At 45.6% G+C, this 251,868-nt stretch overlaps 4 protein-coding genes across 7 annotated transcripts; 2 read left to right on the top strand and 2 right to left on the bottom strand.

Annotated features, from left to right (window-relative positions):
- Positions 1–23,172: 23,172 nt before the first annotated feature.
- Positions 23,173–228,795, top strand: IFI35 (interferon induced protein 35). Of its 4 annotated transcripts, none has more exons than XM_040331390.1 (9): positions 23,173–23,197; positions 89,553–89,626; positions 136,384–136,542; positions 138,707–138,814; positions 149,852–149,990; positions 156,976–157,082; positions 196,694–196,880; positions 215,146–215,252; positions 227,830–228,795. In XM_040331390.1, the coding sequence occupies exons 1-9, from the start codon at positions 23,188–23,190 to the stop codon at positions 228,034–228,036; spliced, it is 1,098 nt and encodes a 365-aa protein (XP_040187324.1). In that variant the 5' UTR covers positions 23,173–23,187; the 3' UTR covers positions 228,037–228,795. The 4 variants fall into 4 exon arrangements, with proteins under 4 accessions (XP_040187324.1, XP_040187327.1, XP_040187328.1 ...); XM_040331393.1 differs by lacking the exon at positions 23,173–23,197 and adding an exon at positions 35,997–36,097; XM_040331394.1 differs by lacking the exon at positions 23,173–23,197 and adding an exon at positions 36,050–36,097 and having other exon boundaries at positions 89,563–89,626.
- On the top strand, positions 103,251–107,076 carry LOC120919299 (protein ALP1-like). The gene is made up of 3 exons (XM_040331389.1): positions 103,251–103,689; positions 103,774–103,875; positions 106,087–107,076. Exons 1-3 carry the CDS (start codon positions 103,475–103,477, stop codon positions 106,964–106,966), a joined length of 1,197 nt encoding a protein of 398 aa, XP_040187323.1. The 5' UTR covers positions 103,251–103,474; the 3' UTR covers positions 106,967–107,076.
- LOC120919301 (pollen-specific leucine-rich repeat extensin-like protein 1) lies at positions 104,726–106,145 on the bottom strand. The gene is made up of 2 exons (XM_040331395.1): positions 105,883–106,145; positions 104,726–105,806 (listed from the first exon to the last, which is right to left on the bottom strand). Exons 1-2 carry the CDS (start codon positions 105,987–105,989, stop codon positions 104,816–104,818), a joined length of 1,098 nt encoding a protein of 365 aa, XP_040187329.1. The 5' UTR covers positions 105,990–106,145; the 3' UTR covers positions 104,726–104,815.
- Positions 125,626–129,955, bottom strand: LOC120919298 (catenin alpha-1-like). The gene has a single exon (XM_040331388.1). It carries the CDS (start codon positions 129,765–129,767, stop codon positions 127,062–127,064), a length of 2,706 nt encoding a protein of 901 aa, XP_040187322.1. The 5' UTR covers positions 129,768–129,955; the 3' UTR covers positions 125,626–127,061.
- Positions 228,796–251,868: the final 23,073 nt, after the last annotated feature.

The following is a 251,868-nucleotide window of genomic DNA, read 5'->3' as shown; positions in this document are numbered from 1 at the left end:
CCAGCCCTCCTGACCGCAGCTACCTGACTCCACTGCCCATGACATCACAGCCTCTGCTGCTGGCTCTACATTCATCTCAAACTGCACACTCCCAGTCCGCTCCGGCATGCCTAACCAGCTTCCCAACTGTGCCTGTCACTCACGTGCTCTCGTGGCTGCACTCCGGTGGATCCCTCCTGGAGACTTGCCCGGCAACACTAGCTCACGTTGTCCTTCTCGGTTCCTCTCTGTGCCTCCTGTCCACATCCTGCTTTGTTTCTCAGAAAGGCTCTGACTTGCACCCGAACCCCACAGACCCAAGGTCACCCCCCCCCCCTCCAGACAGGGGGTGCCTTAAGGGCCCCAGCAATCTAGCGCTCCATCTCGAGCTTCTTCCACCTGACAACTCCTTCCCAACAGGGCTGACTCTAGTAGCCAGATTCAGAGAGAATTACGCCGGCGTATCAGTAGATACGCCGACGTAACTCTGAATCTGCGCCGTCGTAAGTTTAAGTGTATTCTCAAACTGAGCTACACTTAAACCTAGCTAAGATACGACAGTCTGCACCGTCGTATCTTAGGGTGCAATATTTAGGCTGGCCGCTAGGTGGCGCTTCCGTTGACTTTGGCGTAGAATATGTAAATAGATACGCCGATTCACGAACGTACGTGCGCCCGTCGCAGTAAAGATACGCCGTTTACGTAAGGCGTTTTCCTGCGTAAAGTTATTCCATCAAATAGCTGGCCTAGTCAATGTTAAGTATGGCCGTCGTTCCCGCGTTGAAATTTGAAAAATTTACCTTGTTTGCGCAAGTCGTCCGTGAATGGGGCTGGACATAATTTACGTTCACGTCGAAACCAATACGTCCTTGTGACGTACTTTGGAGCAATGCACACTGGAATATGTACACGGACGGCGCATGCGCCGTTCGTAAAAAAACGTCAATCACGTCGGGTCACCACACATTAACATAAAACACGCCCCCATCCTCATTTGAATTAGGCGCGCTTACGCCGGCCCCATTTACGTTACGCCGCCGTAAGTTAGGAGGCAAGTACTTTGTGAATACAGTACTTGCCTCTCTGACTTAAGGCGGCGTAGCGTAAATACGATACGCTACGCCGCCTTAAAGATGCGGCGACCTACTTGAATCCAAGATTTGGGTATTGGTCAGGGCTCCTTAGAACACCCTAGGCAGCTCCACCTCTCTTCCTCTCCTCTTGAATCTCCTAGAAGTCAGAGGGAGGTAACCGAGAAGTGATGCTGCATGCGAGTCACCTGCTACTCTAGGCCACTCCCAGCTTACAGCTAGGCCTGGTTAAATTTACCTGCACTCACAAAAATCCTACTTCTATTCTAGCACCTACCTAAAGTAGAGGGTGCTACATGGAGTACTATTGAATGTCTCTTGTGTGACAGCTCTGAGTCTCATGGGGCTGCTTATGTCACATCAAAGATGGTAGTACCCAGGCCCAGGTTTTTTGGTGTCAACACATGGGAGACATTCACAGGAAAATAACATGCATAATATATGCTAAATGCAGGGTGAAACTTATCCCCACATTTTCCCACCCTTTTATCACCAACCCTGCTTTGATCCATGTCAACAATCTTGGAGGCCTGTAAAATCCTCTCCCTGTCCTGGGTTGGCCACATCAATGCTGTGAAAAAGACCCTCCTGCCCAAAATCGTATTTCCTGTGTGTATTCCAACCCATTATGTATGCTTGCTCCATAGAGAAGTTTTCCCTTTATTTAGGCATAGAAACCACCCAGAACACCTTACTTTACACTATACATGCATAAATTGCAAGGAGACCTAAGTGTCCACCCAGTTCGGTTCGCACCAGGACATGTGAACAGGCAAATAATTTGTGCGAACATGCAAACCCTTACATTAAAGTCTATGGGACACGAACATGAAAAATCAAAAGTGCTCATTTAAAGGCTTTTATGCAAGTTATTTCCAAAAAAGGTGTATGTGGACCTGGGTCCTGCCTCAGGGGACATGTATCAAGGCAAAAAAAGTTTTTAAAACAACCATTTATTCAGGAGCAGTGATTTTAATAATGCTTAAAATGAAACAATAAAAATGAAATATTCCTTTAAATATTGTTCCTGGGGAAGTCTGCCTGTAAAGTGGTGCATCTGCGTGATGTATTTTACAGTGCCGCAGCAAAATGATATTTCTAAAGAAAAAAAATTTCATTTAAAATTGCTTGTGGCTGTAATGTATTGCCGGCTCCCAGCAATATGGATAAAAAAATCAAGGAAAAAATGTGGGTCTGATATGGATTTTAAGAGTTACTCCCCGCCCACAGACCCCCACATCCACCAGGGGTTGTGGGGACGAGGGGGAGAGAGGGAGAAAGAAGGGGGAGAGAAGAAGGGGGACAAAGGAGGGGGTAAGAAGGTGGGGAGAAGGAGGGGGTGAGAGGGGCAGGGCGAGGGAGAGAGCGAGGGGGAATATAAGAAGGGGGGATAGAAGGAAGGGGGAAGGGGAGAGAGGGGGCAGGGAGAAGGAGGGGAGAGGGAGATAAGGGGGAGAGAAGGAGAGGAGATGGAAAGAAGAAGGGGGGATGTAGAGGAGGAGGGGGCAGGTAGAGAGCAAAGGGGGAGAAGGAGGGGAAGAGAGCAAAGATAAGAAGGAGGGGGTGAGATAAGGAGGGGGAGAGAGAGGGAGAGAGCGGAGAGGAGGGCAGATATAAGGAGGGGGAGATGAGAAGGAGGGGGCGAGATAAGCAGGGGAGAAAGGGGGCAGGGAGAGAGTGAGGGAAGAAGGATGGGCAGGAGAGGGAGAGAAGGAGGGGGGATATAAGGAGAGGGAGAGAAGGAAGGGGGGAGAGAAGGAGGGAGAGGGAAGAAAGGGGGAGAGAAGGAAGAAAGGGGGAGAGAAGGAAGGAAGCGGGATAGAAGGAAGGAAGGGGAAGAGAAAGAAGGGGGAGAGAAGGAAGGGGAGAGAGACAGAAGGGGAAGAGAAGGACGGTCTGGTCACAGTGCTCACTTACTTTGGTGGTCCCTGTGGGCTCTCAGTCAGTGACTTCTCTCAATGTGGCCTTTGGCTCCTTAATCTTCCCACCCCCACATCCCCTTCACAGACGTAACAGCAGCACACATGCAGGGAGAAAGGGGCTGGAGAAAGGAGTGTGTGTCATGCTGAAGAGGACAGAGCAGCGTGGGGATTCTCTTCTTCCAGGACAGCCACACCTCCCGAGCCGCTTGTCACTGCACACTGAGCCCAGGGATCGTCAGGAGGATGGAACGGCTGAGCGGCCATCAAAGGAGGGGGAGGAGAGGAGCAGATGGATTGAATCACGGGTTTTCTGGGGGGGGTTTCCTCATATCTGCAGCCCTCGAGTGCACCAACTGACACTCCCCCTAAGTCACTAGCTGGGAGTTAGAAGCCAGTGTAGCGGGCAGTACAACTCGGGGGATCCATAGTGGAGAAGGATCTGGGGGTTTTGGTAGATCATAAGCTCAATAATAACATGCAATGCCAAGCTGCGGTTTCCAAAGCGAGCAAAGTCCTTTCTTGTATTAAGAGAGGTATGGACTATAATTTTGCCCCTGTACAAATCATTAGTAAGACCTCATCTGGAATATGCAGTTCAGTTTTGGGCTCCAGTTCTTAAAAAAGGTTTAGGGGAACTGGAGAAAGTGCAGAGAAGGGCAACCAAACTGATAAGAGGAATGGAGGAGCTCAGCTATGAGGAAAGATTAGAGGAAATTAATTTATTCTCTCTTGAGAAGAGGAGATTAAGAGGGGATATAATCAACGGCCCAGATTCACGTAACACTTACGCCAACGTATCTCAAGATACGCCGTGTAAATGTGCATCGTCGTATCTGTGCGCCGTGCCCACAGAACTAGATACACCTGAAAATAGGCTTCTTTCAACCGACGTAACTTTTCTACGCCGGCGTATCGTGGGCGCATATTTACGCTGGACGCATCTGGTGCTCCCATTGATTTTCTATGCAAATGAGGGACATACGGCGATTCACGAACGTACATGCGCCCGGCGCAGGCTACGCGATGTGCGCGTAAGTTGTCCGGCCTAAAGTTATCCCTCATAAAGCAGGTGTAACTCAGCAACAGACGTGCACAGGTCAGCTGGAGAGCAGCTGCAGCAGCACCGTTACGGACGAGCTGAGCAACCACACTTGCAGGACAACACATCCGTATGCCAACATACCAGGGGCAGCCATGGTCATAGCACTACTATTGTGTCCACAGGCACATAGGAGGGCTCACATGCAGTGCAGCCACTGGTCAAGGTACTGGCAACACTCCATTTCCTCGCCAGTGGATCTTACCAACGTACAAGTGGAGTCATGTCTGGGATGTCACAATCCACCATGAGCAGATGCGTGCACCAGGTTGTCCCCGCAATCCTCACACGCATGTCCCACCACATCATCAAACCCACCCATGAGCACCTGCGGCAGAAGGCAATGCAGGATTTATACAGAATTGCGGGATTCCCACGCACCGTGGGGGCCATTGATTGCACACATCAGGAGGAGGCTCATCCCCAGGTCTGCCACTCCTGGCAGGTGCTGCCTGCCCTCCAACGCCAGGGCAATGCGGGTGAGGACCGCATTAGTCTGCGCCTGCATCCGCAGCTGGCGGGTGGTGTTGTGGCGCTGGTGGCGCCTCGTCTGCCTCCCCTCCGCCTCTATGGCAGCAGTATTGGCCTTCACAGCCACAGCCAGGCTCTTTACCTCTGCCACGAGGCCTGCAGCTCACCAACGCAGGTGACCAGAGCAGTGCAGTTACCACTGACATCCTGCAGGCTGTCATTTATCTGGGCCGAGGAGGCCAGGCTATCTGCGACACGGCGCAGGTCGCCGGCTATAGCACCCATATGGCGAGTCTGGCGGGCCTGGTCCCTCGCAAGATTTTCCTGGAGGGATTCAGGAACACCCCTTGTCTTCCTCGTAGCCTTCCTGGGGGCATGAGAGGCTTGGGGCCATCTGTACGGGGAGGCCCTTTGAGAGGGTTTCCCTGATGAGGGTGGACCCTGAGGGGGTTTCCCTGATGGAGGAGGAGGGTGAGGGGATTCCCCTGATGGAGGAGGAGAGTGAGGGGATTCCCCTGATAGAGGAGGAGAGTGAGGGGATTCCCCTGATGGAGGAGGAGAGTGAGGGGCTTCCCCTGATGGAGGAGGAGAGTGAGGGGCTTCCCCTGATGGAGGAGGAGGTTTGGGAGGGTCTAGGGATGAGGATCTGCTCCTCAAGGTATACACCTTCCTGAAGGTCCACTTGCTCCTCCTCAACTTCCTCTAGAGGAGAGGTGTGGGCACACTCCGAGGATGGCATGGGTCGTCCAGCAGCTGACGACGGGCCCGCTCCCTCCAGCACATCTGTGGATGACACAAAGCATTCACATGTTGGTGGACCCACACACTTGTCACATGTTCCCTTGCACCCCCTCATATGCTACACACCGAAAAGGGGAAAAAACACACTTACCTGTCCTCAAGGCCTGATCAATGGAGTCCTAGCCCTCCAGGCCCTCCACCTGCTCACTCTCCAGGAAGGGGTATTATTGTTGTTTTTCAGGGGTTGGGTTTGGCCCCCTAGTTCCAGTGAAGGGGACTCTTAAGACGTCAGCATACCAAGACATTTTGGACAATTTCATCCTCCCAACTTTGTGGGAACAGTTTGGGGATGGCCCCTTCCTGTTCCAACTTGACTGTGCACAAGTGCACAAATAAAAACATGGCAATATAGTGTGAATGAGCAAGTTTGGGATGGAGGATCTTGACTGGCCTGCAAAGACCTGATAGAACATCTTTTAGATGAATTAGAGTGGAGACTGTGAGCCAGGCCTTCTCGTCCACATCAGTGCTGACCTCACAAATGCGTTTCTGGAAGAATGGTCAAATATTCCCATAGAATCCAGTAAACCTTGTGGACAGCCTTCCCAGAAGAGTTTAAGCTTTTGTAGCTGCAACTCAATATTGAGCCCTACGGACTAAGTCTGGGATGCCATTATATTTCATGTGCGTGTAAAGGCAGGTGTCCCAATACTTTCCCACAGACTAAATATACACTGATTTGGGTTATTTTTACAAGAATTGTAGCAGAATACATTTTGCCCTAAAATTATGAAGAAAGAGTATGTTTGCAAAATGGTATAACAGAAACTAAGACATTTTTTTTGTTGTTTTTTCAATGTTTTCTGTATTTTTTTGTTTATATTGCAATCAATAAAAAACTCAGTGGTGAACAAATATCACCAGAAGAAAACTGTTTGTGTGAAAAAAAAAAAAAGCATAAAAAATAGGATTTTATGCTCACCGTAAAATCTCTTTCTCTGAGTTCATGGACGGACACAGCCTTAATCTTGACTTAGTGGGTATTAGCCTTCATTTAGGAGTTGACTAGGCAGAAACTTATATAAAAGGTTAAAGGGTCACTAAAGGAATATTTTTTTTAGCTAAATAGCTTCCTTTACCTTACTGCAGTCCTGGTTTCATGTCCTCATTGTTCGTTTTTGCTTTGATGTTGCTGCAATTCCTCTCTGTTCTGGACACTTCCTGGTTGTCTGTTTCCTGATCACCACAGTACTGGGAGATTTCTCACTGTGGTGACTAATCAAGGAGGTGTGATTACTGTGTGTCAGCACCAATCCAGTTTTGTTTTACAAAGCATCACTGCCCTCTATTGGCTCTTTGTCTCTGTACATCAGAGAACCAGGAAACAACAGCAAAAACAAAACTAAACTGTAGGTACATTATATGATAAAGGGAATCAGTTAACTATTATGTCTCTATACCCTGTAAACAGTCATTTCAGATGAAACATTTTTTTCCTTTTAACTTATCATACACACCCTATAGCCCCGCCCAGGGGGGGGCGGGCCCTCTGGGTATAACCCCTCTCTCTGCATCTCGCAGATCAGTTTGTCAAAAAGTAGTACAAACATAAAAAGGAGGGGAGGGTGCTGTGTCCGTCCATGAACTCAGAGAAAGAGATTTTACGGTGAGCATAAAATCCTATTTTCTCTTTCATTCATGGACGGACACAGCCTTAATCTTGACTTAGTGGGACGTCCCAAAGCAGTGTCAAAAAAATGAGGGGTGGGAACAGCAAAAAATTTAAACTTCACCCCAAAACAGAGCTCCTCAACTGAGGAGTTGTAACTCTAAAACAGCTGCCTACAAAACTTTGCGGCCGAAGAAGTATCCGAAGATGCACTCACATCAACTTGTAAAGTTTAATGAAAGTGTAACCGGGCGACCAGGTCGCCGCCTTACACACCTGGGAAACAGACACTATATGTCAGAAAATCCCAAGAGGCACCATTGCCCTAGTCGAATGCATCGTGATAGGGAGGCGCCCGACCCTTTATGGCGTAAGCCTGATCAGGATCTGTCAGGTCCACCTTGAAATGGTGGCCGATGAGGCCGCTGAGCCCTTCTTGGGACCAGCCACCAAAACAAACAGTCTGAACCCAGGAACGGAGCAGTAAGGCCCCGTACACACGACCAAACATGTATGCTGAAACTGGTCCGCGGGCCAGTTTCAGCATACATGTTCGGTCGTGTGTAGGCGCGAGCGGGCCGAATTCCAGCAAACATTTGCCCGCCGGGCCTTTTCCCAGCGGGCAAATATTCCTGGACGTGTTTTAAAACCGTCCGCTGGAATCCTGCCCGCTCGGACATGTACGGTCGTCAGTACAGACCTACCGTACATGTCCGAGCGCCCGCCGTCCCTCGCATGCGTCGAATGACTTTGATGCATGCGTGGAAGCCTTTAAATGGCAGGCCCGCCCACGTCGCCGCGTCATCGTCGCGGCGACGACGCGGACATGCCCCGCGTAGTGTTTACGCGCGGACTTCTGTACGATGGTTAGTACAACCATCGTACAGAAGCCCTCTGGCAGGCATGTACGGTGAAAACGGTCCGACGGACCGGTTTCACCGTACATGTTTGCTCGTGAGTACCCGGCCTAACAGACAAGTCACGTCGTCTCCTTAGGATTCGATGGATGAGGACACAAGTATGGCAGTACAATGTCTTTCTTGAGATGGAAGGTCGAAATGACCTTAGGAAGAATCTAAGGCTGCGAACGCAGCACCATCTTATCCTTGTGGAAGATCAGATAGGCAGCCTTTCATGACAAGGCTGCCTGCTGAGAACCCGTCTTAGCTGACATAACAGCCACCAAAAGGACCACTTTCTGAGAAAGTGTCAACAAGGGAACTTCCCTAATGTTTTCAAACAGTGGTTCTGAGGCACCTAGAGGTCATGGCGTTAAGCCATTGACTGTAAGCAGGATGACCTATGGGACCTTGCAACAGCAGATCCTCTCATAGCGGTAGACGCCAAGGTGCGTCTGCTATTCAAATCCCCACAGAGGTAGTGGAGGACGGACCGGAGGGGCCACCTGCCGAACCCCCTGTAGAGATGTTCTCACTAGAGAGTGAGTCGCCAGGGGTCGCTGAAAGAAAACAGCCAGGGCAGATATCTGTCCCTTAACCAATAAGTCTGTGGATTCCACTTCATTTCCTCGCAAAGAGGCTAAGTAAGCTCTCCAAGTGCGATAATAAATCCTCCTAGAGGATAACTACCTAGCCTTCCTTATGGTAGGAATGACAGAATCCGACAAGCCCCGGTCTCTTAGTACCTGGCTTTCAATAGCCATGCCATTAAGCCAGTGACTATAAAGCAGGATGCAGTATGGGACCTTGTAACAGCAGGTCCTCTCTCAGCGGTAGACGCCAAGGGGCGTCTGTTACTTGCCGCACTAGATCGGCGTACCAAGGACACCGAGGCCAATCCGGAGCAATTAGGGTCATAGGAATCCCGTCTGCCTCCACTCTGCGAAGCAGAAGAGGCAGAAATTTTAGAGGAGGAAGGCATAGATTAGACGGTACTGACTCCACAGCGCCACTAACGCATCTGTCGCGTCCGGCCATGGGTCTCATGACCTGGCCACAAACCTCAATACCTTCCGATTAAGTCGAGAAGCCAGGAGATCTACGTCTGGCGTGTCCCATCTTGGGCAAAGGAGCTGAAACACCTCTGGGTGCAGAGACCATTCTCCTTGGTCCAGCATCTGGCAACACAGGTAGTCCACCTGCCAGTTTTCCACACCTGGAAAGTATATGGCCGACAGTGCCGGTATGCTCCTTTCTGCCCACCTTAGGATGTGAGTGACTTCTGACACTGCAGCCGAGCTACTTGTTCCTCCTTGATGGTTGACATATGCCATCACCGTGGCGTTGTCCGACTGGATCCTGACTGGACGCCCTCGTAGCCTCTGAGACCATGTGGAGAGGTACAGCCTGATCGCCCGAAGTTCCAGGACCTTGATCGGCAAATGGGAATCCTCTGGAGACCAGCGACCCTGGGTTGACTGAACCCCCCAGACGCCCCCCACCGGTAAGGCTGGCGTCCGTCGTGATGACTATCCAGTGATAAGGAAGGAACGACTTCCCAGACAGAAGTGCCGGTGAGGTCAGCCACCACACCAGGGAGGGCCTGACCAGGTGGCTCACCCGGATCTGATAATCCAGGGATGATGGGCACTTGTCCCATCTGGACAGAATCTTCCTTCTGTAGCACTCGCGTGTGAGATAGCACCTATGGTACCGTCTCGAAGGAGGCCAGCATTAGGCCCGGGACTCACATGCAAAGCAGAGTGACGACCCTTCTGGGATGTCAACTACCGCACCGCAGCCCGAAGGTCTGCAACTTTTCCACAGGGAAGCAAACCTTTGCCTCTAAGGAGTTCGGAATCAATCCCAGATACACTAGGCATTGAGTGGTTACCATTACGGACTTCTGAATGTTCAGTAGCCACCCAAGTGTCTGAGGGCCTGATGTTATAGACACGCTCACCTCTAATTCTGAGGCTGAAGCGGCCCTCAGAAGCAGGTCATCCAAGTAGCCCATGACAGCGATGCCACATTGTCTTATGTAGCGCCCCCTTACTTTCAGTATGGGCACTACACTAAAGTTAGTGGGGAATGGGAGAGTTACTTTGCTCCCATTCTGAATTTAATTAAAATTGTGACTTCTGTCACTCCAGAAACGTCCACTGGGTCAGTCTGTGCTCCAGGGATGCAATACCATCCCTGGCCGGCAGTTGGCGGCAGAGGGGTTCTGGCAGAGCAACTTTTCCCAGCAGCCAATCAGAGAAGTTTCTCCCTCGCAAGGCATGTTGGGGAGGGGTATATCTGTGACAGGTGTCATGTGCTAACCAAGTTTCGCGGGGTCCCGGTTCCAGGTGCGGCATCCACCTTCAGGGTGCACGCATCCATGGACCCCGCCAGCGAGGCCCACCAGGCCAAAATTGTAGTCTACCTAAACCCTCATCCTGAGGTAAAAAAGGGACTCCAGTGACTCACTGGATTCCCGGTTCTATTGAAAGGATCCCAGGCTGGGTGCCGTTCGATTGGGGAGTCGGCTTGAGGGGAGCCCGGAGGCAGGTTGTCCAACAGGGCTGGAGCGAACCAATCAGGGATCTGGTGACAGGTACATGCTGCTGTCATCCGGTGACCTATGCTACAAAACTTACTGGGAGGATTCTCTCCATTTATCCATCTAGCTCACCTAAAAGTAATTGGCCTGTGGCAGAGGCCCTAGAGCCAGGTCTGTGAGATTGAACTGTTCCTTCCAGAAAATCCTAAGTGACACTTCGGCTGCCAGGCTTGTGAGAGGGGCACTTTACCCACTCCAACTAGAGATGAAATATAAAACCTCCGAAATTGCAGAGGCTTTTCAGACCTTTTACAGTACATTATACTCTATCCGAACCAAGGAGACTCAAGAGCAGGAAGAAATTAGAAAACTAAAAATCAAAGAATATTTAGAAGAAGTCAACTTACCAAAATTATCGCAAGAGGATATTGAATCCCAAGATCCAATTACTCAGGAAGAAATCTATAAAGCTTTTCAGGAAATGCCAGGGGTTAAGATCCCAGGCCCGGATGGCTTGCCGATTAAGTACTATAAAACATTTAAAGAATTGTTGGTCCCAGAGCTCTGCAACTACTTTAATAAAATAGGTGAAGAAGAAGAAGAAATAAGAAAAGAATCTCTTCTTGCCAACATATTATACCTAAAAATGGAAAAGATGGAACCTTGTGTTCCAATTATCGCCCAATAGCTCTTTTGAATGCCGACATAAAAGGTATATGCAAAAATATTGGCAACAAAGATAAAAATATTAATGCCTGACCTGATAAACACAGATCAAGCTGGTTTTGTAAAAGGCAGAGAAGGGAGAGATAATAGCATAAGAACCATATTGTTACTACAGCAAGACAAAAAGAAGAAACCCCCAGTCGTACTCATGTCAATAGATGCCGAAAACGCTTTTGACAGAGTCAACTGGGGGTTTATGATGGACACCTTGCGGAGCATAGGCCTAGGAACCAGATTTATGAAATGGGTTAAAAATTTGTATAACCATCCGACAGCTAGGGTGAAGGCTCAGTGGGAGTGTGTCGTCTGTGTTTGAAATGAAAAACGGAACCAGGCAGGGTTGCCCACTCTCGCCCCTCCTGTATGTAATATCACTGGAACCACTATTAACTAAAATCCGAAACAATCCGGATATAGGGGGGGTGAGAGTGGGGGAGGAGGAACACCAGGTGGCGGCGTACCCAGATGACATACTCCTATATTTGACCAAACCCAGACTGTCATTGCCCAACGTCATAAAAGAAATAAAAAAATATGGGGAACTTTCTAATTTTAAAATAAATCCCATAAAAATGGCTATCTTGAATTTGGGTATAAATAAAAAAGAAGAAGAAGAAGAAGAAGAAGAAGAAGAAGAACTACAGAAAGAATTTCCATTTACTTAGGAAAAAGAAACTTTAACATATTTAGGAATAAAGATCACACCCACAGTGGAAAAACTATATCTGGCAAATTTTGTTCCCTGAAGTAATGAAACAAAACAAGATCTGAAAAGATTGGCAAGGAAACCTATCTCTTGGATCGGCAGGATCAACACTTTTAAAATGATAATGGGGAAGGTAGTGCTGCGCTAATAGGTGATGCATGGACAGGTGTATGGGCAAGTGAGGGAAGAAAATGGAAGATGGTATAACTGAGATTGGGAGCAGTATAACCAAAATGGCATAAACAGAAAAGCAAAAATGATCAGTGAACAATACTGGTGCAAATCATATAACTCCACAAATTTCTCTTAATGTGGTAGAATATACTATAAATAAAGTGATAGATGGTGCAAAAAATTATGTGTAACACAACGCCCAAATAACTGTGATGGGTAATAGTATTAAACTGGTGATAAACAGTCCATAAACAAAGCTTGAGCTATGTCAGCAAAAAATATATAAATATTTTAAAAGTCCAAAAAATAGAAGTGCTAGTGTAGGTCCGCAATGTGAAGTGGAAGGGGGATGGGTATCCAGTGATCAAAAGTGGTTGTCTGCACTACTGCGTGCCGGGTGAAGGCGGCTCTCTGTCACCAGAGAGTGTTGCTTGGTCGCTGGAACCTTAAAGCGTCACAGAAACAATATGGGGCGAGATACTGATCAATCTGGGACGAGACTTCCAAGGAGGACCTGTCGTTTCTGGATCAGAGCCCATCTGGATAACCATCTAATGTGGTTGGATCTATATGCTGTTACCTTACAGCAGTAAGGTAAGGGGACATCCTTATTCATCTCAAAAGGATCACTGGATACCCATCCCCCTTCCACTTCACTTTGCGGACCTACACTAGCACTTCTATTTTTTGGACTTTTAAAATATTTATATATTTTTTGCTGACATAGCTCAAGCTTTGTTTATGGACTGTTTATCACCAGTTTAATACTATTACCCATCACAGTTATTTGGGCGTTGTGTTACACATAATTTTTTGCACCATCTATCACTTTATTTATAGTATATTCAACCACATTAAGAGAAATTTGTGGAGTTATATGATTTGCACCAGTATTGTTCACTGATCATTTTTGCTTTTCTGTTTATGCCATTTTGGTTATACTGCTCCCAATCTCAGTTATACCATCTTCCATTTTCTTCCCTCACTTGCCCATACACCTGTCCATCCATCACCTATTAGCGCAGCACTACCTTCCCCATTATCAATTACGTATGGTTTGATACACCTTTCAGTGCCGCAGCTGTACCCCCACCCCTCCTCACCCCCCTTCCCCCCCCCCTTCTTTCTCCCCTGATAAGCGCGGTAATATTCACTTTTTCATTACTTTTAAAATGATGATACTACCAAAAATAATCTATAAATTTCAAATGCTTCCCATAGGAATATAGGTAAAAAAGTGTTACCGCGCTAAAAAATTAACACATCTAAATAAAAATAAAGAATAATAAAGTGAGCTGCAACAAATTTGTGATATACACACAGGAATACAGAAAGAGGGATTAGTTGTGCTGATGAAGTGTCGAGAGATCATCACAGTGCACCCTCCATCTCTTTCCCCCTGTCCAGCAGACAGCACAGCTCTCCCTGGGGGTGACTGAAAATTTCAGCCTTTACCTGTGGTTAACTGTTGCCGTGGAAACTGGGGGAGCCCTGAACCTGTGAGGTTGGAGATAGTTCCGGTAAAGGCCCTGGCCGCAAGCCAACTAAGCTTATCTGTCTGGTAAGCGCGCAATCTTTACGGTGTTCCCTATAGGTGGTGGTTCTCTCTTTCCAGTGTGCTATTATATGGTTAACTCTCAGTATAATACGGTACATCACTATGCAAGTCTTTTTTCTTTGGGATTTCTATACCACTTCGTCAATTGGGAGGATCCTCACCCCTGATGTCGATAGCAGTTCCATTGTAAAGACCCTGGCTGGGGTTCAGCCGCAAGCTCAATTTGCTTTCCCCTCTGGTAAGCACACATCCTAATTAACTTTTCATAGGTGGTGGTTACGTTTAGCTTCACTGCATCGTTTATTTTCACAATATATATTCCATACAATTTGAGGACTTTTCTATGGACTTTTATTGTCTGGTCTTGTTAATATTGAATATCAATTTCAATTCTCACTTCATCAGCGCAACTAATCCCTCTTCCCATAAGAATACCACAAAGTTTTTTTTAAGATAATCAAAACAGTAATCTCGAAATATATCTGGCAGGGAAAAAAGGCCAGAGTAAACTACACACTCCTTAGGAGGAAAAAAAAAAGCGGGGGGTTGGCACTCCCAGATATAAAAAGATATTATTATGCAGTAATATTGGCAAGGTTAGCAGAATGAACAAACATACACACTAAAAAGAAGTGGGTTCAGATGGAAGACATATTAAGCACGACACAATTAAGTAAGAATGTTTGGATACCACCTGAAGTTAGAAAATTGGGCACGGACACTCACAACATAACAAAGAATGTATTTAAAATATGGGACACAGTATATAGGTGGGAAAAATGGGAGTACAACTCCCCTTTAATTTCACTAGCAGGTACACATTTTTTTCCACCAGGCAATAAGACACAGATGGGAAAGCAACTTGGAACTAAAAAATTATCTCTTATATATATATTGTCACACAAGGTAAAATAAGTTTGAGACAAGAAATAAAAACAGCCGAAGGGGATCAACACTTGAGTGAATGGGAGTATTTTCAGTTAAAGCTCTTTGTGAGCACCTTACCAAAGCCGATTAGGGATGACAAAACATTAACCCCAATAGAATAGGGGCGATGGGGGGTGGGGAGGGACTAGGGATGGGGGGGTAATAAATTGAAGAATCACGGGTATACTTCAGCTGTACCATGCCCTGAGGGAAGAAGGTTCACCATCATTTTTGAATGTACAACAACAAAAAATCTCTCGAATTATAAAGGAGGGAGAAAGAAGAGGGGAAAAAAAAAGAAGAAGAAGAAAAAAAAAAAAGGAAACCCGCAAAAAGGGGAAAAGGAAAAAAAACAACCACACATGATGCAAAACCTTATAAGAGACGTTATGGGCGGAAAGACCGTGAGCAGGTCTCGTTGTCCTTTTCTTTTGGGTTGAGTCTGAAGTGGTTAAAAAAAAAAAAAAACACTAATGCTCTGGGATGGTAACCTGCGATCTGTGCTTGCCAACCCACCATCCCAGAACAGGAGGTCGCAGGCCACATCAGAGGGCTCCGCGGGCCACATGTAGCCCCTGGGCCACTGGTTGAGCACCCCTGTTTTAAAGGAAAAAGAGACTGTAAAGTTTTATTGTTTTAAACTTTCTTGCATAAAAAAATAGTATTTCTCTCACAGCACTTACACCTTAGGACTCCTTGGGAGGGAAGGAGGTTTTGTGCTTCGGCTCGAGTGCACAGCCTCACTCCTGACCCTGGAGATTGTACATATATAAGAGATTATTTGATAATGCATATTGTACATTTTTTTTTATGCTTTTCTTATTTTCCTATACAGGATTTCTTCTGGACCCACCTACTATCAAGCATTGCGGAGACTGGGCAGCTAGATAGATAGGGTTGTGTATGTTGTATGTCTTATGCCATTTAGAATGTTGTAATACAATGTGTGATTTCTGTCCTCCCTTCTTTTCCCCCTTTTTTTCTATTTTGTTTGGCAGGTATCAGGTCAGCATTCGGGCTTGAATGCTTTGGGACACTGGAGACAGTGTCAATTCAAGTGGGGGGAATATGTAGCGCCCCCTTACTTTCAGTATGGGTACTACACTAAAGTTAGTGGGGAAGGGGAGAGTTAATTTGCTCCCATTCTGAATTAGTTAAAATTGGGACTTCTGTCACTCCAGAAACGTCCACTGGGTCAGTCTGTGCTCCAGGGATGCAATACCATCCCTGGCCGGCAGTTGGTGCCAGAGGGGTTCTGGCAGAGCAACTTTCCCCAGCAGCCAATCAGAGAAGTTTCTCCCTCGCAAGGCATGCTGGGGAGGGGTATATCTGTGACAGGTGTCATGTGCTAACCAAGTTTCGCTGGGTCCCGGTTCCAGGTGCGGCATCCACCGTCAGGGTGCGCGCATACATGGACCCCGCCAGCGAGGCCCACCAGGCCAAGATTGTAGTCTACCTAAACCCTCATCCTGAGGTAAAAAAGGGACTCCAGTGACTCACTGGATTCCCGGTTCTATTGAAAGGATCCCAGGCTGGGTGCCATTCGATTGGGGAGTCGGCTTGAGGGGAGCCCGGAGGCAGGTTGTCCAACAGGGCTTGAGCGAGCCAATCGGGGATCTGGTGACCGGAATGGTGACAGGTACGTGCTGCTGTCATCCGGTGACATATGCTACAAAACTTACTGGGAGGATTCGCTCCATTTATCCATCTAGCTCACCTAAAAGTAATTGGCCTGTGGCAGAGGCCCTAGAGCCAGGTCTGTGAGAGAGATCTGTTCCTCCCAGAACATCCTAAGTGACACTTCGGCTGCCAGGCTTGTGAGAGGGGTCTGTCAGGGGGCACTTTACCCACTCCAACTAGAGTGGCGACGAATAACAGTTTGGTACTATATTGAGCAAGTACTGCTCAATTAATATCCGGGCCTGACACTGCAAGGTTCTTCTTTCTTCTTGATCAACCTGCTCTTCCCACTAAATGTTGATGTTGGCCGTGTTTGGCCTGGAATAAAGCATTGGAAAACTCTTTATTCACCGTCTGGACTTTCGCTCACTGCTTTGTTATCCACCTGCACCCATACGCCACATTAGGGTAAATCAATATGCCGATCCCAAAAACAAATCAACGGCTCCTTCGGGGGTAGCGCTACACTTAGTAGGGCGAGAATTAAGGCAATCACCTTGGTGAACACCCTTGGTGCCGATGCCAGGCCAAAGGGGGGAACCACAAATTAATAGTGGTCTTCCCCGACCGCAAAGCGCAGAAGTTTCTGATGCTTTGTGCATATGGGGACATGTAGCTAGGCATCCCTGATGTCCAAGGATGCCAGAAAGTCTGGAGGGTAGTAACGACAGAGCGGAGTGATACCATCCTGAATCCTTGTACCTTCACAAAGCAATTGAGGGCCCTGAGGTCCAGGATAGGACGAACGCCCTCCTTCTTTAGTACAATGAACAGATTGGAGTAAAACCCCTTAAACCGATCCTGTACTAGGATAGGGATAACCACCCCGCGTTTCAGCAGGCCCGATGAGCCGGTAGTAGCTGGAGGTTGGAGGAAAAAAATCTGTTTGGGGGGCAAGATAGGAGCTCTATCTTGTACCCTGATGAGACTACCTCGCGAACCCACCGGTCCAGGACCCGAGATGTCCACCGGGTCGCGAATTTGCGAAGACGTCCCCCCACCCAAAGGATGGGTGGGGGCGCACCTTCATGCGGACGTGGTCTTGTTAAGGGGTTTGTTGGGTGTGCGAAACCAGGGATGTCTCTGTCCCTCAGCAGGCGCTTTATTGGCTTGTGGTTTTCTACCCGCAGCGCTGGCGGGCAAAAAAAAACGCTTGGGTGCGGTAAAGAAGGGCCCCTGTCGCCGACGTAGCTCCTTCCCCTTATAGGTCTGAGGGAGCAAGGTGCTCTTACCTCCTGTGGCATCCTTAATAATGTCATCCAAGCAAGCTCCAAAGAGTCTGTCGCCTTTAAAGGGCAGGTCCATTAGGGCCTTCTTGAAAGCTTGGTCCGCCGACCAATTCTTCAACCACAGTAGACGGCGTAACAACACAGCCTGAGCAGAGGCTCTGGCCAGCAGAGGAATAGTATCCAAGGCTGATTCACACATGAATTTTAGGCCCTGTACTAGTTGTTCCGCTAGGGCTACCTCGTGGGTGGAAGCGTAATGTGTTTGTAACCCATTGAGCAGTAACTTTGCCCACTCCGTGAGTGTCTGGGACACCAGCGCCTCAACTATGGTTGGGCGTACCGCTAAACCTACTAAGTGTATAGGTTATGGGATATCGACTCTGCCTTCTTGTCCTCCGGGTCCTTGAAGGCAGGAGCCCCCTCCACCGGAAGGGTGGTAAGCTTGTTTAGTCTGGACACAGGAGGGTCCACTATGGGGGACGAGGTCCATTTCTTTAAGAAACTCTCCTCCAGTGGGGTTTTTAGGTACAAAAAAGTTTTTTTGTGGTCTGTCCCATTCCTTGTATAAATGTTTGTCTGAATAGACACACAAGGTAACACTTTAGCAGTGCGGGTCGCCTTACGGAACCCAAAGGGGACCGGCGCTTCTGTTGATTCTACAGACCCCTCTATTTTTAGGGTATCCCGCACTGCGGTGATAAGGTCACTCACCAGAGCCTTCTCGCGAGCTGACCTGGGTCCAGAGTCATCCTCACTGTCTGGCCGCTCTAGGTCTGCACCGTCAGATACCTCAGAGTCAGGGTCCTGAGTGGTAGCTAGACCTGGCTCCGTATCTGAGTTGTCCCCAGAAGATGGCGGGGGTGAGGGGGCGCTTTGTAGCCCCCGTTCTTCCACGCGCTGATTCCACCTTGGCAATGAAGGCATCTAGGATTGCCGACATAGCGTCCACCGATACATCGGGTAAAGGGGCATCAATTGCCAGCTCAGATGTTTCAGGGAAAGAAGCGTCTGTTTCTGAAGCAATGCTGCCCACACACTTGATTTCAAGCAAGGTGGACAACCCACCCTCCTAACTGCAGCAGAGATGAGGGGTACCCCCCCCCCCCAGAGGACTCACCACCCTGGAACCAGCAGTGCAGTGCCATTTAGCTGAGCTGCTTCTTGTCCGCTGAATATAACTGTCAGTCTGCTGAATGGCTGCTATCTACAAGGCTGCTGTCTTTATCAGCTTGTTTGCTAGTCAGCAGCATGTGTCTGTTTGGCTGCTGAGCCAAGCATACTAAGGCCCCAAAAGCATAGCCACCAGTGCTGTAATTAGGGTAACCACGTGTCCCGGATTGCCCGGGACTGTCCCTTAATTAATACTTGTGTCCCGTCATTACGGGACAATACAGAGTCCCGGAATTGGCCTGGGCCGATCTAATGCCCCCTAAAATAGCCTTTGCATACATTATCTCTGTCTCACAGAGTGAGACCCCTTTTTACTTTATTCACCACCGCTGGCTCAGTGCCCAAACTGGTTGCTACCTGCCGCCCGCTTGGCGTGTAGCAACCAGTGACGTCAGAGCAGGAGAGAGGCAGAGACCTATCACAGCGGATGAGATTTAACTTCCTCCTCCGCGCCTTCTGTTCAGCTCCACCCACCTCCTCGTGTATGATCTGGAGTCCAGCCAGGCAGCGGCATGCAGAAGAAACATCAGACTCTGAGACAGACTGCAGTGTACAACTAAGGCAAGTAACATTGCAAAGCACTGACCAGCATTAAAGATCCATCAGTGTTAAAATCCTGTCAGCTCTCCCCTCAGCAGTCAGAGTTCAACACTTGTAAGAAACTGGAGTGTGTGTCTGCACAGGACACGCAGAGGCTTGCTCCAGATAAGGGTTCGGCAGGAGGGGACACTGACACATGACACCCTGGATGGAAGGAGGAAACATCCTTAGATATCAGGACAGGGTTCATGCTGGGACTTGTAATCCTTCACCCCCCCCCCCCCAAAGTGAAGAACTACAGGTCCCAGCATGAACCCCTCAGAGCTGAAGATGTTTCCTGCATCCCTGCACACATGATAACTCCTCTCACCCAGTCCTGTCCAGCTGTTCAATGTCTCTTCTCTCCCACTACTTGTTTGCCTCTCACTGCAGCAGCCCCCTCCCCCCCCCCCTCCCCTTTCGCTCTCAGCCTTTCATGTTCTGCCACCTTTTCACCTACTAGTCTTGTTACCCCCTCTGTATATCAAGCAATCCTCTCAGTAGTGGCTCATCAGCGACAGTCACAACCTCAGAATCCTGCCAGCATTCCATTCATTGCTCCTTCAAACTGCCAGAAATGTTTTAGTTACTCCACTGCAGCGGTGTAACTACAGGGGGTGCCATTGCAACCCAGCCTCATACTCCAGGGGGTCCATGCAGCTTCCCTCTAAACCTGGATAAGAGGGGCGGCATATAGAGGAACTGATGCCCTCCATGTTCTTCTTGCAGCCACTGAATGCCTGCAGGAGGTAAAGGAGGAAAAGCGGGCATTCAGTGGCTGCAAGAAGAATATGGAGGGCATCAGTTCCTCTATATGCCACCCCTCTTATCCAGTTTCCTTCTGCTGCCCACAGGTCCCTCAACACTCTCCCGGCCCCTCTGTGATCTTCCCCAGTAACTTCTCTGCTCTCTTCCACCTCACCTCCATTCTCCAACCCCCTGCTGTCCCCTGGTCCCACCTGTGCTGTTCATCAGTCCCCCACCTGTGCTGTTCATCAGCCCCCCACCTGTGCTGTTCATCAGCCCCTCACCTGTGCTTTTCATCAGTCCCCCACCTGTGCTGTTCTTCAGTCCCCCACCTGTGCTGTTCTTCAGTCCCCCACCTGTGCTGTTCATCAGTCCCCCACCTGTGCTGTTCATCAGTCCCCCACCTGTGCTGTTCATCAGTCCCCCACCTGTGCTGTTCATCAGCCCCCCCCCTCATGTGCTGTCCTCTGGTCCCACCTGTGCTGTTCTCCAGTCCCCCACCTGTGCTGTTCATCAGTCCCCCACCTGTGCTGTTCATCAGTCCCCCACCTGTGCTGTTCATCAGTCCCCCACCTGTGCTGTTCATCAGTCCCCCACCTGTGCTGTTCATCAGTCCCCCACCTGTGCTGTTCATCAGCCCCCCCCCCCCCTCATGTGCTGTCCTCTGGTCCCACCTGTGCTGTTCTCCAGTCCCTCACCTGTGCTGTTCTTCAGTCCCCCACCTGTGCTGTTCTTCAGTCCCCCACCTGTGCTGTTCTTCAGTCCCCCACCTGTGCTGTTCTTCAGTCCCCCACCTGTGCTGTTCTTCGTCCCCCCCTCCTGTGCTGTTCTTCAGTCCCCCCCACCTGTGCTGTTCATCAGTCCCCCCCCCACCTGTGCTGTTCATCAGTCCCCCACCTCCTGTGCTGTTCTTCAGTCCCCCCCACCTGTGCTGTTCATCAGTCCCTCACCTGTGCTGTTCATCAGTCCCCCACCTGTGCTGTTCTTCAGTCCCCCACATGTGCTGTTCATCAGCCCCCCCACCTGTGCTGTTCATCAGCCCCCCCACCTGTGCTGTTCTTCAGTCCCCCACCGGTGCTGTTCTTCAGTCCCCCACCTGTGCTGTTCATCAGCCCCCCCCTCCTGTGCTGTTCTTCAGTCCCCCACCTGTGCTGTTCATCAGCCCCCCCCCCTCATGTGCTGTCCTCTGGTCCCTCCTGTGCTGTTCTTCAGTCCCCCACCATGTGCTGTTCTTCAGTCCCCCACCATGTGCTGTTCATCAGCCCCCCCCCCCTCCTGTGCTGTCCTCTGGTCCCACCTGTGCTGTTCTTCAGTCCCCCCCCCCTCCTGTGCTGTCCTCTGGTCCCACCTGTGCTGTTCATCAGCCCCCCCCCCCCTCATGTGCTGTCCTCTGGTCCCACCTGTGCTGTTCTCCAGTCCCCCACCTGTGCTGTTCTTCAGTCCCCCACCTGTGCTGTTCATCAGTCCCCCACCTGTGCTGTTCATCAGTCCCCCACCTGTGCTGTTCATCAGTCCCCCACCTGTGCTGTTCATCAGCCCCCCCCCTCCTGTGCTGTTCTTCAGTCCCCCACCTGTGCTGTTCATCAGCCCCCCCCCCCCTCATGTGCTGTCCTCTGGTCCCTCCTGTGCTGTTCTTCAGTCCCCCACCATGTGCTGTTCTTCAGTCCCCCACCATGTGCTGTTCATCAGCCCCCCCCCCCTCCTGTGCTGTCCTCTGGTCCCACCTGTGCTGTTCTTCAGTCCCCCCCCCTCCTGTGCTGTCCTCTGGTCCCACCTGTGCTGTTCATCAGCCCCCCCCCTCATGTGCTGTCCTCTGGTCCCACCTGCGCTGTTCTCCAGTCCCCCACCTGTGCTGTTCTTCAGTCCCCCACCTGTGCTGTTCATCAGTCCCCCACCTGTGCTGTTCATCAGTCCCCCACCTGTGCTGTTCATCAGTCCCCCACCTGTGCTGTTCTTCAGTCCCCCACCTGTGCTGTTCTTCAGTCCCCCACCTGTGCTGTTCTTCAGTCCCCCACCTGTGCTGTTCTTCAGTCCCCCACCTGTGCTGTTCATCAGCCCCCCACCATGTGCTGTTCAGCAGCCCCCCCCCTCCTGTGCTGTCCTCTGGTCCCACCTGTGCTGTTCTTCAGCCCCCCCTCCTGTGCTGTCCTCTGGTCCCACCTGTGGTTAGGGTTGCCACCTCATCCCTTTAAAACAGAACACATATGAATTACACAGGTTCTGAGGCGAATTAAGGTGGTAATTAGACTCATTTGGTGCCATATCTGCATTAAATTAGCCTCAGAACCTGTGTAATGCATATGTGTTCTGTTTTAAAGGGATGAGGTGGCAACCCTACCTGTGGTGTTCTTCAGTCCCCCCCTCCTGTACTGTTCCTGATTTGAAGGAACTGTCCCTCATTTAGGGCATTGTCCCTCTTTCCTCCTTGTTTGTCCCTCAAGGAGCCAATATAAAAGAATAGTAGTGGTAAAAAAGCACCTGTGGGTTTAACCAGTTTTTTTTTTTTTTTGTTTATAATTCTCCTACATATTTTTGCTAATAGGTGTCCCTCATTCCCATCTCAGAAAGTTGGGAGGTATGCCTCTATCCATCCCATGGTCCCCCTGTCCATCCCACGGTCCCCCTGTCCATCCCACTGCCCCTCTGACTACTCTGTGCCCCACCCCCGACCACTCAGTTGTTCTTCTTGATGCCTAGGGCCCACTTTTGATCTTGCGCATGGGCCGCTGATTTCATACGCCCCTGCCCCAAAAATCTGCAAAAAAAATGGGGGGGGGGGGTGTCCCTGAATGGCAGTTTGGAAATGTGGTCACCCTAGCTGTAATACTTGCATGGGCTACAAAAAAATGGCCGCTGAGCGGGATGCTAGAGGCCCCAGTTTCATGGGGAGATGCTTCTGGAGGATAGCCGTTCTAAGCGCCCTTCTTGGGGCGCACCACGCAGGGTGCTGAGCGGCCGGGAGATGCGGTACAGCCCCCCCTTGGGCGCCATGTGAGCAACACCTCCAGCGCTGGGCGGCTTCAAGAAAATGGCCGCCATAGTGCATATAGACCCCAGAAGTATGGCCGCGGAGCTCTAAGTAGAGGCCAAGTGGCTACAAGAAAATGGCCACCGTAGTACATATAGACCCCAGAAGTATGGCCACCGAGCTCTGAGTAGAGGCTACAAGAAAATGTCCGAGAGGTATACAAACAATCCAGCATGGTCCAAACACACAGCAGCAGAATCTCTTATGCAGCTCTCTACATTGAAAGAGGGAAGCAGCAGCTGACAACATGGACATAAGTAAGCAATATCTATGCACTTATACTTTATATTGGTTCTCAAGTGGAGCTCCCCGGGGCAACCCCCACCCCAGCAGTCTAGGGAGGAGGGAAGGGGAAGGAGGGGAGAAGGGAAATATAGGGCCCTTTACTCACCTCTCCAGGGATGCCCAGCTCTGTTTTTTTGCCGAAGCAAGGTAGTAGTACTTACCCTCCTGTGGTTTTTCTGCTGGAGCATCCTGGACAGCAGGGCCGGTCCGAGGCGGGGTGCACGGGGTGCACTGCACCCAGGCGCCACAGGGGAGGGGGCGCCAAAGGAGCACCGTTGGTCCCGAGTGTGTTGCCAACGAGTGTGCTGCTGCAGCGCCGCTGGTGGTATATAGCGCTGCTGTGCGGCGCGCCAATCGTTGTGTCGTGCTAGGTAAGTCACGAGCGCATGTCAGTGAGGGCGCCGTGACCCGCCCGCAGCAGTGGATACATCTCCCCGGCGGTATTCCACGAAGGGAAGAGGAGGTGAGTTAAGTCCGCCCCACCTCCTCCCCATGTACCCCCTTGTGCCCGCCCACAACCCCTTGTGCAGCCAATCTGTGCCTGGGAAGGGGTGTGGGCGGGAGATTTCAAAGCAGCCAGCGACACTGATGTGATGTCGCTGGACATGTCTCCTGCAGGCTCCAGCATCAGCAGGAGGACGAGTGGGAGGCGCGCCGCGCAAGCTGCCAGGGAGCTGCTGCAAGAAGCAGCAGAGCACCTCCCGGGGCCGGAACAAGAAGGTACTTGGCATCAGACACGAAGTTCACGAACACAGACCTATCTTCCTATCCCTCTCTCTCCCAGCCATCCTCTCTCTCTCTTAGCCTCACCTCTCTCTCTCAGCCCCACATCTCTCTCAAATCCACCTTCTGACCACTACCCTTTCTTAGCCCCCCTCTCTCTCAGCCCCCCTCTTTGTCCACTACCCTCTCTCTTTCTCAGCCTCATCTCTCTCAGCCTCATCTCTCTCTCTCTGCCTCATCTCGCGCTCTCTCTCTGCCTCATCTCGCGCTCTCTCTCTGCCTCATCTCGCGCTCTCTCTCTGCCTCATCTCGCTCTCTCTCTCTCTCTGCCTCATCTCGCGATCTCTCTCTCTCTGCCTCATCTCGCGCTCTCTCTCTGCCTCATCTCGCTCTCTCTCTCTCTGCCTCATCTCGCGATCTCTCTCTCTCTGCCTCATCTCGCGCTCTCTCTCTGCCTCATCTCGCTCTCTCTCTCTCTGCCTCATCTCGCGATCTCTCTCTCTCTGCCTCATCTCGCGATCTCTCTCTCTTTGCCTCATCTCGCTCTCTCTGCCTCATCTCGCTCTCTCTCTCTCTGCCTCATCTCGCGATCTCTCTCTCTCTGCCTCATCTCGCGATCTCTCTCTCTTTGCCTCATCTCGCGATCTCTCTCTCTCTGCCTCATCTCGCGATCTCTCTCTCTTTGCCTCATCTCGCGATCTCTCTCTCTTTGCCTCATCTCGCGATCTCTCTCTCTCTGCCTCATCTCATGCTCTCTCTCTCTCTCTGCCTCATCTCGCGCTCTCTCTCTCTCTCTCTGCCTCATCTCGTGCTCTCTCTCTGCCTCATCTCGTGCTCTCTCTCTGCCTCATCTCGCGCTCTCTCTCTGCCTCATCTTGCGCTCCCTCTCTGCCTCATCTCGCGCTCTCTCTCTGCCTCATCTCGCGCTCTCTCTCTCTGCCTCATCTCTCTCTGCCTCATCTTGCGCTCTCTCTCTCTCTGCCTCATCTCGCGCGCGCTCTCTCTCTCTCTCTGCCTCATCTCGCGCTCTCTCTCTCTCCCTCCCTCCCTCACCTCTGCCTCACCTCTCTCTCTCTGCCTCACCTCTCTCTCTGCCTCACCTCTCTCTCTGCCTCACCTCTCTCTCTCTCTGCCTCACACCTCTCTCCCTCACACCTCTCTCCCTCTCTCCCTGCCTCACCTCTCTCCCTCACCTCTCTCTCTCTCTCTTTCTGCCTCACCTCTCTCTCTCTCTGCCTCACCTCTCTCTCTCTCTGCCTCACCTCTCTCTCTCTCTCTGCCTCACCTCTCTCTCTCTCTCTCTCTCTGCCGCACCTCTCTCTCTCTCTCTCTGCCTCACCTCTCTCTCTCTCTCTGCCTCACCTCTCTCTCTCTCTCTGCCTCACCTCTCTCTCTCTCTCTCTGCCTCACCTCTCTCTCTGCCTCACCTCTCTCTCTCTCTCTCTCTCTCTCTCTCTGCCTCACCTCTCTCTCTCTCTCTCTCTCTGCCTCACCTCTCTCTCTCTCTCTCTGCCTCACCTCTCTCTCTCTCTCTCTCTCTCTGCCTCACCTCTCTCTCTCTCTCTGCCTCACCTCTCTCTCTCTCTCTGCCTCACCTCTCTCTCTCTCTCTCTGCCTCACCTCTCTCTCTCTCTCTCTCTGCCTCACCTCTCTCTCTCTCTCTCTGCCTCACCTCTCTCTCTCTCTGCCTCACCTCTCTCTCTCTCTCTCTCTCTGCCTCACCTCTCTCTCTGCCTCACCTCTCTCTCTCTGCCTCACCTCTCTCTCTCTGCCTCACCTCTCTCTCTCTCTCTCTCTCTGCCTCACCTCTCTCTCTCTGCCTCACCTCTCTCTCTCTGCCTCACTTCTCTCTCTCTCTCTGCCTCACCTCTCTCTCTCTCTCTCTCTCTCTGCCTCACCTCTCTCTGCCTCACCTCTCTCTGCCTCACCTCTCTCTCTGCCTCACCTCTCTCTCTCTCTCTGCCTCACCTCTCTCTCTCTCTCTCTCTCTCTGCCTCACCTCTCTCTCTCTCTCTCTCTGCCTCACCTCTCTCTCTCTCTCTCTCTCTGCCTCACCTCTCTCTCTCTCTCTCTCTGCCTCACCTCTCTCTCTCTCTCTCTCTGCCTCACCTCTCTCTCTCTCTCTCTCTCTCTCTCTCTCTCTCTCTCTCTCTGCCTCACCTCTCTCTCTCTGCCTCACCTCTCTCTGCCTCACCTCTCTCTCTCTCTCTCTCTCTCTCTCTCTGCCTCACCTCTCTCTCAGCTCCACCTCTCTGCAGTGTGTAGAGGGGTATCCAGGGGTGTAATCAGGGTAGTGGTATGTGTGATCAGAGTGGGGGGCACTGGTAGGCTTCATTTGATGGGCACTGGCAGGTTACAATCGGTGAACAATGGGGTGCTCACCAATTTTGTCGGCACTAATAAGACTGCATTTTTTGGGCACTAATAAGGCTGCATTTTTTGGGCACTAATAAGGCTGCATTTTGTGGGCACTGGTAAGGCTACAATTGGTGACCACTGGTAAGGCTGCATTTGGTGGGCACTGGTAAGACTACAATTGGCGGGCACTGGTAAGGCTGCATTTGATGGGCACTGGTGAGGCTGCATTGATCTCTTGTACCATGTCTGCAGTCTCTGACCATCTCCTTTGGGGGCTCTTTATAAACAGACTCTCTAATAGAGGCCCTTTCTGTGTCTATTAGAGAGACCTCCCTCCAGGTCCAATTAGAGTACTCTGCTTCTCTTCCTGTATTTTGTTTATTGTTAAGAGATCATGGGAGGATCCCAGGGTAACGATAACTCCTTAGGGGGAGCATCTCTGTGTTTGAATCATTGCCATAGAAACATTTGTAAAGGGGGAGGAGTTAGTAAGGTGACCACGCCCTTGTAGGGGCGCCAGAAATATTTCTGCACCCAGGCGCATGTGACCCTAGGATCGGCCCTGCTGGACAGTGCATCTTCCGCATGGTAACGGAGATGACTGTCAGCCAGGCTACTGCGACTCGGCCCTGTAGGAGGGTCTTTATGCAAGCCCTGGAGCGTATCGCTCACCGGCCACCCGTAGAGCGACGGGCATGTCGTGGATGACCCAGCGCACAGCTACGGTCGGCATGCGCTCGATGGCCGAAACTGGGAAGAATACAAGGATCTAGGATCCAGCATGTCACCCAGTCGGCAGTTGATCGAAGATCGCAGGAAAAAAAAAAATCCAGAATCTTGAACTAACAGCCTTCAAGAAAAGCAGAAAAAAACTGATCTGCGAGATGCAGAGAGAGGGGTTATACCCAGAGGGCCCGCCCCCTGGGTGGGGCTATAGGGTGTGTATGATAAGTTAATCTTTTATATACGTTTCTGCCTAGTCAACTCCTAAAGGAAGGCTAATTCCCACTAAGTCAAGATTAAGGCTGTCTCCGTCCATGAACGAAAGAGAAATGTAATTTGCGTACAGTATGGCATGACCGTGCAATTGGCAGTAAAAGTAGCTCAGTGCTGAATAGCAAAAAATGCCCTGGTCATGAAGAGGCTAAAACCTTTTGGAGGTCAAGGGGTATACCAGGCATTCACATCGCTGTCGCTGTTTAAATGACAAATTGCGCAGTCATGCTACACTGTACCTAAACAGAATTTTTTTAATTTTGTTCCCACAAATATAGCTTAGTTTTGGTGGTATTTGATCATCTCTGCGGTTTTTATTTTTTGCAAAAAAAAAAAAAAAAGACTGAAAATTAAAAAAAAAATGTTTCCTTTTGTTTCTGTTATAAAATGTTGTAAATAAGTATGGTTTTCTCCTTCACTAATTGGTGCCGCCTTATCAGTGCCGCCCTATGGAGGTGACACTGATGGGCGGCACTGATGGGCACTGGTAGGCGGCACTGATATGCAGCACTGATGGGCATTGATAGGCAGCACTGATGGGCACTTATGAGTGGCACTGATAGGCAGCACTGCTGGGCACTTATACGTGGCACTGATAGGCATCACTGATGGCACTGGCAGTCATTGGGGATGGGCACTGATTGGTGGCTGCCTGGGCACTGATTGGCATTTGCCTGGTGGTCTAGTGTGATGGCCATCCCTGGTGGTCCTGGCGGCACCCTGGGCAGGAATCCGAGGGGGGGCTGCGGCTGCGCTGAAAAACCATCAGCACATACCCCCGTCAGGAGAGCAGCCGATCGGCTCTCTTCTACTCACGTCTGTCAGACGCGAGTGAGGAAAAGACGATCAACGGCTCTTCCTGTTTACAATCGTGATCAGCCGTGATTGGACACGGCTGATCACGTGGTAAAGAGCTTTCGTCAGAGGCTCTTTACCCAGATCGGTGTAGCGATGTGTCAGACTGACACCCCACACCACCGATCACCACGATGTGCACCCCCATGGCCGCGGTGGCTGTTATCCTGCTGGACGTCATAAGACAGGCGGGAAGTGGTTAAATGACCACATTTTTACAGCCTCTGACCATCTCCATTGTCTGCAGTTTTTAATAGCTTTTAGTAGCATTACTTTTGGCCCATTGGCGATATCAAGGGCCACAACAAGATTTTTTATTTTTTTTGCTAATAGAAAAACTTACATGTTCATCCCCAACTACAGGTATGTGGGTATCCAGATATATGGAGGAGACCTATGGAGTACTGCCAGAGACGCTACTATGCTTGTGCTCCATTTTAGCACTACAACCTTAAGCCCCATACACACTATTAGATTTTCTGCAGATTTTTGTTCTCAGATTTACCATAAACATGTAGTGCAAGGGCCTGCCTGATTGCATACAAATTTAAACTCTTAAAGCAGAGTTCCACCCTATTTTACAACTTGTTTGCATTCGTTTTTACACTGCCCCCTTAAATGCATTTGGGATGTTTTTTTTTTGTCTTTTAAAAACTCACGTTTTTATCCCTGAGTGTCTTATTCCCCCGCCGCGGCGGAATGGCCTCCCCACCGCATCTAGCGCTGCTATGCCTCCTGGGAGATGTGTGTCATCAATCCCAGGAGGCTGGGCTGAACATCGCAGCCGTGGTTGAACATCTCGGGGGGCGGGAGGGAGGGAGGGCAGTGCCGCCCATAGAGGTGGTGTCCTTCCTCTTCTCCCTCTCTAACTCCTCCCCCATCCTAGCACCGCCCCCCTCCACCACCCGCCCACCATCTGTCTCCGGTGCACGGAGATACAGATCATCAGGCAGGCAGACAGAGCGGATCTCTGTCTGATTTGTCTGTATGTGTGAACACAGCTCCTAGTACAGCCCTGCCTCCCTGTACATAGAAACATCACTCTGCACTGTGTGTTACAATTCTAGTGCAGGGAGGCGGGCTGTACTTCAGTGTACTCACATACAGATCTATCAGAGACCGAGATGTGCTCTGTATGCCTGATCATCTGTACCTCCCCCCACTCCGCACTGGGCACTAATAATGTTGTCACCGCACTGATGTCACCGCACTGATGTCACCGCACTAATGTCACCGCACTGATGTCACCGCACTGATGTCACTGCACTGATGGGCACTAATAATGTTGTCACCGCACTGATATAAGGCACTGGTGCCACTGCACAGATAATGAACTGGTGTCACCGCACTAATGGGCACTGATAATCTGCACTGGTGTACCCTGACATTTGGGTCTGGTTGTGGTTCTGGGGCCGATGCGGGGGGCCGGGGCCGATGTGGGGAGCTGTGCCGGGGCCAATGTGGGGAGCTGTGCCGGGGCCGATGCGGTGGGCTGGGGCCGATGCGGGGTGCTGGGGCCGATGCGGGGTGCTGTGCCGGAGACGATGCGGTGGGCAATGTTATGGTGGCAATGTGCTGTGCTGGGGGAAGAAGGAAGCAGGAGGAACTCAGCACAGGGATGGTGGGAACCCCTCATAATGGGCACAGCGGGGTGTACAGACCCGGGAACTCAGCACAGGGATGGTGGGAACCCCTCATAATGGGCACAGCGGGGTGTACAGACCCGGGAAGTCAGTGCAGGGATGGTGGGAACCCCTCATAATGGGCACAGCGGGTGTACAGACCCGGGAACTCAGCACAGGGATGGTGGGAACCCCTCATAATGGGCACAGCAGGTGTACAGACCCGGGAACTCAGCACAGGGATGGTGGGAACCCCTCATAATGGGCACAGCGGGTGTACAGACCCGGGAACTTAGCACAGGGATGGTGGGAACCCCTCATAATGGGCACAGCGGGTGTACAGACCCGGGAAGTCAGCGCAGGGATGGTGGGAACCCCTCATAATGGGCACAGCGGGTGTACAGACCCGGGAACTCAGCACAGGGATGGTGGGAACCCCTCATAATGGGCACAGCGGGTGTACAGACCCGGCAAGTCAGTGCAGGGATGGTGGGAACCCCTCATAATGGGCACAGCGGGTGTACAGACCTGGGAACTCAGCACAGGGATGGTGGGAACCCCTCATAATGGGCACAGCGGGTGTACAGACCCGGGAACTCAGCACAGGGATGGTGGGAACCCCTCATAATGGGCACAGCGGGTGTACAGACCCGGGAAGTCAGTGCAGGGATGGTGGGAACTCCTCATAATGGGCACAGCGGGTGTACAGACCCAGGAAGTCAGTGCAGGGATGGTGGGAACCCCTCATAATGGGCACAGCGGGTGTACAGACCCGGGAACTCAGCACAGGGATGATGGGAATCCCTCATAATGGGCACAGCGGGTGTACAGACCCGGGAAGTCAGTGCAGGGATGGTGGGAACCCCTCATAATGGGCACAGCGGGTGTACAGACCCGGGAACTCGGCACAGGGATGGAGGGAATCCCTCATAATGGGCACAGCGGGTGTACAGACCCGGGAACTCAGTGCAGGGATGGTGGGAATCCCTCATGAAGGGTTCCCACCATCCCTGTTCTGTGCTGACTTCCTGTGGCTGTACTCCTGCTGTGCTCATTATGAGGGGTTCCCACCATCCCTGTGCTGTGCTGACTTCCTGTGGCTGTACTCCTGCTGTGCTCATTATGAGCGTACGAATCCGAATTGAGTTTCGGGCACAAAATACGAAATAACGGCTAATGGGAAACGGAACTAAACAAAATGAATTTATTGACAGTGCACATGTCTGGTATATGTATACACACCACATATATAACATGAGATATATATCATCTTGTTATGTAGATATATCTGCACAGGAACAAATTATTTCGTATATTTACTGGTTCCTGGAAGGAGGAGGGGAGGAGAGGTTTGCATAGATAAGGGGCGGTAACTTCCTCTGACACTCCCGTTGCTATTGTAACCTGATCTGAAACCATTACACTGCTTGTACAGCACTGAGCATGTGCGAGGCTGAAATCCAGGAAGTCATACAGTCTGGCTTCATGATGCCCACACTTAAGATGGCCCCAGTCAATTTCTGTTTTATAAAGTGTCTAAATGCTGTAACAACCTAACAAAACGGACCTTAGTTTACAGACTAACTGTAGTAGAATATATTAAGCTTGTGTATTACAGGGGTATTTATATTTAAAAAGTTTTTATTTTTAAAATTGTGGTCGGAACTCCGCTTTAAGGCCCGTACACACGATCAGACTTTTTGACAACAAACCTCCAATAGACCTGTTTTTGCAGACAATCCGACCGTGTGTACACTCCATCGGATAAACTTTTGCGCTTTTTCATCGGACAAATGTTCGCTGTGTGAACAGACAAACTTTCCGGCAACAAATGTCCTACGTCGGCTAATCCGATCTTGCGATTGTACTTTGGACTACAGTCCAAAGTACAAACACGTATGCTCAGAACCAATGCTAAAGATCAGACACCAATAGCAGAAGTTGCCCAAAGGGTCGCGGTAAAGAGCAGAAAAAACACGTAGTGCGTCTATTACATCAATACGTTCGTGTTTTTTGACTACCGTGTGTATGCATACCAAGTTCGCGGACAACGCCCTTTGGAGCAAAATCCATGGAAAAGTCAGTTGGAAGTCCGATCGTGTGTACGAGGCTCTAAAGTGGGTGTAAACCCAATTCATGAAATTTGAGCTGGGCACTTATATCTGCAGTATTTTGTTATCTCTCTTCAAAGAGCAAAGTCCCACAGCTCTCTCCTGAACTGTTCCTCTGTAATCTTCCTGATAACTCCTGACAAATCTCTGACACATCAGATAAAAACAGCCTGAAATTTCTGGCAGGGGAGGTTGCTAAAATAGATTAGCAGAGAGCTGGCCCTATTACAAAACACCTCTGAGAGTCTTTGCCTATGATGAGAGGGGGTGTGTGCCTTTCCTCTAATCAGCAATTTTAGCTATCCTGGCTGTATGCCCAGACATCACACACGCTCCTTCAGGACATCGGGCTCCAAGTTGGCACCTCCCCTTTGCGCTTTTCCTTCTCCTATACTAGTCCTGACTCCCGTTGGTGCTGCCTGCTGCACTGGAGTGGCAGTTGGTTTACTTGAGGGGCGCAGACATTTTTACCACCCCCCCAGAAACCCCTCTGAGCAGCTCCATCCTCCTGATGATCCCTGGGCTCAGTGTGCGGTGACAAGTGGCTCTGGAGGTGTGGCTGTCCTGGAAGAAGAGGATCCCCACGCTGCTCTGTCCTCACCTCCAGCATGCCTGAGTTTCACACACATTCCTTATTCCGTCCCGCTCTCCCTGCATGTGTGCTGCGTCTGTGAAAGGGATGTGGGGGTGGGAAGATTAAGGAGCCAAAGGCAACATTGAGAGAAGCCACTGACTGAGAGCCCCCAGGGACCATTCAAGTAAGTGAGCACTGTGACCAGACCCTCCTTCTCCCCCCCTCACTCTCTCCCTGCCCCCTTTCTCATCTCCCCCTTCGCTCTTTCCTTCCCCCTCTTTCTCCCCCCCTTTCCTCCTCCCCCCTCCTTCTCTCCCCCCTAACTCTCTCCCTGCCCCCTCTCCTTATCTCCCCCCTCGCTCTTTCCTTCCCCCTCTTTCTCCCCCCCTTTCCTTCTCTCCTTGCCCCTCCTTCTCCCTCCCCTTACTCTCTCCCTGCCCCCTCTCTCTCCATCCCCCCTCCTTCTCCCCATCCTCTCTCGCTAATCCCTGACCTCTGTCTCTCCCCCTCTCCCTGCCAGCACTGAAAATAGCTTTACCTTAGTCTGTTTATTAAACTCCCATCATCTACCCATAGATGTGATGTATAATAGTATAACAGAATTAATTTATTAACTTAATCCACTTAAAGTGGTATTAAATCCTAAAGCAAACTTTTATTATATTGCAGCTTACCAATTCTTAGATGGATGGCTGCATTTGTTTTCTTTTTAGGTTTTCTTTTTATTTTCACCTGGTGATCCTGCTAGTAAGTCTGTTGTTTTTCAAAAGACTGAGCTGCCTTGGAGACAAACCATTTAACACTGGCAGAGGTGCTTACAATGATCAGTTTCCATTTATTTGTAAAACACCTTTATCCCAAAAGAATTTTTGTTGTTGTTGCTGTGACTGATTATAAAGTGTGAGCCGGAGACTGGCTACAATTTGTTTAGTTTACCTAAATCTGCTAGTACATCTAACACCCCCCCCCCCAACCTCCCTGCCCCTTAGACTGCTGTCCAAAGGTGTCTTTGTTGCTCCTTCATCCAGAGTGGGGTCACTCTAATACAGGAGGTGTGTTACTGACCAGATCACCAGGGTCAAAACAGAAAAAAAAAAAAGTAAAAATAAAATAAAACGAATGCAGCCACCACATCTAAGTATTGGTAAGCTGTAAATTGTATTCCTCTCCATTCACAGCGGATTCGGTGGGACGGCCAGTGGGTGGACCCTGGGGAATGTTTTCTTTCTTTCTTTCTTTCTTTCTTTCTTTCTTTCTCTCTCTTTCTTTCTCTCTCTTTCTTTCTCTCTCTTTCTTTCTCTCTCTTTCTTTCTCTCTCTTTCTTTCTCTCTCTTTCTTTCTCTCTCTTTCTTTCTCTCTCTTTCTTTCTTTCTTTCCCCGCTTTAAATATGAACAAGCAGGGGGGGGGGCATTGGGGGTTGGATGCTGTTTTGCCGGCCGCCGAACATTACATAAAAAAAATCTTTGTACTAGCGGGTGGTGTGGAATGCCGGCCGCCGATGCTGCCGCCGAAGTTTGTATCACAAAAGTTAGTACTTCAAAGGGTGAGGGGAAAAAAACATGGCAGCCATAGCTCAGCTTACCTGTTCCACGGCCTGGCGCACTGAGCTCGAGAGTGCCAACGTCACTTCCTGTTTTTCCAGTGACGTCGGAACTAGCGCAGAGACGGGCGGGTGCACACCGAAAGTGTATGCACCCGCCCGGCCATAATACTACTGTCCATCGCGCCAGAAACAAGGTATATTTTGGCTGCCAATGTAGCGCCTCGTCTGCAATCCCGTGATTGCACAGACGTGGCGCTACTCATACCGCACTGTGCCCGGCCGCGCGGACACAGTGCACCTTTTTTCTATTTTTTTTTCTTAAAGGGACAGGTTTAAATAAATTTTTTTATTTTATTTACTGACTGGGGGAGGGGGGGCGGCGCCCGGGCGCCCCTATGGACGGGCCGCCACTGGTGAAATTAAAAGTAAGTAGTGAGTAGAGGTAAGGGGTATAGAGGGGTGGGAGATGTGGAGTGGGAAAAGGGTAAGGGTAAACATGGAAATATATATCCCCACTGGGTGGGAAATGTAATGTCTTTTTGTTATTAAGTATGTGTAAATTAAAAATAAAATTTAAATATAAAGTTAAAAAAAAGTGTGTCCTATGGGAGTGATAACACGATTGGATATTCCGATAACAATTGTGTGACGAAAGGGTTTAGTCGGATAATCCGAAAGTCTGTATGTTTTATCAGACAATTGTTGTTGGAATTTCCGACAACAAATGTTGGATAGCATGCTCTCAAATTGACCGACAACAAATGTGTTCCGTGGGATTATCCGATCGTGTGTAGTGTCAAAATCAAAAGTACAAACACGCATGCTCCAAACCAATGCTAACCATAAAAAGACAACATTAGCAAAAGTTGCCCAAAGGGTGGCGTTAAAGAGCAGAAAAAACACGTAGTTTCGTGAATGTTGGCTGAACAAGTTCTGCCGTCTGTATGGAGAACAAGTTCACGGCCAACGCCCTTCGGACAAAATTCCACGGATTTGTTCAATGGAAATCCGATCGTGTGTACGAGGCTTTACTCTGGATCAATGTCATGTTGCTAGGCAGAACAGGGAAATGCCTTGTTTACATATGTATCTCCCCGTTCTGTGACATGATCGAGGGCCCCCGGCAGACATCGAGTCCGCGGGACCCACAATTTAAAGGAGACATACAGGTACGCCCATTTTCCCACCGCTGCCATTGTGCTAACATATATCGGCATGCAGCGCTCGGCAAGCAGTTAAAATTTTTTATTTTAGAATCACTTTTTAGGCTTCCTTTATTAAAGTGGAACTTCACCAAAAAGGGGAAGTTACACATTTCTGCTTCCTCCCCACCCTCTTCAACGTTTGGATTTTTTATTTTTTTTGGGGGGGGGGGGGGTCTGGTTTTCACAGGTACCCACTCCCAAGCCCACACGGATCATCTAGGCGATTCAAGAAGATGTTCACCCCCCCCCAGCCTCTTGGGACACATCACAAGACCCAGAAGTCTGTGGGACCATTCACACATTGCAGCATGGCATGCGCATGTGCAGTGGGAAGCCCGCTGTGAAGCCAAAAGGAGTCACAGTCGACTTCCCACAGTTAGCATGTTGGTGCCAAGGACCCGAAGACCAGCAAAGGACTGGCCCGGGTAAGGACATCGCTGTATTTCCGAGCGGGGGGGGGGGGCTGAAGAACTGCTTTAATTTGACCACCTCTGCTATCACAGGTCATAACTAGGGTTACAACCTGCTCAGTGTTTTACCTGCCTGGACAGTAAAAATGATACTATTTATCAGAGACTCTGATTAGAAGGACAGTATACTTTCCAAAGGGGGCAAAAAGCATGACACTTTTGGCCAAAAGTCATCATGGAGATACAGTATTATTTTCACAAGTATCATGGTTTCAACTTTTGGAATGCTTGATCATTCAGAACTTGTTGTTCCACAACAGCTGGAAAAACTGCATTTTCAGAGGCGTCAAACAAAACAGGCAGGCACATGTGATTTACATTGAACAGCTGCCATGTACTTCCTGTATAAGAAATGAAAGTGAAAGCAGCAAACTGCTGAATAACAACGCGAGGCAACTGCTTGTCTAAGAAGAGGTAAGAAGATGTTCTTTATTTGACCTTTAATGAATACGTTTTACATAAAACCTTTATATGTTACCGTTACACAATCAGCGGTGGCGGTTATAGACACGACTGGGTAAGATCAGAACTCAAAGCTCTGATATGTGAAGTTACTTCTACCAAACTCTATTTTTATACTTCGCTGTCTCTTGTCAGTCTTTCACATGTCAGGCAATGCATATATTTATTACAAGGTTTAACATGTTCATTATTTGGTAAATCTACTTACATGGTTTTGAGAGGACACAGCCAGTAATTAATTTTATTTATTTTTTCGAGGTTGCAAACCAGCAAGGAGCTGGAAAGATTCAGTCACCCTTATCTGAAGGGCGTGGACAGGAAACTTGTACTTTGGCCATGTAAACCAAAACAACAGGTTTTCTTTAACCCTCTCCTGACTAAAGATCCTTGATTCCTAGACGCCCAGTCAGCCACAGAACCTGTGTTAATTAATGTGTTCAGTTTTAAAGCGGTTGTAAACCCCCAAAAAATAATTAAAAACCTGCAAGACAAAGGCATAATGAGCTAGTATGACTAGCATACTAGCTCATTATGCATTTACTTACCTTAGATCGAAGCCCCCAAAGCAGTCCTCGTTTCCCCCTCCGGCCGCAGACATCTCTCCAGAAGGTTACTTTCGGGTATCGCCGCTCCGGCCCTGTGATTGGCCAGAGCGGCGAAGACGTCACTCCGCGCAGGAGCCGGCAAAGCTGGCCTTAGCCATTGAGAAAACCGGCATTCTCAGTGCACCTGCGCCATTGTCTACGGCGCGCATGCACCGTAGACAACGGTGTATTCCTTTTGGCAAATATCTCCTAAACTGTGTAGGTTTAGGAGATATTGCAAACACCTACAGGTAAGCCTTAATCTAGGCTCACCTGTAGGTGTAACTTCCCACAGAGGGTTTACAACCACTTTAAAGGGATGAGATGACAACCCTTCATCCAGGCCAAATTTAGCAGCTACAGCATATGTAAGTTAACTTGACAATAATTCTATAACTGATTTGCATACCTAAATTATTTGCTGCCTATAGCATTAGTATGGGTGTTAGACGTGTGTCAATGAGCTTTAGTATGGGTGTTTGAGTGGTGTTTTACAAGTGTTAATGATGAGTTAAAACGCTCCCCAAATGCCCTATGCATGGTTTTGAAGTGTTTGATGAGAGCTAAGGTGCATTAAAACCGCTCCACAAACGCCTATGCCATTACAGGACGTAAACAAATTTTCACGTCCCGCAAATGTGTACCAGAGCGTTTGCGAAGCGTTACCATAGACTTGAATGGGAGGCATTGAAAGGCTTCAAAGGCCTCCTGACTCGACATGAGGCTTCAATTTTGAAGCAAAGCTACACAACGCTAAGGCCAAGTTCAGTGTTATTAAAAGCAGGTGTTTGAGGGGCGTTAAAATGCCCCCCAAAAGGCCTTTGAAAATGATACAATGGACAGCACACAGTGCTGTTCACACTATCAAAACATGAAGCATTAGCGCTGCGTCGTTTTTTTTGGGGGGCACACTCAAAAAAATGCTATACATCTAAGATGGTGCTGCTATAAGACCAAAGACAGTACAAAACAGATTATAGCGCACAAATGCAAAAATGACATTTATCCTGCAAGGCTAGTTAAAAACACCTGAACATATTCAAAAATACGGAGGTTTGGTCACACTATATGGTCATATAGTGCTAAGCCCACTTACTGCGACAAAGTACCCCGAATTAGTGGGTCCTAACCTGTTAATAGAATGAAAGAACCTAGTGTCTCAACCTTGGGAGATAAACTTCTCTATATGGGAGAACTGAAGGGATTCCTCCTATGCACTGGTGGCCACTAATGTGAGGTAATGAAGAGGGGGAGGGGTGCTCCAGCCCAAGAGACCTGGTCAGGGTCTATACAAAATACAAAGACATACTTGGGGGGCACACCCCAAAAAATGCTATACATCTAAGATGGTGCTGCTATAAGACCAAAGACAGTACAAAACAGATTATAGCACACACATGCAAAAATTAAATTTATCCTGCAAGGCTAGTTAAAAACACCTGAACATATTCAAAAATAAGGTTGCAGTAAGTGGGCTTAGCACTATATGGCCATATAGTGTGACCAAACCCCCGTATTTTTTGAATATATTCAGGTGTTTTTAACTAGCCTTGCAGGATAAATGTCATTTTTGCATGTGTGTGCTGTAATCTGTTTGGTACTGTCCTTGGTCTTATAGCAGCATCCCTTCAGTTCTCCCATATAGAGGAGTTTATCTCCCAAGGTTGAGACACTAGGGGCCAGATTCACAGTGAGAGTACGCCGGCGTATCTACTGATACACCGGCGTACTTTCAAATTTGCCGCGTCATATCTTTAGTTTGAATCCTCAAACCAAGATACGACGGCTTCTGACTTCGATCCGACAGGCATACGGCTTCGTACGCCTTCGGATCGTAGGTGCAATACTTTGGCGCCCGCTGGGTGTAGTTTGCGTCGTTTTCCGCGTCGGGTATGCTAATTAGCTTTTTCCGGCGATCCACGAAGGTACGCGCGGCCGTCGCATTCTCTTACGTCGTCGCTAGTCGGCTTTTCCCGGCGTATAGTTAAAGCTGCTATTCTGTGGCATATAGATAGACTTGCCATGTTAAAGTATGGCCGTCGTTCTCCCGCGTCGAATTTTAAATTTTTTTTTTTTTTGCGTAAGTCGTCCGTGAATAGTAAAGGACGTAACGCACGTCGAAGTTCACAAAATTGACGTCGGTGCAACGTCATTTCGCGCAAAGCACGGCGGGAAATTTCAAAACGGAGCATGCACATTTCAATCGGCGCGGGGACGCGCTTCATTTAAATGAATTACGCCCCCTACCCGCCCAATTTGAAATACGCGCCGCGAAATACACTACGCCGCCGTAGCTTATGGCGCAAAATCTTCCTGGATTCGAAATTCCGCCAGGTAAGATACGGCGGCGTAGCGTATCTCTGATACGCTGCGCCAGGGCAAATGTCTGTGAATCTGGCCCTAGGTTCTTTCATTCTATTAACAGGTTAGGACCCACTAATTTGGGGTACTTTGTCACAGTAAGTGGGCTTAGCACTATATGACCATATAGTGTGACCAAACCCCTGTATTATTGAATATGTTCAGGTGTTTTTAACTAGCCTTGCAGGATAAATGTTATTTTTGCATGTGTGTGCTATAATCTGTTTTGTGCTTTAAAATTGAAGCCTCATGTCGAGTAAGGGGGCATTTAAAGCCTTTCAACGCCTCCTTTTCAAGTCTATGGTGATGCTTCACAAATGCTCTGGCAGGTGTTTACGGTTAAAAATAGTTTATTCCCTGTAATGTCACTTCCCATTTCAAAATGAACGCTCATCAAACTCTTTAAAATGGCGCATAGGGCATTTGGGGTGCATGTTCAAGTCATCATTAACGCTTGTAAAAGAATTTCAAAATTTCCCACTATTCACGGTGCAGTATGGAGGTCTAGGGATAAAAGCGGGTACACACTATAAGAAAATAGAGAGAACAGTTGTCCTGGTTTTTCTCGATGTTTCACAGCAAGTCAGAACCAAGGAAGGAAATAATGTACGAAAATTCTCATAAGGACAAAGCCTTTTTTTTGTTTTGTTTATTGTTTCTGATCATGCGCAGTCTTTTGTATCTGTTTTTTCTCTTACAAAAATGGTACACAATAAACTAAATCATTCATTCTGTTCACGTACAACAAAAATGTTGGAGTTTGTTCCTTTGGAAATTTTATTTGAAACTGATGTCGAAAGTTGTGTTCACAATATATGAAAATCGAACGACTGTGCCTCGTACTAAATTTTTCCTCCGATTTTCTCATAGTGTTTACCCCATTAAGCTATTGCCTACATTACATGCTGATTTACCTCTAACGCGCTGTGTTTTTGTGCAATACTGTGTATGTTGTGTTTCTTCATTAAAGGGTTAACCACACTATGGGCTGTGCGCTCTCTATCTTGTTTTTACAGTACCTGTTCCTGTACCTATTGGGCATTTAGAGAGCCTGCATTGACCTGGTGCTACACCTAATTGTCTATCACTGTGGTTGGACATTTTTTAGAATGTATTATTGTGTATAGTGACAGGTTTTAGCTTCGGTGCAGATTAACGAGGTGCAGCCAACTCCTGCTACCCCCTAAGCCAATAGGTAGCTGAAGTATTCTTTTAAGTCCCTTCCTCTTAACTTCACCTGGAATCTCACAAGTCCCAGTCCAGCCATCTAGCTTGCTACATGGGCCGGCTGGGATGACACATTCAACCACTTCAATATTGGGCACTTTCACCCCCTTCCTGCCCAGGCCTATTTTCAGCTTTCTGTGCTGTCACACTTTGCATGACAGTTGTACTGTCATGCAACACTGTACTCCTATGACATTTTTATCATTTTTTTCACGCAAATAGAGCTATCTTTTGGTGGTATTTAATCACTACTGTGTTTTAAATGTTTTGCTAAACAAATAATAAAAGACCCCAAATCTTTAAAACAAAACTTTTTTTTGTTTCTGTTATAAAATTTTACAAATAAGAAATGTTTCTCCTTCACTGATGAGGCAGCACTGATGAAGAGTAGGGATGAGCCCGATGACATTGAGTGTTCGTCAGTTCGTCAAACAATGAACATTATGCAGTGTTTGCAGGGCCTGGTATGGATTTTGGGGGAACCCCCACGCATTTCTATTTTTTTTTTGGTGTGGGGTTCCCCTTAATATTCATACCAGGCCTGAAGGGTCTGGTAATAGACTAGGGCAGGTGTCTGCAACCCGCGGCTCCGGAGCCGCATGCGGCTCTTTTGAACCTTTGCCGCGGCTCCGGGGCACCTTTTGAGGGTAACGAGTAATCTACCTGATTACTCTTACCCTCGCGGTAACGCCGTTCCCATTACTTGGGCGGCATTACCGCAATTACATCTACCGCGTGGCGTGCGGGGGGGGCAGGTGGCCACAGGCATCATGTGTGGATTGGAAGTGTCTGGGACGGGGGGGGGGGGGGCAGCAGCCTAGTTTAGGGCTGGGGCCAACCTGGGCATGTGGAGGTGGAATCTTATCTGATATTGTACAGTATTGCATTTGCTGGGCATGTGGAGGTGGAATCTTATCTGATATTGTACAGTATTGCATTTGCTGGGCATGTGGAGGTGGAATCTTATCTGATATTGTACAGTATTGCATTTGCTGGGCATGTGGAGGTGGAATCTGACTGCACGATCCTGTATATAGCATTAAGGTAAGAAACAATATATGCAGTGTAATATTTGTTTTAAATGTCGCAATGGTTTTGCGGCTCCCAATTTTTTTTGTTTTTCTTCGGAAACGGGTCCAAGTGGCTCTTTATGTCTTAAAGGTTGCAGACCCCTGGACTAGGGGGAAACCCATGCTGTTTTTTTCAATGATTTTTATCTATATTGCCGGGATTCGACAATTCATTACAGCTACGAGCAGTTTTAAATGACTTTTTTTCCTTTAGAAATGTAATTTTGTTGTGGTACTGTATAGGAAAAATGCGCTACTTTACAGGCATACTAAGGACACCCCCCAGGCACGATATTTAAAGGAATATTACATTTTCATTATTTCACTTTAAGCATTATTAAAATTACTGCTCCTGAAAAAACATCCATTTAAAAAAAAAATTTTTTTGCATTGATACATGTCCTATTGGGCAGGACCCAGGTCCCCATGCCGTTTTTTCAATGATTTGTATCTATATTGCCAGGATCTGACAATACATTACAGCCGCAAGCAGTTTTAAATTCAATTTTTTTCCTTTAAGAAATGTCATTTTGCTGTGGTATTGTTCTAAACACGGGAAATATGCGCTACTTTACAGACATACTAAGGACACCCCCCAGGCACGATATTTAAGGGAATATTTCATTTTTATTGTTTCGCTTTAAGCATCATTAAAATCACTGCTCCTGAAAAAAACGCCTGTTTTGCATTGCATTGCATTGATACATGTCCCCTGGGGCAGGAACCGGGTCCCCATATAGTGTTGAGCAGAATACGCCATATTCGATTTCGCGATATATCACGAATATATAGCCGAATATTCGAGAAATATTCGCTAAATTCGAATATTCGTGATATTTTATGGAAATGAAATGTTTGCGAAATTTCGCTATTGCGAATGCGAAAATAATTGCGAAATTTCGACAACTGCGGTAGGAGCACTCTGATTGGCTCAGAATATTCGTGATATTTTATCGAAATTTCGCAAAATGCGAATGCGATATTTATTGCGGAATTTCGACAACTGCGGTAGGAGCCCTCTGATTGGCTCAGAATATTCGTGATATTTCATTGAAATTTCGCAAAATGCGAATGCGATATTTATTGCGGAATTTCGACAACTGTGGTAGGAGAACTCGGATTGGCTCTGATGCAAAAGAAGGGCGGAGAAAATAATCGCGCGATATTCCGATTGCCGAATAATCGCATTACGATTTTTCGGCAAGATAAAATGAACGCTTCAGCTACTCGGCCCAAGGTCTCTAATCATACCAGCAATGCTTTTAGACGTCGATGGAGATCTCTAGGATGTGATCTGTTCTAAAAATAAAATTGAAAAAATTTGAATATTCGGAATAGCGAATATTCACCGCGAAATTCGAAATATATCGCGAATACTCGAATATGCCATATTCGAGCCGAATATTCGCAATACGAATATTCGTGAGCAACACTATCCCCATACACTTTTTATGACAATAACTTGCTTGTTCGTACAAATTTTTTGCCTGTTCGCATGTTCTGGTGCGAACCGAACCAGTGGGTGTTGATACACTAATAGGCAGTACTGATAGGCAGGGCCACTGATAGGCCAGTACAGCCAGCCCTCCTGTACTGGGCCCGAACTCTGTCACTTCAGAAGAGAGGCCCGGGCACCTGCAGGAGAAGAGAGCCAGCTTTAAGATTGGTGGAGAGGGACCTCACACACCTGGCCCATAATGGTTGCACCACTGTTTTTTTCTAGCAATCTGTCCATATCAGAAAAGCTTGCTTTGAGAACTTTGGGAGCGGATCACAACATTATTATCAGAAATGCAGACAAAGGGGGTACAGTGGTAGTCCTAGATTCATCAGTTTATAGACATGAGGCACTCCGACAGTTGTCGGATGAAAATATTTATCAGTTACTCAGATCGGATCCCTCTTCACTAAAGAGTTGACAGCACTCCTAGATAGGGCTGTGCAAGCAGGCATTTTTTCTGATCCAGAAAGAGAGATTTTTATCCCTAGCCACAGTGGCGGCTGGTGCTCCATTTTTTTTTGGGGGGGGGGGGGGGCGCAAACAAAACCCCAGCCAACCCCCCCCCCCCACGCGCCAACGTCACTCGCAGACAATGGGACCTGCAGACAGACAGACAGATATTCCGATAGATAGATAATTGGATAGACAGACAGATAGATAGATAGATAAAGAGAGAGAGAGACTTAGATAGATAGAGCTATAGATAGATAGATAATTAAACAGATAGATAGATTAAGGGAGGGGGAGAGGGATAGATCTATAGATAGAGCTATAGATAATTAGATAGATAGATACATAGATACAGAGATAGATACAGAGATAGATACAGAGATAGATACAGAGATAGATACAGAGATAGATACAGAGATAGATAGATAGATAGATAGATAGACACATAGATAGATAGATACACACAGAGATAGATACATAGATAGATACACACAGAGATAGATACACACAGAGATAGATAGATACAGAGATAGATAGATGGATAGACACAGAGATAGATAGATCGACACAGAGATAGATAGATCGACACAGAGATAGATAGATCGACACAGAGATAGATAGATCGACACAGAGATAGATACATCGACACAGAGATAGATACATCGACACAGAGATAGATACATCGACACAGAGATAGATACATCGACACAGAGATAGATACATCGACACAGAGATAGATACATATATAAATAGATACAGAGATACACACAGAGATAGATAGATAGATAGATACAGAGATAGATAAATAGATACAGAGATAGATGGATGGATAGATACAGAGATAGATGGATAGATAGACACAGAGATAGATACATAGATAGATAAATAGATACAGAGATAGATACACACAGAGATAGATAGATAGATAAATAAATAGATACACACAGAGATAGATAGACACAGAGATAGATACATAGATAGATAGATAGATAGATAGACACAGAGATAGATAGACACAGAGATAGATACATAGATAGATAGATAGACACAGAGATAGATAGACACAGAGATAGACACAGAGATAGATAGACACAGAGATACATAGACACAGAGATAGATACATAGACACAGAGATAGATACATAGACACAGAGATAGATACATAGATACAAACAGAGATAGATACATATATAAATAGATACAGAGATACACACAGAGATAGATACATAGATACATAGATAAATAGATACAGAGATAGATGGACGGATGGATAGATACAGAGATAGATAGACACAGAGATAGATACATAGATAGATAAATAGATACAGAGATACAAACAGAGATAGATAGATAGATAGATACACACAGAGATAGATACATAGATAGATAAATAGATACAGAGATAGATAGACACAGAGATAGATACATAGATAGATAAATAGATACAGAGATAGATACACACAGAGATCGATAGATAGATAGATACACACAGAGATAGATACATAGATAAATAGATACAGAGATAGATACATAGATAGATAAATAGATACAGAGATAGATACACACAGAGATCGATAGATAGATAGATACACACAGAGATAGATACATAGATAGATAAATAGATACAGAGATAGATACACACAGAGATCGATAGATAGATAGATAGATACACACAGAGATAGATACATAGATAGATAAATAGATACAGAGATAGATACACACAGAGATAGATACATAGATGGATAAATAGATACAGAGATAGATACACACAGAGATATATAGATACATAGATAGATAAATAGATACACACAGAGATAGATACATAGATAGACACAGAGAGAGAGAGAGATAGAGGGGGGGACAGAGAGAGCGAGAGGGGGGACAGATAGACACAGAGAGAGAGAGAGGGGGGGACAGATAGACACACAGAGAGAGAGAGAGGGGGGGACAGATAGACACAGAGAGAGAGGGGGGAGACAGATAGACACAGAGAGAGAGGGGGGGACAGATAGACAGAGAGAGAGAGAGGGGTGACAGATAGACACAGAGAGAGAGAGGGGGGCAGATAGACACAGAGAGAGGGGGGGGCAGATAGAGAGAGAGAGAGAGAGGGGGGACAGATAGACACAGAGAGAGAGAGGGGGGACAGATAGACACAGAGAGAGGGGGGGACAGATAGACACAGAGAGAGAGAGAGGGGGGACAGATATACACAGAGAGAGAGAGAGGGGAGGACAGAGACACACAGAGAGAGAGAGGGGGGAGAGAGAAAGAGAGAGAGGGGGGGACAGATAGACACACAGAGATAAGTGATCTGTTAAGCATAGCTGCAGGACGCAGTATTCAGAGCCCGGCTCACACACAGACAGGAGATGTGTAAAGCTCTGATTGCTGGGTGAAGCACGGCACACGGCACCCTCCCCCCTCCCTCCTGTCCACACTCAGTCCGATCACAGTACAGGTTGAGCATACAGCACAAGGTGCTGCTGGACATGGATGGGGTGGACAGGACAGACAATGAGACAAATAAAGTATTTTAATAAGTTTCCTACCTTAGATTCCTCCTGGAGCCAAAACCGAAAGTAACACTGCCCAGTGCCCTGGGGAAAGCACCGCCCATTTCCTTTGGCAGAGAGGAAGCAGCAGGACCCAATTAGAGTGGAGACTGTGGAGACACTGGAGAGTGATTGGCCTCGTGGCGCACAGCACATAGCCACAGAGCTTAAAAAAATGAAGCGTCTTGCCTGCTTGCATTGGCATGACGCTTCAATGAAGCTATAGCAGAGCACTGTGACCGGCGCCCACCCTGAGCATAGTTAAAGGGCCTTTTTTTTTCTTAGAGGGCCAAAACATTTTTTTTTTGTTACTGGCTTTGGGGGAGGAGGGGGGGGGGCGGCGCCCATGCGCCCCCTATGGACGGGCCGCCACATCCCATAATGTCAGTGTTTCACCAACTACCTAAGATCCACAAAGGACTGGACCCGCTCGTCGGCAGACCGATTGTGGTGGGTATCGGTTCGCTCAATGAGCGATTAGGGGAATGGTTAGATGGACATCTACGACCATTGGTAGTCGAGCTCCCATGCTATTTACGTGACACTAAGCAATTACTTTCCAAATTCAACGTCTTTGTATGGGATAAAACATTTAGATGGGACAGTTGTGACGTTGCCAGTCTATACTCAAGTATCCCTCATCATTTAGGTCTCCAGGCAGTTACCTTCTTTTTAAAAGAATCTGGTAAATTTTCACTATCCTTACAGGAATTTATAGTGCAATCACTAGAGTATCTCCTCACTCACAAAGATGCAGGCCTCCATGGGAGCCAAATTTTCATCCTCCCTGGCCAACCTGTATATGGGATGGTGGGTGAGGTCCTGCATCTTTGGATGTGATATCCCCCGTCGTGACGACACTGTTTTTTAATTTCGTTACATCAACGACTTGCTATTTGTCAGTTCGGATGAGTCTGCCAATTTGGACACATGGCTCTCTTATCTGAACGACAATAATTTGAATTTGAGGTTTACAGGGAATCTACAGATTACCACCGTTGACTTCCTAGATGTCTTTGTAGTACATCTGAAGGTTTCACCAGAGAAGCAGCTGGTATGGCTTCCAGATTTAAAGCAAGGGGCTATCCCACCAAGACCATCAATAGGGATCTATCTAAGGTTAATCCTATACCCAGATCTTCTTTATTAGAGGACAAAGGCCATGATGGAAAACGCACCAAAATTCCCTTTAACAAAAACGTTCCAGTCTTCTCCACACCCTATAGCTCTGAATTTAATAAAATAAGACAGATTGTTACCAAGTATCTTCCTGTCTTATATAACGACACAGCATACCAGTCAATACTATCTAAAGGCATTTAGGCTAGGTTCACACTGCTGCAATTTCAAAATCGTGGTAAAATCTCGATTTTACCGCGATTTTGCGGCTGCGATTTTGCCGCGATTTTGCCGTGATTTCGGCCGCGATTTAAGAGACATCTGTGCAGGGTTCAATGTAAATCGCGGCCCGAAATCGCAAAAAGTAGTACAGGAACTACTTTTTGAAATCGGTGCAGCGCCGCAGATGCGGCGTCGCACCGATTAGGACAGTGCCATTGCCGACAATTGCCGGCAAATGCCGCCGATTTGAGATGCATTTTTTCATGTCAAATCGCATCTCAAATCGTACCCAGTGTGAACCAGGGCTAAAACAGTTAGCCGCAGAGGACCCACACTAGGGGGCATCCTCTCACCAAGCCTATTTTCAACCAAAGCAGTGAAAGAAAACTGGTTACATTTCACAGGAACCTTTAGGTGTGGAATCAAAGGGTGCAGATACTGTTGTCACATTGAGACTGGACAGCATGTGCGCTTGTATGCCACTAATAAAGGCTTCGAAATAAAACAATTTATTAATTGCAATACCACCTTCTTAGTCTATGTAATTAACTGCAACCTATGCAATGTCCAATATGTGGATCGAGCTATTAGGAGACTGAAAGACAGGCTAAGCGATCACTTATACGACATAGAGAAAAATCACAACACAAATGTAGATAAACATTGGAATGCAATACATTGTAAGGATATATCCAGCCTGTCCATACAAGGTGTACAGAAGATTTTTATTTCAACTAGAGGAGGGGATAAATTCAGGCAATTATGCAGACGTGAAGTCTATTGCATTTAAATACGAGAATACCTATAGGGTTAAACTTCGAGTGGGACGTCTCTCACTATTATGAGTGAGATGGTTATCCATGACGCTTGCGCCTAATATTTACTTATTCATTTACTCATTTATTTTTGATGCTTCTTTCCTCCAATAATGATGATACACATTTTTACCTCTTGTTTCGTATTTTACGTCAGATGTTTCTCTGTTTCATCCAGACTCTTTTTTTCCATTTTACACAATTTCTATCGGGTCATCTATGTATGTGAGGTTTCACACGATGATTAGATCATGGGCGATAGATCCCAACTTCGGTTTTACCGACATGTGTGAGTCTCTCTACCTATAATCTAATTCATCCATTCATTAGATGTTTCCGTTCCCCGCTGGTATAAGTCGTTTAGATATGTCCAACAATTAGTTTTTCGTATACAATAAGACTATTATCTAGTCCGGGGATATGCAATTAGCGGACCTCCAGCTGTTGCAAAACTACAAATACAATGAGGCATAGCAAGACTCTGACAGCCACAAGCATAACACCCAGAGGCAGAGGCATGATGGGACTTGTAGTTTTGCAACAGCTGGAGGTCCGCTAATTGCATATCCCTGATCTAGTCAATGTCATTGATGACTAGGACAAATATCTATGCAGAGGTCATGCTGAACAGAATCCATCTATTAGATATGTATTTCATGTTCTCTTTTCCTTTCTTCTCTCTTTTGGAAATATTTTTTAGTTATATTCGAAAGGAAAAAACATTTTCGTCTGGTCGTTCTTATATGGGACACATCTTTTATTTTATTTTATTTTATGAAGTCCCCACAACACCACGACGAAGTGTACATATCATGATGAATTCTGTTTTTTAACACTTTTTCTTTTTATGTATGATGTATTATGTGATATATACTTTATGATATATACTATTGTATAATATTGTAGGTTGGAATGTGTTTTCGTTTACACTGTAGGATGGTATATTTATTCAAGAAATTTCACTTTTTAGATCCAGTGTATAGCCAACCTTCCACCATTGAAGATACACTCTCCAATTACCGTATTTATCGGCGTATAACACGCACCCCAAGCTTAGAAGGGAAGTTTAAGGAAAAAAATGTTTAGGTGGGAAGTTTAAGGAAAAAAAATTACATTTTAAATGCCCATCAATGCAACCTTATCAGTGTCCATCTGCTGTCTTGCCCAGCATCCATCAGCAGGCTTGTCCAGCATCCATCTGCAGCCTTGCACAGAGTCCATCCAGCCTTATCAGTGTCCATCTGCTGTCTTGCCCAGCATCCATCTGCAGCCTTGCACAGAGTCCATCCAGCCTTATAAGTGTCCATCTGCACCTTGCCCAAAATTGCAGCATTATGTATTTTTAAATTTAGCGCCTCAGCCGAGCTATACAGAGAAGGATTTCCTGTGTATTCGACTTCTCTCAGCTCCTTTCAGCTGCCCAGTCCCGCCCCTTGGCCCGGCTCGTATGATGGACACCACAGCAGTCCAATGGCGGAACATAAAGCCTAGGAGGCGGGACAGGGCGTGACTGCGAGCGTAGCCGAGCCTAGCCGAGTACACAGTACGATCGGCTCAGATCGGTCTATGTCGGCGGCACTCAGAGACAGCGGGGATAGGCGTATAATACGCACCCACCATTTTCCCCTGATTTATACGCCGATAAATACAGGCTTCTGGAGCATGTTGTACATGCATGTATATATCTTTCTTTTGCATTTTTAAGCATTTATTCTTTTAGAGTACTATCCACTACTCGATGGATGGGTACATGTCTTTTTTAGACATTCATATATTATTGCAAGCAGAGAAAAATATACGTGGTTCACACCAAAGTACACTCGTATTTACTCACTAAACAATATATACAATTATATACATTTACGCATTCACAAGTTTACTCTCTATGTTTACTTTACATATATACATTTACATATATATTGTGATACGCACTATTTAGTTTTTTTATGTATCTTCACTCATGTTCATTTGGGGTTAACATATTTTTGATACGTCAAATTCTTCCCAATACACAATTATTACCTACAATATGAATGTATATCCTTTTTTTCATAGTTGCATCTTATGTGGTCGTTTACACACACACATAAATACCTATACGATAATTTTCTCACTAACCATATATCATGTCCATTGTTCATCCACATGACCACTATATTGAAAAAAATGTAATTCAAATTTTTCCATTCACTACACCTATGGACACATATATATGCCTACAACACATTCTTTAGACATAAAAATACTTTTTTCTTACACAGAGCCATTTCCTCAGCACCTTGATACACTACAACAAACTTTTTCTACACCATCACAGTTTAATATTGTCGCATGGGCGATGCGACTCAACAACTGTGAAGGTTTTATACACTATGTTTCACACGTAGTTATTTATTCAAATAAGAGGAATGACTTGCACATATAGATTCTACACTTTTCACTTTTATATCTATCTATGTGTGTTTTTTGAATGTGAGTTTTATTTTGTGTTTAGGTATCTTTATGCACACATGTGAAGACACTTTCCGATCGGCTTTGGGAGTTCCTTTTACTAAATGGTCAATCACATGTCCCGGGCTAGAATCATATATATTTGAAGTGTGTGCTTTTTTTATTCTAGCCATGATTAAGCAGTGTGAAACGCATAGGCTGTTATTCCCGTTCTCTGCTTGTTTTTGTAGTGCATTTTTCCATTTTTTTATATTAAAGACAACCTTATGGTTTTTTGGAGTGCGGCTGTCCATCCTTTTTTTTCCTCAATTTTTTTTTTCAATTGCTTCGTGCATTGCCGGCACCCTTGATTTCCTGAACCGTTGCTGATTGTTCAACATACCCACCTGGAGTGGTTACTTCCTTTCTTTTGTCAGCTTTACTGCTTTGTAACACCTGTGGATCCCCTGCAGCGCTGCTGGCTTTTACCCTCTGGCAGCTCTGCAGAGGGATCAGCTCTATATACTTGCAGTGTCTCGATCTGGACCAGAAGAAGACAGCTGTAGAGTCTCTGCCTGTGCCTCTGTACAGTCCTATAACTCTCCCTCTGTCTCCCCCTGGCCCGTAGTGGGCAGTGTTATCACCTGTCAGCAGGGATGAATGAGCAGGAAGCTTGCCCCCCCCCCCTCCAGATTATGCTCTCACTGCTCTGTGTTCACTGTGAACTCCAGAGTGAGGATGAGTGGAGGGGGTGAGTGTGGTTGGGGGGGGGGGTTCTGCTGGAGTAAAGTGACAAAATCTTCATGATCTTGGAGAGGAGGTGATTATACCAGGAGCCATTCTAGAACTGCGGGTAGCTGCCACTGCAGTGCTGGAGCTAGGAGCCAGTGAACACATCTCTCTCTCCAGCTGACAGATATCTCTGCCCAGCCATTTCTATATGCCACCCCCCTAAGGCCCCCTTTATACTCTGCGTAGTGGGAACACACATTCCTGCTTGTGGTTTTTTTTTCTGCACATAGGGGAGCCCATTTACTTGAGGGGAGGGCCTGTCAGGTAGGTTGTATGGGGCCCTGTCAGTTCTAACAGCAGTTGATGGGCCCTGATAGGTGGCACTGATGGGGCTGCACTGATGATCAGTGCCCTGGTTATTTGTGTACATGTCCCCTGTCACACTTGCTGGTTACCAGCTCTGCTTTCCTCACGTTGTGACAGCGTGTGAGGAAAGTACTGCCAATAACCAGCAAGTCTGTTTACATTGTGATCAGCTGTGATTGGACACAACTGACCACATGGTAAAGTGCCACTGTAATTGGCCCTTTACCGAGATATGTGATCAGCTGTGTCCGAAAGATACAGTGATCACAGAGCGTGCCGGAACAGAGCCACGCTGTAGTCATCTTTCAGGCGAAAGCACGGTGATGAAGCAAACAGCTGACAAAAGCCCAGGTGCCAGGATGCAATTTCTAGTCACCGTGGCAATCTGGTGCTTGAAATTTGTTGAGCCCTGCTGCTAATAAGTATGAGATTAAGTGTCCGAATTTTTAAGTGTAATTCCAAGTCGGTGTCTCAAAATACAATGAAGCCAATGCAGCAGCATTACGTCTAGGGAACTAACATTCCTAAACGCAGAGGTTTGCACACACAATCCCCTCATGAAAGGTGTCATAGAAAATAAAGCAATAAATTCTGTGATCTATAATGTGTTACCCCCAGATCAAGTCAATCCTCAGTGCCTGGGGTCACACTACCTTTACTCTGCAGGTGCTGCATTTCCATGCAAGTGACAAGTGCCTGGAACAGTCATATCGAAGAGCAGTCTCAACTTTTATCTATGGTATGCGCTTAAGAGATTTTCCAAAGTGATTGTACTATGTACAAACACAGGCCCATCCATTACTGTATTAGTCACTGCCCCCATGTTGCCAGGACCAGATTAAGAACATCATGGGCCTGGTGCTGAGGATTTTGGTGGGGCTTTTTATAAAAAAAAAACATTTTTTTTTGTAATATTAAATAGAGAGTGGGAGGATGAGAGATAGAGAAAGGGGATGAGAGGTAAGGGAGGGTAGATGAGAGAGAGAGGAGATTTGCATGAGCATGAGTGGGAGTGACAGCAACGCAGCCCGGCCAAGGCAAGTGAATGAAAGCACAGAACCCGGAAGGAAGACCAGGTAAAGATGGAAGCACCCGGGACCCACCGGATTGATCGCAGCGCTGGAGGGCTCAGTCTGACAGGTAAGTGTACCCTAATGTGCTGTGCATACTTGTACACTGTGGCATAACCTACCTCTGGGCCTCTAAAAAGTAGTAATGTTAGTGAAGTTTACTACCTCTTTAATATTAAAAGATCCCAGGAGCCTCTTATGGGGCCCCCTACTGACCCAGTGGCCCTTTCAAAAATATTTTCAGCGACACTTTTTTTACCAGTGGTTGAAATAAAGTTGATAACTTGGCTTATATTTAAATAGCACACTTACTGCTATTAAATCGATCGTGAGACAAATTCGTGAATAAAAAAACGTGTGTTTAATGTACACACTTAACATAAGTACAAGAACAATTTCAATGTATCAATAGCTTCAAATAAGAGTTAAAAAAAAATAAGAATTTCAAATGAATGAGATGTGTGCTTCAAGACTTGTTTCTGTATGCTTGCAAGATGTCTGTGAGTGAGCTTCTTCTTGATGGTGGCTGGATAGGAAAGAGCTGCCGAAGCTATCAGACCTACAGTTTATATATCAAAAAGCATCCTTTGTTTGAATTCGCGCCGAAAAATAATCACTCCCAAAGGGTGTGACTTATAATGAAACCTGGTACAACATCTGGTTTACATCTATGTCAACCTTTACATAGGAAGTGGCTCCTGAGAACTAATCCAAACATTTTGTACATCAGAAGAAGAAATGGCTTGTTTAAGTAAGAAAAGGGGGATGGTATGCAGACACAGCTAAAAGCACATTCTGTATACAGGATGTCGCCTAGCTTTTGAACATAATCAATCACTGACATTGGATATGGGGGGTAGCTATACAGCTTAGAAACAGTCATATGAAATACTTCAATAGGAGAACACATTCCAAACAAATACAATTCTTTTCTTACAACATTAAACACTTCAAATGAACATATATATATATTTCATATTCAAACTTATAAGTTTTTGGAGTTTCAAACCTCGAATTCAGCGGATTACATAAGAAAATCACTAGCTCAAACAGTCTCGCATTCATTCATATTAACAAGAATATATATATTCTTTATAAAATCCTTCCGGAAGGGATTTTAGAATATAACATTCCCCTCTGAAATATGAATAATGATCATATTTCCTAATCATTTATACACACATTTATGTCACAAGCACTCTGACTTTGATCTAATAACTCCAAATGCATTGTCACCTGTCATCGAGTTTGCAACTCCAAAACCTAATCTCCTTTTAAGCTTATTTTGCAACATATCATCACCTTTCTTGATTTCATTTCTGATTTGCTTATACAGTTTTTTCTAAACATTAAAAATAATTGATATATAATGCATAACATAATAATAATAAAAATAATAACTATAGGATGTGATAAAATATTTCCTGCTGCGTAATTGAAGTTTTTCCCCAAATAGATATACTATTTTTGAATTGATGCCACCAACTAGAACCTGCTAAAGCAGACCATTGATGGACTACCTCTTGCAAATTCCCTTGCTCATGTTTAAACAATATCTCTGCATTCCTGAGTTCTTTAGCTAGAGCCATTAATAAACCTTGATCCTTTTGAATTACGTTAACCCATTCCCTCCACGGAAACTCATCTATTTGAGACAAATTATATAGTGCCGGACTAACACTAACATTTCTCAATGATAGATGAGAAAAATTAGTTCTTATACCATTTACATTTATGGCCCTTAAATCACCTTCTACACAATACAATCCCCGTTTTAGGTTTTCTGTGTTTGTGCAAGAGGAAAAGAAAGTCTGAACCCTTTCTGTATCTGTCATGATCTGAAAACAAACCTTCCTTTTATCTACAAGAGTAGTTAATTCAGAAGAAGCTTCAAATTTTTCTATTCTTGCAGAACATAATGTATGATTATGATAACAAGAATGACATATACTTTTATCTTGATTAGGTAAACAAATAACTTTAGACTGAAATTGTAAACATGATGACAAATCTAATTGTTCTAATTCAAAATTATCCTTGTTAAGCGCAAAATCTGTATACTGCAATTTATAAAATAATAATTGAGTATCACTAATTGGTAATCCCAAAACAGTAATTGGAACCAACATTTGTTCTCTCCCTGCTATAGGAATCATAGAAGAACTGTAACATACATCCTGACTACATCCTAACCATTTATTTACCCATAAATCAGTATGATTTCTTGCATATGCATATTCTCTGGGTAAATTCTGCAATATACCAAGAGGGGTAACTCCACTCTGAAAAGCTTGTGCAATTATTTTAAAATTAGTGGAATATTCTGTTTGAATTTCTAAACATGATCTGGCAATATGTGAATGTTCTTCACTAGTCATTAGATTGAGAGTAATATTCTGAAGATGTAATATGGATGGACCCATTACATTGGCTGTTTTAATAACCATATCTTCTAATATCTGATTTAAGTTTCTTTGGATCTTAAAACCTTTACTTCCCACTAAACCTGCTGACTCAAGATCAGATTTTAACATGTTAATATCCATACTATTTGCAATGCTGCCAATTATACATATGCCCCCTAGGGCTCCTTCAACAATACCACGTCTATTTCTGTTATGACTATTGATTCCAAACCATCTTTCAATACCCAATTCCATATTAACCAAATGTCTTTGACATTGTGGAAACCTTGTAGAAATTTTCCATTCTGAAATATTAAAATTCCACAATATAATGACGAATGTTCCCTCTCTCAATAGAGCTCTGGATTGTAAATGGTTAATCTGGAAGGGATTAGCAAGAACACTATTTTTACCAACACATGGAGTTTTCCTTGGGGACATGACAATTATACTTGCATTAGCACATTTCAAGGGATAGCCTTCTAGTAATATGCAGCACTCATATATACCAGTATCATTTAAAGATACACCTGATTGATGATAAATAAATTTATCATTGATCCAATTCACATTACCAAAAATTCCTTTGTGAATTATATTAGTTGTACTGTGGAAAAAACTACCCAAAAACTCACCATTCCTTTTCCAAGTTAACAATGAATTTTGAGGTAAATATATCTGAGTACTACACATCAAATTCAATCCATCTTCATCTTCAATGACTTTTAAAGACTGTGGTGACACTTTTATCTCTGGAACAATAATATCTACCACAGTAATGCTAATTTTGACTCGTAATTGAGCAAACTTCCTTATCACTCTAAAATCCCATTTTCTTACAATGTCTCCCTTTTTATCTCCAATTATTTTTAAATGTTTTGGATTTAATATTTGTACAAAACTTTGAAAAAGGTAATAATACTGGTCTACTGGATAAAATATTTTTCCAGACCTTGACATATCATTATTAACATCTCCTGACGAGATTGTTGAATCATTACCTTTTATAAATAATGACCAAAAAGCTCTAATCAATATATTACATTCAAAAGTCTTGGTTAAATTATTAACCCTATAAAATCCTTGCATTTTAACAAAACTTGTTTTTGACTCTATTTTAACTTCGATTTCCACCTCATTACTATGAATGAAATATAATTCCATACAATGCTCATACCCCTGTCCCACAGCTATATACCCAATCAAATCGTCAGCTGTATTGACATTGGTATATCTAAACCTATACAATTTGTTATCTACATTAATATCATTATCCATATTTCTTTTGCTTCTTAATACTGTAATGTCTTTGTTGAGAAAATTATCAATCCTGTTAACCTCTGCATGGCTGGAACAGTTTGTGATGTATTTTACCACTGATAAAAATGTCAATAGGGAAAAAATGAATCCTGTGACGATGACGATGATGATCAACTTTCTTTCTTTAAGATTTTTCATCTCTTTTGTAGTCATCTTTCCTTCTTTGATCAATTTTTGTAAAAATCATTCCTAGAAAAAAGAAAAGCAGTATCATTTATCTCAAAATATAAATTTTTATCTCATAAGATAACATTATCATCTCATAATATACCATTTTCACTAATCAATGTATATCCATATTTTTGTTGTCTACGTGCATATTCCACTGAATTGAGAGGTCTTTGAACTTACACCATTAATCATTATGTTTTCTCTATTGCCCCTCTGTGCATCGTAGACAAAAAAATTAATTGAAAAACCAAATGACTTTTTCCTTCCTGTCAGTAAATTCACAGTGTTACAGAAAACGCTGTACTTCTGAAACTTCATCTCAAAACAAACAAGATTAAATTACACTGTCTGCCGTGTATTCCATTTTGTCCCAATAAAACTTTACTATAAGAAAATCAAACAGTTTTTCTTTTACCAAAGTGATTCCTCTCATGAATGAATTTAGTGAATTGCGCCTGAAGGTGTTGAGGTATAACAGGACACAAAAACCCATTGAAAGTCATGACGCAACATCAACGTTCTCATGAACCATAGAAGATGTCGAATCAACCTGTAGAGGAACAAAAATTCCTTTTTCTGTTCTTCAGCAAATTAGGGTATCTGTGTGTTTGTTTTCCTTGCAACAATTATACCAATTCAGGTTGAATCACCATTTCACCATGTAAAACCTACTTCCTTTGCTAAAGTCTCTTAAATAGAAACTTCAAAATACTAATAAAGATAGTATATATATATATATATATATATATATATATATATATATATTGTGCGTATGTGTATGTGTTTCAAACTTAATCAACTTCCTTGAGTGTGTGCTTGTGTGAGAGATTTTTCAATAATGTGTGTGTGTGATTCCTATCAGGCTGTCAGCATGTCTGCATCCAAAGAAACAATCTCCTCCAACTTGGCCCCCACCTTTTTTTACAAAGGAAAGCTTCAGCAAAATTTAAATCACAAGGATAGATTGTGAATAACTGAGATAAGAATAATATATCTTGTACTCAATGTTTGAAACAAATAACACTACATACACATATATAAATTTCTTCCTTATTAATACGTATTCTTTTATCATTAAAATCAATTCCCTTCATGTCTTAAAAAAACTTCAATATGATCTGTTACATTTACTGCACAATGCACATCCACTACACTATACAAGTAAAGAAACAATAAATTCTGTCTCTTTTTCTAAACCAATTAATATTCCTTAAAATTTCACTTCACTTTTCATGAGCTAGACGTTACATATATTCCACTTAAAATCTCTTCTTTCAGAATTGTCTGCAATTCTGCCAGAAAAATAAAATATTCAACTTTCTGATTCCCAACATGAAATCTGTCGAACTTACGTCAAAACCTTATTCAATAAACCTTATGCAATACCAAAAATCATAGCCAAAAAGTCATAACCAAAAATCATAAATTCCATGCCGCTCACTAAGGAACATGCCTATTATACCTCCTATGATTACTCCATCTTACAGAGTAAACTTCATAACGCCTTGGAGACGTTTTGAAATTATGTGACTTCCTGTCACTCACTGACCAACAATATTTTGCCATATGACCTTTCCTGCGACATAAAGAACATTTGAAAACTTGCTTTCTCTGTGCATATGACGATGGATAAACACATTGCTTCTTAGAATGAACAAACGTAACACATTCCTTGTCACTATTGCCTGAAATGCTGTCAAAAACATTCACTGTGTTTTTAGTAATGTCTGCTGCAATAATATTTTCCTGTTTCCCTGCATGTGGTATCTCCTCCATTTTATCTGAGGACTGAGCAAATTCTGTTAATACCATATCTGACTGCGTTTTTTCACTCCGCTCAACATAATTACATACAGTTCCACAATTTAAACAACTAGCTGCAGTAGATACATTCTCATGTGTTTGCATATTGCCTGCATTACCCGAAGTGTCCTCTGAATGTATTTCTGTTACCTCAGAAATCATTGAATTAAAATCTGTAACTAGTTTCATTACATTACTTAATTTCCTTTTAGTTTTAGCTAACGAGAATCTCTCTGCATCAATAGCCAGATTAGATTCTAAACATTGCAAATATAACGACTTCCATAAAACAGAATAACAAATCTGTTTCGATAAACCTTGACATTCACTTGCTGAACATTTAAAACATTCCATGATTTTACTCACCGAATAAGAAGTTTTCCGTGTTCTACGAATCTTCCAGGTCATTCACGATACATCGATACTTCTAGGCTCTCGTCAAACTCTTTACGTAGTCTCTCTCAGTACTAACATGTTCCCCCTTTCGATATAAGGGACAGTTGTAAAAAAACTGCGACAAAATGAGCGACTGGCTGATTGTTAACCTCTAGGTTCTCATCAAACGTTTCAAAAATTACTCAATACTCTACTTCTCTGCCCTCCGATAGCACTTTGAGAAAGTGGTATAAAATTTGAAAATCGTTCATCGAATGGCTGGCTAGCCAATGAAATAAAGTTGATAACTTGGCTTATATTTAAATAGCACACTTACTGCTATTAAATCGATCGTGAGACAAATTCGTGAATAAAAAAACATGTGTTTAATGTACACACTTAACATAAGTACAAGAACAATTTCAATGTATCAATAGCTTCAAATAAGAGTTCAAAAAAATAAGAATTTCAAATGAATGAGATGTGTGCTTCAAGACTTGTTTCTGTATGCTTGCAAGATGTCTGTGAGTGAGCTTCTTCTTGATGGTGGCTGGATAGGAAAGAGCTGCCGAAGCTATCAGACCTACAGTTTATATATCAAAAAGCATCCTTTGTTTGAATTCGCGCCGAAAAATAATCACTCCCAAAGGGTGTGACTTATAATGAAACCTGGTACAACATCTGGTTTACATCTATGTCAACCTTTACATAGGAAGTGGCTCCTGAAAACTAATCCAAACATTTTGTACATCAGAAGAAGAAATGGCTTGTTTAAAGCGGTGGTTCACCCTGCTGAACAACATTTCAGCATACAATTCGGCATCGTAGCGCAAGCTACAGTATGCCGGTCTTACATTTTTTATCCCCGTACTCACTGTTTAATCGTACCTAGACGATTCCGTCTGCCGCGGGGAATGGGCGTTCCTAGCAAGAGGGAGGGTGATTGACGGCCGACTCTGGCACGTCACGCTCCCCGAAGACAGCCGGAGTAGGTCTCGGCTCTTCACGTCGCCTGCGCACAGGCTATGCGCAGGCGCCGTGAAGAGCCAAGCCTATTTTGGCTATTTCTGGAGAAGCGTGACGCGCCAGAGCCGGCCGTCAATCACTTTCCGTCTGGATTGGAACGCCCATTCCCCGTGGGCAGTCGGAATCGTCTAGGTAGGATTAAACAGTGAGTACGGGGATAAAAAATGTAAGACCGGCATACTGTAGCTCGCGCTACGATGCCGAATTTTATGCTAGAATTTTTTTTTTTTTTATAGGGTGAACCCCCGCTTTAAGTAAGAAAAGGGGGATGGTATGCAGACACAGCTAAAAGCACATTCTGTATACAGGATGTGGCCTAGCTTTTGAACATAATCAATCACTGACATTGGATATGGGGGGTAGCTATACAGCTTAGAAACAGTCATATGAAATACTTCAATAGGAGAACACATTTCAAACAAATACAATTCTTTTCTTACAACATTAAACACTTCAAATGAACATATATATATATTTCATATTCAAACTTATAAGTTTTTGGAGTTTCAAACCTCGAATTCAGCGGATTACATAAGAAAATCACTAGCTCAAACAGTCTCGCATTCATTCATATTAACAAGAATATATATATTCTTTATAAAATCCTTCCGGAAGGGATTTTAGAATATAACAGTGGTATATTTAGAGTAGCTGACATCCCCTATGTTCCTCTATACATCACAGTAGTAATCACAAAATTGAGGACTGAGAAGATTTCCTTTAGTCAAAGAGGCATAGGCCCTGTACACACGAGCAGACATGTCCGATGAAAACGGTCCGCGGACCGTTTTCATCGGACATGTCTGCTGAGAGCATTTGGTCTGATGTGTGTACACACCATCAGACCAAATTCCCCGCGGACAGAAAACGCTGTGACAAGGTGGCGACGATGACGCGGCGACGTGCGCGAACCAGGAAGTTCAATGCTTCCACGCATGCGTCGAATCACTTCAACGCATGCAGGGGATTTCGGTACGATGGTTAGGTGTACCAACCATCGGACATGTCCGACGGACAGGTTTCCATCGGACAAGTTTCTTAGCATGCTAAGAAACTTTTGTCCGCTGGAAACCTGTCCGCTAGGCCGGAAAAATGTCCGCTAGGCCCTACACACGGTCGGACATGTCCGCGGACCAGTTTCAGCGGATATGTTCGGTCGTGTGTACGAGGCCATAGGGGAGGAGTATGGATGATATAAAAGTGGGAAGTATGTGCAGGTGAGGGGGAGGAATGTGGAGGGTATAACAGTGGCCACTATGTACAGGAGAGGAATGGGGATGGTATGGCAGTGGACACTATGTACAGGAGAAGAGTGTGGGGGGTGACAGTGTGCAGTATGCACACCAGAGGAGTGTGAAGAGTTGACAGTGGGCACTATGTACAGGAGAGGAGTATGGAGGGTATACCAGTGGGCAGTATGTAGAGGAGTGTGGAGGGTATGATGGGGGCAGTATGTATAGGAGAGGAGTGTGGAGGTCATCACAGTGGGTGGTGTGTATAGGAGAGGAGTGTGGACAGTATGATAGTGGGCAGTATGTACAGGAGAGGAGTGTGAAGGTTATCACAGTGGGCAGTATGTACAAGAGAGGAGTGTGGAGGATATGGCAGTGAGCAGTATGTACAGGAGAGTATTGTGGAGGGTAAGACGGGCAGTATGTATAGGAGAGGAGTGTGAAGGGTAAACAGTGAGCAGTATGTATAGGAGAGGAGTGTGGAGGTTATGACAGTGGGCACTATGTACAGGTGAGGAGGATGAAGGAATCTGGGAAGGAAAAATGTAAAGGTTTGTGGAAGGATGTTTAGGGTTTAGTGCTTAAAGAGGCAGTAAACCCTCATTCATTTTTAAAAAAAAACCTGCAAGAGAAATTCATAATGAGCTAGTATGCATAGAATACTAGCTCATTATGATCGACTTACCTGAGATCGAAGCCCCCGAAGTTCTCCTCCGTGCCCTCTGCTGCCACAGCCATGTCAGCTCCGATCTTCTTCCTGTTATCGCCGCACCGGCGCTGTGATTGTCCGGAGCGGCGATGACATCACTCCCGTGCATGCACACGGGACCGGCAGATCCCTGCGCATGCGTGAAAAATACGCCATTAACCCCGCATTTACCATTCACAAAAACGGCACGCTCAGTGCGCCTGCGCCATTGTCTAGGGCGCGCACACGAGAGGTCTGTCAGCAGGGGGGTGTGAGGTGGTCATGAAGGGATATCAATCAGTGGGTGGGGGAGAAACTGGGAGAGATATCTTTTGGAGTAGGGTCTGTCATGTGCAGGTTGGGAAATAGTCACCTGTGATACATGAAGGGAGGTGTTTAACATAGGAAGTGGCTGGGGAGTGACCTGGTTGGTGGGGAGTGTGAAATGAATGAAGTGTTTTCAAGTTTCTTTCACATTTGTGGTAATGCTTACTGCCCTCTGAAAAGTGATCTGTGGTGGATTGCTTTTCAACGCGTGGTATAGCAGCAGCTAACAGGTGTTCATCAGGTGCTACTGTCGCCTCCGTGTTTTTTTATTTACATTGCTGAATGGTAGTTTTACATTGTTGGACTATGCTGCTACTGGGAGCGAGTTTGACTTGCAGTTCCAGAGTGGCCCCATTGAAATCCAATAGGCGAGTTGGACAGGTGGTACTGCATGACAAACTCGGCAGGCTTCAAGCTGTCCATTGAGCTCAGTGCCTCTGACAAGAAGTGAGGAGAGGCACCCTGATCTCATCCTCTCAGTTTGCTGCAAACAGAGTGCGCACTGTATGTAGCTTCTGACAGGCTGTTCAAGGATCAGCCTATTCTCTGTAACCGTAAGGCCGAGTACTCACGATCAAACATGTCCGATGAAACCGGTCCGCGGACCGTTTTCATCGCACATGTCTGCCTGGGGACTTCTGTTCGATGGCCGTACACACCATCGAACAGAGGTCCGCGCGTAAACAATACGCAGGGCGTGTCCGCGGTGTCGCCGCGTCGATGCCGCAGTGTCGCCGCGACAATGACACGGCGACGTGGGCGGCCTGCCTTTAAAAGGCTTCCACGCATGCGTCAAAGTCATTCGACGCATGCGAGGGATGGCGGGCGGCAGGACATGTACGGTAGGTCTGTACAGACGACCGTACATGTCCGGGCGGACAGGTTTCCAGCGGACTGTTTTAAAGCAAGTCCAGGAAACAGTTGTCCGCTGGAAACCTGTCCGATCCGCCCGAAAATGGTCCGCTCGGGCCTACACACGGCCAAACATGTCTGCTGAAACTGGTCCGCGGACCAGTTTCAGCAGACATGTTTGGTCGTGAGTACGGGGCCTAAGTCGTAGGAGCCCCAAATTGTGGAGTAGGCCTTCAACTAGGTACTCCCCAAATCTGGCGTCTCTGTGACCCCTGGTCGCTCAGCCACGACCCTCAAAATTGATAATTTTTTTTGAGCAAATGGGCCTTTCTTGATCATACATCATGGGACACAGAGCCTTAATTACTTAATGGGTTATGTAGTCACCACAGGTGATTGGACACTGGCAAACCCAATTAAAATTGAGTTCCTCCCCTATATAACCCCTCCCAAATGGAGAGTACCTCAGTTTTTTTCGCCAGTGTTAAGGTGGTTGGTCACGTTCAACATGTCCTTAGAAGAAAAAAAATGCTCTTTTGATGGTCTGGCTGCGGAGACCTAGGAGCTATAACCGAAACCATTCCTCCTGGGCTAATATCAAAGGCCTAAGATGGTTGGTACACAAGAAAGACAAGGATGCGCCAATCTAAGTGCAGTATGAAAGTTTTAATAAAATGTAATAAAAATAGAGCACACAGCCAAATAGCTACCCACAATTGCTAAAAGATAACAGGCATGTTACGGTGACTATGGTCCGGGGTCACTGGTGGCCGATATGTCCTGGTCCAGGGAAAAGTCAGCACAGGATGGACGGAGCTGTAGATGGAACGCTGTGGTAGTCGAAACGACCATGCAGAGAGACAGCAATCCGAGCGATCCGTCGTACGGAGCGGCGTGCGTCTCAGCGTGGACCGCAGCCAGAGATCGTCACACCGGAAGTGGCATGGCCTGCGGGAGAGGACCAATGGTATGACGCGTTTCACAGCTGTCTGTTATCCACCTTATCTTGCGCCATCTGATGGTTGGTACCCGGGCCTCGTGTAAGAAGAAACAAGGTTTGCCTGTAATGTCTCTCTGCGGGGGTCTGGGCTCTGGGATCCAGACTTTGGTGTACTAATACATCTGTGGCACTAAAAGTTTCTGTCAGACTTCTACAGGTCCAGGTATGAGGTTTTATCTAATAAAACCCTTTGTAAACCTGAAGGTTGGCACAACTTGCCCGCCGTGATGGGTAAAAGCTGGAACTACTTTTGGTAGCTTTCCTGCGGCGTGGATCAGGTAAGAAGAAGGTCATTTTTTATTTATGTATTACATTCTTGGGGTAGGATGTCTTTCCTGGTTCTCGCCACTGGAGGGAGTAAGTGCAACCTGGTATTTTCTTACACAGCCTTCCAGGATAACGTGCTCAGTGAAGTCGGTCAAAATAACACCTCCTTCTGCTGCAGGCTCTGCCACGATACGCATACAGGGGTCCACAAGATGCCCCCTGGTAATCTCTCCCCCCTCTTCCTCGTCTCCTTGGGCGCCTCCATGACAGAGGTGCATGTGCGCATGCCGGGAGCGCGCTTTTGCTGTCCAAACAGAGACATGAATGGGGGAGGGCCAAAGTGGTTGCTAGTGCCCGTGCGCAATGCAGGACACCGGTGTGCAGGCGCCAAGAGCCTGGTTCAAAAGCCCAGCATGCCAGAACCTTCTGTAAGCGGCATAGACACAGAGCTGTGGACTGTAAGTATCCCTGTGGATTAAACCAGGCAAACCTAAGACTCCTACCCAGCATCAGGTTGTGCAGTGAGCTGATATTTTTTGTGTATTGTAAGACTATAGCACAACAGTGATTGCATTTATATTGTGGATAGTACCTTTGCTTTGCAGTAAGAACTATGTCCCCGAGAAGAGGGTCTAGGGCGAATAAAAAAGGCACCAGAAAATCCACACATACGGCTAAGGATTCTGAGCTTGTCTGCAGTTTAACATCCCCTTCTGTTAGCCTGATAGCAGCCTCACAGGATGAGCCTATATCTGGTTTTGCAGCTTCTCCTATGGCAGCTCCTGTATACGTCACTGTGGACACTTTAAAAGTTGCTATGGATGGCCTGGAAGGAAGGATTATTAATATTGTCGAAACCGAGGACGGCGAGAGGAGGGGGATGGTGTGTACGTGAGGACGTGATGTACCTCACGGAGGGAGGGACCTGAGAGTGCCGGCCGGAGCTCGCGCTGGGGAACCAGGAAGAGCCGTGGATGTCCTGTAGAGTGAGAGGCTGCGGAGACGCCACCGATGATACCCCCGTCACTATATCGGGTCCTTTCTGTTGTCACCCGGCTGTGCGGATGCCGACACATGGGATGAAGCAGGGGGACTGAGACCTGCCGTACCCCCCCTCCCATTAACTGAGTCCATTCGCTGCCCAGAGAGGCGATTTGAAGCTACCTCTTGGCGGACCTGCAGCCCACGAGGTCGAGAGGAACCAGAAGTTGCGGTGACACAGATGGGCTGAAGACCTCCTTGGAGTGAAATGAAGGTAGTAAAACGGATGAGCAGAAAAAGGAGGTACCATAACAAAATAGTGTTTTAAGGACTGTTTTAAAGACGGCTGTACCATTTTAACTGCCTTATCTGTGCCCAGTTTGAACTGGTACTATGAAGGGGGACATCTCTAAAAGGTATAATGTATTACCATTCGACTGCTGAACCCCTCAGAGACTTGGTAGCAACTAGGGGCAGACTTGACTGCAGAAATAAAGCAAACTGGTAGATAACTGAATCTACCTAGATAACAGCTGGATTAAGCCAAAAGTGAACCTGAAGTATGAACGCTGATACATATTGAAAAATCTATATGAAGGCATACAAAGAATTCTGCATATATAACCAGCAAAAGGGAGTGACAACTATATACCTGACTATGAGTATAGAGGTTGCCTTTGTTTATTCACAGTTGGAACTTTTCTACACATTCATATAAATACTTGCTGGTCTGCTGGCTCCACAAATAGTCAGGCTACTTAATCGCCAGTCAGTGTAACGGCGTCTTTATTCTGAGCAGCAGTGTAAAAATTACATAAATAATAATCGGTGCCCTCATATATAGCCAGGGAAGCAAACATGCGGTTCTGGTAAACTAGCCTGCCCGGCTTTGGTCAAACTGCATCAAATGTATGGTGCAAAACCTTTAGCTGGCGGAAACTGCTATTTCCATTCCTGGTATTGATGCATAAAATCCATAAACGGCCAACCTGATTTCCTATGATTCCTCACGGTGATCTAGCCTGCCCGGCTAGTGTTGAACGGCACTTGACTTGATAACTGGCTCGCAATCAAAGTAAACAATCCGCAATTTTTGGGGAGCATGGAGAAGTGGGAGAACTAGCCTGCTCGGGCGGAATTGCAATGCACCAAATTACTTTCGGAATAACTGATAGCAGAAGCAGCGGTCCTCTACACTGGGTAACACTGACCAAAGAATATAGACGGACAGTCTATGTACTTGGCCCTTTCTTTGCAGTCACAAAGCATATCTCACTAGACACGGTCATCTGGAGCTGGTGAACTAGTTTGGCCGGTGGAAGTGGATCTGCGCTGTGACTGAGTAAAATTGGGGCAGGGAATTGAGCCGTGGTCGGTTGTTGACCTGGAAGGGAGCGGGTAAATGGTTGAAATACCTATTGGGTAAGCGTATACAGGTCACTATACATACAACTCATTTAACTGAGTGTTAATGAGATAGTATTTTTTTGTATATCCCTCGGAAAACCCGTAGCCTATATTTATACCTACCCACAGTAGACTTGCTCCACAACAGCTGGGCCTTACAATCGTCAGGTGGTGAATGGGGTCTAGATTCTGGTTAATACTGTGCAAAATACACAAACAGGTAATATACATATCCGTGTCTCTCCGATAGTTATGGAAGTATACCCTAGCGGACATAGGAACCCCCGGAGAAAGGGGATCCAATAGACAAGCACATTCAAAAAATTTTTTTTATTATTTTCAAACTGGGGAAGCGCATAAGAGCTGTTAATAAAGACAAAATGAACAAGACGACAAGTAAAACCACGAAGGGCGGTGCCCCAAAAAAAAATAAAAAATATTGCAGCGACCAGTACGATAAAGCAAAACATGACTCAAGAGGCAAGTCCAAAAAGCCCAGGACTGGATAAGCAACAGCAAGATAGAATAGATTAAAAAAAAGAGTAATGCAAAAAAAATTGGGGAAACATCGGACCTATCCAGAGAAGAGTTTACTGAAGAGAGTGAACTCAAGATAAGCAGAAAGGACGAACATCAGGCAGATGCCCAAATTCCAACAAAAGGAGAAATGTCAGAGATGCTATTATGACTGGAAAACGCAATCAAAGTAGAAATTAACTCATTAAGAACCGATTTAGGGCACCTCCTGACAAGAGTAGAGGAGACGGAAGAGAGAACAGATAAACACGAACAGGAACTAAGAGAACTAAAGGAGCAAGTTAGACGGTCGCAACAGAACCAGAGGGACATTTTATACAGACTGGAAGACCAGGAGAAACGAAATAGAAGACACAATTTGAGAATCCGTTCAATTCCAGAAGAAAGAGGAGAAGATCTGAGGAAAACTATGAATAAAATATTCAACACTATATTGGATAAGGGAACAGAGGATCCTCTTAAGATTGAAAGAGTACACCGGATAGGAAAACCTAAAAATGCAGGAACAGATTGGCCAAGGGATATAATTGTGAGGTTCTGGCTTTATGAAGATAAAGCAGAAATTTGGACGAAGCTTGGGTGACAACCTCCTCTCCGGTTGAAGGGACCGAGTTACAAATCTTTACAGATCTGGCCCCAGAGACGCTCGCAAGATGGCGTCTCTTGAAACCACTTTTGGAACAAATGCGGGCACAGAATATTAAATAAAACTTGGGATTCCCGGCCTGTTTAATAGGCCAGAAAGATGGAAGGTCAGCGAGACTAAGATTCCCTGAAGAGCTGGCAGGATTCTGTAACAAACTCGATCTACAGGTGCCAGACTTGCCAGGCTGGGCAGGAAAAGATAATGAGACATAATAGGAAGTGGACCCGGGGCTGTTAAGAATGGGTGAAACTTCCATTAAGGGACTATGGGAGGGTGGCAGGGGACTTGGGAGGAGAGTGGAGGGATAGGGGGTTGATAATGGGATCACTGGGACCCTAAGCTCTGTCCCTGGCACTTCCTACCCCCCCGGCATTGTCCCAGGGGGGATGGATGTCAAGATCAGAGTCACACCTCTAAATAAGAGAACCAGTGGCGAGGGAGGAAGGTGGGACCACTTATGGTTCTAAGGCCAGAAATGGGCCAAAGGGGGGGGAGGGGTGGTGGGAGAGAGGAGGAGGGGGGAGGGCGGGTGAGGGGATTAGGGGGGAGGGGGGATGTTATTGTACCTATTCCACAAGAAAGAAAGGAAAAATCGTTTGGCAGATAGACTAATCGCAGATAGCATAAAGAGAAAGGGGAAAAAAAAAAAAAAAGATTAGATGACAGTAATAAAATTTTACATTCCCCTAAACATTCCCCTAAAGAGACATAAGGTGCTAAAAGAAATTAAGCAGCATAGAGCAGATGTGGTCTTCGTGCAGGAGACCCACCTGACTCTGGAATCTAACGTAAAATTGTACTCCCCTAAATTCCCTATATGGTACTACGGCGATACAATCTCAAAACGGGCAAGCGGAGTGGCAATTGGTTTCGCTAGGGAAATGCGGTTCACTTTGGAGGCAAGGATGACGGATACGAAAGGAAGATTTCTCTTCCTAAAAGGCAAAATAGGCGATATGGAGTGTACTTTGACCAATGTCTATGCCCCCAACGTGAACCCCATTAAGTATGTCAACGGAATTTTGGGGAAGTTGAACGAATTTAGTAAGGGACATGTGATCTTGATGGTTGATTTTAATTTTTGTATGAACCCAACAATCGATAGTACGTCCCGAGCACAGGGGACAAACAGCGCTCAGCTGAAAAAGATAAAACAAAAAATGCATAATAACCAGATGGTAGACATCTAGAGGATTTTACATCCAAAATTACAGGACTTCACATTTTTCTCCCCTGTCCACGGGACGTACTCAAGGATTGGCTAAGTTTTTGTAGATCATAGACTGTTGGAGAAGGTCGTAGAGACAAGTATTGAAATTGCGACACTCTTGGACCATGCCCCTATAAGTTTGAGTATAAATACCCCCGGATATCAAAAACAACCCCAATTATGGTGACTTAACGAAGAACTGCTACGAGACGAAGAAGGGTTAAAAAGGGTAAAAAAAGGAACTAGAACAATATTATTTGATAAATGACACGGAAGGGATATCAGGGGCCTCCCTTTGGGAGGCGCATAAAGCATTTATCAGGGAAATTTTGATCTCGGAGGGAGCAATGAGGAAAAAAGGGAGATGTAAGAAATTCAATACATTAGTGGGAGAAATATTTAAAGCTGAACAGGAGCATAAACAACAGGGACAACAACAGGAACTATATCATAATATAGTCTTAAAAAGATACGAACTTAAAGAACTGATGGAGCAAGAGATAAAAAAAAACATTAAATAGCATTGCTAAAGAAAGGTACACTTGGGGAAACAAATCTAGTAAACACTTAGCAAAAATGGTGCAAAAGAAGAAATCTAGAAACTATATCGAAAAAAAAAAAAGAATGGGGATATGGTACATGTAACAAGGGACATAGCAGAAACTTTTAAAAACTACTATGAGGGGCTGTATGCTGTGGAGCAGAAGAGATGGCGGATAGGAGAGAAAGAGGAAACAATAAATGAAGTCTTTGCAAAAGCTAGATTACCAAAGATCGAGGAGATCGAAAGATCGATTCTAGATAAGCCAATAATGGAAGAAGAAATAAATGATAATAGCGAAGGAGGGGAAAGATGATACACTCTGCTCTGGATACAGGCCCATATCACTACTTAACGCAGATATAAAGCTGTTCGCGAAGGTCTTAGCAGAGAGAATGAAAGGGGTAATGACTACATTGGTCCATCTGGATCAGGTGGGATTCATCCCAGGAAGGGAGGGGAAGGATAATGGGGTGAGAGCCCTACTCCTCCTCCAGAAGATAAAAGAGAATGGGTCCTCAGGTCTATACCTGTCAAAAGATGCGGAAAAAGCATTCGACTGGGGACACATACAAACTTTAGAAACTATGGGAATTGGATCCAGGATGATCCGGTGGATTAAAACATTATACCATCACCCCTCTGCTAGGATTAAAATCAATGGTACGCTTTCTCTTCCTTTTGAGATGAAGAATGGGACGAGACAGGGATGTCCCCTGTCTCCTCTCCTGTTCATACTGTCTCTGGAACCTCTCCTTTCTATGATCCGAAATAACCCAGAAATTAAGGGTATTAAGGTTGAAGAGGAGGAACATAAACTATCGGCCTTCGCGGATAATATTTTGTCATATGTTACCAGTCCCAGGATTACATTACCAAACTTACTTAAAGTTCTGAAACAGTATGGTGAGATATCAAATTTCAAAATCAATGCAACTAAGACCGAGATTTTAAATGTCAACATTAGCAAAGTAGAAGAACAGCTCCTGAGAGACGAGTTCAACTTCCTGTGGCAGAAAGATTTGGGGATAAAATTGGCCAACTCAAAGAAAATATATGAAATAAACTATATTCCTTTATTAGATGAGATTAAGAGTGAAATAAAAAAAAAAAAAATTATAAATAGACCCATATCTTGGATAGGACGAATTAACACTCTGAAGATGGTTTTTCTACCGAAAATATTGTATACATTTCAAATGATACCAGTTGCAATACCACAACCGTACTTCAGAGTGCTAAATACCCTGCTAATGAACTACGTATGGAAGAATAAAAAGCACATGATCTCCTTCATGGTGTTAAAACAGGATAAGAAACATGGAGGGTTGGCGGTCCCTGATATTAGAAAATAATACAATGCAGCGATACTGTCTCCGGTAGTGGAGTGGACCAAAGATAAGCAGGAAAAAAGATGGGTTAGAATTGAAAATGCACTGGCTAAGACACAATTAGGAAGTATAATATGGAACCCTCCACAGTATAGAGCACTAAATGTTAACACTCATGGAGTGACACTGAACGCACTAGGAATTTGGGATAGGCTGCACAAACAAATAGATAGGGATTATAACTCACCATTAATAGACTTAAAAGAAAATGAACACTTTGCACCAGGGAAAAAAACAGTGGGAGGGAATTGGATTAAAAAAATAAAGTTCAATTAAGAGATATAATAAAAAGAGGAGGAATTATGTCACTCGTGGAGTTAAAAAGTAAGGAAGAATTTTGGACACTGGACGAGTGGCGGTACCGTCAGCTTTGCCACTTTGTACAGAGCCTACCCCAGCCATTAAGGACTGGAGAGGAGCTCACACCGTTGGAACGATTGTGCACAGTAGCCAGTTCAAAGGGTATTATTTCAAAACTTTATAAACTATTGCTGAAAGTGGACAAGCTGGAGATGCCCCCATTCATCCAAAAATGGGAAAAGGAGTTGGGAACACAAAGGGGAAAAACCACAAAAGATAGAATCATAAATTTGACCTAATCCTCTGCCATAGATATAAGGACCGCAGAGATAAGTTACAAGTGTATTACAGGGAGGTATGCAACACCTGATAAAACAAGTAAATTCAGAGAGGGACAGTCGGCAGAATGTTGGCGAGGGTGTACAACTAGGAGAACAATGGCCCACTTATGGTGGGATTGCCCCAAGATTAGAAAATACTGGGAGAGTATCCTGGGCCTGATAAAAGATAAAAAATGACCCATGGGTAGTCCTATTCCATGGAGGAGAAGAGGCAGTAAAATATTATAAAGAGTCACTAACTCCTCATTTATTAAACGCAGTCAAAAGGCTGAAAGCCCACTAATATGGGAGTGGATAGACACGGTAGAAGAAACATACAGGATGAAGGAGCTGAAGTCTGGTATAGGTGAGGAAAAAATAGGGTCCAAAGACAAATGGAAAAACTGGAAAGATTTCAAGAAAACGTGGAGTTACGCAGAAAAACTGAGAGTAACAGGATAAGAGGACAAGTAGGAAGAAAGGTAAACTGCCAGACGATAAGAATAGGAATACATGTGGGAGGGATGAGGGGGAGGGGGTGGGCAGAGGGGGGTGAGGTAGGGAGGTAGGTAGTGTTGTTGTTGTTTTTTTTTTTATGTTTAATATAGATTTGTCTTTGGTTGGAACACACAGACACCATAAAAGCCAATATGTGTGTAATTTTGATAAAATAAAACAAATGTGTAAAAGGAAACCACAAATGATGCGAACCGATGCAGAGACGATCTAGGCAAATAAACCATGAGCAAGTCTCTTTTTTCCTGATGTGAAAAAAATAAAAATACAAATATTGTCGCAACCTCCTTGGAAAATGGCAGAAAACGGGTTAGATCCCCTTCATCGGCAGTGGCTCTCTTTTCAGATGAGCCTTCTGAGGGTGAAAAATCCCTCTCTGGAGATGAGGATCATGTGCAGTCTGAGGACTCAGAGGATGAGAGGATTCCTGCGACTTCCCAGACGCTAAAGATGCAGGTGCAATATTATGCAGAGATGCTGCGTGCCACTTACAAATTGCCTCCTGTTAAAGCTTCTAGGCCCACTGTTTCCTCTTTGGGATCCCGGAAATCCCCACAGGCTGCATGCGCCCTTCCAGTTCATCCTTTGCTGGATTAACTGATGTATGATGACTGGGTTCACCCAGATAAATTGTTTTCTCCTCCTAAGCAGTTTTCCCACCTTTATCCTATGGAGGAAGGTTTCACCAAGAAATGGGGGGTGCCTGCTATTGATGCAGCTATTTATTGTGCAAACAAAAACCTGACCTGTCCTTCAGACAACGCAAATGGTTTTAAGGATCCAACTGATAAAAAGCTGGAGTCCCTATTAAAAGCCACCTCTGCCATGGCTAGGGCTGTAGTACAACCTGCAGTTACAGCCATTGGTGTATGTCAGTTCCTCAAGGAACATATAAAGCAGATGATTAACCTCCTTCATACAGAGGAGATTGAGGTTTATGAAGACCTTCCTAAGGCCTTGTGCTTTGCGATTGATGCGATTATGGACTCTGTTGAACAAGCATCTCGCTTGAATCTCCTGCAGATACATATGCGCTGGTCCCTTTGGTTAAAACATTGGGGGGCCGGGGCTTCCTGCAAGAAATACTTGGCAGCGTTCCACCTTTGGGGGAGAACACCTGTTTGGAGATGACCTGGATAAATACATCCAAAAGATTACCGGAGACAAGTCTACTCTATTGCCGGTTAAGAGAAAGAGTGAGGCCTTGTACGCATGCTAAGAAATTTTTATCCGCTGAAAATCCGTCGGCTGGATTTTTATCCGCCTGAAAATGTCCGCTAGGCCGTACACACGACGGATCCCAGCGGATCGATCCGGTCGTGTGTACGGGGCCTGAGCGTTCCTTATTTAAACGTACTCTTTCTCCAGCCCCTCGAAACTCAGTCTCCAGGCAGTGGCGACGACCGCCCCAGTCCAACACTAGGGGAAAAGCCCAGAGCCAAGCCCAAGGGCAGAAAAGAACTTAGGGTTCAAAGTCTAAACAGACCCCCAAAACTTCCCTATGAAGGGATGCCCCCGCTCGGCCGAGTGGGGGGAAGGCTGCTGCTTTTGCAAACGCCTGGTTCAGAACAAGTGGGTCATCGCCACAGTGTCCTCAGGCTACAAGCTAGAATTCAGAGAACTTCCGCCACCCCGTTTTCTGAGATCAAGAATTGCCAAAGATCCAGAAAAAAGAGGGCCTCTACTGTTGGCATTGGAACACCTGTTGTCCCAAAGGGGTAATCTTGGAGCCCCAGAGGATAAGGGGTTAGGATTCTATTCAAACCTGTTTACGGTTCCACGGGGATGTCAGACCTATCCTAGATCTAAAGAGTCTGAATCAGTTTCTGAACGTTTGCTCCTTCCGCATGGAGTCTGTTCGTTCAGTTGTTCAGTTGTTTCCACCCTTCAGGGAGGAGAATTCCTGGCATCAATAGACATCAGAGATGCATATCTGCATGTGCCAATATTTCCCACTCACCAAAGATTTCTAAGGTTTGCGGTGGATCAGCGCCACTTTCAGTTTGTGGCCCTTCCTTTTGGGCTGGCTACAGCACCTCGAGTGTTCACAAAGATACTGGCCCTGGCAGGACTAAGGGCACGAGGCATAGCGATAACAGCCTACCTGGATGATCTGTTGATCATAGATCAATCCGCCGCCCTTTTGGGCCACAATGTGCACATCACAGTGGAATATTTAGAGTACCTAGGCTGGGTCTTCAATCTGATTATAGACACGTCCCTAAGCAAAGTATTCCTTCCCAAGCCAAAGGCAAAAGCCATAGGAGACTTGGTCCGAGTGGTAAAGGCAAAAAGAAGGCCTTCCATCCGTCTATGCATGAGATTGTTGGGAAAGATGGTAGCCTCATTCGAGGCTGTCCCTTACGCCCAGTTTCACTCAAGACCGTTACAGGGCAGAATTCTGTCAGCTTGGAACAAAGATGTTCAGGCCCTGGATCTTATCTCCAGGGGTTCACCAGAGCCTCAATTGGTGGTTGCTCCCCCAAAATCTGTCAGAAGGAAAATCCTTCACTCCAGTTACCTGGAAAGTGGTGACCACAGACGCCAGCCTTCTGGGCTGGGGGCAGTTCTAGAAGAAGCATCTGCCCAGGGGAAGTGGTCCAGGGCCGAAAAGCTCCTACCCATCAACATTCTGAAGATTCGGGCAATTAATTTGGCCCTCAAAGTTTGGTTTTGCAGACTGCAAGGCTGGCCTGTTCGGGTTCAGTCCGACAATGCTTCGGCCGTAGCCTATATTAATCACCAAAGAAGGCACCAGAAGTCTGGATGCCCAAAAAGAGGTGAATCACATCTTGGCCTGGGCAGAGAGGCATATTCCTCACCTATCTGCGGTCTTCATTCCAGGGGCAGGAAATTGGCAGGCGGATTTTTTAAGCCGCCAGCAACTGAGTCCAGGAGAATGATCTCTACACCCTGACATGTTTCAAATCATATGTCAAAAATGGGGTACCCCAGATGTGGACCTATTCGCTTCCAGGTTCAACGCAAAACTGGAAAGTTTTGTGTCAAGAACAAGAGATCCCCTATGCTCAATGCTCAGATCCCCTGACAATCTCATTGGATCGGTATTCCCTGATCTATGCGTTCCTCCAGTACCGCTTCTCCCATGATTCCTTCAGAGAGTCAAGAAGGAAGGAAAGTTTGTGATTTTGGTCGTCCCAGGCCCTGGACTTCATCCAGACTGGCCCATTTTGACAGGTCTGTCCTATGGCGGCCGGACAACTCCCGCACCCCCCCCCCCCCGGCCACCCAAGCCCCCTCTCCCCTTTCACTAGCCGGACTACTTTATTAGTGTAGAACGGTTGGTACTGGTACTCTTATAGGCAGTACCAGTGGGGAAGCTAGACATTATTTCACCCGGGGCAAAGAATCAGTTCGGTGCTCCCCCTTATGGGACAAGTTTAGGCAGAAGTGAGAAACTCCCAGGCCATAGCTGTTGAGTCAACAACAAGGGAAGAGCCGCCTCTGGGTGTAGTAGTTTTTAAAACAATTTTAATCATAGAACATTTAGAGGTGACAGGTAAAGATGTAAAGAGGCTGTTCCAAGGAGGGAGGGGTGTCATCCGGCCGTCAGTCACTGTCTTCCGGGTCCTGCTGTAGCGCTTTGTCGGGAGGTAGAACTTCCACCGCTGATGTATGGTAGCCGGCTGCGTCATCACCCTCCGCCTGCCATCCATCTGCGCTCCACGCCTCGGTTGAGGATTCCCCATCGCAGCCGGCTACCATACATCAGCGGTGGAAGTTCTACCTCCCGACAAAGCGCTACAGCAGGACCCGGAAGACAGTGACTGACGGCCAGATGACACCCCTCCCTCCTTGGAACAACCTCTTTACATGCTTACCTGTCACCTCTAAAATGTGAGTGACCATTACCTATGTTCTATGATTAAAATTGTTTTAAAACTACTACACCCAGAGGCGCCTCTTCCCTTGTTGTTTTCCCTTAGAATTGGAACATGGTTTTTGTTCCCCTCTGATGGCAGCCCTGAGAGTGTGTACCCCCATCTAACTTCACAGACTTTATCCTCTTGTCAGACTTTGTTAACCATTGCCTGATTGACTCTGCCCATCTTACACTGATTTATGGTGCTGATTTGATGCCTGTGGCATTGGTTTACTGCGCATTGTTTACTTGTTTTGCATAGCTGTTGAGTCAGCTGTCTGTCCCCTCCCCCATGCTCCTCTGTCATCATCCCTGCTCCTCCCCCTGATTCTCTGTTCCCCCCAGGTGAGCGCTGCGGGGAGGGAGAGGAGGTGAGCTCTGCGGGGAGGGAGAGACAGAGGAGCAGAGGGGGCGGTGGTCCGCTGTCACTAAAGCTGGCCCACTGAGCCATCGGCCCACCGGGAAACTCCCTATAGTCCCAATGGCCAGTCCATCCCTGCCCCTGGCTTGGCCCAGGAGACCCTGGTACGCAGAAGTCGTAAGGATGGCAGTAGGAAGACCTTGGATTCTTCCATTACACCCAGACCTACTATCGCAGGGTCCAATATCCATCGTGCCTTACAAAGTCTAAATTTGTTGGTTTGGCTTTTGAGACCCACATTCTGAGGAAACGTGGGCTCTCAGGCCCAGTCCTATCCACCCTGGTTAATGCTAGAAAGCCGGCCTCCAGGCTCATCTACTAAAGAATCTGGAAGGCATATGTGTCCTGGTGTGAACCCAGGAAGTGGCATCCTAGGAAGTTTTGAGAGCATGCAACAATTGTCCAATGGAGCATACAGCCGGTCGGATTGTCAGACAAAACACGTCTGTCGGACAATTGTTGTCGCAATATCCGATCGTGTGTACGGGCTTTAAGAGCTGGGAAATGTGGAATAGACTCCTTCCAGAAGTTTTCTGGCAAACTCAGTAGATTGCTTTAAAAATATATAATTGTGTACTAACATTTATAGGTAAAGTTGATCCAGGGAAAATCCGATTGCCTCTCGGGGATCAGGAGGGACATTTTTCCCCTGCTGTAGCAAATTGGATCATGCTTTGCTGGGAGTTTTCACCTTCCTCTGGATCAACTGTGGGTGAAGGATTGTGTATTTTGGATTATTATATATTTTTTTGGTTGAACTAGATGGACTTGTGTCTTTTTTCAACCTGACTAACTATGTAACTATGGGCCAGATTCACAAATGAGATACGACGGCGTTTCTCCTGATACGCCGTCGTATCTCTGTTTCTATCTATGCGACTGATTCATAGAATCAGTTACGCATAGATATCCATAAGATCCGACAGGTGTAATTGTTTTACACTGTCGGATCTTAAGATGCAGTACCGCGGCCGCCGCTGGGGGGAGTTTGCGTCGTAAACCAGCGTCGGGTATGCAAATTAGGAGTTACGGCGGATCCACAACGGTTTTTCGCGTTCGCTACGTCGCCGCTAGTCTAGTTTCCTGTCGCAAAGTTAGTCGTTTTTTTTTGGTGTCCTATCTTTAGTCAGCAAGTGTATTGCTGTCTAAAGTATGGCCGTCGTTCCCGCGTCGAAATTCAAAATTGAAACTAAATTTTAAACGTCGTTTGCGTAAGCCGTCCGGGAATACGGAAGTGCGCTACGCGCGTCGCCGTTCAAAAAAATGACGTCACGGCGCGCAAAGCACCGCGGGAGTTAAGAAACGGAGCATGCGCAGTAGGTCTGGCGCGGGAGCGCGCCTAATTTAAATGGCACACGCCCATTTAAATTGGCCCGCCTTGCGCCGGAGGCCGCCGGCGTAGTTTTCATCGCAAGTGCTTGGTGAATCAGGCACTTGCGATGAAAAATTGCGGCGGTGTAACGTATCTAGGATACGTTACGCCGCCGTGATTCTACGTGAATCTGGCCCTATATTCCTAAACAATACATTGAGGACCCTTCACTATATGATTGTTGGTAATTTTTTAAGTATGATAGATCTAATAAAAGCATGTTGCCACCTTAAGGAAATGATGCATTAAGTCACATATGGGAGAATTTTAACTATTTATTTCACCAAATGAATATACAGAGAATATCATGTGCATATCCTACTAAGCCTAATAAATGGCTGTAAATAGGTAAAAAAAAAAATACCTTTCAAGTTTGTATTGTGTTTGTATTGTTCCTGTTCAAATTCTGTTCCTAGCCTAGGGGAGTTTCCGACATCTGTTATCAGCTTCATATTTGTTTATTTAAAATGACTAGATCCTGAGAACAATGATGCCATTGTTAATATGGTAATACCCTCTTACTAGGCAGACCCCCAAGATATTTTATTGTGAGTTTATCAACCTTTTAAAAAGGCTGACAGGAAGACTATAGGATGGGATTTTAAAGATGATAATGGGGTTATATTTAAAGGGATTGTGTGGAGAAGAAGCTGAACCTAGGAGTGGCATGCAGTTAAAATCTGCACGTCAAGTTTTATTTCATTTTTTTTATAGAAATTAGTAAAACCTCCTTAAAATTAAAGGGTTATATACTTTTAATGCAATATTTTTACTTTTAATGGGAAATATTGTTTCAAGAAAAATACAAAAAACTGGAACTACTTGAAATGATTTCTTGTGAATTATCAACTTCTAACCATGAACATTAATCACATGCACCAAGCTTGACCAAGGAACAACCCAAACATGCATAGAGATAATAAAGACCACATGACCCAGAACCATTATATAAATTGTTTATTAATACGTTAATTAGTCCATATATTACACAACATATATGACCATCCTGAATAGCACAGACATTATATATCTTTTCCTTTTCTTTTTTTTTTTTCTTTTTTTTTTAATATATTGGCCACGGCCTGGTCCACTGGTTTAATGAAAACTGTTGATTAAACTTTATTTAGCACTTTAACTTTTGAAAACCAACTTTAATACCAACCATACCCAGCCCAGCCACTTGAGACTCGGGCTGATCCATCATTACCATTCAACTTGACTCAAATCTCCCCTCGGAGAAACTATTCCCAGAGTGAGCCACCACGTGAACCGGCCGCGACGGGAAAAGAAAAAAGGGGGGGGGTAGGGCGGGGAGCTTCTCCTGTTGTTCCGGTATCAGGCTGGCACTGACCCAGGCCAGACTGGACCCTTAAATAGGCTTCTGGCTGGGTTCCAGAATCTTCCTGACATCACCTGACCTCTCTGGCCCAATAACTGGCTACCTCCCAAGCCCACCTGAAATTACCTGACACACCTGAAACTATCAGCTCTGCCTCAGTTAACTACTAACTTACCACAGCTGACCTATTTTCCTGACTCCTGTATAACCCCTGACCGCTGCCTGACCCCCGCCAGCTGATCTCCTATATTGCAGCTCCACTAAATTAAAAACTACTTACTACCTAATGCTGCTGCAGTGATCCCATCTAGAAAGGAGGGCCTATGACAGGCACCCCCTTCCCTTTCATACCTATCACCTAGGAAAAGGGGTGGTTTGGGAATTGGGCAGTGGTTGTTGTTAGGGAGTTGGGTGAGGGCAGGGTGGGAATAGAGGATAAGTGAGAGCAAGTTAGTTGAGGGTGGGGTGAAATAGGATTGTGGGGTGGGAGAGTTGGGATGGAAAAGGCTGTGATCATGGAGGGGGGGGGAGAGGATGGGGATAGGAGGGTTATTGGGAGACATGGTAGCAGAGGTAAGAGCTGGTGTAGGGAAGGAGGAGGCAACAGGCAGAAGTGACAGCAGGAATGGTACAGGAGACAGCCAGAGGCTGCAGGCATGGTACAGAGACAGCCAGAGACTGCAGGCATTGTACAGGAGACAGCCAGAGGCTGCAGGCATTTTACAGAGACAGCCAAAAGGTGCAGGCATGGTACAGAGACAGGCAGAGACTGCAGGCATTGTACAGAGACATCAGAGGCTGTATGGTACAAGAGACAGCACTGGAGAGGAGCTGGCCAGACAGCACATGGAGGAGGGAGAGAGCCCCCGGCCCAGTGCAATAGTATATCACCATACAGTGTCTTCATACAGAGCCCCTCCTTTCTCTGCCTCAGTATCCAGCCAGGGAGAGCTGGGACCAGCGCTCTGTGTGGTCGTGAGTCAGAGCTGGGGGGGGGGGGGGGTGCAGTGCAGACTGCGTAGACAAGGCTGGTGGGCTGTTAGGACAGGCAGCCCGGTGTTTTGTCAGAATTGGCGCCCCCCTAGCGATGTCACTGGCAGGAGTAGGCTGGAATGGCACTGTCTGGAGGGGAGGAGGAGGTGGTCCTCTCCCAAGTATACATCACTTCCAGTATCTGTTTTCGGTATCGGGGCATTTTCACGAGTACCGATACTCCGACAATGCCTAGTATCGGCACCTATACCGGTATCAGTGCATCCCTACTTAAGATCATAAGCTTGATTTACCAAAAGAGTTGAAAATTGTCACTTTACTTAAGATAATAAGTTTGATTTACCAAAATAATGTGATTATTTACATCAATTATCTTATCATGGGAAAAGCAGTTTGGTAATGGAGTTAAGATTCTCAGCTTCTTTCATCCAGTCCTACTGTATGATGTATGTAGAAATTGTGAAGCTACATTCAAGTATGTTTAAGCTGTCAACCAAGGCCAAAGTAATTCAAATTAAAGAAAGCTTAGCCATTAAAAAAAAAAAAAAAAAGTGGTCCAATAAATAAAAAAGAAATAAAGTTAAAGTTAAGCTTTCATTATTCTTTGGGTGGGTATAGATTAATAAGGAACATTTTGTAGGTTCAGTTTGTTTAGCAATGCTATTTGTTGAGATCATTTTGAGTATTGTCCTTTTAATTTGCTTATGATTTTTGCATGTTTTGTATGCTTTTGCTTAAAGATAAAGGGGCAGATTCACAGAGCAAGTACGCCGGCGTATCTACTGATACGCCGGCATACTTTCAAATTTCCCGCGTCGTATCTTTAGTTTGAATCCTCAAACCAAGATACGACGGCATCTGGGTAAGATCCGACAGGCGTACGGCTTCTTACACCTTCGGATCGCAGATGCAATACTTCGGCGTCTGCTGGGTGGAGTTCGCATCGTTTTCCGCATCGGGTATGCAAATTAGCTTTTTCCGACGATCCACGAACGTACGCGCGGTCGTCGCATTCTCTTACGTCGTCTGTAGTCTGCTTTTTCCGGCATATAGTTAAAGCTTCTATTTTGTGGCGTATAGATAGACTTGCCATGTTAAAGTATGGCTGTCGTTCCCGCGTCGAAATTTGAATTTTTTTTTTTTGTGTAAGTCGTCCGTGAATAGGGATGAACGTAAGTCACGTCTAAGTTAAAAAAATTACGTTGTTGCGACGTCATTTAGCGCAATGCACGGCGGGAAATTTAGGAACGACGCATGCTCATTTCATTCGGCACGGGGACGCGCTTCATTTAAATGAAACCCGCCCAATTTCAAATACGCCGCCAGAAATACACTACGCCGCCGTAACTTACGGCGCAAATTCTTCCTGGATTTCGAATTTAAGCCAGGTAAGATACAGCGGCGTAGCGTATCTCTGAAACGCTGCGCCTGTCCAATTGTATGTGAATCTGCCCCCAAATTTCCACAACACTGGTAGCTACAAGCACAATCTACTAATTTTTTAAGAAGTCTGGACAATAGCTTAATTTTTGTTAATGTGCTATTACTAATTTATTTTACAAATAAGAATTGCATTTGTAATTGCTCTTAGCACGCTTTATACCAGAAACATAATAACTGTGTAAAAAAAAAAAACATTACATTATATCTTAATTAACACTGGTTGTTTCAAATTTATTTGGTTAAAACTTTGTCCTTTTTAGCTCCTTTCTTCCCTTTTATAATATATAGAAAAATGAAATAATGTATTGAAGACAATACTGACAAAAGAAAGCTTTGTCATGTCCCCAAAACTAATATATATATATATATATATATATATATATATATATATATATATATATATATATAAATATACCATATCTGCATCATCATAATTACTGGTTAATGAGATTCCACTGTGTGCAAAAGTTGACTCACAAATTTATTTAGCTGTCTGCCAACGCACGCCTTTCCCAATCCAATGGTGTCAACATCACTATTACAACCACCACCATGATGTTGCTGGTATGAACAAGATGCCTAGACAATTGTATACTTAAATTTGTCATGGAATCTTTTTTCTGATACGAGAAGCACAAAAAAGATGGTTGCAGTCAAGTTGTAACTTGCCTCACTGTGCAAACTCTTGCTACCAGTACAATAAACCCCCACTGTGTAGCCCAAGGGAGGGGGTGGAGAAAGCAAGATTGCTGTCAATACAACATGGATGTTGTGTATATATAGATCAGAAAGACAATTTAGTTGTGTGTCCCTAGGCAACTTTTAGCCTAAACTACAAAGCTGGTTTTGCTATCGGGCTACTATCAGGCTACTGGCCAATTTTACCTACTTTTGTCAGTCATCTTGTTTACAACACATTCAAATGTATGTTCTGCAAATTACCAATGAACTATTAAATCATAGTGTGAGATTACAAATGTAGTTTAGCCCTTTCTGTCCTGATTAAATACACCTTGGAGGCCAAGAGAGGAAAAGTCAACCAGAGGCCCCTGTGCAGAAATAATGTTTACCTTACCCACAGTAACACATTATGATCATTACCTGACAAAACGACAATTGTTTTTGGCAATGAGGACCAAGGTGAAAATTGTCGATTGCCAACTCTTAGGATAGATAGTATTTTTATATATATATATATATATATATATATATATATATATATATATATATATATATATATATATATATATATATATATATATATATATATATATATATATATATAAAAAATACTGACAGAGAGAGAGAGATATCAGTGGCGGCTGGTGAAGTTTTAGGATGGGGGGGCGTCATACCCCACCCTTCTTTTTTGACCCCACCCTTCCTTTTTGACCCATCCCACTTGGTGGAAATGGGCGTGGTTTCATCAAACTAGTGGGCGTAGCTCTAAGGTGGTGTGGTTAGCATCTGAGATGAACGAGGGATGGAGGGAGAGGGAGAGAGAGGGACAGCAAGCCAAGATCCTACACAACAATAGAAATATGTGCATTCTAGAAAGTTTAACAATCAGCAGATAAAGATACTTCAATCATCCCGGCACCAAGGTTGTTATGGTGTCAGGATGATTGAAGCGCATTATTTCTATTATTACATTGTAATATAAAATTAAATCATTCAACTCACCATAATGCAGAATCAGCGGGAGCCCTGAGCGTGTCGAATATAACAATTGTAATCAAAATGTTAATTAACACTGACGCTATTAATGCAACACAAAGGGGTTAAATAACTGTCATTGGTCACTAATGCATCAGTGGCCAGTGGCAGAACATTAACCCTTGCTGCACTTTACTGACTAATTGCTTTGTTTTAAAAATTAACCCCTTCACCTTCTCCAGGAGTTAACCAGTCCAGTTTACAGGAAAGAGAGATGGGTGGGGGGTGAGAAAGAGGCGGGGTGAGAGAAAGGGAGGGGAGAGAGAGGTGAGGGAGGTGTGTGAGAGAGAGAGCGAGGGGGGTGTTGAATGAGACAGCGGGGTGAGAGAGGAGGGCTGAGAGAAAGAGGGGGCTGAGAAAGGGGGACTGAAAGAGATGGGGTGAGAGAGACAGTGGAGCTGAAGGAGAGAGGGGGGGTTGAGAGAGAATGGGGCTGAGAGAGATGGGAACTGAGAAAGACAGTGGGGTGAGAGAGAGAGAGAGATGGGGTTGAGGGAGAGAGGGGAGTGAGAGGTGCTGAGAGAGAGAGGGGGCTAAAGGAGAAGGTGGTGGAGCTCTGGTCTTTCAGGCCTGGTCTTTCAGGTCTATCTGCCCTCGTTAATCACTGCCGCCTGAATATGGATGCCGTTTGCCCGCACCCCAAGGACACCGCTGTTTGCTGCTGTGCTCCCGCCGTCGCCGAACCTAGGCTCTCGGTGATAACAAGGGACTTTTTGCCCCGCTTTAAAAACAGCTCAGGACAGCGCCCCTCTAAATTTTTCCCTGTCTGCCCCCCCCCCCCACGCTACTCCACTGCTTTTGTGTTTACCGTTGCATTTATTACAGTGGGATAATAATTATTTGATCCCCTGCAGATTTTGTAAGTTTGCCCACTTACAAATGAAATGAAGGGTTTATAGTTTTTATCATAGGTGTATTTTAAATAATAGAGACAAAATATTAACCACAAATCCAAAAACACATAAAACAAATGCGCATAGTCCAAACACAGAAAGTCGAGTTAATGCCAAAGAGCTCAATTTGGTCTCATCTGACCACAGCGCTTTCTCCCAATCCTTCTCTGAATCATTTGGGCATGACTGTACATGTGACTTTTTGAGGACAGGAACTTATGCTGACTGACTCTAAGAACACCATCCCTATAGTCAAGCACGGAGGTGGATACATTATGCTTTGGGGCTGTTTCTCTGCTAAAGGTACAGGCTGACTTTGCCGCATTGAGGGGCAAATGGATGATGCCATGTATTGTAAAATCTTAGAGGAGAACCTTCTTTTTTTAGCTAGAACACTGAAGATGGGTATGGATGTGTCTTTTAGCATGAAAATGACCCAAAAAATACCGCTAAGAAGCCGAACGTCGGTGCGCAGGCGCCGTATAGAGCCGACTCGCAGTCCGGCTTCTTTCGGCAACTCGTGACGCGCTGTATGCGCCGGTCGGAAGGATGTCAATCAATTAGGAACGCCCAGTCCCGCAGATTACATACCCAGAAGCGGCGGTGAAAATACGGTATGTACGGCAATGAAATTAAAAAAAACAGCCAATTGTCATTCTGACAACTCGGCTAAATGTAATGTTAAAAAAATTTTTTTTTGAGTGAACCCCCGCTTTAAGGATTTAGAGAAGATCTGTAAAGAATGGACCAAAATCCCTCCTTAGATGTGTGCAAACCTGGTAACCAACTACAAGAAATGTCTTACCTCTGTACTTGCCAACAAGGGTTTCTGCACTAAGTCATGTTTTGCTTGGGGATCAAGTACTTATTTTACTCACTGAACTGCAACTTAATTTATAACATTTGTATCATGTGTCTCTATGATTTAAAATACACCTATGATAAAAATGATAGACCCTTAATTTCTTTGTAAGTGGGCAAACTTACCAAATCAGCAGGGGGTCAAATATTTATTTTCCCCACTGTATGTCTAATAAATGCAAAAATGAAAACTGTTGATCTTTTCAGAATTTCAGAACTGTCCTGTGATATCTGCACACTTCCTGTGTTATCTCAGAGGCTATTTAGTACTCCTAGTTCTTATTATGGACTAAAGCACTAGTATTTTTTTTTTTCATTCAACCCAGCAGGGCTGAACGAAAAGAAATGGATTGCTCAGGAGAAGCGGATGCACTAACTATCCAATGTTAGTACAGCGATCTCCCCCGATGTGCTATTGTGTTCTGACAGGGGGCGACCCCTCCTTCACCAGAACACTTTCGTCAGTGCTCTAACACAGAATGGGCATACTTAGAATTACACCCCAAAACACATTCTGCTACTCCTCCTGAGTATGGCGATACCACATGTGTGAGACTTTTTCACTGTTTGGGCTGATTAATACCATACATTTTATCTTGTGTATCACACAAATCAACCAATTGTGTCAAAACTAGGGATGAGCCCAATGTTCGAGTCGAACATAAGTTTGACTCGAACATCGGGCGTTCACCTGTTTGGTGAACAGCGAACATTATGCGATGTTAGTGGGAAATTCGAAAGCCGCGGAACACCGTTTAAAAGTCTATGGGACACTAACATGAAAAAAAGTGTTAATTTGAAGGGCTTGTATGCTTGTTATTGTCATAAAAAGTGTATAGGGGCCAGGGGTCCTGCCCCAGGGGACATGTATCAATCCAAAAAAGTTATTAAAACTGATCGCGGCTGAAATAAATCGTCGGGTCTCAGCAATATCGATTAAAACTCCTTGAAAAAAAACGGCATGGGTACCCTTAACCAATTTTTTTTTTTTTTAAATTGTGTGGGGGTCCCCCCAAAATCCATACCAGGTCTTTCAGGTCTAGTATGGATATTAAGGGGAACCCTGCGCCATTTATTTTTTAATGGTGTAGGGGTCCCTCCCAAAATCCATACCAGACCCTTCAAGTGGTATGAATACTTATGTGTATATTAGAAAAAAAAAAAACACCTTGATTATGGGTGCAGCATGATGATATTATAAATGTAAGTGTAAAATGATTGTGCTACCCCAAAATAACAACAAGAAACCCTAAAAAAAAGGGGATGGGGAGATGAAGCAGCTGCACAAGAATGTGACAAAATTCAAAAGGAGTGTAGGTTAATGTGTAGCGCTACGTATTCGTGTAATGTGACAAAACACCACATAATATATACTCAACAGGGTATAACCATAAAGTAATAATGTTCAATCCACATGAAAACAATCAGTCCATGTAGAAATTCAACGTGATAGATTGTCCATCGTGAGTAAAAAACATAATAAAGATGTCATGAGATTGAATGAACCATCCCAACGAAGATCTTCAGATGTAAGATGTAATTATGAATGTGCTTATCAGAACCGTTGGATCCAACTGTCATACCACAACAGGTCAATCGAGCTTACGGTACCCAACCAGCTGTTCAACGGGACTGTCAGCGAAGATCCAAAAAGAAGTGGAATACACCTCCCTGGTGTCCAGAAGACGTCAACCGAAGGTGAGGTCAAGGAGCCTGATATTCCTAAGCACATTCATAATTACATCTTACATCTGAAGATCTTCGTTGGGATGGTTCATTCAATCTCATGACATTTTTAATATGTTATTTACTCATGATGGACAAGTAATCACGTTGAATTTCTACATGGACTGATTGTTTTCATGTGGATTGAACATTATTACTTTATGGTTATACCCTGTTGAGTATATATTATGTGGTGTTTTTTCACATTACACTAATACGTAGCACTTTATCCAGTTGAGATGGAGAGAAAGGCAAGAAAACAAGGGTATTTAAACCTGTGCCGAAATGTAATATATTGTAGCTTGCCAATACTTAGATATAGGGGATTATTTACTAAAGGCAAATCCAATTTGCACTGCAAAGTGCACTTGAAATGGCACTGAAAGTGCACTTGGAAGTGCAGTCGATGTAGATCCGAGGGGGACATGCAGGGAAAAAAAAAACAGCATTTTAGCTTGCACATGATTGGATGATAAAATCAGCAGAGCTTCCCCTAATTTCAGATATACCCCTCAGATTTACAGCGACTGCACTTCCAAGTGCACTTTTAATGCAAAGTAGATTTGCCTTTCGTAAATAACCCCCATAGTGTCTGCATTCGTTTTTTTTCCAGGCTAAATAACCTGTACATTTTCTGCAAGCACAGAGAAAAAACACCAACCCTTCTGTAATACCAGTGTCCTTGTAACTTCCTATTCACTGCATACATATCTCAATCAATGTTTTTAGGTTTCCTTGCAATCTTCTGTGACCTACAAAACGCCTCTTCCCTAAAAATGGCCATATACGGTTTGAATTTAGGTGGATTGAGCAGAAATTCAAGTTGTGGGTCTGAATCCATTCTAATGCAAAAACTAGCTAGCAAAGGCAATGGGGATGCCTCTATCCAGCATAATGTAGGAATCAAGGAAAATCTTTGAGAGAAATTGCCCAAATATGGCCAGCTTAAGGAAAGATTAGAAGAGGGGGACAATTTGTGTTGTCCAAACCAGGAGAGCAGCCTAGTTTGACAACAGTACAGCTACTTTCACACTGCAGCGCCTGGCCGTTAGCGCTAAAGTGTAGCTCGTTTTTGCGGCGCTTTTCAGACGCTAGCTGGACGCTTTTAACCCCAAAGAAGGGGTTGAATGTGCCATGTTTCTGTGCTTTGGAAGTGCTTTTCAGATTCTTTGAAAGCTCTACCCATTGATTTCAATGGGCGGGGCGTTTTGGGAGCGTTGTTTTCAGGCGTTATTTAAAGGCTATTTCTAGTGCTAAAACACCTGAAAACCACCTCAGTGTGAAACTGGCCTACTTCTCCACTTCACCACAGTGATGTGCTATTACCCTAGGAGAGGAAGTGTGTTATATGTAGGATCAGGGCTGCGGTTAGAAATCATGGGGCAGCCTACCAGACAGCCCCTGCCTAAAACATTTTTTTCTTTAAAAATACACTAAAATCATTATTTTCTATTTGCTAGAAAATTACTTAGAACCCCCAAACATATATATTTTTTCTAACCCCCTAGAGAATAAAATGGCACATTGATAGGGGAGGTGGCGATGGAGGAGGGGAGCAGCGCCCGTGCGCCCTTAATGAATGGGCCACCCCTGGCTAGGGAACAAAATATTTAATCCACTCAGTAATTAAATGTCTTCTGTCTGTTATTTTCAATTAGAGGTTGAATCTGACACATATCATCAGACTCAGAGATCAACATTTGTATTTAAAAAACAAAACAAAACATAAAACACTGTTTTGCAGATTTTCAGAGAGTATTGTAATATTATGCAAGAGGGGCTCCCTTAGGCGTAGTTTGATCCAAGCTCCCTTATGCTGGCCATACACAAACCAATTTTTCCTTTTGAAATTTTTTGTTTTAAGAACGTTCGATTTTCTTTTTTTTTTAAATCTCTTTATTATTTTTTCTCATATACAAACATACAAATATACATTTCATATTTCCATTAAAATCACATAAATACCCACAGTCAGAAATTCAGATCGTCTGTATGCAATTCCGATGCGCAAAAATCCTACGTATGCTCGGAATCAATTTGACGCATGCTCGGAATCATTGAACTTAATTTTTCTTGGCTCATCATAGTGTTGTACGTGACCGCGTTCTTGGCGTTCGGAATTTCTGACAAAATTTGTGTGACCGTGTGTATGCAAGACAAGTTTGAGTCAACATTTCGTCTGAAGAAAATCCACGGTTTTGTTGTCGGAATGACTGATCGTGTGTATGCGGCATTAGTGTCTGAGCCACTGTACTCGATATGCAAAGTAAGTACAGCGATCTCCCCTTGTGTTCTGACATTTTATGATATGTAAACAAAGAATACATTCTGTATGCTGGACAACTAATCGATTATAAAAAACGTTGACAATATTCGATTATAACTGATAATATCAATTTATTGTTTCAGCCCTAGTAATGAGTTAATAAAGTGTGTGAATAAGGGGCTTGGGGTCCATCCTGAAAAGAGATCCTGCCTTATGTACCCACAGGAACCAGTGGGAAAGGAGCGAATCCGGCAGCTGTGGGGGGGAGGGTGGCACAGGCAGAAGGGTGAATCAAATCCTGGACAGAAAGGGTGATCAGTGAGGCAGAGAAAGAGTTGACAATTACAGGAACAGATCCCCTGAAAGGGGAAGACTGTTTTTAGCTGCTGCAGGGAGAGACACATAGGGGATCTATTCCTTTAGTTGCCCCTCCCCCACTGCACTGATCGCCCCCTCTCCTGCCCACATCCAATTCCTCTGCTGCTGTGCCCCCCCCCCCCCTTATTTGCAGCCTGGATAGGATCAATAACTGAAATAAAGGAAAACAACTGAAAAAAAAAACAAATAAGTGCAGCCACCACATCTAAGGAACAATGAGCTGCAATATATTACATTTGGAGGGAGGTTAGATTTACTTTAGGCAAAGATGTTTTACAAATATCTGTCATTTTTCTTCTAGAATTTTTTAGTCATCTTGCTGAAAAGAACATGGACGAAATAACCAGAGTGCAAGCTGAGATCCAGACTTATAAGGTATGTATAGTAATAGGAAACTGATTACTGCTTCATTGTATTTTAGAACATTTCTGTAATAGCCACAATGTACATGTGCTTTTTCGTTTTATCCAGGCAACTATAGGCTGACTTAGGCAGGCCATAGATGATGTGATTTTCTTTCCTGCAACCACGGGTTGCAGGAAAGAAAATCACTTGATTCCCCCATCAACACATTGGGTGTTGATGGGGGAATCCCTCCCATGGAGGCAGAACTATTGTGTTCTCCTGGTGGGAGGGGGCGCAGGGAGTCATCCCTTCTGGGAAAACACAGTGATAAATTGCTAGTGGCTATAGCCGCTGGCAATAATTACATGCTAGAAGTCCGATATGCTGGTTGTATCCAGTTCAATCTATGGATCGACTTGGGTACAATCAGCCTGTCTATATACATGCATCAAATCCCAGCTGGTCCCTGCTGAACTGGCAGAAATTCATACCATCTATGGCCAGCTTTAGTTAATATATTTAGATCCTGATTTGACAACTAAGTTAATTCTATAAAATACTTAATTAAGCATTTATGGATCAATAAGCAGATGCAAATTCACCTTGTATGTTCCATCCGCCTTTTGCACTGTGTAATATAGGCATTTTTGATAAATGTAATTTTATCATTTTATTTAGCAGGATTTATGAAATATAAGTGATTTTAAATCTGGTAGTAAAAGAAAAAAACACAGACTAGGATATGTATTTGCAAAAACCAATGGACACTACTCTGTATTCCTACTTCTGGACCTTTCAACAGCCTTTGCTACAGTTGACCACCCCTCCTCCTCAAAAAACGTTACTGTGTGTCACATAAGAGAAAGAGAGCGAGGGAGGGGAGCGCGAGCGCTGCAGTCAGCCACAGCTTAACCCCCCCCCCCAGAGCAGGCAGCCTACCGAGAATTCTCCCGGTATCCCGGTAGGCCAGTCCGGCCCCTGCTTCAGTGTCCCTTACAATTCTACTTCCTCCACTCTTCCTTTCTCTGTCAGGGTCCCCCAAGGTTCTGTTCTTGGACCTATTCTCAATCTACACCTCCTCCCCAAATTAATTGATATTCAATATCATTGTTATGCTGACACCCAAATCTGTACCGCTCACATATCACTAATTTACTGACCTACATATCAGTCTGGATTTCACAACAGTTCTTCAAACTTAATCTATCCAAAACTGAGCTCACAATATTTCCTTCCCCATGTCACCCTTCCCCTGACTTCCCTTTAAAGATCATCAACCCATCTCTGCATTCCTGGGTGCTAGATGTAATCCTGAACTGTGAACTGTCCTTTCGGCCCACATCCAATCACTTTCCAAAACTTGCTGCCTCAACCTCCGCAACATCTTCAAAATACGCCCCTTTCTAACCAATGACACCCCCAAATTCCTAGTCCACTCCCTGGTTATCTCTCGTCTCGAGTACTGCAATTCTCTCCTTATTGGCTTACCTTTACTTAGCACAATAGTAGGAAATCGGGAATATGGATTTTGCGGGCACACACATCAAATCAAGTGTACTGAAATATAATAATTTTTATTGTTAACAATATTACAAAACCTTTACACAGTTACCAATTGATTATAAGAATACGTAAAAAAAAATGCTAAGCATTGTGTATCCCAAACATGGTGTGATTCCCTTAACATATACCGCACATGGAAGCATGGCTAGAAGTTATACCAATTTTTCAGACTCCACTTTCCACCATAGATAGCTCTAAAAGTTTTGCGACATAGTCCCTTCTTCAGGAGCCTACAGTACATCTATTTAAAGAGGAAATGCATTTCATAAGTACACATTATTATACATATGTAAAACTCATTAGTTCAAATAATATAACACTTCCTGAAATTAAGGTACATAATCAATACAGTTGATTTGATGTGTATGTGCCTCCAAAGTCCATATCCCTGATTTCCAATTATTGTGCTTCACTTTTGGGGCGTGGCACTGAATACCCCTTAGGCCGTGTACACACGGGCAAACATGTACGATGAAACCGGTCCGCCGGACCGTTTTCACCGTACATGTCTGCCCGGGGATTTCTGTACGATGGCTGTACTAACCATCGTACAGAAATACGCGGGGCGTGTCCGTGGCGTCGCCGAGACGATGACGCGGCCGGGCCTGCCAGTTAAATGCTTCCACGCATGCGTCGAAAGTCATTCGACGCATGCGAGGGATGGCGGGCGCTCGGACATGTACGGTAGGTCTGTACAGACGACCGAACATGTCCGAGCGGGCAGGATTCCAGCGGACTGTTTTAAAACAAGTCCAGGAATATTTTTCCGCTGGGAAAAGGCCCGGCGGGCAAATGTTTGCTGGAATTCTGTCCGCTCGGTCCTACACACGACCGAACATGTCTGCTGAAACTGGCCCGCGGACCAGTTTCAGCAGACATGTTTGGTCGTGTGTACGGGGCCTTAGTGTACCCATGGTACCACTCAATGTACTATATATACATATAAGTTACCTTCAGATCATCATGAATTCTGCTGCCAGACTCATCCATTTTACCAACTGCTCAGTGTCTGCTACTCCACCCTCTGCCAATCCCTCGTTTGGCTGCCACTCATTAAACAAATGAAATTCAAAATACTAACATCAACTTACAAAGCCATCCACAACTTAGCCCCCAGCTACATCACTAACCTGGTCTCAAAATAACAACCAAATAGTTCTCTTTGTTCCTCCTGCTCTCTAGTTCCCTTGTCGCCTCCTCTAATGCTCGCCTCCAGGACTTCTCCCGAGCTTCTCCCATCCTATGAAATTGCCTACCACAATCTGTTCGACTATCTCTTACTCTATCCACTTATAGGTGATCCCTGAAAACGTTTCTTTGTAGAAAAGAATAACAACAGTACTTTTTTGAGCTCATCCCCCAGTTATTACCTTTTGTACCACCTATGTACCCTATTAGATTGTAAGCTCTAACATGCAGGACCCTCTGATTTCTCCTGTATTGAATTTCATTGTAACTGTACTGTCTGTCCTCACGTTGTAAAGCACTACTATATAAATCCTGTATAATAATAATAATAATAATAATATTTTCTTTAAAGCGCAACTCTGGGAACTAGAATTTTTTTTACGACTATTTACAACAGGACTGCATTAAAAGTATCTTGATTTCCTAACTCTGCTAAGTACTGACTGTTTATGACAGTCAGATCCTGGCTAAAAATTGATGATACTGCTAGAAGTTTTATGGCCCTCTTTTCTAGTTTGAGTAGTTTCAGTGGGATTGTTGACACTCTGCTTGTGTTAGATCTAAGTCTTCATGCACACTGGACGTTTTTACAGCTGCTGTTTTTTGCTTCAGGCGTTTTCTTCTGCAGCCAGTAAACTCCCTAGCATGTTATCCTATGTGTCCATGCATACTTAAGCTTTTATCAGTGTTTTTTTATCAGGTGGGTTTTCTGTCTTGAAAAATACCCCAAAATGTGTGGGTTTGAAGAGGAGTTTTTTTAGCCATAAAAATGCTCTGCTCTGAAAATGCGCTAAAATGCAGAAAACCCTGGCTATTTGGCGTTTATGAGCATTTTTGAGACAAGCTATTTGTGGGAGCATATTTTTGCGAAAAAACGCTAATGCAAAACTCACATTTTCAACCGGGCATTATACAGCTAAAGCTACTAGCATTATTATAACATCCAGGATGCATGAGGCCTTAGACTTAGCTGTGCTCTGAAGGGAGTTATATGAGTTATGTTTTACTGTCTCTGGCTGTGTAGCCCAGCCATAAGATTTAAGCCTAGGTTCACACATCGCATCACATTCCTGTGCAAATCACACGTGATTCTGTGCGGTGTGATATGAGGCCATTCATTTTGGATGGCCCAAATCACAATTCGTCAAAAAAGTGCAGGCAGCTTTTTTTTTTAATTTACACTGGAACCATATTGCATGAGCGTTTATACCCATGCGATTCAGTTCAGGCAAATGCACTGCGTTTGTGACCTTCTATTGGGGTGTCATTAACTTTCCATTGACACCCGCAGCAGATCGCAGAACAGTGTGATTGCTATGCCGTGCGGGAACTGCACAGGAATCGCTGCATTTCCCTCATTGCTATTCCATGCGGGAACTGCACAGGAATCTCTGCATTTCCCACACCAAATCAGTGTGAACTGGGCCTGAATCTGATAGTTTTGTTAAAAACTTGAGAATTTTGAAGAAATGAGGATGGCACTATGTGTAACATGACTTCCGATTCTCCCCATTAACTTTGAGGTTGGTCAGACCTCATTATCGTCATACTGTATATAATGATTTTGTACATATTTTATTAATGAAACTACTATTTAGTGTTGTGTCCCTTTTTGGGGAAAATTTTCCTTTACTTTATGTAATTCCATAGACACAAAAGGGTGATTCTACTGTAAAGAAAAACTATAGTCCCTATTATATATATAAAAAAAAAGTGTGCTTCACCGCTTATTTATAATTGTATCTGCACAGTTTTCTCTGCGTCTCCTTTCAAAGTTCCAAAAACACCTGTTTATCCTGCCAGCATCCTGTAAGGCCCCTTTCACACTGGGGCAGTGGCGGCGGTAAAGCTACAAACACAGTTTCTATATTTTTTAGATGCCCAACCGCTACACTGGCCATGTGGGGAGCAGAAGATAATTAGGAAGGAGATAAGTGCAGTGACCGGGGGGTGGTAATGGTGTAGTAGGTTAGTTCACCTGTTAGTTTTTTTGGAAAAGGTAAACTCTTAAAGTTAGTCAATAATAAACTTCAGACTTTCTGCATTGAAAAATTACTAAACACAGCATATTATTCTACTAATGGTGGGAATTGGTTAGGTCATAAAAGTTTTTATTGCAGTTTGTGTGCCTGTTTAAAGGGCAAGTTCACCTTTACAGTAAAGTCTGTAAGGTGAACTTACACAGGTGAATCTCCCCCCCCCCCCACCTGCTCGCGCTGACCTAGACCGTCGTTATCTCCGGTTCTAAGCCCCGGTATAGCGACAGAGCCCAGGGCTTAGAAATCCTTTCTGCTGAATGGACAAGGGACATTAGGAGCATTCTAATTGGTCAGTGCCATCACATAGGCGGCGCCCACCAATCAGTAGCCGCATAGCCCTCCTGTCAGCTATGAGAAAGGAGAGAGGATTTTGAATCCCCGGGCTCTTGACGCAGATATACTGGGGCTTAGAACCAAAGATAGTGGCGGTCCAGGTCAGTGGGACAGGACGGGGGGGGGGGGGGGGGCGAGGAGGGGGACCTGTGTAAGTTGACCTTACAGATTTTTCTGTAAAGGTGAACCTGCACTTTAAGAGATGCTTCCCCCCACATTCTATTTTGGTAACACCCAGAGCATCTATGTAAGCTGACTTAATATCCACACCTTCTGAAATGTATTCCCCATATATTACTATTAACCATTTCAGCTCTGGAACATTTAACCACCTTCATGAACAGTAGGGATGAGCTTTGTGTTCGACTCGAACATCGTCTGTTCGTACGTTCGACGAAATTCGAACAAAACGGGTCGTTCGCGCCAAATTCGAGTGACGCGCAATGGACCATAATTCACTGCGGCATTGCGCGCTGATGATTGGCCAAGTATGCACTATGACCCGCATGCTTGGCCAATCACAGCGCGCAGAAAACGGAGAGCCATAATTGGCCAAAGCCAGGGTGGCTTTGGCCAATTATGGCTCAGGGCTTTAGCACACGCCCCACACTATAAAAGGCTGCCTGCAAGGCGGCCGCGTGTAGTGTGTTGCGGTTGTTAATGAGAGCAGATCAGTCAGTCAGAGAGAGAGAGAGACAGTGTCTTTTCTACCAGATAGATAGATAGAGCAGGCAGGCTAGTCAGTTTAGCTTAATTTACAGTGTGTAGAGGATATATATATACATCCTAGGAGTTGTACATATATTTATACACTGTATAGCTTAGCTAGATCAGCCATTCCTATTTGTCAGGCAGTAGATTGTGCTAGCTGCAGTGTTCTAACGTGTTGTATTGCCTGTGTGCTGTTTAGTTTACACCTAAACGTACTCGGTGTTACTGCACGTGTGCTGTTTATTTGCCCATAAACGTAGTTGCTGTTACTGCATATGTGCTTTTTAATTGCACATAAACACAGTTGCTGTTACTGCACGTGTGCTGTTTATTTGCCCATAAACGCCGTTGCTGTTACTGCACGTGTGCTATTTATTTGCACATAAACGTAGTTGCTGTTACTGCACGTGTGAGAAGCTTCAGCCCAGGGTACCTGAGCCAAGACCAAAGAGAGCCTGCCTATCAACATACTGGAGATTCGGGCAGTATACTTAGCCCTCAGAACCTGGACACACAGGTTACAGGGCCACCCTGTTTGGATTCAATCCGACAATGCTACAGCAGTAGCTTATATCAATCACCAAGGAGGCACCTGGAGTCGGGATGCCCAGAAGGAGGAGAATCGGATTTTGACATGTTCGTTGTCTTTCTGCAATCTTTATTCCAGGGGTAGAAAACTGGCAAGCGGACTATCTAAGTCGCCAGCAGCTGTCTCCAGGAGAGTGGTCTCTCCACCCCAATGTCTTTCAGGCAACATGCCAAAGATGGGGGACCCGGATGTAGACCAGGCTCAACAGGAAGTTGAAAAACGTTGTGCCCAGGACGAGCGATCCGCTGGCCTACAGAACAGATAAGGGCCGAAACAACTAATCGATTAATCGACAACTAATCAATTATGAAATTACTCGATTACAATTTTCATAATCGATTAATCGGCCAGTAACATAATAGGGTTAAAAAAACTAAAACTAGCCCTTCATAGTATACTACTGTAAATATTACCTTCACTGTCCCACAGTAAAAAAAAATAACCCCTTACAGTAGCGATTATTTGCTCTTTTTGTACTTATTTTTGTTTTTTTAACCCCATTATGTTACTAAACATCTCAGGCCTGGGTTCACACCTCTGTTTTTTGGTGCTTTTTGCAGAAACACACTACAGTTCATTTACATGTTTTCCTATGGGACACGTTCACATCCATGATTTTTTTTCAGCTGCTGTGTATTTGGAAGGGGCAAGGACTTAACGCAATTTTGTTTTTTTGGTTCAATATACTTCAATGGAGAAGCTGCAGAAAAGCATGTAATGTGTTTTTGCGGCAATTTGAGTTTTGTAATCTGCCCAACAACAAATTGGCCCAAAAAAAAAAATGCATTTTTTTTTTAAGGCTATTATCCGATTAATCGAAACAATAATCGGCCAACTAATCGATTATGAAAATAATCGTTAGTTGCAGCCCTAGAACAGAGGCTCTGATAATTCCTTGGAATCAATTCTCATTAATCTATGCATTCCCCCCGATCCCTCTCTTACAAAAACAACTTTGCTGGATCTAGAAGGAGGGAATACCAGTAATCCTAGTGGCCCCAAATTGTCCCTGAAGGCCCTGGTACACATATCAGCTCTATCAGTCATTTTTCAGAGACCGCTGGCATCTCATTCCCTAGTCCAGGCATTCATTCAGGGAGTACTACAGATAAATCCGCCAGTCAAGTCTCCCTTATGTCCCTGGGATTTGAACTTAGTTTTGTCAGTCTTGCAAAAGCAACCTTTTGAACCTATCCGCCATATTCCTTTGATTCTTTCGAGCAAGAAATTGGCCTTTTTGATTGCTATCTCTTCTGCTAGGAGAGTATCAGAGTTGGCAGCTCTTTCTTGTAAAGAGCCTTATTTAATTTGTCAGAGAGACAAAATGAGACAAAATTATACTATGTCCCCATCCTACCTTCTTACCAAAGGTGGTGTTGGCGTTTCATTTAAATCAAGACATTGCTTTGCCTTCCTTTTTTCCTGATCCGCGGACAGCAGGGGAAAAGTTATTGCACTCTCTAGATGTAGTGAGAGCAGTAAAAGTGTATCTGCAGGCAACTGCTCAGATACGTAAAACAGATGTTTTGTTTATTTTGCCAAATAGTCCCAGGAAGGGCCAACCGGGATCAATATCCACCATTTCTAGGTGGATTTGACAAGTAATTATTCAAGCTTATGGTTTAAGGAACAAGATTCCTCCTTTTTCTGTTAAGGCTCACTCTACCAGGGCAATAAGTGCTTTGTAGGCAGTGCATCACCAGGCTTCCATGGCTTAGATCTGTAAAGCTGCGACTTGGTCTTCAAACCATACGTTTACCAAATTCTATCAAATGGATGTAAAAGGAAATGAGGATTCCGCTTTTGGGCGTAGCGTGCTGCAGGCAGCAGTATAGGGCTTCTTGTCCGTTAGCACCCTTCTTGATCTGTGTCTCCCACCCTTCATTGAGCATTGTTCTGGGATGTCCCACTATGTAATGAATAGAGGCTATGTGTCCTATGGTGTATGATAAAGAAAATAGGATTTTTAATAACAGCTTACCTGTAAAACTATTTTCTTGGAGTACACCACAGGACACAGAGGTCCCCCCTTCTATGGGAACATTACTGCTTTGCTACAAAAACTGAGGTACTTCCCTTATGGGAGGGGTTTTATGGAGGGGAACTTGTCTTTATTGGTTGTGCCAGTGCCCAATCACCTCTGGTGACCATACAACCCACTATGTAATGAATGGAGGCTCTGTGTCCCGTGGTTTTCTCCAAAAAAAGGATTTTACTGGTAAGCTGTTTTTAAAAATCCTATTTTTGCCATTCTTCCATAAAGGCCAGATTTGTGCAGTACACGACTAAGGCCCCTTTCACACATGCGGACCATTCATGTCCACCTGTCAGTTTATTAGGTGGACCTGAATGGACGCTCCATGCAGGTCTACGGAGTGATGGACCCCAGCGGAGACATGTAGGCCGACATCTGCTCCACTCCGCTGAATCCAGACGGGTGGAAACCCTATTTTACATCTGTCTGGTGGATTGGATTCTCCCACCTGAGCTGTGGATCTCTGCAGCTTTTCCCGGCCTGTCAGTTTAGGTGGACAACCATGTCGTGGTAGGTTTGCAGTTGTGCTCCGTGAGATGTTCAAAGCTTGGGATATTTTTTATAACCTAACCCTGCTTTAAACTTCTCCACGACTTTATCACTGACCTGTCTGGTGTGTTACATGGCCTTCATGATACTGTTTGTTCACTTAGTGCCAGTTCACACTACAGCGACTTGGGATCCGAATTGTCAGACCTCAAGTTGCCCCAAGTTGCTGGAAAAAAGAAATTCCATTGAAGTGAATGAGAGCTTTCTTAATGTACACTACTAAAGTTGCTCCGACTTCAGAAAAGGTTCCTGTACTACTTCAAGGTGACTTCTAGGCAACTTGTACCCATAGATTTCAATGGAAGTTGCCTCCAAGTCAAATCTCTATCTATATTGAAGCAACTTTACAGGAAAAAGAAAATAGTTTACCCAGGCAAACCCCTCCTTCCCACAGAGCCGATTATTCTGTGATTGGCCACAGCCAAAGTCGCCTGTCCTGGAGGCAACTTTAAGTTGCATTGTAAGTTGCTCAAAGTGACGCTGAAGTCACCTCCAAATCCTAGACCTTCTTCTGGCAGGAGTCGAGTTGGGTTTATCCACCAGCACTTTGAAGGTGCAGACAGCGGCCTTGAGCGTGTTTCTGGAGTTCCCTCTCCAGAAAAATCAATTCATAAGCAATTTCTTCAAGGCTTTAGCAAGGGTCAAGCCGGTTAAAGTAAGAGCTTGCCCTTCCTGGGATCTGTCCCTAGTCCTTAGGGCACTTACCAAAGCCCCCTTCGAACCCCTGGAGAAATCTTCTATAAAATACTTAAGTTTAAAAACAGTTTTTTTGATAGCGATTACCTCGGCCCGGAGGGTCAGTGATCTGCAGGCCCTGTCAATTCAGGAGCCTTTTCTGTTAATTTTGGAGGACAAGGTTGTCCTTAAAGTAGATCCTTCCTTTTTACCCAAAGTGTCGTCCACGTTTCACAGGACGCAGGACATTATATTACCTACTTTTAGTTCCACCTCAGAAAGTGATGAGGGGGAATTTGGGAACTTATTGGATGTCAAAAGATGTCTCCTATATTATTTGGAGTCCACTAAAGGTTTTAGAAACTCTGAATCCCTTTTTGTTAATTTTGCGGGAGCCCGCAAAGGGTATAAGACTTCTAAATCGTCCTTGGCAAGGTGGCTTACAATGACTATCACAGAGGCTTACCAGTCAGAAGGCAAGCAACCCCCTTCGGTTAAGGCACACTCGACCCGGGCAGTCTCGGCATCATGGGCAGAGAAGGCCGGAGCTTCACTGGAAGATATTTGCAGAGCAGCAGCATGGTCATCTTCCTCTACATTCGCCAGGCACTATAGGTTAGACCTGCTGTCGGACAAGGATCAAGCGTTTGGACGAAAGGTCCTCCAGGCGGTTGCCCCACCCTAACAAGTGAGTTTCTTGCTTATCATCTCAGAGGCTGCCCTGGAAGACGAGTGGAGAAAACCGGAGTTAGGCTTACCGGTAACTCTATTTCTAGGAGTCTTCCAAGACAGCCAGGGTTTCCCACCCGGGGTTATGTACCTAGGTATCTGAGGTATGAACTAACGTTGTGTTAGTGTATTATGTCTTTCAGAGCCTTCCGGTAGTTCTTGTTTTTTAACTGAAGATGGAGGCCTGGAGGACCGCCTTTAAAGAAGTGGGTGTGTGTGTGTTTCCTGTCCCGGAGGGAGGAGCCCAAGGTCTCAGAGGCTGTCCTGGAAGACTCCTAGAAACAGAGTTACCGGTAAGCCTAACTCCGGTTTTTCACATTGTTTACATTTGGAATCACTTGGCAACATGAGATTCATCTTTTCAGCGCTACACTTATTGTATCTATAATGGACGGAAATTCATTTTCAGACAGGATTGTTTTATAATATTAGAAAAGAAAACCTTTGTGAATAAATTCAACGCCGCTGACACACATGCGGCCTACTGGTTTGTGTTTCGGATGGATACACATGCTCATCTGATTTTTCTAAGTATGTATAACAATCTATGAAATACAGACTATAATAAGGAGGATCCATATGACACGCTGTTTGTGTCTTACAGACCTGTCTAATATAACGTCCACTAATAAAATACATATTTGTATTTTTGAAGACGTATTACCCAGTTTATAACCTCTGAAGAAGGACTCCTTACAGTCCGAAACATGTCAGGTTTCAAACAAGTGGTCATGGCAGCTAGCCCTAAATTCTGTATGTGCAGCTCTCTCTATGTCCCTGCTTTTGAAGAGTACTCAGATATAACGCATTTAAATGTATGCAAATGTTTTTTTTCTGTTTTATTGTTCAAATGTTTTTATGATATTGATAAACTAATAAAATGTGCTTTTACTATATAGAATAGTCTGCTTTATATAGTCAAGGTTTTCTCTAATATAAAGCAATCCTGTCTGAAAATTAGCAGTGTTTTAGGTCTCTTGAGTCTGATCTGTACCATATTCAACCTCGAATAGTAAATACATCTCTGCTGTCTGTCATTCTCAGAGTGGATTAGATAATTTTGTCCCTAGCCATATAGCTGGTTATTTATATTTACCACTGCATATAGATTTTCAACAATAAATTGCCTTTTTTTTAACCACTTCAATACTGGCCCATAGTCATTTGACATCCACAGAGGGGATCTCCCATCCTGGGTGGACGTCATATGACATCCTGGGCTTTGTGCAGTGATATCGGAATGATGCCTGCAGCTAGAGGCATCATTCTTTAGTGCCGGCGATTCTGTGCACCATAAGAGTGATCATAGCGGTGATCCCTCCCCTCCTGCCGCCATCCGGTGCTTCTTCGGGCTCTCCCGTGCCATCGGGGGCCCGGAGAATGAATCGTCCGTCGCAGGCTAGGAAGCATCTCTATGACCGTCTGAGGCCTGGGCGCGATGTGATGACATCACGCCCGGGTATCCGGAAGTAAACAAAGCCGCAATTGCAGCTAGTAAGCAATACTAATCATGAGATCGGTGAAAACATTTTCACGATCTCATGCTTTCCAGCCTGGAGGAGAGATACAGGGTTTTATTGACGCCGCATCTCTCCATAAAGAGGACCTGTCACACACATTTCCTATTACAAGGGATGTTTACATTCCTTGTAATAGGAATAAAAGCTTTTAAAAAAAAAAAAAAAAAAAATAATTAAAACACCCCTGTCCCCGGTAGCTCACGCGCAGAAGCGAACGCACACGTAAGTCCTGCCCACATATGTAAACGCCGTTTAACCACTTCGTTACCGAGCCTGTTTTTCAGATTCAGTGTTTACGAGACTAAAACAGTTTTTTTTGCTAGAATATTACTTAAAACCCCCAAACATTATATATATATTTTTTTCTAACACCCTAGAGAATAAAATGGCAGTCATTGCAATACTTTTTGTCACACCGTATTTGCGCAGCGGTCTTACAAGCGCACTTTTTTTGAAAAAAATTCACTTTTTTAAATTAAAAAATAACACAACAATAAATTTGGCCCAATTTTTTTATATATTGTGAAAGATAATGTTACGCCGAGTAAAATGATACCCAACATGTCACGCTTAAAAATTGCGCCCGCTAGTGGCATGGCGTCAAACTTTTACCCTTAAAAATCTTGATAGGCGACGTTTAAAAAATTCTACAGGTTGCATTTTTTGAGTTACAGAGTAGGCCTAAGGCTAAAATTATTGCTCTCGCTCTATTGATCGCGGCGATACCTCACTTGTGTGGTTTGAATACCGTTTTCATATGTCGGCGCTACTCGCGTATACGTTCGCTTCTACGCGCGAGCTCGTCGGGACGGGGCGCTTTAAAAAAATTTTTTTTTGCTTTTCGCATTTATTTTTAGTTATTTTACAATTTTTAACACTGAAATAAAAAAAATAAAAAAATTATCACTTTTATTCCTATTACAAGGAATGTAAACATCCCTTGTAATAGAAAAAAGCATGACAGGTCCTCTTAAATATGAGATGTGGGGTCAAAAAGACCTCAGATCTCATATTTGGGCTTAAATGACAAAAAAAAAAAAATGTCTCTTTAAGAGGCTGGGCGGGACTGACGTTTTGACGTCACTTCCGCCCAGCAGAGCTATGGGGGACGGGCGAAGGAGATTTTTCCTTCAGTCTCGTCCCCGCTCAGCTGCCGGATGGTCGCGATCCCCTCCGCCGATACCGACGGCTCCGGTAAGTGGCGGAGGGCGCGTTACAGCGGCAGGAGGGGGGGGGGCCCCTCTCCCGCCACCGATAACGGCGATCTCGCCGCGGAGACCGCCGTTATCGTGTACAGGACCGTCGGCACTAAAGATGGATACCTCAGTTGTGGCAGCAGCTGCTGCCGTTACTGAGATATCCATCTTTAAAAACAGGACGTCTTTTGACTATGGGCCAGTAACCAAGTGGTTAAACCACATATGTGAGGTATCGATGCGTGCATTAGAGTGCCAGCAACAATTCTCACACTAAGAGACCTCCTCTGTAAATCTCTCTCATCGCCTGTAAGATGATCAAGCGGCGGAACTGCCGCTATGAGCATTCTTATCGTGCACAGAATCGGCGCCTGAAAATAATGATATCTGAATGATGCCTGCAGCAGCTGCAGGCATCATGCAGCTATCCCTGCACAAAGTCAAGGACGTCATATGACAGCGTGCGGTATTGAAGTGGTTAAGGCTGCATTCACACCTAGGCGTAGGCAATAGCGGCGTTTTCAGGCGTTTTTTTCAGCGTTTTTTTCGGCGTTTTGTCGCGCGAATATGCGCGTATGCGCGCGTTTGCATACAGCGTTTACCGACGTTTTTGTTCCTCGTATTTTTTCTTATAATCCAATAGGAAAAATGATAATCCCTGACATCACTTGTTGCTATCCTAGGATTTTTATTTTCCTCTTCCTGTGTGAATATACCTCTTCCGGGTCATCATTGTGCTTCCCATTCCAAAATGAACGACGATGAGATGGCATGTATGATGGCAGCAGTCACTGCCACCTCGTATATGCTATACCAGGGACAGAGGAGAAGGAAGAGGGCACGGAGATATTGGATCCACCCTGTTATTGCCGGTCGGGAAGAAACAGGACAGTTTTGGGTCCTTTATAAAGATCTCCGAGAGCACGAGGAGAAATTCCTGGACTACACCAGAATGTCTATGAAAAGGTTTGTAAAAATTATCTGTATTCATTGTTTTTGACATTGTACCTTTCCATGTCCACTAAAAAACGTTTTTATTTTTATTAACAGTTTTGATGAGTTGCTAGAACTGCTCAGCGGTAGATTACAGAGGATGGACACCTATTTCCGCAATTCCATACCCCCTGTGGAGCGACTTATCATCACACTGAGGTAAAAAGTTCCAAAATGATGCTCTAGTGCCCATAACAAAATTCTATACTCACCGTATAACTACCTACCCCCTTCCTACTATTCATGACTCGCATCACGGTGCCACCATTACATGACAGACTGTGCCCCATTACATGACAGACTGTGCCCCATTACATGACAGACTGTGCCCCATTACATGACAGAATGTGCCCCATTACATGACAGACTGTGCCCCATTACATGTCCTGACCTGACCCATTCAGACTGTGCCCCATTACATGACAGACTGTGCCCCATTACATAACAGAATGTGCCCCATTACATGACAGACTGTGCCCCATTACATGTCCTGACCTGACCCATTCAGACTGTGCCCCATTACATGACAGACTGTGCCCCATTACATAACAGAATGTGCCCCATTACATGACAGACTGTGCCCCATTACATGTCCTGACCTGACCCATTCAGACTGTGCCCCATTACATGACAGACTGTGCCCCATTACATGTCCTGACCTGACCCATTCAGACCGTGCCCTTACCTTTGCGAATCTTGCCCGTATGTGTCTTCAAAAAGACGTGCCATCTACATCTTCTGTTCCGTGACAGGCGGAACATTCAGCGTCCTATGAGGCACTGTGTTCAGTGTTCGTCCATCACGGGGGCCCTCTCGTCCTCGGACGAGAGGGCCTCCGTGATAGGCAGAAAGCAAACACTACAAACACTATTGCATACATTACCCAATAATATTATATTTGTATATGCATCTAATATTAAAAAACACACGTTTTACAAGGTCCAATTTTTTTTATTTTTTTAGGAAGTATATTATAAACTATATTCATCCTATTTTTATTTTTTTTTATTTTTTGGTCAAAAAACAAACTTTAAGCTAACGTAGCTCATAGAAAACAAATAATTTGACTGCAGTTGAACTAGAGTCTGATAACACAACATTACAGTTTTTGGAAACTTGGGGATTCCCCTGGGTCATCCACCGATATGCCAGCGTCTATGGCTTTGCCAAAACTAGACCAATCTGATCTAGATGTTGTACCATGCGGCCAACGTGATGGTGGTGTTGCTGGTGGTTGTGGTGGTGGTGGTGTTGGTGTAGGTTGAGGATTGTAAGGTGGGAGTGTAGGCAGGTGTGTGTAATCGGAAGGGTATGTCGTGCGAGAAGGGTAAGTAGGAGGTTGTGGAGGTAGATGAAATGTTTGTGAAGTCGTGGGATGGTAGGCAGAAGGTGTCGTCTGTGGGCGTCTGTAAGGTGACATTGTCGAAGTGTGCGTATGCAGGTAAGGCGGATCAGGGAGTGTTGAGGAAGTGTATGCAGAAGGTGGTGTTGGTAGTTGAGGGTGGGTAGAAAGTGTGGGCGTCTGAGTCGGGTAAGGTGGTGCGTGTTGAGGTAGGTGGCTGTGAAAAGGTGGTGCTGTGAAGTGACGAAGTGTTGGTGCTGACAGATGTTGCGGGTGTTGGTTAGCATAGGGGCCATACGGTGGTGGTGGTTCTGGGGATAGGTAGGGTTCTTCAGGTGGAATAAATGTGTTGATGTACCGTATGGTACCTGCCAGCATATCGGCTTGTAGGCTTTTGGGAACCCTGTCCATTAACTCCGCCAAACATTGGGCCGACTTGTTTCCGTATGAAGGGGTATTAGTATTAGTACCCATTCTGTCCTTCATTTCTGACATGATCTGTAGCATCATTGTCACATTGGGGTCTGATTCCGGAGCTTTTCTTTTGGTCCCCCTCGCAGCTACACGCGGCACCGGCCTTGGCGTTGTCTGCAGCTCTCCCAGAGGTGTTGCCGGCGTAGATTGAGATGAACTGGCCAACTGGCTTTCCGGCTCCAGACCCTCCAGTGTCTCATCACACGAATTTCGGCTGCTGTTATCCATCGCGACAGGGGCGGTCGGAGCAGCTTCCTCCCAGCTGTTTTCAGTCCTGAAAATATAAATGAATTATTATAACTTTCGTATACCAATTGCGCTCACTGTCCTTAGTACAGATAATAGTTTACCTCGCCAAACTCAATGAAGGTCTCAAGAATTCCAATTCCTTAGCATGAATGTATTCTTTGATGTGACATGCCGCCGATCCACTCCTGTTACTTGTTACCAGTCTCATGTATCTTGCATAGGCGTCACGAAAGCTCTTCCATTTGTCTTTTATCTGTTTCACTGTCAAAAACAAAATAAAATAATATATATTATTTTCTTTGTAGATATTTATCAACTGGACAGTCTCTTGGAAGTCTACATTATGCCTTCCGTATAGGCAAGTCGACAGAGAGTTATATTATACGTGACACCTGCTCTGCTATATGGGAGGTTCTCCAGGAGGTAGTGTTCAAGAAACCTACTGCACAGGAATGGGCACAGATTGCGGAGGTATTCTGGCAACGCTGCAACTTTCCTAATTGTGTCGGAGCAATAGATGGGAAGCACATTAGGATTGTGAAGCCCATGAGAAGTGGAAGTGAATTCTTCAATTACAAGAAATATTTCTCTTTTGTATTGATGGCTGTAGCAGATGCAAACTACTGTTTTACTTACATAGACATTGGGTCATATGGGAGCAGCGCGGACTCAACCATCTTTGGAAACTCGAACTTTGGTCAAATGCTGCGATCAGATGATCTTGACCTACCACAATGCCGTCCTCTCCCAGGCACAAATGGCCCTCCACTACCAAGTGTTTTTGTGGGTGATGAGGCCTTTTCTTTGGGGACAAACCTCCTGCGGCCTTATTCGGGGCATAGTTTGACAGAGGAGAGAAGGGTATTCAACTACCGCCTAACCCGGGCACGGCGAGTAGTTGAATGCACTTTTGGAATACTTGCCAATAAGTGGCGGCTTCTGCACACTCCCATAGTGTTAAACATGCAGAATGCCGTCACGGCTGTCAAAGCTGCGTGCGCCTTGCACAATTTTGTGAGGCAGCGCGATGGCTTCGATTTCGAAGAACCGGTTACTGAGACTCTGGAAAGAGCTCAGTGGACTGGTGTCCGTGGGAACAGGCAGGGCTCCCATGTACGGGATCAGTATGCCGCATATTTTATGTCTCCTGAAGGACAGGTGCCATGGCAGCTGGATTCCATTTAATTATTAATATTATTCTTTTTTTGTGAGACTGTCAATGCTTGACGTACTTTTTTGAAGAATACATCATATGCTGTTGTAATAAAATAAAATAAAAATATGTTATTAATGTATTAAGAAGTCTCATGTTTGTTTTATTTTGAGGTTTTTTTTAAATCGGTGTCATGGTGTCAGGATGGGAACAATAACTCACAGGTCCTGCCTCAGTGGTAACATAGGGTTGTTGGTTACTAGGAAGGGGAGTATCCCCCCAATGGGGGCACTGTACTGTATACATAACTGATGTACTGATGCACTGATAACAATGATGGTATACTAATCCTCCTAGGTGGAATAGTATACCATCATTGTTATCATTGAATAATACAGTGCAGTGCCCCATTGTTTGTGTCAATGGGGGGCATAGTGCGTCAGGACATTGGAAGGCTAGCAAACGGCCAAATCTGAGGCCCCGTACACACGACCAAACATGTATGCTGAAACTGGTCCGCGGGCCAGTTTCAGCATACATGTTCGGTCGTGTGTGGGCGCGAGCGGGCCGAATTCCAGCAAACATTTGCCCGCCGGGCCTTTTCCCAGCGGGCAAATATTCCTGGACGTGTTTTAAAACCGTCTGCTGGAATCCTGCCCGCTCGCACATGTACGGTCGTCAGTACAGACCTACCGTACATGTCCAGGCGCCCGCTGTCCCTCGCATGCGTCGAATGACTTTGACGCATGCGTGGAAGCCTTTAAATGGCAGGCCCGCCCACGTCTCCGCGTCAACGCCGTGTCATCGTCGCGGCGACGACGCGGACACGCCCCGCGTATTGTTTACGCGCGGACTTCTGTACGATGGTGTGTACAACCATCGTACAGAAGCCCTCTGGCAGACATGTACGGTGAAAACGGTCTGACGGACCGCTTTCACCGTACATGTTTGTTCGTGTGTACCCGGCCTGACACTCGTGCAGCAGCATAGGTTCTTACAAAAGGTGGTGTCACTAGATATTTTATTTAACCACTTCAAGACGGCAGTCAGCACAAATATTATACGGGCACATTTTGTCTCTTGCAGATAGTGACACAGGTCTGTCACCTCCACCAGTCTACCCTCTTCCCACACGGTTAGAACACTATATTGAGGACACATTCCCTTCCTCACCCCCCTAGTATGACTATACAAACATTGAATTTCCAAAAAAAACAAATATAATATCTACTTATGTTCATTTTACTTTTCGCCGGAGTTTACCTTTTTTGTCTTTATTTTCCATTTCGGTCCAGTTAGGATATATCTGAGAGGCAATTTTGTCCCATGCCCTCCTCCGCACTGTTCTCAAACTGTAGGATGGATCCTTGATGTCATACAGGCAGGTGTGCTCCTTCACCATGCTAATAAATTTCTCTGTCTCCAGGACAGAAAGTGTATCACCGAGGTCTGATGCCATGCTTGCTGCTGGGATACTGATAGGCAAAATGGTGATTTTGGGACTTCCTGTTTGAGATTATGTACTTTCTTTTTCATTTTCAGTATTCAAATATGAGCAGCAAAGGCGCAAAAACGCGTGTACATACGCTTGTTGTCGCGCAATACGCGCGTATCCGGCGTTTTACATTGCTTTCAATGGAAAACAAAAAACGCGCTAATACGCGCAAATCGCGCGAATTGCGCGACAAAAAAGGGTCCGGAACTTCTTTTGACTACAGGCGATGCGCGTTAGGCGCATCAGCGTGCAGATGTGAACCGTCCCCATTGACTAACATTGTATTTTGTCCCTCTGGCGTTTGTTCGCGTCGCGCTACATGCGACAAAACGCGAAGATGTGAATGGGGTCTAAGGACCGAGCCTCTGAGATTTGTTGTTTACAAGTTAAAAACAGCTTTTTTTGCTAGAAAATTACTTTAAAAAAAAAATATATAATGTTTGGGGGTTCTAACACCCTAGAGAAAAAAAATTGCAGTCGTTGCAATACTTTGTCACAATGTATTTGCGCAGCAGTCTTGCAATTTTTTTGGAAAAAATACACTTTTTTGAATAAAAAAAAATAAGACAACAGTAGTTAGCCCAATTTTTTTTTATATTGTAAAAAAAAGTTAATGTTACGCCGAGTAAATTTATACCCAACATGTCACTCTTCAAAATTGCGCCCACCTGTGGCATGGCAACAAACTTTTACCCTTAAAAATCTCCATAGGCAACGTTTAATTTTTTTTTACAGGTTGCATGTTTTGAGCTAAAGAGTTATTGCTAGAATTATTGCTCTCCCTCTACCGATCGCGGTGATACCTCACAGCTTCTGCACGCGAGCTCGGCGGGAAGGGGAGCATTTAAAAAAAAAAAAATAGAATTTTTTTGTACTCACCGTAAAATCCTGTTCTCTGTCGTCCATGGACGGACACAGCCTTCTCAAGTCTTAACAAGTGGGTTATGTTCCTGCCTCTCTAGTGAACAGGAACATAACCCACTTGTTAAGACTTGAGAAGGCTGTGTCCGTCCATGGACGATAAGAGAAAAATGTCTTATTTTACCTATTATTTTTTACACTGTTCTTTTAAAAAAAAATTGCACTTTTATTCCTATTACAAGGAATGTAAACATCCCTTGTAATAGAAAAAAGCATGACAGTCCTCTTAAAGTGGAGGTTCACCCAAAAAACCTATTTTTAACATTAGATTGGGCCTAATTAGGGGAAGCAGAATCGGGTGTTTTGTTTAAAATCAATGCAGTACTTACCTTTTTTGAGATGGATGTTCTCCCGCCGCTTCCGGGTATGGGCTGCGGGAATGGGCGTTCCTATTTGATTGACAGCCTTCCGACCGTCGCATACAGCGCGTCACCAGTTTACTAAAACAGCCGAACGTCGGTGCGCAGGTGCCGTATAGCGCCGCACCAACGTTCGGCAACTCGTGACGCGCTGTGTGCGACCGTCGGAAGGCTGTCAATCAAATAGGAACGCCCAGTCCCGAAGACCATACCCGGAAGCGGCGGAGAACATCTATCTCAAAAAAGGTAAGTACTGCATTGATTTTAAACAGACACCCGATTCTGCTTCCCCTAATTAGGCCCAATCTAATGTTAAAAAAAAATTTCGGGTGAACTCCCGCTTTAAATATGAGACCTGGGGTGAAGAAGACCTCAGATCTCATATTTACACTTAAATGCAATAGTAAAAAATAAATAAAAATATGGGCGGAAGTGACGTTTTGACGTCGCTTCCACCCTGCTACGGTATATGTAGACGGGTGGGGACCATCTTCCCTTCACTCGTCTCCATACCCAGCTGCCAGAAGGACCCGATTGCCTCCGCCGATGGCTCCAGTAAGCGGTGGAGGGCCCCTCTCCTGATAACTGTGATCTTGCAGCGAACCAACTGCAGAGACCACCATTATCGTAAACCAGACTGCTGCCTGAAGATGAGGATACCTAGGTTATGGCAGCTAGCTGCTGCCATAACCGATATATCCCTCTTCAAAGATATAGTCATGAGGCGGTCCAGACATGGTTTACCTGAATTTGACTTGGTATCAATCAGCCTTCCGCAGTTCTTATACAGCAGAACTCAGACTAAAGCCCCGTACACATGGGACGAATGCTGGGTTCAATAAAAACTGTCCGACAATCGGGCCGTGTGTATGGCAGGTGGTCTTGACAGATGCCGGTCAACCATGCTGAAAAACCAGCAGCCAATGGCTGAAAGCTCAGCTGGGGAGATCACCGCACTTTTTGGCTCGTTCATACAGCGGGTTCGACCACAGCTGACAGTTTTTCTTTGCTCAACCCCCTGAATGGAAAAAAAACTCAGTGTACAAGGCTTGAGAAGTAAAGCATCCCCCCCCCCAAAATTATACTTGCCTAGGTGGATGCAGCATCAGTACACTACACTGACGATTACTCGGTTCTCACAGCTCCCCGAGCAGAGAGCTGCTGACTGTCAATCAGCAGCTCTCAGCTCCCTCCTCACTGGAGCTCTGGGCTGTAAAGGGGCGGGGAGCGGCCAGCTCAGACTCTCAGCGAGGTGTCATTCCAGACACCTGGCAGATCCAGACTTCCATTCTCGCGATGACACAGAGCCTGGACCAATTTCTGTGACATCAGCAGAGAGCGGACTTCAGCCTGCTCTCTGCTGAAAACGGGTCACAGGAGTGCAAAAAAAAGGATTTTTGTACTCACTGTAAAATCCATTTCTCTGAGTTCATAGACGGACACAGCCTTCATTGACCTTAGGGTTATGCTTCTTCCTACCAGGAGATTTAGGCAGAATTCTACAGCACTTAAGGTGTTAAAAACTTTCCTTCATGCCGCTCCTCCCAGGGGGCGTGGCTCCCCCGGGCATAACCCACACCCTGCTCTAGCAGCTTCAGTTTGTAACAAGCAGTACAAACCAAGGAGGGGTGGGTGCTGTGTCCGTCTATGAACTCAGAGAAATGGATTTTACGGTGAGTACAAAAATCCTTTTTTCTCTTTCGTTCATAGACGGACACAGCCTTCATTGACCTTAGGGACGTCCCCAAGCAGTGTCAAAAAATTCGAGGGGTGGGAAAAATAACACAGCAAACAACAGGTTACACCCCAAACAAAACCGGAGTTACTCAACGGAGGAACTCCAACCTTAAACTGCCGCCTGTAACACCCTGCGGCCGAAGGAGGCATCAGAAGATGCACTCACATCCACCTTATAAAACTTTGAAAAAGTGTGGACCGACGACCAGGTCGCAGCCTTACACACTTGTAACACAGAGGCTTGATGTCGGAAAGCCCAGGAGGCCCCGATCGCCCTGGTTGAATGCGCCGTGACCCGAAAGGGAGGCGCCCGCCCCTTCAGGGCATAGGCCTGAAGCACAACCTGTCGGATCCACCTGGAAATGGTGGCCGACGAGACTGCCAGGCCCTTACTGGGACCGGACACAGACACGAACAGCGAGTCCGACTTCCGGAACGGAGCTGTCGCCGACAAGTAAACTCGAAGGGCCGAACCACATCCAGAGAATGTAAAATGGCTTCCTTCGGCTGAGGACATAATGATGGAACAACAATGTCCTCGTTAATGTGAAAGGCCGAAACGACCTTCGGAAGAAAAGAAGGCTGCGGGCGCAGCACCGCCTTATCCTGATGGATGACCAAGTAAGGGGCCTTGCAAGACAAGGCCGCCAGTTCAGACACTCGTCTGATAGAGGTAATAGCTACCAGAAAGACCAACTTCTGCGACAAAGTCAGCAAAGGGATCTCCCGAATGTCCTCAAAGGGGGCACGCTGAAGCGCAGAGAGGACCAAATTCAAGTCCCAAGAAGGCAGCGGAGGGCGCACCGGGGGGGGCCACATGCCGGACCCCCTGCGAACCAAAGAGTGCGCTGCCAAGGGACGCTGAAAATAAACAGCCAGAGCAGAAATCTGGCTCTTGATCGTGCTCAAGGCAAGAGCCTGGTCCACTCCCCGCTGGAGGAACAGCAGGACTCGGGACACCACGTAAGTACGGGGGTGCCACTTCATCTCCTCACACAGATGTATGCTTTCCATGTACGATGGTAAATTTTTCGAGAAGTGGACTTCCGTGCACGCAGCATGGTAGAGATAACCGGGCCCGACAGGCCCCGGTCCTTCAGTACCTGGTTCTCAACAGCCACGCCGTTAAAGCCAGTGACCGTAAAGCAGGATGGAAGATCGGGCCCTGAGACAGGAGATCTTCCCTCAGAGGCAGACGCCAGGGGGCGTCTGCCACCAGACGTACCACGTCCGCGTACCAAGAGCGACGCGGCCAGTCTGGGGCGATCAGGATCGTTGGAATCCCTTCGGCTTCCACCCTGCGAAGCAGGCAGGGTAGGAGCCTTAGAGGAGGGAAGGCGTAAATCAGGTGATATTGACCCCAGGGAGCCACCGACGCGTCTGCCCACGGGTCCTTTGACCTGGCCACAAACCGTGGCACCTTCCGATTGAGACGGGACGCCAGAAGGTCCACGTCTGGAGTGCCCCATTTTTGGCACAGGACCTGAAACACCTCGGGGTGGAGAGACCACTCCCCTAGATCCAGAGTCGTGCGACTTAGGAAGTCGGCTTGCCAATTCTGAACTCCCGGAATGTATACAGCCGACAGAGCCGCAACGGACCTTTCGGCCCACCGAAGTATGTGAGCGACCTCCGTCGCTGCGGCCGAGCTCCTTGTGCCGCCCTGATGATTGACGTACGCCACGGCCGTGGCGTTGTCGGACTGGATCCTGACAGGACGGCCCTGCAGCTCCAGGGACCACCTGACAAGGCACAGCTTGATTGCTCGGAGCTCCAGGATATTGATCGGCAGGCGGGACTCCTCCCGAGTCCAGCGCCCCTGGGCTGACTGGGTGCCCCAGACGCCCCCCCAGCCGAAGAGGCTGGCATCTGTCGTGACCACAGTCCAGCGGCACGGAAGAAAAGACTTCCCGGACCGAAGCACCGGAGACGTCAGCCACCATGCCAGGGAAGACTTGACCAGATGGCTCAACCGAATCTGGCGATCCAGAGAAGATGGGACCCTGTCCCAACGTGACAGAATCTCCTTCTGTAGTACCCTGGTGTGGAATTGGGCATACGGAACCGCCTCGAAGGAGGCCACCATCAGACCCAGAACCCGCATGCAGAAGCGAAGAGATGACCACTTCTGGGTCGACAACTGTCTCACTGCAGCTTGCAGGGTCAGCAGTTTTTCCGATGGGAGGAACACTTTTGCCTCCCCCGAATCTGAGCCTGAAGAAGCTCTCAGGAGAAGGTCGTCCAGGTATCCCACGATAGCGATCCCTCGCTGCCTTAGCAAGGCCAGGATCGGGGCGAGCACCTTGGTGAACACCCGTGGTGCCGACGCCAGACCAAACGGGAGGGCCACGAATTGATAGTGGTCCTCCCCGATCGCAAAGCGCAGATACCTTTGGTGGCTCGTGCAAATGGGAACATGCAGGTATGCGTCCATGATGTCCAAGGATGCCATGAAGTCCCCCCGGTGGAGGGCCGCTATGATCGATCGGACCGACTCCATCCTGAACCGTTGCACTTTGACAAAGGAGTTGAGGGCCTTTAGGTCCAGGACAGGGCGAACCCCTCCCTTCTTGGGGGACCACGAACAGATTGGAGTAGAACCCCCGAAACCGTTCCAGCGAGGGGACCGGCGCAACCACCCCCCTGTCCAGAAGATCCTGGACAGCCCCGGACAGGGCTAGCCGACGATCCGGAGGAAGCTGGAGGGAAAAAAATCTGTTTGGGGGACAAGAAAGAAACTATCTTGTACCCAGAGGCAACCACCTCGCAAACCCAACGGTCGGATAGAAGAGAATTCCACCGATCCGCGAATTCGTGAAGCCGTCCCCCCACCCGAGACCCGGGCGGGGGCAGACCTTCATGCGGAAGCAGGCTTGTCCGCAGGCTTGTTGGGTTTGTTGAACCAGGGGCGCTTACGCCCGGCAGCAGGGGCTTTTGCATCTTGCGGACCTTTTCCAGCCGCGCTGGGCGCACGAAAAAAACCGCTTAGGGGTAGTAAAAGTAGGACCTTGCTTGCGGCGAGGTTCCTTACCCTTCCCAGACTGAGGGAGCAACGTGCTCTTACCTCCCGTGGCATCCTTAATGATGTCATCCAGGGATGCCCCAAAAAGCCGCCCGCCCTTAAAGGGCAAATCCACCAAGGCCTTTTTTGAGGACTGGTCAGCCGACCAGCACAGCCATATAAGGCGGCGCAGAACCACTGCGTAGACGGAAGCCCTGGAAAGCAAAGGAATCGAATCCATAGCCGCCTCGCAGAGAAACTTCTGACCCTGAAACAACTGTTCAGCCAGGTCCCTAGAGGACTCGGAAGCACCCTGGACCTCCAGCTCCTGCAGCAGGAGCTTCACCCTTTCAGTCAGCGTCTGAGCCACCAGGGCTCCGGCCAGAGCCGGCCTCACCACCGAACCCACTACCGAGAACAGGGGGCCACGGCCTCCACTCTCCTATCAGCGGGGTCCTTGAAAGCAGGAGCCCCCTCCACAGGCAACATAGTAGCCTTGCTCAGTCTGGACACAGGAGGGTCCACTGACGGAGGAGTGACCCACTTTTTAAAAAAGTCCTCCTCCAGGGGGTAACGGGTAGCAAAGCTTTTAGGGACCGTAAAAACTTTTTGCGGTGTATCCCATTCCTTATACAACATATTGTCCAAATAAGGAACACAGGGGAATACTTTAGCGGTACGCGGTGGTTTGCGGAATCCAAAAGGGACTGACACTGCTGGTGTCTCCGCCACCTCCTCTAAGTGAAGAGTCTCACGCACCGCAGTAATAAGAGCTCCAACAAATTCCTTGTCAGCCGACTCCGCAGCAGAGTCATCCTCGCTGTCCATGTGGGTTAAGCCCGCATCCTCTGACATGACAGAACCAGAAGCAGCAATAGCGTTGTCAGATTCTGCGTCAGAGATTTCCCCAGAAACAGCCTCCGGGGGGGGGGGGGGCGCTTTTTACCCCCCAACCGAGCACTGGCTGCTTCAAACCTGGTGAGAAAGGACAGCCGACACCGCCTCAACAGATGTGGCAGGGGAAGGGGCGCTAAGGGTTAATTCCGGCATTGTAAGGAATGAGGGGCCCGATTGCAGCTGCCGTCTCACCCCCACTGCCAAGGGCAGGAAAAAAGTCCCCCACAGGTCACCTCCTGGCCGCTAGAGCACAGTATGGGGCCCCCTGAGACTCACCACCCCCCTGGTACAGCGCGGTCTGTGAAGGCAAGTGTGTGCTGAGGAGAAGCTGCAGCGCTGCGTCTGTCCCCTCAGAGGATTCGCGGTCTTTTTCCCCCCGCCGAAACGGCCATTAGAGGCCGAACTAGAGCTGAAAACAGCGCTGGCCACAAGAAAATGGCCGCCGAATAATACAAGCGCGGCTCCGGCAAAATGGCCGCCGTGGCGCAGTTTTAAAAAGACAGTGTACCCAAAAATGACAGTACACAAAAACAGCACACAGCAAAATGCCCGGAATGTCCACCACAGACCCCTGCAGCGACACAGAACAGCCCCAGCCAGTGAAAATGAGCCCCAGAGAAAAAAACCCTGCACAGCCGTCACCCAAAGGGGGAAGGAGGGAGAGGAATAAGGGAGAGAGGAAAGCAGGGGAAAACCCTCAGTCGACCTCCCAAGGGAAACATTCCAGCCAGACCACTTACCTGAGTAAGGAGCCACTACTTGCCTGTCCTGCGACTACCAGGCTGGAGGTATCCCAGACAGAACCAAACGTCCGCGAACGGCATGGCTGTCGGCCAGACACACTGTGACAAGGCCATAGAGACCGGTCATATGTGTGCCCTAGAACCGAAGTTCCCCGGCCGCCCCTGGAACAACGGGGCCTGTCGTGGACGTCCCAAAGCAGAGCTGAGGGCCGGCACACGCTCGAAGGCCGAACCTGGGGGGACTTCAAGGGTCGAGGACCCAGCCTGTCACACAGTCGGCTGTTGATAGAAGAATCGCAGGATTCAAAAAAGCAGGAACAAAAATAATAAAAAGCGAGAAAAAAACTTGCAAGAAACAATTGCAAGAAAAAATTTGCAAGAAAAAACTCCAGAGTCCAGGACTCCAGAGAGAGCCTGACTCTCCTGACGGTTAGGCAGAAAAACTGAAGCTGCTAGAGCAGGGTGTGGGTTATGCCTGGGGGAGCCACGCCCCCTGGGAGGAGCGGCATGAAGGAAAGTTTTTAACACCTTAAGTGCTGTAGAATTCTGCCTAAATCTCCTGGTAGGAAGAAGCATAACCCTAAGGTCAATGAAGGCTGTGTCCGTCTATGAACGAAAGAGAAATAAATTGCACTCCTGTGATCCATAGAAGTACAGCCAATACTTCTCCTTTAAAGGGGAAGAGAGGATGAGACAATTAGTTGTGCTGCAGTCAAAGTATCATGCTGATAGGAGAGGGAAGAGCAAAAGAGATAAGCTCATGATTCTTCAGCTTCTGCTGTCACCATCCAATCACAGGCTGGGGGAAGGACAAGACCTGTAAAGCCAACCATAGATGGAGCGATTTTCTTTCCTGCAAAAAAAAATATTACTCGATTCCCCCATCGACAGTCAGTGTTGATGGGGGGAATCCCTCCTGCAGAGCCATTGTGTTCTCTCAGTGGGGGAAGCCGTCCCCGCCAGGAGAACACAGTGATTATTGCTAGTGGCTGTAACAGCCATTAACAATTGCATGTAAAATGCAGCAGGCTGGTTGATCTATCGAACAAACGGTACATTCTTACCCATACTTGGTTCAAATCTTGGCTGGTTCCTGCTGAACCGGCTAAAATGTAAACAGTTTATGGCCGGCTTACCAAGTTGCAACAGAGAAATATAGGCATATGCCCTACCAGACAGGGCTGTGCGGGACCAATAGAAACCCTCTTGCAGGTAAAACAGCCGTTATAAATGTACTGTAGTTTATCTGTGTATTGAACAGTTGGCCTTGAGTTCAGCTTTAAGCAATGCTCCCATGCATAGATATTGAAAACACCCTTCTAAAGGATTAACTTCTTCATTGGGCAAGAGTGTTTTTTTTTCATAATAAGCTTGTGCATCACCACTAGATGTTTAAATCAATTACACAGGCTTTGTTTAACCAAGGCTAATAGACATAATTGCATATTCAGCCAAAGTGCATTGCCCTTCGGTCTTCTAATTAGCACTATGTACCCTAGGGCAGGGCTCGACAAAATTTGGGCGCCAGGTCGCAATTGCGACTAGAATTAGCGACTGGGGAAGGAAGCATAGGCCTGCAGAAGGCCGCAAAGGCGCAGCCTCAATTACCGGCTGGCGCGCACAGACACAGGATACCCCATCCTGTGTCTCTGTGCACCCCCACCTCCCGTGCCGTGCGATTGCGTCGGGCCACGCCGGCCGGTAATTGACGCCGTGGCTTTGCGTCCTTCTGCAGGCCTATGCTTCCTTCTGTGCTCTGGTACCATCTTGTGGTGGCCGTTGGCATGACAAGACTAATGGAGCTTCCCCTGTGATTTCACTGCCATCTACTCTCTAGATAGAATAAAAAATATATATATTGTTTGGGGGTTCTAACACCCTAGAGACTAAAATGACGGTTGTTGCAATACTTTGTCACAACATATTTGCGCAACGGTTTTACAAGCGCACTTCTTGGGGGGAAAAAAACACTTTTTTAAATAAAAAACTAAGACAGTAATGTTAGCCCAATTAGTAAAGTTAGCCCAATTTTTTTTTATATTGTGAAAGATAATGTTACGCCGAGTAAATTAATACCCAACATGTCACGCTTCAAAATTGCGTCTGCTCGTGGAATGGCGATAAACTTTTACCCTTTAAAATCTCCATAGGCGACGTTTAAAAAATTCTACAAGTTGCATGTTTTGTGTTACAGAGGAGGTCTAGGGCTAAAATGATTGCTCTCGCTCCAACAATCGCAGCGTTATCTCACATGTGTGGTTTGAACACCGCTTTCATATGCCGGCGCTACTCACGTATGCGTTCGCTTCTGTGTGCAAGCTCGGCGGGACAGGGCGCGTTTCTGGCTCCTAACTTTTTAGCTGGCTCCTAGATTCCAAGCAAATTTGTCAAACCCTGCCCTAGGGCTACCAAAACCAACAAGTACTGTGATGACGGCTGTTAAGCCTCGTACACACGCTCGGTTTTCTCGTCAAGAAAACTGCTGGCAGAGCTTTCTTGCCAAGTAAACCGAGCGTGTGTACGAGGCTTTCAGGTTTCTTGTCAAGAAAACTGCCTAAAATCCGGACGAGAAAAATAGAACATGTTCTCTATTTTCTCGTTGCGATTCTCTGCAGTGTTTTCCTGCTGAGAAACCTGAGTGTATACTTACCTGTTGCCGTGGAAACCCGCACATGCTCGAAATGACTGACGCATGCGCGGTAGCTGCCTAGGCATAGGTAGGGTGCAGCAAGATGTCGGCGACGGCATTGAATGTGACGAGTGCATGCTCGTCGTACGCGATGATGTCACCACGTTCTTGCCTTCCAAAAGAATTGCGGTTCTTTTGAAAGGAGCGTCTGTACACTCGGGCGACAAGAGATTCTTGCCAAGAATCTCGTCAGGAAAAACGACAGTTTTTCCTGACGAGATTCTGGCCCTTGTGTACAGGGCTTGACTGTTAACATCCTAGCAATGAGGCAGGATGGGACGGTGCAATATCTGGGAGGTACATAAATGGTCTACATTCATATGAAGGACATTATCCAACTTTAATCAATGCTACAGTTTTTATTTACAAGCTCTCCTTAATACCCCTTTCACACTGGGGCACTTTTAACCCCCAATGGTCAAGGAAAGGGTTAATAGTGCCTGTGTAGTGGCACTGCCAAAGCGCTTTCCAGGTGCTTTGGCAGCGCTGCCCATTCATTTCAAATACGCAGGGGCGGTGGAGCAGCAGTTGTATACACCACTCCTCCACCACCCCTAAGATGCTGCTTGCAGGACTTTTTCCCCATCCTGCAAACACACGGCCCCAGTGTGAAAGCACTCAGGCTTTAACACTAGGGTGGCTTGGGAGGTGCTATTTTTAAACGCAAAAATACCTGAAAAATCGCCCCAGTGTGAAAGGGGTCTTACCTGCAAAGGCAGTTTTTTTGGAAAAGGTTGAACTAACCCTTTAATCATCCAGTGGGTGGAGCATTCACACTCTTGCTATATTAAAAAAAAATAAAAATAGTATTACCCAGAGATCTTTTCTCCTTTTGAATGGGGTAACATACAGTAGATCAGTAAGAGAAAATATGTACAACTGTCAAAATCCAAAATAATCAAAATTTATTCTCAAAAACACAATTATAAATAAAATATTATACAGTTGAATTTTTAAAAAGTTAATTCATATCTTAAAAAAAAAAAACACACTTTGAATTCTACAATCGGGTTAAACGTAAAGCAACTGTATATAAAAATAAGTTCAAAGTTAAGTAAACTGTTGAATAATAACCAGCACTGAGCAACAGTAGTTCCTCTGGTTGCTGAGACATACACATTCTATCACATCTATTCTTGAAGATTCAAAGTTGATGCTGTTCCAGATGTTGGTTTAACACCATTGTAAACCTGCATAAAACTTGACCTTTAAAGCACAAAAAGACAAACTGAATTCAAGGAAATACTGGGCACATGAGATTCAGTTCCCAAACACCATCTGAAAAGGTGTAAAGCCCATTGCTTCAGGAGAGAGCTGTAAACGGTGGGATCTGACGGTTCACCAGACACAGGATCATTCCACTACCACTTACATTCTTCTAACCTAGAGCATCTCTCCCTCACTGGCTAAATCAGCAAGATGTCAGATGATTACCGCTCCCTTTGCTATATTTCAGCCAGGAAACTACACCTCCTAGGGAGGTAATGAACTGCAACTCATTGATTGTGTTGTGACTATACAGCTACTTTGTAAACTCCTTCAGCTTTACCGTACATATTACCTGAACAATCTATTCAAATAGTATCAGTTCCCTCTCGACATACTGGTAGAGCTAAAAGAAGATTGTACAATGTAACATGTAAGGTCAGCCCAATACCTACAGTGCCTTTCTCATTGCTTGCACGACGTATGAAAACTCCTCCCTTTGGTGCAGGTAAAGAAAAAAACAATATCAAAATGTCCCCTGTTCAAGGTAGCCCTTTGCAATATCTATATTACCTAAACCATTTTCTCATAAGTAACAGTCGCTATTCTATTCTTACAAGGCCGACACCGAGACAGAACATTACTTGACGTCCCTGATAAAGATTGGTTGTCACAGTACAGGGTCTTTATATATAGCTGTTATTGCACAGGGACTAAAATAAAATGCATAGTTCTGGTTTGCTACAGAGACCTTTGTGCTACATTAAAAAACTGATTTGAAATGACCCAGCTTACATCGGTTGTAAAACAATTCCCGTTCACACCAATGCAGCTCCCAGCAGGGGTCCTGCGTGTCCCCATGCCAGCCCCAATTTCTGACTGAATTCAGGCCAAAAGACCCACAGGGCTCCTGTGCAATTCACATTAGAGCTGCAGGGGAGATATGTGAACCGGCTCCATAGAGAGCCAGTCAAAATCTCCTGCTATTGCAAATTGGATGCGGTAAACCCTCATCCAATTTGCAATGCTGTGAACCCAGCCTGAAAATTAACCTTGGTGACACCATTAACAACTCCTAGTAGATTCTTCAGAGAAATATATGGAGGCTGTACTCCTGAGAAACACAAATGAAAGCTCAGCTCCTAGCATTGCTCTAGGTGTCAAAAAAGGAAAATCTCATTCTGAATGGACACCCAAACATTTATATTAAAAATCCTACTTTATTCTAAACAAAGGGCCGCACCTTAAAGCGGAGGTTCACCCGTACAATATACTTTTTTTCCTTAGCTTCATGCTCGTTTTGTCTAGGGGAATCGGCTAGTTGTTTTTAAATATGAGCTGTACTTACGGTTTACGAGATGCATCCTCTCCGTCGCTTCCGGGTATGGGCGTTCCTTCTTGATTGACAGTCTTCCGAGAGGCTTCCGACGGTCGCATCCATCGCGTCACGATTTTCCGAAAGAAGCCGAACGTCGGTGCGCAGTATAGAGCCGCACCGACGTTCGGCTTCTTTCGGCTACTAGTGACGCGATGGATGCGACCGTCGGAAGCCTCTCGGAAGACTGTCAATCAAGAAGGAACGCCCGCTCCCGAAGACCCATTCCCGGAAGCGACGGAGAGGATGCATCTCGTAAACCGTAAGTACAGCTCATATTTTAAAACTAGCCGAATTCCCCTAGACAACGAGCATTAATCTAGGGGGATTGTTTAAAAAAAAAAAGATTAATGGGTGAACTCCCGCTTTAAATGATTTCACCATGTAAAATCAAATGATTGGTAAGAGACCATTGTCATCCTTAACACAGAATTGAACTCCTTTAATCAGCTAAATACAGTCCATGGACAATAAAAGATGCAGTCTTGTTTTCTCTTAAAAAACAAAGCCCGAGTTAGAAAAGCCCGTTCACTTTTCTATGGGGAAAGTGGTGATTTTCACTGCAAAGGTCCAGCGCTAAGACCCCTTTCACACTGAGGAGTTTTTCAGGTGGTACAGCGCTAAAAATTACCGCCTGAAAAACTCAAGTGCTTTCACACTGAGGCGATGCGCTGGCGGGAGAGAAAAAAATCTCCTGTCAGCGGCATCTTTGGAGCGGTGAGAGGAGCGGCATGTATACCGCTCCTTCACATTGAAAACAATGGGAAACCGTGGCAATACCGCCCGCAATGCGCCTCTATAGAGTTCATTGCAGGCAGTATTAACCCTTTATCGGCCGCTAGTGGGGGTTAATACCGCACTGCTAGCGGCTGATTCTCGCGGTAATCCCGGCGGTATAGCGCCGCAATACCGCCACCGCCACCCCCGCTGTAATGTGAAAGGGACCCAACCTCCAGAGTCAAAGCTCTCCAAACAGTGGAAAGCATGAGTTTTGCCAATTACAGGGCTGCAGAGAGATCACCGCTTCCCCACAGCAAACAAGGGGAATCTCTGCAGGTGCTGGCAGGGGATTGACTTTTCTAATCAGGCTGTGGCTGATTTAGAAAGAAGACAAAAGTGCAAGACAATGAACTTATAAAAGCCAGTCCATCAAAATGTTGGCCATTTGTAGAGCATGTAAAGTCCCCTGATTTTTATGTTGATTGCATACCTTCATAATGGCCACTGCTGGCATATAGAAACAAGACCTCAAGCAGAGGAATCACAACAGGGTCCCTGAGAGATACAAATTGTCAGGTTGTTTAAGGTGATACTAAAAGGTTTGTCTTTTTTTTCCCCCTAATAAAAAAATAAAAATAAAATAAAAAAACACACGTTATACTTGCCTCCGCTGTGTAATGGCAAAGAGCAGCCCGGGTCCCTCCTCTTTGGTGCTCATGGCCACTCCCTCCTGTCAAGTGCCCCCACAGAAAGCAGTTTACCAAGGGGGCACCCGACCCAAGCTGCAGCTCTGTGTCCATTCAGACACGGAGCCCCGGTTCTGCCCACCCCCTCTATTTACCAATTGGCTGACTGATTCACCATAGCCGGAGCCAATGGCGCTGCTGCCAAGTCAGCCAATGAGGGGGGGGGAGTCCCAGACAGCCGTGTACATCGCTGCATAGAGATAGGGCTCAGGTATGTATTGGTGGGCTGCTACGCAAGGTTTTTTTCTCTTAATGCACATCAAGATAAAAAAAACTTCTGCCTTTAATCTCTACAGCATCTACATTTTAGGTAGACCAAGGCCCCTTTCACATGGGGCGGATACATTGAACGAACTCCACTGGCTCAGTGGGGGATCGCTCAGTTGATCCCTTCTGAGCAGGCAGATCACCGGTCTGTCTCCGCTCACTGTGCAGAGACATACCTGTCAGAGCCCCGCTGTTTTCTTTGGGGAGATTGGATGACTTCATCCAAGCTGATCGACGGATGGCGAACGTATCACCATCCGCCTGTTTTTGCCAGATCTCATGTAAATGGACACATTCACTTACATCCACCTGCCCATAAAAGTCAATGGATGGCCTGCTTGGATCTGATCAGGTGAAAGGGGCCTAATCATTTAAGTTTCCTAAATTTACTGAAAACAAATGTCTACAGCAGGGGTCTTCAAACTACGGCCCTCCAGGTGTTCAGGAACTACAATTCCCATCATGCCTAGTCATGTCTGTGAATGTCAGTGTGTTGCAATGCCTCATGGGATGTGTAGTTCTACAACATCTGGAGGGCCGTAGTTTGAGGATCCCTGGTCTACAGTGTCAATGATGCATTCTGCCTACACAAAAAAACAAATCAAACAAAGACACTTAAATGGTAACACTTTTCTGGCTGAAGTGATATTCTATATTTGTGAAGTAAAATATATTCATGGCCTTATTGTGTCTATTGTGCTGGTACATGATCCTCACATTTACTCCGTTCCCAATTTCTGTGTGAATTTGCTGAAATGTTTGTGCCACAAAGGCACTGTGAAAGCAGTGTATGCATGTTGCCATGTGTGCACTCTAAATACAGTGTAGGCATGTTGCCAAGTGTGCATGGTGACCGTAGTGTTTGTGTGTTAACATGTGGGAAGTGTGAAAGCAGTGTAGTGCCAGATCTATTTGAACACATAGCCAAATTATTACAGGAAGACACTGACCCTATGATATTCAAATAATGGAGCCGCGGGCATAATGGATATTTCTGAATCAGGGGTCAGCAACATATTGACTTGTGATTAACCTATCACGTGTATATGATGGGTAGACTGTGACCCCAATGGGGAACCAGCCTCTGACACCAGGAGGACTTCATGTCATATGACAGTCCAGAGGACACCTGGGACAACTTCCCTCATTTTGCCAAGCAACGCTTCTTCTGAGGTTTGGTGAGTGAATTTTATAGGAGGTAGAAGGAAAGGTGTTACTTACACCTGTCTCAAGCACCTGACCTCCAAGTTACCTACTACTGACCTGAGTTTTTTTCTGACTCCTGTGTTACATACCTACTCCTGCACTATGGGTTACTTACTACGGACCCTGAACTACTCAAAATACTTTTAATGGGGCCTTGTTTGGTTATCTCCATGAAGAAGGAAAAAAAAAAAAAGTATACTAAACCCTGCTAATATTAAATCTCTTTTGCATTGTTTAGGTAGATCTCCACCACTCCAGGGTTGCTGATTACGGTTCTAAATTTTAGATTAGTCAAAAATCTAACTCCAGCCAAATGTTTATAGTTTTGAATGGCAAAGGTTTAGATCCTTATTAGGCTGCTATTGCTGGATTTGTTCTCAATTCAGAGGAGTAGGAAAAGTAAAGCGAAATCTAGAATTTTACAGCAGACATTAAGGGAAAATATCACAATAGGACACCTGTTTTAATGGCAGCTGTAGAAGGAATTTTATTTTACTTTTAATTACATCTCTTGAACAAAAACACTAATTTGAGAGAATATGAGCAGCAACAGAAACCTAAGAAGTTCTACCCCCTATTGTAGCTACAAAGAATTTTTACTAGGTGTTCCACTTTAATGGATCAAAATAATGAACACCATTTCATAAAGCAGAGTTCCATCCTAAACTCCTAACACATATGCCGATTAAAGCGGATGTCCGCTGAAAAAAAAAAAAAAAATTATTAAAAGCCAGCAGCTACAAATACTGCAGCTGGTGACTTTTAATATTAGGACACTTACCTGTCCTGGAGTCTAGCACTGTCCGCAGCAGAGGACGAGCGATCGCTCATCACTCTGCTGCCATCCTCGGTGAGGGAACCAGGAAGTGAAGCGCTTCGGCTTCACTGCCTGGTTCCCTACGGCGCATGCGCAAGTCGCGCTACGCCTGCCGATTGGCTCCCGCTGTGTACTGGGAGCCGAATGTTCCCAGAACACAATTGGGGGGGGACAGACGGGAGGTGACGTCATGCCTGCAGTCTGCCAGAGACTGTGTGGTCGGAAGTGGGTGCAAATACCTGTCCAATCAGCGGGAGTTCCACTTTAACCTGTAAAAAAGGATGTATATACTTGCCTATTTTCAGTCACATGATCCAGCTTCCCTGCATCAGCTAGCAGTAACTGCAGGGAAGAAAAGGGAGCGCCAACAGCTAGCACATGGGAGTCTATGGGTGAGGTCACCTCTCCTAGGCATTCTAGCTGTTGTCAAGCGCTCTCTCCTCCCCCCTGCAGCTGCCTGATAGAGTCAATCATGAGACCAGACCAGGCTGAGAATAAGTAGTATACACATCTTTACACAGGTCAGCATAGGTGTTAGAAAGGTGGAGGGGACATTTTTAAGAGTAGTTATGTTGAGGCGGGAGTTCTACTTTAAGTTTCTCACTGTCCTGCTTTACAGCATCATTATCACAAATGCAGCGTTAATTAAAAAATAATTGTAATCTACATAATTAAAATCTTATCAATATAGTACACAGATTAATTTTATCTATCACTTCACAGTAATTTGGTGACATCACTATAGCATCTCTCGATAAAGTGATTATAACCAAATGCTTGCGAGTTGAAAATTAATTTGGCAGAAAGTAATTGCTGCTATAGATGTGAGAACAGGTATGCGTTTTATGAAAATATCATGCTGTGCAGAACCAAGAGGAAACAATAAAAATAACATTACCAAGCCTAAGTAAGATACATGGCTCTGCTAAGCATACAAGATAATATTTGAAGATCTATGCTTGTTATGTGCAGTACCTAACTGCATTTAGCTTTAAGCATTGAAGATTTGATTACTCTAGGTTTAACGGATTCAAGTTAAATACATTTGTTTTCTCTGGTATATAAGTAAAACAGTTCATGCAGTTTTAAAAAGGGAACATCCACGTCTGGGTTAGTCAGAATGGAAATTTTAGAGGAAAGAAAGATTTTTAGCTGGAATCTGCCCCAAAAAGCATATCTGTGGTTGCATAAAGGTTGCCATGTAACATTAGCCTAATTGCTAGCCTCACAACACAAAGCACTCTGATATGAAAATTACAACCAGTTTATAAAAAAAAAAAAAAAAAAAAGCCTTACCCCTGCAACTCAAAACTTGCCAATAAGGAACCCCCCCCCCCAGATTTCAGGGCTGTATCAAGGTACCAGAAGAGCCTGCTATGTTAAGGCACTGACACTTTTGCAACTACAGGTATGCTTTAGAGTTGAATGCCAAGCTACCTTAGCTCTAAAGTACTCAGATCTCTCTAGCAACATCAGATATATATTTATTAATGATAGTAAAAAAAAAAAAACGAACATGTGGCATAACTAGGGTGCAGGCCAAATTAGATGGAACCTGTAAGGGTGGAAATGTGGAAGGTGGGACTGCCAATTATCACCCCCAACTGTGGCTTTATGAACTAGTGAGTTACCAACCTGAAATAAATATGCAGAACAGGAGTTTAGACTTAATTAGCTACATGCTTGTTCAGCTCTGTAACATACTTTACCATAAAAAACAAAAATCAGGATGCCTGAACTAGAACAGGTTTTAAAAACAAGCCAGGAATGGCAAAATCCATATTTCTATCCTCACAGGGTTCATGTAACATGCTGGCAGAGGAACATATTAGTGTTTATAATATTTGTGAGAGCCGTATGAATTGGTAAAAAAAAAAAAAAAAAAAAAAAAAGCATTATTATTTAGAATATATGCAAGAGCAGTAAAATAAACTGTGCTCATTGTCTTTCAAATGCTCTCCATGGCTTTAAATTCACTAAGAGCCTGCACAGGGTTGACATGTTTCTTCTGAGACGCTCGCTTAATTTTAGTTTGGGTCTCATCTTGCTTTTCTCTCTTGACGAGTGGCTTTTTCTCCGGGGCCTTCATTTTCCAGGAAACTGCAGGCAAGTTTAATGATGCCATTCCTTGGGACTTTTGATATTTTGTAGACGCCACATAAGATGCTTTAACAGTTTGAACCACGGCATTCATCAAGTTCTTAGCAGCTTGTATCAGTGACATGGCACTGTCAGCTCCAGAGACGACTAACTCACCACCAAGATTCTGAACTTCTGCTTTAACTTTGCTGCAGATGTTTAACTGGTGGCAGTATAAGGCAATGCGCTGCAGGTATGCCAAAAGATCTTGTTTGCAGCTAGAGTCAGGGCAGTGGTCAGCAATCGCACGGCCCAATTTGTCCATTCGTGATCCAGCTTCTGCAATTTTCTTTGCAGCACCTATGACATCTGAAGCATTTTTAAGATGACCCTTTCCTCTAGTAAAATCAGTCATCTCCATCATGATCATACACATCTGTTTGGCCAAAACAATGATGTCATTGCCACTGTCATCCCATTTGGATACTTCAGCATCCAGCTTACTTTTTTCTTCTTGGAAACTTGCAACTTGTTCTGCAATCTTTGCCTTTTGTTCCTGTGGAAGCTGGGCCATAATTGCTCTAGCACTCTGCCCTGCGATGAGTTGGTCATCTTCAGTCTGAATGCTGGTATGGCTTCTGACATCAATGTCATCTGCCTCAAAATCAGAATCATCCAGCTCTTCTGGAGTTCTGATCATTAAAACCGCTTTTCTGATATCACGAATACCATCATACACAAGTCTGGAGGCATCAATAAATTCATTTTCATCTATAGGGTGATTAGGATCTCGAATGAGCGCATTAACTACAGTTTCCACTTGCTCTGCAAAGCGTGGCATAACAGTGTCTGACAACAGTTTAGAAGCTTCCATAACTTTTTCTGTGTAAATACCTGCCTCGTAGTTTTCCATTTCTGAAATGACAACATGCATAACTCTGGCGGCACGGCCACGTATAACTCCTGCGGTGCGATCCAGACCGTCAATATCTCTTTCTTGCAGAGCTATAACACATTTATTGACATCTTCTAAGATGTGATTTTCTGAGACAGACAAAAAGTCATCAATGGAAGTAATATCATCAACTGCATCAGTAAGGATACAAACTTGCTTTTCCCACTGTTCCTTGAATACATCCATATTGTCCAAAGCCACTTTACTGTGAGGCTTGGCTGCTAAGGCCAAAGCTGCATTTATGACCTGAGGACATAGCGCCTCCAGCTGGTTTGCAGATACGCGGACAATTTTAACCCCATCCTCATTGTTGGAGATAGAGCACGCCAAGTTTGCCACTTCAATCAATTTAGTTGCGTGTTCACGAAAAACTTGGGCATACTCTTTGACTTCCTTTTCATTACCGTTCTTGGCAGCCTCAATCAGAACCAGGAGTGGCACATTGGTCTCCAAGAAAGAGTCAGAGACGTGGTCCATGACGGCTTTACACAACTGCTTGCGCAGGTCTCTGGTCTTTCTGACCATTTTATCTATGGCAGCATTAAGAACATCACTCCTTTCCTTACGCCCAGAATTGGCCATGTATTCCGAGAGAAGATCCTGCAAGGCTTGTCTTACCAGATTACATTCGGCCACAATGCGCTCCCGGCGGTCATCTCGGGTGCAGGTGGAATCCGCCATCAAGGCCGCCCCACTAATAATACTCTCTAGTCTCTCCTCCAAAGAAGGCCTGAATTTTTCTTCTGTGAAACATATGGGATCCATGATGATCTGTTTATCAAAGTTATTTAGGGCCACAGCAAGCTCCCCTCCCTGTGGTGTTGCTTCTTCAGATGGAGTGGCCTGGGCTGCATTGTTGATGGCGGTGATGGCTTGCTGCAGCTGTTTGTACACCAAATCTCTGTTGGCCCTGTAGGCCGCTACATCGGGATGCTGCAGACAGGCCTGGGAGGCGGAGTATAGGATGGGGATATTCTTCAGAAGGATTCCTCTGGCTGCAGCCATCTGATCCCGGTGGCCGACGTCCTTCAGCTCTTGTTGTCTTTTAGCACTCATCGCCAGTAACTTCACCAGCTCAGCGTTCAGTGCTTTGTACTGGATGCCCAGATCCTGCTCGGTACCGGCATTCCTCAGTCTCAGTACTCCGTCCTCCACCACCTTCAGCTGCACCAGCAGTTTGAACACATCGGCCATGTCAGCCAGGATCAGCAGCCTGGTGACGGCGGAGAGGAGGCTGCGGGCTGCCCGGACAACATTCCCCCTCTTCACCGAGGAGCAGGGGTCATCGGCAAAGTCCCCGGAGGCCGCTCTCATCTGCTCTCCCTGGCTGCGTACCTCTTCCACGGCGGCGGCCAGCTCGTCCCGCAGGAACTCACTCTCCTTGGCGATCTTGTCCCCCTTCTCCAGAAAGTTCTGTGTGGCCTGCTCCACCGAGGCGGCCAGCACCCGCGCCTTCTTCGAGCGGCCCTTCTTCTTACCGGACGGCCCTTTGTTACTGCTATTCACCAGAGTGGTCACCTGACTGACCAGCGGCTCCAACAGGCGCTCCACGGCCAAAGTCCGGATCTCCAAGCTCTTTGGGTTCCATTTCAAGTTAATGTTCGCCGTATTAAGGCTCATGGTGAGGTCCCTGGGTGAGCGGTGTGCGACTGTGATGGTGGATGCGAAATGAATCACTCGTCCGGGACAAACCGGAAAATAAAGGATGCGAAGCTGCGTCTCCCTATTGCTTCTCTATTATCTCCTAGTATCGGTGTGATGTCACTTCCGGCGCACCTAGTGCGCCCCTCCTTTTCCCACCTCGTCATCCCTTCCCCCCACTGCCTCACCCCATCGTCAGTCCTTCATTCCCTGCTGCACCTACAACTTCCGTCCTCTCTTCCCCTACCACCTCATCAAGTCCTCCCTGCCTCGCCCACCTCGCCAGTCCCTCATTCCCTGCTGCACCTACAACTTCCGTCCTCCCTTCCCCCCACTGCCTCACCCACCTCGTCAGTCCTTCATTCCCTGTTGCACCTACAACTTCCGTCCTCCTTTCCTCTACCACCTCACCAGTACCTGCACTGCCTCACCTATAGCTCCCAACTGTCCCTGATTTGGAACAAAGTCCCTCTTTCCTCCTGCTAAACCTTTCATCCAGTTTCTAAATTGCTGCATTTCTAAATTCCAAAGGCCAGTATAATGGAATGGTAGTGGTAAAAAAACAGAACTTGTGGGTTTAACCACTTCAGCCCCAAAAAAAATTTGCCCCTTAATGACCACAGCATTTTTTGTGTATATTTATTATAGCAAAAATTAAAAAGTATTGCTTTTTTTTCAAAATTATCGCTCTTTTGTTTGTGTTGCAAAAAATAAAAACCACAGAGGTGATCAACTACCACCAAAAGAAAGCTCTGTTTGTGGGAAAAAGGACATAAATTTTGTTTGGGTGCAACATCGCACGGCCGCACAATTATCCATTAAAGAACAGACAATTGCGCGGTCGTGTGATGTTGCAGCCAAACAAAATTAACGTCCTTATTTTCCCACAAATAGAACCTTCTTTTGGTGGTATTTGATCACCTCTGTGGTTTTTATTTTTTGCGCTATAAACAAAAAAAGAGTGACTATTTAACCACTTCCCGACGGCCATACGACTATATACGGCCGCAGGGTGGTTCTACTTCTCTGGGGCGCCGTGTTTTCACGTCCGCCCCTTTCCGCGTTCCCGGCGCGCGCTCCCGAGTGCGCAGCGGGGAACTTCTGTGCTGGCCGTGTCCCTTGGACACAGCCAATCACAGATCGCCATGAACGGCCAATCGGAGTGGCCGTTTGCTAGGCGATCTGTGCGGCCAGATCATTTCTCATTGCCGGCTCTCACAGACAGCGGTGCTGTCAGGGAGAGAGGAGACCGATCTGTGTCTCTTGTACATAGAGACACAGATCGGTCACCCCCCTTCCCCCACAGTTAGAACACTATATAGGGAATACATTTAACCCCTTCCCTGCCAGTCACATTTATACAGTAATTAGTGCATATTTATAGCACTGATCGCAGTATAAATGTGAATGGTGCCAAAAATGTGTCAAAAGTGTCTGATGTGTCCGCCATAATGTCGCAGTCACAATAAAAATCGCAGATCGCTGCCATTACTAGTAAAAAAAAATAATAAAAAAAAATAATTCTGTCCCTTATTTTGTAGGCGCTATAACTTTTGCACAAACCAGTCGCTTATTGCGATTTTTTTTTTTTTTACTAAAAATATGTAGAATAAGTATCGGCCTAGACTGAGGAGAAAAAAAAAATTTAAAAAATAAATTGAGCTATTTATTATAGCAACAAGTACATTTTTTTTATTTTTTTTCAAAATTGTCGCTCTATTTTTGTTTATAGCGCAAAAAATAAAAACCGCAGAGGTGATCAAATACCACCAAAAGAAAGCTCTATTTGTGGTAAAAAATGGACGTCAATTTTGTTTGGGAGCCATGTCGCACGACCGCGCAATTGTCAGTGCCGAATCGCAAAAAGTCCTCTGGGCAGGAAGGGGGTTTAAGTGCCCAGTAAGGAAGTGGTTAAAAAAAATATATATATATATATTTTTTTTTTACTTTTTGCTCCAATAAAATTCCCCAAAAAATATATAAAAAAGCAAATTTCTCCATCAGTTTAGGCCGATACAAATTCTTCTACATATTGTTGGTAAAAAAAAAAAATCACAATAAGCGTTGATTGGTTTGCGCAAAAGTTATAGGGTCTACAAAATAGGGGATAGATTTATAGCTTTTTTTTATCTTTATTTTTTTTTTATTAGTAATGGCGGCGATTAGCAATTTTTATTGGGACTGCGACATTGCGGCAGACAGATCGGACAATTTTGGCACTATTTTGGGACCATTGACACTTATACAGTGATCAGAGCTAAAAATAGCCACAGATTACTCTATAAATGTTACTGGCAGGGAAGAGGTTAAACACTAGGGGGCAATCGAGGGGTTAAGTGTGCTCCCTCAGTGTGTTCTAACTGTGTGTGGGGGGGTGCTCACTAGGACATGACAGAGATCCCCGCTGACAGAGAGCAGTAGATCCCTGTCATGTCACTAGGCAGAACAGGGAAATGCCTTGGCGGACATCAAGTATGTACAATTCTCCTTTAAGGGTGCAGGGGTGTGTCCTATGCCTACATACGTTTGCTAATAGGTGTCCCTCATTCCAATCTCAGAATGTTGGGAGGTATGCCTCACCCACCTCGTCAGTCCTTCATTCCCTACTGCACCTATAACTTTCATCCTCCCTTCCCCCACTGCCTCACCCACCTCGTCAGTCCTTCGTTCCCTACTGCACCTATAACTTCCGTCCTCCCTTCCCCCACTGCCTTACCCACCTCGTCAGTCCTTCGTTCCCTGCTACACCTATAACTTCCATCCTCCCTTCCCCCACTGCCTCACCCACCTCGTCAGTCCTTCATTCTCTACTGCACCTATAACTTCCATCCTCCCTTCCCTCACTGCCTCACCCGCCTCATCAGTCCTTCGTTCCCTACTGCACCTATAACTTCCATCCTCCCTTCCCTCACTGCCTCACCCACCTCGTCAGTCCTTCGTTCCCTACTGCACCTATAACTTCCGTCCTCCCTTCCCCCACTGCCTCACCCACCTCATTAGTCCTTCGTTCCCTACTGCACCTAGCCTGCGATGACGGAGGGACGTACGGGTACTCCCATTTGTGCACCCGTGTCATTCTGCTGATGTACATCAGCGTGTGGTGGTCAGCAAGTGGTTAACCCATTTTTTTTGTACTATTCTCCTTTAAGGGTGGAGGGGTGTGTCCTATGCCTACATACTTTTGCTAATAGGTGTCCCTCATTCCAATCTCAGGATGTTGGGAGGTATGCCTCACCCACCTCATCAGTCCTTCGTTCCCTACTGCACCTATAACTTCCATCCTCCCTTCCCCCACTGCCTCACCCACCTCATCAGTCCTTCGTTCTCTGCTACACCTATAACTTCCATCCTCCCTTCCCCCACTGCCTCACCCACCTCGTCAGTCCTTCGTTCCCTACTGCACCTATAACTTCCATCCTCCCTTCCCCCACTGCCTCACCCACCTCGTCAGTCCTCCTTTCCCTACTGCACCTATAACTTCCATCCTCTCTTCCCCCACTGCCTCACCCACCTCGTCAGTCCTTCGTTCCCTGCTACACCTATAACTTCCATCCTCCCTTCCCCCACTGCCTCACTCACCTCGTCAGTCCTCCTTTCCCTACTGCACCTATAACTTCCATCCTCCCTTCCCTCACTGCCTCACCCACCTCGTCAGTCCTTTGTTCCCTACTGCACCTATAACTTCCGTCCTCCCTTCCCCCACTGCCTCACCCACCTCGTCAGTCCTTCGTTCCCTACTGCACCTATAACTTCCGTCCTCCCTTCCCCCACTCCCTCACCCACCTCGTTAGTCCTTCGTTCCCTACTGCACCTATAACTTCCATCCTCCCTTCCCCCACTGCCTCACCCACCTCGTCAGTCATTCGTTCCCTACTGCACCTAGCCTGCGATGAAGGAGGGACGTACAGGTACTCCCATTTGCGCACCCGTGCCATTCTGCTGATGTACATCAGCATGTGGTGGTCAGCAAGTGGTTAACCAATTTTTTTTGTACTATTCTCCTTTAAGGGTGGAGGGGTGTGTCCTATGCCTACATACTTTTGCTAATAGGTGTCCCTCATTCCAATCTCAGGATGTTGGGAGGTATGCCTCACCCACGTCATCAGTCCTTCGTTCCCTACTGCACCTATAACTTCCATCCTCCCTTCCCCCACTGCCTCACCCACCTGGTCAGTCCTTCGTTCCCTACTGCACCTATAACTTCCGTCCTCCCTTCCCCCACTGCCTCACCCACCTCATCAGTCCTTCGTTCCCTACTGCACCTATAACTTCCATCCTCCCTTCCCCCACTGCCTCACCCACCTCATCAGTCCTTCGTTCCCTACTGCACCTATAACTTCCATCCTCCCTTCCCCCACTGCCTCACCCACCTCGTCAGTCCTTCGTTCCCTACTGCACCTATAACTTCCGTCCTCCCTTCCCCCACTGCCTCACCCACCTCATCAGTCCTTCGTTCCCTACTGCACCTATAACTTCCATCCTCCCTTCCCCCACTGCCTCACCCACCTCGTCAGTCCTCCTTTCCCTACTGCACCTATAACTTCCGTCCTCCCTTCCCCCACTGCCTCACCCACCTCGTCAGTCCTTCGTTCCCTACTGCACCTAGCCTGCGATGACGGAGGGACGTACGGGTACTCCCATTTGCGCACCCGTGCCATTCTGCTGATGTACATCAGCATGTGGTGGTCAGCAAGTGGTTAACCAATTTTTTTTGTACTATTCTCCTTTAAGGGTGGAGGGGTGTGTCCTATGCCTACATACTTTTGCTAATAGGTGTCCCTCATTCCAATCTCAGGATGTTGGGAGGTATGCCTCACCCACGTCATCAGTCCTTCGTTCCCTACTGCACCTATAACTTCCATCCTCCCTTCCCCCACTGCCTCACCCACCTGGTCAGTCCTTCGTTCCCTACTTCACCTATAACTTCCGTCCTCCCTTCCCCCACTGCCTCACCCACCTCATCAGTCCTTCGTTCCCTACTGCACCTATAACTTCCATCCTCCCTTCCCCCACTGCCTCACCCACCTGGCCAGTCCTTCGTTCCCTACTGCACCTATAACTTCCATCCTCCCTTCCCTCACTGCCTCACCCACCTGGCCAGTCCTTCGTTCCCTACTGCACCTATAACTTCCGTCCTCCCTTCCCCCACTGCCTCACCCACCTCGTCAGTCCTTCGTTCCCTACTGCACCTATAACTTCCGTCCTCCCTTCCCCCACTGCCTCACCCACCTCGTCAGTCCTTCGTTCCCTACTGCACCTATAACTTCCGTCCTCCCTTCCCCCACTGCCTCACCCACCTCATCAGTCCTTCGTTCCCTACTGCACCTATAACTTCCATCCTCCCTTCCCCCACTGCCTCACCCACCTCATCAGTCCTTCGTTCCCTACTGCACCTATAACTTCCATCCTCCCTTCCCCCACTGCCTCACCCACCTGGCCAGTCCTTCGTTCCCTACTGCACCTATAACTTCCGTCCTCCCTTCCCCCACTGCCTCACCCACCTCGTCAGTCCTTCGTTCCCTACTGCACCTATAACTTCCGTCCTCCCTTCCCCCACTGCCTCACCCACCTCGTCATTCCTTCGTTCCCTACTGCACCTATAACTTCCGTCCTCCATTCCCCCACTGCCTCACCCACCTCGTCAGTCCTTCGTTCCCTACTGCACCTATAACTTCCGTCCCCCTCTCCCCCACTGCCTCACCCACCTCGTCAGTCCTTCGTTCCCTACTGCACCTATAACTTCCGTCCTCCCTTCCCCCACTGCCTCACCCGCCTCATCAGTCCTTCGTTCCCTTTGATATGCGAGTGCTTTGGACTATGAGAATTCTCCTGGAACGGATTATGCTTGTAATCCAAGGTTTCACTCTACTTACAAATGACTTCTTTGGTTAAGCATGCCACAGTGTCACAAGATATCAGCTGTTTTAGATGGGATATCAAAAGAGCACTGTGTCTTTTGTGGGTGGCTTAAGGGTATTTAAAGCTGGAAATCCAATCTGTGCAGCTGTTGACTTTTGAATAAAACCAATTGGGAAGTACAGCAGAATCAGCTTTCCAGATTTAGGTACTCCCTTCATGGAACCACAGTAGAGTGCTCCTTTGGCTGCTACAGATGATATCTTCTGACAGCATGAATATACTTGACCCAAGTGGGTGTTTGTAAAGCCTCGTACACATGATTGGACTTCCATCTGACAAATCCGTGAATTTTTGTCCGAAGGGTGTTGTCCGTGAACTTGTTCTGCATACAGACGCCAACATACACCAAACTACATGTTTTTTTAGCTCTTTACCGCCACCCTTTGGGCAACTTCTGCTATTGTTGTCTGATGTTTAGCATTGGTTTGGAGCATGCGTGTTTGTACTTTAGATTTTAGTTTGACGGATTTGTGTACACACGATCGCATAATCCGACGTAACACATTTGTTGTCAGACAATTTTAGAGCATGCACAGCCAACGTTATATATGTATATATTAATCTTGTGGTGTGTTTTTTTTTTTTTAGGTATATGTCTAATCTTCTAAAGATATTTTTATAAACCTAATGCCACATGACCAATCAATCTGTCTAATGCACTTTTGTCTTTTCATAGGAAAAGCATTCTTCACTGTTGCGTGAGATGGATGACCTGGATAAAGATAAGCTGTCTTCTGAGCAGTTGGCTGGCCAGATTCAAGACAGCGTGAATAAACAGAAAAAAAAGATTAGTGAAAATGAAGAGGAATTGGACAGAAAAGAGCAAGAACATAAGGTTGGTAGGTTCAGCATAGTATCTTTGATATGTTTGGTCAAGTCATATCATAACTAGGGAAGAGGGAACCTAGCAAAGTTCCATTCGCTAGACGTTCACAAACCCAGAATATATCTCCCAAATTCCAGTGAAGTCTATCGGAGTCAAGTCTTGTCATTTTTTTCTGGCCTGTTTTCTACGTCAATTTGCAACCTTTTGTTTAAAATAGACATGGGTGGCCAGATACTGCCATAGGGGACATATTTTAAACATTCATCAGTGAGCAGGTCTTTTAATGAGGTTTGAAGAGCGACATGTCTTAAAGCTGTATGTAAAATTGTGCTCCTGTACGATGTATTCTCCCCAAACTAACATTTCTCCTCTTTTCCAATATAAATCCCATCTCCCTCCCCACATCCTCTCTCCTAGCACAAATCCTTAATACCTCAAACTTCCCCTCAGCACAAATTCCCCCACCCCCCAAATCCCTTCCTCTAGCACAAGTCCCCCCCCCCCCAAATTTCCCCTCCTTATAAAAATAACGCCCTCCTATTACAAGGTCCCCCCAAATCATTTCTCCTAGCACTAACCACCCCCCCATTTCCCCTCCTAGAACAAATCCCCCCAGATCATCCCTACTAGCACAGTTCCCCCCAAATCCCCCTTCTTAACAGAAATCTACACTCTTAGTAGAAGTCCCCCCTCCAAATCCCCAACGTCCAGCACAAATTACCCCCAAATCCCTTTTCCTAGCACTAACCCCCCCCCCCATTTCTGCTCCTAGCACAAATTCCCCCCAATCATCCTTACTAGCAACCCCCCTCCCAAATCCCCCTTTCTAACAGAAATCCACCCTCCTAGTACAAATACCACCCCAAATCCCCCCTTCTATCACAACCCCCCAAATCACCCCTTTTATCACAACCCCCCAAATCCCCAACGTGCCCAGGGCAGACACCCTTCCTACCCACCCCTTGTCCTGGTCCTGGTTATACTTACCTACTGTATGAAATGGTTTTGTACAGAGCAACTCCAATCCTCCTCTTCTTGCGTCCCCACCACCACTCCTGGCTCCTCCCCCACGCCAAGTGCCTACCATAGCAAGCTACTTGCTATTGGGGCACTCATGTGGTCTATGGATACACAGAGTGTGGCTTTGACTCACCCCCTCCGCTTTCTCCTCACTGACTGTGAATGCCAAAGACTCCCGCTGCTGTCTGAGCCTATGAGGAGGGAGAGAGCTTCTGCTCTTGCACACATTGCTGAACTGAGATGGGGCTTGGGTATAAGGTGTAAGGTATAAGTATAAGGTGGGCTGGGGGTGGGGGAAGAGAATGCATTAAGGTAAAAAAACCTTCAGCTTCTAGAACCACATTCATTTTACATGTTTCGTAATCTCTGAACAGCCTGGGTTTGAGGCACATGTATGGATGAAAAACCACCTGTCCAGGGAGTGAAGTCATCAAATGTACTAGGCGCTTAACCTTACATTTATCAACATAATGTTTCTCATAGTTGTCCTTGCTGCCATAATTTAATCATCCTTCTGTAAAACTGTAAATGCTGTAATACTATTCTATATTGGTAATCTGCAATATATTACATTTTTTTGTTTTTGGGTTTAGACATGCTTTAAGGTAAACATTTTTGAAGGCAGGACCCTAATAGAAAGGTGAATCAGGTTGTAGAGTGGCACAAAAATGAAGGTGCTCTGGGTAAAAAATATTTTGTGATTTTTTTTTTTGCTTGGGAAAACTTTTACTTCTAAACATTAAAATGGCTCACAGGTTCGCTATTAGTTGTGGAGTGGCGCTATACTTTGTAGGTCACATTGTAGGTCTTGCTATTCCATACAAAAAACAGTTAGAAACAAAAGGCATTTTGTGGCAGGAAAATCTGAAGTGCGTCTGCTTGCTTGTTATAACAAAGTGTTAACTCTACTCTTTGCAGTTCTCTACGGGCAGAGTGTACTTTATGCCCCAGTGGCTCTTATTGCCAGTTTACCAAGGTCCTGGATGGAAGCCCGTACAACTGCCGATAATTTATTTGTAATCCAGAATAATTCCATTGCTGTGACTTTCAGTTACAAATAAATAATTTCAAGTGCATATAACTAGAGCAAGTCAATTTTTCTCAGTTAGAGGCCTTCTTTAACACTGAAAATGTTTACATATTATTTTGACAGAAAAATGTTAGCAGCATGAAGGAAAAGAACCAGAAGCTGCAACAACAAATTGAACTCATGAAGGAAAGTATTCTTGATTGTGAAAGAAAAACAGATAATTTGAAGAAGGTAAGAAATCTGAACAATTACCGTATATCTGATACATTCACTAGATTCCTTTGATAGAAACATCCATTACTTAAAGGAGTTGTAAAGGAAAACATTTTTTGCCTAAAATTGCAAGGTAGACAGACAGAATAGTGGAATGATTCTGTTAAAAAACGAGTAAATACCTATTAAATTCCTTCATCTATATCACCTCCGGGGTTCTAGTTTCTGTTCTCTCATTCACTTCCTGGTTTGCGGGGCTCGTTCATGTAAGAACTACATTTCCCAGTATGAATTGCGGCATGCCCAGTAATTCACACCTCCTTGAAGTCTCTAAGGCTCCGTACACACGACCGAACATGTCTGCTGAAACTGGTCCGCAGACCAGTTTCAGCAGACATGTTCGGTCGTCTGTACGTCCAACCGGACAATTTTCCGGCGGATCGGACAGGTTTCCAGCGGACAAATGTTTCTTAGCATGCCGAGAAACAAATATGCTGGAAGCCTGTCCGTCGGACATGTTCGGTCGTCTGTACAGACTCACCGGACATGTCCGCTCGGCCGAAAGCCCTCGCATGCGTCGAAGTGATTTGACGCATGCGTGGAAGCATTGACCTTCCAGGGCCTCGCCACGTCACCGCGTATCGTGTCCGCGCGGATTTCTGTTTGATGGTGTGTACAACCATCAGACAGAAATCTCCGAGCGGACATGTCCGATGAACGGTCCGCCGGACCGTTTTCATCGGACAGTCCGTCCGTATCTACGAGGCCTTACACGTAGAGAGCGTCCTGCCACACAGATGTAGCTCCCAGGAGGGGGTGAGCACGTTACTGACCACCGTAGTAAAGCCTCCCTTCACGGTGGTCAGTAAAATCAGACAAGCAGGAAGTGAACAGAACAGAGAAGAAATAGAGCAACTTCTGAGCAAAAACGAACAATGAGGAAGTGAAAAGAGGAATGTCTGCAGGTAAAGGATGCTTATTATAAAAAAAAAAAGTTATCCTTTACAACCCCTTTAACAACCACTTCCGGATCGCCCACGGCAGGAATACGTTGCTTCTTTGAAGAGGAGTACCGTTGTTATGGTAGCAGCTAGCTACCATAACCCCAGTATCCTCTTCTTCAGCGGGCAGTCCTCTTTCAGATAAAAGTGGTCTCTGCGGCAGATTCGGCGTGAAATCACTTTTATCAGTGGCGGGGCATGCCTCCCCTTCCACCGCTCTCCAGTGTCCTCCGCCGCTTACCGGAGCCGTCGGCAGCAGCGGAGGGTCTATTGCATTTTAGTGTAAATATGAGATCTGACGTCTTTTTGACCCCAGATCTCATATTTAAGAGGACCTGTCATCTTTTTTTTATTACAAGGGATGTTTACATTCCTCGTAATAGGAATAAAAGTGACCCACTTTTAAAGCACCCCGTTCCAACGAGCTTGCGCGCAGAAGTGAATGCATATGTGAGCATATGTGAGCAGCGTCCGCATATGAAAACGGTGTTCAAACCACACTTGTGAGGTATTGCCGCCATCGTTAGAGCGAGAGCAATAATTCTAGCCTTAGACCTCCTCTGTTACTCAAAACATGCAACCTGTAGAATTTTTTAAACGTTGCCCATGGAGATTTTTAAGGGTAAATGTTTGTCGCCATTCTACGAGCAGGCGCAACTTTGAAGCGTGACATGTTGGGTATCAATTTACTCGGTGTAACATTAAAAATTGTGCTAACTTTACTGTTGTCTTATTTTTTTTTATTCAAAAAAGTGCTTTTTTTTCAAAAAGAGGGTGCTTGTAAGACCGCTGAGCAAATGCAGTGTGACAAAAATTATTGCAACGAGGGCACAGATGAGACCACACCTGTGGGCACAGATGAGACCGCACCTGTGGGCACAGATGAGACCGCACCTATGGGCATAGATGGGACCGCACTTATGGGCACAGATGGGACCGCACTTATGGGCACAGATGGGACCGCACTTATGGGCACAGATTGGACTGCACTTATGGGCACAGATGGGACCGCACTTTGGGAGGATGGGAGGATATGATGCAATTACTGTTCTAACAGCACCTCATTGGCAAAATACATGATGCATTTTTTGAAATACAGAGCTGACTTCCTGAAAATCCAATTACACTTTTTTCTCCAATGGTAAGGAATTTCACAAATATAATAACTGTTTAGTGTTTTGTGTAGGGGTTGTACTAATGGGGGTTAGTAACTAGGGTTGAGCGAACCCGAACTGTAAAGTTCGGGTTCGTACCGGACTTTTGGATTTTTGGTACCCGGACCCGAACCCGAACAATTTGCTGTAAGTTCGGGTTCGGTGTTCGGCAATGTAATGGCGCGCTGCAGGGCAGCCAATCAACATTTGTTTAACTCGTGTGACCTAGAAGCCATCACAGCCATGCCTACTAATGGCATGGCTGTGATTGGCCAGTGCAGCATGTGACCCAGCCTCTATATAAGCTAGAGGCACATAGCAAAGCACGTCACTCTGCTTTAGATAGGGTAGGGAAAGGCTGGCGCTGCTGCTGCTCTGAGGGAGAGAATTAGATAGGAGTCAGACTGTCCTGCTTCAGAAATCAAATTACTTAGCGATCTACATAGCACAGCAAGTCACTCTGCTTTAGATAACTTAGGGAAAGGTTCCTGCCTGGTTTTGCTTTTAGGGAGAGCAAATAGATAGGAGTCAGTCCTGCTTCAGAAATCAAATTACACCAGCACTGCATATGTTACTGTGAGATACACCCTTTAGATACTTTTCTTCTATTGTGCTATTCAAAAAACATCCATTTAGGGGAAAAAAATTGCAGTGTTTCCTCCAGTGTTTGCAGTGTTTCCTCCATATCTGTACATGTGAGATAAACACTTTGGCTACTGTTCTTCTATTTTGCTATTCAAAAAACACCCATTTAGGGCAAAAAAAAATTGCAGTGTTTCCTCCAGTGTTTGCAGTGTTTCCTCCATATCTGTAAGTGTGAGATAAACACTTTAGCTAGTGTTCTTCTATTGTGCTATTCAAAAAACACCCATTTAGGGGAAATCATTTTTTTTGGTGCGTTTCCTGCATATCTGTATGTGTGAGATACACACTTTAGATACTGTTCTTCTATTGTGCTATTCCAATTTTTTTTTATTTAGGGCAAATACATTTTTTTTGGTGCGTTTCCTGCATATCTGTACGTGTGAGATACACCCTTTAGATACTGTTCTTCTATTGTGCTATTCAAAAAACATCCATTTAGGGCAAGATCCTACATTTGAGAAATATGAGGAGAACGTCAAATAAGGGACGTGGCCGCGGTCGTGGTGCTGCTGGTGGAGCTCCTGTTGCAGGGAGAGGACGTGGTCGATCTGTGCCAGCTACACGCACAAGTGAATCACCTTCCTCAGGTGCGAGTAGGCGACAGAGCCTGCAGCGGTATTTGGTCAGGCCTAATCCGGCTCTACGAATGTTGAGGCCAGGAGCAGAACAGGCGATAGTAGATTGGGTTGCTGACAGTGCCTCCAGTTCCTTCACATTGTCTCCCAACCAGTCTTGTGCTGAAAGATCAAAGTTGGCACCTGCAGCTGATGTCCATCAGTCTTTCACCTCACCCCCTTGCAAATCAGCCAAGCAGTCTGAGCCCCAAATCATGCAGCAGTCTCTTCTGCTTTTTGATGACTTTGTTAGCATGGTTTCCCAGGGCCATCCACCTAGCCCTGCCCCAGAAGTGGAAGAGATTGAGTGCACCGATGCCCAACCACTTATGTTTCAAGATGAGTACATGGGGGGACCATCACAGCACGTCTCGGATGATGAAGAAACACAAACACAGTTGCCAACTGCTGCTGCTTTCGCAATTGTGCAGACCGACAAGGAGGGTAGTGGTGAAGACTGGGTGGAAGATGATGTGGAGGACGATGAGGTCCTCGACCCCACATGGAATCAACGTCATGCAGGTGACCTGTGTAGTTCGGAGGAAGAGGCGGTGGTCGCACAGAGCCACCAGCACAGCAGAAGAGGGAGCAGGATGCAAAAGCGGAGCGTCCGTCCCCTAGACAGTACGCCTGCTACTGTCCAATGCAGCAAGGGACCGAGCACACCAAAGCCAGGTCCAAGGAGTTCCCTAGCATGGCAGTTCTTCACACAATGTGCTGATGACAAGACACGAGTGGTTTGCACGCTGTGCAACCAGAGCCTGGAGCGAGGCATAAATGTTCTCAACCTGAGCACAACCTGCATGACCAGGCATCTAAGTGCAAAGTACGAGCTGCAGTGGAGTAGATACCTCAAAAACCAAGAAAGGTCTCTGGCTCCTCCTGCTTCCTTTTCTGCTTCAGTCTCGGCCTCTTCATCCACCTCTGTAGTGACAGTGGCACCTGCCACCCCGCAAACAGAGGATCTGCAAGCAACACTACCACCTGAGTCACCAAACATCTCCACAATGTCCCATGGAAGCGTTCAGCTCTCTATCTCCCAAACACTGGAGCGGAAGAGGAAGTACCCCCCTACCCACCCACGATCCCTGGCCCTGAATGCCAGCATTCCAAAATTCCTGGCCTTTAAAATGCTGTCATTCCATCTGGTGGAGACGCAGAGTTTTAAAAGCCTGATGGCATTGGCTGTCCCACAGTACGTCGTGCCCAGCCGCCACTACTTTTCCAGGCGAGCCATCCCTTCCCTGCACAACCAAGTGGGGGACAAAATCAGGTGTGCACTGCGCAACGCCATCTGTGGCAAGGTCCACCTAACTACGGATACGTGGACCAGTAAGCACGGTCAGGGACGTTATATCTCCCTAACAGCACACTGGGTAAATGCAGTGGCGGCTGGGCCTGAGGCGGATAACAGTTTGGCGCATGTCCTTCCACCACCGAGGATTGCAGGGCGCTTCAGTTGGCCTCCTGTTGCTAACTCCTCCTACTCCGCTTCCTCATCCTCTACGCCTCCTCATCCGGTCAGCGTAACACATGCACCACCAACTTCAGCACAGCCATAGGTAAATGACAGCAGGCAGTTTTAAAACGTTCCTGTTTGGGGGAAAACCCCCACACCGCGCAGGAGTTGTGGAGGGACATGGAACAACAGACGAATGAGTGGTTGGCGGCAGTAAGCCTCAAGCCGGGCCTGGTGGTGTGCGGTAATGGGCAAAATCTCGTAGCAGCTCTGGGCCTAGCCGGTTTGACACACATCCCTTGCCTGGCGCATGTGCTGAATTTGGTGGTGCAGAGGTTCCTTAAAACTTACCCCGATATGCCACAGCTGCTGCAAAAAGTGCGGGCTGTCTGTGCGCACTTTCGGCGTTCTCACCCTGCTGCTGCTCGCCTGTCAACGCTGCAGCTTAACTTCGGCCTTCCCGCTCACCGCCTCATATGTGACATGCCCACAAGGTGGAACTCCACCTTGCACATGCTGGCCAGACTGTGCGAGCAGCAGGCGATAGTGGAGTTTCAGCTGCAGCACGCACGCGTGAGTCGCTCTGCGGAAGAGAACCACTTCACCACCAATAACTGGGCCTCCATGCGAGACCTGTGTGCCTTGTTGTGCTGTTTCGAGTACTCCACCAACATGGCCAGTGCCGATGACGCCGTTCTCATCGTTACTATCCCAGTTCTATGCCTCCTTGAAAAAACACTTCCGGCGATGATGGAAGACGATGTGGCACAGGAGGAGGAGGAAAAGGAGGAATCTGGGATAATTTCCAAGGCTTTCAGGGCAGTCATTCACAACTGGCTCCGAGGGTGGGTTCCTGCACCAACAAACGGCAGATCCACAATTGTCCAGCAAGGGCACAGTTCTGGAGGATGATGAGGTGGAGGATGAGGAGGAGGAACCATGTTCACAGCAGGGTGGCACCCAGACCAGCTCATGGCCATCACTAGTGCGTGGCTGGGGGGATACAGAGGACACAGACGATACACCTCCCACAGAGGACAGCTTTTCGTTGCCTCTGGGCAGCCTGGCACACATGAGCGATTACATGCTGCAGTGTCTCCGCAACGACCGCCGTGTTGCCCACATTTTAACAGGTGCTGATTACTGGGTGGCCACTCTGCTGGATCCCCTTTACAAGGACAATGTACCGTCCTTAATTCCCTCACTGGAGCGTGATCGCAAGATGCGCGAGTACAAGCGCACGCTGGTAGACGCGCTGCTGGTGGAATTCCCACCTGACAGCAGGGGCACAGTGGAAGCACAAGGCGAAGGCAGAGGAGGAGGAAGAGGTCGCCAACGCAGCCGGGGCACCGCCAGCACCTCAGAAGGCAGGGTTAGCATGGCCGAAATGTGGAAAAGCTTTGTCAGCACGCCACAACAGTAATAAAAAATAATTCAGCGCTGGAAAAATATAAAACTAAAATATGCAAGCCAGCACTAAGGTAAATTCAAATAAAACACCTCACATGGATATACAATAATAGTAGTGCAGCGCAAAACATGAAATTAAGTAAATAAAAATACACACAAATTATGCAATATAAACTATATAAAGTCCATATATAGTGCTCAAAATATAGATCCAAAACGGAATATATATGAGATAAAAAGTCCATCTAAAGTGCTCAGGTGCAAATGAATTCCAAATACAAATTAATCGGTGCAAAAACTCCAACGGGTGAATCCAGAAGAACCTCCACCATATGACAGGAATGGCCTCTCACCTTAATGCTTCGACCTACAATAGGTCACAACGCTTAATCAGAGAACCTCCCTGTTCTCAGAGGACAGCAGCCACAAACAGCAGAAGCAGCACGATGAAATCCAACTCAGGAACAAGCCATAGCAGTCAGGGCATATAAGACAAAAAAGAGGGAATCTAGTGCTCTCTGAAGCCAAAATCCAATCATTTAATAAAAATACAAAAAAATACACTCACATTTAACCACTTAAGCCCCGGACCTTTAGGCAGCTAAATGCCCAGGCCAGGTTTTGCGATTCGGCACTGCGTCGCTTTAACAGACAATTGCGCGGTCGTGCGACGTGGCTCCCAAAGAAAATTGGCGTCCTTTTTCCCCCACAAATAGAGCTTTCTTTTGGTGGTATTTGATCACCTCTGCGGTTTTTATTTTTTGCGCTATAAACAAAAATAGAGCGACAATTTTGAAAAAAAATCAATATTTTTTACTTTTTGCTATAATAAATATCCTCCAAAAACATATATAAAAAAAAATTTTCTCCTCAGTTTAGGCCTATACGTATTCTTCTACCTATTTTTGGTAAAAAAAAATCGCAATAGGCGTTTATCGATTGGTTTGCGCAAAATTTATAGCGTTTACAAAATAGGGGATAGTTTTATTGCATTTTTATAAAAAATTTTTTTTTTACTACTAATGGCGGCGATCAGCGTTTTTTTTTCGTGACTGCGACATTATGGCGGACACTTCGGACAATTTTTACACATTTTTGGGACCATTGTCATTTTCACAGCAAAAAATGCATTCAAATTGCATTGTTTATTGTGAAAATTACAGTTGCAGTTTGGGAGTTAACCACAGGGGGCGCTGTAGGAGTTAGTGTTCACTTAGTGTGTGTTTACAACTGTAGGGGGGTGTGGCTGTAGGACTGACGTCATCGATCGAGTCTCCATATATAAGGGATCACTTGATCGATGCAGCGCCATAGTGAAGCACGGGGAAGCCGTGTTTACATACGGCTCTCCCCGTTCTTCAGCTCCGGGGAGCGATCCCGACGGAGCGGCTATAAACGAATAGCCGCGCCGTCGTCCCGGATCGCTCCCCGCGGGAATCCGACCGCCGCATGTAGCGGAGGGGGGGGGGGGGGTCCCGATCGGACCCCCCACCCGCTAGAAGGCAAGGACGTACATGTACGCCCATTTGCCTGTACGTGCCATTCTGTGGCGACGCAGAAAAGGTGAACGGATGGACTCTACATGCCTGGTTCCCACCGTGAAGCATGGAGGTGGAGGTGTGATGGTGTGGGGGTGCTTTGCTGGTGACACTGTTGGGGATTTAATCAAAATTGAAGGCATACTGAACCAGCATGGCTACCACAGCATCTTGCAGCGGCATGCTATTCCATCCATCAGGACAATGACCCCAAACACACCTCCAGGCTGTGTAAGGGCTATTTGACCAAGAAGGAGAGTGATGGGGTGCTGCGCCAGGTGACTACCTCTTAAAGCTCATCAAGAAAATTGCCAAGAGTGTGCCAAGCAGTAATCAAAGCAAAAGGTGGCTACTTTGAAGAACCTAGAATATGAAATATATTTTCAGTTGTTTCACACTTTTTTGGTATGTATAATTCCACATGTGTTACGTCATAGTTTTGATGCCTTCAGTGTGAATCTACAATTTTCATAGTCATGAAAATAAAGAAAACTCTTTGAATGAGAAGGTGTGTCCAAACTTTTGGTCTGTACTGTATATATAAAAAAAAGGGGGTACCTCTGGGCCCTTTAATAAAAAGAAAAAAGAAACCTCTGGGCCCTTTAATAAAAAAATAAAATAAATAAATAAACATTTATAAAAAATACATAAAAAAAGAGAGGTTGTCATCTGGGGCCCTGGGGCCTCTGGGCCTTTTAATAAAAAATAAAAAAATATAAACAAAAATAAAAAAATAAACATTTATAAAAATAAATAAAAAAGGGGGGGTTGCCACATGGGGCCCTGGGGACCTCTGTAAAAAAAAAATATATATATAAAAAAAAAGGGGGTTGCCATCCGGGGGCCCTGGAGACCTCTGGGCCCTTTAGTAATAATAAAAAAAATATATATGTATATATATATATATATATATATATATATATATATATATATATATATAATTTTATATATATATATATATATATATATATATATATATAAAAATATATAATTTTTTTTAAAATAAAAAATAAATAAAAAAAAGGGGGGTTGCCATCCAGGGGCCCTGGAGACCTTTGGGCCCTTTAATAATAAATATATATATATATATATATATATATATATATATATATATATATATATATATATATATATAAAAATATATAAAAAAAACATTTTTTTAATAAAAAATAAATAAAAAAAGGGGGGTTGCTGTCCGGGGCCCATGGGCTTGAGAGTCAAGCCCAATGGTAAGTCCGGCCCTGGTGAGAGGCCATTCCTGTCATATGGTGGAGGTTCTTCTGGTTTCACCCTTTGGAGTTTTTGCACCAATTAATTCGTATTTGGAATTCATTTGCACCTGAGCACTTTAGATGGACTTTTTATCTTTTTATATCATATATATTCCGTTTTGGATCTATATTTTGAGCACTATATATGGACTTTATATAGTTTATATTGCATAATTTGTGTGTATTTTTATTTACTTAATTTCATGTTTTGCGCTGCACTACTATTATGGCACGCCACAACAACCAGCACCACCAGCTGATATGGAACGTCTTAGCAGGAGGCAGCACCAACATGGTGGAGCAGTATGTGTGCACACGCCTACACGTACTGAATGACGGATCTGCCCCCTTAAACTTTTGGGTCTCCAAATTGGGCACATGGCCTGAGCTTGCCCTTTACGCCTTGGAGGTGCTGGTCTGCCCTGCAGCCAGTGTATTATCTGATCGTGTATTTAGCACGGCAGGGAGCGTTATCACAGACAAGCGCAGCCGCCTGTCCAGAGCCAATGTGGACAAGCTCACGTTCATTAAAATGAACCAGGCATGGATCCCACAGAACTTGTCCGTACCTTGTGCAGAATAGACACGTATACCGGCCTTACCCAGCCATTCTTGTATTTCTGATCTTTCTCACTCTTTTGGGGTGAACCCTAATTTAAAAAATAAATAAATTAAAAACAAAAACCTGTGTTGGCTACCTCGTCCTCCTCCACCGCCGCTTCCACCTACACCGCCACATCCACCTCAACCTCCTACTCCATATGGACCTCGTCCTCCTAGGTCAAGATTATTTTATTTTTAGGTATTTTATGTTATTTTAAGTTATTTCCCTATCCACATTTGTTTGCCATGCTCTTACCAACATTTTTCTGCAATTTGCAGCCCTCTAGCCCTTTCCATTACTTTTTTAGAGACATTTTAGTACTCATAAGTTCGGCTCCCCATTGACTTCAATGGGGTTCGGGTTCGGGGTCAAGTTCGGGTCCCGAACCCGGACTTTTTTCCGAAGTTCGGCCGAACCCGTCGAACCTGAACATCCAGGTGTCCGCTCAACTCTAATAGTAACTAAAAAAAAATGTTTTTGTTATGTTGCAGAAACGTTTACATTCTATTGTTGAGCTACAAATTTCCCACCTCTATTGGGATGGGTGTCCACTGCTACTAAGAGGGCCTGTCTATCTATCTATAGTGCAGTTTATTTCTCCTATTTTTTAATAATCTCTTATTAACCCTGCCACATAGTAGCAAATTTGCTTTCTACCAGAGTAAGAAGCATATGGGTCCAAGGTTGATCAATTTAACTTTAGCAGACTCCTTGCACAGGAACAGCTTTGGGTTCCCTTTGTTTGCAGAATGTGTTATATAACTATTAGCATGACTGAAACAAATCTTTCTTGCACAACAGAAATACATTTTACACTTTTGTGCAAACCACCTGTTGTCTCCGTGTTTGTTTTCCAATATCAAAATTATTCTTAAAATGTCTACAATATAGCAATTTAAAGAGAGACTGTCTAGTCAAGGTGTGTGATACATCTCTGTTCTGACAGATTATGCCTGTAGATTATACTGGGAGAGAGCATTTTTCCTTGTGGAATCAGTAGATCTTCTCTGTCTTTGTGACAGCCACCTACTCTATATCAGTGATCTGTGTGAGAGCTGTCAAAGTGATAATGTAGCTCTACTGATTGCTCAAGGACATCCATTCTTGTTCACTGCAGAACTGAGATGACAACATGACAGCCTACCCTGCTCTGCATAAATTGATGAATGGAAACTGTTGTTGCAGCTAGCAAAAAAACAAAAAAAAAATTATATATACACAGTTTGACTGTGCTAACTTTCATCATTCAATCATGTGCAAGCAAAACAAAAATTGTAATGATTTTGTAAGATTGAAAACATATTTAAAACATGTGGCTAATATAAAATGGATTTATAATATTATTAAAAATTTCTGCAGATTTGCTCAAGTGGAATGGTAAAGAAAATGGTTTTCAAGGGTAATGTAAGCAACAACATGAGCAGTTTGAGTGCCAAGCATCAAATAAAATATCCTGTTAATGGAGGATCAGCGCTGATCACCTTTCAAAAATCATCTGGTGAGTTTGAACAGATAAAACAGATAAGTCCCTTCTGAGTAATATGAATACAAATGGTAAATTCTAGTCAAAGTGGTGGAAATGTTCACATACATAATATAACAAGTGATTTTCATGTAAAACAAATGGCTGAAAAAAAGAACCGTCTCTGTTTCTTGTGTTATTTAATTAAAATTAAAGTGGATGTAAACCCTACATACACCCAGTGAACAACCTCAGATGATACACAGAGATGAACCAAATCTCCCTCCATAGGTTTTACATGTATATCTGCTGTCTTCACATTTATATACTGTTTAGAAAGTTTAGATGTTCGAGCATGCTCTATTTTTTCACTACGTTTTTAACTTTGTCATTTTTCGGGTTGTAAATAATGGTCGTGTGTGGGCTTTAACAACATGGAAAAATCCGCGCATGCTCAGAAGCAAGTTATGAGACGGGAGCGCTCGTTCTGGTAAAACTACCGTTTGTAATGGACTAAGCACATTCATCACGCTGTAACAGACAGAAAAGCGCGAATCGTCTTTTACTAACACAAAATCAGCTAAAGCAGCCCAAAGGGTGGCGCTATCCGAATGGAACTTCCCCTTTTATAGTGCCGTCGTACGTGTTGTACGTCACCGCGCTTTGCTAGAGCATTTTTTTTCGATCGTGTGTAGGCAAGGCCGTTTTAATGATTAAGTTGAAAAAAACATCGTTTTTTCTAGAGCCTGAAAAACTTTGTTTTTTACAACCCGAAAAATGATCGTGTGTATGCGGCATAAGATTCCCAGGCAAATGTTTAAAGCATCAGTATACACGGGGTAACTTACAAGAATTCTCTGATTATTTGCATAGCTAAATACATTTTATATATTTCAAAGGCCACATAATACTTGTATGTGGTACACTGTTTTTTAATACTGTATTTGCATATGGCAATTACAGTATTGTACAGATGCAGCCTTGCCATCTTCCAGCTGCTGTGACATCTGCAGGCTTAAAGGAGTTCTCTAAGCTAAAACGTTTAACCCCGCTGTGCCCGGGCTGTAAAACTATACAAAATAAACTTTCACTTACCTGCCTACGATCCCCCGTTGTTCCGATATCGCCGTCCCGTTCTCCGGTCCCGGTCTGTTGCACTTCCTGCGGGTCGGTGACTCACAGGCCCCATACACACGAGAGGATTTATCCGCAGATACGGTCCAGCGGACCGTATCCGCGGATAAATCCTCTCGAGGATTTCAGAAGATTTCTATGCGATGGCGTGTACACACCATCGCATTGAAATCCGCGCTGAAATCCTCTGCCGATGACGTGTCGTGCCGTCGCCGCTATTATGACGCGGCGACGGGCGCGACGCTGTCATATAAGGAATTCCACGCATGCGTCAAATCATTACGACGCGTGCAGGGAATCCCTATGGACGGATGGATCCGGTAAGTCTGTACAGACGAGCGGATCCATCCGTTGGAATGGATTCCAGCAGATGGATTTGTTGAGCATGTCAGCAAATATCCATCTGCTGGAAATCCATCCCAGGGGAGATTTATCTGCGGATAAATATCCGACGGAGTGTACACACCATAGGATCTATCCGCAGAAACCCATTTGATGGGATTTATCTGCGGATAGATTCTATGGTGTGTATGGGGCCACAGTGCGCTCAGCCTATCAGCGGCCGCAGCAATGTCCCGTCGCGGCCGCTGATGGGCTGAGCGCACTGTGAGTCACCGACCCGCAGGAAGTGGAACAGACCGGGACCGGAGAACGGGACGGCGATATCGGAACAACGGGGGATTGTAGACAGGTAAGTGAAAGTTTATTTTGTATAGTTTTACAGCCCGGGCACAGCGGGGGTTAAACGTTTTAGCTTAGAGAACTCCTTTAAAGCAGAACTCCGGTATCGGCAAAAAAATCCCCCCTTAGTACACCTCCCTACATAAAACACTAAACAGTTAATACATTTGTGAATTTCTTTACCATTGAAGAGAAAAGTCTAACTAAATTTTCAGAAAGTTATCTCTGTAATTCAAAAAATTCCAGCATCTTTTCTGCAAAGGAGGGGGTGTTACACCAGGGATTGCATCCTATCCTTTCCTCTCTTTCTCTACACCAGGCATGTCCAATTGCGGCCCGCGTTCTGGTTTAATGTGGCCCCCCTGGTAATTTGGATATATATCTTTTGTGGCCCCCAGGGCCACAAAAGATATATATACTCTATTTATCAGTGCTGCCTCGGAGGGGACGGGCCGAGTGCCATCAGATTACATACAGGAGAATCTCCTGTTTACTCAGCGGTGTCTGTAATAAGGAAGTCCCGTCTCCTAGGCTGCCATTAGACGACTGTTTTGTCCATCATAGGAGGCAGGACTTTGTATTAAAGAGTCCACCATGTAAACAGGAGATTCTCCTGTATGTAATCTGTTTAGTGCTCATCCCGCCCCCTTCCCTGCCCCCCCTTTGATCAGGCTGCACTGATGGCAATGGTGAGGCTGCATTTATGGGCACTGACCCTTATTTTGCATCACAGTTCTTAATTTAAAATTTTATTTTTTCCTGAAACTTCCCTCTTAAAGTTAAGGTGCGTGTTATACGCCAATAAATACGGTATATCCAAATAACACGCCCAAGCTCATCTCTTTATCACACACAGCCACAAAGGCTGGAGAATTCTTGTTGGGCAGTGTATTAGTGCTCGAACACACTAAGACCAAATTTAAATGGTTCAAAGAATTTCAGGCAAAATGGTCGGCCCTCACACATGTTCACTTCATCAAATCTGGCCCTCTTTGAAAAAAGTTTGGACACCCCTGCTCTACACTATAATGAAACTACATTTTCCATCATGCTGTGGGAATTGCAGTGAATGTGGGATGGTACACTAGGCCTGTACATGTTGAATGTGAATATAATGCTAAGTGAATGGCACTCACTCTCAAGCAGCTATGGGGTTAAGTCTGTATAGCCCAGTGGTTCTCAACCTTTCTAGTGCCTTGACCCCTTGATAAAATTTCCCAATTTGTTGGGACCCCTAACAGTAAAATTATTTTCATAGTGTGGGTTGTCGGCACCCAAGGCAAGGCAAGTAATTTGCACCCCTAACCCACGGACATAGCGCTCCCTGAGTCCCTTCCACTCGTACAATATTAAAACCCCCTCTTTCTCTTTGTTCTCCTTTCTTTCCCTTTTATTTTTCTCTATCCTAATTTATTGTTTTTTTTCCCCACATCCCTCTCTAGTTGTCTTGTTCTTTCTCTTATTCTTTCTCTCCCTTTTTCTTTATTCCTCACGCTCTTTTCCTCTACCTTCCATGTATTCTCTATTTGTATTCCTTCTCTTACTCCTTGGTGGAGGGGAGGAATGGAATGAGTGGCAGTGCTGGGGGGAGATGGGATGAGTGGCAATGCTGGGGGGAGTTCTGGTCAGCCAACTTGGGTGCTCTTGATAAAGGTCATCTGCTGATCTCATAACTGTAGTGGGGACCTTTTAATGGCAACTATAACCACAGGTAGTGTAACTCACTGTGTCTCCAGATTCACTGTGTCTCCAACTCTGTAGTGTCTCATAGCAGTGACACCTATGTTGAAATCAGGAGATAGGGTCTCCTCCAGCACCTCCCACTTTACATTCCTCAGTCAGCTGACCTCTAGTCTCTGCCCCTCAGCCATGCTGTGAACTGAATGGGCGGCTGCGAAGAGGCTGAGTGGGCAGCCGTGGGCTCCTGGAACAGCCCAGCTGGGCGACCACAGGCACCAGGGACAGCCCAGCTGGATGGCCGCAAAAAGGCTGGGAGAGCAGTGTGGGCTTCAGGAACAGCCCAGGATTTGGTGACCCCTGGCAAATCATCATTCGACCCCCGAGGGGGTCCTGACCCCTAGGTTGAGAACCACTGGTATAGCTGCTCAGTTCCTTCTCCCCCTTCTCCTCTGCTTATACAGAAAGACTATAAAACTCTTTATCTCTTCCCTGTGTGTCTCCAGTGATCGGCATAGTTAAAGGATCACTAAAGAAATTTTTTTTTTTAGCTAAATAGCTTCCTTTACCTTACTGTAGTACTGGTTTCATGTCCTTATTGTTCGTTTTTGCTTTGAAGTAGATGTAATTCTGCTGTGATCTCCACACTTCCTGCTTGTCTGGCTCCTTATAACCACAGTACTGGGAGCTTTTCACTGTGGTCTAAGCTGTCATTACTGTGTGTCTAAAACTCCTCAGAACCAATCAGATTCATTTTAAAAACAAAACACTGCCCTGGATTTGTTTGTTTTTGTTCTGTGGGTCTCTTTACTTCACACAAACATGAAACCAGTTTAAAACCGAAAGTGAAACTAGAGGCACATTATATGATTGAATTTAATCTATTTTTAATCATTTTTAAAAGTAATCAGTTAACTTTTATGTCTATATACCCTGTAAACAGTCATTTCAGCAAAAAAAATTTTTTTCCTTTAGTGACCCTTTAATACTGATCTCCGAAGTCTGCCCTGTCACAGTGCCTTCTTAAAGAGGTTGTAAAGGTTTGTTTTTTTATTTTAAAATTAGGTTCCTTTAAGCTAGTGCATTGTTGATTCACTAACCTTTTCCTTTGATTTCCCTTCTAATGTTTTTTTCTTTGTCTGAATTTCTCATTTCCTGTTTCTCCTCAGTAAGCTTGCCCCCATCATCCAAGCAGTGGTTAGTCAGCCAGAACAGCTTACTGAGGAGGAACAGGAAGTAAGAAATTCAGACAAAGAAAACAAAGAAAAACAACATTTAGAAGGCAAATCGAAGGAAAAGGTAAGTGAACCAACAATGCACTAGCTTAAAGGAACCTATTTAGAAAATAAAAAACAAACCTTTACAACCCCTTTAATGTCACTAGTGAGATCTATACCCCCTGCCTGCCTGTGTGATTGCCCGGCATGTTCTACCTCAGTAAGCTGTTCTGGCTGACTAACCCCTGTTTGGATGATGGGGGCAAGCTTACTGAGGAGAAACAGGAAGAGAGATTCAGACAAAGAAAAAAAACATTTAGAAGGGAAATAAAAGGAAAAGGTAACAGAACCAACAATGCACTAGCTTAAAGTAACCTATTTAGAAAATAAAAAACAAACCTTTACAACCCCTTTAATGTCACTAGTGAGATCTGTACCCCCTGCCTTCCTGTGTGATTGCCCGGCATGTATGGGGTTAAATGGTTTGAGGGTACTTGTCAGCTCCAACTGTGCTTGTGATGGGAGGAGGGGAGCACTGCCTCTGTGGGAGGTTCAGACCGGGTATCTCAGACTTGCTGGTCCACCCACTGCAGCAAGCAGGATGTGTTAGCTGATCTGAACTACAGGGGGGACGTGACAAGACCAGTGGCATGCAAGGCATAGCAGCCTGTGGTCTTACTAACAGAAAATCCACCCCATTATTTAAAAAATGCACAAGTGTTTTTTTTTTTTAAATGACAGAGGCAATCAGAAGATGGACTACATATTCTAGAAAGGTAGGAAAGCAGCATTTAAACTATGAAAAGAGTTTTTGCCCAGTGTTCTGCTATAGGGCCCTTTCACACGGGGCGGATCAGTAATGATCCGCCTCCGTGTGCCCGTAAGCTTAGCGGGGATCGCTCCGTATATCCCCGCTGAGCCGTCGGATGACAGGGCGGTCTCCGCACACTGTGCAGGGACCGCCCTGTCTTTTCTCCGCTCTCCCCTATGGGGGATCGGATGAACACGGACTGTCTGTCCGTGTTCATCTGATCCGATCCGCAGACGGAAGAAAAAATAGTGTTTTCTTCCGTCTGCAAAATCGGATGTTTGTGGAGGCGGGTGATTACGGGATGTTTGTCGGCTGTGGCTAGCTCTCAAGGGTAGGATTTTTTTTACTTTATAATGAGCGCAAGGCACCATGCCAAGGAACCTTAAGGGCCCTTTCATACGGGCGGATCAGTAATAATTTGCCTCCGTGTGTCCGTCAGCTCAGCGAGGATCCTCCGTAAAATACCCGCTGAGCCGTCGGCTGACAGTCCGGTCCCCGCACACTGTGCAGGGACCGCCCTGTCTTTCCTCCGCTCTCCCCTATGGGGGATCGGATGAACACCTGCCGTATGTCCGTGTTCACCCGATCCGATCCGCCAGACGGAAGAAAAATACGATTTTCTTCCGTCCGAAAAATCTAAGCTTTGCGGAGGCGGGTGATTACGGGTGTCAGCGGATGGTCATCCGCTGACACCCGCAATCACACAGGGACCAATGTATGTCCCGTTTTCATCCGCAACGGATGGATGAAAATGTGGACATACGGTCTGCACATGTGAAAGGGGCCAAACATAGGGTTTACTAGCAGTAATGATAAAACAATGCTCCTTTGGACTTGTATTGGAGCAGATAGATCAGTATAATTTGTTTAATTTGAGTACAGTGAACAATCTACAGAATGATAGCCAAGATGTCCAGATTCTTTTCTGAAACATATTCAGGAGTGGAATATGCCATTTCAACATTAAGGCGTTACTAAACCCTTGTTTTTTATTTTTTACAGAGTGGCCCTGATCCTCCTCTTCTGGGGTCCCTCAGTGGCACTGGTGGCTCCTCCTCTTCTTGTGTTCCCCATCGGAGAAGCGCTCTCCTTCGGGACACCCATGTGGGCGCACTCCCAAGTCCTGCTGCTGCGTCTATTGACATAGACAGCAGGACTCGGCTTCTCCCCCCAGCGCCTGCATTATAGGATTTGATTGACAGCAGCGGGACCCAATGGCTGTGCTGCTATCAATCTATCCAATCAGGACACGAGACACCGGCCGGAGCTGGTGTGCTCATTCCCGTTTTGGGAATTACGGGGCTCAGGTAAGTAAAAGTGGGGTTCAAGGGGGGGGGGGTGCTGCTGCGCAAAAAAAAAGGTTTGTTACCCTTGAGGGTTTACAACCCCTTTAGTACACATCATCCACCTTAGCAGATCAAGTGTTTTTTTTTCTTCTTATGTTTATTATTATAATTTCTATTTGATACAATAATAAAATAAAACACTTTATGTTTTACAGTTGCTGCAGATATTATTTACACCAAGAATCACAAAGTAAATGTTGAGGAATGTTGGGTGAATGTGAATGCTGAAGCTGTGGAACTTTCTGTACTGGATTTTCTTAATGTAAGTAAAATAAATCCACCAAAGGAATTCTCGCAAACACTAATAAGACAAGTTTTAATTAAAAGAGAAGTATGGGCTTTTGGGATTTTTTTTTTTTTTTTTCGATTAATACTCACCTAGTTGGATTCAGCATGTGTCCAATGCTGCATCTGTCCCTTGGTGCCTCTGCACTGAGAACTGAGGGATCGAAAACCGCTGATCACTTGGTTCTGCCAGCTCCCCTAGCAGAGAGCTGCTGACCATTTGCCCCCTCCTCGCTAATTGGAGCACTGGGCTGTGGCAGGCTAATGCCGCGTACACACGATCTGAATTTCCGACAAGAAATGTTCGATGTGAGCTTTTGGTCGGAAATTCCGACTGTGTGTAGGCCCCATCGGACATTTAAAATTTAAAAGCTGGTTCTCAAATTTTCAGACGAGAAAAGTTCTTGTCGGAAATTCAGATCGCCTGTATGCAATTCCGACGCACAAAAATCCTACGCATGCTCGGAATCATTGAACTCGTCGTAGTGTTGTACGTGACTGCATTCTTGACGTTCAGAATTTCCGACAACATTTGTGTGACCGTGTGTATGCAACACAAGTTTGAGCCACGGTTTTGTTGTCAGAAATTCAGATCGTGTGTACGCAGCATAAGGCTCTCAGCAGCCCGCTGAGAGGCTGAGATGGATGTCAGTCCAGGCACCTGGCAGATCCAGACTCCCATTGTTGGGATGACGTGGTGCCTGGACTGACTTCAGCAGAGAGCGTGAAGTCTGCTCTCTGCTGAAAATGGGTCACAGGAGTGCACTGTCACTGTCTTGGGTTGGTGGAATGGAATATCGTAAACGGTGTTAACCCCTGACCGTTACAGTACCCAAATAAAATTGATGTCCTTTTTCCCCACAAATAGAGCTTTCTTTTGGTGGTATTTGATCACATATCCGATAAAAATAATGTAAAAAATTAAAAAATCTAATGTATTCATCAATTTAGGCCAATGTGTACTGTATTCTGCTAAATTTTTTTGGTAAAAAAAAAATCCCAATAAGCGTATATTGATTGGTTTGCGCAAAAGTTATTGTGTCTACAAACTATGGGATATTTTTATGGCATTTTTTTTTTTTACTAGTAATGGCGGGGGTCATCGATTTTTTTTTTTTTTTTTAGCAGGACTGCGACATTTGACACTTTTTTTTTTGGGAGCCAGTGACATCATTATAATATGCACTGTTATGCCGCGTACATACGATCGGACATTCCGACAACAAAACCGTGGATTTTTTTCCGATGAAATGTTTGTTCAAACTTGTCTTGCATACACACGGTCACACAAATGTTGTCGGAAATTCCGAACGTCAAGAACGCTGTCACATACAACACATACGACGAGCCGAGAAAAATGAAGTTCAATAGGCAGTGCGGCTCTTCTGCTTGATTCCGAGCATGCGTGGATTTTTGTGCGTCAGAATTTCCGACAAGAACTTTTGTTGTCGAAAAAAAATTGAGAACCAGCTCTCAAACGTTTGTTGTCGGAAATTCCAACAGCAAATGTCCGATGGAGCATACACACGATCGGATTTTCCGACAACAAGCTCACATCGAACATCTGTTGTCGGAAATTCCGACCATGTGTACGTGGCATAACTGTACTAATGACACTGGCAGGGAAGGGGTTAACATCAGGGGTGATCAAAGGGTTAAGTGTGCTCCTAGCTGGTGCTTGCTAACTGTGTGGGGGATGGTCTGACTGGATGAAGACAGAAATCGCTGTTCCTGCTTAGCAGAAACACAAGATCTATATCTTCTTCCCTATCAGAACGGCGATCTACCTTGTTTACATAGGCAGATGTCCATTCTGCCTCTCTGGGTAACGATCGCGCATGGCCGGCTAACATGGGGTCCACTGGACCCACTGATTGCCATCCCCTGTGTCCAATCAGCATGCGATCATACCTCCGGCGGTGCACGTGCGCCACCCAGTGGCTATTGCACAAAATGACGTACAGGTATGTGATGTTGCGCAATAGAGCTGACCTGCCGCAGTAAATGGGCGGTCAGCAACTGGTTAATAGAACATGAAATATTTAAGGTTAAAAAAGAAATTAAAAACAAGTGCAGTGCATCTTTGCAGCACATGCACATTTTTAATCACTTCCCCTCTGGGATATTGTTTTATTTTTGTGTTAAAATTATTTAAAACCCTTTAGTACATTATATATTTTGTAGAATAAAAAGTAAAAGTTGAGGTAGTGTCAAATAAGTATATACCAAATATGTCAACCCTCAAAACTGTGTTTACCTGTGAAATGGCAAAAAAAAAAAAAAATATATATATATAGCATACACAATTGTGACATAACCATATTGTTATTTAGGGTGCATTACAACAATTAGATGCTACAACTAATCGTGGCCATTTTCATGTAATCTCTCATACAACAATCACATGAGAGTGATCCACCCTGGCCACAGGCAGTCTATGTCCAGGGCCAATCACAAGTGATCGCTGCATGAGCATTTAGAGAAGAGAAGGGATCACCGCTCCAGGTGGGTCACTATGTAGAGATGGACTGACTCAGGATACCGTGGGTGCTGGCAATGCACTGACCATGCATAAGATACGAAGAAAGAGGATGGATAGCCGCACTCCAATGACCAAACGGTTGTCCTTTATTCAAAAAAACACAGCAAGTACATCACTTCACAAGGTGCAACAAAGGAACAGGTAGATAGCCGACGCATTTCGCATGGCTTAGCCATGATTAAGCACTAGCTCAGTGCGAAACGCGTCGGCTATCTACCTGTTCCTTTGTTGCACCTTGTGAAGTGATGTACTTGCTGTGTTTTTTTGAATAAAAGACAACCGTTTGGTCATTGGAGTGCGGCTATCCATCCTCTTTCTTCGTATCTTATGCATGAGCATTTACATGTCACTGCAAGCTGAAAAAACAATGAGAGCCGGTTCACCCCAAAGCACCTTGTGAATGAGTATGGGGTACAACGTACCCCTACCCATTCACCTGGTGGTAGAAAAATGTCAATAAAAAAAACACTACACAGGTTTTTAAAGTAGTTTATTAGGCAGCTCCGGGGGTAGTGTTTTTTTTATTGACATTTTTCTACCACCAGGTGAATAGGTAGGGGTACATTGTACCCTATACTCATTCACATAGGGTGCAGGGCAGGGATCTGGGGGCCCTGCCCTTCTCCAGAAGGAGAACGAGAGAGCCACCACCGCCGAGAGCCCGGGAGAAGCGCCGCATAGATGGGGTATGTGCATCAGTCCCATCCGCCGACAAAGAAAATTAAAAATCGGCCCCCACTGGGGGAGGAACAATGAAAGTTCCTCTTATGCCGCATACACACGATCAGAATTTCTGAAAACAAATGTTCGATGGGAGCTTGCTGTCGGAATTTTCGACAACAAAAATTTAAAACAAGTTTTCAAACAAGTTTTGTTGTCGGAAATTCCGATCGTGTGTACAAAATTCCATGCATGCTCGGAATCAAGCAGAAGAGCTGCACTGCCTATTAAACTTCATTTTTCTCAGCTCGTCGTACGTCTCAGCGTTCTTCACAATTTCCGACAAAATTTGTGTGACCATGTGTATACAAGACAAGTTTAAGCCAACATCCGTCAGAATTAGGCCTCGTACACACGACCGAACATGTCCGCTGAAACTGGTCCGTCGGACCAGTTTCAGCAGACATGTTCGGTCGTGTGTAGGGCCGACCGGACAATTTTTCCAGCCGACCGGACAGGTTTCCAGCGGACAACTGTTTCTTAGCATGCTAAGAAACATGTCCGCTGGAAGCCTGTCCGCCGGACATGTCCGATGGTCAGTACGACTCATCGGACATGTCCGCTGGCCCGAGAACCTGCGCATCACGTCGAAGTGATTCGACGCATGCGTGGAAGCATTGAACTTCCGGGTTCGCGCACGTCGCCGCGTCATCGCCGCCGTCACGTCGCTGCGTCGTCACCGCGTATTCTGTCCGGCGGGATTTGGTCTGATGGTGTGTACAGCCATCAGACCAAATGATCCCAGCGGACATGTCCGATGAAAACAGTCCGCGGACCGTTTTCATCGGACATGTTGGGTCGTCTGTACGAGGCCTAAAATCCACAGTTTTGTTGTTGGAATGTCCGATCGTCTGTACGCGGCATTACTCTGTCTAGTGCACTCAATGCAACTGGTCGCATCAGTCCCATGCTCCCAGATGGGACGGGAGAGCCCAGGAAAGGCAGCAGTAAGAGGGCCATTCTGTTACCTGTAAAAGTGATCCAGTTGCTGTAAAGCCTCTCGGATCAGAAAGGGAAACGCTGGCTAAAAAGATTGGTACCAGGATACAAGGAATATATACAATTATGGCGCTAAATGTTCTTTTACAAAAGTAAGAAGGTGACGTTAATGTTCAAATACATTACCCAACAAAAAGTCATATGTGTATACCAAAATATTGTCCCCCAGGAATAATTTTACCTCAGATGCCAAAAAGCACTGCAATTTTTTGATTAGGCATTTGTAAATATTTTCAGAAATAACCCTCTGCACACTGCTCTATGCGCTTACATATTTCTTGCAACATTTAGTGTAACGGCTACCCACTGGTAGTGAGGGGTATCGGCCGTTGGAGACGTCCTTTTCCCTGGCAAGCTGCGATATGCAGGTACCGCCGGTATATCTCATCGAACGCCCTTCCAAGAAACGAGACGTGCTACGTTTGAAGGGTCAAGTAGACTGACTTTATTTGGCATATTTCACCTGCTTATATCTGGTTACAACTGTTACAAGAACAATGACAGTTTCCGCCCTCCCCTTTTCCCAGTAGGGGGCTTCAACACAGACCCCCTGAAACAATGACATCTCCTTGAATTAATCACTTGACCAGTTTCTAGACGCTTCGGCACCTCACCCCACTTAACATTTCCTGGCCAGGCACATAGAATTCAATTAACCTTTAAAACAATTATCACTCACACATAATCCCCATCAGCATACACCTCACAGGGGGGCTGTTTACCTGCACACAAAAGAGGGTTCATTAGGTATGCGAAGGGAACATTAGCATTCAACAATGAAAAGAAACTTGTCCAATTAACCCTTTGAGCTCAGAATACAATGCGGTACCTCCACTTGTGACAAGCCATGCAGTTCCTTGTAGTCCCCCTGCACGAAGATTATAACTGTCTCGGCAGCATGCCTGTGTCCGTTACACTACTCCCCCTTTGTGGAACACTCCGGCAGACCCGGATTGATCCTTTTCGGATCAACTTGGGGATGTCCGGTCTGCTGTTAGGGTAAAAGTTCCGTTTGCCTGGACAGTCCGTCGGCCTTCTCATTGGCTTACCAGGTCGGTAGCTGATGGTGACGGTGAAGAATAGAATTCAATTCTGGAACAGTCACTTGCTTTGCTCTCTCAATGGCTCCCAAAACCTGTTGCTGATGCTCTTGGGAGAGATAGGGCACCACCTGGATGCAAATCCCATTTAATCTTTTGACAATTTCCGCCTGTTTGTGCATTTCAATGTTCAAGCCACGGGACATCTCATAATACATGACATAGTGTCGTTGCATCTCTGATTTCTCACTGGCCAACTTGTCACATTCCCATTTTAGACTGTGATATTGTGCCGGATCTACAGTACATGTCGGGGAAGGTAGTCTTACCCGGTTCTCAGCAGCAAGCGGGTTGATTCCAGCAACGCGGGTGGTCACGGGACAAGCAGCAGCAGGTGTAGGTAAATAAGCCGAAGTCAGAGGGCCAATGTCGTTGCCCAGCACCACCTCGGCAGGTAGGTTGTCCATGATACCAACTGTGGTCTTTCCTGACCCGGCTCCCCAGTCTAAGTGCACCCGGGTGGTGGGTACGCGAAATACAGCACCCCCTGCGACCCGGACGGCAACTGTGCGAGTGGACACGTTCTCTGGCTTTACCAGATGTTTTTGAATCAGAGTGATAGTAGTCCCGGAATCTCTTAAGCCTTGTGCTACTTGTCCATTCACCCGTACCTCCTGACGGTGATGCTGACGGTTATCCGGAGAGGCCGCTTGTATTGGGTCTGCCTCATACCAAATTCCCAGACATTCCTCAGGGCCCCCCTCGGTCTCCAGGCAGTGGGCCGCAGAGGGACGTGATGGAGTGACCTCTGTGTTGGGTGTTGTGCGTCTCCAATTGTTATTTGTAGCTCTCAAAGGGCAATAACGAGCAATATGTCCCGTGTCGCTGCAGTGATGGCACGTCACCCTATGCGAATCCCGGGGGTAGTTGCTAGGCCCCTGAGGATGTGGTGGAACTGGAGCCGGAAACTCTGGGCGTGGGGTGGCGGTTGGAGTACGCGGTTCTACCCTATGAGCCAGCCGTGTAGTACCCTGACTTACTTTCCTTGTTTCCGCGTACTCATCTGCTAGCCGAGCCGCCTCGCTTAAGTTAGCGGGACGGCGATCTCGTACCCAGTCTTGTATGTTTGCGGCCAGGTCTTGGAAGAAATGTTCCATTAGGAACAGCTGCAATACTTCCTCCCCGGTGTTGGCCTTGCACCCTTGGACCCAAAGGGATGCCACCCTTTGTAACTGGTTGGCCCATTCCATGTGGGAGTCCACAGCCATCTTCTTGGACTCCCGGAAGCGCCGGCGGTAGGCTTCTGGAGTTACGGCGTATCGGGTTAGCAGCGCCTTTTTAACTTGCTGGTATTGTAAAATATCCTCTGGAGCGAGAGCCCGAAAGGCTTCATTGGCTTTGCCCGACAATTTCCCCGACAAAATAGTGACCCATTGGTCTGGTGGTACCTGGTGTAGTGAGCACTGCCTCTCAAAGTCCGCCAAATATCCATCGATTTCCTCCTCACTTTCTACAAAAGCTTTAAATGCAGTGAACGGTATTTTCTTTCCTGTAGCAGCAGGTGGGGGGGTAGGAACTGCAGGTGTAATGGGCTGTCTCGCTCTTACCAGTTCCAGTTCTTGTCCCCTCTTCGTTTGTATTTCTTCCCTTGCTTCCCGGAACAGCTGGTTGATTAGTTCCACGGACGTTTCTGGATACAAGGATAATCTCCGCTGTACAATCCCAGTAATTACATCTTCTTTGCTGACCGGTGCAAGGGGCTCCGTTCCTTCCATGGATCCATCCATTTCGTCCAGCTCCAGCAGTTCAGCTATCAGCTCCCTCCGTGGTCTGTTGCTGGCGCTCCTACCACGAATCTCCAATAGATCTTTTCAGCCTGGCGTACTGCGACTCCATTCAGAACTTGCTCTTTGGATAAAAGGACCATCCCACCACTGCCAACCAATGTAACGGCTACCCACTGGTAGTGAGGGGTATCGGCCGTTGGAGACGTCCTTTTCCCTGGCAAGCTGCGATATGCAGGTACCGCCGGTATATCTCATCGAACGCCCTTCCAAGAAACGAGACGTGCTACGTTTGAAGGGTCAAGTAGACTGACTTTATTTGGCATATTTCACCTGCTTATATCTGGTTACAACTGTTACAAGAACAATGACAGTTTCCGCCCTCCCCTTTTCCCAGTAGGGGGCTTCAACACAGACCCCCTGAAACAATGACATCTCCTTGAATTAATCACTTGACCAGTTTCTAGACGCTTCGGCACCTCACCCCACTTAACATTTCCTGGCCAGGCACATAGAATTCAATTAACCTTTAAATCAATTATCACTCACACATAATCCCCATCAGCATACACCTCACAGGGGGGCTGTTTACCTGCACACAAAAGAGGGTTCATTAGGTATGCGAAGGGAACATTAGCATTCAACAATGAAAAGAAACTTGTCCAATTAACCCTTTGAGCTCAGAATACAATGCGGTACCTCCACTTGTGACAAGCCATGCAGTTCCTTGTAGTCCCCCTGCACGAAGATTATAACTGTCTCGGCAGCATGCCTGTGTCCGTTACATTTAGGATTTTTAGTTTGCATTAATTGCAGTATATGTTCAAGCTGGCCAATTGAATTAAAGTGATCCCTCTCTGGCCAGCCCCTACTCTAATGTGCAAAATGTCAATACTTGCTTATAGCATACTTTAATGGACATAGTGGCGTAGATTTTAAGAGTAACTCCACAAACTCTGTTATTATGAAGATATAGTTGTTTGTCTGTGTCCATGTACACAGTGAATTTGTATGGGAGTGGTTTTATAATTATCAATCAGCTGCTGCACCTGCAGTGCTCGAGTGAGGAAGTTGGCAAGGCCTGCATCCCTTTAGATGAGATTTCCCTTTGGGAGTCATATTCCAGGTAGCCATATTGCATATAATTTTACAGAAAATGACAGCACTGCAGATTGAAAAGGACATTTTTAATAACATTCAATTACAATATGACTTGTGTCACAATTGTATACGCTATATATTTTTTCCCCCATGAAAGTGGAGTTACCCTTTAACCACTTAACCACTTAAGGACCGCCTCCTGCACATATACGTCGGCAGAATGTACGTACAGGTACGTCCTGTACTAGTACCCAGCCGTGGGTCGCGGGCGCTCGCCGCTGGAGACCGCTCCGGGACCGCGGGACCAGCGGACGCGATCGCCGCTGGAGACCCGCGATCAGTCCCCGGAGCTGAAGAACGGGGAGAGCCGTGTGTAAACACGGCTTCCCTGTTCTTCACTGTGATGGCTGCATCGATCGTGTCATCCCTTTTATAGGGGGACACAATCGATGACGTCACACCTACAGCCACACCCCCCTACAGTTGTAAACACACTTCAGGGAACACATAACCCCTTCAGCGCCCCCTGTGGTTAACTGCCAAACTGCAACTGTCATTTTCACAATAAACAATGCATTTTAAATGCATTTTTTGCTGTGAAAATGATAATGGTCCCAAAAATGTGTCAAAATTGTCCGAAGTGTCCGCCATAATTTTGCAGTCACGAAAAAAATCGCTGATCCCCTATTTTGTAATCGCTATAAATTGTGCGCAAACCAACCGATAAACGCTTATTGCAATTTTTTTTCCAAATATAGGTAGAAGAATACGTATCGGCCTAAACTGAGTAAAAAAAAATTTTTTTTATATATTTTTAGGGATATTTATTATAGCAAAAAGTAAAAAATATTGCATTTTTTTCAAAATTGACGCTCTATTTTTGTTTATGTCGCAAAAAATAAAAACCGCAGAGGTGATCAAATACCACCAAAAGAAAGCTCTATTTGTGGGAAAAAAAGGACGCCAATTTTGTTTGGGAGCCACGTCGCGCGACTGCGACCGCGCAATTGTCAGTGACACCATTTTGGGACCATTGTCATTTTCTCTTTCGTTCATTGACGGACACAGCACTTTAATCTTGACCTTAGGGTTATATCGCCACCTTCAGAAGAGGACTAGGCAGAACATGTAAAAACAGCAAAACCGCACAGGGGGCGGTCTTACTGGCTATAACCCCTCACACTGCATCCAGCAGCTCATTTTTTTTCTGCCTAGTGTAGAAGAAGGACCTGGCTCCCGGTGGGGACCATTGGTCCTGGTGATTTTTTTTCTGCTGATTCCTGTGTCTGCTGATTCCTGTGATCTACTATCAACAGCTGGGCTGGGTAACAGGTCCTGGTAGTCTCCTGTCAGAAACCATGAATCAGATCGAGACAGAAGTACAGTTAAATCACAGTTTAATAATAAAAAAAAAAAGTAAGCGTAGTCAAAACATAGCCAGAGTTCAGTAACCGGATTGGGTAGTCGGCCAAGCCAATGTCCAAGAGCCAGCGATAAAGGTAGTAGTACAGCAAGCAGGGTCTGTAGCCAGAGAGAACATCAGTCAAGCAGGTCTTCAACAGGAGCGCAGGAGATAGTCTCTTGCGATGTTAACACAGGCGAAGGCAAAGAGCAAATGAACTGGAAGGTGAATCATTGTGGAGAGATGGGAGCTGGCAATAAGCCAACAGCTAAACTGCCAGCACAGAGAAGGAAGGGCTGAACCCAACCCTGACAGTACCACCTCCTCAATGACCTCTCCCCCTCGGAGGACCACCGGGCTTGAGGGGAAAACGTCTATGGAAATCACAGAGGCGGACAGGAGCATGTATGTCCGAGGATGGGACCCAAGAGCGTTCCTCCGAACCGTACCCCTTCCAATGCACCAGGTACTGTATGCGCCCACTGAACCTATGGAAGTCAACAATGGACTGTACTTCATACTCCTCATGGTTCTCAACCTGTATAGGGTGAGGCCGTGGCACCGAGGTGGTAAAACGGTTGCAGATCAAAGGTTTCAATAAGGAGACATGAAACACATTAGAGACACGCACATTGGAAGGAAGGTCCAACGCAAACCGCTGTTTTGCAAGTGGCTCCTAAACCGTACAGGTTTAGGAGATATTCTTTTTACCTACAGGTAAGCTTTATTATAGGCTTACCTGTAGGTAAAAGTTCCAAAAATGACTATACAACCACTTTAACTTGACAGATAGTAACCAACGTTTAAAAATGTCAGTTTTGCTGCTTTTACATGCCACATTTAGCTGCATTTGCATTTAGAAGCATTTTTTTTTACATTATCAAATATGTAAGAAGGCTGGCCGCAGGCCAGCCTGTATTTGTGGGAGGAGTCTGAGGGTACTTAAGACTCCCTCCCGGTCAGGGCTGGGTCGCCGTGGGTTTCTGGGTTGGGGGGCCAGGTCGGAGCACGTCACTTCCGGTTTTTTCCTGCAGAGGACAGTCAGCAGCGTCAGGTTCAGCCACCCACGTGGCCAAGGTTTTGTCCCTACAGAGTGGCGGTCGGCCGCAGCTATGGCGCCGCCGCCCTTGTATCTGTGTAACTGGGCTCATGCTGGCTTCTGGGAGGGGGGCCACCCGCCCGCTTGGTGTTATCTCAGCTCACGGGGCTGCCCGCTCCTTCTCCCTGTCTGTTTCCAGGCTCACACGGGGGACTGTACTACGAGCGCACGCTGGTGCACGAGGGAGGGGGGGGGCGTCCGTCCGTCCACCCACCCACTTACTCTTCCTGGGGGAGAGGGAGCCGCCCGCCGCATCTCCCGGGTTCTCTGCCTCCGGGTTCACGCCGGGTCGTTTGTCCTCTCATGCTGGTTCACGCCGGAGGGGGCGGGGGACCTCCGCCCGCCCGCTGTATCACTCCCGCCGCTTCCTCCGGTGTTCACGCCGGAGGGGGGGTGGGGACGCCCGCCCGCTGTATCACTCCCGCCGCTTCCTCCGGTGTTCACGCCGGAGGGGGCGGGGGACCTCCGCCCGCCCGCTGTATCACTCCCTCCAGCATGAAGGGAGCCGCCCGCCGCTGCTCCCATGGTCCATGCAGGTGCTGGGGGGGAGGATCTGTGGCTGTAAGCTTTTGCCATACAGCATTCCCTTTTCATGTGTATTCTTGCGATACACATTCAGCTCCATACTTCACATCCAGCTCTGTTTTTTCTACTGGCAATGTGTCATGCTTCTCCCCCTGTCTCAGGTTTCTGGTTACTTTATGTTTTTCATTTAATGCCTTCATGTTTCTCATGTGTCAACATTTCCCAGCACGGTTACCATGCGACTTTGTTTCTCATGCGACTTTGCTGCTCATGCCACTTTGCTGCTCATGCCACTTTGCTGCTCATGCGACTTTGCTGCTCATGCGACTTTGTTTCTCATGCGATTTTTTTGCTCATGCGACTTTGTTTCTCTTGCGACTTTGTTTCTCATGCGACTTTTTTGCTCATGCGACTTTGTTTCTCATGCGAATTTGTTTCTCATGCGACTTTGTTGCTCATGGAATGTTCTCATGCGATCACGTTTCTCATGCGATCACGTTCTCATGCGACTTTGTTGCTTATGCGACTTTGTTGCTCATGGAATGTTCTCATGCGATCACGTTTCTCATGCGACTTTGGGTCTCATGCGATTTTGGATCTCATGCGATTTTGTGTCTCATGCGATTTGTTATGCGGGTACGTTTCTTATGTGATCACGTTTCGCATGGTATTTTCTCATGCGATTTTGGGTCTCATGCGATTTGGGTCTCATGCGATTTTGGCATGCGGTTACGTTTCTCATGCAATCATGTTTCGCATGATATTTCATGCGATTTTGTGTCTCATGCAATTTTGTGCCTCATGCGATTTCGTGTCTCATGCGATTTTGCGTCTCATGCGATTTGTCATGCGGTTACATTTCACATGGTATTTTCTCATGCGAATTTGTGTCTCATGCGAATTTGTGTCTCATGCGAATTTATGTCTCATGCGAATTTGTGTCTCATGCGAATTTGTGTGTCATGCGGTTACGTTTCGCATGTGATTACGTTTCACATGGTATTTCTCATGCGAATTGGTGTCTCATACAATTTGTCATGTGGTTATGTTTCTCATGCAATCACGTTTCATATGGTTTCTCATGCGATTACGGTTTTCATGCGATTACGTTTCATGGTAGTTGCTCATGCGTTCACGGTCCCCATACGATTATGGTTCTCACAGAGGGGGTGGGTACATTCTGTCTGTTATTATGTTTCTGTCCCTGGGTTTCTGTCATTTCTTGCTGTCCCTGGTTTCTTATGCGGTGACGTTTCTCATGCGGTGACGTTTCTCATGCGGTGATGTTTCTCATGGGGTGATGTTTCTCATGGTGTTCTCATGCGGTGACGTTTCTCATGGTTTTCTCATGCGGTGACGTTTCTCATGGTGTTCTCATGCGGTGACGTTTCTCATGATGTTCTCATGCGGTGACGTTTCTCATGATGTTCTCATGCGGTGACGTTTCTCATGATGTTCTCATGCGGTGACGTTTCTCATGATGTTCTCATACGATTACGTTTCTCATGCGATTACGTTTTCATGATGTTTCTCATGATGCTTTCACATGCGATGATGCTTTTGCATGCAATGACGTTCTCATGCGATGACGTTTCTCATGGTGGTTCTCATGCCATGACGTTACTCATGCATTCATGTGTTACGTTTCTCATGGTAGTCGCTCATGTGTTACGTTTCTCATGGTAGTCGCTCATGTGTTACGTTTCTTATGGTAGTCACTCATGCGTTCACATAGCTATAGTATCATGCGTTTCTGCCCCCAGGTTTTCTGTCATAGCGTTTCGGCCCACACCATTTCTGTCTCAACATTGGTCATTGCATATCTGCCTCAGTGTTGCAGGCGCAGCTTTCTCTCATACCATTTATGCCCAGGTGTCTGCCAGATTTTGCCTCAGCGTTTCAGGCTCGGTGTTTCTGTCATTTCGTTTTTCCCCAGGTTTCTGTCATTTAGTTTTTCCCCAGGTTTCCGTCATTTCGTTTTGCCCCAGGTTTCCGTCATTTCGTTTTTCCCCAGGTTTCTGTCATTTCGTTTTGCCCCCAGGTTTCTGTCATTTCATTTTGCCCCCAGGTTTCTGTCATTTCGTTTTGCCCCCAGGTTTCTGTCATTTCGTTTTGCCCCCAGGTTTCTGTCATTTAGTTTTGGCCCCAGGTTTCTGTCATTTCGTTTTGGCCCCCAGGTTTCTGTCATTTCGTTTTGGCCCCCAGGTTTCTGTCATTTCGTTTTGGCCCCCAGGTTTCTGTCATTTCGTTTTGGCCCCCAGGTTTCTGTCATTTCGTTTTGGCCCCAGGTTTCTGTCATTTCGTTTTGGCCCCAGGTTTCTGGCATTTCGTTTTGGCCCCAGGTTTCTGGCATTTCGTTTTGGCCCCAGGTTTCTGGCATTTCGTTTTGGCCCCAGGTTTTCTGTCATAGCGTTTTGGCCCAGGTTTTCTGTCATGGCGTTTCTGCCCCAAGTTTTGGTCCCAGGTTTTCTGTCATAGCGTCTCTGCCCCTGGTTGTCTGTTTAGCGTTTCTGCCATAGCTTTCTGCCCACGTTTTCTGTCTGGGCACCACGGCCCCCCACGTTTTCTGTCTGGGCACCACGGCCCCCCATGTTTTCTGTCTGGGCAACACGGCCCCCCACGTTTTGTCGTATTTCTGTCTGTCATTGCGTTTCTGTCTCAGCATTTCAGGCTCAGTGTTGCTCTCATACCATTTCTGCCCCAGGTTTTGCCACAAGTCTTCAGTCTCAGCATTACTGTTTCCCCTCACGATTTCTGGCCCCCCTTAATTTTTGTCATAGCATTTCTCCCATCACGATTTCTGTTTTAGCGTTGCTGCCCCACGATTCCTGTCTGTGTTTGTTTGTCTTGGTGTTGTCATCTCCGTGATGACCATGTCTCATTGTACTTTGTCCACGTTGCATCTGGGTTGATTAGCTAGTGCTCACATCTCAGGATCTGTCACGTCTTCAGATTCTTACGGGCTGAGGTTTTCGTTTTTAATTGATTGTTGACCACAATCTTCTCGCCTGTATACCATACGTCATAGGTGAACGTTCATTCATACACCTATACGATTGCCCACCACCGTCCGTGGGTACACTAGCCTTGAGTGTTCAGTTAAATTGCCTGTCTCTGCGCGGCAGGTTACTCAGGCTCACATGCCAGTCACACTGGGTGGGGGTGTCATCGGGTTCATCTATGCGCAGCGGTCTTGATGTTCTGATCATATATAGGTAGGCTCATAGGGTGTTGTTGTTGCTTGTCTGTTTTCTGTCTTGTCTAGGTTGTATCGGCGCACCACCAGTTCCTGTTTTTCTTCCATTGCTGCCGGTCATTTCATCATCCCTTTGGGTCTGGTCTATCAGTCCTTCTAGTTATGTCTGAGCCATGGGTGTTCCTTGTCGGAGGTGGTGGTGGTATCTCCCATCCCTGATTCTCTGACGTCCCTGCTATGGGTTCTGGCAGCCAAGTCTATCAGGTAGGAACGGGTTTCGTGTGTTGACATGGTCCATGTTAGGTTGTTGCTGCCGTAGCGCATGGGGCTCGTCCTTCTGCTCCGTCAAATTATCCATCAGGTATCCAGCACTTCAGGCTCCTGTCAGTTGTCTTTTTTGCAACTTACCCGCTCACTTTCCACATCAAGTATGGGTAGGTCAGGGGTTGGGGGGTTCTTCACGACGCTAAGTTTGGCGCACGGTTGTAGTTCGTGGTTAGGTATGGTTGTAAGGGCTTCTCGGGCCAGTTCTGGTTCAGTGGCCCCCAAGTATCCTCGTATCATTAACGCTTCAGGCTCTCGGCTGGGTTGTCGCAGGCAGCAGGCTCGAACCAATCTTTCTCGGGGCATTGGTCGAGTTCAGGGGCTGCTTCACGTGTTCGGTAGGGGCTTCCTTCTTTCATAGGTCATGAGTCGGTAGCTTCTCCGGTCATCACGGCTACTTATCGAGTAGGCGTACGGTTGCCATCCGAGAATGTGCTGCTTTACTTCTTGGTGGCTTATCTACCCTTCTCCACCTAAATATGGGTCTTTTTTGCCCTCTTTCCGGCGTACCTACCAGCGGGCCAAAAGCCACACTCCAGGCCATTGCTCATTAGGGATATCGCATCCCTTACACGAAGACTCTGATTACAAGTAAAACTCCTGTAAAGGAAATGCGGCTAAAAGCAAGATACCGCATTTACAAGCTGTTACAGGCATTTGGCTCTGAACATCCATCCTAAATGCATTTTTTTGCTTTTCAAATAATGCTTTTAACCACTTTGCAGCCGTGCTATAGACAAAAGACGTCTACAGTGCGGCACTCAATTGCCGAGAGGATGTCCCTGGACATCCTCCTGTTTACTAGTTCCCTGCACACATCAGGGAAAATCTTTACCCGCCGCGTCACGCAGGTTGCCGATGTGCGTGCCTGGCGGTCGCGATGTCCATCAGGTACCCACAATCGGCATTTACAGAGCCAGGGACGTGGATCTCTAAGTGAAAACACAGAGATCCACGTCCTGTCAGGGAGAGGAGACCGATGGTGTGTCCCTTGTACATAGGGACACTGATCAGTCACCTCCCCCAGTCAGTCCCCTCCCCCCACAGTAAGAATCACTCCCTAGGGAACACATTTAACCCCTTGATCACCCCCTAGTGTTAACCCCTTCCCTGACAGTCACATTTATACAGTAATCAGTGCATATTTATAGCACTGTTTGCTGTATAAATGTGAATGGTCCAAAAATAGTGTAAAAAGTGTCCGATCTGTCCGCCGCAATATCGCAGTCCTGACAAAAATCGCTGACATTACTAGTAAAAAAAGTCATAAATCTATTCCCTATTTTGTAGATGCTATAACTTTTGCACAAACCAAACACTATACGCTTATTGCGATATATTTTTTTTACCAAAAATATGTAGAAGAATACGTATCGGCCTAAACTGAGAAAAAACAAAGTTTTTTTTTAAAAACAAAAATGGGATATTTAGTATAGCAAAATGTTAAAAATGTTGGGCCAGATTCACAAAGCACTTGCGCCGACTTAACTCGAGATGCGCGGCGTAATTGAAAGATGCGCCGCGCGTTTTTTTGCGCCTGATTCTCAAAACGAGTTACGCCTGAAATACATTTTTTTCCGTCCTACCTAAAAAAATTACACCGGCGCTTCTTCGAGCGCAAAATATGCTAGACACGCCGCTGTTTTGATAGGCAAAGATGCAAATGAGGGAGATAAGGCGATCCACAAAATTAAGTGTGTGCAGCGTAGATTACGCCCTGTGCGCTTCTGTTAGTTTCATGGTGTAAAATTACACTTTATAAAAGCAGCCCTAACTTTACACCTGCCGTGTAAATGTCAGCTAAAGCAACACCATTAAGGAAGAGCTGAGCACATACACTTGCAGGACAACAATCTGTATGCCAACATGCCAGGGGCATCCATGCGCATAGCTAGACTAGTGACTTTAGTAACCGAGGGTACCCCCTCTTCTGAGGGAACAGCAGTCAGGAGACGCCTCGCAGAATGCATCTTTGCATAGTAAACACACACATTAATTATGTCACAATGAGAATGCATGAATGCACACCCACTGTGGTCCCTAGCACAGACACATCACATGCACATCTAATTGGATTAGATCCAAGTACCCCCAATGGTACTTGGGAGCAGTAACGCCCCGCCACGGCTCCAATTATGTCACTGTGCATTCATACACCATTCACATGGACCTGGGATCACTTCTCCCTGGTCCTGGGGATCCCTACTCCACCAAAACTGAGGGTGACATCCTTATTTAATCAGGAATGCCACCCCCACATTCACACATCATTCACACACATTAAACAAATCATAAGTACAGTATACCAAAAAAAATAATAAAAATCAAAAATCAAAAGTACCCTGCAAAATTAACGGCGGCGGCGTAAGCTACGCCTGGGCCGCCCACGGCCACGGCCAACCAGAGGAGCCTCCTGGGGGGGGTGAGCAGGGGAAGGAGGATCATCCTGGGGGGGGTGTGAGCAGGGGAAGGAGGATCATCCTGGGGGGGGTGTGAGCAGGGGAAGGAGGATCATCCTGGGGGGGTGGGTGAGCAGGGGAAGGAGGAGCCTCCCCTGGTGACTGTCCTCTTGCTGGCCTGCCCTCCAAGGCCACTGCTATCCTGGTCAGACAGATTGTGAGGGCAGCCGTATTGGCCTGGCCAGCCCGGGTATTGTCCTGGACAGCCTGGGTCAGGGCACTCACCTCCTGGGCCACGCCTGTTGTGGCAGTCTGCAGGTCACACAAGCATGTGATGACCGCCAAGGAGTTTGTGGCCACATCAGTGAGTGACTCCTTCATTGAACCCAGGCTGTCCTCCATCTGGCTCAGAGTCTGTTTAATGTGAGCCAGATTGCGGGTCTGCCGGGCATTGTCCCTCTGCAGACTGGCCGGCAGACGCTCGGCCACCCCCCTGGTTTCATGGGTCGCCATCCTGCCTGCAGCCGAGTCTTGTGACCTGGGAGGAGGGGAGAGAGGAGACCCTTGTGGGTTGAGGCCTGTTGGGGGAGGAGTGGGAGGGGCTACCCCTGATGGTGGCCTGACTGCTGCCAGCCTCAGAGGTAGCCTCAGGGGTCAACAAATCCGAGGCCAAAAGGACTTGCCTGGCTATCTCCATATCTTCATCCTCCAACCCCTGATCCTCCTCCCCCTCAACCTCCTCATGAGGGGAGGTGTGGCCACTCCCCTCCCCTGGGGACTCCTGCCCTTCTGGGACTCCTCAGCAGCCTCTTGTCCAGGGGATGGTGCAGCAGCCTGGCCTGATGGCCCAGCAACCTCCTGGCCTGATGGCCCAGCAATCTCCTGGCCATCTGTGGAGGACACAAAACAATCACAGGTTGGAGGATCCACACACTTGGCACATCTTCCCCTCCCCCACCCACACATGCTAATCACCAGATAGAAAAAGCCAAAACTTACCTGTCCTCACAGGAGAATCAGATTGATAGCCAGGCAGGCCCACCACCTGCTGTGGGTGGAAACACCGGGCCACTGCCCATTCCTCCTCACTCAGCCTGATGGGGCAGGGTGCGCCTCCTCCAGTGCCCCTGGCATGGGCATTGATCTTGGCCATCTTCTCACGGACCCGGCTCTTAAGATCGTTGATCTTCTTTTGTATCCCACCGGGGGTCCTCGTCTCGCCCCCCCCCCGGCGCATTGATCTGATCTGTAATTTTCTGGATGATCGCCTTCCTCCTGGCCGGGGGGGTGTTCCGGCTCTCAGGGCCATGTAAATAATGCCCATATTGGGCGATGCCCCTAGCAAGAATCTGCTTCTCTATGCTCGAAAAATTGAGCTTCCTGCGCTTCGGTGCCATAACAGCCACCACTCAGCAACAACAAACACAACAATCAAACACAAACACTCACACAACAAACAAACAAAAATACTCACACAACAAACAAACACAAAAATCAAACCACACAAGCAGACAGCTACTACAAATTCAAAAACAAACTCCGAAAAAACAAACAGAAAAAAAACTCAGAAAAAAAACAATCAGCAAAAAACAAACACGGAAAAAACAAACAGAAAATACAATCAGAAAAAACACACAACTACTACACTCTACTACTCCTCCAAATCTTTTAACTAACACGAAACTCACCAACACACACCAACAGACGACAGAGCAGAAGCAACTTGCTCTAGGAAAGGGGAACACAGGGATGTACTTTTGCAAGGGAAGTGTGTTTGTCTGGGGCTATTTATACACAGGGCGATTCTCAAACTAAGTACGCTTGGCCTTTTTCCTATCTCACTGATTGCGCCGAGCCAAGTTCTGCACATGCCCAGTGAGGTGCTGATTCGTGCGCTCATGCGCAGTACGGCCGGCCCTTCATTTGCATGGGGTCACGGCTCATTACAATGGAGCACGCCCACTTCCTTCCCACTTGCAATAACCCCGTCTTACGCCTCGGGATTTAAGTTACGCTTGCGCAATTTGGGCCGCAAATGCGCTGTGGATACGGCACTTACGACACAAAATGAAGGCCCCGTAACTTAAATGACATACGTTTTGAGTAACTTAATTTGTGCCGCTGTTTGTGAATCTGGCCCATTGTGTTTTTTTTTCAAAATTGTCAGCCTTTTTTGTTTATAGCGCAAAAAATGAAAAACGCAGAGATGATCAAATACCACCAAAAGAAAGCTCTATTTGTGGGAAAAAAAGGACGTCAATTTTTGTTTGGGAGTCACATCGCAGGACCGCGCACTTGTCAATTAAAGCGTGACAGTGCTGAAAGCTGAGAATTGGCCTGGGCAGGAAGAGGGTGAAAATGCCTGGTATTGAAGTGGTTAAATATCACTGCCAAGAAACGACTATAGACTATAACCGACTCCTAAATGTCCGTTTACCAACAGCAGTGTACATGAAGCCTAAGCTGCCACTGCTGCTGGTAAAAATAATAGAAGCATTTAAAAAAAAAATGCATTTTAACGCAAACGCGTAATGTGAACGGGGCAAAATGGATGTTTTAAACGTGGGTTACTATCTGTCAAGTTAAATCGTTCAGCAAAGTTTGTAAAAATGTCCCGTGTACCTGAAGTCTTAGGCCGCGTACACATGGTCGTTCCAAACCGATGAGAATGGTCCGACGGACCGTTTTCATCGGTTCAACGCTGAAGTGGCCTGATGGTCTGATGTGCGTACACACCATCGTTCCGAAAACCGATCAGGTCAGAACGCGGTGACGTCAAAAACACGACGTGCTGAATAAAACGAAGTTCAATGCTTCCAAGCATGCGTCGACTTGATTCTGCGCATGCGCGGGTTTTAAACCGATGCTTTCTGTACTAACCATCGGTTTGGACCGATCGGGCAGCGGTCCATCGGTTCGATTTTAAAGCATGTTTAAAAAATTTTGGACTGAAGGACAACAGACCGATGGGCTATACACACGGTCAGTTTGGACTGATGAAACTGAACCTCGGTCCATTCTCATCGGTTTTGTCCGACCGTGTGTACGCGGCCTTACATTCAGCAGCAGTAGCTCCAATTTACTCACATAGTGCTTCAGTATTTGTTCTGGCCAAGGCCAAGACTCCCTTGTTGCACCTCTGGCCTCTACTGCCCACACTGGTTGCTAGGATCACCTGGCGTCTAGAAACCAGTGATGTCACGAGGAGGACAGCATTCAGAGCAAAGGAGGATTTAACTTCTTCCTCTTCCGCTCCTAGTGAATTTTGACTCCTCCCTCTTATCTTCTCCAGCGTGGCTGCATGCGTCTCTCAGAGTCTGAAAGAAGGGATATTAGAGCACATCTGAAGAGTCGACCTGCACCTGCCTGAGGTGAGGCGGATACATTTAAAACGTATGTGTGTCATTAGGGAGCAAGAGCTGCCAGCACATGACACCCGCAAAGGGATGGGAGGAGGAGGTCACAATGATGGATCTCAGGGATTCATGCTGGGACTTGTAGTCCCTCACTTTTGGGTATGTGACCTCCCAAAAGTGAAGGGCTACAGGTCCCAGCATGAACTGGGATGTATCACACCCTGACCCCCAACTAGTGAAGGGCTACAGGTCCCATTGTCCCAGCATGAACCCCTCAGAGCTGAAAAGGTGTCCTCTCGGCCCCCCAACTAGTGAAAGACTACAGGTCACATCATGAACCTGTGAGATCTAAGTGGTCACATCCTTAGATCTCAGGGGTTCATGCTGGGACTTGTAGTTATTCACTTTGGGGATCACATTCTTAAATCTTAGGGGCTCATGTTGGTACTTGTCCTCCACTAGTTGGAGGGGGGTGTCACATCCTCAGCTCTAAGAGGTTCATGTTCGGACTTGTAGTTTGTGACTTTTGGGGGTAGTGACCCTCCCAAAAGTGAAGGGCTGCAAGTCCCAGCATGAACCCTTGAGAACTGAGGATGGGTCCCACTAATACAACTAGTGGAGGACAACAAGTCCCAATAAGCGTAGTATTGTGACGCCTGCCTATAGATGCACATGAACTTTAATGGCATCCCAGTCTTAGTCCATAAGGTCAGGGCCATCTTAATAGCATTGTGGGCCCCTGGGCAAAGTAATGCACTGGGGCCCCCACAAGCCTGCACTACCGCTCACCAAACGCAACCCAATCCCAGGTAGCAACCAGGATCACAAGAATGTATGTCCCCAATTCTAAAGACCTCCTGTCTCCATTCCTCCCTCTGTTGCAGGTCCCTCCAACCTTTTCACTCCCATCCCTCTGTTACTCTATCCCTTCCTTCTTTTATCTTTCCACAAGGCCATCCTTATCTTTTACTCCATTCCTCCCTCCATCATACTGTCCATCCTACAATCCTTGTGCCCTATTTCCCTTCACCTTTTCTATCCTCCATTACTTTCATCCCTCTAGTATTCTGTCTCTCCCTCTTTCTTTCCATAACTCCATCCCTCCATCCTTTGCTTCATCATTCAATTTCTCTGTTTTGCCAACATCTTTCCATGCCTTGCTCTATCCCATCATCCATCTCTCTGTCACCCAATCTATACCTTTATTCTTTAGGGCTCTTTCACACGTTTTTCACAGACTCCACTTGCTCAGCAGGGAACGCTCCGTTGATCCCCGCTGAGCCGACAGGTGACAGGTCCGTCTCTGCTCACTGTGGAAAGACAGACCTGTCAGGCCCCGTACACACGACAGAGTTTCTCGGCAGAATTCACCGAGAAACTCGGTCAAAACCCGGATTCTGCCGAGAAACTCTGTCGTCTGTACAGTTTTGGCTCGATGGAGCCGCCGAGGAGCTCGACGAGAAAATAGAGAACATGTTCTCTATTTTCTCGTTGTTCTATGGGAGAAGGCGTCCCGCCGAGCTCCTCGGCGGCTTCATCCCAGAACTCGACGAGGAACTCGACGTGCCAAGCACGTCGAGTTCCTCGGCCGTGTGTACGGGGCCTCAGAGCTCCTCTCTCTTCTATGGGGGATCGGATGAAAACAGATCCACCTGTCTGTTTTCATCCCATCTGCCAGATGGATTGAAAATAGGGTTTCCATCCATCTGGATTAGCAGATTGGATGCCAGCGGACATGATACCGCTGACATCCGTTGCTCCATAGAGGTGAATGGAGCATCCGATGTAGCACTGCAATATTGCCACAAAGTCCTACCCCCATAGTTACATGGTTGAAAAAGACACATGTCCATCTAGCTGGATCAACATAGAAAAAAAAACACAAATAGAAAATCTACATATATACAATCCTATACCCACAGGTGATCCAGACAGGAAAATAAATTCCTTCCTGATCCCCCGAAAGGCAATCAGATATTCCCCGGATCAACTTTACCTATAAATGGTAGTATCCAGTCATATTATGTACATTTAGGAAAGAATCCAGGCCTTTCTTAAAGGATCACTAAAGGAATTTTTTTTTTTTTAGCTAAATAGCTTCCTTTACCTTACTGCAGTACTGGTTTCATGTCCTTATTGGTCGTTTTTGCTTTGACGTTGCTGTAATTCTGCTGTGATCTCCACACTTCCTGGTTGTCTGGCTCCTTATAACCACAGTACTGGGAGCTTTTCACGGTGGTCTAAGCTGTCATTACTGTGTGTCTAAAACTTAACAGAACCAATCAGATTAATTTTAAAAACAAAACACTGCCCTGGATTTGTTTGTTTTTGTTCTGTGTGTCTCTCTAGTTCACAGGAACATGAAACCAGTTTAAAAGTGAAACTAACATGCAGGCACATTATATGATTGCTTTTTATCTATTTGTAATCATTTTTAAAAGGAATCAGTTAACTTTTATGTCTCTATACCCTGTAAACAGTCATTTCAGCAAAAAAAAATGTTTTCCTTTAGTGACCCTTTAAGAGAAGTATGTTTTTTTTGTTTTGGCTATACATTCTTAGGTGGATGCTGCATCGGTCCCCCCGCTGCCTCTTCACTTAGAACTGAGCCACTGAACACTACCGATGGCTCGGTTCTCTCACCTCCCCAAGCAGAGGATTCATTGGATCACTGAGCTGTGGCGGGGGGCGGCCGTCTCAGTGGCTCATTAAGGGGCTGAGATACCTATCAGTCCAGGCAGCATGCAGATCCAGACTCCCATTGTCGGGATGACGTGGTGCCTGGACTGATCCTGGTGACATCAGCAAAGAGAGGACTTCAGACCACTCTCCGCTGAAAACGGGTCACAGGAGTGCAAAATGAACTGCATTTCTGCGACCCAGAGGAGAAGCCCAGCCTAAAAAAGCTCAGGCTGGACTTCTCCTTTAAAGCAATCTACTGAGCTGACTAGAACCAGCTCCTGAGGGGGTCTATTTCACATTTTCACACCTCTTAGGCCGGGTACACACGGACAAACATGTATGGTGAAAGCGGTCCGTCGGACCGTTTTCACCATACATGTCTGCCAGAGGGCTTCTGTACGATGGTTGTACACACCATCGTACAGAAGTCCGCGCGTAAACAATACGCGGGGCGTGTCCGCGGTGTCGCCGCGTCGATGACGCGGTGTCGCCGCGACAATGACGCGGCGACGTGGGCGGCCCGCCTTTAAAATGCTTCCACGCATGCGTCGAAGTCATTCGACGCATGCGAGGGACGGCGGGCGCCTGGACATGTACGGTAGGTCTGTACTGACGACCGTACATGTCCGAGCGGGCTGAATTCCAGCGGGCTGTTTTAAAACAAGTCCAGGAATATTTGTCCGCTGGGAAAAGGCCCGGCGGGCAAATGTTTGCTGGAATTCGGCCCGCTCGCGCCCACACACGACCTAACATGTCTGCTGAAACTGGCCTGCGGGCCAGTTTCAGCAGACATGTTTGCTCGTGAGTATGGGGCCTCACTGTTCAGAGCTATTTATCCCTTAACTCTCCTTCAAGGCAAAGGAACAGTAGCAGTACCTTGACTACTAGGAATAAAATTGCACCAAAATGGTACGGGAGTAAAAATCGTCTCAAAATCGCTCACAAGTTGCACTGCATAATCACACCTCAAATAAACACAACGCACATCACACTAATGTGAGCCATGCCTAAGTGATGGACAAATATCCTGCAATCTAAAACACCCAGGTATAAAAACTCTGGCCCGGATTGACATACATCGGCGCATATTTATGCGGGCGTAGCGTATCTGTAGCGCTACCCACGCAGGAGCCGCTGGTTGTTTGTGGGATCGGCGTACTGAGTTACCTTGCAGGGTGTCTAGGGGTGGTACTTAGTGAGTTGAGGCAATGAGCGAAGATCCAGTCATCAATTGGGTTTTGTTCAATGCTTTATTCCAAGGCCTAACATGGCCAACATCAACATAAGACAAGATAGGAAAGGTTGATGAAGCATGAGAACAACTTTAGTATCAGGCCTTGGATATGAAATATATGACGGCGCATACCTACACTTACGCGGCGTATCTGGAGATACGTCGGCGTAAGTGCTTTGTGAATCCGGGCCTTAGTGTCCTCTTCTTGCTGAAACTATATGCATCTTTAACAGGGTGAATTCTCATTTAGAAAAGATTACATGCTTACAGGCTGTGTGCACATATAACACTTGAGGTTTGAAGTGAGTTGGAACAGTAGTCCTTGCTTGAAATAAAGTTCAGTGACAAACAGATCCTTGAAGCCCTCAAATCCCCCATAAGATTTATCTGCTCTTGGTTGACACAAAGCTGGCCATGTAAGGGTTGATGTTGTCACACAATAGTAATGTTTTGCCCCATGCAGACACCATATTACTACAGCTGCCCCAGCCAATTATATGCAGCCACCCCTCACCCCCTTCATATTTAGGCATCTGCATTACAACACAGGAAAACAGACCTTGTACACTTCACTGCATGCTCTGGACATTCTCTGCTACACACAGGGAGGGGGCGTGGCTGAGCCGAGGACTAGGGTGACCACATTTCCAAACTGCCATTCAGGGACACACCCCCCTCTTTCACCTTCCTAAAAAAAGATGAGGAGGGGCGGGGGGCAAATGTAGTCTCGAGGTTGATGGGGAATTTGGCGGCGGGTTGTCAGGTGGTTGTGCCACTTGCCACCCATAGCCTGCCAACAGATGCCGTGCTGCTGTCACTCCCTCTGCATGAGCCACGTGTGTAGAAGGAAAGGAGTGGTGTCACTATCTGGAGAGTGAAGATCACACCAGTCACACCAGTCCCTGCTGCTTGCCGGAGAAGGAGGAGGTGCCGAGGTGGGTGGGGACAGCAGTGCTGCACTAGGCGCAGGCCTCGCTCCTGGTCTCACTGTCTGAGAGTAAATTGTCACTGGTTGCAAGATGCCAGGCAGCGTCGACCCTAGCAAACAGTTCCCGAAATGTAGTTATTAGTTTGTACTCAGAGTCTCAGGTAATCGTGCTAGGGAAAGGTCTGAGAGGAAACAGGGAAATTGACCTGAGGTGGGAAAGTGACCTGAGGTGGGAAAGTGACCTGAGGTGTGCCGGGGTCACGTGGTCAGTATGCCTAAAAGGGGGCATACCCAAGTAGAAGTAAAAGAAGAAATTGCAAGAAAAAAGGGGATGGGTGGGTGGGACACCAGAAAACCGACGCCCAGAAGGAGGAAGGAGGGCGGGTTTAAATACCTCCCGACTCCTCCTACAAACACAGGCTGACCTGCGGTCAGCCTTTCACTAGTAGGGGTGGCTGTGTCCTCTATTTCATTCCGGGCAGGGCCGGGCCCTACCATGGGACCTGATGGTACCATTGTACCAGGCAGCACTTTCAGGGAGGCAGCAAATTTCCTGCCCGCATGCCATCTCATTCCGTCAGCTCCACTCTCCACTCCACTGTGGGGCTAATTGCCGCTCGACCGCTCCTCCCGTGCCGCTCTCCGCTTCACTGTGAGGTTAATTGCATGAATAGAGCCATAACACGTCTTTTTTATACTCCTATATACATGTATAGAGCCATGATAGGTCCACTTTAGTTATCATGATATAAAATAATGGATGTGGGGGCATTTTGGTGAATGTAATTTTTTTTGGGGGGGCAGCATTTCATTCTTGGTACCAGTCAGCACAATGTCTTGGGCCGGCACTGATTCCGGGATATTGTATTGTCCCAGAATGAAGGTGCCTGGGACCCAGGACAGACATGTCAATTGCGGGACAGTCCCGGGCAATCCGGGACATGTGGGCACCCTACCGAGGACATGGACAGCAGAGACAGCCCACAAGACAAGGAACACAACCGACAGTATTTTAAATCAAAAGGCTGCTCCACACACTACTTCAGCATCACTGGTCATGTATGGGCTGCAGATGAGGGTGGAAGGAGAAATTCAGGGGGGGGGGGGTGTTGAAGTACCTAGCTAGTGCTGCTCTCGATTGCCCCTCCCCCTCTATTCTGGTCCTGCTACCAGCGTTAGGCTGATAGCCTACCAGTGACAGGAGTAGTGATGCGGCTCCCTTTGTCGCTACTCCCTGGGTAGCTTTCCAGTGCAGGACAGGACTGAATGTTAGATGCCATCCCCACCCTGGACAAAGCCGATAATTGGTCCTGCCTCCACTTATGGGGCAGGGTCCATGGAGAGCTCTGCAGCTGTACAATAGGCGCCGATTCCAGCAGGGGGGGGGCCTGCAACCACTACTCATAGGGCCTCCTACTGCCAGCCCAGGTAGTGATTGCAGCATCCTCCTCCGCTTTCCCTCTAACTATCTGACATCGCTGTACTCCCTGTCACTTCCCATCCGTGAGCGGCAGTCACCGCAGAGGAAAGACAACAGAGGCGGAGCCAGCCCTGATGGGGCCCCATGAGCACTTGGGGCCTCTGGGCCGTGCCCAGGGGTGCCCGCTCAGTAAGACGGCCCTGCATAAGGTTCAACATTGAGTTGGCCCACCGTTTGCTATAACAGCTTCAACTCTTTGGGGAAGGCTGTTCACAATGGATGAGCGAGTTTGTGGTGGAGGAACTTGACTGGCCTGCATAGAGTCCTGATCTCAACCTGATAGACACCTTTGGGATGAATTAGAGTGGAGACTGCGAGCCAGGCCTCCTCGTCCAACATCAGTGCCTGACCTCACAAATGCGCTTCTTTTATATATATATATATATATATATATATATATATATATATATATATACCATGCCTTGAAAAGTATTCATACCCCTTGAAATGTTCCACATTTTGTCATGTTACAACCAAAAACGTAAATGTATTTTATTGGGATTTTATGTGATAGACCAACACAAAGTGGCATATAGTTGTGAAGTTAACCACTTCAGCCCCATCCGTGAGCGGCAGTCACCGCAGAGGAAAGACACCAGAGGCAGAGCCAGCCCTGATGGGGCCCTATGAGCACTTGGGGCCCCTGGGCCGTGCCCAGGGGTGCCCGCTCAGTAAGACGGCCCTGCATAAGGTTCAACATTGAGTTGGCCCACTGTTTGCTATAACAGCTTCAACTCTTTGGGGAAGGCTGTTCACAATGGATGAGCGAGTTTGTGGTGGAGGAACTTGACTGGCCTGCATAGAGTCCTGATCTCAACCTGATAGGACACCTTTGGGATGAATTAGAGTGGAGACTGCGAGCCAGGCCTCCTCGTCCAACATCAGTGCCTGACCTCACAAATGCGCTTCTTTTATATATATATATATATATATATATATATATATATATATATATATTTATATATACCGTGCCTTGAAAAGTATTCATACCCCTTGAAATGTTCCACATTTTGTCATGTTACAACCAAAAACTTAAAAATTTATTTTATTGGGATTTTATGTGATAGACCAACACAAAGTGGCATATAGTTGTGAAGTTAACCACTTCAGCCCCGGACCATATTGCTGGCCAAAGACCAGAGCTCTTTTTGAAATTCGACACTGCGTCGCTTTAACTGACAATTGCGCGGTCGTGCGACGTGGCTCCCAAACAAAATCGACGTTCTTTTTTCCCCACAAATAGAGATTTCTTTTGGTGGTATTTGATCACCTCTGCAGTTTTAATTTTTTAAATTTTTTGCTCTATAAACAAAAATAGAGCGACAATTATTATTTTTTTTTTAAAAGGCACATTTTTTTCTCAGTTTAGGCCGATATGTATTCTACGTATTTTTGGTAAATAAATCGCAATAATCGTATATTGGTTTGCGCAAAAGTTATAGCGTCTACAAAATAGGGGGTCGTTTTATGGCATGTTTATTATTATTTATTTTTTGTGTTAGGGTGGCGATCTGCAATTTTTTTTTTGTGACTGTGACATTATGGTGGACACATCTGACACTTTTGACTCTATTTTGGGACCATTCACATTCATACAGCGATCAGTGTTATAAAAATGCACTGATTACTGTATAAATGTGACGGGCAGTGAAGGGGTTAACCACTAGGGGCTGGGAAGGGGTTAAATGTGTCATAGGGAGTGATTCTAACTGTGTGGGGGACACACAAACATGTGGAAGAAGGTGCTCTGGTCAGATAAGACCAAAATTGAACTTTTTACCCTAAAAGCAAAACGCTATGTGTGGCGGAAAACGAACACTGCACATCACCCTGAACACACCATCCCCACCGTGAAACATGGTGGTGGCAGCATCATGTTGTAGGGATGCTTTTCTTTAGCAGGGACAGGGAAGCTGGTCAGAGTTGATGGGGAGATGGATGGAGCCAAATACAGGGCAACCTTAGAAGAAAACCTGTTATGCCGCATACACATGATCGGATTTTCCTTTGGAAAAACCTTGGATGGTTTTTCCGACGGAATTCCGCTTAAGCTTGGCTTGCATACACACGCTCACACAAAAGTTCTCTGAACCTCTGACCGTCAAGCACGCGGTTATGTACAACACTATGACGAGCCGAGAAAATTAACTTCAATGCTTCCGAGCATGCCTTGAATTTTTTCCGAGCATGCGTCGGAATTTTGCACGTCGGGATTGCTACAAACGATTGGATTTTCTGATAGGAATTTTTTCAATCTGAAAATTTGAGAACCAGCTCTCAATCTTTTGTTGGCAGAAATTCCAACAGCAAAAGTCTGATGGAACATACACGTGGTCGGAATTTCCATTCAAAAGCTCAAATCGGACTTTTCCTGTCGGAATTTCCGATCGTGTGTACAGGGCTTTAGAGTCTGGAGCGGAGGTTCACCCTCCATCAGGACAACGACCTTAAATGACCCTAAACATACTGCCAGAGCAACAATGGAATGGTTTAGATCAGGGGTCTCCAAACTGCGGCCCTTTGCTTGCTTTTATCTGGCCCTCGGGGCAGTGTTCCACCCACTGACACCAACAATAGGACACTATTCCTCCCACTGACACCAACAATAGGATACTATTTCTCCCACTGACACCAACAGTAGGACACTATTCCTCCCACTGACATCAACAATAGGGCACTATTCCTCCCACTGACACCAATGATGGGGTACTATTCCTCCCACTGACACCAATGATGAGGTACTATTCCTCCCACTGACACCAATGATGGGGCACTATTCCTCCCAGTGACACCAATGATGGGGTACTATTCCTCCCACTGACACCTATAATGGGGCACTATTCCACCTACTGACACCAACGATGGGGTACTATTCCTCCCACTGACACCAATGATGGGGTACTATTCCTCCCACTGACACCAAAGATGGGGCACTATTCCTCCTACTGACACCAAAGATGGGGCACTATTCCTCCCACTGATACCAACGTCTGGCCCCCCCTAAAGTCTGAAGGACAATAAGTTGGCCCTTTGTTTAGAAAGTTTGGAGACCCCTGACCCCTGGTTTAGATCAAAGCATATTCATGTGTCAGGCTGAGTTCACACTCATATGACACGACAGTCATACGACTTCCATCCTACTTTGCTCTGGACATCAGTCCTACATTGGTCCTACATCGATCCGACTTGAATGAACAGGATACTACTTTTCTCTAACTTTGTCATAGTCTGACTTGTCCTATGACCAATCAAAACAATCCCAGTGTGAGATAAATTGCTTTTACTGCTGTTGTAATCACCATGTCGGATGTCAAAAGTCGGGTAGTAAGGACAAGGATCCTTTTTTTAATTGTTTATTTATAACAGAGAAACTGGTCCACAGGGACCACATCAACAACAAGATTGCATCAACATTGATACAGATAATGACATAGAAATACATATTCCCCAGTGATACAGGACAATTAAGTGGGACCGATGTGTAGGTGTCCACGTAGCAGTTGGCCTTGTTCAGGTCTGTGGTAATCCCAACTATATATAAATGGTATGGTAAGTCTGGGAAATGGAGGCAACAGAGTTCCTTAGTCCTGTGGATTTAGCCTCCCCTTTAGTATTCCTTTTATCATAAAAGAGGATACAAAGGGGGGGGGGAGGGGGGTGTAATGGCGCTTGCTAATCAGCAAGTAGAATAGTATTATTGAATAATACTAACACGTATATGGAAATAAGTCTAACAATCCCTGTGAGTCAGAAAAATGTGTTTCACTCTGTTTCACTCAAATCTGTTTCAGTATAATAATGCCCACCAAACATCAACCGGATAATGTGGGGGGTGACAAGAGTGATTTTTTTGTGAAAAATATGAATAACATAGGTGGTGTATATAATACCACCCAGAGAAAAGCACTAACGTACTATATAAGATATTAAAAAATGAAATATAGAATATATAAAATACTATAGGTAAATGAATAATATGACAAACGCAATCTGTATGTGAAAAATGAGGTCCACTCCAACATTCAATAATTAATGATGAAAATAATGAATAAAAAGTATATGCATAATAAAAATTTCAAAATGAGTCTCTGTGCACAAACGTGCCAAATGATCAAATTGAAAAAGTGTTCAAAAATCCATTGCTACAAAGCGCTTCAATAAATAAATACATTTCAAAGTGTAAAAAAAAGGGGGGGGGGTGTGTGTAAGTGACGCTTAATGATAATCTAACAATAAAGTGCTGCGTACAATAATTAAAATATTTAAAATGGGACTAATAATGTAAATAAATTAATACCGTGATCGTGAACCACAATCAGTGAGCAACACAAAATGCAAAATCAACTCCAATTAATAAATATAATAATCCATGCAAACGTGAATCTTTGTGCAAAGTCAATGAAAATAAACAGTCCAAAAATATAGTGATCAAAATCCGTGAGAGATAATAAAAAGACTCCAATAGAATCCACGGCAAATTTCTAGTGCAGTGCTCAAGTACACGCCACTTACTCATAGGATAGGGAGCCGCTGGTGTGGAGATGACATTTATACTGCGGCGCCATCATGACAACCTAAGGCATCAAGACGGCGGGCATAGCTATAACATGAAATACTAGCTATCCACAGTTAAAGCTAGACCAATAATTCATATTGGTCTATGTAATAATTCATAATGATAAGGGAACGAAAACAATAATTAAATATTTAAAAACAGTAAACAAATGGTTGCTCCCTCTAGTGGTAAAAAAGTATATAAAACTAGAAGCTCCATTGTAACCTCGCACAATTCAGGTAATCAACCCCCTCTACTGGATAATAAAGGGAGCCACCTGGGAGATGAATATAAAAATGAATGGCCACATCAATAGGAATTCTAACCAATTACATAATAAGACAACTAATGGACCATAATAATGGCACAATAATAATGTTCTTAAAAAATACCTAACTTTAAAATTTGGAAAAGGCTTTGGCATAATAACCAATATCTGTAGCTATCTAAAATGAATATGAATAAAATACTGAAATAAAATGATGAATGTATTATTCCTAATAGGGACATCAATATATAAAAATAAGAATGACGAGGAAGGATGATCAATCTTCAAGGTATATCAAGTGGTGAGAATGATAATTTTTATAGGAGGTATTAACTATTAATAATTGGAAATAAAACAATTGAGGTCAAAATCAATGTTGTGCCCATGAGGTAATAAAGTGAAAAGTTCATGTATCCAACGAGATTCTGCCTGGCCGATCTTTTGTACCATATTGTCTCCCCTCCAATGGGGTTTGTATTTCTCTATACCCCATACCCTTAATGGGGAGGGGTCTCTATTATGACAGCGGTCATAATGACGGGATAGGCTATGCTTGGGAAACCCATTTTTTATGTTCTGTGTATGCTCTCGAAGTCTTTTCCAAAGCTCCCTTTTTGTTCTTCCTATATACTGAATTTTACACGGACATTCTAAGAGATAGACTACCCCTTCAGTCTTGCAGGAAATAAAATCTTTAAAGGGGTTGTAAAGGAAAACATTTTTTTTCATAATAAGCATCCTTTACCTGCAGACATTCCTCTTTTCACTTCCTCATTGTTCGTTTTTGCTCAGAAGTTGCTCTATTTCTTCTCTGTTCACTTCCTGCTTGTCTGATTTTACTGACCACCGTGACGGGAGGGTTACTGCGGTGGTCAGTAACGTGCTCACCCCCTCCTGGGAACTACATCTGTGCGGCAGGACGCTCTCTACGTGTTAGAGACTTCAGGGAGGTGTGAATTACTGGGCGTGCCGCAATTCATACTGGGAAATGTAGTTCTTACATGAACAAACAATGCAAACCAGGAAGTGAATGAGAGAACAGAAACTAAAATGCCGGAGGTGATATAGATGAAGGAATTTAATAGGTATTTACTAGTTTTTTTTAACAGAATCATTACACTATTCTGTCTGTCTACCTTGCAGACATTAATTTTAGGCAAAAAAAAAATTTCCTTTACAACTCCTTTAATTTTGTACTCCTTTCCTGTAAAGCTAGATTTGAAAGTTTATTTTTTCTTTTTACTTTCTTTCGTGTGTCTACATGTCTTACATGAGTAGTAACCTTTTCCATTAACCACTTAAGATCCGGAACCAAAATGCAGCTAAAGGACCTTGCCCCTTTTTGCGATTCGGCACTGCGTCGCTTTAACTGACAATTGCGTGGTCGTGCGACGTGGCTCCCAAACAAAATTGGCTTCCTTTTTTTCCCACAAATAGAGCTTTCTTTTGGTGGTATTTGATCACCTGTGCAGTTTTTATTTTTTGCGCTATAAACAAAAATAGAGCGACAATTTTGAAAAAATTGCAATATTTTAAACATTTTGCTATAATAAATATCCCCCAAAAATATATACAACAATTTTTTTTTTCCTCAGTTTAGGCCGATACGTATTCTTCTACCAATTTTTGGTAAAAAAAATCCAATAAGCGTTTATCGGTTGGTTTGCGCAAAATTTATAGCATTTACAAAATAGGGGATAGTTTTATTGCATTTTAATTTTTTTTTTTTTTTTTACTACTAATGGTGGCAATCAGCGATTTTTTTCGTGACTACGACATTATGGCGGACACTTCTGACAATTTTGACACATTTTTGGGACCATTGTCATTTTCACAGCAAAAAATTGCAGTTTGGGAGTTGACCACAGGGGGCACTGATGGGGTTATGTGTGACCTGAAGTGTATTTACAACTGTAGGGGGGTGTGGCTGTAGGTGTGACATCATCGATTGTGTCCCCCTATAAAAGGGATGACACGATCGATGCTGCCGCCACAGTGAAGAACGGGGAAGCCGTGTTTACACACGGCTCTCCCCGTTCTTTAGCTCCTTGGACCGATCGCGGGACTCCAGCGGCGATCGGGTCCATGAGTCCCGCGGTCCCGGTCACGGAGCTTCAGACCGGGTCACGGGAGCGTGCCGCGGGCGTGCGTTCACGGCCCACGGCTGGGTACTAGTACAGGACGTACCTGTACGTACATGTGCCCAGCCGTGCCATTCTGCCGATGTATATGTGCAGGAGGTGGTCCTTAACCACTTGCCGACCTCCTCATGTAGATATACGTCAGCAGAATGGCACGGACCTCTGCTTGACGTGGGTGGGAGGTCCGATCGGGACACCCCCACTACATGCGGCGGTCAGTAAGCCTCGGGGAGGTATCCGGGAGGACGGAGTGGCTATTCCTTTATAGCCACCCCGTCGCGATCGCTCCCCGGAGCTGAAGAACGGGGAGAGCCGTGTGTAAACACGGCTTCCCCGTGCTTCACTATGGCGGCGCATCAATCGAGTGATCCCTTTTATTAGGGAGACTCGATCGATGATGTCAGTCCTACAGCCACACCCCCCTACAGTAGTAAACACACACTAAGTGAACACTAAATGTTACAGCGCCCCCTGTGTTTAACTCCCAAACTGCAACTGTCATTTTCACAATAAAGAATGCAATTTAAATGCATTTTTTGCTGTGAAAATGACGATGGTCCCAAAAATGTGTCAAAATTGTCCGAAGTGTCCGCCATAATGTCGCAGTCACGAAAAAAATCGCTGATCGCCGCCATTAGTAGTAAAAAAAATAAAAAAAATAAAAATGCAATAAAACTATCCCCTATTTTGTAAACGCTATAAATTTTGCGCAAACCAACCGATAAACGATTATTGCGATTTTTTTTTTACCAAAAATAATCTCTTAAAGTGGGAGCCCTCCGGTATGTAAACAATGTTTTTTCTGGAAGTATGGATCCTAAATGACGATCCGCTTTCACAATGTTCCAATACTTCCTACAGATTGTTTTGATTTGTTTGTGTTGCACACTATAATCCATTATTAAGGGCACTCCCTCAGCAAAAGGTGTTATTCCTTGTTGAATCTTGTATTAACGTATCTCTTTCCAGAGCAGAAACATCTTGTATTTTCTTCTTGATGAAATCCTGTTTGTAGCCTTTCTCCACAAACCTCTTGCCGATAAAATCTGCCTGTTTCAGAAATACATCAGTCTTCGTGCAATTTCTTCTTAATCTTAATCGCCATTACACCCCCTCTTTTTATAACCTATCATTAGTGTGTGAGCACTATCTAGTTGTGGCTGCTGCTTAGTTTTTAATTAGTTTTATTTATTTTAGTTGTTAGATTGCCTTAGTTAGCGTGGTTTTGCGCATTAGTTTCCCCAATATACACAAAGGGGGGGGGTTTATTACCCAAGAGATAAAAAGTGGGCAGAGATCCCAAGTAGAGGAAAGAAAGGGAGAGTGGTGAAGGAGGATATGGGGAGGGAGTGGGGGGGGGCATAGGTGTGAGAGGCAGGTGTAACCAAACATGGATTCAAGTGACGTCCATTGGGAGCAATGTTACCCCAATAGATCATCCAAGCACCCAGGTCTGTGTTTAGGAGAGAAATAGGACGGTAACTCCTGCATTGAGTTGGGTCTTTGCCCTCTTTTGGTATAACTGAAATTTGTGCCAGTAGTGTAGAGCTGTGGAAAAATTTCCCAGTTCCAAGTCTGTTCTACAGGGTCGCCAAATGTTGGCCAAGGGAAGGGAGTGGGGTCTTATAGTAAAAGATGGTGAGACCATCTGGGCCTGGGGCTTTGCCTGCTTTAGCGTTTTTTAGGGCTAGTTGAATTTCGGGCAGTGTGATGGGTTCCTTCAAAAGTTCCAGCGTTTCCATTGATAGCGAGGGCATCAAGAATCGGTCTAGGTATTCCGTTGCGCTGTCGTGTGTGGTCGTCGTCGCAGTTAAATTGTATAGGGAGCTGTAGAAGGTTCTGAATTATTGTGTGATCTGTTGGGGTAGGGACGCCTTCTGCCCAGTGGCAGATAAGATGTGCAGAATGTAAGATGCTGTGCTCTGTGATTGCAATGTTTGTTGGAGAAGAGAAAATCAGCAGTAGTAGTGAAAAAGGGGTCAAAAACCCAGAAAGAAGAGAAAAGAAGATTAGGAGGCTGTCACCAGAGAGTGCAGCAGGGGAAAAATTATAATGTGGCCCTATTGGCCAAGGCACTCCCCAGAGATGTCCCTGTTTATGGAGCGCCGGTCCTAAGTGGGGAAGTGGGTAGACAGAGCCAGGAAGCGAGCCCACGGCTCTCCCCATCCAGCCGTTGTGTGATGTAGGATGAAAACCGAATGCAATGGAGCTGGAGGTTGTTGCGGCGGCTCCGGTCCTCAACGTCTTCCAGGTGTAACTGGAGTGCCACTGTGGTGTCATGGTGTTGTTCGCGGGCTCTTTCTAGTGAGGACACCAATGCCTCTCCTGTCACTACCCGGTCCGTTAGGTTAGACACCTCACCCCTCACCTCCTGGATGTCTCTCCTGTGTGTTTCCTCTAGGCAGAGAATCAGGGCCTCTATGTCGGTCCAGGACAGGAGGGCCTGTAACATCTCTCTAATGTCCTGGTCTAGGAGGCCTTTGCCAGCCGTGGGGAGGACATTGTGTCCTGTTGGGTGTCTATGAATAAGTCCTGGGAACAATCAGGAGGTGCGGAGGTGCCAGGCAAGGGTTCCCTGGTTTCTGGTGTGTGGGTCTCCTGTGCGCCTCCACGTGCAGGGCCTTGTGGTGCTGCCACTCTAGCTCTGGGGGAAATCTTCTGCAGGAGCTTGAAATAACTGTGTATTTCTCTAGAAATCTTACCCAAAGGTTGCTTCTCTGGTTCTGTACATTTTAGTGGAGCTCATACCGGTATAGGGGTGTAATTTCGATGGAGCATGAGGCGTCAGGCCGGGAGCTCAGAAGAAAAGCTGTCTGACCATTTAGGACGGCTCTCATAGGGAAACGTTGATCTTCTTCTCCTTCTCTTTCTCCTTCTTCTCCATCTCCTTCTCCTCCTCCTCCTCCTCCTTCTCCTTCTCCTTCTCAGCCTTCTTCTTTTTTCCAGAGGGAGGTGATCTAGAACCAAAAACATGGAGCAGTCTGTGGCCGCTAAATTGTGCATTCTTCTTGTTCCCTTGGTAAAGCACCTCTCAGTATCTGCAGTCGATGGCTCTACCTTGCCCGTAGGACCCTTACCATTCTAAACTACCCCCATAACTATGCTTGTTGGTGTTCTTCATCATGAAGAAATCTCCTTCCTAATCCCATCATTCTTGGACTGCCGTGGTTGCAAAAACATTCACCATATTTAGATTGGAACTCTGTTCAGGTGTTGTCATGGGGCATATACAAAAGAAAAGATGTTGCCCCGACAGGGAAACAGAGAGGTGGTGTCCCCTGGGACAACCGAGAGGCTACTAGGGCAGTGACGGACAGTCTGTGTAGTTAAAATTATGTGTTTAATAAATAGTAACAAATTACATGATATGATTTATACACCTGGGACAATAGTACAAGTATAACACTACAGGAGCTAAAATAGCTCTAATGACAAACTGTAATCAATGGCCGGCCAAAAAAATGCACGTATGAAACTAGTTCATATAGCGTGCAACAAACAACACATAAAAAGACATAGACAATGACAAACATGTAGGACATAAATAACTATGGCAATCCGGACGCCAGATGGATAACTTTTGCTGTCAATTCTATTCGGAGGTCCGATGTAATGTGTTTGGCAGTTAGCCTTGTAAGAGAATAGAGAGAATTGGCAGCAAGAGTACCCCCGCAGTGGATAACTGAGGTTACCGGACCTGAATTCCGTAGGAATCGTGGTCTTGCATGTATGAACCTGATGGCAAGATCAGATAAGGTTCATATATTTGAGGCTTGGGCATACACTTTGGGTAAATTGCAAAATGAAAAAAAGTTATGTAAAAAGTAACTCTGTGTGGGCTGCCCTGCCTGCAAGAAGGGTATGTAGTACTGTTCCTATTTGGACTCCAGAGAGTTGTCATGAGGCACCAGATCAGATGCAATCAGACTTGTCTCCCTAAGGTGTTCCCAGCTCTCTCTGTACCCATGGCTAAGGTCACCTACTCTCTGATGCTCCACCAACATTATTAGACCTTCCCAGAAGCTGCTTGTACTCTGCACACACGTGTGGTCTCCGCATCCTCAGCTGGCCGTACCTGGGGGCCGCAACCTGGTTCCAGCTTGCTGCAAGTCCATTCCTACCATCAGGGGCTCTGAAGCAGAAGCAGGCTGGAGCTTACACTCCGCGCCCTGGGAAACCCTGAGTTGATGATCTACAAGGGCTCTCTTCCACAGACGCTTTACATGTACATAGCAAAAATGACACCCCAAAATACATTCTGCTAATCGTCCTGAGTATGGTGATACCACACGTGTGAGATTTTTACACAGCCTGACCACATACAGAGGCCCAACATTCAAGTAGCACCTTCAGGTGTTCTAGGAGCATAAATTACACATCTAATTTCCTGACAACCTATTACACTTTTAAAGGCCCTGGAGCACCAGGACAATGGAAACGCCCACACAACTACCCAATTTTGGAAAGCAAACACCCAACGTATATTCTAAGAGGCATAATGAGTATTTTACCATGTCATTTTTTCCACAAGTTTTTGGAAAATGTGAAAAGAAAGGGAAAACACATATTTCATGAAAAGGAGAGGTTGTCACCATATCAGATATAACAGTGTGGTGGACACATGCCTAAATGTTAGAACAAAAGATATGATCCCCCTTGGGTGGGACTTTAGAAACCAAAATTGTGTATAAAAACAATAATTTATTACATAGAAAGTATAAATAGACAATTTACAAATAGTTAAAAGCATAAACTATAGCAATGGTATGCATGTAGCAACAACTCAAATACAAATTATACAGCAGAACATATAACTGAAATGACCCTGTAAATCTCCTATGAGTGATATTCCCAGGTACCGACGCATTTCTGTTATACAACCTTCATATGGGTAACAAACAGGGCTGAGTACGGTCACAGTTCTTTTATACTGAATGAGAGTGGTTCCATGTGGAAAAACTAATAGAACAGCTGTGGAGACGGGGATGTAAAGGAACACCAGTCCAGGACCAGCATACACTAGAAGTCCTAAGTTCTGGTCCTTTATTTAGGCAGTAGGCAGCACTGGCTGAATCCCGAAGTTCTAAAGACTGATTTTCTCCCTGGATCATCAGATTCTTTGTGGATGCACTATTTATATGCACTTTACATATGGACTTATTTATAGTTTATTATATTTCTATCTTTGTGGACTTTTTTTCTAGTTTGATTTTTATTTAGATGTTATCTTAAATGTGATGCACTTTATATCAGATTTATTCATTGTCTATTGATATACTCATTTAGCACTTTATTATTAGAGTAATTAGTGCTACTTCACTATATTTATACTAATATGAAATAAGAAGGCTAGTGGGGTATTGCTTATCAGGACTTCAGTGAAGCAGCCCATAGATTATACTTTTTATATTTTTCCAACCATAGGGTTTTCCCCCATCGACACATTTGAGGTGGATGGGGGAATACTTCCTGCTGAGTTATTGTATTCTAAGAGTGGGGAGACATCCCCACTGTCAAAACACACTGATCAATACAGCAGCGCTGATTAAGCAGGAAAAATCTGATAGGGCGGATGTACAAAACTTGATCGGTAGGTTGAGTTCTGTACAACCTCTCTGCCCATACATTAATCAAAATTCAGCTGGTCCCCGTTAAACCAGGTATAATTCACAGGTAGGTAACTGATGGTTAGCTCTATATCAAGCAACGATGGAGGGAAAGATTTTAATACATCTATGTTTCATATGTCTGGCATATAAACTGTTTCTGGGGAGAAGATTTGACAAAGCTACTTAATTTTATGTTTTATACAGATGGAGATGAATTTGAGTCCAAAAAAGATCCTTGTATATAATCTGCCCACCGGACTTGAAGAAGAAGTCATCATGGATAAACTAGAGTTGTTTTTTGGGAAAAGTAAGAATGGAGGTGGGGAGGTGGACAAACGAGAGTTCTTAGATGACTGCAAAAGTGCTATCCTCACTTTCATTGATAAAGAAGGTATGATTTTTTATTAATTTTTTTCCAAGCAAACCAACCATGAAGAACTGTCCGTTGATTTTAATATTGTATTCTCTGCTTTCACTGCCTTGTTTAGAGCAGATACATTTCCTTTCATTAGTGGGGAAACACAGACCATATTTTCTGTGAGCGAGGCTGGGTTCACACTGGTACATTGTAATGCCACGTACACACAATCGGAATTTCCGACAAGAAAAGTTTGATATAAGCTTTTGTTTGGAAGTTCCGACCGTGTATAGGCCCCATCTGACTTTTTTTGTCTGAATTTCCGACAGCAAAAATTTGAGAGCTGGTTCTCAAATTTCCTCACGGGAAAAGTTCTTGTCGAAAATTCTGATCGTCTGTATGCAATTCCGACGCGCAAAAAAACACGCATGCTCGGAATCAATTTGACGCATGCTCGGAATCATTGAACTTAATTTTTCTCTGCTTGTTGTAGTGTTGTAAATCTCTGCATTCTTGACGGTCGGAATTTTGTGTGACCGCTGTTTTTTTTGACAAATAGCTGGTTGCTAAGGAGCGGGCCCAGAAGCCGGCTGACTCCCAACAACCAATGACTCATCAGCTGTCAGCGGGTTTCCCGCTGAATGTATAAAAAACAGAAAAGCCAACAATTAAAAAATGTAAACAAAAAACAGAGTGAGGTCCTCCCAGAGCATACCAGGCCCTTTGAGTCTGGTATGGACTTTAAGGGGAACCCCACGCCACATTTAAAAAAAAAAACAGCGTTCGGTCCCCCCCAAAGTTCATACCAGACCCTTATCCATGCATGCAGCCCGGCAGGTCAGGGAAGGGGGAATGAGCGAACGTCTAAACCCCCCCAACCCCCGAACCATACCAGGCTACATTCCCTCAATATGGGGGGGAGGGGGGTGGGTATTGATGGGGATAAGGGCCTCATCCCCACAACCGTGTCACAAAGTAAAAAAAAAACACACACAGTTTTTGACACATTTATTATTAACCATTTTTGCTCCGGAAGGTTTTACTCCCTCCCTGACCAGGTCATTTTTTTTTGCTATAAAGCACTGCGTTGCTCTAACTGACAATTGCATACCCAAATAAAATGAATGTTATTTTTTTCAAACAAATATAGTTTCTTTTGGTGGTATTTGATCACCTCTGCATTTTTTTTTTCCCACAATAGATCACATTCGTAACCAATTTTCTCTTATGACCAGAGCCAAGACTACATTTTGTTGACATTCTGGTTTACTCATTGTACTCTTTAGATATTGCTGCCTTGAAATTTTTTGGCCATTGTCAAACCTGTGCTTCCCTATGGAAATTCGGTTGCTAATTTTAAGCACTCATTTGCAAATTGTGGCTCTTAAGTCAGCTATTCCAATTCCTGCCAGCCCCTCTGTAATAACAAGATGTACTACACAGTGTGTGTTTTTATCATTTTTTATTCTGCAGCTAAATACCTTTTTTAAACCACCGATGTGCGGTCTCCTTTCCTGATCTAAGGACTACAGTGGGAGGGGCTGATCACGTGACCGCACATCGGTGATGTAACAAATGGTATTTAGCTGCAGAATAAAAAAAAACACACACTGGGGCTGAATTACTAATATCAATGCTCTGCGCCGGTTCATGGCTTAATTAGTACTCCGGATGAATCCTTAATTAGGCGCATGAACCGGCGTAGCAGCGGGCGCAATGCAAGTATTATGTAAAGCCGCCGCCAAACTCCCTTTAGAAGTCTATGGGAGAAATCAAAAGTGTTCATTTTAAAGGTCAATATGCAAGTTTTGTCCTAAAAAGTGTTTGGGGACCTGAGTCCTGCCCCAGGGGACATGTATCAATGCTTTTTATATTTTTTAAAATGGCCGTTTTTTCGGGAGCAGTGAATTTAATAATTTCTTAAAGTGAAATATTCCTTTAAATTTCGTACCTAGGGGGGGGTGTAATGTAAGCATGTGAAAAAGCGCATGTTTCCCGTGGTTAGAACTGTCCCTGCTCAAAATGACATTCTGAAGGAAAAAAAGTAATTTAAAAATCACTTGCGGCAATAATGAATTGTCGGCTCCCGGCAATTCTGAGAGAATTCATTCTCCCCCCAAATTCAATTACCAGGCCCTTCAGGTCTGGTATGGATATTAAGAGGAACCCCTAAAAAAAAAAAGGACGTGGGGTTCCCCCTAAATATCCATACCAGGCCCTTCAGGTCTGGTGTGGATTTTAAGGGGAACTCCACCCCAAATTTTTTAAAAAAATGGCGTGGAGTTCCCCCAAAAATCCACACCAGACCCTTATCTGAGCACGTTAACCTGGCCGGCCGCAGAAAAGAGGGGGGACAGAGTGCGCCCCCCTCTCCTGAACCGTACCAGGCCACATGCCCTCAACATGGGGAGGATGTCCCCATGTTGATGGGGACAAGGGCCTCATCCTCACAACCCTGGCCGGTGGTTGTGGGGGTCTGCGGGTGAGGGGCTTATCGAAATCTGGAAGACCCCTTTAACAAAAGGGACCCCCAGATCCAGGCCCCCCCTGTGTGAAATGGTAATGGGGTACATTGTACCTCTACCATTTCACCAAAAAAAGTGTAAAAAATGTAAAAAATTACAATAGCCGGTTTTTGACAATTCCTTTATTAATATCTTCTTTCCGCGCTTCTTCTTCTTAGTTTCTTCTTTCATTCGGGTTTCTTCCTCCATCTTCCTCTGCTTCTTTCTTGGGTATTCTCGTCCGCATCTTGACTGGCGTCTTCTTCCATCTTCTTCTCCTTCCGTCGGCCTTCTCGTCCCGCATCTTCTGCTTCTTCCTCTGCTTCTTTCTTGGGTCTTCTTGTCCGCATCTTGACCGGCGTCTTCTTCCATCTTCTTCTCCTTCCGTCGGCCTTCTCGTCCCGCATCTTCTTCTTCTTCCCCGGACGCTGTGCTTGAAATTGAATTCCCCGACGTGTGACGCTCATGTGACCCCGCCCCCCTCTGACGCCACAGGCAAACTCATAATAAAGTCCCTGTGTGGTACATGTGCGTCAGAGGGGGGCGGGGTCACATGAGCGTCACACAGCGGGGAATTCAATTTGCAAGTGCAGCATCCGGGGAAGAAGCCGCGCAAGATGCGGACGAGCTTCCATTTGAAGTTCCTGCTATGTGACGCTCCTGTGACCCCGCCCCCTCTGACGCACATATACCACACGCGGACTTTCTTATGAGTTTGCCCGTGGCGTCAGAGGGGGGCAGGGTCACCGGAGCTTCACACGGCCGGAACTTCAATTTCCAGCGCAGCGTCCGGGGAAGAAGAAGAAGATGCGGGACAAGAAGGCCGACAGAAGGAGAAGAAGATGGAAGAATACGCCGGTCAAGATGCGGATGAGAAGACCCAAGAAAGAAGAAGAGGAAGAAGAAGATGGAGAGGAAGAAACCCGAATGAAAGAAGAAAAGAAGAAGAAGGAAGAAGATGGAAGAAGAAGAAGAAGCGCGGAAAGGAATTGTCAAAAACCGGCTATTGTCATTTTTTACATTTTTGACACTTTTTTTTGTGAAATGGTAGAGGTACAATGTACCCCATTACCATTTCACACAGGGGGGGGGCCGGGATCTGGGGGTCCCCTTTGTTAAAGGGGTCTTCCAGATTTCGATAAGCCCCCCGCCTGCAGACCCCCACAACCACCGGCCAGGATTGTGGGGATGAGGCCCTTGTCCCCATCAACATGGGGACATCCTCCCCATGTTGAGGGCATGTGGCCTGGTACGGTTCAGGAGAGGGGGGGGGGCCGCACTATTCCCTCCCCCTCTTTTCTGCAGCCGGCCAGGTTAACGTGCTTGGATAAGGGTTTGGTGTGGATTTTTGGGGGGACTCCACGCCATTTTTTTTTTAAATTTGGGGTGGAGTTCCCCTTAAAATCCACATCAGATCTGAAGGGCCTGGTATGGATATTTGGGGGGACCCCCATGTTTTTTTTAGTTTTTTTTTACGGCGGGGTTCCCCTTAATATCCATACCAGACCTGAAGGGCCTGGTATGGATATTTGGGGGGACCCCCACGTTTTTTTTTTTTTTTTTATTTTTTTACGGCTGTTTTTTTTTTTAATGAGCAATGACTGTATTCTTTATAGCCATGATTACTTTTAAATTACTTTTTTGTTCACTTCAGAAATGACATCTTGTACAGGGACAGTTCTAAGCACGGTAAACATGCTCTTCACAGGCATGTTGTACCCCCCTGTATGAAATATAAAGAAATATTTCACTTTTATGGTTTCACTTTAACCACTTCCATACCGCGCATATTCTGGCACTTCTCTCCTTCATGTAAAAATTATATTTTGTTCCTGGAAAATTACTCAGGACCCCCAAACATTATATATATTTTTTTAGCAGACACCCTAGGGAATAAAGTGGCGGTCATTTTTTATTTTATTTCCAACGGTATTTGCGCAATCATTTTTCAAACGCCTTTTTTTTTTGGCCAAAAAATTTGGCCAAATTTCTGATAATTTTATTGAGAGGACTAAGAAAATATAACAATGCCAATAGGCCAGGATACAGCGTTGCTAATATGTATGAATGTGTGTTAGGGACCCCCACAAACACCACCCAATGTTAAATAAACAATTTTCTTAATTTGCAAATAAGTATCATCTGCTCATTTTTTGGGGATGTCTGCACCCCTGATAGGGTGAAGACACCTCACAAATGTTGTCACTTTCTACTTCAAATTTATTCACTTCCTGTCACATAGCCAAACAGGAAGTGAGGGTAAAACCTTACTAATGTCTTTTCTTGGGGACATACAGATCAATCTAAATAGTTTCCCATTATATAAATTGCACTCTAGCATTTTGCTGTGTACACCCCAAATTATTAGGGATCTTGGACTTTAGGGTCTATTTACTAAAGGCAAATCCACTTTGCACTACAAGTGCACAAGCAAGGAAGAAAAAAACAAAAAAAAAATTTGCTTCTACAGGATTGGATGTTAAAACCATCAGTGCTTCCCCTCTGATTTTCAGCGACTACGCTTCTACTGCAGAGTGGCTTTGCCTTTACTAAACCCCAAACTCCAGTCCAGGGGAGTGGAAACCCTGTCTGGGATCCCGGTCCCTGAAGGTCTGTTGACTCACCGTGATAGGTGAAGGTTGGGTCTGTCTGTGCTCAGCAGTATCCTGCGGCGGGGATAAGGTAAGTGAAGACAATCCTAGGTAAATAGCTTAAGGATTATCTTCCATAAGTAGCTGCATGTCTTATGTGTTTTCCGCCACTAGAGGCAGTAAAGAGACATACCTGGTGTTTCATTTAACATGCTTTCCAGGAACGAAAGCTCAGTGTCAGCCGGTCTGTTCAGCGGCTCACATCCTCTGCTTCAGGCTCTGCCACAGTTGTGTGGGGTGATCCCCCGTAGTCCGAGTCAACGACGCTCCTTGGGGGGATCTCTCTCTCTCACCCCCCGCCTCCACCATTTCCCTATGCGCGCGCACTTTTGAAGCCGGTAGGCAGGGTAGAGGGGATGTGGTTGCCGCTGGCGCGCGTGTGCATGCCGGCTCACAGTGCAGGCGCAAGGTGGCCCCTTTAAAAAAGCCCCAAACTCCAGAGCTCTGTAAAGCCAGAGGGACATAGCAGCTTGGGGCACGTAAGAACCTCCTGTGTGTTGGATACAGACATACCTAAGATTCCTACTTAGCATAAAGCTGTGCAGCTTAGCAGGCATTGTTTTTTTGCTAGACTAAGTTCAGCTGTTTACATAGTTTACATAGTTAGTCAGGTTGAAAAAAGACACAAGTCCATCCAGTTCAACCACAAAAAAATAAACAAACAAAATAAAAAGCACAGTACAATCCCATATACCCAACTCCATACCCACAGTTGATCCAGAGGAAGGCAAAAAAAAACCAGCAGAGCATGATCCAATTTGCTACAGCAGGGGAAAAAAAACCTTCCTGATCCCCCGAGAGGCAATTGGATTTACCCTGGATCAACTTTACCTACAAATCTTAGTACTCAGTTATATTATGTACATTTAGGAAAGAATCTAGGCCTTTCTTAAAGCAATCTACTGAGCTGGCCAGAACCACGTCTGGAGGGAGTCTGTTCCACATTTTCACAGTTCTTACTGTGAAGAAACCTTTCCGTATTTGGAGATGAAATCTCTTTTCCTCTAGACGTAAAGTGTGCCCCCTTGTCCTCAGGGTTGACCGTAAAGTGAATAACTCAACACCAAGTTCACTATATGAACCCCTTATATATTTGTACATGTTGATTATATCCCCCCTTATTCTCCTCTTCTCAAGAGTGAATAAATGTAGTTCTTCTAATCTTTCCTCATAGCTGAGCTCCTCCATGCCTCTTATCAGTTTGGTTGCCCTTCTCTGCACTTTCTCCAGTTCTCCGATATCCTTTTTGAGAATTGGTGCCCAAAACTGAACTGCATATTCCAGATGAAGTCTTACTAATGATTTGTACAGGGGCAAAAGTATATCTCTGTCTCTGGAGTCCATACCTCTCTTAATACAAGAAAGGACTTTGCTTGCTTTGGAAACCGCAGCTTGGCATTGCATGCCATTATTGAGCTGTTGATGCACCTGTGTTAAGTTCCTCTGCTTTTAGCTTAGGATAATGTCTCCCTGTAGAAAAGGTTCAGGGGCAGGAATATAAAATGGCACCAAGGTATCACCATCTTAATCTGGTGGCCCTTATCATGCCTGCATGATACCATCCTCCCCTTTAGAGACTTGAGGCAGCCGCACAGGTTGAGCTATCGGCCCTGTCAGGCATTGCAGCCTCCCCAACCATGCAGCCACTCTGCATATGTCAGTTTGGACATTTTTTTTTGCATTGCATTTGTTGGTCTATAAGAGGTTAACTGCTATGATCGCAGCATCCTCACAAGAAGCAGAAACCGGGGTGTGCCCCTTCACCTGCTCTAAATCCTCAGGAAAGAGGATTAAAGTCCTGAGGATGAAAGTTCACTGTCAGAGGACAGGGAACAGGTGCAGTCTAAAAAGGCGGAGGTATCAGAAGTTTCACAAGGTCTGGAGTGGCAGCTGCAGTCTTTTTCAGAGATTCATACTGCATATAACTTTCCCTTCTTGGGGTTTTAAAAAATTCCCATAGGTTGCTTCTACCTTCCCAATCTATTCATTACTGCAACAGTTTATTTCTGCTGATTGGGCACCCGCATAAGATGTTTTTTCTCCTCCTAAAAACTCTAGCCGAGGAGTATAGGTTGCTAGAAAAACCTCCACAGGATCCTCATCCTGGTGCTGGCTTCAGGCTAGCCAAACGCACAATTGCTTGGATGCACAGTTGCTGGTGCACATTGCTAATGCACAACAGTTATATCGCATGATTGCGGAAATGCACGTTTGCAGAGGATAACTATCTCTTTATCAGTAGACATGTTTGCAAATAATTCATTTTTTTTTATATGGTCACATGAGGATGCTTGGTCACATTAAAGTGCTTAAGTCGCACAGAGAGGCTTGTTTTCACAAAAATGATTAAAATCGCATAAAAATGCTTGATTGCATAAAGATGCTGGATCGCACAGGGGTGCTTGATCACACAAGAGTCCTTGGTCACACAAGGGTACTTGTTCGCACAGTAGTGCTTAAAATGCATAAGATGCATGATCGCCTAAAGTTGCATGTTCGCCTAAATTTTGCATGGTTGCATAATGAGGCATGATAATTTAAGTTTTCTTAATTATACAGGATTCCTTGTGTTCACATAGGAATACGTGTCTGCATGGGTACATGTTGCGCAATGTTGCATAACACGTTCATAAACACATGCTTGCGTGCAAGATGCCCATGTTGCACGCAAGCACACGTTATATATGTATGTGTGTATACAGCGCACACTTTTTTATGTTTTGCCTAAAAGATATTTGTATAAATTCATGCTTCCATGAACGCACGCTTCCATAGAGGCATTTGGCTTTAACACTTGCCACATACACACATGGGGAGCCATTTGCATATGTTTTTATTTACATGGCACTGCAGAGGTTGTCTGCGTTTCGCAGGAGAACCGCACCTCTTCCAGTTGGTGGTCTTGCCCCTTGGGTAGCCACCGTGCCCGGGTTTACAGGGTGTTAGGGCCCGCCTCTATCAGGTCTAAAGGCCCAGGGTATAGCAGTAATGGCATACAGAGGCAATCTGCTGCTGATAAACTACAAACAAATTCCCAGGAGACCGTCCGTATTCTACTCTGCTACAGACCGCCTGGCCCAAAATCGCAGTTTATGCCATCATTGACGGAGTTTATCTCCACTTACACCCTTAACAGCAAACACCTTTTGCTGCTCGGGGATTTCAACCTTTGGGCCAACTCCTCACAAGACCCCGTTGCCGACGCCTGTATTGACCACCTGGAAGGATTAGGGCTACAGCAATTAATATGTGGGCCCACACATGCTTCAGGTCACACGCTCGATCTTATTTTCAGACAAAATCTGGAAATAAACATTTTGGAAAATGAACCGTTGCCATGGACAGATCACCATGCAATTGAATTCATAATTTCCAAAATCCCCCCTTAACAAAAACATCAAAACCAAAAACATCAACAACACACTGGACTAGATGTCAGAAGAAGCTCCATTCGGAACTCTTCAAAACCACATTAAGGGAAAAAATAAAAACAATTCAACCTCATCAAACGGCCTTAGAAACACTGGATGCCATAAACACAGCCCTATTACAGTCAGCCGACTTAATAGCGCCGAAACGGAAAACCTGCATCCGGAAAAACACCCCAAGCTGGTTTAACAACCAGCTGTCGTTACTGAAGCAAGAGCGCAGAAGGGCGGAAGCCGCCTGGAAAAGAAGCTCCTCAGAAGAAAACCTCATCATCTACAAGGCCACAACAAGAAAATACCACAAAGAAATTTTCAAAGCCAAGAAAAATTATTTTTCCAAGGCTATCAAGAGCACCCTAAACCGCCCCCGCGAACTCTTCAAGATGGTCACTCAGACCATGAATCCTGTCTGTCTTGAAGCCCCCAATTCGGACACCCAAGAATTTTGCAATGAATTGTCGGATTACTTCATTAATAAAATTGAGGGAATCCGGAAAAGCATTCAGCAAAGCAATACCCCCCTCACCCCCCCCCCCCCCGCAATTACTCACACAACACCCACAGAAATTCACCACAATCAGGAAAGTTCACTCTAGAACCCATCTCCATCGATGCCACTAAAAATATCATCGGTACTTTGCGAAACAGCACAGCGCCAAATGATATCATTCCTACCAAACTGCTAAAGGAATGCACCGACATCCTGGCACCTCCTATCATGCAGCTTATAAACCACTCTTTCAAGAAAGGCATTGTGCCCTCCCAGTTGAAAGAGGGCATAATCCAACCCATCTTGAAGAAACCCACCCTAGACCCCAAGGACCCACTTCACCGCCGTCCTATAACAGGCCTAAAAGTTCTCTCCAAGGTAATGGAGAAAGTAGTGGTACAACAGCTGCAACAGCATCTAGATACCCATAACCTACTTGATCCATTTCAATCGGGTTTCCGCCCCGGACACGGTACGGAAACAGCATTGCTCAAAATATGGGACGACGCTCTCGAGGCCGCAGACGGAGGAGAATCTTGTCTCCTGGTTCTGCTGGACCTAAGCGCTGCCTTTGACACTGTAGACCACAAACTATTACTGACTCGGCTAGCAGACGTAGCCAAAGTCGCAGAAGGTGATTTATCTTGGTTCTCCTCTTCTTTGGAAAACCGATCACAAACAGTGAAATTGGGACCTTTCACTTCTGAGAAACGCACGATATCGCACGGAGTCCCTCAAGGATCGCCTCTATCGCTGGTGCTGTTTAACATCTATCTTCGTCCTCTTTTTAAAATCATTAGCAGCCAAAAACTGCTTTATCACTAATATGCAGACGACACGCAACTGTATTTCCGCATTTGCAACAAAAAGGATCACCATCTCAATCTAGAGACATGCCTCTCTTTGATAGAGAACTGGATGACAAAGAGTTATCTTAAACTCAACGGAGCGAACTTCTCCTGTTTCACGCCAAGCGTATGAATCAACCTGCAACAGCTTGGATACCCCCGCCCATTCTGGGCAAAATCATCACCCCTAGCGCCAAAGTCAAAAGTCTCGGGGTCATCTTCGACTCCTACATGACAATGGACGCACAAATAGGGTCAGTAGTCAGCGGATCTCACCATCTGCTGCGCCTACTACGCAAACTCACTCCTTTTATTCCCAAAGAAGACATAGCGGCCGTGGTGGGAGCAATTGTAAACTCCAGATTGGATTATGCAAACGCCCTTTACCTTGGTCTCCCAAAGTACCAAATCGCTCGTCTGCAAGTCGTTCAAAATATGGCCGCCAGACTAGTGACCTGGAAAAAACCCTGGGAATCAATCTCACCTTCACTGAGAACCCTTCATTGGTTGCCAGTAAAAGACAGAATTGTTTTTAAAGCACTCTAACGCATAGATGTATCCATGGGAATGCTCCCCATTATCTATGCGATAAAATAAAAGCTCACAACTCCAATCGCGTTCTGCGATCCACCAACCAAAACCTGCTCCAAATACCGAAAGCCAATTACAAGTCCAAGGGAGAAAGAAGATTTGCGGTCCAAGGTCCCAGACTATGAAACGCTTTACCAACCAGCATTCGGTTGGAGGAAAACCACTTAGCATTCAGGAGAAAGATAAAAACTCATCTCTTTTGATATCAAAGGAGACAGGAACAACAAGCGCCCAGAGGTGATTTAGTTTGCATGTGCCGCGCTATATAAGTTTTTCATTCATTCATTCATTCATTCATTCATAGATCAGTCGGTAGCATGGCTGGACCTAAGTGTGTTCAGCATGGTCAAGTATCTTGAACTCCTGCGTTAGGATCCCAGTCTAAAGGTACATTCTTGCATTCGGTAAAAAGCTTGGAATGTTTGGGACACAGCCCGAAAAGGAGAGTTTTTTTACCTCAGACAAAGTCAGTGCTATAAAAAAGCTGGTCTATGTGGTCAAGGCAAAGAAGAGTTCCTTAGATTTGCCCTTTGCTTAAGGTGCTAGGGAAGATGGTGGCTTCATTCAAAGCGGTTCCCTATGCTCAGTTTCATTCAAGTTTGCTATAAACATTATTCTGTCAGCCTGGAACAAGTAGATCCTAACCTAGCATTATCCAAAGAGTCTGGTCCCAGGGATACGCTGGAGTCTCAGTTGGTGGTCCTTAACCAAAAGATTGGCGGAAAGGAAGATCCTTCATGCTGGTTACCTGGAAGGTGGCGGCTACGAAGGCTGGTCTCTAGGAAAGGAGGCCAGACCTGGAAGGAACCACTGCCCAGGGGAAGTGGTCAAGCTCCAAGTGAGCCTTATCCGTCAACATTCTAGAGCTACGGATGGCACGTCTGGCTTAAGGGCCTAGGCATTTAGGTTGCAGGATTGGTCTGTCAGAGTACAACCCGACAATGCCACACCAGTGATTTACTTCATTCACCAAGGAGGCACTAGAAGTCACGCAGCCAGAGGGAAGTGAGCCATATTCTGGCTTGGGCAGAGGAGCTTGTGCCTTGCCTATTGACAATCTTCATTACATGAAATGGAGAATTGGCAGACGGTTCTCTGGAGCCTTCAACAATTGTTCCCGGGAAAATGACCTCTACAGCCAACTTTTTTCTGACCAAATGCCAGAGAAAGGGTACCCCGGACATAAAATGTATTGGCGTCCAGGTTCAACAAGAATTTTGACAGCTTTGTGTCAAGGACAAAGCATCCACTTGCATGCGGGACAGATGCGTTAGTGACCTTGTGGGACCAGTTATCACTGGTTTATGCATTCTCTCCTCCCAGTGCCGCAACTACCTTGGCTTCTATGCAACATAGGAGGGAAACGGAAGCCGGCCTAATAGCTCCGGCATGACCCAGACGACCTTACTGTGCAGGGATCTTAAGGATGTTAGTAGAGGACCCAGGGTCCCTTACATCTTGTCCAGACCTACTTTTCAAGGGGGTATTCCATCCTGTTTTGCAAACATGGGAATTAATGTTCTGGCTATTTTAGCCCGCATTCTTGAGGATCGGGGCTTTCAGAATCAGCAGCAAATTACCTTGATTTGTACAGGGGAGCTGGCCTCCAGGACCATGTATCATAGAATCTGGAAAGCCCATGTTCCTGGTGTGAAACCAAGGGGTGACATCCTTGGAAGTATGTCATAGGTAGAATTCTTGCCTTCCTACATTAGGAAAGGAGATGGAGCTAGCCTTAAGTTTCATCAAGGATCTGATCTCGGCCTTGTCAGTATTTTTAAAGGCCGCTTGCTTCGCACTCTTTGATCTGGGCCTTAATACAAGGGGTAACGCGTATAAGTCCGCCAGTTAGGTAGCCCTTGTGCTCAGGGGATTGAGTCTAGTTTTGTCGGCTTACAAGGTCAGCACCTTGGGGCGATGCACCATATTTCCCTTCATCCTTCTAACAAGGGAATTTGTGTTCTTGGTTGCGGTAGCCTCCGCAAGAGAGTTTCAGTATTGGCAGCTTTCTTTGTATAGAGCCATACTTAAAGTGGAGTTTCCATCCCAATTTGTTTTTTTCATTATTGTGCTCATTAGACCTAAAAAAGTTTTTTTTTTTTTTTTTTTTTTTTTACTGATCTGGAAATGCCTGTTGCTATGCAGTCCCACAAAACAGGGAGGGAACTTCCTGTCTAATTGATTACACCAGTGTCCATCACCTGAAGGTGGAATATAACCCACTTAGTATTTAGGCTCTGTATCCCGTGATGTACTCCAAGAAAAGGATTGATTTTACAGGTAAGCTGTTATAAAAAATCCTATTTTTTTTTACTAGTAATGGCGGTGATCTGTGATTTTTTAGCGGTACTGCGACATTGCAGCGGACAGATCAGACACTTTTAACACATTTTTTGGACCATTGACATTTATACACCGATAAGTGCTATACAAATGCACTGATCGCTGTATAAATGTCACTGGCAGGGAAGGGATTAACACTAGGGGGCGATCAAGGGGTTAACTGTGTTCCCTAGTGAGTGTTTCTTACTGTATGGGTATGGGACTGATTGGGGGAGGAGCAGGGCCATCTTAACCACTTGCCGACCTCCTCATGTACATTTAAGTCGGCAGAATGGCACGGACAGGCACAATCACGTACCTGTACGTCCTCTGCTAGACGTGGGTGGGGGGTCCGATCGGGACCCCCCCCAGTACATGCGGAGGTCGGGTTCGCTCGGGGAGCGATCCGGGACGACGGCGCGGCTATTTGTTTATAGCCGCTCCGTCGCGATCGCTCCCCGGAGCTGAAGAACGGGGAGAGCTGTGTGTAAACACAGCTTCCCCTTGCTTCACTGTGTCGGCGCATCGATCGCGTCATCCCCGTTATAGGGGAGACACGATCAATGACGTCATTCCTACAGCCACACCCCCCTACACTAGTAAACACATACACAGTGATCCCTAACTCCTACAGCGCCCCCTGTGTTTAACTCCCAAACTGCAACTGTCATTTTCACAATAAACAATGCAATTTAAATGCATTTTTTGCTGTGAAAATGACAATTGTCCCAAAAATGTGTCAAAATTGTCCGAAGTGTCCACCATAATGTCGAAGTCACGAAAAAAATCGCTGATCGCCGCCATTAGTAGTAAAAAAAATAAAATAAATAAAAATGCAAAAAAACTATCCCCTATTTTGTAAACGCTATAAATTTTGCGCAAACCAACCGATAAACGATTATTGCGATTTTTTTTACCAAAAATAGGTAGAAGAATACGTATCGGCCTAAACTGAGGAAAAAAAAATTTTTATATATGTTTTTGGGGGATATTTATTACAGCAAAAAGTAAAAAATATTGCATTTTTTTCAAAATTGTCGCTCTATTTTTGTTTATAGCGCAAAAAATAAAAACCGCAGAGGTGATCAAATACCACCAAAAGAAAGCTCTATTTGTGGGGAAAAAAAGACGCCAATTTTGTTTGGGAGCCACGTCGCACGACCGCGCAATTGTCTGTTAAAGCAACGCAGTCCCGAACTGTAAAAACCCCTTGGGTCTTTAGGCAGCATTTTGGTCCGGGGCTTAAGTGGTTAATAGCACCACAGGCCCCTGGGCAAAGTAATCCTCTATACTGGAGACCGTGCAGGTAAACAGACATGAAGTAGGTAGGAGGCAGACAAGCGGAGCTTCCCCTACATAAACAATCATTCTGTACAGCAAAGAAACAGTGGGGAAAATACTACATACAGTACATAAAATAACAAAGCTGTCCTGTGCATATAATATATCTGCTAGATTGATGCCTTCCCAGCACTATGGCCCCTCTACACCCCAGCTATCCCCCCAGCACTCTTACCTCTCTACATCCCAGATATCCCCCCAACACTCTGACCCCTCTACACCCCAGATTTCCCCCCAGCACTCTGACCACTCTACACCCCAGATATCCCCCCAGCACTCTGACCCCTCTACACCCCAGATATCCCCCCAGCACTCTGACCACTCTACATCCCAGATATCCCCCAGCACTCTGACCCCTCTACACCCCAGATATCCCCCAGCACTCTGACCTCTCTTCATCCCAGATATCCCCCCCCAGCACTCTGACCCCTCTACACCCCTGATATCACCCCCAGCACTCTGACCCCTCTACACCCCAGATAACCTCCCCGACCCCTCTACACCCCTCTACACCCCAGATATCCCCCCAGCACTCTGACCCTTCTACATCCCAGATATCCCCCCAGCACTTTGACCCCTCTACACCCCAGATATCCCCCCAACACTCTGACCCCTCTACACCTCAGAGCATTACTGGAGCTCTGGCCCTGCCAGCTGTGAAATAATAGGTATCGTTCTGCACAGCATGGCGCACCACTGCAACCTGCCTCCCCTGTGTATCCATCACTCTCAGTGCCATCATGGGGCCCCCAATTTTGGAGCAGGGTGGGCTCAAGGACCAGCTGCTTTGAGGAAAGTGCAGGGGCCCCCTATGCAGCTGGGGCCCCTGGGCAGTGCCCAGGTGTGCCCTCTCATTAAGACCCTGGGGAGGAGACATATTGCTGTTCCTACATAGTGGGAACAAATGATATGTCTCCTCTCCCCTGACAGATTAGGGATTTGTGTGTTAACACACACAAATACCCGTTCTAGCTCTCATTCCTGCAATTGCCGGTGGCCGGCGGCGATCTTGCCCGCCAGCTACGCGCATCGGGTCCCCCCTCTACACCCCAGATATCCCCCCAGCACTCTGACCCCTCTACACCCCAGATATCCCCCAGCACTCTGACCCCTCTACACCCCAGATATCACCCCCAGCACTCTGACCCCTCTACACCCCAGATATCCCCCAGCACTCTAACCACTCTACACCCCAGATATCCCCCCAGCACTCTGACCCCTCTACACCCCAGATATCCCCCAGCACTCTGACCCCTCTACACCCCAGATATCACCCCCAGCACTCTGACCTCTCTTCATCCCAGATATCCACCCCAGCACTCTGACCCCTCTACACCCCTGATATCACCCCCAGCACTCTGACCCCTCTACACCCCAGATATCCCCCCAGCACTCTGACCCCTCTACACCCCTCTACACCCCAGATATCTCCCCAGCACTCTGACCCTTCTACATCCCAGATATCCCCCCAGCACTTTGACCCCTCTACACCCCATATATCCCCCCAACACTCTGACCCCTCTACACCCCAGAGCATCACTGGAGCTCCGGCCCTGTAAGCTGTGAAATAATAGGTATCATTCTGCACAGCATGGCGCACCACTGCAGCCTGCCTCCCCTGTGTATCCATCACTCTCAGTGCCATCATGGGGCCCCCAATTTTGGAGCAGTGTGGGCTCAAGGACCAGCTGCTTTGAGGAAAGTGCAGGGGCCCCCTATGCAGCTGGGGCCCCTGGGAAGTGCCCATGTGTGCCCTCTCATTAAGACAGCCCTGGGGAGGAGACATATTGCTGTTCCTACATAGTGGGAACAAATGATATGTCTCCTCTCCCCTGACAGATTAGGGATTTTTGTGTGTTAACACACACAAATACCCATTCTAGCTCTCATTCCTGCAATCGCCGGTGGCCGGCGGCGATCTTGCCCGCCAGCCACGCGCATCGGGTCCCCAGCTGTGCCGCAGACGACTTACCCATACAGCGATTCGTGGGAATGTGCCACTTTGCTGACGTATATCAGAGTGAGCTGGTCGACAAGTGATTAAAGGAACAGGGGGCCAGATTCACAAAAGAGATACGAAAGCGTATCTCCTGATACGCCGTCGTATCTCTGTGTTAGGGCCGTCCTAACTATGCGACTGATTCATAGAATCAGTTACGCATAGCTAGCCCTAAGATCCGACAAGTGTAATTGAATTACACTGTCGGATCTTAAGGATGCAATTCTAGGCCGGCCGCTAGGTGGCGAGGCCATTGCAGCCGGCGTAGAATATGTAAATGAATACTTACGGCGATCCCCGAACGTCCAAACGGCCCGTCGATCTAACTGTACGTCGTTTCCGTCGAGTTACGCCGCGTAAAATTAGGGCTGAGCCCTAGTTGTCCTAAGCCATGTTAACCACTTCCCGACCTCCTCATGTACATATACGTCAGCAGAATGGCACGGACAGGCACATGTACGTACCTGTACGTCCTCTGCTAGACGTGGGTGGGGGGTCCGATCGGGACCCCCCCCGGTACATGCGGAGGTCGGGTCCGCTCGGGGAGCGATCCGGGACGACGGCGCGGCTATTTGTTTTTAGCCGCTCCGTCGCGATCGCTCCACGGAGCTGAAGAATGGGGAGAGCCGTGTGTAAACACGGCTTCCCCGTGCTTCACTGTGGCGGCGCATCGATCGAGTGATCCCTTATATAGGGAAGACTCGATCGATGTTGTCAATCCTACAGCCACACCCCCCTACACTAGTAAACACACACACAGTGATCCCTAAATCCTACAGCGCCCCCTGTGTTTAACTCCCAAACTGCAACTGTCATTTTCACAATAAAGAATGCAATTTAAATGCATTTTTTGCTGTGAAAATGACAATTGTCCCAAAAATGTGTCAAAATTGTCCGAAGTGTCCGCCATAATGTCGCAGTCACGAAAAAAATCGCTGATCGCCGCCATTAGTAGTAAAAAAAAATAAAAAAAATAAAAATGCAAAAAAACTATCCCCTATTTTGTAAACGCTATAAATTTTGCGCAAACCAACCGATAAACGATTATTGCATTTTTTTTTACCAAAAATAGGTAGAAGAATACGTATCGGCCTAAACTGAGGAAAAAAAAAAAATTATATATGTTTTTGGGGGATATTTATTACAGCAAAAAGTAAAAAATATTACATTTTTTTCAAAATTGTTGCTCTATTTTTGTTTATAGCGCAAAAAAATAAAACCGCAGAGGTGATCAAATACCACCAAAAGAAAGCTCTATTTGTGGGGAAAAAAGGACGCCAATTTTGTTTGGGAGCCACGTCGCACGACCGCACAATTGTCTGTTAAAGCGACGCAGTCCCGAACTGTAAAAACCCCTTGGGTCTTTAGGCAGCAATATGGTCCGGGGCTTAAGTGGTTAAGTATGGCCGTCGTTCCCGCGTCGAAATTTAAGAATCAACGTTGTTTGCGTAAGACGTCCGTGAATGGCGATGGACGCCATTTACGTTAACGTCTAAGCAAATGACGTTGGTGCGACGTCATTTAGCGCAATGCACGTCGGGTAATTTACCCGACGGAGCATGCGCAGTACGCTCGGCGCGGGAACGCGCCTAATTTAAATGGTGCCCGCCCCATTTGAATTGGGCGGGCTTGCGCCGTGCGCATTTACGATACACCGCCGCAAGTTTACAGGTAAGTGTTCTGAGAATCAGGCACTTACGCTGTAAACCTGCGGCGGTCTAACGTAAATCACATACGTTACGCTGCCCAGGAGCAACGTAATTATATGTGAATCTGGCCCTAGGTCTTTTTTGTTTTTTTTAAGGGTTACAACCTCTTTAACACAGCAAACTTTGATTTTCTGTTCACCTCTCTAACAGTTTTATTATCTATTAATCCCATTTTTTTTCCACTTTTTGTAATAGGCCAAGCAAAAGTGGAATTTTCCCTCCAACCTTATTGGGAGAAACCATATTACAATGGCAAAAACATATTAATGTATGTTACAGTTTAATGTATGTGTGTATCTTACTTACAGTCCAGTTAAACTCAGTTATACTCCACTCTGGTTTTGTTTTATCTGTGAAATAGGGAGTGAGGAAATACAATATATGTTTCTGATATAACTGTGTTTCTACATTACAGTTGCTTCACAACTGGTTGAAAAAAAATCCTTCCATGTGCCTTTTGGAGACTCTTCTCACAAAGTATGTGTAGCACCTTCTTTAGAAGGCAGCCTGCAGGACCACAAGGTAAGCCAATGGATGTTATTCCAAGTAACTCTCAGTGCGCTTGACAACTGACAATTAAATTTTTTAAAAGGACGCTGTTTCCATCAATGTTTCCTCCCAAAAATAAAATTGGTAGTTTAAACTAAAAACGTGTAATCAGTTTTAGATGAATTTGCTGAGCATTTTTCTGAGGTTCATAAAAAATTTATATCCATGTATAATAATAACATACCAGACCAAGAGAATCTCTTCTCTTAAACTTCATCCTAATAGTGTTAACTATATAGTGTTTTTTTGCTTGATGTGAATGTATATGTTTGCATTGCCATCTGTGAGTCTGGTTCAAAAACCTTAATTTTATGTTCTTTTATTTCCTAAAAGTATCTACTGCACTATTTAGGTGTTAATGCCTATTTTATATGTAATGCACAAAAACACATATAGAAAAGATTGAAATGCAACTTATGCTGAGAGAGATAAGAAAGTTGCCATTACTAGTTCCCTGGCTGTCCTTATAATAATTTAGCCCCAATCATTTCAAAGTCAATGCCCTGTAACAAGTATGCAGCTACTAAAATTAAAAGCTGGGTATAATTGCGTTTGACATTTTTCTTTGTGAGAATGTTGTAAGAGCAATTGTTCCTTTTTCTAATCAATTAGTTTATTCATTTTCAACAGCAGTAATGAGAACATTTGGAGGAGTAGGATGGGAAATTCTTCTTGAATGTATACGTTTTCAACACGGAATGTGGTTTTCATTTGGTAAAGTCCATTCATTAAACAAGCGAATGCTAATAGCAAACAAGATCTTTCAAACAACATTCAAATGCTCTGAGAATAGTCATACAAATTTTCATAAGAATTTTGGTATGAATTTTTGTTCAAAATTCTATTAGTGTATACCCAACTTTAAACTCTCAGGGCCAGATTCACGAAGCAGATACGACGGTGTATCTCAGATACACCATCGTATCTCAGCTTTTTTCAGGTCCTATCTATGCGCCTGATTCATAGAACCAGTTACGCATAGATAGGGCTGAGATCCGACAGTGTTACACTGTGTTACACTGTCGGATCTTTTTTTTGAATTAAAAATGGCGCCGGGGGCGTTCCCGCTGATTTACACTGAATAATATGTAAATCAGCGAGATACGCGAAATTCACGACCGTACGCGGACCCGACGCAGTGTTCTTACGTCGTTTCCGTAGCGCGGTACCCGTCGTATACTTACCCCTGCTAAAAGCAGGGGTAAGTATTGTTAAGTATAGCCGTCGTTCCCGCGTCGAGTTTGAAATTTCCTACGTCGTTTGCGTACGCCGATTCACGAACACGCGCGTCGCAAGTCTAGCTCCCGTCGCAACCACTGACGTCCTATTGACGTCAGTGGGAGCAATGCACGCCGGGAAATTCCCCGGACGACGCATGCGTATTTAAATCGGCGCGGGAGCGCGCCTGATTTAAATATGACACTCCCCTAGCCGCGGAATTTGAATTCCGCTGGGGGATTTAGGATCCGCCGTCGCAAGTTTGGAGGTAAGTGGTTTGTGAATTAGCCACTTGCCTCCTAAACTTGCGGGAGCGGATCTTAATTCACGTAGAACGAGCGGATCTATAGATCCGCTGCGCTACGTGAATCTGGCCCTCAATCTGAAGGTTTGCTCCAAGCAAATGACTCAAACATTTGAACACTTGAATCAAAATAACATCCAGGCAATGAATATGTCTAAATGGAAAGCTTAGCAATGGCAGTCTGTGCATTATCTCAATATGTTTCTTTGAAAGTACCAATGAAAAATTATAAACACGTGAAAATAAAAGAATGTCGTATATACATGTTTACATTTAACTAAAAACAGATTGTAAAATTTGCATTTTTTGAACCAGCAAATGTCTTCTGACATTCTGTCTGTGTGTACGGAGCTTAAGGGTCATGTGCTTACTGTCGTAGTAGGAGGTCTTGTCTGGGTCATAGATACAGTAGAATGGATATGACTAGCAAAGCTGAAGCCATGAACCCTTAAAAAATTATAATGCCGCATACACACGACCATTTTCAATGGTCTAGAAAAAACAAAGTTTTTTTCGACCTGATTCTTGTCAAGACTGCCTTGCCTACACACGATTGTGAAAAAAAATGCTCGAGCAAAGCGCGGTGACGTACAACACGTACGACGGCACTATAAAGGGGAAGTTCCATTCGGATGGCACCACCCTTGGGGCTGCTTTTGCTGATTTCGTGTTAGTAAAAGTTTGGTGAGAGACGATTCACGCTTTTCAGTCTTTGTGCTTTTCAGTCTGTTACAGCGTGACGGATGTACTATCTCCATTACAAACGCTAGTTTTACCAGAATGAGTAAAAGCGACAACGTGAAAAGCGACAACATGAAAAACGATGCGAAAAAATAGAGCATGTTCTAAACTTTTTAATGCCCATTTTTCACGTCATGAAAAATGTTCTGGAGCCCACACACGATCGTTTTAACCACTTGCTTACTGGGCACATATACCCCCTTCCTGACCAGAGGACTTTTTGCGATTCGGCACTGCGTCGCTTTAACTGACAATTGCGTGGTCGTACGACGTGGCTCCCAAACAAAATTGACGTCCTTTTTTTCCCACAAATAGAGCTTTCTTTTGGTGGTATTTGATCACCTCTGCGGTTTTTATTTTTTGCGCTATAAACAAAAATAGAGCGACAATTTTGAAAAAAAATTATATATTTTTACTAAATTTTTTTTATTTTTATTTTTTCTCAGTTTAGGCCGATACGTATTCTACATATTTTTTGGGGAAAAAAAATTGCAATAAGCGACTGGTTTGCGCAAAAGTTATAGCGCCTACAAAATAGGGGACAGAATTATTATTATTATTATTTTTTTCTACTAGTAATGGCGGCGATCTGCGATTTTTATTGGGACTGTGACATTATGGCGGACACATCGGACACTTTTTTTTTTTTTTTTTTCTCCGCTCAGTCAATAACTTTCTTGGTGACTTTCTCATGGAAGATGGTCCCCCATCGTCTCCGAAGAAGTTTTAGCATCATCTGCGGGTATATGATTCCTTTTTATAGGTTTTTCATGCTATTCTTTTTTTTAGTTTTTTTTATAAGTATATATTATCTATTTTTATAAAGAGTAAATTAAATTTTACAACCAAACAAGAGAATAAGGGAATACATAAATTAAGCCCAACGTTCCCCCCCTCCCCACCTCCTAGCCCCCCCACCCCACCATCTCGTGACTCCACTTTACTAATTTATCCCAGATGCTACTTCAACTTTCTATATCTCCCTCAGGCTTTCCATATATCCCCTAGTTTTTTTGAACTCGATCCAATTTGCCCATTTGCCCCTGTGGTCAACGTTTTCCTCGTCCGCCCCATCCTTCCACTTCTCCCTCCTGTAAGTATCCTCCACAGACTCCATCCACTCCCACACTTGTGGGCTTTCTGCTTCCCTCCACTTTTTTGGTATCAGACGTTTGGCTGCGTTGAGTAGATGGGGAGTCAGAGATCTTTTATATGCTTTTATACTTTCTTCCCCCCCCATGGAACAGAACTACCCATGGGTCTTCTATTATCTCTTTCTTGGTTATTACCTTAATCAGTGGCAAACATTTTTCCAATAGTTTTTAATTACCGGGCAGTCCCACCATAGGTGAGCCATTGTCCCCCTTACTGTACACCCTCTCCAACAGTCTGCTGACTGCCCTTCTCTATATTTGCTGATTTTGTCTGGGGTAGTGTACCACCCCGTTAAGCATTTAAAATTCATCTTGGCAGTCCTTACGTCTATTGCAGAGGTATGGATCATTTTTATTATTCTTGTTACTGACGTTTTTTTTCTCTGGGTGCTTCCAATTCTCTTTCCCATTTTAGGATGTATTTTGGGATCTCTAACTCTTCCCTTTTAAACAGAAACCTGTACATTTTGGAGATGTTGCCTTTTGAGCTATCGGTAGTGCAGAGTTTTTCAATCAGTGTATATTCCTCACATGGTCGAAGAGGTAGCGGTAGGCGCTTAATAAAAAGCGCCAGCTGCATATATCGCCATTCATCCAGCCTCATGGATTCTATCTTTGCTTTAATCTTGTGATGTGTCATTATCTCACCCTTTTGTATTATATCCCTAACCTGAATTCTATTTTTAATCCAATTCCCTCCCACCCCTTCAGTCCCGGGTGCAAAATATTCAGTGGCCCAGATTTAGTAAGCAATTGCGCCTGTGTAACCATAGGTTACACAGCGCAATTGCTTACTTGCCCCGGCGTTACGAGTGCTCCTGATTCAGGAACATCGTAACGCCGACTGCAGCCTAAAATCTGCGTGGCATAAGGCTCTTATGCCACGCATATTTTAGGCTGCATTCTTGCGATGCCCGCTAGGGGGCGCTCCCATTGTGCTCAGTGTATAGTATGCAAATTGCATACTAACACCGATTCACAATGTTGCGCGAGCCCTGCGTACGCAAGTTACGTCGGTTCCATACGGCGTGTTTAGCGTAAGGCTGCCCCTTCTAATAGTAGGGGCAGCCAATGCTAAAGGATACCCGTCGTTCCCGCGTCGCGATATTTGAATCTTACGTCGTTTGCGTAAGTGATTTGTGAATGGCACTGGACGCCATTCACGTACACTTTGAAGCAAATGACGTCCTTGCGACGTCATTTGCCGCAATGCACGTTGGGAAAGTTTCCCGACGGCGCATGCGCTTTACGATCGGCGCGGGAACGCGCCTAATTTAAATGATTCCCGCCCCCTGCGGGATCATTTAAATTGCGCGCGCTTACGCCGGGCAATTTTGCCGGCGCGCCCTCGCAATTTACGGAGCTACTGCTCCGTGAATCGAGGGCAGCGGCGCAAATTTGCGGGGGCGCAGGGCAAAATCGTTGCCCTGTGCCTCCGTAATTTAGGCGCAAATCTTACTGAATCTGGGCCATTGTCTTTAAGGTCCATTAGTGGGGAATTAAATTTTGATTTCAATTGTTTGTGTAATCTATCCCAGACCCGCAGTGCATTAAATGTTATTTCATGTGCAGAAGTGTCTAAGGCCTCGTACAGACAACCGGATCTATCCGCTGGGATTGATCCGAGGATCAGTTCCAGCAGATAGATCCGGTCGTCTGTACGTCCGAGCGGACATTTCCCGGCGGATAAAAATCCAGCCGACGGATTCCCAGCGGATAAAAATGTTGTAGCATGCTACAAAATCTATCCGCTGGGATCCAGTCCAGCGGACTGATCCGGTCGTCTGTACAGACTCACCGGATCAGTCCGTCCGCTCCCATCCCTCGCATGCGTCGTAATGATTCGACGCATGCGCGGAAGTGTTTACCTTCCAGCGTCGCGCACGTCGCCGCGTCATCGTCGCGGCGACGGCGCGACATGTGACCGCGGATGTTTTCCGCGCGGATTTTGATCCGATGGTGTGTACAAGCCATCGGATCAAAATCCGGAGGAGGAATGTCCGCTGGAAACGGTCCGGCGGACCGTTTCCAGCGGATAACCCCTCGTCTGTACGAGGCCTAAGGTTCTATGTTGTGGTGGATTCCAAATTATTCGCCCCAATTGTGCCCTTGCAAGTGCGCATTCAATATTAATCCATCTTTTGTCTGGATTTTCTTTGGCCCACTCTATTACCCGTGCGAGAACCGTTGCAACGTAATATTTACTGATGTCTGGGACCGCCAGTCCACCCATTTTCTTATTCTGTTTTAATACTTGAGCAGAAATCCTCTGTTTTTTGTTTTTCCAGATGTAGTTCATCAGAAGGGAGTTTAATATTTTAATATACGTCTGTGGCAATGCTACTGGGACCATTTGAAATTTATAAATTATTTTTGGAATTAAGACCATTTTTACGACATTTATCCTACCGAACCATGAAATTGGCCGATAATAAATAGTTTTAATTTCTCGTTTAATTTCGTTTAACAGGGGGATATAGTTGACTCTATACATTTTCTTTAGAGAGTTTACAAGTTTTATGCCGAGATAATTTATTTATTTTTTCCAGGAAAAATTGAATGCCATTTGAAGGTATCGTTTTTCCGCCTTAGAAATATTGACATTCAGAATCTCCGTCTTAGATACGTTCATTTTAAAATTTGAGACCTCACCATACTGTATAATATTTGCCATTAGAATCGGGAGTGTGTTTCTGGGGCTACTTATAAAGAATAGGATATCGTCCGCGAAGGCGGCCAATTTGTGCTCTTCTTCTCCAACTTTGGCTCCCAAAATCTCGGAATTGTTACGTATCATTGCCAGAAGGGGTTCCAGCGAAAGAACAAAGAGGAGAGGGGACAGGGGGCACCCCTGCCTGGTCCCATTCCTCATCTCTAGGGGAGTGGATAAGGACCCATTGATTTTAATCCTGGCGCATGGGTGGTGGTACAGAGTTTTAATCCGCCTCACCATCCTCGGGCCTATGCCTATATTTTCTAACGTTTGAATCATGAGCCCCCAGTCTACCCTGTAGAACGCTTTTTCAGCGTCCACTGACAGGAGTAGACCGGGGGACCCACTGTCTTTAATTTGCCGAAGGAGAAGGAGAGCCCTGACCCCATTGTCCTTACCCTCTCTGCCAGGTATAAAGCCCACCTGGTCAGGATGCACTATAGTTGTCATTAGCCCCTTCATGCGTTCGGCCAAAATCTTAGCATACAATTTTGTATCTGCATTTAATAATGAGATGGGCCGGAAGCCTGAGCAGAGTGTATTGTCTTTTCCCTCTTTTTTTATAACGGTAATTGTTGCTTCCAATGCCTCCCGACTCATCTCATATTCAGCCCCCAACCCATTAAAGTAGTGGCAGAGTCTAGGTATCAAAATGGTACCAAACTTTTGCAAATAAAAGGTCGTAAAGCCATCTGGACCTGGGCTTTTCCCCTTAGCTGAGTTTTTTAGGGCTAGGCTAACCTCCTCCTCAGTTATAGGCTCCTCCATTTTTGCGGTTGCTTGAGCATCTATCTTAGGTAAGTTTGCTTTCTGTAGCACTGCTCTTATTTTTGCCTCTTTCTCACGGGGTTCCACTTCTTTTGTTGTACAGCGTATAGGCCTTCGTAGTAGTTTCTGAAAACTTCGGCTATATCCCTAGTTGAGTTAGCTAATTCCCCATTCTTTTTTTGGATCTTTTCAATAAAGTTTCTGGTTTTCTTTCTTTGTACCATTCGAGCTAAATGCTTACTAGGTTTGTTCCCCCAAATGTATCTTTCTCTATCCCTTCTATTTAGTAGTCTCCTTGTTTCTTGCTCAGAGAGTGCTCTATATTCATCCCTTTTTAGGGTCAAAGCATGGAGAGTTTCTCTCTTTTGGCCCTGTGTTTTATGATCTTGTTCTAACTTATAAATTTCTTCTGTTAAAGATTTTAATTTCCTGGTACTTTCTTTCTTTTTCCTTGCTCCCTCAGCAATAAAGATCCCTCTTACGTACGCTTTGTGAGCGTCCCATAGTGATGCCCCCGAGATCCCCTCCGTATCATTCTCCCTGAAATAAAACTCCAGTTCCTTTTGGACTCTCCCTGCAACCTCTTCGTCTTTAAGTAAACTTTTATCCAGTCTCCACGCCGGTTGATTTGATTTCTGTAGTGATGTACTAATTTTTATAGTTATAGGGGCATGATCAGAGATTGTCGTGATCTCAATTCCTGCATCGATTACCCTATCAAGTAATCTATGAGGATATAATCTATCCTCGAATACGTCCCGTGCACAGGGGAATAAAAAGTGTAGTCACAAGTTTTGGGATGTAGAGTTCGCCATACATCTATCAGTTGGTTATTTGACATTCGTTGTTTCAGTTCTTTTAAATGTTCACCATTGGTCCCCTGTGCCCGGGACGAACTATCGAGTATGGGATCCATACAGCAATTGAGATCCCCCATTAGTACCACAAGCCCTTCCTCGAAATCTTTTAATTTCCTTATGATTTTACTTACGTATTGGACTGAATTCACATTGGGGGCATAGATGTTTGCCAGGGTGAAATCCACTCCTCCTATTTTAACTTTCAAAAATAAAAATCTTCCTTCGGGGTCAGTCAGTCTATCACCCAGTGTAAACCGTAGGTCCCTAGCAAATCCTATAGCAACCCCCCGTGACCTCTTTGATATTGTATCTCCATAGAGCCATGTGGGGTAATTGGGGGAGAACATCTTAATGTTGGACTCTGATGTTAAGTGGGTCTCCTGTACAAAGACAACATCCGCCTTATAGTGCTCCAGTTCCTTAAGAATTGTAAGTCAACCCTCTTACGTTATATGAGAGAAATCTAATGTCAGTCATCTAAGGGGAATTCAAGTGAATTTACCTCTTTCTTGTGGAGTCTCCGAGATGGTCCCCTCCCCCCTCCTCCCCACGCCTCCCACCTCCCCCTCCCCTCCCTCCCCCCTCTCCTCCCTCCCCTTGGCCCATTCTTGGCCTGGGAGCCCCTATTGGTATCCTCCTCTCCTTTACCATCTGCTCCCCTCCTAGTGGTGATGCTCAAGAATACCCCATGACTGCCCTCCCGTCCATCTCCTACCCCCTGCCCCCCCTGCCCCCCGTCAAGGCAACTTTACTTTTTTAGACTGCCCAATCCGGCAAATCTGGGACTGTTAAGTCCAATTTTTGACAGAACCCCGTCAACTCTTCTGGGAATCTCAACCGTGCAGTTATCCCCCCCTTTAGGCCTATAAGGCATGCGGGGAACCCCCATTGATAATTCACATTCTGTGAGCGCATTAGTTCTAATAGGGGTTTCAAATGTCTTCTTCTTGTTAATGTTTCTTTTGATAAGTCCGCGAAAATCTGGATCTCCTCCTCTTTGTATCTAATGGGGGGTTTCCCCCTCAGCCTACCCCAGATCTTGGCTTTATCTTCATAGTTCCGAAACCGGACTATGACATCTCTGGGACCCTTTCTTTCTGACTGTTTGGGGTTCCCTACCCGGTGAATTTTTAGGGGCTTTGCTTCTGCCGATTTATCTAACAGGGGATTAAATATGATGTTCATAATATTCCTTAGGTCTTCTCCTTTCTCTTCAATTAACGCACGGATTCTGAGGTTCTGCCGCCTGTTGCGATTTTCCTGGTCTTCTATTCGATACGCTAGAATTTTTTGATTGTCTGACAAAAATTGGACTTGTGTTTTTAATTTGTTGAGTTCGCAGTCTTGTTCTTCAATTCTTTTTCCGTCTCCTCCACTCTTTCTAAGAGACCTCCTAGGTCCGATCTTATCCTGTCAATTTCTGTTTTGATAACATTTTCCATCCTTAGCAGCATCACATTCATCTCAGCTTTTGATGGCGGCAAAGTCTCCTGATCAATCTCGTCTAGTCTACTTTGCTCTTGTTCACTTTCTGAGGTCATTTTCCCTTTAGAGCTGTCCGCACTGCCTTCCCCAGTTATAGTCTCGGTTTTCTTTTTTTCACTTTTCTTTGCCGTCCCAGGACTTTTGGTGTTGCCCTCTTGGGTCATATAGTGCTGTATTGAGCTAGTCCCAGGTTTGCTTTTAGGTCCCTTTGGGGCTACGCCTCTCGTGGACCTATTCATCTTATTAGTAGGTCTTATTCTCTTACCCAGTTTGAGGGTGTTCTGATGTTTAAGATCTTAAGCACTTTTTTACCAGTTTTGTATAGAGAAGACACAAGGCCTCGCCCCCCCAACAAGCATTCAACCAATCAAGAAATTGTACCCCAAGAGCTACAGTCTTGAATGGGAGCACACGTACAGCAAAGCAAGAGATTATACTCGCAGTACCAGGGTTATGGGTAGAAATGCTTGTAATCAGAATTTTGGATCATAGATAGATGCATGCGCTCGCAACCACCATGATCTCGAGCGCAAGAATCCAGATGCACCACAATACTGCTCCTTGGATCACTGGGGTCAGAGATATATATATGCCCTCAAAATTCTGCAGTTCCGAGACCTTGCTAATACTCAGAGTATTTGTAAATACAAATGAAGGTCATTCCTGAACTGTCCCAAACGGTTCACATCTGTTCTTATTCCATGGGGTCAAAGGGCTTGACTCCCCCGATAGGCATTCAGTAAAAGAGTAAGAGAGTCAGGTCCTTTGGACCGCTTTGCACATCCCTGTATCGCAGGCCCCCGTTAATTTCACAGATTTTTTAAATATATCACTCACAGGTCACGAGTCAATGAGGGATATCAGAGAGAGAAGAACAAATGAACACTTCCTGCTCATCAATATGTCATTCCTAGATAGAGTTTGCCGCTAGTCCGTGTAATTTATTACACCGAAATTCATCTTAAGACTGAAGTAGCAGTAAATAATAAATCGCATTCATGTAGAAGAAATGACAGTGGGGCATAATGCTGAGAAAAACCTGATCAGTTCAATTCAGTTCTATTCCATGCGGACTGAGGTCCTAGCTCCCCCAATGGCATTCAATGGAAGCTAAGATTATAAAATCCTATAGTCCGCTGTACTGATCCTTGTTACTCAGACCCTAATTATTTCCCATATGACTCCACACGCCCCAGTTCACAGGTCATGTGAAAGTATTAATGAGAAAAAATAAATAAAAATGCTTTTTAAACATATCTTCCCTGATAAGGTCAGCCAACAGTCCCAGCAATGCACAGATCATAATGACATCACATGATTCGATAAACATCAGATAGCATGGCTCATTTCACAAGGGGGAGATGAGGGTGGGGGGGGACTCCGGGGGGGGGGGACTAAAAGACCAACCCGACTTGGCTCATACGAGCGCCTCACCGATCCCTTTAGTCCTCTCTCCGACCACCGCTGAGCTGTGCCTCTCCGAGCTGACGCTGACGCTATCTCTGGGTGACAGCCTCACAGTCGGCTGCGCTCCTCTCGTCCGTCCTCTGCAGCGCGGGGTGCTCGCCTGGAGATCACGGGTCGCTACGTCGGGTCGGGAACGGGGCTGTGGTGGGTGAGTCTCCTGCGTGGTCCTCCGGACATACAGCCTCTTATGCTGTCGTCCGCCGGTCCGCTGTTGGATCCGTCAGAGTCTCAGCGTGTCGTACGCCGCGTGCAGCCATGGAGCCATCCAGCACCTCCCCTCCTCTCTCACGTCACGTCCTCATCCCGTGCCCTCTCATCCTTTCTAAACTACTGCCATAGTCACATCGGACACTTTTGACACATTTTTGGCACCATTCACATTTATACTGCGATCAGTGCTATAAATATGCACTAATTACTGTATAAATGTGACTGGCATTGAAGGGGTGAGGGATTAAATGTGTACCCTGCCTAGTGTTACTAACTGTGGGGGAAGGGGACTGACTGGGGGAGGTGACCGATCTGTGTCCCTATGTACAAGAGACACAGATCGGTCTCCTTTCTCCCTGACAGGACGTAGATCTGTGTGTTTACACACACAGATCCACGTCCTTGTCTGTGCAACCGCCGATCGCGGGAGCCTGGCCGACATCGCGGCCGCCAGGCACGCGCATCGGCATCTTAGTGATGCGGCGGGCACGCGCCCCCCAGTGGCCAGGAGGAGCGGAGGCCGTAAAAAGACGGCGAGTTAGAGAATTACAACCATCCTGCGGCCGTATAAAGTCCTACAGCGGTCGGGAAGTGGTTAATGACATTTAAAAAAAAAAAAATGTTCACGTCATGAAAAACGATCGTGTGTATGCAGCATAACACTTCAGAAGCCTCAAATCCTGGGCCAATGGTTGAGTTGTCAAATAAGGGAGTAAGGGGGCCAGGTCGATGGGACAGCTAATTGGATCGGATTTATTTCATTTTAAAGTGTCTCTCTGCCAGACGCTAGAACCTGTCTCCTCGGAGACCCAGAAGATCATAGAGTCCCATCGGGAACACTGGAGGGCGTATTGCGAGGCCTATTTCAGGCACGCAAATTAATCGCGCAGAGATGGCAGGCACAAGGCCCTCCATCTGTTAGGAATTGGATTAAAACCATCAACATGCTGATAGAGAGTGAGAGAGTGACCTTTATTAAACAAGGGAATCGTAAAAGGTTTGAAAAAGTGTGGGGGACCCTGGTTGAGAGACACAGGATTCCCTCCTTAGATATAGAAGGCTGACACGAACAGCAACCTCCCTCAACGATAGAAGATAGAAAATCCTTAACAGTCTAATATATACTAAAAATAAGATGGACCAGAACGTGACCCCTCTTTAAAAATGACTCTTGAGTTGGAGATCTGGAAGAGGCCACTCCCTCTGGCTCCCTCTGTCAACCCCTCTTTCTGCCTCAATTGTACGCCTCCAGCCGACATAAGAAAATTGGGATATAATAGCCATATTAGGGGGAGGCGGGATGGGGAGGGAGCGAGGAGAGGGGGTAGAGGGTAGTGGTGGGGGGGGAGGGAGGGTGGAGGGAGGGGATGGGAAGAGATAGGTTAAGTTGTTGTATGTATACTATGGCTAGTACCGCTCTTTGTTTACCCTGGAAATATGTATTGTGTACAATTTGTATGATTACGAGCAAACATGTAAAATACTGTTTTTTGGAAAACAACAAAGAAAAATTAAGACAAAAAAAAAAGTGTCTCTCTCAGCTTCATGTACAGTAAATCTACCATGTTACATAGAAGCAATCTACAAACAGTTTTTTTTTATAATCTGCCCTTTTTCCTTTAAATTACAGATGAGGAAGCTGAAATGTAACCGTACAGTCCTAATTACAGGAATTCCAGATATTACAGACAAAGATACTCTGCGGGATCTTCTTGAGATACACTTTCAGAAACCCAGCAATGGTGGCGGAGAGGTACAAGAGCTGACATATTGTCCAGAAGGACAATACACTGTAGCTCTTTTTGAAGATGACGAAGATGTGCCAATGACAGAATAATTCTTGGGAAAAATAATGAGAATATATACCTGTAATGCTTTTTTAACATGTATGTCTCTTTTTTTCCCCTTTAATTTTTAGGAATTAATTTTCACAGCTACATTTATCCCCAAGTGTTATCCGTACCCTTTTTTTTATTTATTTTTATTGTGGATAGAGTGGGGAAAGATTGGCACCTCTGTCAGGTTTTACTTCTATTGGGGAATCCATTAGAGTAGAGAATTAGGTTTTCCCTCACTTCCTTTCCTGGGGACAACATTTATCATAGACATTGTTTCCCCATTTAAATATTTTCCCTCACTTCCTGTTGGGTAAACAGGGGTTCTAACCATTCCTCCATTTTATCCAGAATGAATAAAAAAAAGGTTTGGCTATAGTTGAAATATAATTCTTCATAAAATATGAATCAGGTTTTGGTGAATTCTAGGGACAGTGAAAAAAAAACATTTTTTTTTAAAGTGCCATATTCTACTTCTGTCTATCTTTGAACATGTCTCAATATACATGTTTTATGTCTGTTTTCGTAAAAAGAAATGATCGTGTAGTACTGCTGTCAAATCCTTTTTTCTTTATCTGTATGGGGACACTATCAAATGTCAGCTCGGGAAGGTAGCATCGTAGAAGAATTAAAGTACTACAATGAGCTCTGTCTTCAACTGCCATATAGGCCAAAATAAGTAAATTTGTGTATTTCAATGCAACGTGTGTATTTATTGCCTATGGGTAATTTATCATATATACTAAAATATGCACCAAAGATATTGGAGTTATGCTCTCATTTTTTATATCAGTGAATGTGAAAAGTGCATATGGACAATACACATATATATTTCACTTATGCGCTTGCTAACTAGTAGAGGTAACATCAGTAGCTTACTGGTATAGTGCAAATTATTTATAAAAATTAAAACCTTGATAGTTACTTTGGAAATACTAAAAAGCCAATGCAGTAATGCATTTACTGGTCTGTTACCTCAGTACTTCAGTAGCTTTGCTTCTGTGGCCAGCAGTGTGGTTGATTTATTAAAGGCATAGGCCCAGATTCTCAAAGGACTTACGACGGCGTATCGCCATGTACGCCGTCGTAAGTCCAAATGAGAGCCGTCGTATCTATGCGCCTGATTTTTAGAATCAGTTACGCATACATTCGGCTTAGAAACGAGTGGCGTAAGTCTCTTATGCCGTCGTATCTTAGTTGCATATTTACGCTGGCCGCTAGGTGGCGCTTTCGTAGATTTCCGCGTTGAATATGCAAATTAGCTAGATACGCCGATTCACGAACGTACGTGCGCCTGGCATATCAAGATACGTCGGGCTGGATTCAGATACAATGGTGTATCTATCCGCCCGGCGTAACGATGTTGGGGGCGTGTTTTATTTAAATTTTACTTCACCCCGCGTTTTTGACGTTTTTTTTGAACAGCGCATGCGCCGTCCGTAAAATATCCCAGTGTGCATTGCTCTAAAGTATGCCGCAAGGACGTATTGGATTCGACGTGAACGTAAATGACGTAAAGCCTTATTCGCGTATGACTTACGCAAACGACGTAAAATTTCAAAACTCAGGGCGGGAACGACGGCCATACTTAACATTAGCTACGCCTCATATAGCAGGGGTAACTATACGCCGAAAAAAGCCTAACGTAAACGACGTAAAAAATTGCGCCAGCCCAACGTACGTTTCTGAATCGCCGTATCTACCTAATTAGCATATTCCTTGTGTAAACATACGGAAGCGCCACCTAGCGGCCAGCCTGAAAATGCAGCCTAAGATACGACGGTGTAAGACACTTACACCTGTCGGATCTTAGGGATATCTATGCGTAACTGATTCTCTGAATCAGGCGCATAGATACGACCTCCCGCACTCAGAGATACGACGGCGTATCAGGATATACGCCGTCGTATCTTGTTTCTGAATCTGGTATGGTGTAAATTACTGCGCTGCTAAGTGTGCATGTATCAAGCTGCTAAACACAGCTACTGAAAAACAAGAAGCAAAAAACGAAATGTGGACAAAAAAGTGTAGCGCTCTGATACAAAAAAGGTATGACAATGAAATCAAAACCAAGCGTGGTCAATATGCAACAATGTGAAATGCACATGTATATGAAGACACAAATGTCATAACCATAAATATAAAAGTCCAAAATGAACCGGGTGATGAGTGAATGACACAAAGTTCAAAATTGAAAAGTGAGATGAAATCTTCCAGAGATAAAATAAGTGAATATAAGTAAATTTCCAAATGAAGAAATATCTCGTCACCAGTGTGAATGCAGGCTTACCGGAACGTGTGGACTCTGCGAAATGTATATTTCCAGAGTCAATCAGGATTGGTATGAACTGGAAACCACGGTGTGAAGTTAGTTCAGGAAGGGGTCAGCGAATGATCTTAGTACAATAACCTAGGGAGAACTGGAAGGTCTCTCGCTCAGGGAATGCAGGAGATGGTCATCCGTGTTTAAAGGTCACATGTAGATGTGGAAAAGAGAAGAGGGGACGCCATGGTGTAATACCGTAAAAAAATCAGTTTAAGTTTAATTAAAGGTTGCACTTACATGTCAGATGAGAATAAAGCGCATTTCAATATAGTGATGGCAACATTGGAGTCATCCTAGGGATGACTCCAATGTTGCCATCACTATATTGAAATGCGCTTTATTCTCATCTGACATGTAAGTGCAACCTTTAATTAAACTTAAACGGATTTTTTTACGGTATTACACCATGGCGTCCCCTCTTCTCTTTTCCACGTCTACATGTGACCTTTAAACACGGATGACCATCTCCTGCATTCCCTGAGCGAGAGACCTTCCAGTTCTCCCTAGGTTATTGTACTAAGATCATTCGCTGACCCCTTCCTGAAGTAACTTCTCACCGTGGTTTCCAGTTCATACCAATCCTGATTGACTCTGGAAATATACATTTCGCAGAGTCCACACGTTCCGGTAAGCCTGCATTCACACTGGTGACGGGATATTTCTTCATTTGGAAATTCACTTATATTCACTTATTTTATCTCTGGAAGATTTCATCTCACTTTTCAATTTTGAACTTTGTGTCATTCACTCATCACCCGATTCATTTTGGACTTTTATATTTATGGTTATGACATTTGTGTCTTCATATACATGTGCATTTCACATTGTTGCATATTGACCACGCTTGGTTTTGATTTCATTGTCATACCTTTTTTGTATCAGAGCGCTACACTTTTTTGTCCACATTTGTTTCTGAATCTGGCCCGTCGTTTACGTAAGACATACGCCGGCGTAAAGTTACCCCTCATAAAGCAGGGGTAAGTCATGTTAGGTATGGACGTCGGAAACGTACGAACAGCGTCGTATTTTACGTTGTTTGCGTAAGTTGTCTGTGAATGATGCTGGACGTAAGTTACATTCACGTCGAAAGCATTGACTATTTGTGGCGTAATTTTGAGCATGCGCACTGGGATACGTTCACGGACAGCGCATGCAGCGTTCGTTAAAAGCGTCAATCACGTCGGGTCACTATTCATTACCATAAAACACGCCCACACCAGCCTACTTTGAATTACGCGGGCTTACGCCGGCACAGTAACACTACACGGCCGTAACTTTGGGCGCAAGTTCTTTGTGAATACGGGACCTGCCTCACTAAGTTACGGCGGCGTAGTGTATCTGAGATACGCTACGCCCGCCTATAGATAGGCGCGTCTACGAGAATCTGGGCCATAGTGACTGTTCACTTAGGCCCAGATTCTCGTAGATGCGCATATCTATAGGCGGGCATATCGTATCTCAGATACACTACGCCGCCGTAACTTAGTGAGGCCAAACAGGCCAAACATTGTTGGCTGAATAGCACCTTCAGCCAATCAGCTACAGGCACTGTTTTGGTATTCTGACAGCTGGCAGAATACAATAGCCTGGCATGGGGAATTTGTCTATCTGCACAGTTTGTGTGGATGGGGGAGTTTATTAGATTTATTTTTTCAGCCTGCGGGCTAAATGAAAAAATCTATTTGTGGATGCCCAGCTTAAGAGAACATTCACGTTTCTACATGAACTGTCTCTATCCTTTTAGGAAGTCAAAGTGATTATAAAGCAACTTTTTAATTAAAATAACAAACATGTTATACTTACCTACTCTATGCAATAGTATTGCACAGAGCAGCCCTGAACCTCCTCTTCTTGGGTCCCCATTGAGACTTCTCTTCTCAGAGTTATCCATAGCAAGCTGTTTGCACTCCTGTGGGCACGCTCCTAATCCAGGCTGTGTGTGTATATTGACACACATAGGGGCTGATTTACTATGCTCTGTGCGCTGCGCTGGTTCATGCGTTAATTAGTACTCCGGGTGAAGCCTTAATTAGGCGCATGAACCAGCGTAGCAGCCGGCCCATTGAAATTAATATGTACAGTTGTATTCAAAATTATTCAACCCCCACTGAAATTGATTGTTTTGGCCAGTTTGACATTGATTTTGATCATTCAGTCATCCTGCTTACAATTAAATCAAAGAGGCACGTGTAGGTCAGACAAATATAACATAACATTTATAATGAAATAACCACAAATGTCTTTTCTGTGCTCACATCATTATCAGTTTTATTCAACCCCCAAGTGACATTCAATCTTAGTACTTAGTACAACATCATTTTACAGTTATAACAGCTTTTAAACTTGAAGCATAGCTTGACACAAGTGTCTTGCAGCGATCTACGGGTATCTTCGCCCATTCGTCATGGGCAAAAGCCTCCAGTTCAGTCACATTCTTAGGCTTGCGCACTGCAACTGCTTTCTTTAAGTCCCACCAGAGGTTCTCAATCAGATTTAAGTCTGGTGACTGCGATGGGCACTCCAAAATGTTCCAGCCTTTAATCTGCAACCATGCTCTAGTGGACTTGGAGGAATGCTTGGGATCATTGTCCTGTTGAAAGGTCCAAAGTCTCCTAAGCCTCAGGTTTGTGACGGACTGCATCACATTGTCATCCAATATCTCCTGGTACTGAAGAGAATTCATGGTACCTTGCACACGCTGAAGCTTCCCTGTACCTGCAGAAGCAAGACAGCCCCAAAGCATGATTGACCCCCCGCCATGCTTCACAGTAGGCAAGGTGTTCTTTTCATCATAGGCCTTGTTCTTCCTCCTCCAAACATAGCGTTGATCCATGGGCCCAAACAGTTCTAATTTTGTTTCATCAGTCCACAGAACACAATCCCAAAACTTCTGTGGTTTGTCCACATGACTTTTGGCATACTGCAGTCGACTCTTCTTATTCTTTGGAGACAGCAAGGGGGTGCGCCTGAGAGTTCTGGCATGGAGACCTTCATTATGCAGTGTGCGCCGTATTGTCTGAGCAGAAACTTCAGTACCCACATCTGACAAATCTTTTCTCAGTTCCTCAGCAGTCACACGGGGACTTTTCTCCACTCTACGCTTCAGGTAGCGCACAGCAGTCAAAATCAGCATCTTCTTTCTGCCACGACCAGGTAGCGTTTCAACAGTGCCCTTTGCCTTCAATTTGCGAATGATGCTTCCTATGGTGTCTCTTGGTATGCTTAACATCTTTGCAATCTTCTTATAGCCATTGCCCTTCCTGTGAAGAGTAATCACCTCTTCTCTTGTCTTCCTGGACCATTCTCTTGCCTTCACCATGTTTGTAACCACACCAGTAAATGTCTAGAAGGAGCTGAGTATCACAGTCATTTTAAAGCTGCCTGATTGGTGCTTATTAGGCTTTATTGCTGCTCCCTGACATCCACAGGTGTTTCAATACCTGATTGAAAACACTTCAATGAACCTCTGTTCTTCAGAGTGGTATGCTTTAAGGGGTTGAATAATTGTGTAAATGAAGAATTCACAAAATAAACATTTACTACTGTATTACAAAACCAATTGATGTCATTTTAGTTGCATATGGTTCTTTAAGAAGTCCTTGTAGGATTTCATTCTGAATACAATTACAAATGTACACTAAATACCCTAAAACCCTTTACAGCATTGGGGGGTTGAATAATTTTGAACACAACTGTAAAACCGTGCCGATCTCCCTATAGAAGTCTATGGGAGAAATCAAAAGTGTTATTATTAAAGGCCAATCTGCAAGTTTTGTCCCAGGGGACATGTATCAATGTTTTTTTTTTTTTTTAAAACGGCCGTTTTTTTCGGGAGCAGTGAAATTAATAATTCTTAAAGTGAAACAATAAAAGTGAAATATTCCTTTACATTTCGTACCTAGGGGGGGTGTAATGTCAGCATGTGAAATAGCGCATTATCAGAATCTGGAAGACCCCTTTAACAAAGGGGACCCCCAGATCCTGGCCCCCCCCTATGTGAATTGGTAATGGGGTACATTGTACCTCTACCATTTCACCCCAAAAAAATGACAAAAGTGTAAATCTTTTATTAAAATCTTCTTTTCTTCTTCCATTCGGGTTTCTTCCGCTGCTTCTTTCTTGGGTCTTCTCGTCCACATCTTGCCCGACGTCTTCTTCTATCTTCTCCGTCCGTCCTTCAGCCTCCTCGTCTGCCCGGTGTCTTCTCCTATCTTCTTCTCCTTCCGTCGGCCTCCTCGTCCGCATCTTGTGTCTTCTCCGGTCTTCTTCTCGGTCCGCCAGGCCTTCTCCTCCACATCTTTTTCTTCCCCGGACCCAGCGCTTGAATTTGAATTGGCCGCCGTGTTCCGCTCCTGGGACCCGCCCCCCTCTGATGCCACAAGTAAACTCCTTAGAAGGTCATGTGCGTCAGAGGGGGGCGGGGTCACAGAGCGTCACACGGCGGGGGAATTCGATTTGACGTCCGGAGAAGAAAAAGCCGCCGCAGCTTCCAATTGAAGTTCCCGCCGTGTCACACTCATGTGACCCCGCCCCCCTCTGACGCACATATGCCACACGCGGACTTTCAGATGAGTTAACCTGTGGCGTCAGAGGGGGGAGGGTCCCAGGAGCGGGAACACGGCAGGATCTACAATTTCAAGCGCAGCGCCCAGAAGATGAAGAAGATGCGGGACGAGAAGGTCGACGGACAGAGAAGAAGATGGGAGAAGACGGCAAGACGGCAAGATGTGGACGAGAAGACCCAAGAAAGAAGCAGAGGAAGAAACCCGAATGAAAGAAGAAGAAGAAGGAACCGCGGAAAGAAGATTTTATTAAAGGAATTGTCAAAAACCGGCTACTGTCATTTTTCACACTTTTGTCACTTTTTTTTTGTAAAATGGTAGGGGTACAATGTACGCCATTACCATTTCACACAGGGGGGGTCAGGATCTGGGGGACCCCTTTGTTAAAGGGGTCTTCCAGATTCTGATAAGCCCCCCGCCCGCAGACCCCCACAACCACCGGGCAAGGGTTGTGGGGATGAGGCCCTTGTCCCCATCAACATGGGGACATCCTCCCCATGTTGAGGGCATGTGGCCTGGTACGGTTCAGGAGAGGGGGGGGGCCGCACTCTGTCCCCCCCTCTTTTCTGCGGCCGGCCAGGTTAACGTGCTCGGATAAGGGTCTGGTGTGGATTTTTAGGGGGAATCCACGCCATTTTTTTTTTAAATTTGGGGTGGAGTTCCCCTTAAAATCCACACCAGACCTGAAGGGCCTGGTATGGATATTTGGGGGGACCCCACGCCATATTTTTTTTTTTTTACGGCGGGGTTCCCCTTAATATCCATTCCAGACCTGAAGGGCCTGGTAATTTAATTTGGGGGGACCCCCATACATTTTTTTTTTTAGTTTTAATGAGCAATGACTGTATTCTTTATAGCCATGAGTACTTTAAACTTACTTTTTTTTCACTTCAGAAATGACATCTTGTACAGGGACAGTTCTAAGCACGGGAAACATGCGTGTAAACCCCCTCCCCCCTGTATGAAATTTAAAGGAATATTTCACTTTTATTATTTCACTTTAACCACTTCCATACCACGCCTATTCTGGCACTTCTCTCCTTCATGTAAAAATTATATTTTGTTCCTGGGAAATTACTCAGGACCCCTATCATTATATATATTTTTTTAGCAGACACCCTAGGGAATAAAGTGGCGGACATTTTTTATTTGCTTTCCAACGGCATTTGCGCAATAATTATTCTAACGCCTTTTTTTTTTTGCCCAAAAAAAACACCATGGTCCATGAATTTAAAAATAACCAAACAGTAAAGTTAGCCCAATTTTTATGGATAATGTGAAAGATGATGTTACACCGAGTAAATAGATACCGACTTGTCACACAATCATGGAATGGCGCCAAACTTCGGGACATAGAAATATCCATAGGCGATGCTTGTTTTTTTTTTTTACAGGTGACCAGTTCAGAGTTACAGAGGAGGTCTAGGGCTAGAATTATTGCTCTCGCTCTAACGCATGCGTCAATACCTCACATGTGTGGTTTGAATGGTATTTACATATGTGGGGACTTACATGCATATTCGCTTCTGAGTGCGAGCTTCTAGGGACAGGGCCGTTTATTTTTTTGTGTTTTTTAGCTCATATTTTTCTTCTTTCACTTTTTTTGATTTCGGATCACTTTTCTTCCTATTACAAGGAATGTAAACATCCCTTGTAATAGGACTAGTGTGTGACAGGTCCTCTTTATGGAGAGAGGCGGGGTCAATAAGGCTGGAAAGCATGGTATTGGAAAAAAAAGATCTCATGCTTTCAGCTGCAATCATATTCGTTCAGCACAGTGGTGTAGTGTATAGCACTTTGACCTAGCAGCAAAAGAGTCGTTGGTTCGAATCCTGCCCGTGACAGCATCTGCATGGAGTTTGCATGTTCTCCCTGTGCCTGTGTGGGTTTCCTCCCACAATATAAAAACATGCTGTACATCGGATTCGGTCTAAATAAGCCCTAATATGCAGTAGTATATTTAGGTTTTGTGCTGCCCCTGCCTGACTACATTTCTGCACCTCCTAATAGAAAAATGACCCACCCCTTCCTGTCAAAGCCACACCCTGTTTTTGCAAAAGGTGATGATGTCTGCGCTGTGAATGATTACCACTGTGGGCAGGGGAGAGAGGGGGGGAGAATTAAGGTTAAAGGGGGGGGGGGGGGGGTTAAAGTCAGGTGGGTCTCTGGAGCAGTAATGAAATCACAAAAATGGTAGAGGTGCAGTTGCAAAGTGGTGATTAAATCAACATAAACTAGACAAAACTGTGCATATCACTGAAGAGGACTGAGAAAAAACTACCGTACATATATCTGACAGTCCCAAGTTAGATGAAAAAAAGAACCAAAATCAAATTCCAAAAAGTGCTGTTGCAAGAAAGCATACTGAGTAAATAATCAAAAATAAAGTTCCAAAGCCAATGATGAATGAAGATGTGCGGGAAAATCAAATCTAAATGAATGAAGATGTGCGGGAAAATCAAATCCAAACAAGTGCGCCCACACCGTTAGTGATCCAAACAGCTTACCTCCTGTTTATCATTCAACAACCCCAAAAATGGGTGCTCTGGCCTTTCATTTGGTGGGGATCTTCCTGGTGAGTCTCAGTAGTTGGTCATGTATGGAAAATATATAATAATAAAGATAATGTGGCGTGATGCTGGTATCACATATAATTGTTTTATTTATGTGATACCAGCATCACGCCACATTATCTTTATTATTATATATTTTCCATACATGACCAACTACTGAGACTCACCAGGAAGATCCCCACCAAATGAAAGGCCAGAGCACCCATTTTTGGGGTTGTTGAATGATAACCAGGAGGTAAGCTGCTTGGATCACTAACGGTGTGGGCGCACTTGTTTGGATTTGATTTTCCCGCACATCTTTATTCATTTGAATTTGATTTTCCCGCACATCTTCATTCATCATTGGCTTTGGAACTTTATTTTTGATTATTTACTCAGTATGCTTTCTTGCAACAGCACTTTTTGGAATTAGATTTTGGTTCTTTTTTTCATCTAACTTGGGACTGTCAGATATATGTACTGTAGTTTTTTCTCAGTCCTCTTCAGTGATATGCACAGTTTTGTCTAGTTTATGTTGATTTAATCACCACTTTGCAACTGCACCTTTACCATTTTTGTGATTTCATTACTGCTCCAGAGACCCACCTGACTTTAACCCCCTCCCCCCTTTAACCTTAATTCCCCCCCCCCCTTCCCCTCACCTTCCTCTCTCCCCTGCCCACAGTGGTAATCATTCACAGCGCAGACATCATCACCTTTTGCAAATTATCTTTTATTGTCTAATTAGGATAGACTTTCTTTGTCTGCTGCAGTGTTCCCATTCACGTCCCACATTCCCCTCTCCCCCATTCACCTATCCAAGACAGCGCAGGAGTTTCACCCAGTCTCCACACCCTGTTTTTGTATCATCCGCCCAGGAATTTTCAGGGCACACACACACTAGCACACACACACACACTAGTTCTGGGGGGGGAGGGGGTTACTGGACTCCCTTAATTTGCATAGTTTTTCTCTCACTTCCTGTTTGGCTATGGGGCAGGAAGTGAAGGCAAATCTCCCCAATTGGACACAGATAATACAAAATAAACTGACAGGGCCTATAACTCTCCCTCACTCTATCCAAAATTAAAGAAAATAAAAAGTGTTGATTATAGTTCTAGTCATGGGCGGACTGACCATTGAGTCACTCGGGCACTGCCCGAGGGCCACATGCCACTAGGGGGCCTCCATCAGGGTTGCCAGGCTCAGTAAAACCAGGGACAGTATGTAAAAATCTGTGTTTTTTTTAGATCTGTCCCTGACATGTCCGAAACTGACATGCTTTTAATGTGAATATCCCAAGATTTTAGCTGCACTGCCTCCTGGCGTGGTGGCCATCTGTAAGCCAGAGGGGCCCCATAATCTTCTATTGCCCGGGGGCCCCATGAGTTGTCAGTCCGCCCCTGGTTCTAGTTTAAGCACAAATTTCATAGAGTTTTATTGAGAGGCCTAAGAAAATATAACCATGCCAATAGGCCAGGATACAGCGTGGCTAATATGTATGAATGTGTGTGTTAGAGCACCCCACCCAATGTTAACTAAAAAATTATTAATTTGCAAATAAGTATTATCTGCTCATTTTTTTGGGGATGTCTGCACCCCTGATAGTGACAACATTTGTGAGGTGTCTTCACCCTTTCTAATTCATTCACTTCCTGTCACATAGCCAAACAGGAAGTGAGGGTAAAACCTTACTAATATCTTTTCTTGGGGACACAGAGATCAATATAAATAGTTTCCCATTATGTAAATTGCACTCTAGCATTTTGCTGTGTACACCCCAAATTATTAGGGATCTTGGACTTTGGGGTCCATTTACTAAAGGCAAATCCACTTTGCACTACAAGTGCAAAGCAAGGAAGAAAACAAAACAACTTTGCTTCTACAGGATTGGATGTTAAAACCATCAGTGCTTCCTCTCTGATTTTCAGCAACTATGCTTGTACTGCAGAGTGGCTTTGCCTTTACTAAACCCCAAACTAAATAATCATTTGGGGCAGGGATCCTCAAACTACGGCCCTCCAGCTGTTGTAGAACTACACATCCCATGATGCCTTGTAATGCACTGACATTCACAGACATGACTAGGCATGATGGGAATTGTAGTTCCTGAACAACTGGAGGGCCGTAGTTTGAAGACCCATGATTTGGGGTGTACACAGCAGTGCTGGAGTGCAATTTGCTTAATGGGGACACTAGTTAGATTGACCTGTGTCCCCAAGAAAAGACACTGGTAGGGTTTTAACCTCACTTCCTGTTCAGCTGTGTGACAGGAAGTGAAGCCAATTTTAAGAAAAGGGACACAAAGCTCAACCCAAAAAAAAACACAAAGCAGGGGTTCTAACACTCACTTGGCTTCCCTCAAACACCCACAATTAGAATAGGATTGCCTTGCGCTAGATTTAAGCACAGTGCTGTAAATCAGCACTTCAAGCCTGTCCACCAATAGCAACCCCCCCCCCCCCCCCCGGCAATGTTTGCAGGTTTTACTTCATCTTGCACATGTGCTTTAAAAGACAGTCTGGACAGCAATTCTTGATAAGAGAAATCCACAAAACATGTCCTGTCGGGGGTACTTGAGGGCTGAGGACCACTGCAGAAAAAAGAAAATACTTACTAGTTTGTCTTTAATTTCCTCGAGATTAAACATGTCAAACATTTCATGCCTACACACCAGGAAAGAAGCTTAGACAAAAATCACACATAATTTGTTAGGCCCAAACCTATTTCAGCTGCAGCTGTCAAAATATAGCATGAAAAAGTAACAAAAAACAAACTTCCAAATTTTAAAGTAATTTTTATTGGTCAACAAAACAAGGAAAGCAAAAAAAGACAAACACACAAACAAAAATACATTTCAATTATCAAAATAAACATAGTTTTAACCTCACAACATCTTGACAATTTTTCATAAAATAAGGCCGCATAGACAAATACATCAAAGTGAACATCATTTAAAAATAAACAAAAACCATTGACAAAATAAAAAAAAACATGCAACAAACCACATTTGTGTTTAGCAACAGCATTTCTGCCAGCCTGCCCCTTCTGAGGGCAGCTGAGGAATGATCGATCCATGCTTTTTATAACAGTGCTAGTAATGAAGCAATTGAAATCACATGAACAAATTGCAGTCTCTAGTTTGGGTGAGCTTGTAATTGCGCACACCTGGTATTAACCCAAACCATGCTCTATGAGCATCCAAGTGTTTTTCACCTTTTAAAAAGAAAGGATCATTTTTTTCTAAGTGTCTGAGCAGACTCAGTTCATCACACATGTAGGAACAAAGCTGCAATGGCATGAGAGCTTTTTTTTTTTTTTTCCCTGATCTGATGCTTTCCAGCCTGAAGGGGAGGTGTTAAAGACAGAATTGAACACGCACATTTAATAATCTATTTGTGGAAAAAAAAAGGTTGCCAATTTTGTTTGGGAGCCACGTTGCACGACTGCGCAATTGTCAGTTAAAGCGACGCCGTGCCGAATCACAAAAACTGGCCCGGTCATTGACCAGCAATATGCTCCGGGCTCAAGTGGTTAAAAATTCACAAAACACTAAAGTTAGCCCAATTTTTGGTGATAATGTGAAAGATGATGTTACACCGAGTTCATAGATACCTTACATGTCACGCTTTACTATTGAAAACACTCCTGCAATGGGGCCAAAATTCAGTACTTGAAATTCCCCATAGGCGACCTTTTTTTTTTTTCAGGTTACCAGTTTATAGTTACAAAGAAGGTCTAGTGCTAAAAGTATTGCTCTCGCTCTAACGCGCGCGTCAATACCTCACATGTGTGGTTTGAACGATGTTTATATATGTGGGCGGGACTCGAGTTCCCTTTCATGGCTGAAAACAGCTCGGAGATTCCCGTGCGCCGCGTCACGCAGCGCAATCACGGGTACGCCGCTTGGTATTTACCAAGATTTTCACGGCGTACTGACACGGCGCACGGGAATCCCTGACTTTTCTCTCTACGCATGCCCAGTATGCAAATGAACCTCCCGAGGTTCAGGCGCACTGTGTAAGCGTACGGGGATCTGTTTTCAAAAAACACTTTCACTTTCAATTCGGCCCGCCAAACACATTCAAACACATGTCACTTCACTTCTCCTGCACCCCCCCCACCTCCCCCCTAATAAACTCCCGCCCAAACCCCCGCAATTTACATTTCAATGTGCCGTGCGCCAGGTCTGTACTGGTGCACAATGCACCCTCTCCTGGGCGCACGGAGCACATTAGTAACTAGGGAAATACACTGCACTAGCAGCGTATTTCTTTACTAAATGACCAAACGGCTGCTACTCCTGCTTTTACTCCATGAGTCATGGAGTAAAGGCTTTGTAAATCAGCCCCATAGTTACATAGTTAGTCTGGTTGAAAAAAGACACAAGTCCATCTAGTACATTTAGTGAAGAACCCAGGCCTTTTTTTAAAGCATTCTACTGAGCTTGCCAGAACCACCTCTGGAGGGAGCCTATTCCACATTTTCATAGCTCTTACTGTGAAGAAACCTTTCCATATATGGAGACTACGGGCCAGATTCTCAGAAGAGTTACGCCGGAGTATCTACTGATACGAATTTCCCGCCGGCGTATCATTATTTTGTAGTCACAAAACAAGATACGCCGGATTTAGGCTAGGATCCGACTGGTGTAAATCACTTACACCGTCGGATCCTAAATGCAATACAGCGTCGACCGCTGAAAATAAGCCTGATACGCCGATTCCCGAACGAATTTGCATCGCGTAGCCGTCGCTTACGTAAGGTTACCCCTGCTATATGAGGGGTAACCTTACGCCAGTCCGCCGTATGCCATGTTAAGTATGGCGTCGGGTCCACGTCGTCTTTTCCCGTCGGGTACGTCGTTTTCCTAAGTCGTTCTTGAATATGACTTTACGTCAATGACGCACACGTCGGCGTCATTGACGTTTTACGTCGAGAACTGGAGCATGCACACTGGGCTATTTTAAGCCCGGCGCATGCGCAGTTCGATCGGCACGGGGGCGCGCTTAATTTAAATACAAGCCGCCCCCTTGGAATTACGCGGGGATACGCCGGGCCAATTACACTACGCCGCCGCAAATTACGGAGCAAGTGTTTGGGGAATACAGCACTTGCTCCTGTAAGTTGGGGCGGCGTAGTGTAAATGGCTTACGCGACGCCGCCGCAGGATCTACCAGAATCTGGCCCTCAATCTCCTGTCCTTTAGTTGTAAAGAGTGCCCCCTTGTCTTTTTTAAGGACCTTAACCACTTGACAACTGGGCACTTAAACCCACTTAATAACCAGACCAATTTTCAGCTTTCGGTGCTCTCACATTTTGAATGACAATAACTCAGTCATACAACACTGTAACCAAATGAAATTTTTGTCCTTTTTTTCCCACAAATAGAGCTTTCTTTTGGTGGTATTTGATCACCTCTGCGGTTTTTATTTTTTTCGCTATAAATGAAAAAAGAACGAAAATTTTGTAAAAAAATGAATTTTTCTTCATTTCTATTATAAAATGTTGCAAAAAATGAATTTTTCTTCATAAATTTGGCCTAAAATGTATACTGCTACATATCTTTGGTTAAAAAAAAATTTGGATATTATTTAGTCTGGGTGAAAGTTATAAGGTCTACAAGCTATGGTACCAATTACTGAAAATTTATCAATTTGATCACATCTGAAGTACTGACGGCCTCTCTCATTTCTTGAGACCCTAACATGCCAGAAAAGTACAAATACCCCCTAAATGACCCCTTTTTGGAAAGAAGACATTCCAAGGTATTTAGAAAGAGGCATGGTGAGTTTTTTGAAGTTGTAATTTTTTCCAACAATTCTTTGCAAAATCAAGGTTTTTTTTATTTTTATTTTTTTTCCACAAAAGTTTCATATTAGCAGGTTATTTCTCACACACAGCATATGCATACCACAAATTACACCCCAAAACACATTCTGCTATTCCTCCCGAGTATGGCGATACCACATGTGTGAGACTTTTACACAGCATGGCCACATACAGAGGCCCGACATGCAGGGAGCACCATCAGGCGTTCTGGAACACCCAGGCCAATTCTGACATTCCTCTCCTACATGGAAAAATCATAATTTATTTGCTAGAAAATTACATAGAACCCCAAAACATTATATATGCTTTTTTAGCAAAGACCCTAGAGAATACAATGGCGGTCGTTGCAACTTTTTATCGCGCATGGTATTTGCACAGCAATTTTTCGAACGCATTTTTTGGGGAAATAAAACAGTTTTGTGCTTTTTAAAAAAAAAAACATTAAAGTTAGCCCAATGTTTTTGCATAATATGAAAGATGAAGTTACGCCGAGTAAATAGATACCCAACATGTCACCCTTCAATATTGCACACGCTTGTGGAATGGCGCCAAACTTCGCTACTTAAAAATCCCCATAGGTGACTGTGATACATTTGCCTATATGTCTCAGTTTACTGCTCCCTGCTAGCCATGTCTGTAGAGGTAGAAAGGAATTTCATGTGTGATTCATTCCTCTGACCGGTTATTGACGTGCTAATGTCCCCTCACTATTCTAAATGTTAATTGATCTATTGTGTTGTGTAAAGAAGATCTGTGTTTACCCTTAAAAGATGTGTATTGTATCATCAGGCTAAATGATTAGAGAAGTAGTATGTTAATTATTCTGATTGCTTCAGTGTATTAATTAACTCCATTGATGTCTTTATCTAAAGAAACGTGTCTGCATGGTCGGCTCCGACTTGTCTCCTATAATCTGTATGGGAAACCCCACTGTGTGAGAGGGGGCGTTCCTAACAGGCTGTAACCACATATAAGCTGAGTTTTTGTGTCAATAAAGTGTCTTGGTTCCAGCATCCAGTCTTGACTCATGTGTGGGGAATCCTGTGATGTTCTTGTATGGAGTGGAGGGAATGCTTGACGGGGATATCATACCGATACCGTCACAATTGGTTGGTAGCAGTGGGATTTTCCCTTCTACTCTCCTTTACACCCGGATTCCAAGCAGACACTGGAAGAACTACTGGAAGTTCGTGGAAGGATTGCTAGCAACAAAACCAAGCGGGTCATCATAGCAGAATCAATGGAGCTAGACCAGGAGGACGGGATTGCAGCAACGCCAGCAGTACAAGAGATGGAGACACCAGTGATTCAGGAGGAGGAATCGCCAGCCAACAAGCTAATGAGAGAGAATCTAGCGTGGTTCGGCCCGAACCCAACGCCGGATGTGGTGCTGAAAGTGATGGACCTGTTAGCGAAGGAGGCTAAACAAATAAGAGATGCAGAGCTACAGAAGGATAAACACATAAGAGATGCAGAGCTACAGTTAAAACTGGCAGCAGTCCAACCAGCAGCCGCACCTTCTCCAAACAGTGAGTACAGCACAGCAGACGCAAGGAAGATTCCGTTTAGCGCTTTTAAAGCTTTTGATGAAAAGGACTGTGAGATTGATAACTTCCTGGCGGATTTTGAGCGACAATGTAACCTGCACCGAATAGCTAGAGGAGAGTGGGTTGCAATATTGTCAGGCAAACTGTCAGGCAAAGCTTCTGATGCTTTCCGGACCGTGCCAGATCAGGATATCCATAGCTACGCCCGGGTTAAAGAAGTGCTCCTGGCTCGTTATGCAGTAACCCCAGAGTCCCACCGACAGAAGTTCAGGGACTTACGCAAAACCACGAAAGACTCTTATGCGGAATGGGCATGCCAGTTGTCCCGGTCGGCCTCTAACTGGGCTAACAGCAGCCAGGCCACCACCGCAGAGGACATTTTGCAACTAATGCTCCTGGAGCAATTTTACAATCACACCCAGACGGATGTCAAAGATTGGGTGAGAGATCGCAGGCCCATGACTCTACCAGAGGCCGCTAAGTTGGCGGATGAATATGCGGATACTCGCAAGACGAACCAGATCACACCACAGGAACAACCTACACCACAAACGGTGCCCTCACACCCACCAGCCGCTAGATACCAACCTCCTAACAGACCGGTGACATCTAGCCCTCGCTATCCACGCCAGGAGGACAACGAACAACGCTGCTTCCGGTGCAAACCGTTGGGTCACTTCAAGCAGAATTGCCCCATGAATGACAACACCAGGTCAAATTGGTCTCAACCTGGGTACCGCCCACCAGCAGCAGCCCATTGTGTAGACTCGGCTTGGGATCCCCAGGAGCGGGGTCGGGAAGAACCATTGGGCACCCCTTACGAAGCCCTCATGGTACAATCTGCTATTACGGACAACAGGGAACACCATTGTCAGCTGGTCATGGGCTCCAGCCCTGAGCCGGAGGGGCCCTGGAGGGAGCTGGGCAGAAAGAGGCACCGCCGGCCACCCTTCAAGAAGAAGAGGTCCTGGAAGCCGTAATAACAAGCTGACCTGGGAGGAGAAGAAGCGACTGGAGGAGAGGGAGTCGCAGCGGGCGTCCCAGATGCGGGCCGAGATGTTCGCCAAGGGCCCACCGGTGGCCCCTTACACCACCACCCAGTTCCTGATGATGAAGGACCACGTGGAGAGCCTGCAGGACATGAGCAAGCAGGAGCTGATCCGTGAGTACATAGAGCTGGAGGAGTGCATAAGCCGCATGGAGGAGGAGAACAACCACCTGAGGTCACAGCGGGCTGACCCCCCCAGGCTCCATGAACTGGAGATGGAGCTGGAGAAGCTCCAAGAGGAGAACCGGCGGCTGCAGAGGGAGCAGGGGGTGGCTGACCTTATGGGGCTCTGAGTCCCCTCTCCCCCCCCCCCCCGGACTCTGAGCACCAGTGCTACAGCATTTCAACAAATATAACTTTTTCTTTTTATGAATCTCCTGTGATTGTCACTTCAGAGCCATAACCTGCCCCCTCCCATAGCGGGACACCTAGACGGCGGCGCACAGACCCATTCGCTGTCTTCACACTGACTTCTGGTGACTTTGCAGATCGCACAAAGACTTGGGGACTGACCGGCGTGTGATCTGACGACCCGGTGACATACCTGAGTCTGAAGCAGTTGCCAAGGGAGGTCAGTCATGCCAAACGGAGTTAACCTCGGACTAAAAGCTCTGAACCCGTCAACCCTACTGGACCAGGGAAGGTCCAACCGGATTTGCCGGAGCAGGGAGCAAAAGGGGGGCCATTGTGATACATTTGCCTATATGTCTCAGTTTACTGCTCCCTGCTAGCCATGTCTGTAGAGGTAGAAAGGAATTTCATGTGTGATTCATTCCTCTGACCGGTTATTGACGTGCTAATGTCCCCTCACTATTCTAAATGTTAATTGATCTATTGTGTTGTGTAAAGAAGATCTGTGTTTACCCTTAAAAGATGTGTATTGTATCATCAGGCTAAATGATTAGAGAAGTAGTATGTTAATTATTCTGATTGCTTCAGTGTATTAATTAACTCCATTGATGTCTTTATCTAAAGAAACGTGTCTGCATGGTCGGCTCCGACTTGTCTCCTATAATCTGTATGGGAAACCCCACTGTGTGAGGGGGGCGTTCCTAACAGGCTGTAACCACATATAAGCTGAGTTTTTGTGTCAATAAAGTGTATTGGTTCTAGCATCCAGTCTTGACTCATGTGTGGGGAATCCTGTGATGTTCTTGTATGGAGTGGAGGGAATGCTTGACGGGGATATCATACCGATACCGTCACAGTGACGTTTTAAATGTTTTTACTGGTTACATGTTTTTAGTTACAGAGGAGGTCTGGGGCCAAAAAGATTGCTCTCGCTCTAACGTTCGCAGCGATACCCCACATGTGTGGTTTGAACACCGTTTTCATATGTGGGTGGGACTTACGTACACATTCGCTTCTGTATACGAGCACGCGGGAACAGGGGCGCTTTAAATATTTATTTTTTATTTTTATTGTTCATTTTACTTTATTTATTTTAGTTTGACAGGTTTTTCCCCAAAAATAAATGTTTTGATCACTTTTATTCCAATTACAAGGAATGGAAACATCCCTTGTAATAGGAATATAGCATGACAGGTCCTCTTTACAGTGAGATATGGGGTCAATAAGACCCCACATCTCACCTCTAGGCTGGGAAGCCTGAAAAAAAAAACAAGAAAAAAAACTATCCTGGCTTCGATCGCAGCGGTGAGTCAGAAGAAGCACCGGAGGGCGAAGGGAGTGGGGATGTCCCTTTTTGCCTCCTGTAAGAACGATCAAGAGGCGGAACAGCCGCCATGATCATTCTTATGGTGTAGAGAATCGCCGGCTGAAAAAAATGATATCTGAATGATGCCTGTAGCTGCAGGCATCATTTAGATATCCCTGCACAAAGTCAAGGACCTCATATGACGTGGGCGGGAAGTGGTTAAAACACATTTTTTTCCCCAGAGTATTTTCTGGGTATTGCAGAGTATTGGCCGGGGTATTGCAAAGTATTGGCCGGGGTATTGCAAAGTATTGGTGCGGGGGTATTGCAGAGTATTGTTGCGGGGGTATTGCAGAGTATTGGTGCGGGGGTATTGCAGAGTATTGTGTGGGGGGTATTGCAGAGTATTGTGTGGGGGGTATTGCAGAGTATTGTGTGGGGGGTATTTCAGAGTATTGTGTGGGGGGTATTGCAGAGTATTGTGTGGGGGGTATTGCAGAGTATTGTGTGGGGGGTATTGCAGAGTATGGTGCGGGGGTATTGCAGAGTATTGTGTGGGGGGTATTGCAGAGTATTGTGCGGGGGGTATTGCAGAGTATTGTGCGGGGGGTATTGCAGAGTATTGTGCGGGGGGTATTGCAGAGTATTGTGCGGGGGGTACTGCAGAGTATTGCGCGGGGGGTATTGCAGAGTATTGTGTGGGGGTACTGCAGAGTATTGCGCAAGGGGTACTGCAGAGTACTGGCAGGGGGTACTGCAGAGTATTGCGCGGGGGTATTGCAGAGTATTGCGCGGGGGTATTGCAGAGTATCGCACAAGGGGTACTGCAGAGTATTGTGCGGGGGTATTGCAGAGTATTGAGCGGGGGTATTGCAGAGTATTGCGCAAGGGGTACTGCAGAGTATTGTGCGGGGGTATTGCAGAGTATTGAGCGGGGGTATTGCAGAGTATTGCACGGGGGTATTGCAGAGTATTGCGCGGGGGTATTGCAGAGTATTGCGCGGGGGTATTGCAGAGTATTGCGCGGGGGTTTTGCAGAGTATTGCGCGGGGGTTTTGCAGAGTATTGCGCGGGGGGATTTCAGAGTATTGCGCAGGGGGTATTGCAGAGTATTGCGCAGGGGGTATTGCAGAGTAATTGCGCAGGGAAGGCAGAGCATTGCAGAGTATTGCGCAGGGAAGGCAGAGTATTGCAGGGGTTAATGCAGAGTATTGCACAGGGAAGGAAGAGTATTGCAGGGGTTAATGCAGAGTATTGCACAGGGAAGGAAGAGTATTGCAGGGGTTAATGCAGAGTATTGCACAGGGAAGGAAGAGTATTGCAGGGGTTAATGCAGAGTATTGCACAGGGAAGGAAGAGTATTGCAGGAGTTATTGCAGAGTATTGCACAGGGAAGGCAGAGTATTGCAGGGGTTAATGCAGGGATGGATGGATCTGTGACTGCAATAGTCACAGATCCATCCCACACTGCTGCTGCCATCCGCGCTCTCCTCTCACACTGTACCGATCGGTACAGCGAGAGGAGGGAGGAACCGGCGTCATCAAATGACGCCGGTTTGTTTACCTGTGATCGCGCCGTCATTGGACGGCGCGATCACATGGTAAAAGACCGCTGTTGTCGGTCAGTTACCGTGATCTGTGTAGCGCCGGGTCTCATAGACCCGGCGCGCACAGAATTTTCTGTGTGCGCGCCCGAGGCGGCGCGCATTCCTGCTTCTGCTGGGCGCCGTTAAATAACGGCGACCCCCAGTTAAGCAACCACCTTGCCGCCGTTATATGCCGGCGGCTGGTGGTTAACTGGTTAAAGTGACACTATAGGTTAGTTTTATTTTTTAAATAACAAACATGTCATACTTACCTCTACTGTGCAGCTCGTTTTGCACAGTGTGGCCCCCGAACGCCATTTTCTGGGGTCCCCCGGCAGCTCTCTCGGCTCCTCCCCGCATCAGATAACCCCCTCTGGGAAGCTCTCTCCCAAGAAGGTTACCTTGTGGGCGCGCTTCAGAGTCCTGCATTCGGTGTCTGCGTCATTGAATTTGATTGACAGGAGCTGGAGCCAATGGGTGCACTGCTATCAATCTATCCAATAAAGAGCCGAGAACCCTGGGCAAAGATCCAGTGCGTTCTCGATGCAGGACTTTCCAGGGCTCAGGTAAATAAAACGGTGGGTCTGGGGGGCCGATAATTGTCAGATCTTTTTTTCACCTTAATGTATAGGATGCCTTATACAAAACAAGAGGGTTTACAACCCCTTTAAAGTGAATAACTCAACACCAAGTTCACTAATGGACCACTTATGTATTTGTACATGTTGATCATATCCCTCCTTAAAGCAGAGCTCCACCAAGATTTTTTTTTTTAAATGCTTTTTATACATACCTGAAGGGCCTGTTGCTAGGCAGATCATCCTAATCTGCCACTTCCTGATCCGCGGTCCGTCTTCTTTCTTCTGTTCCTCGGCTTCCTCCTGTGGAATGGTGGAGCGGTGTCTTCTGGGACCTTTTGTGTGTCCCAGGAAACATCCTCCATTCACGTTGCGCCGCCCAGCTCGCGCATGCGCAGTAGGAAACGGGCGGTGAAGGCTTCACTTCCTGATTCCCTCACCGAGGATGGCGGCGGGGCTGCCGAGACCCGAGCGGTTGCTCGGCTTCGGATGCCGTTATCGCGGGCACCCTGGACAGGTAAGTCTCCTTATTAAAAGTCAGCAGCTACAGTGTTAGTAGCTGCTGACTTTTAATTTTTTTTTTTTGTAACCGGACCTCCGCTTTAATCTCCTCTTTTTAAAGTGGAGGTTCACCCAAAAATCAACTTTCTGCCATTAGATCCAGCATACTGCTGACATCTGCAGTATGCTGTTTTTTTTTTTGTACTTATCGTTTTATCAGCCGTTGTTATCTGGCTCTGAGCGGGGATTTCTGCGGGGAATAGGCGTTCCTAAGCCAAGCGGATTTGATTGACGGGCTGCTAAAGCTCGTCACACCTTCCAAAAATACCCGAAGTGACACTCGGGTGTTTACGGCGCTATACGGCGCCTGCGCCTGCCGTGTAGAGCTGACTGCGCAGGTGCCGTAAACACCCGAGTGTCACTTCCGGTATTTTTGGAAGGCGTGACGCGCTTTAGTAGCCCGTCAATCAACTCCGCTTGGCTTAGGAATGCCTATACCCGGAATGAATCCCCGCTCGGAGCCGGATAACAACGGCTGATAAAACGATAAATACAGTATGCTGGATCTAATGGCAGAAAGTTGATTTTTGGGTGAACCTCCGCTTTAGGAGAGAATAAATTCAGTTCCTCTAATCTTTCCTCAAAGCTGAGCTCCTCCATGCCTCTTATCAGTTTGGTTGCTCTTCTCTGCACTTTCTCCAGTTCCCCAATAATCTTTTTGAGAACTGGTGCCCAAAACTGAACTGCATATTCCAGATGAGGCCTTACTAATAATTTGTACAGGGGCAAAATGGTATCTCTCTCTCTCTCTCTAGAGTCCATACCTCTATTAATACAAGAAAGGACTTTGCTCGCTTTGGAAACCACAGCTTGGCATTGCATGCTATTATTAGTGTTACTAAACCCAGTAATATGAAAATAGTCCCACACCTTATAAATATTGGCCCGGATTCACAAAGCACTTGCGCCGACGTATCTCCAGATACGCTGCGTAAGTGCAAATATGCGCCGTCGTATCTGTGCGCCGTACCCACAAACTAAGATACGCCTAAAAACAGGCTTAATCCCGCCGACGTAACTTGCCTACGCCGGCGTAGGGTGGGTGCTCATTTACGCTGGCCGCATGGTGGCGCTGCCATTGATTAGCCATTCAAATATGCAAATTAGGAAAATACAGCGATTCACGAACCTGCGCCCGCCCGACGCAGGCTACGAGAGGTGCGTGTAATGCCTCGTACAGACGAGCAAACATGTACGATGAAAACGGTCCGCCGGACCGTTTTCAGCGTACATGTCTGCCCGGAGATTTCTGTATGATGGCTGTACTCACCATCATACAGAAATCCGCGCGTACTCGATACACGGCGACGTGCGCGGCCCTGGCAGTTTAATGCTTCCACGCATGCGTCGAAGTCAATCGACGCATGCGAGGGATGGCGGCCGCTCGGACATGTACGGTAGGTCTGTACAGACGACCGAACATGTCCGACGGACAGGATTCCAGCGGGCATGTTTCTAAACATGTTTAGAAATATTTGCCCGCTCGAAAAAGGCCCGGCGGGCAAATGTACGGTGGAATCCTGTCCACTCGGCTGTACAGACGACCGAACATGTCTGCTGAAACTGGTCCGCGGACCAGTTTCAG

Source organism: Rana temporaria, chromosome 12 (genome assembly GCF_905171775.1).
Source record: "Rana temporaria chromosome 12, aRanTem1.1, whole genome shotgun sequence".
Taxonomy (NCBI): Eukaryota; Metazoa; Chordata; class Amphibia; order Anura; family Ranidae; genus Rana; species Rana temporaria.
The sequence above is the reverse complement of the archived record's forward strand: the minus strand, read 5'-3'. Positions and strand labels throughout refer to the sequence as shown.

What these genes read in the sequence shown, in the direction of transcription:
- LOC120919301 (XM_040331395.1), bottom strand. Translation starts at nt 105,989, where the DNA reads ATGAGACTGGTAACAAGTAACAGGAGTGGATCGGCGGCATGTCACATC. An exon ending in CCTTCATTGAGTTTGGCGAG is followed by an intron (nt 105,807 to 105,882) that starts GTAAACTATTAT and finishes TTATATTTTCAG; the next exon opens with GACTGAAAACAGCTGGGAGG.
- LOC120919298 (XM_040331388.1), bottom strand. Translation starts at nt 129,767, where the DNA reads ATGAGCCTTAATACGGCGAACATTAACTTGAAATGGAACCCAAAGAGC.
- LOC120919299 (XM_040331389.1), top strand. Translation starts at nt 103,475, where the DNA reads ATGAACGACGATGAGATGGCATGTATGATGGCAGCAGTCACTGCCACC. An exon ending in ACCAGAATGTCTATGAAAAG is followed by an intron (nt 103,690 to 103,773) that starts GTTTGTAAAAAT and finishes TTTTATTAACAG; the next exon opens with TTTTGATGAGTTGCTAGAAC. An exon ending in CGACTTATCATCACACTGAG is followed by an intron (nt 103,876 to 106,086) that starts GTAAAAAGTTCC and finishes TTTTCTTTGTAG; the next exon opens with ATATTTATCAACTGGACAGT.
- IFI35 (XM_040331390.1), top strand. An exon ending in CTGAGATCCAGACTTATAAG is followed by an intron (nt 89,627 to 136,383) that starts GTATGTATAGTA and finishes GTCTTTTCATAG; the next exon opens with GAAAAGCATTCTTCACTGTT. An exon ending in GCAGCCTGCAGGACCACAAG is followed by an intron (nt 215,253 to 227,829) that starts GTAAGCCAATGG and finishes TTTAAATTACAG; the next exon opens with ATGAGGAAGCTGAAATGTAA.